Below are 270,580 nucleotides of genomic sequence, written 5' to 3'. Positions count from 1 at the left end.
ACAATTTTCCAACTTTGAATTTTTATGCCCTTAAATCACAGTGATATGTCACGCAAAATACTTAATAAATAACATTTCCCACATGTCTACTTTACATCAGCACAATTTTGGAACCCAAATTTTTTTTGTTAGGGAGTTAAAAGGGTTAAAAGTTGACCAGCCATTTCTCATTTTTACAACACCATTTTTTTTTTAAGGACCACATCTCATTTGAAGACATTTTGAGGGGTCTATATGATAGAAAATAGCCAAGTGTGACACCATTCTAAAAACTGCACCCCTCAAGGTGCTCAAAACCACATTCAAGAAGTTTATTAACCCTTCAGGTGTTTCACAGGAATTTTTGAAATGTTTAAATAAAAATTAACATTTAACTTTTTTTCACACAAAATTTATTTCAGCTCCAATTTGTTTTATTTTACCAAGGGTAACAGGAGAAAATGGACCCCAAAAGTTGTTGTACAATTTGTCCTGAGTACGCTGATACCCCATATGTGGGTGTAAACCATTGTTTGGGCGCATGGCAGAGCTCGGAAGGGAAGGAGCGCCATTTGACTTTTCAATGCAAAATTGACTGGAATTGAGATGGGACGCCATGTTGCGTTTGGAGAGCCCCTGACAGGGCCAGACTGGCCATCGGGCAGTTCTGGCAAATGCCAGAAGGGCCGATGGCAGTAGTGGGCCGCTCGAGTGTGCCGCTGTCGGCAAAATCCCCCCCGCTGTCGCGGCACACTCCCGGCCCCGCATTCAACTATACCGGCGTCATAAATGCCGGTACAGTTGAATGCAATGATGGAGGAGAGAGCGTCTGCTGACGCCCCCTCTCCCATCATTCCCCGCTCTGCCTGCCGCTGACACTGCGGGTGCGCGATGACGTCATATCATCGCGTACCTGCTGTGTGACCGGGCGGGCAGACTGCAGCTGCTGAGACCGGAGCCAGGAGCAGCGCCGGGCACGAGGAGAGAGGTGAGTAGAGTGTTTTTTGTTTTTTTTTATCAATGAGTGATGACTGGATTGTGGAGCTATTGAGGGGGGGGGGGGGGCTGCCTGCCTGCATTACATTCTATGGGGGCTGCCTGCATTACATTCTATGGGGGCTGCCTGCATTACATTCTATGGGGGCTGCCTGCATTACATTCTATGGGGGCTGCCTGCATTATATTCTATGGGGGCTGCCTGCATTACATTCTATGGGGGCTGCCTGCATTACATTCTATGGGGGCTGCCTGAATTACATTCTATGGGGGCTGCCTGCATTACATTCTATGGGCCTGTGCTGCATTATATTCTATGGGGCTGGCTACATTCCATTCCATGGGCCTGTGCTGCATTATATTCTATGGGGCTGGCTGCATTCCATTCTATGGGCCTGTGCTGCATTACATTCTATGGGCCTGTGCTGCATTATATTCTATGAGCCTGGCTGCATTCCATTCCATGGGCCTGTGCTGTATATATAATGTTCTGCATTATATTCTATGGGGCTGTGCTGCATTACATTCTATGGGGCTGTGCTGCATTACATTCTATGGGGGCTGTGCTGCATTACATTCTATGGGGGCTATGCTGCATTACATTCTATGGGGGCTGTGCTGCATTACATTCTATGGGGGCTGTGCTGCATTATATTGTATGGTGGCTGCCTGCATTACATTCTATGGGGCTGGCTGCATTATATTCAATGGGGCTGGCTGCGTTCCATTCCATGGGCCTGTGCTGCATTATATTCTATGGGGCTGGCTGCATTCCATTCCATGGGCCTGTGCTGCATTATATTCTATGGGGCTGGCTGCATTCCATTCCATGGGCCTGTGCTGCATTATATTCTATGGGCCTGTGCTGCATTATATTCTATGGGGCTGGCTGCATTCCATTCCATGGGCCTGTGCTGCATTACATTCTATGGGGGCTGTGCTGCATTACATTCTATGGGGGCTATGCTGCATTACATTCTATGGGGGCTGTGCTGCATTACATTCTATGGGGGCTGTGCTGCATTATATTGTATGGTGGCTGCCTGCATTACATTCTATGGGGCTGGCTGCATTATATTCAATGGGGCTGGCTGCGTTCCATTCCATGGGCCTGTGCTGCATTATATTCTATGGGGCTGGCTGCATTCCATTCCATGGGCCTGTGCTGCATTATATTCTATGGGGCTGGCTGCATTCCATTCTATGGGCCTGTGCTGCATTACATTCTGTGGGCCTGTGCTGCATTATATTCTATGGGCCTGTGCTGCATTATATTCTATGGGCCTGTGCTGCATTATATTCTATGGGGCTGTGCTGCATTATATTCTATGGGGCTGTTCTGCATTATATTCTATGGGGCTGTGCTGCATTATATTCTATGGGGCTGTGCTGCATTATATTCTATGGGCCTGTGCTGCATTACATTCTATTGGGGCTGGCTGCATTACATTCTATGGGGGCTGTGCTGCATTACATTCTATGGGGGCTGTGCTGCATTACATTCTATGGGGGCTGTGCTGCATTACATTCTATGGGGGCTGTGCTGTATTACATTCTATGGGGGCTGTGCTGTATTACATTCTATGGGGGCTGTGCTGTATTATAGTCTATGGGGGCTGTGCAGCATTACATTCTATGGGGCTGTGCAGCATTACATTCTATGGGGGCTGTGCTGCATTACATTCTATGGGGGCTGTGCTGTATTACATTCTATGGGGGCTGTGCTGTATTACATTCTATGGGGGCTGTGCAGCATTACATTCTATGGGGCTGTGCTGTATTATAGTCTATGGGGGCTGTGCTGTATTACATTCTATGGGGGCTGTGCTGTATTACATTCTATGGAGGCTGTGCTGTATTTCATTCTATGGAGGCTATGCTGTATTATAGTCTATGGGGGCTGTGCTGTATTACATTCTATGGGGACTGAGCTGTAATGCTGGATACAGCTGTAATTATATGTTATATAGTCGTGTTACACTCCCCTCACTTCTTGTAGCCTACAAGTGTACAAAGATATTATACAGTCACCATGTGACAAGTGGGCCTGTGTGACTTCAAATGCCAGGGCTGAATTTTAGTCCCAGTCCGGCCCTGGCCCCTGATGTGCCTATACATTGAAACCCCCCACAAGTGACACCATTTTGGAAAGTAGACCCCTTAAGGAACTTATCTAGATGTGTGGTGAGCACTTTGACCCAACAAGTGCTTCACAGAAGTTTATAATGCAGAGCCGTAAAAATAAAAAATCATATTCTTTCACAAAAATGATCTTTTCGCCCCCAATTTTTTATTTTCCCAAGGGTAAGAGAAGAAATTAGACCACAAAAGATGTGCAATTTGTCCTGAGTACGACGATACCCCATATGTGGGGGTAAACCACTGTTTGGGCGCATAGCAGAGCTTCGGAAGGGAAGGAGCGCCATTTTACTTTTCAATGCAAAATTGACTGGAATTAAGATGGGACGCCATGTTGCATTTGGAGAGCCCCTGATGTGCCTATACATTGAAACCCCCCACAAGTGACACCATTTTGGAAAGTAGACCCCTTAAGGAACTTATCTAGATGTGTGGTGAGCACTTTGACCCAATAAATGCTTCACGGACGTTTATAATGCAGAGCCGTAAAAATAAAAAATCATATTTTTTCACAAAAATGATCTTTTCACCCCCAATTTTTTATTTTCCTAAGGGTAAGAGAATAAATTGGACCCTAAAAGTTGTTGTGCAATTTGTCCTGAATATGCTGATACCCCATATGTGGGGGTAAACGACTGTTTGGGCGCATGACAGAGCTCGGAAGGGAAGGAGCGCCGTTTGACTTTTCAATGCAAAATTGACTGGAATTGAGATGGGACACCATGTCGCGTTTGGAGAGCCCCTGATGTGCCTAAACATTAAAACCCCCCACAAGTGACACCATTTTGGAAAGTAGACCCCCTACGGAACTTATCTAGATGTGTTTTGAGAGCTTTGAGCCCCCAAGTGTTTCACTACAGTTTATAACGCAGAGCCGTGAAAATAAAAATTCTTTTTTTTTCACAAAAATTATTTTTTAGCCCCCAGTTTTGTATTTTCACAAGGGTAACAGGATAAATTATACCCTAAAAGTTGTTGTCCAATTTGTACTGAGTACGCTGATACCCCCATATGTGGGGGGGAAACACTGTTTGGGCGCATGGCAGAGCTCGGAAGGGAGGGAGCGCCATTTGGAATGCAGACTTAGATGGATTGGTCTGCAGGCGTCATGTTGCATTTGCAGAGCCCCTGATGTACCCAAACAGTAGAAACCCCCCACAAGTGACCCCATATTGGAAACTAGACCTCCCAAGGAACTTATCTAGATGTGTTGTGAGAACTTTGAACCCCCAAGTGTTTCACTACAGTTTACAATGCAGAGCCGTGAAAATAAAAAATGCTTTTTTTCCCACAAAAATGATTTTTAGCCCCAAATTTTTATTTTCCCAAGGATAACAAGAGAATTTCGACCCCAAAATTTGTTGTCCAATTTGTCCCGAGTACGCCGATACCCCATATGTTGGGATAAACCCCTGTTTGGGCGCACAGGAGAGCGCGGAAGGGAAAGAGCACGGTTTTACTTTTTCAACGCAGAATTGGCTGGAATTGATATTGGACGCCATGTCGCCTTTGGAGAGCCCCTGATGTGCCTAAACAGTGGAAACTCCCCAATTCTACCTAAAACCCTAATCCAAACACACCCCTAACCCTAATCCCAACGGTAACCCTAACCACATCCCTAACCCTGACACACCCCTAACTCTAATCCCAACCATAAATGTAATCCAAACCCTAACTCTAACTTTAGCCCCAACCCTAACCCTAACTTTAGCCCCAACCCTAACCCTAACTTTAGCTCCAACCCTAGCCCCAACCCTAGCCCTAACCCTAACCCTAGCTCTAACCCTAACCCCAGCCCTAACCCTAGCCCTAACCCTAATGGGAAAATGGAAATAAATACATTTAATTTTTTTATTTTTCGCTAACTAAGGGGGTGATGAAGGGGGGTTTGATTTACTTTTATAGCGGGTTTTTTAGCTAATTTTTATGATTGGCAGCCGTCACACACTGAAAGACGCTTTTTATTGCAAAAAATATTTTTTGCGTTACCACATTTTGAGAGCTATCATTTTTCCATATTTTGGTCCACAGAGTCATGTGAGGTCTTGTTTTTTGCGGGACGAGTTGACGTTTTTATTGGTAACATTTTTGGACACGTGACAGTTTTTGATCACTTTTTATTCCGATTTTTGTGAGGCAGAATGACAACAAAACAGATATTCATGAATTTCTTTTGGGGGAGGCGTTTATACCGTTCCACGTTTGGTAAAATTGATAAAGCAGTTTTATTCTTCGGGTCAGTACGATTACAGCAATACCTCATTTATATCATTTTTTTATGTTTTGCGCTTTTATACGATAAAAGCTATTTTATAGAAAAAATAATTATTTTGGCATCGCTTTATTCTGAGGACTATAACTTTTTTATTTTTTTGCTTATGATGCTGTATGGCAGCTCGTTTTTTGCGGGACAAGATGACATTTTCAGCGGTACCATGGTTATTTATATCCGTCTTTTTGATCGCGTGTTATTCCACTTTTTGTTTGTCGGTATGATAATAAAGCGTTTTTTGGCTCGTTTTTTTTTTCTTACGGTGTTCACTGAAGGGGTTAACTAGTGGGACAGTTTTATAGGTTGGGTCATTACGGACGCGGTAATACTAAATATGTGTACTTTTATTGTTTTTTTGGGTTTTTTAGATAAAGAAATGTATTTATGGGAATAATATATATTTTTTTTCTTTATTTAGGAATTTTTTATTTTTTTTTTTATTTTTTTTTAACTTTTTTACTTTGTCCCAGGGGGGACATCACAGATCACCAATCTGACAGCTTGCACAGCACTCTGTCAGATCGGCGATCTTACTTTCATCGGAGCAGGCTGCTCTGCAGCCTGCTCCGGACCCGGAAGTACAACCTGCAGGACCCGGATGCAGCCCCGTGGCCATTTTGGATCCGGGGACTGCAGGGAGGATACGCTCGGTACAAGGTGAGTACATCACCTTGTACCGATCGTCTCAGGGAAGCACGCAGGGAGCCCCCTCCCTGCGCGATGTTTCCCTGTACCACCGGTACACCGCGATCATGTTTGATCGCGGTGTGCCGGGGGTTAATGTGCCGGGGGCGGTCCGTGACCGCTCCTGGCACATAGTGCTGGATGTCAGCTGCGATAGGCAGCTGACACCCGGCCGCGCTCCCCCCGTGAGCTCGGCCGATCGCATATGACGTACTATCCCGTCGGAGGTCATACGGGCCCACCCCACCTCGACAGGATAGTACGTCATATGTCAGAAAGGGGTTAAACCCCCATCTAGATATGTTCCATGGGGGGCCTAATTTCCATAATGGGGTCACTTGTTGGGGGTTTCCACTGTTTCGGCACATCTCAATTCCAATTTTGCATTGAAAAAGTCAAACGGCGCTCCTTCCCTTCCGAGCTCTGCCATGCGCCCAAACTGTGGTTTACCAGCACACATTGGGTATCATCTTACACAGGACCAATTGCACAACAACTTTTGGAGTCCAATTTCTCCTGTTACTCTTCGGAAAATAAAAAAAGAATTGGATCTGAAGTAATTTTTTTGTGAAAAATGTTAAATGTTCATTTTTTTTTTTTAAATATTCCAAAAATTCCTGTGAAGCACCTGAAGGGTTAATAAACTTCTTGAATGTGGTGTCACTTTTGGGTATGTTCTATCATATAGACCCCTCAACTGAAAGTTACTATTCAACTTTTAACCCTTATAACTTCCTAACAAAAAAAAGTTTGGTTCCAAAATTGTGCTGATGTAAAGTAGACATGTGGGAAATGTTACTTATTAAGTATTTTGTGTGACATATCTCTGTGATTTAAGGGCATGAAAATTCAAAGTTGGAAAATTGCAAAATTTTCTACATTTTCACCAAATTTCAATTTTTTTCACAAATAAACGCAAGCCATATCAAAGAAAATTTACTACTATCATGAAGTATAATATGTCACGAGAAAAAATTCTCAGAATCACCGGGATCCATTGAAGCACTCCAGATTTCTTACTTTATAAAGGGACAGTGGCCAGAATTGTAAAAATTGGCCCGGTCATTAACGTGCAAACCACCTTCGGGGGTAAACGGGTTAAGGGAGTGGTGCAGAGCGTGACAAAGCAAAATTTGCTGAACCTTGCAGACTGAGGTGACCTGAACATACCAAAACAAATAACATTCCTATGCATAAATAAAAAGCATACATCAATAACCTTGAATCTATTATCCTTTTAATGGATGAAGGTCGGTCACAGCATGAGAGGTATATAAAATGTAAGGCACATCTTGGCCTGGTATAACATGTATTAGTGCAAATCATTAGCTAACAGCCAGACTCCTGGTCAGGGCCGGACTGGCCATCTGGCAATTCTGGCAAATGCCAGAAGGGCCTGTCTGGTCTGGGGCCGCCTTGTCTGCTACGTTATTAACAGTATCTGTGTTCTCAAGACACCCATATTGTTAAGAGTTGTGAAGGAGCACAAAGTCGCTGACTCCATCACTTACTCCAGCAGGCGACGGGAATGATTAGAAATATTTGTCATGTAGTAAATTTTCCTTTCCTCCATCCAGGGTAATATTAGTAATATATTCCATCTGGTGCTTGGGGGACAGGGACAACATGGGCCTGTGTGATTTCACATGCCAGGGCTGAATTTCATCCCCAGTCCGTACCTGCTCCTGGTGATCATCAGTCCTTCTTACAGGGAAAAAAATGTAATGATTCCAAAAAGACCACCAAGGAAGGGCATAGTAACTAAATTACGCTCCGACCCCACCCATTAACAAAGCTTGCTCTATACCATCCTGGAGGTCGGACACGAAAATGTCCAAGCCAATGTCAGTGAAGTGCACGCCGTCAGGAATCATGAACCGGGAATTGTCCCCTTCAACCTGGCGATGACAAACGTCAGTGCCACCCTTGAAACATATGAAACGAGACACCCGAGTAGAGATGGGCGGACATCTGGATGTTCGGGTCTGGCCGAACAGTTACAATAAGTAGGCATTAGACCTACCAGTAATAGGTTTTCCAGGAGTCCATCATGACAGCACCATCAGGAGGTTGTCCTTCTTATCCTTGATAGGGACAGGAACTCACAAGAGTTAAAAGACCCCTCCCTCCACCACCCCTCAGTGATTTTTCCAAGTACCACACCAGAATGGATGCAACTCTATTTTATTCTATTTTCCTTCTACATACGTTACCATCAAATATCAGATAACAATTTTTAAGGGAGGGAATGTAATTGGTGCTGTCATGATGGACTCCTGGAAAACGTATTACCGGTAGGTCTATTGCCTACTTTCTAGGACGTCCCTCCTGACAGCAGTATCAGGAGAATGCCAGAGGATACATTCACAGCGAGACCACTGCTTGGAGGATTTTCATCCCAAAGGCCATCTTTTGACCCGCTAAAACGTCCAGTTTATTATGTCTGCAAAAGGTACTAAAATTTGTCTAGGTTGCAGCCCTGCAGATCTGGTCTACTGAGGCACCTGCTTGCTCTGCCCAAGATGTGGCTACTGCTCTTGTGGAATGGGCTCTAATATTGACCGGGGGAGATTACCCTTCAGATGTGTAGGTCAGGCTGATTGCCAATCTGACCCATCATGCCAATGTCGCTTTTGATGCCTTTTTTCCCTTATTCTTCCCCCAAAACTGTGAGAACAGATTGGGATCTACTCATTAGTCCTTTGTAGCTTCCAAGTACCAGAGGACTGTTCTTCTGACGTCTAGGGAATGAAAGGACCATTCCAGAATATTTTTATGGTTTTGACAGAAGGAAGGCAAGACTACTTCCTGACTCATGTGAAAGCGTTTCACTACCTTTGGCAGAAAGGTAGGGTCTAATCTAAGTATAATGCAGTCATCTAAGATTCTTAGGTATGGGCTCTTTATGGAGAATGCCTGTATTTCCCCAACCCACCTGGCTGTTGTTATGGCAACCAGGAATGCAGTCTTAAGGGAGAGAGACTTTATGTCTGAGTCCACAAGCAGTTCATATGGTGGTTTGCATAGTCCATTTAAGACAGTGTTCAAATCCCATGGTGGAATGTAGGCTCTAACTATGGGTCTTAATCTGCTTGTGGCCTTCACGAACCGCTCAGTCCAACGATGGGATGCCAGCGGATAGTCTATGAAAACACTGAGAGCCGAGATCTTTTACTTTAAGAATACTAGGCCTTAAGCCCTTCTCAAACCCTGCCTGTAGAAATTCTAAGATCCTGGGAATGTCAAGTTTAGATAGTACTGTTGTCGCCTCGGGTTATTGCGAACAAAACTTCTTCCATATTTTTGTATATATTGCCGAAGTCACTGGTTTTCTACTATTCTGAATAGTCGTTATGACCACATCTGAGAGACCTCTCAACCTCAAAATCTGCCGCCCAGGATCCAGGTTGATAACTGTACTGTAGGAGCTTCATCTTGGGATGGTGTACTGGTCCCTGGAACAGTAGATTGTGTCTTTCTGGAAGGATGATAGGATCTTTTATGGCCATCCTTCTTAGGCCGGCGTCACACTCAGCGTATGTAAATACGGTCCATTTATTACGGCCGTAATACGCAGAAATGTTCCCAAAATAGTGATCTGTATGTCATCCGTAGGCAGGGTGTGGTAGCGTATTTTGCGCATGGCATCCTCCGTATGTAATCCGTATGGCATCCGTACTGCGATATTTTCTCGCAGGCTTGCAAAACCGACATCTAATGGATTTATGTGCTCAAATGTTCGTTAAAACATATATACAGTATGTATATATATATATATATACGGTATACAGTAATATATGTATATATATATATATATATACACACTGTATACCGTATATATATATATATATATATATATATATATATACACTAGATTGTGGCCCGATTCTAACGCATCGGGTATTCTAGAATATGCATGACCCCGTAGTATATGGACAATGATGATTCCAGAATTCGCGGCAGACTGTGCCCGTCGCTGATTGGTCAAGGCAACCTTTATGACATCATCGTCGCCATGGCAACCATTATGACATCTACGTTGATACTGTGCCCGTCGCTGATTGGTCGAGGCCTGGCGGCCTCGACCAATCAGAGACGCGGGATTTCCAGGACAGACAGACAGAAAGACAGACAGACAGACGGAAAAACCCTTAGACAATTATATATATAGATATATATATATATATATATATATATATATATATATATATATATATATACATATACACACACTGTATTTATATTTAATTCAGCGCGAGATATGTGAAAAGCCGGTAACTCAATTGCCGGCTTTTCATTTCTCCTTCCCAAACCCGACAGGATATGAGACATTGTTTACATACAGTATATATATATATATATATATATATATATATATATATATATATATATATATATATATACATATATATATATATGTATATAGATTATCTTCAGTAACAGCGCGGTCATCTGCTGGGGTTCTCCTCCACTATAAGGGGGCGTCATCGAGTTGTAATCAAGGTTACCTGGTTAAGGGCCCACTCAGAAGCTTCGCCCCCCCTGGACCAAAACCCTAGCTATGCCTCTGATAAGATGGTTGACATTATATTGGCTTTAAGTTGCTGGGGGGACTCTGCCATCAACAGGAAGTCGTCCAGATAGTGGACAATCAATATTGCCTGTTCTCTGAGAAAGGCCATTACTTCTGCCATCAGTTTGGAAAATATGCGTGGCACCGAGGAAACACCAAATGGGAGGTATCCGAATTGGTAATGTTGAACTTTTTTCCCCTCCATCACCCCAAATCTCAGATATAGCTGGCTGTGAGGATGAATAGGCACGTGATAATGCGCTTCTTTTAGGTCAAGCGTGCACATCACCATATTTTCCTTGATTAGTGGAGTTGTAGACCTTATAGATTCCATTTTGAATTTTTTGTATGAAACTCATCTGTTTAGTGATTTCAGATTTATTATAGTGCGATAGTCTCCCCCTGGTTTCTTGAGTGAGAATAGGCCCAAACAGTAGCCGAGACCCTTCTCTGCCTCTGGTACCGCAATCACTGCTCCCGAACGCACCAGTTTTTTATGTCTGCCCACAGCCTTTTTGTGGCCTGAGGAGATTGGACAGCTGTCAGGTGGAATCTTCCCTAGGGTATCCACAGGAATTGAATCTTATAGCCTTCTGCTATTATCTGCAGTATCCACGGATTCCTGGATAGAGGAATGCCCATGCTGAAAGAAAGTTTTGAAGTCTTCCCCCTACCTTCTTGGAGTCATTGTTTCGTGGTCTATTTGATGCACTGGAAAAGGCACTTCTTCCTTTACTGCCCTTTGTAGCTCCATCTACCGGTCTGTAATAATTATAGGGGATAACTCAGGAGACTCTTTGCGTGGAACAAGACAACTACAGGACACAGTTTTATAAGTGGTAAAGTCTATATTATCACACGGGGATTCAAACAGGTGCAGAGAGAAACTCAAGTCCACAACACTTGGTGTAAATATTAAACGCAGCTTAGGCTTCTTTCACACTTCAGTTGTTTGGCGTCAGTCACCTCCGACATAGTGACGGATCGACGGATCCGTCACAATTGTTGAGAAAACGGTTCTAACGGATCCGTTTTGACGGATCTGTTACTTGAGGGTTGTCTGGGAAAAGTATCTACTTTTTGGAGCATGCGCAATTGAAAAAGCGTATTGGGGGCGACGGATCCGCCGAAATGACGGTCGCGACAGATCCGTCGCCCATAGGCGGCCATTCTATGGAATGGCGGACGCAATCCGTCGTGAACCACCATTTCGGCGCAGACAAAAAAGTTATAATGTCCGTCAATGTCTAGATGACGTCCGGCAATTCTCGACGGATCCGTCGCATGGCTGATGGAACGGATGACCATCCGCCACAATCCGTCGCTAGTGCAGGTCTATGGGAAAATAGCCGATCCGGCAAAAAAATGGCGGATCTGCTTTTTGACGAAAATGGCGGTTTCAAACTGACGCCAAAAGACTGAAGTGTGAAAGAGGCCTTAGCAGTCTATAGGAAACTTCTGCAATCAAGCAGAAAGTCTATGAAGCACAGTTATTCTTGAGGATACTTGACACGAATAAATCCTTGTCTTAGTCCAAACACAGATATATAAGCTTATAAGGCAGTTCAAATCATATCTTAGCTCAACCAGGGAGGCCTGGTTAATAGACTCAGGTTTTTGCAGAGCAGAAACAGGTTACATGTCCAACAAATGCAGATGGAAGTAAACACGAGCAGCAGATGAAGGAGGATTACTGGAAACTGGTGTATGCAGCAGGAACTCAGAGCAGAGTAGCAGGATCACCACACAGGTTCACAGGAGCAGGTGTATAGCCAGGGAGTAATCAGAGGTCAGGAGCTGGATGCAAGGCAGAATACTCTAGCACAGACTGAAGGCTGGGGTGGAGTTTTATAGCAGGAGACACAGTGCACATGAGACCAAAGACGCCATCTTGGAAAAGGGCAGTAATGCACAAAAGGTAAAAAATGTTCAGAGTCCTGACACGGTCTTTCCCTTTCCTTTGTATTCCGGTTTCTGATGTGAATAAGGTCTCCAAAAGGACAAAACCTTCTAAGGTTTTCTTCAGGGAATCCTTTTTTGTGATCTGACGGCCTCTCCAACATGTCGTCCAGTACTGGACCAAACACTCGAATGCCAGAAAAGGGAATGGAGCGCAATTTATTTTTTGAGTTACAGTCCCCTGACCAAGTCTTCAACTGTATTGCCCGTCTTGCTGCATTTGCTAGAGCCTCGTTCCTTGTGGTGAATCTAATGGATTCCGCTGAGGCATCTGCCATAAAAGCTGTCGCCATTTTGAGCAACGGTATAGGCTTCAGGATCTCTTCTATAGGTGTTTTATTTCTTAAATGGGCCTCCAACTTTTCCATCCATATATTCATGGACCTAGCCACTAAGGTGGAAGCTATATTTGCTTTAATTACAGCTGCAGAGGTCTCCTATTTCTTTTTGAGAAGGCCATCTGCCTTTCTGTCCATAGGATCTTTAAGGCATGATGAATCTTCAAAGGGGATAGCCGTTTTCTTTGCTACCCTTGCTATAGGGATATCGACCTTCGGTATTTCTTCCCATAATTTTATGTCCTCAACTTCAAAAGGTAGACGTGATCTAAAACGTCTTGGGATTGTTAGTCTTTTCTCCACATCTTCCCACTCCTCCAGAATCATGGCTTTAATGTGGTTATTGACAGGGAACACTTTATTCATACGTCTTCTCAACCCACCAAACATTTCATCCTGTACTGAGGAAGGGGGTTGGTGAGTATCCCGCATCCACATAGTATTTCTAACAGCTGATAATAGGGCGTCCGTATCTTCCCAAGAGAAAAGATACTTCTTTTCCTCTGGGAGAGCTGTCACAAACCCTTCGTTTTCCTCCTGTTCCGGGTCAGTGTAGTTAGATAAATCCGTACCTTCTGGACTAGATTCCATCTCCCATCGTGGTCTTTTTTGCCTGGGAGCCACCTGGGAGGGATGTGAGGTAACTAACTTGGCGGGATTAAATCCTTCCCATGGGCATGACTTGGCACGCAAGAACAAGGAGGCCCAATACTGACTGCATCTGCCGAAACGTGATGCTTTGAACCGTGATAAAACTTCAATGAGCGACAACAAATTGCGCAATTTTATCCACAAGGAGAGGAAAAAACATATGCAACGGATCAATTTCAATACCCCAAAAAGATAAAGTAGCCACTGGACCATCCGTTTTATCACTGGAGAGGGGAACACCGAAATGTGACGTGAAGGAACAGAAGGGGTCCAACAAAAACAAAACGATGGACCCTGTGGACCTACAAAAAGGAAATCTCCAAGATAGTGAATGATGGAAAAAAGACCTTATCTCATACTTAATAACCCATTCAAGAACGGAACTGAATAAGTCAAGATAAGTGGCATGTGCCATTACTAACCATTAAGACAGGTATCAGTAATATCTACCATCCACAAAACATCCCAATAAGTGGTGACAATCCGGTTGAACAGGCAAAAGCCGAGTCAATGTCAGATTTTGCCATTAGGGCCCCCCAGACGGGCTTCTTTAATCAGAGTAACCGCTCTATCAAAAGAAACATCAGTGACAGATGTGTCACTTTCGGGAATGCTGTCATTCACTGAAGAACCCTTAGGGTGAGAAAGATGGTGAATTAAATGGAACTTTCCATATTCCTTCTTTGGAACAATAACTAATGGGGAAACCCTAAGGGTATGTGCACACATCAGGATTTCTTGCAGAAATTTTCCTGACAATAAAAACGGAAATTTCTGCCAGAAATTCCCATGCGTTTGACGCGTTTTTGATGCGTTTTTTCCCAGATGCATAGAATTGCGGGAAAAACGCAGAAAATCCGCAAAATTAATGAACATGCTCATTTTTTTTACCGCAATGTGTTTTTTTTCACGGAAAAAAAAACGCATCCATGTGCACAAAACATGTAGAATGCATTCTAAATGATAGAATGCATAATGCATGCGTTTTTAATGAGTTTATGGCGTTTTTAGCGCAAAAAAACACGATAAAACCTGAACGTGTGCACATAGCCTTGAATTAGGAAAGGGTGGTGATGAAAAAGCACCCGCAATTCTGCCCAAGGATCCTTTCTTCTGCAACTTCTCGGACAGTATATGGGGGAATTACTTGGCAGATTTCAGTTTTGAAACAAAGAGCGGAAGTTTACGGAAAATAAAAGGAAGAAAGAAACCGAAAGTGAAACCAAAGTGTAATTGGGTACCTGCTTCTTTATTGCGGTACTTGTCGAGCCAAGGCTCCATCACGATTACGCTCACTTGGGTCCTCACTTTTCCCCTGACTGGTAGACTTTGTTGGTAACTTTGTGGAGGGACAGGGGTATTTAACAGCTGCAAGGGAGCCTACACAAGTGGAGCACTCATGCTTGTACTTACAAAGTCCGTAAAAACGGCAGTGACCCAAGTTGAAGAGGCAGCACGAGCCTGGTTTGCAGTCAGCCGCTGACCACTGACCCAGTGCCAGCGGAGGGACCAATGGCCCTTGAGTGAAAGGAATTTGACACCTTCTGGGTGTGGCTTTAACACCCCAACCCAGATGTGGCTGAGTGGCCAAACCCCTTCTGAAATACTCATCGTAGCGCCATCAGGCACTACCACCATGGGATTTATACAATTTATAAATGTTATTGAGATAAATGAACAACTCAGAGCATCGCTCAGGATGATTTTGACCCATAACACCGCCCATTACAGAAAAAGCCTGAAGCCAATTGTTCATTGTTTTAGCAACTTTTGGTTTCCTATTGTAAAGTCTATCTGCCACTTGGCGTTCTTTATCCATTGAATGCTTGTTAGTGAATACCAAGGACCTGATGTGAATATAAGCAATCGCCCAAAACCTATCATCTAAATGAGCTCCCAGGGGGGTAATCCCGCAAAAGAACATCCTTGTGTATACTGGCCAGGGAGGAACCCTTTGAATATGGAGGTTCTCACCCAACAGAAGAGGGGTAACCAAGATTTTTCTGGTAGAAGTGGACACTGCTACTACCGTTGCACCCCCGCTCCAAGAACCCAAATATTGGTACTCACCGCTACCTTGTTAAACCAAATGTCACAATTTCCAGACTCATGATGTGACCCATACACATTACTTGGTCACTACATTTGCTTCCATAACTAACAATACAAAAACACTGGAGAATAGTAGGAGTTTTGATAACAAAAATGTAGAAAAGCTTTATTTGTTTAGCCCAATGATGAGACGGTATATGCGGACTCGCCGAGGCACCGGAGGACTCTTCTGTAGATGACGGAGAACGCTAGCTAGCTCTGTAGCCCCTTCTGGAGGATCTGGAACAGCCTGACGAATGTCTGCTGTGTCTGTTACAGGACTTAACGGATCGTCTACGAACGTGACTACGGAAAGTTGATGGAGATGAAGAGTCAGCAGTGTGGTTACCGTGCCCATGGTGGGGACTAATCTGGGCCAGGAAACCTGCTTCCAGAAAGTTACTGACCTTGGAAACCGATGCCATGGTAGGGGCAAATGACACTGGGGGGTACTGCAGATGAAATGAGAGGGGAGCCAGAAAACAAAAGCACTGGATTTTGAATTTGTGGAGGGGAGGGGTGGTAGCATAATAGTCTCTGAGCGATACACTTCCTGGCCTGGAAGGAGAACTTGTGGGACACAGACTGAAGCAGGGGGTGCCAATACAGAAGCCCCATCAGGAGGCTGAGAGACACAAGCTACAGCAGGGTTCTGTGTAATATTAGCAGCTTCCTCAGCAGAGGAAGAGCTGCAGCTTGCCTGACCGCCCATGACTATATTGATAGGCTGGGGATGAAATATGGAGGTGAATGGTGCACTGTATGCAGGCTCTAACAGCGTGCAGCAGCCTCAGAAAATGACCATGGTGGATGGGTGTGGCTAATGATGTGTAAGGAGCGGGAATAGTGGAGCAAGATGGCGACTGTGCAAAACTTATTATGGGCACAACTTGCAGCAGCCGAAGCAAGTGATCTGCGGCCGGAGGTAAAGCGTCAGGCTCACCAAGGATGCAGGTGAGCCACGCGTTACCCTCCCGTCTAATCCTGTCCCGAACAGCTTCAGCTAGGCTGTCAGTCGTGTGCCGGTCTCTCACCAGCAGACAACCAGTCTCCGGATCCCACGCTGTGAGGAGAAACCAGAAGATGACAGGTAGGGAGTTTTATAGGGAAATGTAAAGGAGGAGAAACTGGAAATTGGGAGCTATTGGCCAAGGAACAGTTAAGAAGAGAACATGGGAATGAAATACATTAACCCTTAAAGCAGGGCACCTCAGTCAGGAGCATCCAAGTGAGGGTTGGAATGCCCTGCATTGTGTGCTACTATTTTTCCTTGATAAAACCTACAAAAACCCTGCTGTAACTAAATAAGTAAAAATCAAAATTGCATTTAAAGGGACACTGTCACCTGAATTTGGAGGAAACAATCTTTAGACCTAGGGGCGGGGTTTTCGGGTGTTTGATGCACCCTTTCCTTACCCGCCGGCTGCATGCTGGCTGCAATATTGGATTGAAGTTCATTCTCTGTCCTCTGTAGTACATGCCTGCACAAGGCAAGATTAGGACTGATGACTACTACTGCTACCATCAGTAAACCAGGTAAAAGACTGCATACTCTGTGTCCACCATTTTTTCGTCGGCATACACCATCTTTGCCACACACCTTGGGAGCCCTGGGGACCCCGCTTCACCTGTGGGAAGCGTTACCATCTTGCTGCAATAACATCACCCCAGAGGACCCCTTTAAGCAGCGTCAGTCCCTACTGACCAAACACCACAGGTGGCGTCACGAACATAGACATTACAAATCCCCTTAAAGACCTTTCCCTTTAATTGGGTGCCCAGAGCCACGGACCAGGTCACAGCCACCGTGACATCCCCTTTAAGACCGGGCCCGGTACCGAGTACCCCGTTGCCCTTGTGTGGGCGCTCCACCTACGCTGTCTAACATTAAAAACCTTACCATTTGTCAGAGTTGACCTCATTGTGTGAATAAGGGCAGACAAAAGGACCAGGTCCCGACTTGTGGACACCAATCTGGGGAAGCCTTTAATTGTAATTTCCAGCTCAGGAGAGGGAGGCCGCACCCCAACTTGCATAGAATGCAAAAGTACAAAGAAAAAACACAAAAATTGAGCTTGGTTTAAGTTGGTATACATGCAGCACAAATGCATGTTCACATTGGCCATAAAGCATGCAACCCTATAGTACAAGCATATAGTATGTTGGCTGGTAGGGTGCGTGTGGCAGGACAGGTTTTTTTTGTCCCAGCCCAGCCCTGTATAACGCATTCCCAAATAATTTTCAAAATGCCTTTGGGCCGTCATGAAAACTTGTTTACCAGTCCAATTCCTCATTTTCCAAGTAATCTCCATAACATCACTCTTGGGAGCTACAAAAGAAAGTTAATTAAGGAGGGATAATGGCATTAAAGACTTTTGTCACGAGCCATGTCTCCAGAAACTAGTTAATAGGTCTGATATGGTTAGAAGAAGAAAACAGTATCTGAAAGCTTATGTTTTATAGAAGAACAAACAAGCATCTTTTGAGGCAGTAGGGGACCACCAACATCAAGGTATATGCACATGATGTCTTGTCAGCCCAATTTCCAGGTGTAATCACTGGCAAAAGTGCTAGAAAATAAAAAAGGACAAACATGCGCAGAGCAATGTCACAATTACTTGCTGTGCATATACGAGTTTCCATCTTTTGTCACATCTTGTAACCACTTCAGCATTTGAAAACTGCAAAACGGCTATTAGAAGTGACCTGTCCATTCAACAGCTCACTAGGGCAGCGACACCATGAAGGAAGATAACAAGCCCCTTGTGATACGTAATTAGGGAACAGGGGTACATATGGGGGAGCAGGTATAAGCTGGTTATTTGGATACAACAGCGCAGACAATGAGGAGACTGATCGTTAAATAGTATTAGTGAACACAAAGGAAGATCTATTTATAAATACACATACGTATCTAAGGACTATATGGCGGGCTACAGTAACTGGGCCGATGCAGTATATTAGGACACAGCTACTCCTCAATTTCCCCAACTGACTCCACAGCCCTGGTCGCTACTGAGCATGTGCATGAAGTGCAGCCCAGATCCTTACATCAGGACCAGAACAGACATTTATAGGACATTTCATAACTTTCTCAAATTATTATGAAAACATTTACAGCACATCCTGCACTGAACCCAATGTGTTATATATTTTAGGAGTTGGAGTCAGTCCATTTTATACAGACTCCACCAAAATGGAAACCGACTTCACAGCCCTGCAACTAAAACACACTGTTTTTGTTATCTAGCAGTTAAAAAACTGTGAATGCCTTAAAGTCTCAACTTCACGGGTGTCACTCCCAGTACTAGGCCAGCCCCAGTCTCTTTAAACACCTCTGATCATTACAGTGGAAGTTCCTGCTAGGCCGCAAGTCCTAGATATGCGAGTGACTGGGTATACAGTGTGTTCGTCACTGGTCCTCTCCATTCCCTGAAGTATGGTCTCAACCCACACCCCTTGTCAAGAATTGTGTTTGGGCCCCCCTTATTATAGTAAACATTTATGTGTAATATATACGGCTCTGGCAAAAAATTAAGAGACCACTGCAAAATGTTCAGTTTCTCCAATTTCTCTTTATAGGTATATTTTTGAGTAAAATGTAAATTGTTCTTTTATTCTATAAACTACTGACAACATGTCTCCGAATTTCCAAGCAATACATTTTGTATTTTTTTTCTGAAAATGAGAAATTGTCAAAATAAAAAAAATGCATTGCTTGCAGACCTCAAATAATACAAAATAAAAAAAAGTTCATAATCATTTAGAAACAACAATAGTGGCATAAGGTCGCCCAAAAGCAGTATGAAAGAATGGTGTAAAGCATGCCAAGACGCATGAAAGCTGTGATTAAAAATCATGGTTATTCCACAAAATATTGATTTCTGAACTCTTCCTGAGTTAAAACAGTGTTGTTTCTAAACGATTATGATTTTTATTTTTATTTTTTGCATTATTTGAGGTCTGCAAGTAATGCATTTTTTTGATATTTCGCCCATTTCTCATTTTCAGAAAATAAATACAAAAATATATTGCTTGGCACTTCGGAGATATGTTATCAGTAGTTTATGGAATAAAAGAAAAATGTTCATTTTACTCAAAAATATACCTATAAAAGAAAAATCATAAACTGAAAATTTTGCAGTGGTCTCTTAATTTTTGATAGAGCTGTGTATATATTATATACACACACACCCATTATGGGCGTCAGGTCCAAGCATTCCTACATGAAGTTTCCTGGAAAATGGATTGGTCTTTCTGGGCCAGTTGAATGGCCACCAAGGTCTCCCGATCTGACCCCCTTAGGGTATGTTTCCACGTTCAGGAAACGCTGCGTTTTTGACGCTGCGTTTTTCCGCAGCATCAAAAACGCAGCGTCCAGATGTTACAGCATAGTGGAGGGGATTTCATGAAATCCCGACTCCACTATGCGTTAAAAAACGCATGCGTTTTTGCCGCGAAAACGCATGAGCGGTGCGTTTTTTCAAAACGCAGCATGTTGCTACAATGAGCAAAACACGCAGGAGCACCGCAGGTGACCTGCCAGTGACCTCAGGTGCAGTTTTGGTCAGGATTTTACCTGCATAAAATCCTGACCAAAGCCTGAAGCAATCCTGAACGTGGACACATACCCTTAGGGTACTGTCACACAGTGCAATTTTGATCGCTACGACGGCACGATCCGTGACGTCGCAGCGTCGTATGATTATCGCTCCAGCGTCGTAGACTGCGGTCACACTTTGCAATCACGGCGCTGGAGCGATGCCGAAGTCCCCGGGTAACCAGGGTAAACATCGGGTTACTAAGCGCAGGGCCGCGCTTAGTAACCCGATGTTTACCCTGGTTACCAGCGTAAACGTAAAAAAACCAAACAGTACATACTTACATTCCGGTGTCTGTCCCCCGGCGTTCTGCTTCTCTGCACTGTGTAAGCACCATAGCCGGAAAGCACAGCGGTGACGTCACCGCGTCACCGCTGTGCTCGCTTTCCGGCCGGCAGGCGCTCACAGTGCAGAGAAGCTGAGACGCCGGAGGACAGACACCGGAATGTAAGTATGTACTGTTTGGTTTTTTTACGTTTACGCTGGTAACCAGGTTAAACATCGGGTTACTAAGCGCGGCCCTGCGCTTAGTTACCCGATGTTTACCCTGGTTACAAGCGAACACATCGCTGGATCGGTGTCACACACAACGATCCAGCGATGTCAGCGGGTGATCAAGCGACGAAAGAAAGTTCCAAACGATCTGCTACGACGTACGATTCTCAGCAGGGTCCCTGATCGCTGCTGCGTGTCAGACACTGCGATATCGTAACGATATCGCTAGAACGTCACGAAATCGTACCGTCGTAGCGATGAAAATGGTACTGTGTGACAGTACCCTTAGACTTTTATCTTTGGGTTCATCTGAAGGCAATTGTCTATGCTGTGAAGATACGAGATGTGCAGCATCTGAAACAACGGATACTGGAAGCCTGTGCTAGCATTTCTGCGGTGTTGATATCAGTGTGTCAAGAGTGGGAGAAGTGGGTTGCATTGACAATCCAACACAATGGGCAGCACTTTGAACACATTTTATAAGTGGTCATAAACTTGTAAATAGTTCATGAAAGAATAAAGTTATTTTAAAACCAAGCACACCATTGTTTTTCTTGTGGAATTCTCAATAAGTTTGATGTCACATGACCCTCTTCCCATAGGAAAAAAAATAAAGTTGGATCCAAAATGGCAAACTTCAAAATGGCCGCCATGGTCATCACCCATCTTGAAAAGCTTCCCCCCTCCCATATACTAATGTGCCACAAACAGGAAGTTGATATCACCAACCATTGCCATTTTATTTAGGTGTATCCATATAAGAGAGTGTGAGTGAGAGTGTCTCTCAATATGATGCCATGTAATAATGAGACAGCACTGTACATAAAACAGAGGACACTACATAATAATTGACTGCCCCATACATAACTAGAGAGGATGGTACGCAATAAGGGAGACTCCTGCAGCAATAATGTCCCCCATTCTGGGCCCCTTCCTGGGCTAATGTCCCCCATCCTGTCCTTCTTAGTATAATGTCCCACATCCTGGTATAATGTGCCCCAATCTGGTACATACTCGTACGTCCCTTATCCTGGGCCCCAACCTTTTGTATATGTCCCCCAACCAGCTGTAATATACTCCATCCCATGTGCCCTGTTTTGTAATGCACTAAAAACAAACTATACTACCCACCTTCCCCCACACCGTGCAAGATCCTCTTCTATTTCTGGTGTGGGAGTCAGCAGCTTGACTTTGGCATCCCCTCTGTGGCACATGATGTCACTGCTGTGCACCCCCAGTCATGCCATCAACTGTCTCCCTCCGATTGGGCGGAGGCATGTATTGCAGTGCAGGGAGCCGACAGCTTTAGCTTAAATAGGAACCTGTCACCAGTTTTGGCCAATATGAAATAAGACCACCACTTTTCAGGGCTGATATACAGCATTGTATAATGCTCTATATCTGCCCCCAAACCGACCTGCAAGAGAAGAGCTTCTACAGTGTGTCCGTGAAGTCATGGTGCACTTTTGACCAGTCACTGGAAAGCAACACAAACGAAAAAAAAAAAATTAAAAAAAATGAAATCTGCTCCAAATGAAAGAAACTCTCCCATTTTCATACCTATTCAGTGCAATTCGATGTGGGCTCCATTTGTTGCCCTACACACATCCAAACGATAGTGAAGTTCTTGCCACACACGGCTAAGTACATCTGGTGTAACAGAGTGGTCGCCTCATCGCTAAACACAATCTTCTGCAAAAATCATTGTCGATCTCATGAAGCATATCTGTAGCAAACACGCATCATTTGGGTCTATCTGCCGGTTTGATAGTATGCAACAGCCGCAATTTGTACCCCGTAAAACAGATGTTTAACACCTTATGAACTGTAGTCTTGCTTAGGTGTAATTGTCGAGCACACGTACGCACAGGTTTTTTTTTTTTTGGGTTTTTTTTTAGGGCTCCTTAGGTAGCTATACACCATATAGCCTCTACAGACTCATCACTGACTGATGGCCTACCAGAACTGGGTTTCTCCACCAAACTGACGGTTTCCTTCAACTGCTTATCCCTATTCCTATGTGGTGTCGCTTCGTTATAAATGCAGTGATATTCATGTAGCACTTTGGGCACTGATTCAAATTTAGCGAGCCACAGAACACATTGAACTGTCCTCTGTACCATCCACATCTTGACTGGCATGGAAAACCACACAGCTGGCATAAGCTTGTGGTTGCATAATATATCACAGACCTGGCAGTGTATTAGAGTTCAGTTTATCAGGGGTTAATCTGACTGGGGGCTCAGCAACAGCTTAAGGGTATGTGCATACGTCAGGATTTCTTGCAGAAATTTCCTGAAGAAAACCGGAAATTTTCTGCCAGAAATCCACATGTTTCTTTTTGCGTTTTTTCCCCGTTTTTTTTAGCATTTTGCAAGTGTAATTAGCTTGCAGAATGCTAAAGTATTCCAAGCGATCTGTAGCATCGCTTGGAAAACCGATTGACAGGTTGACAAGTGTGACCAAGTTTTTACTATAGATGCAGTATCAATAGTAAAAGATAGAATGTTAAAAATAATAAAAAAATAAATTAAAAAAAAAAAAAAAAAAAAAATGGTTATACTCAACTTCTGCAGACAGCCGATCTCAGCGGCTTCCGTTCCTATAGATGGTGTGTGCAGGACCTTCGATGATGTCGCGGTCACGTGACCGCGACGTCATCGCAGGTCCTTCACACACACCAGCTATAGGAACAGAAGCGGCAGCATGCACCGCTGAGAGGCAGGAAGACTGCGGGGGCCATCGAAGGTGAGTATATGACTATTTTTTATTTTAAATTTTTTTTTTTTTTTTTACCAATTATACGGTGCCCAGTCCGTGGAGGAGAGTCTCCTCTCCTCCACCCTGGGTACCAACCGCACATGATCTGCTTACTTCCCGCATGGTGTACACAGCCCCGTGCAGAAAGTAAGCAGATCAATGCACTCCTAGGTGTGCGGAACCCCGCAAATTTAATGAACATGTTGCTTTTTTTCCCCCCGCGATTCGATTTTTTCGCGGCAAAAAAATGCAACATTTGCACAAGATATGCGGAATACACTGAGAATAATGGGGAGGCATATGTAAGCGTTTTTATCACGTTTTTATAGCGAAAAAATGCGAAAAATACTGAACGTGTGCACATGGCCTCAATGAGTTTGTGTTTGATTGGTTCTTGTTATCTCTCCTCATGAACAGGTCTGATATGATTGGGCCAGAGAACGGGCACCAAAATGTAAACTATAAATAGATCCTGTCACTGGTTAAAAGTGCACCATGACTTTACGGACACACTATTATGCTCAACTGCGGGGCAGTCCGGTATCACTGGTTTTCGTCTGGCTCCTGTGCAGTCGTACTTCTCTGCCCTGACAAGGGCTGAGTAAAGTACTGAAGTGCGCATGCAGCGGGGGGGTTCTTTGACCTTACCCGGCTGCAAATTCTGAACATGTGCACATACCCTAAAGCTTATGAATTTTTTATAATATTCTTAAGGCCAATTACAACCCATGTTTATAATTTAATATCTTATGTTTACTTAATTCCAGTGTAATATTTCCAAACTTCTCAAAATCTGAATCTCTCGAAAGATTAAGACCAGTATAAACCACCACATGCAGTCCGTAAAAAAAAACAAAACACAAGAATATTTCTATGAATTGAATTTCTGTTGCACCAAAAAGTACAAAAACTCAGAACAGTCAAGAGTGACAGCAAATAAATGTTTATTTAGTTCATTTTCACTCTCGCCCCTCACAAAGCAGCAGCACAGATTCAGTAGACTTCTTTGCTTCATCCAACAGCTGGAAAATCTTCTTCTGAGTCTAAGGGAAATAAACAAACAAAAAAAAATATATGGGTATCAGTTTCTGTAGACAAGTGCATACAAAAATACCACTTACCGTAGGTGGGAATTCATCAAGAGTCCGGTTTTGTATGCCAGCGTTAGTAACTTTAGAGCATCTTTGGGCGCCACAAACTGAAATAGTCACCAAGCACAAGCTAAAATAGATTTCTGCCAATTTCTGAAATAAATTATCAGGAATTGTTCAGGGTTGTGCAATTATCTGCAACTTTTATGCCAGGAAACGAATGTACGGTAATTACCTTGATGTGTTCCCTACATCGTATGCACCTGAGGGAACATTCTTGAGACGTTACTGTTATTCAAAACTCTTTGCTGATCAATTTCAAAGGTTTACTGCCAATTATATTACATAGTAAAATATCTCTGCAACATTTTACACCATTAAGGGGGTTGTCCAGTCTATATAGGAGCACAAGTTGGTACAGTAAGTCCTCTGCTCTAATTAGATATATACCGGTGATGATTGCCCTTAACCCCTTAATCCCATATGACATACTATCCCGTCAAGGTGACCTGGGACTTAATTCCCAGTGACGGGATAGTACGTCATACGCGATCGGCCGCGCTCACGGGGGGAGCGCGGCCGAGTGTCAGCTGCCTATCGCAGCTGACATCCGGCACTATGTGCCAGGAGCGGTCACGGACCGCCACAATAACCCCCGGCACACCGCGATCAAACATGATCGCTGTGTACCGGCGGTACAGGGAAGCATCGCGCAGGGAGGGGGCTCCCTGCGGGCTTCCCTGAGACGATCGGTACAAGGGAATGTACTCACCTTGTACCGAGAGTCTCCTCCCTGCAGGCCCCGGATCCAAAATGGCCACGGGGCTGCATCCGGGTCCTGCAGGGAGTACTTTCGGGTCGGAGCAGGCTGCAGAGCAGCCTGCTCCGATGAAAGTATGATCGCCGATCTGATAGAGTGCTATGCACACTATCAGATCACCGATCTGTAATGTCCCCCCCTGGGACAAAGTAAAAAAAAAATTCACATGTGTAAAAAAAAATAAAAATAAATAAATAATAGTTCCTAAATAAAGAAAAAAAAATAATAATATTCCCATAAATACATTTCTTTATCTAAAAAAAAACAAAAAAAAAAACAAACCACAACAATAAAAGTATACATATTTAGTATCGCCGCGTCCGTAACGACCCAACCTATAAAACTGTCCCACTAGTTAACCCCTTCAGTGAACACCGTAAGAAAAAAAAAACACGAGCCAAAAAAACAACGCTTTATTATCATACCGTCGAACAAAAAGTGGAATAACACGCGATCAAAAAGACGGATATAAATAACCATGGTACCGCTGAAAACGTCATCTTGTCCCGCAAAAAACGAGCCGCCACACAGCGTCAAAGAAAAAATAAAAAAAGTTAATAGTCCTCAGAATAAAGTGATGCCAAAATAATTATTTTTTCTATAAAATTGCTTTTATCGTATAAAAGCGCCAAAACAAAAAAAAAAAAAATGATATAAATGAGGTATCGCTGTAATCGTACTGACCCGACGAATAAAACTGCTTTATCAATTCTACCAAACGTGGAACGGTATAAACGCCTCCCCCAAAAGAAATTCATGAATAGCTGTTTTTTGGTCATTCTGCCTCACAAAAATCGGAATAAAAAGTGAACAAAAACTGTCACATGTCCGAAAATGTTACCAATAAAAAAGTTAACTCGTCCCGCAAAAAACAAGACCTCACATGACTCTGTGGACCAAAATACGGAAAAATTATAGGTCTCAAAATGTGGAGACAAAAACTTTTTTGCTATAAAAAGCGTCTTTTAGTGTGTGACAGCTGCCAATCATAAAAATCCGATATAAAAAAACGCTATAAAAGTAAATCAAACCCCCCTTCATCACCCCCTTAGTTAGGGAAAAATAATAAAATTAAAAAAAAATGTATTTATTTCCATTTTCCCCATTAGGGCTAGGGTTATGACTAGGGTTAGGGTTTGGATTACATTTAGGGTTGGGATTAGAATTAGGGGTATGTCAGGGTTAGAAGAGTGGTTAGGGTAACAGATGGGATTAGGGTTAGGGGTGTGTTTGGATTAGAGTTTCAGGTAGAATTGGGGAGTTTCCACTGTTTAGGCACATCAGGGGCTCTCCAAACGCGACATGGCGTCCGATCTCAATTCCAGCCAATTCTGCGTTGAAAAAGTAAAACAGTGCTCTTTCCCTTCCGAGCTCTCCCGTGCGCCCAAACAGGGGTTTACCCCAACATATGGGGCATCAACGTACTCGGGACAAATTGGAAAACAACTTTTGGGGTCCAAGTTCCCTTGTTATCCTTGGGAAAATAAAAATTTGGGGGGCTAAAAATCATTTTTGTGAAAAAAAAAAAAAAGAATTTTTATTTTCACGGCTCTGCGTTATAAACTGTAGTGAAACACTTGGGGGTTTCAAAGTTCTCACAACACATCTAGATAAGTTCCTTGGGAGGTCTAGTTTCCAATATGGGGTCACTTGTGGGGGGTTTGTACTGTTTGGGTACATCAGGGGCTCCGCAAATGCAACGTGACGCCTGCAGACCAATCAATCAATCTAAGTCTGCATTCCAAATGGCGCTCCTTCCCTTCCGAGCTCTGCCATGTGCCCAAGCAGTGGTTCCCCCCCACATATGGGGTATCCGCGTACTCAGGACAAATTGGAAAACAACTTTTGGGGTCCAATTTATCCTGTTACCCTTGTGAAAATACAAAACTGGGGGCTAAAAAAATCATTTTTCTGAAAAAAAAAAAAAAAGAAATTTTATTTTCACGGCTCTGCGTTATAAACTGTAGTAAAATACTTGGGTTTTGAGAGCTTTGAACCCCCATCTAGATAAGTTCCTTAGGGGGTCTACTTTCCAAAATGGTGTCACTTGTGGGGGGTTTCATTGTTTAGGCACATCAGGGGCTCTCCAAACGCAACGTTGTGTCCCATCTCAATTTTGCATTGAAAAGTAAAATGGCGCTCCTTTCCTTCCGAGCTCTGCCATGCACCCAAACAGTGGTTTACCCCCACATATGGGGTATCATCGTACTCAGGACAAATTGTACAACAACTTTTGGGCTCCATTTTCTCCTGTTACCCTTGGTAAAATAAAACAAATTGGAGCTGAAATAAATTTTGTGTGAAAAAAAGTTAAATGTTCATTTTTATTTAAACATTCCAAAAATTCCTGTGAAACACCTGAAGGGTTAATAAACTTCTTGAAAGTGGTTTTGAGCACCTTGAGGGGTGCAGTTTTTAGAATGGTGTCACACTTGGGTATTTTCTATCATATAGACCCCTCAAAATGGCTTCAAATGAGATGTGGTCCCTAAAAAAAAAAAAAAATGGTGTAAAAATGAGAAATTTCTGGTCAACTTTTAACCCTTATAACTACCTAACAAAAAAAAAAATTTTGGTTCCAAAATTGTGCTGATGTAAAGTAGACATGTGGGAAATGTTATTTATTAAGTATTTTGCGTGACATATCTCTGTGATTTAAGGGCATAAAAATTCAAAGTTGGAAAATTGTGAAATTTTCAAAATTTTCGCCAAATTTCCGTTTTTTCCACAAATAAACGCAAGTTATATCAAATAAATTTTACCAATAGCATGCAGTAGAATATCTCACGAGAAAACAGTGTCAGAATCGCCAAGATCCGTTGAAGCGTTCCAGAGTTATAACCTCATAAAGAGACAGTGGTCAGAATTGTAAAAATTGGCCCGGTTATTAACGTGCAAACCACCCTCGGGGCTTAAGGGGTTAAACCAAGGCATTAGTGACTGTCACAGCTGGTGTGAATTGCCAGCAAAAAGCTGAAAAACTAGTAGCAACTAACCTGCACAAATGATGTGTACTAGTGTAATGCGTGTTTTGTCACCAACTGAAAATGTATTATACCAAAACCAAACAGGTAAAAACAGACCCACATCGGGTCATACAGTACATATAATAGTCAGCTACAGCCAGGTTATGTACACACATCCATTCATCTATAGTAGTGCAAGACAATTCACTCAATGTCTATAGAGCCAAAAAGGGTGTAATTCCGATTTACATAAAACTAAAAGTATTTATAAGCAGCGCTTAAGAGGCAATGGTATATTCTCTGTGTATAAATATGTTATAACCTGTTTGGCAACATAGATCATGCATAAATGGTGTCCAAGTAACTAGATTTGGACTTCTGCCACTCATGAGCCAAACATGTAAGCAAGCCTGCTGTAACCAGTCCTTATTTATGTTGCCACCGATTGTAACTAGAACCAATATATAGGTCCGATTAGTACCTCAAAGTGCAAAATAGTGGTCAGTGCTGCATATCCTCAGTAGGCCGGAAAGTCCAGGAATCAGTCGCAGCAAACTAAATTCAGGAGTCCCTGCCAGTGACCCACCCGATGTGGTGAAGAGCCACGTGTGAGAGCAGTCGGCGTGTGACGTCACGGTGTTGCTCGTGTACGGAGACCTGGAGGGGCCATACTATCCCTTATTTACCAAGCTGTGCCCTATAGACACTAATCACACCACCAACTGTGGTTATTGCCTCCTGCAGCTTTTAAACATGTTCCTTTGAAGTTTGGACAAGTGCGGGTATCCATAGTTACTCTGTTGTCCAGTTTATGTGGCTCCGATCTCCTCGCTTACGGAAAAGCTATATTAACAAGCAGACAGCACTTCATTGAGACTGCATAAAGCTACGATTCTGAAAATGGCAATTAATGGAGGAACATGCAACCACACCGGCCCATCAGCCTTATTCAGCAGGTCTTTCTCTGCTCAAAAGGTCCCACGTCCTATTTCTTCCTCTACTGGCACCCAAGATCTATGGCTCGGAACCACCCACTAGTCCCACAAACTTAGCCCTGTTTAGGTCAGTTACTTTCAGCGTTTAGCAAGCTCCGGGTTTCTTGTGACAAGTCGTTCTGTCCAGAGACCTCTTAAAGGTGGGAGGCCATGGTCTCATCTTCGGTCAGTTGTAGGCTGCACTACTCCCTTGTTCCTTAGTCTCCTTTTGGTAGTTCACCCAACAGCAGCACTGCTCACAGCCATACACTATACAGACACCGCGATTGGCGTCTTCAGGGTTATGAACCCGACAGTCCAGTCCACACCCCTTACATTGGTATGCAGCGCCCCAGAGTCCTGGTCGTTGCAGTATTGTCGCTCTGCCACTAAGGGGGTTGATATTACGTCTGATTGCACTAAAGGAGTTCCCCTGACCAGGTATCACAGTCACACAGTACACTTCAGACTTCGGCCACCAGGGGGAGTGGTTCTATCTATTAGGCCACTCCTCACACTCTGGTAAAACTGGGGGTTGGATAGAAGTTAGCAAGAAAGCAGCCCGGGAGAGTTCGGGAGAGGACCTGTCAGGGGTGGGATCCTGACAGCGGCCTAGCGAAAAGACAGATTGTTACGGAGCCGCGCCTGTAGGATATCGCGGCGGACTATATAGAAAGGACACGAAGCGAAGTATATTGTGGAGAAGTGAGAAACGGGATCACAGCACAAAGGCGATAGAACCAGGAGGAGTCGTGCCCCAAGATCAGCAACATCCTACTGAGGCGCTTAGCCGGAGCACTGAGGAAGTAATAGGCTCTACGCATTACTTTGAACTACGGCAGGGCAGTTAACTCTAGGTTGGCCATCTCACCTTTTACACCTAATGAAGACAACGGAGGCAATTGTGGGAGAGGGGCGTCTCTAGGGTCCCTATAAAATAACTCCAGGCCTACCCAGTCATACGGGTGCGTCCTATCCATATCATCTGGGGGACGGAGAGAGAACAGAAACATACACGACAGTTGTGAGGACTATCCCATGGTGCTCAGCAGGGAGGTACTACAACACACAGGTGCTAGTAGGAAGGCTACTGATTTCCACCTGCAAAGGGAACTCTGGATGTGCCTTCGGACCGGCCGGTCTCAGCCAGCCCTGTTAGCAGTGCTCTGGATTGTGGATGCCGAAGCCTTCAGTAAAGAGGTAAAGAGACTGCAACCCTGTGTCCTCGTTATTTACTGCGACCTACACCGTCACCTACACCTTTTATTGGGCGTCCCTTAGCAGGACCCCAGACCGGGTCAGGCCACCGTGACATCCTCAGAACCGAGAGACCCGGATTCGAGTACCCCGCGGTCCTGCGTCTGGGGGCCGCTGCAGGTATACTGTATGTAGCTTTTGGTTGTCTTGTATACTGTCAAAGAAAGAAGAAAAAGTTGGACTAAAGACAAGGCCTGCACAACCACTTGTAATAGAAAAATAGTAACAAACCTTTATTAAACACCACAGACAATATAAAAACAATTACAAACAGGCATATAAGCACAACACATCCCCATTTCGGATCAATAAAGGTGCCAATAATCAAATTGTCATGGACTTCACATCTTTCCACCGTCCTGTTTATTTAGGACGGTACATAGGTAATCAAGAGGACATCTCGGGGTAATGACCAATCAGGTTGTATGCTGACAATATACAGGGGCATTTCATTGTGGTCTGGGACATAACTGTTTATGGGCTAATTCTATGAGGGATAAGTATTGTTACTGTTACGTTCTCCATCGTCGGTAGGATATTGATGCTCTATGTGGAGTGGTTGACACACATGACAATTTGATTATTGGCACCTTTATTGATCAGAAATGGGGATGTGTTGTGCTTATATTGTCTGTGGCGTTTAACCCCTTCCTGACGTCGGACGGGATAGTACGTCCGACGTCAGATCCCCTGCTTTGATGCAGGGCTTCGCGGTGAGCCCGCATCAAAGCTGGGACATGTCAGCTGTTTTGAACAGCTGACATGTGCCCGCAATAGGCGCGGGCAGAATCGCGATCTGCCCGCGCCTATTAACTAGTTAAATGCCGCTGTCAAACGCAGACAGCGGCATTTAACTACCGCATCCGGCCGGATATGACGTCATCGCCGACCCCCGTCACATGATCGGGGGTCGGCGATGCTTCTGAATGGTAACCATAGAGGTCCTTGAGACCTCTATGGTTACAGATCGCCGGCAGCTGTGAGCGCCAACCTGTGGCCGGCGCTCACAGCACACCTGCAATTCTGCTGTGTAGCAGCGATCTTATGATCGCTGCTACATAGCAGAGCCGATCGGGTTGTGCCTGCTTCATGGAGGCTATTGAAGCATGGCAAAAGTGAAAAAAATAAAAAAAAAACAACAAACGTTTAAATCACCCCCCTTTCGCCCCAATCAAAATAAATCAATAAAAAAAAACAAAAAAAAACAAAACACACACACATTTGGTATCGCCGCGTTCAGAATCGCCCGATCAATAAAAAAAAAAAGCATTAACCTGATCGCTAAACGGCGTAATGAGAAAAAAATCGAAATGCCAGAATTCCGTTTTTTTGGTCGCCGCGACATTGCATTAAAATGCAATAACGGGCAATCAAAAGAAAATATCTGCACCAAAATGGTATCATTAAAAACGCCAGCTCGGCACGCAAAAAAATAAGCCCTCACCTGACCCCAGATCACGACAAATGGAGACGCTACGGGTATCGGAAAATGGCGCTTTTTTTTTTTTAGCAAAGTTTGGAATTTTTTTTCACCACTTAGGTAAAAAATAACCTAGTCATGCTAGGTGTCTATGAACTCGTAATGACCTGGAGAATCATAATGGCAGGTCAGTTTTAGCATTTAGTGAACCTAGCAAAAAAGCCAAGCAAAAAACAAGTGTGGGATTGCACTTTTTTTGCAATTTCACCGCACTTGGAATTTTGTTCCCGTTTTCTAGTACAAGACATGGTAAAACCAATGATGTCGTTCAAAAGTACAATTCGTCCCGCAAAAAATAAGCCCTCACATGGCCAAATTGACGGAAAAATAAAAAGTTATGGCTCTGGGAAGGAGGGGAGTGAAAAACGAAAACGGAAAATCCCACTGTCATGAAGGGCTTAATAAAGGTTTGTTACTATTTTTCTATTACAAGTGGTTGTGCAGGCCTTGTCTTTAGTCCAACTTTTTCTTCTTTCTTTGACATTTATATATGGACTAAGCTTTGCACCCCTTCTATTATATATATATGTAACCAGAGTGCACCCTTTTCTTTGTTCATATGGTATATTTGGTTGTCTTGTATACTGCACGCATTTTTCATTAGCTTTTGAGTCATCTGAACTATTCCACCAAGCCATTTTCTATGAATCCATACAGTATCGCATCTTTCAATTTTTTAAACTAAATATTACACTAACGGGCAATACTTCACAAAAAAATAATAATGAAATCCAGTAAATCATGTACAGGAGTACCACGAAATTATGCCCAAACACATTTGGTGAAAAAAAGTGAATAATCCTTTTAATGTATTACCTGACTTTTAAATTCATCATCCTTGATTTCACGGAGGTTTATGAGAACATTGAAATACGCTCCAAAGACTCCGGTCTCTAAAGCTTTAGCTGCCACCTAATTAAAAAAGAATAAATCCAGTCACATCTACCAAAATAAGATGAAAGTGCAATAAAATAAAAAGTACAAAAAAAAAAAAAAAGGAAGAAGAGATTCCATGTGTGGAATCATGTTAGGGCATGTCAGGTTAGGCTATGGGTTGAACTAGATGGACTTAAAGTCTTCCTTCAACCTTAATAACTATGTAACTATGAATATTCTAAGGACGTCTCCTCTTCTTGACACAAGAATAAGGCTTATCAGCATTATCCCAATGGATTCTATGATACTTACACAAAAATGAGAATATATTACATTTCAGGTCAGTACCTGCAAGTCAGATATACATGACACATTGCCGTATTTTGACAGTTCCAACAGTGGCTTCCACAAGGCGCTTATTTTTTCAGCAAGACTTAGGGGCACACCAACTGCCTCCTTAAGGCCATTCTGAAGAGCCTGGAAACGTCTGGAGAAAAAAAAAAAACCCCACATACCACAGATAAGATTGAGGTCCTTGTTGTTAAATATCCAGATTATGAGTCAGAGGCACAGAAGCCGGATACGAATACTTGAAGCCCATATAAAATGTTGGCTAGAAAAGGTCTCTCCTGCACTAGTCTTATCCTCCAAATGGCTTCTTTTTTTAGTTTAAGGTTTACCACTATCCAAAATGAAAATCAAGTAACAAAACGCTAGCAAGAGCTGCCGATTAGGAGATATATATATATATATATATATACACACACACACACATACATACATACACACACGGTTGTTCAATCTGGGGCTAAACAGCGACATGGATTATATGGCAGCAATATTCAAAGAAAAAAAAATAATGCAGCTTGAAAACAAATTGTTACCACGATTCTATTTCAGAGCTGCAACCAAAAAAAAAGTCGGACTGCAAAAAAAAAAAAAAAAAAAAAATTATATGGATATGAGAGTCGTAGTTGCATGCAACCTGCAGAGGTAACTATGCCAGTGACTGGTGACAAAAATAAAACAAAAAGCAAAAGTCCTGTGTTGTATTTTAACAGTTGTGCAACAGGGACCATTTATTGGACATAGAACAACTCCATTAACAATCACCATGCAGACTAGACATGTCAAATGCCACATTAATACCCTTTTATTTTCCATAATTATATAAGTTTACCTATTAAGGTATGAAGTGACGCAAGAGGTTTTAAGCATAACAAAAAGACAGGGAGATGGGGGAAAAAAATGGGACCTCCAAAAGAGTCAGGGTGTGACCCGAGAAAATGATAAGTTTATGATATGCCTGCCTATGGAAGGTGTCCTCCTGGAGGGGTTATATAGACATGCTTAGGAGGGGGCGGACGTCACAGCGTCTCCTAGTTTCCCCTTTTTAATCCATTATCCAAGAGTGAACACAGACCAAGAAAATCACCAATAATTACCCAATGGATTCATTGATCGCTTATCCCATTTACATTATACTTGCCTGCCATCTAGTGGCTCTTTTTACAAATTACATCTTGGGTAAGATTTCTAAGTCCTATTACAGTTGGGATTCCTTCTATTCTATTTTATTCCCTTGAGCTGATTGTTAGTAACTTCAATTGAATCGATGCCTGTTGTAAGGTAATTATTGGTGATTTTCTTGGTCTGTGTTCACTCTTGGATAATGGATTAAAAAGGGGAAACTAGGAGACGCTGTGACGTCCACCCCATCCTGAGCATGTCTATATAACCCCTCCAGGAGGACACCTTCCATAGGCAGGCATATCATAAACTTATCATTTTCTCGGGTCACACCCTGACTCTTTTGGAGGTCCCATTTTTTCCCCATCTCCCTGTCTTTTTATTATAAAATATTTTGGTTTAAGTATTATGCTAATAGAGGAAAAAAGTTTGTATTCACTACCTCTTGCGTCATTTCATACCTTAATAGGTAAACTTATATAATTATGTACAATTGAAGTACTATTGCCAATTGAATTTTGGATCATGGATTAACCTTTTATTTCCCAGCCTTGAAGAACAGGCCATGAAAACTGAAATGTCTGCAAGTAAATATCCAAAAATGCACCCTAGATGCAGTTAGGTCCAAAATATGAAAATAATCTAATACAAACGCATAACCCCCTAAGAATGGACCCAATACAGGAGGTATTGGGTCTCAAAAGTGTTTAAAAAAAAAAAATTATATACACACTTTCTGCACCCCCAGTTATTAACCCTTTACTATACTGTGCGGTCAGTACACAGACCGGTTTTGTGCTACAGTAGTAATTTATACTCACTTCTGTTGTTGTTCTTCAGTGTCTTTGGGAAGCTTTAGTGCAGCCTGCAGAGGGGGACACCAAGAGGGAAAGTCGAAATTAGGTAGTAATAGACGAGAAGATAATAAAAGACGTAATGGAGTTGGGTATTGGAGGGTAAAACAGAGCTAAAGTCAAAATCTAGTTAAAAATAAAGTTACCATATAGCTTCCAAATGCATTGGAGTCCGAGTCTACGAGAGCCAGCAACTGACCGACTGCATGATGAAAAGAGGGAATCAACTCCCTCATCGCTCCATCCAAAGATTCAAATTGACGTTTTCCGTAAGTCATCTGCCCCACCATACATCCTAGTGCTGCTCCCTAAAATGAGAATGTGACCCAAACTGCAACATTACAATTATCCAGCAAACAAGAATGTGATTTCATAAAACAAAAAAAAAACAAAAAGTGGTCTCCTTTCAAAATTATGCAACTTACCTCCTAGTTAAATGCCTCTATTGTGTAAAAGTAATTGCCACAGAGGTGCAAACCACTGAGAAGACGTGTCAGATTCATTATGTGACGTATGCCACTTAATGAATTTGGCGCATTGTACTCCAGTGAGCTCTTCATTAAGACCGAAACGCGAAGATTCATCCAATGTTGTCTGGGTGAAACTAGGATTTATTTTTTTAATACACTTGTGTGAACTTGCCCTTAGATGGACACCAACTTGGTTTATACCATGTATTTCTAACCCACAAAGATGACAGTGGTATAGGTCCATGTATGTGCCAAGTCTATAGTATGCTAGAAGTAAGGGTATAAGCAAAATGAAACGTTAAGTAATCATGGAGAGGTAGATTATCAGTGTTCGAAATAAAAAAAATAAAAACACACACAACAGATTAATTACTGCACGATTCAGAATGTTGCGAAGCGACACGCATCAAAGGATTTTGCCTTGGAATATTGGTTCATTGAGTGGTACAGGGAACAAAGTACCATGGAGAATCCAGATAGATAACCCATCTTTGTATTTTGGGCTCTTTAAAGAATTAATACTAGACAGATTCACTAAATAAAAAAAAAAAACAACTTTTTTTTTTTTTTTTTAAGGAAGGCGTTTTCCCAGTTGATGCTTTACATGCCATCTACACTGGTTAGCAGTAGTGGAGCATGTCAGCATAGCTCCATCAACTGTGTAGTGGTTACTGCACATCTCCCCCTTGATTAAGAATGGGGTCATGCAGTGCACAGAGATGGCCACTACACCATTGATGGAACCGAGCTATTCAGCCACACTACTGCCAACATCCGGCTGTCACTGGGACCTAGAAAAGCTGAACAGTGGGGGTCCAGCCCATCACCGATCTGATATTGATGACTTATCCAGGAGGGCCACGTTCACCATTTTACATCCGGATTTGTAAACCAAAATCAGGAGTGGAACAATCAGAGAAAAGTAGAACATAAACAAGTCACCTCTTCTGTATTTATCACCAATTGACCAGATACTGAACATGGCCTTAGGATAGGTCATCAATATAAAAAGTGGTGGAGTGACCTTTTAAAAAAAGTTTTGTAAAATTGGAATTTGTGTTTGTTGTATTTGGAAAGATTGAATAAAAATTTAATCTGATTAAGTGCCAAACATACACAAAATAAAGAAGCAAAAAATTTTTGGGGGTCGTCGCTTTAGTCCTACACAATAATTGCATACAAACACATTGTATCATCTAAAATGTTCCTACCCCTGCTCCCTGCTCTTACCATAGCCGACACGGCCGCAGACACAGAGCCACCTCCGGGGGTGGCCGTCCGCGCCCCCACACTCTGCACAAACCCTTTCAGTGTCTGTGTGATAAGTGATCCAGACAAGTCGTCTTGAACAAGATACCTGCGATACATAATGTGAATTCATTATCAATTACAGCTAAGAACTTTGGGGTAGAATCGGCAGAATACCGGTCGGTAGGAGGGAAGGTTCAACTTACTCTATAATTCTTTTCTGAGGTTCAAAAGGAGCCAATGAATCAAGTCCAAGTCTGTTAATAACCTTGACAAGAAGGAAAAGTATAAAACAGTTCAGTATATAATACAAATCTGTTGGGTTCTCATCCTAAATAATATTCAATATAGTTTACAGGGAATCTGTCAACCGGTATTCACTACCCCATCTGAGAGCATGATGTAGGGAAAGAGACCCTGATTCCAGCAGTCACTTTACAGAGTGCAGCCGTTGTGATATAAACTTTATACGTACCTCCACTGATTAGCAGCTGTATGTACAGTATATCGAAACTACAACACATCTTAGTAAGCCACACACCGAAATCAGTGTCTCAGCCCCTTCCTGCTGACAGATTTAAAATTATGCATAAATCAAGATTTTGTTGAACAAAATGAAATTTGTGATTAGCACATGGTATAATCTGCCCTAGAAAAGCCACAATATGGGAATGGTAATCTGTCGGAACAGGAGCTTATGAATAACTGGTCCTACATTGAAGGAAGGCGAAGATTACCAGTCGAATTTTGTGTTCTTCTTCCAATATAAACAAGTTTTCTTCTTTGATATAATATTCTGCAGAAGTTATCAAGGCTTGAAGAGGCACTAAACCCACCAACTGCGAGCCGAGAATCGGAAGACTCAACTCCTAAAGAGAGACAAAATAGTTTAGCTAAAACAAAAATAAATAAAAAAAAATAACCTACATGGCTAACAGGCACAGAAATTAAAAATTAAGCACCTTGGCATCTTTGTGCGTTTCTTCATACACCTCGTGAAGAGGAGTCAATTCATAATCTAATATGTTTGCAGACACTTGAGCCAGATTCTCCTCTTGCAGATACCAGCCAATCGCCTGCACTTTTTTGAGACGTCCAGGCTGAAATAAAAGGGGGGGGGGGGGGGGGGGGGAAAGGCATTGGAAAAGCTTTGCAATGTGCGAGTCAAGAAGAAGAGCTTTTTTGAAAGTGCTCTGATCATGACAAGTATTCAAGGCACTAGATTTAGGCAGCCCGATTTGAGAGACTCCGACGTTAGCATTCTGTCACCTGTAATCAAGAACACACTGCAGCAGCTACAGAAGAAGAGTACTACAAAGACATCCTACTAGGTGACAGGCCATCAGGGTTTCTCGCACTATAGGTTAACCTGTAGTGCAAACCTGACTACAGAGTCTCCAAAATTGAAGTCGATTAAGTATGCAGAAGTACGTGCAAGACCAACATCTGGGGTCAGAATATGGGCAGAGTGGTCTCCTGAGCTAGACTCAACAGCCTCATATACGAGTGGTCAGGAAATCCACGGCTGGTCCCGATATCACCATCAGAGATCACAAAATGGTCATATAATTAACATGTTGCATCTCATTTCTAAAGCTGGGCCCTCTATTCAGAATGCAAACAATTCCATTGGATTTAGTCATACTTTACCGCGTATAGAACATTTCTGCTCACCTGACCTTTCCCGCGACCACCTTCTCTGATGTTAAGCGCTATACGATGAGCAAGCTCCTTTGTAGTTAGTAGGTTTATATTGTACGCTATGAGAAATTTCCGGGCTCCTGTCACAGTTGCCCCCCAACTTGGAACAAAAACTGGCTCCCCATAATCTGGTTTCCATTCTGTATTTTGCAACTAGAAGAAAAAAAAAAAAAAAGTTAAAGTAAAGTAAACTCGAGATCAGTCTGAATTACATAAAAGATCACCAATGGCAGCACATCGTTCTGTGTAAACAGGACCTGCGTTCCCAAAAACATTGGCAGCCTGTGCACACAGAATCATCCATTAGTGAGCGTACGGTGCGCATCTGAATCCAGGTTGGTCACTGTTGCTTTTTAAAAATACCAATGACAGATTTTGTTATTCACACAACCTGTAAATCAACATAATGTACAGTGAGACTCATATTCTAGGGCTATATCACTTACTGAGCTGATAGCTGTAGTTTTGAAAAAAAAAAAAACCCTCACTATTTTAATCAGCAGGAGATTATCACAAGAGGGCTAGGAAACCTGCTGCCATGTATTCCTCCATATTCATGAGCTCTGTATAACCCCCCCCCACACACACACACACACACACACACTGATTGCCTGCTTTCTGCCTATGCACAGTGTACACAGAAAGAAAGCTGCCAATCAGTGGTGTGGATGAGGTTATACAGAGCTCACGAATATGGAGGACTACATGGCAGCAGATTTACTAGTCCTCTTGTGATAATCTCCTGCTGATAAAATAGTGATTTTATCAAATCTACAGCAAGCAGCCCAGTAAGTGACATCGCTGGAATCAGAGGTGACAAAAATCTGATGGCAAATCACCTATTGTAAAGGCCCCCATTAAAATTGACCCGCAATTGAAGATACAAGAAGACTGATAAAACATTGGTCATGACTTATTGTAGTGAACATATCTAAAATAACTTCCTATTGTACATAAACAGCTACCTACACAAATGATAAATATGCTACATGGTAAAGAGAAAGAAAATTAAAGATTTGTAGCCATATAATATACCTTGGTGGGAAGAGCTTCATACTCTCCAGCTCTCACAGCGGGGAGAGTCCTTCGATTCTCAGTGCGTGCAGCCTCTGCATAAAGATACACTAAAATAAAAGGAGGAAAAAAAAAAAATACAAAAACTTTGATAGTTTAGTAGACAAGTGCACTGAAATTACTCATTAATATACTGTAGCAACAGGCTGTAGACATGGGGGAAAAAATACAAAAACATCTGCGAGAAGTTTGGAAAGAAACTGGGGAGAACATACAAACACATACTGATCGGGATTGTGGGCCCCAATGGGGACAGGGATAATGTCTGCAAATGTAAAGGGAGATGGAATTAATGAAGCTAAGCTAAGATCAGTATATTAGAATTTATTGCTGAAACCAAATATTCTATTAACATTCTCTTGCAAGTTACAGTATTTTTTGAACTATAAGACGCACTTTTTTTCCCAAAATTTTTTTTTGGGGAAAATGGGGGTACGTCGTATGGGCCCAATATACTTACAAATCCTGTGGCGGTGGCAGCGGTCCCGATGCAGCCTCCCTTCCCAGGCTGGTGCGGCTATGGTGATGCGGCTGGGCTCTGTGGTGTGGTGGGCTGTGCTCCAGGGCAGTGGCAGTGGCTCTCTGCTCCGTGGGGGGCTCCGCTGGCATTTCGTCAAAGCCCAGAGGTCCCCGCTCATCCGATAATGCCATGTTGTGGTGGCCTCCGGGAACATGGGAGCCAGGAAGATGGCCGACGAGTCGGCGCACGCTCAGATTAAAATTTTGGCAACAAGATCTCGTCCAGAGATCTGAATCTGAGCCGGCCATGTTCCCGGAGGCCACTGCAACATGACATTAATGGATGAGCGGGGGCCTAAGGGCTTTGACAAAATGCGGGCGGAGCACAGAGAGCCACAGCCCCTGAGCACACAGAGCCACCACCCCTGACGCACAGAACCAGCCTGGGATGGGATTTCCCGGAGGCAACGGCACCAGCCTGGGCCACCGAACGACTCCTGTGCCCACTCCTCTACCTGTGCCCATCCCCTCACTGGTAAGCTGAATTCGGACCCTTATTTGACACATTCTTCCCCCCCCCCCCCCCCCCCCTTTCCTTCTGAAAATTTGGGGTGTGTCTTATGGTCCGGTGCATCTTATTGTCCGAAAAATACGGTAAGCATTTCCTACTAAAATGTCTTCACTAGTCTCTAGCTGCCATCACATGTAATCCACACATGCGCTTATCCAGAACGTCTCCAGTTTACCCTTCTTTGAATTATACAATTTGCCATTCTTACCCCTCTAATAGGCATCAGCTCCCAACAGGATTCTACTATGGCCCAATGGTCGCCTCAACTGCTGAGCTTGCCACTCTAGGCTGAAATTTAATTATCTATTTCCTATCTACATTTGGAGTGCCCACCAGGGCCGTGGGGTACTCGGGCCGGGTTGGACAGTTCTTCGGGGGTTGTTGTCACGGCAGCAGTTACCCGGTCCGAGGCCCTGGGCGTCCAATAAAATGGGAATGAAGGGTAGAGCTAGGCCCCAGGGCAGTTAAAGTCAATGATAGTGAATGTTGTAGTGCAGGGCAGGTGACGCACTAAATAATTCTGAGGACACAGCAGGGTGGAGTCTTTACAGTTCTTAGGTACAGTCCCCTGCAGGGTGCTGTGTCCCCCGGGTCCGTGATCCAGCCAGCTCTCAGGTAATTTGGGGTTCACTTTCCCTGAGACTCCCTTTCTTATGCTCCTTCCCTGGCATCTCTTTGAGCTGGCTTCGCCCTCCTGCCCTGCGCCTCATACAGTGTTCCAAGCCAGCAGCCTCGGATCCTGTCGGGCGACGTACTCCTGGTCCCCTTGATCCTATATGGCTGCCTTTTCAGTGAATGTGTGTGGATGTGGCTGGCACATACAGATACCACAGCTCCTCCGGCTTGCTAGCTGAGTCTTATAGTTCCTCCACTAGTCAGGGGGCTTGTCCTTCCACTGCGACCTGGTCCTTCCACCCGACTACGGTCAGCATGGATTCGGACACCCAGGGTGGATTCCTCACTTCCCTGGCCCCTAGGACCCCTTCCTTCCTTCTCTCAGGAGCTTCTCGCTCCACGTCTGCTCTCCTCCACTCGTTACTGACTCACTCCACCTTCTAACTCTCTCCACCCACACACTCTACCTAGTTCACCCTCCAGCCTGAGATGGGGCCCTCCCTCAATAGGGCTCACCCCTAACCCCTGGCCGGAAGTGGTGTTGGATGCTAGTGTGGATCTCGGGTAGTGCCCCCTCCTTACCCGAGAGCGGAGTACCACACCTCTGGCTGAGGTGCAGTACCTCTGTGGTGACTGAACCTTCAGGGGCACCACACATTTTCTTTGTTGAGAACATATTTCTGCTGGTAAATCTGGGTTATACCTGGCAAATAACCATGGTAATACATGTGTCCGAGAGTAATTTTTCTCCTTTTTTAAAAGATCAAAATTTTGGTTGACCAATTTTGCGATGTTAAGTTGGAGGCGAAGGTATTCGTTGAAAGACTGACGAGAAGCAAATGGGGATGGCGCCTTAAAAAGGTCACCTGAATCTATTAGGCCGGCGTCACACATGCGTGTTTTACGGACGTAAGAGCGCAGAAACTACGTCCGTAAAACTCGCATTACACACGGCACAATTATTCTCAATTGGGCTGCTCCTATCAGCCGTATATTACGGATCCGTAATATATGGCTTTCTACGGCCGTAGAAAATCGCAGCATGCTGCGTTTGTCAGCGTATTGCGCAAAAAAAAAATAAATAAAAAAATAAAAAAAAAAAAAAAAAAAAAATCGCCAATGAAAGTCTATGGGGGCGAGAAAAATACGGATTCCACACGGACCAGCAGTGTGACTTGCGAGAAATATGCAGCGGTGTTAGTGAAAAGTCGGTAATTCAATTGCCGGCTTTTCATTTCTCCTGCACAAACCCGACAGGATATGAGACATGGTTTACATACAGTAAACCATCTCATATCCCCATTTTTTTTGCATATTCCACACTACTAATGTTAGTAGTGTGTATGTGCAAAATTTCAGCGCTGTAGCTGCTAAAATAAAGGGTTAAAATGGCGGAAAAAATTGGCGTGGGCTCCCGCGCAATTTTCTCCGCCAGAATGGTAAAGCCAGTGACTGAGGGCAGATATTAATAGCCAGGAGAGGGTCCATGGTTATTGGCCCCCCGTGGCTACAAACATCTGCCCCCAGCCACCCCAGAAAAGGCACATCTGGAAGATGCGCCTATTCTGGCACTTGGCCACTCTCTTCCCACTCCCTGTAGCGGTGGGATATGGGGTAATGAAGGGTTAATGCCACCTTGCTATTGTAAGGTGACATTAAGCCAGATTAATAATGGAGAGGCGTCAATTATGTCACCTATCCATTATTAATCCAATTGTTTGAAAGGGTTAAAAAAAAACCCACACACGTGATTTAAAAGTATTTTAATGAAATAAACACAGCGGTTGTTTTAATAACTTATTGCTCTCTCAATCCATCAGGAAACCCTCGCTTGGCAAAATAATAAACTCACAAGATACATACCTTCTGATGTCCGATCACGTCCCACGAAGTAATCCATCTGAAGGGGTTAACTAATATTACAGGCAGAGCTGCGATAAACCACTCGCTGGTGCCTGTAATCCCCGGGTGCTGAAAGGAAAGCTGGATCTGTACTTACATTGAGTCGCGGTGATGCGCCCCTGCTGGATGTTCTCATGAACTGCAGCCTGGGAACTTTTTCCCACGCTCCAGGTCATATGAGGACATCCACCAGGGGGGCGCATCACCGCGACTGAAGGAAATGTAGGTCAATGACCTACATTTCATTCATTCGCCGGGGAATTACAAGCACACAGCTGCATTAGCAGGGCTCCTGCCTGTAAAATAATTAACCCCTTCAGATGGATTACTTCGTGGGACATGACGGTTCAGCTGAGGGTATGTATCTTGTGCGTTTATTATTTTGCCAAGCGAGGGCCTGGAAATGGATTGAGAGAGCAATAAATTATTAAAACAACCGCTGTGTTTATTTCATTAAAATACTTTTAAATCATGTGTGTGTGTTTTTTAACCCTTTCGTACTATTGGATTAATAATGGATAGGTGTCATAATTGACGCCTCTCCATTATTAATCTGGCTTAATGTCACCTTACAATAGCAAGGTGGCATTAACCCTTCATTACCCCATATCCCACCGCTACACGGGAGTGGGAAGAGAGTGGCCAAGTGCCAGAATAGGCGCATCTTCCAGATGTGCCTTTTCTGGGGTGGCTGGGGGCAGATGTTTTTAGCCACGGGGGGCCAATAACCATGGACCCTCTCCTGGCTATTAATATCTGCCCTCAGTCACTGGCTTTACCATTCTGGCGGAGAAAATTGCACGGGAGCCCACGCCAATTTTTTCCGCCATTTAACCCTTTATTTTAGCAGCTACAGCGCTGAAATTTTGCACATACACACTACTAACATTAGTAGTGTGGAATATGCAAAAAAAAAAATGGGGATATGAGATGGTTTACTGTATGTAAACCATGTCTCATATCCTGTCGGGTTGGGGAAGGAGAAATGAAAAGCCGGCAATTGAATTACCGGCTGTTCACAGATATCGCACTGAGTGAAATCTAATATATAAAGCTGAATGTGTGTGTGTGTGTGTGTGTGTGTGTGTGTGTGTGTGTGTGTGTGTGTGTGTGTGTGTGTGTGTGTGTGTGTGTGTGTGTGTGTGTGTGTGTGTGTGTGTGTGTGTGTGTGTGTGTGTGTGTGTGTGTGTGTGTGTGTGTGTGTGTGTGTGTGTGTGTATGTATGTATGTCCGGGATTGGCATCTGAACCGTAGCAGCTACAGCCACAAAATTTTGCACAGTCACACGTCTGGACCCCGAGAGCGTCATAGGCTATGTTGTGAGGTGAAATTTTAACCCCGCGCTTTCCAATTCACCAAACAATTTTGCCCCTATCTACATAATGGGGAAAAAGTGAAAGGAAAAGTGTTGGAGGCGTCGCAGCTACAGGCACAAAATTTTGCACAGTCACACGTCTGGACCCTGAGAGCGTCAAAGCTATATTGTGAGGTGAAATTTTAACCCCGCGCTTTCCAAGTCACCAAACAATTTTGCCCCTATCTACATAATGGGGAAAAAATGAAAGGAAAAGTGTTGGAGGCAAATTAACAGCTGCCAGATGTGAACAAGGGGGACTTAAAGAATGACAGCGATGGCACCAAAGAGTATATACTGTACAGTTGCTAAGGTGGGGCCCCAACATGGGATAATCACACCACCACGGGGATATGAACACACACACAAAATGCGCCACACACTACCACGTGCTCGAACACATATACCACCCTCAGTGCACATTTCACCACACATACACCAACCTCGCCACATAAAAGTAGAAACACAAAAGTCGCCGCTCAAAACTCGCCACGCGCAAAACTCTCCACATGCAAAACTCGCCACACGTGCAAAACTCGCCACACGCAAAACTTGCACACGCAGAAAAATTGCCACACGCAGAAAAATTGCCACATGCACAAAAGTTGCAACACATGCAAAAGTTGCCTCACACAAAACTTGCACATACTCAAAAGGCACCACACATAAAACTCGCCACGCGCAAAACTCGCCATGCGCAAAACTTGCTGCACACAACTTGCTACACTAACCTGTCACATGCAACTCGACACACAAAAAGTTGCTACACGCATGTCGCCACACAAAACTCATCTCACAAAAGTCCCTACATGCATGTCGCCACACGCAACTCAACACACACAACTTGACACACGAAACTCGCCCTAAAACACACACAAGTCTGGTATCCTTCAAAAATAAAAATCTGATTAATAAGCAGACAAACTACAAGAGCAACAAATGTACCATATAGGAATCCGGCAGCTGTCAGTCACATGACCAGTCTATTATGTGTATGTGTGAGCTAATATATACTGCCAGGGGGTGGGCTTACTGTTGGCTGGGGATTTATCAGGCTGCCATTTTAGCTTACAAATACTGAGGTAAAAATACTGACCAAATAACGTGTGAACGAGGGCTAATACAGGAGGAGATGGCATACAGCTATATACTATATACAGGAGATGACACACAGGTATATACTATTTACAGGGGAGATGACACACAGGTATATACTATATACAGGAGGAGATGACACACAGATATATACTATATACAGGAGAGATGACACACAGGTATATACTATATAGAGGAGGAGATGACATACAGGTACATACTACATACAGGAGGAGATGACATACAGGTATATACTATATACAGGAGGAGATGACACACAGGTATATACTATATACAGGAGCAGATTACCTACAGGTATATAGTATATACAGGAGGAGATGACACAGGTATATGCTATGTATAGGAGGAGATGACATACAGGTATATACTATATACAGGAGATGACACACAGATATATACTATATATAGGTGAGATGACACACAGGTATATACTATATACAGGAGATTACATACAGGTATATCTAATATATAAAGCTGAATGTGTGTATGTATGTATGTATGTGTGTATGTCCGGGATTGGCATCTGTACCGTCGCAGCTACAGCCACAAAATTTTGCACAGTCACACGTCTGGACCCCGAGAGCGTCATAGGCTATGTTGTGAGGTGAAATTTTAACCCCGCGCGTTCCAATTCACCAAACAATTTTGCTCCTATCTACATAATGGGGAAAAAGTGAAGGGAAAAGTGTTGGAGGAAAATTGACAGCTGCCAGATGTGAACAATGGGGACTTTAAGAATGAGAGCGATGGCGCCAAAGAGTATATAACGTACAGTTGCTAAGGTGGGGCCCCGACATGGGATACTCACCACACACGGGGATATGAACACAAACACAAAATGCGCCACACACTACCACGTGCTTGAACACATATACCACCCTCAGCACACATTTCACCACACACACACACCAACCTCGCCACATAAAAGTCGAAACACAAAAGTCACCACTCAAAACTCGCTACATGCAAAACTCGCCATATGCAAAACTAGGCTCACGCAAAACTCGCCACACGTGCAAAACTCACCTCATGGAAAACTCACCTCATGCAAAACTTGCACACACAGAAAAATTGCCACATGTACAAAAGTTGCACCACATGCAAAAGTTGCCTCACACAAAACTTGCACATACTCAAAATGCACCACACATAAAACTCGCCACGCGCAAAACTCGCCATGCACAAATCTTGCTGCACACAACTTGCTACACTAACCTGTCACATGCAACTCAACACACAAAATGTTGCTACACGCATGTCGCCACACAAAACTCATCTCACAAAAGTCGCTACATGCATGTCGCCACACGCAACTCAACACACACAACTTGACACATAAAACTCGCCCTAAAACACACACAAGTCTGGTATTGTCCTTCAAAAATAAAAATCTGATTAATAAGCAAACTACAAGAGCAACAAATGTACCATATAGGAAATACGGCAGCTGTCAGTCACATGACCTGTCTATTATGTGTATGTGTGAGCTAATATATACTGCCAGGGGGGAGGGCTTCCTGTTGGCTGGGGATTTATCAGGCTGCCAATAGCAACCAATCACAGCTCAGCTTCTATTTTGCTACAGTTAATTAACCTGAGCTCTGATTGGTTAATATAGGCAACAAAGACATTCTCAGTATAACAAAGCTAATATATGTTGTGAAATGCTTCTATTTGCTTAGTTTTTGCCTTTTAATAATTACATTTCTATCTATTTGTTTTGTGGTTTTTGTGTGCAGAATAAATTTTTGTTAACACATTCTATTTTGCTAACAGCAGTCATTAACCCGGGCGAAGCCGGGTAGTACAGCTAGTATATATATATATATATATATATATATATATATATATATATATATATATATATATATATATATATATATATATATATATATATATATATATATATATACACACACACACACACACATATATACATATATATATACACATATATATATATACACACACACACTGTATATATGTTTTCCCGAACATTTGAGCACATAAATCCATTAGATGTCGGTTTTGCAAGCCTGCGCAAAAATCTCGCAGTACGGATGCCATACGGATTACATACGGAGGATGCCATGCGCAAAATACGCTGACACACCCTGACTACGGATCACTATTTTGGGAACATTTCTCCGTATTACGGCCGTAGTACGGACGTATAATACGTGGCGTATTGTCTTACGCCAAGTGTGACGCCGGCCTTAGAGAATTTGTTTATAAAACTCCACAACGTGGAAGAATTTGCCCCACTCCATCCCCTCACTGAATGCAGTTAAGGCATGTCACAGCCTGCAGTTGCCCTTACTGTGGGGCATCCTGAAGATTATTTAATCTATTGGATAAAGTAATATCAGCAACCCCCACCCCCCACCCCCATTTTTGACATCCAGCCTTACTAAAGCAGACAGCTGGGGGCTGGATATTGACCCCCCAGCCTACTTTGAAGTTTAAGGGTACCGTCTCACATAACGATTTACCAACGATCACGACCAGCGATACGACCTGGCCGTGATCGTTGGCAAGTCGTTGTGTGGTCGCTGGGGAGCTGTCACACAGTCAGCTCTCCAGCGACCAACGATGCCGAAGTCCCCGGGTAAACATCGGGTTACTAAGCGCAGGGCCGCGCTTAGTAACCCGATGTTTACCGTGGTTACCAGCGTAAAAGTAAAAAAAAAAACCAAACAGTACATACTTACATTCCGGTGTCTGTCACCCGGCGTTCTGCTTCTCTGCACTGTGTCTGCGCCAGCCGGAAATCACAGCGGTGACGTCACCGCTGTGCTCGCTTTCCGGCCGGCCGGCGCTCACAGTGCAGAGAAGCAGAATGCCGGGGGACAGACACCGGAATGTAAGTATGTACTGTTTGGTTTTTTTTACTTTTACGCTGGTAACCACGGTAAACATCGGGTTACTAAGTGCGGCCCTGCGCTTAGTAACCCGATGTTTACCCTGGTTACAAGCGAACGCATCGCTGGATCGCTGTCACACACAACGATCCAGCGATGACAGCGGGAGATCCAGCGACGAAAGAAAGTTCCAAACGATCTGCTACGACGTACGATTCTCAGCAGGGTCCCTGATCGCTGCTGCGTGTCAGACACTGCGATATCGTATGGATATCGCTGGAACGTCACGGATCGTACCGTCGTAGCGACAAAAGTGCCACTGTGTGACGGTACCCTAAGGGCAATCATCAGATATATCTCTAAATAGCACAAAGGATTGTTATTTTACCAAGTTGGCCTCCTGAACTAGGTTTCCCTAAACTTCGTATGATTTATTTATAGGAATAAAAAAAAGTTTCACCGAAATAAGGGCTATAAACGCCCATTTCTTACCTGGGACATGCAGCTCATTCGCTAGTCTTTCAGCAAAGTTGTTTGCGCAGGAAACACATTCAGCCATGGTCACATTTCGGACAGGAATAAATGGACACACATCCAGAGCGCCCATACGAGGATGCTCCCCTGGAGGGCAATGACATAATGTATACATAACTACATATTCCACACTGTTAATTAGCAGATTTGTAGGATGGTAGTTGAGCGAACATGCTGAGATAAGGCGTTATCTGAGCATGCTCGTGGGCCAACAGAGCGACTTCGGCGTGGTCTAATAATATTTTATAGCTCTTTGGGAAGTTAAATCTTTTCACCCAGAGGATATTTTTTTTTTTAGACGGAAAACCAAATTAAGTTCTTGTCCCCGTGGCTGCATGTCGTGTGGCTGTTCGACAGCCACACTCGCAAGGATTACCTGTTTATTAGCACATCACTAAAATACCATAATGAATCAGGGATGGAAAATGTATCTAAACATCCTCCACGAGAAACTTCTCCCAATCATCCAGGAGCAACTTGGAGAAGAACAATGTTTTTTCCAGCATGATGAAGCACCATGTTACAAAGCAAAGATGACAGCGTGGCTCAGTGAGCAAAGATAGATTGATGGATTACACTGGTCAACAGCATTTTTGGTGCCAAAGATATTTCATTGAATTTAGGGTATTTTTGGGGTGCTGATTCTGAATATGTCATCAGTTTTGCCAGATTGGCTCAAGTTTTTGAGATTTTTGGTATCTTATTTATAGCACTTGTTGGTAAATGCGACGCATCATCTCATTAATTTCTTTGGATTAGTACTTGAACTGAGCAGTTCTCAATATAGTTTTGTGTTAATTAGTGTTCTAAAAGTTTGTTCATAGCTTGATTTTTGCATTAACTTTATGTTGTTGTCTGTTTTCCAGTGAAAAGCATGAACTCATCAAGAAGAAGTTGTCTTAATGATCCAGACTCATTCTGTTACATTTGTGGTGAATACACACTGCCAAAACATAGAAGAAACATAACAGACTTCGTAAAAAAAGTGTATTTTGCCTATTTTGGGGTTATGCTTGGGGACCAAGACAAGTTTTGGGCACCACACATAGTGTGCAAAGCATGTATCGAATTATTACGAAAATGGAGCAAAGGACAAAGAAAAAGCTTCAAATTTGGTGTTCCAATGGTGTGGAGAGAGCCAAAAAATCATCATGATGACTGTTATTTCTGTGCAGTGCAAGTGCAAGGATTCAATAAGCATAAGAAACGAAAATGGGAGTAACATGGAATCTGCAAGAAGGCCTGTCCCTCATTGTGAAGATGTGCCTGTACCTGTGTTTACCATAAATAACAGTCATCATGATGATTTTTTGGCTCTCTCCACACCATTGGAACACCAAATTTGAAGCTTTTTCTTTGTCCTTTGCTCCATTTTCGTAATAATTCGATACACTTTTTTTACGAGAACTGCTCAGTTCAAGTACTAATCCAAAGAAATTAATGAGATGATGCGTCGCATTTACCAACAAGTGCTATAAATAAGATACCAAAAATCTCAAAAACTTGAGCCAATCTGGCAAAACTGATGACATATTCAGAATCAGCACCCCAAAAATACCCCAAATTCATTAAAATATTTTGGACACCAGAAAAAAATTTTTTTTTGTTGACCTGTGTTATATATATATTTATTATTTTTTAAATAAAGTCTATGGGCAGGAAACTCCCCAGATCTCGATCCAGTTGAGAATCAGTGGTCAATCCTCAAAAAGCAGAAAAAGTCTATAATGCTCTCCTGCTATATTTCAGACTGTGCAGCATTTCCAAAGATGACAGGTTAATATGAGAGGAACAGAGACTTACCTTTGTGTTTGCTCATATCAATCATCTTAAAAGCAATGCGTGCCGCATTCAGCGCCCCTTCAACAACTGCCTCTGGGGAACCCACGAAGGTGTACACCGTTCTGTTGGTCGATGCTCCGGGGTCCACATCCAACAACCGGCATCCTTCAGTCGCAAAAATAGCTGCTGCCAGCGCATCAACAGTCTGGATAACAGGAAGATTGTAAGGGCGGATTAGAGAACTTATCTTGGATACAGGTGCAAACAGATACCAACAAATTTGGATTTGATTTATTAAAAATCAGTCAGGATTTCCTTTGAAATTTTTGTACGTATAACAGTCAGCAGGAACAAGCTTAATAATCTGGATACCCTTTCCCCATGGAACGAAAGCTAAGGCTTATTCGCACATCAGTTTTTTCCCCCCACACATACGAGAAAACTGGTCTCAGATAGGTGTGCCTTTCTTAGATAGAAAAAAAAAACCACAAGGTATCTAGCAGCCCATGAAAAACAGTCTGCACTTGGATGGCATCCAAGTGAAGTCCAATTTTTTTTTTCCATAGATCAAAATCATCAATACAAGTCTAACAAATCAACATTGAACAAGTCTCTACAATTTCACATGTATCATTCAGTCTGTAAAAATATATAATATGTATGCGAACAACCCCATAGACTATGCTAGTTAAGAGTTCAAACTGATTAAAAATAAAATAAATAAATAAATAGATAGATCTCACGCGTGAAAAACAGGCATCTACCTGAGCCCTAACCCGCGTGTAAGCAGAGACTTTTAGATTTAGGAGCCATTTCTTGTACAAATCTGTTAATAGTGTATGACATTTGTTACATCCTCTTAAAATTAATATAAAAACGCTGAATAGGAGAATTTGTGGGTTATGATCCACATCTTTTGTCTGTCCACTCTATAAAAAGGCACGCTGACTACTATGATAAAAAGTGAGTTTTACAGATGGCCCAAGATTTGCAGGACATGTGCCGACTGTCACAAACATCGCTGTAATAGTAAGGGCCCCTTCACACTGTGCAATCAAAGTCTGAACGAGCGTTCGATTTGTGACGTTTATCCGTCCTCGTTCCGAGGTTGCAAAGTGTGACATGGCGTTACGATTTGCGACGCAGCCCAGCATCGTACGATGTGAAAGAAAGAGCAGAACTTTCTTTCGTCGTAAATGTCTCGCTGTGGCGGTCGAAATCGTAGTATGTGACGGCGGTCATACGAGCTCGTAATGCGACTACGTGGGTTGGGCTTCCGCATACCTGTCTCCTGATTGGGCGTGACGTTTTAGCACGCCCATGCTGGTAATACGTCACGCTCGGAGTCGTAGGACTATGGCGGTGTGAAGGGTAGCGTACGATTGCGACGCGTGACGTTCACATCGCAACTACGTCAGAAAAAGCGTTAACATCGTAGAGTGTGACCGCTGGCTACGAGCTCGTACTGCGATGTCGAATATGACGCAAATGCGTCGTAATCGTAGCAGAATCGACCAGTGTGAAGGGGCCCTAACACCTTTACCTCTTTGCTTGTTCCTTCTGAGAAATTCGGGACACATTCCACAAGTTTGGCCATAGTTCCGCTCACATTCACCCGTCCTTCCCCTGAGAGCTGTCAGTCTGTCTGTCTGCGGAGCGATTCAGGAGCTGTTTGTTGTCCTACACGCAGCAGTTACAAATTAACTAATCAATTGGAGTCACATGATGAGAAAAACCTTCAGACGCCTCACAGAGGTCTATGTTATCATTTCATGAATATTTTGGAATCAATAAAATGCAATAGTAATGGTATGCCAATCAAACTATCTTTGCAACATTTATGTTATTGGCAAAATTTAACTTTGTCAAATTTAATTTATTAAAATGTATTGAAATGATTTGATCACAACAACACTGGCAAAAGACGAGAAGCTGTTCTGCAGGACCTGGCAGCCGCCGCTACATATTAGGCTATGTTTCCACGCACGTGAAAAAAAAAAGGAAATGTGTCTCAGTGTATTTTATAGGAAAACACAATCCTTTAAAAAGCATGGACCTGTGAATAGCAGCGCCAATTATAATGGGTACATGTTGGATCTGTGAAAAAAAAAGGATACAACGCGGACGTCTGAATGAGGCCTTACATGGAGCTGGTTTTTGTGGCTCAGGTGCATGTGTATATCTCCGTCCGCCGCTGGAGCAGTTGATCAGCGGGGGGTGCCAGGTTTCGGACCCCCACAGATCTGATATTGATGACATATTCTTTGGATAGCGCATCAGTATTTTGTGCCTGGACGACCCCTTTAATATTACAACTCTCAATATGGCCTGACAAGGTGTAGCTCAGAGAGTGGCGTATTCCAGATCACTGCAGAGGTCTAATTCGTTTGTCAGAGAACACGTTCTACAAAACAGTAATATTTGGGAGTAAGAGTCCTGTACAGACAGACAAAGGTAACTGGTCCCATTTAATGTTTAACCAGTTGTTGTGCAATCACTCTAAGCAAATAAGGCTAATGGGCGATACCTATACCCAGGCTCATATAGTGCGAAAGGACAAGGACCTCTATCAGAGAAGGAATTCCCTCCAAGAATGACCGAATACAAGGGCTAGTTCCCATGACCATATAGCGGACGTATTTCTTGTCCATAATCAATGCGCCTCCTGGCCTGAAATAACAGCATCATTAAAGCTTAAAGGGGTTTTCTAGGTTGGGATAAATTTTCAGCAAGTACTGTACAATGCCTAATCCTAATGACAGGAGCAGACAGTTAAAATTGGATCAATCAAAGTTTGATCAAAGTGTGATCACAGTGTGATCCAATTCTGTCGGATAAAGAGAATATGGAGAAAAAAAAAGTCTCCATCTTCTCCATTCTGTCAGTGTATGGAAATTGGACTGCACTCAGATGTCATCCAAGTGCAGTCTGATGTTTTCCACACACTCATTGACTTGCATGGCCGAGTGCGACCCAAATATTGGATTAAACTCCGCCATAAAGTGATTTTTTTTCCTCAGATTCTAAATCGGACGTGATCACGGTCCCTAAGCAAAACATTGGTCAAAAGTGTGATCTAATGTGTTGTCATATCGCACTCAGATCAAAAGTACACTCGTCTGCACCTACCCTAAAAGCGTGTAATATATGCAATGTAAGGGTATGTGTCCACGTTCAGGATTGCATCAGGATTTGGTCAGGATTTTTCATCAGTATTTGTAAGCCAAAACCAGGAGTGGAACAATTAGAGGAAAAGTATAATAGAAACATATGCACCACTTCTGTATTTATCACCCACTCCTGGTTTTGGCTTACAAATACTGATGAAAAATCCTGACCAAATCCTGATGCAATCCTGAACATGGACACATAGCCTTAGGGCTCATTTCCACATGCGAGTCACACGTCCGTATCTCGCATGTGGAAACCAAGCTGTGGAGCCGACACTCCAGAGCGGAGCGTGCGGCCGCATAGGAACACATGGAGCTGCACGCTCCGCTCCAAAGTGCCGGCGCCAGAGCTTGGTTTCCACATGCGAGATACGGACGTGTGACTCGCATGTGGAAATGAGCCCTTAAGATTTGGCTCTGCTTGCTTGAGTGGTTGTCACGTCACCATAAGTTTGTGAATTCAATGTTACATATTCGGCATGCTACAGTGCTTATCAAAAACTTGGCCTTGCCCGGAAAACCCCTTTAGGATATTAAGGAACCCAGAGGATATTTCTCATGCACCAATGGCCGCTCTGTGCAGACTTGGGGTGACCCCCCCCCCCCCCCACAAGGTCCGAGGCAACAAGATTTCAGAAAGATCCGCGACAGCAGCGAATCCTCATAGGGATAAAACGCAGCTTTTATTCCATTTTTAAAAACATGGCAAAACTAAAAAAATGAGGTAGACGATACCACGTTTTGGCCATAATAGGCATTTTTCAAGCCAGACAATGCCTAACTAAGGCCTATTACGGCTGAAACGTTACACCATCTGCCTCATTTTTTTAGTTTTGCCATGTGGTTTTAAAAATGGAATAAAAGCTGTGTTTTATCCCTATGAGAATTCTCTGGTGCAGCGAATCTTTCTGAAATAGTAACCACTTTAAGGCTGCTTTCACACATCAGTTTTTTGCCGTCAGGTTCAATCCGGTGAATTTTGAAAAAAAAATGGATCCGGGAATGATGCCTCCGGGTCCGTTGTTTTTCACATTGACTTGTATTAGCGACGGATGGCTTCATGTTTTATCCGTCGTTCACCAGATCCGGCGGCCAGAGACAACGGAAAAAGTTAAGTTTTTTTGTCTCCGGCAAAAAAACGGACAGCGCCAGATTCGGCGTTTGCTAGAATGGAAGCCTATGGGCGCTGGATCCGTCACATGACGGAATCCGGCGCCGGATTCTGTTTTTTTAACCCCTTAATCCCATATGACGTACTATCCCGTCAAGGTGACCTGGGACTTAATTCCCAGTGACGGGATAGTACGTCATATGCGATCGGCCGCACTCACGGGGGGAGCGCGGCCGGGTGTCAGCTGACTATCGCAGCTGACATCCGGCATTATGTGCCAGGAGCGGTCACGGACCGCCCCCGGCACATTAACCCCCGGCACACTGCGATCAAACATGATCGCAGTGTACCGGCGGTACAGGGAAGCATCGCGCAGGGAGGGGACTCCCTGCGTGCTTCCCTGAGACAATCGGTACAAGGTGATGTACTCACCTTTTACCGAGCGTCTCCTCCCTGCAGTCCCCGGATCCAAAATGGCCACGGGGCAGCATCCGGGTACTGCAGGGAGTACTTCCGGGTGCAGACCAGGCTCTGGTAAGCCTGCACTGCTGTATGTCAGATCGCCGATCTGACAGAGTGCTATGCAAACTGTCAGATCGGCGATCTGTGATGTCCCCCCCTGGGACAAAGTAAAAAAGTAAAAAAAAAAAAAAAATTCCACATGTGTAAAAAAAAAAAAAAAAAAGTTCCTAAATAAAGAAAAAAAAAATATTATTCCCATAAATCCATTTCTTTATCTAAAAAAAAACACAAAACAATAAAAGTACACATATTTAGTATCGCCGCATCCGTAACGACCCAACCTATAAAACTGTCCCACTAGTTAACCCCTTCAGTGAACACCGTAAGAAAAAAAAAAAAAACGACCCAAAAAACAACGCTTTATTATCATACTGCCAAACAAAAAGTGGAATAACACGTGATCAAAAAGACGGACATAAACAACCATGGTACCGCTGAAAACGTCATCTTGTCCCGCAAAAAACGAGCTGCCACACAGCATCATAAGCAAAAAAATAAAAAAGTTATAGTCCTCAGAATAAAGCGATGCCAAAATAATTATTTTTTCTATAAAATAGCTTTTATCGTATAAAAGCGCCAAAACATAAAAAAATGATATAAATGAGGTATCGCTGTAATCGTACTGACCCGAAGAATAAAACTGCTTTATCAATTTTACCAAACGTGGAACGGTATAAATGCCTCCCCCAAAACAAAATTCATGAATAGCTGGTTTTTGGTAATTCTGCCTCACAAAAATCGGAATAAAAAGTGATCAAAAACTGTCACGTGTCCGAAAATGTTACCAATAAAAACATCAACTCATCCCGCAAAAAACAAGACCTCACATGGCTCTGGACCAAAATATGGAAAATGTATAGGTCTCAAAATGTGGAGACGCTATAAAAAGCGTCTTTTAGTGTTTGACAGTTGCCAATTATAAAAATCCGATATAAAAAACGCTATAAAAGTAAATCAAACCCCCCTTCATCACCCCCTTAGTTAGGGAAAAATAATAAAATTAAAAAAATGTATTTATTTCCATTAGGGCTAGGGTTAGGGTTAGGGCCGGGGTTAGGGTTAAGGCTAGGGTTAAAGCTAGGGTTAGGGTTGGAGCTAAAGTTAGGGTTGTGGCTAAAGTTAGGGTTAGAGTTGGGGCTAAAGTTAGGGTTGGGGTTGTGGCTAAAGTTAGGGTTAGGGTTGAGGCTAAAGTTAGGGTTAGGGTTGTGTTATGATCCGGTGACCTTGGAGCAGCATGAAACTTACTCTGGAGAAGGTGGAACCTGTACTGACCGCAAACCCTGAACTTATCACCGCAACTAGAAGTAGCCGTGGGATGTACCTAACAATCCTAGACACCTCGACACAGCCGGAGGACTAAATACCCCTATAGATAGAAATGGGAATACTATCTTGCCTCAGAGAAAAACCCAAAGGATAGGCAGCCCCCCACAAATATTGACTGTGAGAGGAGAGGAAAAACACACGCAGACTGAAAACAGGATTTAGCAAAGGAGGCCACTCTAGCTAAATAGAAAAGGATAGGACAGAATACTAAGCGGTCAGTATTAAAACACTAAAAAATATCCACAGCAGAAAATACAAAAATTTCACATCTAACTAAAGACAGGGAATGTATATCTGCATCTCCTGAGAATCCAACTTGACTGAATAAATCCTTACACAGTCTAAGCTGGACAGGAAAAAACCTTGAATAGCACTAAACTGTAAAGCCCACAGCATGTGGGCTGCAGAAACAAAAAACAGAACTTATCTTTGCTGATTTGGGCAGCAGGGCAGAAGGAACCAGACAGAGATGTGAAACCTCCAAAAACAATGGACAACTGGCAAGGACTAATGGATCCTGCAAACCTAAATACCCAGTGAGAAAGCAATAAGCAGGGACACCTGAGCAGAATTACAACCCAGGGACAACTGCATTACCACCAACAACCACCGGAGGGAACCCAAGAGCAGAATTCACAACAGTACCCCCCCCTTGAGGAGGGGTCACCGAACCCTCACCAGAGCCCCCAGGCCGATTAGGACGAGCCAGATGAAAGGCACGGACCAAATCAGCAGCATGGACATCAGAAGCAAAAACCCAAGAATTATCCTCCTGGCCATAACCCTTCCATTTGACAAGGTACTGAAGCTTCCGCCTCGAAAAGCGAGAATCCAAAATCTTCTCAACCACATACTCCAACTCCCCATCAACCAACACAGGGGCCGGAGGATCAACAGAAGGAACAACGGGCACCACATATTTCCGCAATAAGGATCTATGGAAGACATTATGGATAGCAAAAGGGGCCGGAAGGGCCAATCGAAAAGACACCGGATTAATAATCTCAGAAATCCTATAAGGACCAATAAACCGAGGCTTAAACTTAGGGGAAGAAACCTTCATAGGAACATGACGGGAAGACAACCAGACCAGATCCCCAACCCGAATCCGGAAACCAACACACCGACGACGGTTAGCAAAACGTTGGGCCTCCTCCTGAGACAACACCAAATTGTCCACCACATGAGCCCAAATCTGCTGCAACCTGTCATGCTGGAAAAACAACGGAACCAAATCAGAAGAGGAAGGCAATTTGGGCAAAGGCACCAAATGAACCATCTTAGATAACCGGTCACAAACAACCCAGATAACTGACATCCTCTGGGAAACAGGAAGATCAGAAATAAAATCCATAGAAATATGCGTCCAGGGCCTCTCAGTGACCGGCAACGGCAAAAGCAACCCACTAGCACGGGAACAACAAGGCTTGGCCCGCGCACAAGTCCCACAGGACTGCACAAAAGAATGCATATCACGTGACAAAGAAGGTCACCAAAAGGACCTACCAACCAAATCTCTGGTACCAAAAATACCAGGATGGCCAGCCAACACAGAACAATGAACCTCAGAAATCACTCTTCTAGTCCATCTATCAGGAACAAACAGTTTCCCCACTGGACAGCGGTCAGGTTTGTCAGCCTGAAATTCCTGAAGAACCCGTCGTAAATCAGGGGAAATGGCAGAAAGGACCACCCCTTCTTTCAAAATGCCGACCGGTTCAAGGACCTCAGGAGAATCAGGCACAAAACTCCTAGAGAGGGCATCAGCCTTAATATTCTTAGAACCCGGAAGATACGAGACCACGAAATCGAAACGGGAAAAAAACAAGGACCATCGAGCCTGCCTAGGATTCAGCCATCTGGCAGACTCGAGGTAAATCAGATTCTTATGATCGGTCAAGACCACAATACGGTGCTTAGCTCCCTCAAGCCAATGTCGCTACTCCTCAAACTCCCACTTCATAGCCAACAACTCCCGATTGCCGACATCATAATTGCGTTCAGCAGGCGAAAACTTACGGGAAAAGAAGGCACACGGTTTCAACAAGGAACCAACAGAATACCTCTGAGACAAAACGGCCCCTGCCCCAATCTCAGAAGCGTCAACCTCAACCTGAAACGGAAGAGAAACATCCGGTTGACGTAACACCGGGGCAGAAGTAAATCGGCGCTTAAGCTCCTGAAAGGCTGAGACAGCCGCAAAGGACCAATTCGTCACATCAGCGCCTTTCTTCGTCAAATCGGTCAAGGGTTTAACCACACTGGAGAAGTTAGCAATGAAACGGCGATAAAAATTAGCAAAGCCCAAAAATTTCTGAAGGCTCTTCACGGATGTGGGTTGAATCCAATCATGAATGGCCTGAACCTTAACCGGATCCATCTCTATAGATGAGGGAGAAAAATGAAGCCCAAAAAAGAAACCTTCTGAACTCCAAAGAGACACTTAGACCCCTTCACAAACAAAGCATTATCACGAAGGATTTGAAATACCATCCTGACCTGTTTCACATGAGACTCCCAATCATCGGAAAAAATTAAAATGTCATCCAAATATACAATCATGAATTTATCAAGATAAGTCCGGAAGATATCGTGCATGAAGCACTGAAAAACAGAAGAAGCATTAGAGAGCCCGAATGGCATCACAAGGTATTCAAAATGACCTTCGGGCGTATTAAACGCAGTTTTCCATTCATCACCCTGCTTAATACGAACAAGATTATATGCCCCCCGAAGGTCAATCTTCGTAAACCAACTAGCCCCCTTAATCCTAGCAAACAAATCGGAAAGCAGAGGCAAAGGGTATTGAAACTTGACCGTAATCTTATTCAAGAGGCGATAATCAATACAGGGTCTCAAGGAACCATCCTTCTTAGCAACAAAAAAAAATCCCGCTCCCAACGGTGAAGAAGATGGCCGAATATGCCCTTTCTCCAAAGACTCCTTAACATAACTCCGCATGGCGGTATGTTCAGGCACAGACAGGTTGAAAAGTCGGCCCTTAGGAAACTTACAGCCTGGAATCAAGTCAATCGCACAATCACAGTCCCTATGCGGTGGAAGGGCACTGGACTTGGGCTCATCGAATACATCCTGAAAATCAGACAAAAACTCTGGAATTTCAGAAGAGGAAGAAGAGGAGATTGACATCAAAGGGACGTCATTATGAACCCCCTGACAACCCCAACTAATCACAGACATAGACTTCCAATCCAACACAGGATTATGCACCTGCAACCACGGAAAACCCAGCACGATAGCATCATGCAAATTATGCAACACCAGAAATTGACAATCTTCCTGATGGGCTGGCGCCATGCACATGGTCACCTGTGTCCAAAACTGAGGCTTATTTTTAGCCAAGGGTGTAGCATCAATGCCCCTTAAAGGAATAGGGTTCTGCAAAGACTGCAAGGAAAAACCACAACGCCTGGCAAACTCAAAGTCCATTAAGTTCAAGGCGGTGCCTGAATCCACAAACGCCATGACAGAAACTGATGACAATGAGCAGATCAAGGACACAGATAACAGAAATTTAGGTTGTACAGTACTGATGGTAAATGAACTAGCGATCCTCTTTGTACGTTTAGGGCAGACCGAAATGACATGAGAAGCATCGCCACAATAAAAACACAACCTATTCTGACGTCTGAATCCTTGCTGTTCCGTTCTAGACAGAATCCTATCACACTGCATTGGCTCAGGCATCTGCTCTGAGGACAACGCCACAGCGCGCACAGATCTGCGCTCCCTCAAGCGCCGATCAATCTGAATGGCCAGAGACATAGAATCACTCAGATCGACAGGCGTGGGAAACCCCACCATAACATCTTTAACGGATTCAGAAAGACCCTTTCTGAAAATTGCCGCCAAAGCATCATCGTTCCATTTAGTCAACACAGACCATTTTCTAAATTTCTGACAGCACAATTCTGCTGCTTCTTGACCCTGAAACAGGGCCAACAAGGTCTTCTCCGCTTGATCCACAGAATTTGGTTCATCATATAATAATCCTAGAGCCTGCAAAAAGGCGTCAATATTAAGCAAGGCCGGATTCCCCGATTCCAGGGAAAATGCCCAATCCTGAGGATCGCCACGCAGCAGGGAGATGACAATTTTAACCTGCTGAATGGAATCACCAGAGGATCGAGGTTTTAGAGCAAAAAACAGTTTACAGTTGTTTTTAAAACTTAAAAATTTGGACCGGTCACCAAAAAAAAAAAATCAGGAGTAGGAATCTTAGGTTCTAAAACCGGAGTCTGAATAATATAATCTGAAATACCCTGTACCCTAGCAGCAAGCTGGTCTACACGAGAAGCTAATCCCTGAACATCCATGCTAGCAAAAAACTCCTCAGCCACCCAGAGGTAAAGAGGGAAGGAAAGACAAAGCAGACTACAGAAAAAAAAAAATGTCTCAACACCTTCCTTCCCTTCTTCTGAGATGCATTTAACTCATTATTGGCCAGTTGTACTGTTATGATCCGGTGACCTTGGAGCAGCATGAAACTTACTCTGGAGAAGGTGGAACCTGTACTGACCGCAAACCCTGAACTTATCACCGCAACTAGAAGTAGCCGTGGGATGTACCTAACAATCCTAGACACCTCGACACAGCCGGAGGACTAAATACCCCTATAGATAGAAATGGGAATACTATCTTGCCTCAGAGAAAAACCCAAAGGATAGGCAGCCCCCCACAAATATTGACTGTGAGAGGAGAGGAAAAACACACGCAGACTGAAAACAGGATTTAGCAAAGGAGGCCACTCTAGCTAAATAGAAAAGGATAGGACAGAATACTAAGCGGTCAGTATTAAAACACTAAAAAATATCCACAGCAGAAAATACAAAAATTCCACATCTAACTAAAGACAGGGAATGTATATCTGCATCTCCTGAGAATCCAACTTGACTGAATAAATCCTTACACAGTCTAAGCTAGACAAGAAAAAACCTTGAATAGCACTAAACTGTAAAGCCCACAGCATGTAGGCTGCAGAAACAAAAATCAGAACTTATCTTTGCTGATTTGGGCAGCAGGGCAGAAGGAACCAGACAGAGATGTGAAACCTCCAGGAACAATGGACAACTGGCAAGGACTAATGGATCCTGCAAACCTAAATACCCAGTGAGAAAGCAATAAGCAGGGACACCTGAGCAGAATTACAACCCAGGGACAACTGCATTACCACCAACAACCACCGGAAAGAACCCAAGAGCAGAATTCACAACAGGGAAGGGGCTAAAGTTTGGGTTAGGATTACATTTATGGTTGGGATTAGAATTAGGGGTGGGTCAGGGTTAGGGCTGTGGTTAGGGTTACCATTGGGATTAGGGTTAGGGGTGTGTTTGGATTAGGGTGTCAGGTAGAAATGGGGAGTTTCCACTGTTCAGGCACATCAGGGGTTCTCCAAAAGCGACATGGCGTCCGATCTCAATTCCAGCCAATTCTGCGTTGAAAAAGTAAAACAGTGCTCCTTCCCTTCTGAGCTATCCTGTGCGCCCAAACAGGGGTTTACCCCAACATATGGAGTATCAGCGTACTCGGGACAAATTGGACAACAACTTTTGAGGTCCAAGTTCTCTTGTTATCCTTGGTAAAATAAAAATTTGGGGGGGCTAAAAATCATTTTTGTGGGAAAAAAAGATTTTTTATTTTCACGGCTCTGCGTTGTAAACTGTAGTGAAACACTTGGGGGTTCAAAGGTCTCACAACACATCTAGATAAGTTCCTTAGGGGGTCTACTTTCCAAAATGGTGTCACTTGTGGAGGGTTTTAATGTTTAGGCACATCACGGGCTCTCCAAATGCAACATGGCGTCCCATCTTAATTCCAGTTAATTTTGCATTGAAAAGTAAAACGGCGCTCCTTCCCTTCCGAGCTCTGCTATGCGCCCAAACAGTGGTTTACCCCCACATATGGGGTATCGTCGTACTCAGGACAAATTGCACAACAACTTTTGTGGTCTACTTTCTTCTCTTACCCTTGGGAAAATAAAAAATTGGGGGCGAAAAGATCATTTTTGTGAAAAAATATGATTTTTTATTTTTACGGCTCTGCATTATAAACTTCTGTGAAGCACTTGGTGGGTCAAAGTGCTCACCACACATCTAGATAAGTTCCTTAGGGGGTCTACTTTCCAAAATGGTGTCACTTGTGGGGGGTTTCAATGTTTAGGCACATCAGGGGCTCTCCAAACGCAACATGGTGTCCCATCTCAATTCCAGTCAATTTTGCATTGAAAAGTCAAATGGCGCTCCTTCGCTCCCGAGCTCTGCCATGCGCCCAAACAATGGTTTACACCCACATATGGGGTATCAGCGTACTCAGGACAAATTGTACAACAACTTTTGGGGTCCATTTTCTCCTGTTACCCTTGGTAAAATAAAACAAATTGGAGCTGAAATAAATTTTGTGTGAAAAAAAGATAAATGTTCATTTTTATTTAAACATTCCAAAAATTCCTGTGAAACACCTGAAGGGTTAATAAACTTCTTGAATGTGGGTTTGAGCACCTTGAGGGGTGCGGTTTTTAGAATGGTAAAAACCACACTTGGGTATTTTCTATCATATAGACCCCTCAAAATGAGTTCAAATGAGATGTGGTCCCTAAAAAAAAATGGTGTTGTAAAAATGAGAAATTTCTGGTCAACTTTTAACCCCTATAACTCCCTAACAAAAAAAAAATTTGGTTCCAAAATTGTGCTGACGTAAAGTAGACATGTAGGAAATGTTACTTATTAAGTACTTTTCGTGACATATCTCTGTGATTTAAGGACATAAAAATTCAAAGTTAGAAAATTGCAAAATTTTCAAAATTTTCGCCAAATTTCCATTTTTTTCACAAATAAACGCAAGTTATATCGAATAAATTGTACCACTATCATGAAGTACAAAATGTCACGAGAAAACAATGTCAGAATCGCCAAGATCCGTTGAAGCGTTCCAGAGTTATAACCTCATAAAGGGACAGTGGTCAGAACTGTAAAAAATTGGCCCGGTCATTAACGTGCAAACCACCCTCGGGGCTAAAGGGGTTAACTGCGCATGCTCAGATACAATTTGGGAGCCTCCCAGGGGCGGACACAGACTGCAGAGGGCCCCTGTGCAAGAAATCTTCCTGCCCCCCCCCCCCCATACCGCAACAAAGTTATGTAAACATATAGGTTGTAACATTACAGACTATTTAACAGATATATTATTGCATTATAAGGGTATGTGCACACGTCCGGATTTCTTGCAGAAATTTCCTGAAGAAAACCGGAAATTTTCTGCAAGAAATCCGCATTTTTTTTTTTCGTTTTTTTTTTTCGTTTTTTTGCGTTTTTTTTAGCATTCTGCAAGCGTAATTAGCTTGCAGAATGCTAAAGTTTTCCAAACGATCTGTAGCATCGCTTGGAAAACTGACTGACAGGTTGGTCACACTTGTCAAACATAGCGTTTGACAAGTGTGACCAACTTTTTACTATAGATGCTGCTTATGCAGCATCTATAGTAAAAGATAGAATGTTTAAAAATAATAATAATAAAAAAAAAAAATGCTTATACTCACCTGCAGACCTCAGCGGCGTCCGTTCCGTATAGATGGTGTGTGCGCGCAGGACCTTCCATGACGTCGCGGTCACGTGAGCGGTCACATGACTGGTCTCGACCAATCACAGGACAGTGACGTCATCGCAGGTCCTTCACCGCACACCAGCTACAGGAACCGAAGCGGCAGCATGCACCTGAGAGGCGGGAAGACATCGAAGGTGAGTATATCACTATTTTTTATTTTAATTCTTTTTTTTTTATCACTTATATGGTGCCCAGTCCGTGGAGGAGAGTCTCCTCTCCTCCACCCTGGGTACCAACCGCACATAATCTGCTTACTTCCCGCATGGTGGGCACAGCCCCGTGCAACAGGAACAGATGATTGGCCTCGGGGAGACCAAAACATCCAACACCGCGGAGACACCATCACGTGTTTCTCAACGCAGTGATCCAGAACACTGCCCCCATCCCTTATGGGAAATATGCAAATGCATGTAGGATAGCTGCGGAGACACCATCACGTGTTTCTCAACGCAAGCAGTGAATAGCCAGACCTTTCCCTGGGAAGGAACAACCACAGGAAGGGCAGCATCCAATAAAGGAAAACATCCAATACAGGAAAACCACCTATGCCAAGCATGGTATCCATGTTGGATGTTTTGGTCTTCCCGAGGCCAATCATCTGTTCCTTCACAGCCTTTTACTAGGCACTGCTCCTAATAGCCAGATTCCTACTCCACACTGATGAGGGGCAAACACCCCGAAACAGCTGTCTGTGGATGGATACCATGCTTGGCATAGGTGGTTTTCCTGTATTGGATGTTTTCCTTTATTGGATGCTGCCCTTCCCGTGGTTGTTCCTTCCCGGGGAAAGGTCTGGCTATTCACTGCTTGCGTTGAGAAACATGTGATGGTGTCTCCGCAGCTATCCTACATGTATTTGCATATTTCCCATAAGGGATGGGGGCAGTGTTCTGGATCACTGCGTTGAGAAACACGTGATTGTGTCTCCGCGGTGTTGGATGTTTTGGTCTCCCCGAGGCCAATCATCTGTTCCTTCGCTTTCACATTAGCGTCGTGCACTGCACGTCGCAATGCGACGTTGCGGCGCACCAACGCATAATGTGGAAGCACCGCACAACGGGGGCAGCGGATGCTGTTTTTCAACACATCCGCTGCCCCACTGTGAGGTGTGGGGAGGCGGGGACGAAGTTCCGGCCGCGCATGCGCGGTCGGAAATGCTGCAGACGACGCACCAAAAAATGTTACATGTAACGTTTTTTGGTGGCGACGGTCCGATGCAACTGTCGCACGACAGTTGCGACGTGTGGCAATGCGTCGCTAATACTAGTCTATGGAGAAAAAACGCATCCTGCAAGCACTTTTGCAGGATGCGTTTTTTCTACAAAACGACGCATAGCGACGTGCAGTGCACGACGCTAGTGTGAAAGAAGTCTTACACAACAAAATCCACATAAAAAAACACTTTCAGGCTATGTGCCCACATTGTGTTTTTTAACACTGCGGAAACGCTTAAAAACCGCTTACAGAACGCATCACATTATTTTGAATGGAATTCCGCATTGTTGTGCCCATCCTGCGTTTTTTTCCCTCAGCGGTAACCCATCGCGGAAAAAAACGCAGCATGTTCATTAATTTTGCGGAATTTCAGCAATTTTTCTGCTATATAATTGTATTGAGACGCATGGAAAAAAAACGCGAGAAAAACGTTAGAAAAACACAAGTGGATTTCCTGCCAAGGGAGTCTGGTTTTGATCAGGAAAATTCTGCTAAGGCCCGTCCCACACGTCCAGATAATTCCGGTACTGGAAAAAAACGGTACCGGAATTATCCATGTCCGTGAGCCCCTGCGTTTCTGTGGCACATCAGTGTGGCACACGTGTGCCTCCCGTGTGCCCACTGGGTACCACACGCACCGTGCAGGAGACAGCGCTCCAGTAAGCGCTGTCCCCCCCACATGGTGCTGAAGCCGCGATTCATATCTTCTGTGCAGCAGCGTTTGCTGTAAAGAAGATATGAATAATCCATTTTTTTAGTGGTATTTCGTGTTTAAAATAAAGCTCCATGTCCCCACACCCTGTGCGCCCCCCCGCTGTTCTGAAAATACTCCCCCGCCTCCCTCGCAGTGTCCTGTCCTGGCCGCACTTTCTACTGTATGAGCGGTCACGTGGGGCCTCTCATTTACAGTAATGAATATGCGGCTCCACCTCTATGGGAGGTGGAGCCGCATATTCATGACTGTAATCGGCGGCCCCACGTGACCGCATACAGTAGGTGCAGCCAGGACAGGAAGCAGCGCCAGCGAGGAAGCCAGGTGAGTATTTTCAGAACAGCGGGGGGGCGCACAGGGGGTGGGGACATGGAGCTTTATTTTAAACACGAAATACAACTAAAAAAATTGATTATTCATATCTTCTTTACAGCAAACGCTGCTGCACAGAAGATATGAATCGCGGCTTCAGCACCATGTGGGGGGGACAGCGCTTACTGGAGCGCTGTCTCCTGCATGGCACACGGAGAACGTCCGTGTGCGGTACGTGTTTTACACGGACCCATTGACTTTAATGGGTCCGTGTAATACGTGTGCTCCCACGAACACTGACATGTCTCCGTGTTTGGCACACGGAGACACGGTCCGCAAAAAATCAATGACATCTGCACAGATGCACTGATTTTAATGTGTCTACGTGTGTCAGTGGCTCCAGTACGTGAGGAAACTGTCACCTCACGTACCGGAGCCACTGACGTGTGAAACCGGCCTTACATTGTGCAACGTGGGCACATAGCCTCATAAATCTGCTTTCAACAAGTTATCCATTTATTATAAAGAGAATAGCTGCCTAGGGCACATTGCTTTTTTCCATCTTTTTTGTCTCTTTTTTTCAGCACATTTTCTCTACATCGACTATTATTTTCTTGCCTTTAGTTAATTAATTTATTAACTTCCTTTGTTTCATCTATTAGTTCACTGATAGAAATAAATTGAGTTTTTGGCTACACCATAAATTACATACATGGGGTCCGATGGTGTTGTACACTCCAGGCTTGATGAAGGGCCATTTTGGAGTCAAATGCGCCAAATTCATCGAGAGGTGCATGCCACTTAATACATTTGGTGCATCTTCTCAGTGGCGTGGGCCTTCTTGCGCCTCTAAGAAATGCTACTCTACTGGCGTAACACTTCTGGGGTAAAACATGCCGTCACTCTTGATGAATTTGACGGGCCCATCACAGCTCTTTCTTTTTTGACAAAGAAACTGAAAATGCCAAAATTCACAAAACTTTTTGCAAAACTCTGCATTGTGCAAACAAAAAATTGCAGCTTTTTAAAGTGTTTTATACCAGTTTTCTGGCGTAAATACTTTGATGAATTGGGGCCATACGATTCAGTAGAGCATGAAGTCGTTGTCTGGTTCCCTTTATGGAAGGGTTTGTATTTCTTTATATTTTGTATCCATTGTTATGTTTGGTTTGAAATTCTGTGACGAATATTGTAGAATTTACATGAGGACATATTTGGACCATCTGTTCATAATTTGTATTTGTGCAAGTTTTGTGACAATTGTTATACAATGCTTATCTATCATTCTGCGGAGACGGTTTTATTCACCTTCCCAACTATATCTGCAACTATGAGCGGCTTTTATGTGACTTGAGAAGAATTTTTAAATTGTCGGAATGGGGAGGGAGTATCTCTGGCAAGAAAACGTCTGACCCTAAACGTGTGAAATATACCAGACGCTCAGCTTTCTATTATTTACTTTTCTTTTTAATCAAACAAGTTTCTACAGAAATTCTTTTTAAAAGCAACTAGGTGAAAAAGCAGCTTATAACCTCATGTATGACCTCATGTTCACATAGAGATGGGGGATGGTTGTTTGTACAGGCCGCTCATTTTATATAAGGGCTCATTCAGACAACGTTTTTTAGCATTTGAGTTCTGTGTTTTTAATGGATAGAACTCGTACCTTGTATATATTCTATGGGGCTGTTCGTATGTCCAATTTTTTTACGGTCCAGGTGATCAGCTCAGAATCACAGAGACATGTCCGATATTCATCCAAGTGTCAAATCGGCAATGTAATTTATGGGTCCTTGAAAAAGTCAGACAACACAGCCGTTTTTCACAGACTGTTAGATACAATTTAGAATAACTTTTTTTTTGTATCTCATCCTAGAAAAACGTATGAAATGGAAATCAAACTCAGATTAAATGGTTTCTCCACTACTAGACGTCTCCCATGCTTCCCCCATACTCTGGAACTCTCTACCCCAAGACATCAGACTCTCGCCTACCACGGAAACTTTCAAAAGGAACCTGAAGACCCACCTCTTCTGACAAGTCTACAGCCTGCAGTGGTCCTCAGTCTACTGAACCGCTGCACAACTAGCCCTACCCTCTCCTAGTGTATCCTCACCCATCCCCTGCAGACTGTGAGCCCTCGCGGGCAGGGTCCTCTCTCCTGTACCTGTGTGCCTTGTTTTTGTTCATGCTTATTGTATTTATCTATATTTGCCCCCTTTTCACATGTAAAGCGCCATGGAATAAATGGCGCTATAAAAAATGTATAATAATAATACTAGGACAACTCCTTGGTGAACTAAATGTTTGGCCCTGTTAAAATAGATAAAAAAACATACTCACATCCCATGTTGGCGCCGTTCAGCGGTGTCAGCACTCGCGGTCCCGGAGCTGTGATGTTGTGTGACATGTGAGCCCGGCACCCAATCAGCGCTGGTGTCACTGTCTCCGCCTTCATAAGGATTGAACATGGAGAAGTCCAGGCTGCAGCTGATCCCTGACTTCCTCTTCTTGTTCAACCCGCATGAAGGTGGAGACAGTGATGCCAGTGCTGACGAGGTGCCAGGCACCACGTATCACAACACCACATCACAGCACGGAGACCGCAAGTGCTGACACCGCTGGAACAGCATCAGCATAGGCTTTTTTATTTTATGGGGGCCAAACATTTAGTTCAAGAAGGGGTTGTTTTAGTAGAGGACAAACCTCTTTAAACTGAAGAAAACCTGATAAAACTCTACACAAAAACTGGAAACCAGAACTGCGTTTCACGTAAGTGAAAAATACAGATGTCTGAAAGAATGAGCCCTAAGGGCTCATCTAGTGTACCATGGATAGTGGTGCAGAACAGTCTCCCTGTACTGCCATGAAGTTCCCATTGGGTACCATATGCTCACACGGGGTCCTGTCAAAAACTGAACTCGTGTTCTCTCCCTCTACTAACCTACCTTTGCCTGACATTGTCATCTCCGTGTGTGGTTCCACCATTACTCCAAAGCAACATGCCCGCTGCCTTGGGGTCATCCTTGATTCCAAGCTTTCATTCACCCCCCATATCCGAGCACTGGCTCGCTCTTCTTATCTGCATCTCAAAAACATTTCTAGAATTCGCCCTTTTCTTACTTTCGACTCTGCAAAAACTCTTACTGTTTCACTTATTCATTCTCGTCTGGACTATTGTAACCCTCTACTAATCGGCCTCCCTCTTACCAAACTCTCCCCGCTCCAATCTGTCCTGAATGCTGCAGCCAGAATTATATTCCTCACCAACCGTTACACCGATGCCTCTACCTTGTGCCAGTCATTACACTGGCTACCCATCCACTCCAGAATCCAGTACAAAACTACTACACTCATCCACAAAGCACTCCATGGCTCAGCACCACCCTACATCTCCTCTCTGGTCTCAGTCTACCACCCTACCTGTGCCCTCCGATCCGCTAATGACCTCAGGTTAGCATCCTCAATAATCAGAACCTCCCACTCCTGTCTCCAAGACTTTACACGTGCTGCGCCGATTCTTTGGAATGCATTACCTAGGTTAATACGATTAATCCGCAATCCCCACAGTTTTAAGCGTGCCCTAAAAACTCATTTGTTCAGACTTGCCTACCGCCTCAATGCATTAACCTAACCATCCCTGGGTGGCCCATTCAAAAAAAAAAAAACAAAAAAAAACATAATCAGGTTCCTCGCATCATGTTCTCATACACTTTATACAGTTAATAGCACTCTGTGTCTGTACTGCTACATACTTAGGCAGTTAACTGGTTCATGTAGCTTTACATGAACACCCGAGCCTTACACTATAGCTAGGCCAAATAACTAAAGCAATTGTTACCATCCACCTCTCGTGTCTTCCCTTTTCCTCATAGGTTGTAAGCTTGCGAGCAGGGCCCTCATTCCTCCTGGTATGTTTTGAACTGTGATTTCTGTTATGCTGTAATGTCTATTGTCTGTACAAGTCCCCTCTATAAGTTGTAAAGCGCTACGGAATATGTTGGCGCTATATAAATAAAAATTATTATTATGTCAACGTGCAGTTGCCAACCCGTATCTGTGGACCACCAGCCAGGTCCATACATGCACCAATGCAACTGCACATTGACATGCACAAAAAGTTCAAACAATAAGGCTGATATCCGGAGTCAGTACACCATGCTGTAATCACAGCCAGATCAGCTCCACATTACCGCTGTAGAGCAGTAGGTGCACAACACATTACAAAGTTGATTGTGGTGGGGAAAGCTACCTATTAAAGAGCTAGATGTCACTTACTGTCAATGAGAAGATCCTTATACACCTAGCTATTGCACATTGAGGAAAGGCATCCTAGGGAGAACTGTCTGTAACACTCCCAATGCCAGCTGTATCTACGATCCACCCTAGAGGTACATCTGAAGGCCTCTCACCCAGCCAAGCTGCACTATGTCTATTACCCGGACACAGCCGTCTACAAGTGGAAACACCTCTAATTCAACTAGAATCCCTAGTCATGCTTCTAGACTTCCTCATCTGTCAGACATTGAATAACCAGGAAGCTATTTACCGTATTTACTCAACATTGAAATTGCAACAGAGATGGAAAAGTTGTGAAATTATAGAAATCACAGGATGGATACACATATAATGGTATGCGAAAGGATGACATAAATGGAAACAAAATTTTCCAAACATCTCGATTTATTCAGTATTGAATATGAGCTTAACATGCAGAAATCCACACACTTACACACCTTGGCTGCCATCAATAGGCATATTAATGGTTGTCTGAGGAATGTTCTGCCACAGTGAATGCACTTGGACAAATCATCAATGATGTCCTCGATGGAAGACAAGACCAGAGACGATGTAAGCCATGGTAGCACGTTTAGGCCATGCAGGCAGCTCACGGCATCATAAACAACATGTGGCCTGGCATTGTTGGCTGAAAAAGTGTTCCTGCAGCACTTTGGAGAAATGGACTTATCATTGGTTTCACCACCAAATCACTAGAATGCCAAGATATTGATATAACTAGAATGAAGACCAGAGTCTGGTTACCATATACTAAAATGTCACCCTACGTTATAATTCTGGAAGTAGGACTGGTGCGAGGTTTCCTTGCAATAGTTTCTGAATGGAGTGTACACAGTCTCCAAACCAATCTCCAACTATCATTCTGTCCAAGACAAAAGCTGGACTCATTGTCTTGGAGCGTAGACTTCCATTCCACCCACTATTGCCCTCTTCCGCTGCACTGTGATGGCCTGGACATCAGGTTCATAGCCCAAGGTCATGGCTTCCAATGGTTTGTGTAGACAGTTTTAATGCCTTAGGCTTGGTATGTGACTTACAAATTCACTTACAGTAAGAATAGATTAATCGTGAAAGCAGTGGTGTGGCCATCTCTCCGGTATACCAGGCGTTTTTCTATATGACAATGCCAGGTTGGATGCTGCTTGTACTACTGTAAGGAACCTGTCTGGCCTAAATGAGTTGCCATGGCCTACAGCGCCTCTAGACTTGGAATACCATCAAGAACATCCGGGATGTAATTTCTTGGCAATTTCACATGGAGCTGCAGCAGCAGATCTTCATGATTTGCCCAAATACATGCAGTGTAGCAGAAAACACTCACACCTAACACTTACACAAAATAGTGAATACATTGTTATTCTGAAAATTTTGTTTCAATTTTTTTTTATCACTTGCATATCATAAACATGTCTATCCACACTGCGATTTCCAAAATCCTACAAATTTTCCTGCTTGGTGTTACAATTTAAATGTTGAGGAGTGTGTGTCATCAAGGGAAAGTTAGAGAATCGGCCCGATTATGTTAATCACACTCAACTCAAACTCTGTCAGTAAGTGATCCGAGTGTCATCCTACTGTGATCAGATTCCTGCCTGACAGGTGCGGAGAAGATGGAGAACTTAATTTCTTCTTTTTCTCCATTGTCTCTGTTCGCGTACATTGGACTGTTCTTGGATGATGTCCGACGTTTCACCCATATATTAGTTTGTTTGTTTTTTTTAAATCAGATAAATTTTTATTGACAGAATTTAAATTAACAGACAAGTGCAATTGTGTCAAAATAGACATGTTTACATATTTCAAGTTACTCCCCCCTCATTATACAGTCATGGACAAAAATTTTGAGAATGAGACAAATATTAATTTTTCCAAAGTCTACTGCTTCATTTTTTCTAATGGCAATTTGCATATACTCCTGAATGTCAGAGTGATCAGCTTAACAGCAATTACTGTACTTGCAAAGTCAATATTTGCCCAGAAAATGAACTTTAACCCCCAAAACACATTTCAACATCATTGCAGTCCTGCCTTAAAAGGAGCAGCTAACATCGTTTTAGTGATTGATCCATTAACACAGGTGTGGGTGTTGATGAGGACAGGGTTGGCGATCAATCAGTCATGATTAAGTAAGAATGACATCACTGGACACTTTAAAAGGAGGCTGGTGCTTGGTATCATTGATTCTCTTCAGTTAACCATGGTTATCTCTAATGAAACGTGCAGCCATCATTGCACTGCACAAAAATGGCCTAACAGGGAAGAGTGTCGCAGCTACAAAGATTGCACCTCAGTCAACAGTCTATCGCATCATCAAGAACTTCAAGGAGAGAGCTTCCATTGTTGTCAAAAAGGCTCCAGGGCGCCCAAGAAAGACCAGCAAGCGCCAGGACCGTATCTTAAAACTGTTTCAGCTGCGGGATCGGACTACCAGCAGTGCCGAGCTTGCTCAGGAATGGCAGCAGGCTGGTGTGAGTGCTTCTGCACGCACTGTGAGGCGGAGACACTTTGAGCAAGGCCTGGTTTCAAGGAGGGCAGCAAAGAAGCCACTTCTCTCCAGAAAAACCATCAGGGACCGACTGATATTCTGCAAAAGGTACAGGGAGTGGACTGCTGAAAACTGGGGCAAAGTCATTTTCTCTGATGAATCCCCTTTTCGATTGTTTGGGACATCTGAAAACAGCTTATTCGGAGAAGAGGTGAGCGCTACCACCAGTCTTGTCTCATGCCAACTGTAAAGCATCCTGAAACCATTCATGTCTGGTGTTGCTTCTCAGCCAAGGGAATCGGCTCACTCACAGTCTTGCCTAAAAACACAGCCATGAATAAAGAATGGTACCAGAATGTCCTCCAAGAGCAACTTCTCCCAACCGTCCAAGAGCAGTTTGGCGCCCAACAATGCCTTTTCCAGCATGACGGAGCACCTTGCCATAAAGCAAAGGTGATAACTAAATGGCTCATGGAACAAAACAGAGATTTTGGGTCCATGGCCTGGAAACTCCCCAGATCTTAATCCCATTGAGAACTTGTGGTCAATCATCAAGAGACGGGTGGACAAACAAAAACCAACAAATTCTGGCAAAATGCAAGCATTGATTATGCAAGAATGGACTGCTATCAGTCAGGATTTGGTCCAGAAGTTGATTGAGAGCATGCCAGGGAGAATTGCAGAGGTCTTGAAGAAGAAGGGTCAACACTGCTAATATTGACTTGCTGCATTAACTCATTCTAACTGTCAATATAACCTATTGGTACTCATAATATGATTGCAATTATATTTCTGTATGTGATATAAACATCAGACAAACACTAATAAAAACCAGAGGGCAGCAGATCATGTGAAAATATAATTTTGGTGTCATTCTCAAAACTTTTGGCCATGACTGTATATATGAACAGCAACAGGACAATAACATACATTAAAACAGCATTCTAATGGGAGCCCCTCTCCATCCATTGTTTCCAGTGTTTCAAAGGTTTTCCCCCTTTTCTTTTTTCATAAATTCTTTTTTCTATATTAACAATAATATCAGACGGCCTATAAAATTCTCGCAGCGTCGGCGGTTCTTCACTTACCCAGTGTCTGGCGATTAATTTTCGCACAACTTACAACAATCTGGCTATTGCCAGTTTATGACAATTATGCACCCGGATCTCCTCCATGTAGCCCAAAATGCATACCACAGGGTCCCTTTCAATTTTACAACCATGTTTTCTCAATTGCTTCCCCCACATCTAACCAATATGAGTTCAGCCTCGGACATTGCCATAAAACGTGCAGATTCCCTGCCCCCTCGTACTGACACCTAGGACACAGAGGTCTGTCTCAACCCGGCTCTATACAGCCTATCTGGAGTTCTATATACTCTATGGAGCACATATACAGGTCCTTCTCAAAAAATTAGCATATAGTGTTAAATTTCATTATTTACCATAATGTAATGATTACAATTAAACTTTCATATATTATAGATTCATTATCCACCAACTGAAATTTGTCAGGTCTTTTATTGTTTTAATACTGATGATTTTGGCATACAACTCCTGATAACCCAAAAAACCTGTCTCAATAAATTAGCATATCAAGAAAAGGTCCTCTAAACGACCTATTACCCTAATCTTCTGAATCAACTAATTAACTCTAAACACATGCAAAAGATACCTGAGGCTTTTAAAAACTCCCTGCCTGGTTCATTACTCAAAACCCCCATCATGGGTAAGACTAGCGACCTGACAGATGTCAAGAAGGCCATCATTGACACCCTCAAGCAAGAGGGTAAGACCCAAAAAGAAATTTCTCAACAAATAGGCTGTTCCCAGAGTGCTGTATCAAGGCACCTCAATGGTAAGTCTGTTGGAAGGAAACAATGTGGCAGAAAACGCTGTACAACGAGAAGAGGTGACCGGACCCTGAGGAAGATTGTGGAGAAGGACCGATTCCAGACCTTGGGGAACCTGAGGAAGCAGTGGACTGAGTCTGGTGTGGAAACATCCAGAGCCACCGTGCACAGGCGTGTGCAGGAAATGGGCTACAGAGAAGCAGCACTGGACTGTTGCTAAGTGGTCCCAAGTACTTTTTTCTGATGAAAGCAAATTTTGCATGTCATTCGGAAATCAAGGTGCCAGAGTCTGGAGGAAGACTGGGGAGAAGGAAATGCCAAAATGCCTGAAGTCCAGTGTCAAGTACCCACAGTCAGTGATGGTGTGGGGTGCCATGTCAGCTGCTGGTGTTGGTCCACTGTGTTTCATCAAGGGCAGGGTCAATGCAGCTAGCTATCAGGAGATTTTGGAGCACTTCATGCTTCCATCGGCTGAAATGCTTTATGGAGATGAAGATTTCATTTTTCAGCACGACCTGGCACCTGCTCACAGTGCCAAAACCACTGGTAAATGGTTTACTGACCATGGTATTACTGTGCTCAATTGGCCTGCCAACTCTCCTGACCTGAACCCCATAGAGAATCTGTGGGATATTGTGAAAAGAAAGTTGAGAGACGCAAGACCCAACACTCTGGATGAGCTTAAGGCCGCTATTGAAGCATCCTGGGCCTCCATAACATCTCAGCAGTGTCACAGGCTGATTGCCTCCATGCCACGCCGCATTGAAGCAGTCATTTCTGCCAAAGGATTCCCGACCAAGTATTGAGTGCATAACTGAACATTATTATTTGATTGTTTTTTTGTTTGTTATTAAAAAACACTTTTATTTGATTGGACGGGTGAAATATGCTAATTTATTGAGACACGTTTTTTGGGTTATCAGGAGTTGTATGCCAAAATCATCAGTATTAAAACAATAAAAGACCTGACAAATTTCAGTTGGTGGATAATGAATCTATAATATATGAAAGTTTAATTGTAATCATTACATTATGGTAAATAATGAAATTTAACACTATATGCTAATTTTTTGAGAAGGACCTGTATTTGCAAGAGTCTACCCGGCTCACATAATGATAACTTGGGGATATATTCCATGATATCTTCCCATTTATCCCCCTCTATCCTTCCCAACTCTTCCTCCCATTTCTCTTTTGCTTTAATCGGGTACCTGTTTAGAAAGGTATACAACAAATCTTTGTAAATATCTGAAACCACCCCTTTTGTTACCCCCTTCGCACATAGTCCACCAGAATATCTTTACGAATCTCCATATTAACTGTTTTACTCTATGTTAAGTAGTCATGCCTCAGCTGTCCATATTGAAACTTACAGACCTCCGGTAACCCATAACCCTCCTGCAGTGCCTCAAAGGATGTCAGCACTTGTGCTTCTTGTATTTGGGCCATATATTGAATACCCAGTATCTTCTAATTTTTTTAATTTCTACATTTTAATAAATTCCGGTAATACTTCGTTTTTCCATATTGGAGAAAAATTTGTCAGGAGCCCCACTCCCCGTCTTTTTAATTGCCTCCCACATCTTTTGTAGTAGTGTCGGATAGGCCGTTCCAAACTTCTGAAAACTACCTGCCTCCAAGCCCTGAACTAATGGATCCCTTCCCAACAACTGAACCAAAATCCGTTGAACTTAGCCCATGCCATTCACCTCCCTTCAACCTCTCATCTGTTGACCCTGCTCTGCCAAAAAATAGATCCAAGGGTTCGGAAGTGCCAGTCTCCCTCCATCCTTAGGCCTCTATAGTAATTCCAGCCTGATTCTTGGCTGTTTATTTCCCCCCAAACAAGGTCTCGAAACATAGACTTGATGGTGCAAAACCATCTCTGGTGCAGTCATATGGGGTATTGTGCAATACGTACAGTAATTGGGGCATGAGAATCATTTTAATCAGGTTTATCCTTCCAACCACTGAGAGATATGGGCGTGGGTGTAGATTCTGTTTTCCTCCTAAAACTATCCAGCAATGTGGACAGATTCAGGTCCACATAGCTAGAGAGGGGAAATGACACCTGGATGCCCAAATATTTGAACTGTTGGACCACTGCCAACTTACTACCCTCCCCCGTTATCAGTATATCATCGCAACCTCCATCCACCACCAGAATATTAGATTTCTCCCAGTTAATTTCAAGGCTTGATACATTTCCCAAATGTCCTAAGGATATTCATCGCTCCCAGCAATGACTCCCCAGAGTCCTTCAAAAAAATCAACAGGTCATCCGCATACAGGGCTATTTTTTTCCTCTACTAGGCCATACCTAAGCCAATTAACTGAGACCGCATTTCTAATTGTCTGCGCCAGGGGCTCCACTGCCAACGCAAAAAGTAGTGGAGACAGTGGACACCCCTGCCTACTCCCCCTATAAACATTAAAACTTCCAGACAACTGTCCATTAACTCTAACCCTAGCAGTCGGGGATGTATATAATAGTCGCACCCATGAAATAAAGGTCGTCCCAAATCCAAAACCTCTTAATACCTCCCAAAGATAACACCATTCAACACTATCAAACGCTTTACGCGCATCCAGCGATACCACAACACTACTACCCCCATTAGCCGACGGCAGCTACAAGTTCAAAAATAGTCTACGCAAATTTATCGCTGTAGTCTTATTTGGCATAAAACCGGATTGATCAGGATGGACCAGATTCTGGACTACGCTTGCCAAGCGGGTAGCCACTACCTTGGCCAATATCTTAACATCTGCCATCAGCAACTAAATGGGTCTATAAGATTCTGCCAACCCTGGGTCCTTACCTTCCTTCAGAATAACCACTATTGCCTCTATCATGGACGCCGGCAACTCCCCTTCCTTTAAAGCCTCTTCAAAGACTACCTCTAATTTAGCCACTGATACACCCATCAAGTTTTTATATATCTCAACCGGGAGTCCATCAGCTCCAGGGGTCCTATTATTTGTCATTGACTTGATAGCAATTTTAATCTCCTCTTCCGTTATAGGTTAATCCAACCTCCTACTATCACAATCCATAATCCTGGGAAGTCCCACCGCTCCAAGGAAACCTTCTAATATCCCCTAATGTGGCCCTCAGTTCAGATGCATACAATTGTTCATAAAACCTGCTATACTCCCCCAGAATGCCCTCTGTGTCCACCATCTCTGTCCCCTCGTCTGTCCTTAATTTGTATACATATGACGACTCCTTCTGTGCTGATGTCACCACCGAGAGCAAGTGCCCCACTCTTTCCCCTTCCTCAAAAAACTGTAGTTTCTGGAATGCTTGTCTTCTCTCTGCTTTCTTCATATAAAGCTTATTGACCACTTCCTGGGCTTCCCTAAATCTACCTTGATTTTCCACTGATGGGTTTGACACTATGTCCCTTTCTAGTGTCTCTGACTTCCCTATCTTCTAGCCAAGTATTGGATTTACATTTACAAATCTCCCTAAAAAGAAGGCCCCTCAAAAAAGCTTTCATTGCGTCCCAAACTTTCAGCACTATCCTAGTTAAAACTGCCAATATTCTTTAATGTCCCTCTTAATGTTGTCCATATTAATATGTTCAAGCCATAACGGGTGCAACTTCCACCCACCTCCCCATCTAACTAACAACTCTATAGGCTTGTGATCTGAAATCACTCTCAGGAGGTATTTTACCCCACAGATCATATGAGTCATTAGATCATTACCCAATGCTAGGTCAATCCTGGAGAGAGACCAATGAGTTGCAGGAGTAACAGACTTTGTTCTCACTCTCCAGAGATACACCATCCCCAACTCTTTCGTACAGTTCCCAAATAATGATAGTATTTTAGTGCCCTCACTCATGCCTTGCTTGTGCCTATCTGTTATGATCCGGTGACCTTGGAGCAGCATGAAACTTTCTCTGGAGAAGGTGGAACCTGTACTGACCGCAAACCCTGAACTTATCACCGCAACTAGAAGTAGCCGTGAGATGTACCTAACAATCCTAGACACCTCGACACACCCGGAGGACTAAATACCCCTATAGATAGAAATGGGAATACTATCTTGCCTCAGAGAAAAACCCCAAAGGATAAGCAGCCCCCCACAAATATTGACTGTGAGAGGAGAGGAAAAACACACACAGACTGAAAACAGGATTTAGCAAAGGAGGCCACTCTAGCTAAATAGAAAAGGATAGGACAGAATACTAAGCGGTCAGTATTAAAACACTAAAAAATATCCACAGCAGAAAATACAAAAATTCCACATCTACCGGTAACTAAAGGCATGGAATGTATATCTGCATCTCCTGAGAATCCAACTTGACTGAATAAATCCTTACAGTCTAAGCTGGACAAGAAAAAAACAATGAATAGCACTAAACTGTAAAGCCCACAGCATGTGGGTAACAGAAACAAAAACCAGAACTTATCTTTGCTGATTTGGGCAGCAGGGCAGAGGAACCAGACAGAGATGTGAAACCTCCAAGAACAATGGACAACTGGCAATGACTAAAGAATCCAGCAGACCTAAATAGCCCAGTCAAAGCTGCAATCAGCAGACACCTGCCCAAGATTGCAACTCAGGGACAACTGCATTACCACCAAAAACCACCGTAGGGAACCCAAGAGCAGAATTCACAACACCTATCCCACCCTTCATTCACTACATAATTGAAATCCCCGATAATTAACAATGGTAATCCTATACCCTGTTTATATAATTCAAATATCTCTTGGACCTTTTTCCCAGAATATGGGGGTGGGAAATACACAGCCACTATACATAATGGTTGCCCATAAATTTTCAAAGTATCAAAACATATTGCCCATCCCTATCTACATGACTCTCGATTTCTTCAAAGGGTGTGGGTGCCCCTATCAAAATTGAGACCCTCCTAGCATACGAAGAATAAGTAGAATGATATGACTTCCCGATCCACCTTTTCCCCAAGTAGATGTGCTTCTTGGAGACAAATGGCATCCGGACTCCGATTTCTAACATATTCCAACATCAACGTTCTTCAAGTTCCCCCTCACAGTCCTCTTATATTCCAACTAAGAACTTTAATTTTATCCCTCATCATATAACCTCATGTATACAAACTCCTGACCCCTTAACCCCTTCATGACCCAGCCTATATTGACATGAATGACCTGAGCGTTTTTTTTTGCAATTCTGACTAGTGTCCCTTTATGAGGTAATAACTCAGGAATGCTTCAACGGATCCTAGCGGTTCTGAGATTTTTTTTTCGTGACATATTGGGCTTCATGTTAGTGGTAAATTTAGGTCGATAATTTTTGCGTTTATTTGTGAAAAAAATGGAACTTTGGCTAAAATTTTGAAAATTTCGCAATTTTCAAATTTTGAATTTTTATTCAAACGAGAGAGTTATGTGACACAAAATAGTTAATAAATAACATTTCCCACATGTCTACTTTACATCAGCACAATTTTGGAAACAATATTTTTTTTTTTTTCTAGGAAGTTTATAAAGGTTAAAATTTGACCAGTCATTTCTCATTTTTACAATAAAATTTACAAAACCATTTTATTTTAGGGACCACCTCACATTTGAAGTCAGTTTGAGGGGTCTATATGGCTGAAAATACCAAAAAGCGACACCATTCTAAAAACTGCACCCCTCAAGGTACTCAAAATCACATTCAAGACGTTTATTAACCCTTCAGGTGTTTCACAGTAGCAGAAGCAACATGGAAGGAAAAAATGAACATTTAACTTTTTAGTCACAAAAATGATCTTTTAGCAACAATTTTTTTATTTTCCCAAGGGTAAAAAGAGAAACTGGACCCAAAAGTTATTGTACAATTTGTCCTGAGTACGCCAATACCCCATATGTGGGGGGAACCAATGTTTGGGTGCACGACAGGGCTCGGAAGGGAAGGAGCGCCATTTGACCTTTTCAATTAAAAATTGGCTCCAATCTTTAGCGGACACCATGTCACATTTGGAGAGCCCCTGTGTACCTAAACATTGGAGCTCCCCCACAAGTGACCCCATTTTGGAAACTAGACCCCCCAAGGAGCTTATCTAGATGCATAATGAGCACTTTGAACCCCCAGGTGCTTCACAAATTGATCCGTAAAAATGAAAAAGTACTTTTTTTTCACCAAAAAATTCTTTTAGCCTCAATTTGTTCATTTCCTCATGGGCAATAGGATAAAATGGATCCTAAAATTTATTGGGCAATTTCTCCTGAGTACACTGATACCTCACATGTGGGGGTAAACCACTGTTTTGGCACACGGCAGGGCCCGGAAGGGAAGGAGCGCCATTTGACTTTTTGAATGAAAAATTAGCTCCAATCGTTAGCGGACACCATGTCGCATTTGGAGAGCCCCTGTGTGCCTAAACATTGGAGCTCCCCCACATGTGACCCCATTTTACAAACTAGACCTCCCATGGAACTAATCTAGATGTGTGGTGACCACTTTAAAACCTAAAGTGCTTGACAGAAGTTTATCACGCAGAGCCGTGGAAATAAAAAAATCTTTTTTCTTTCCTCAAAAATTATGTTTTAGCAAGCAATTTTTTATTTTCACAAGGGTAACAGGAGAAATTGGACCCCAAAAATTGTTGCCTAGTTTATCCTGAGTATGCTGGTACCCAATATGTGGGGGTAAACCACTGTTTGGGCGCACGTCGGGGCTCGGAAGGGAGGGCGCACCATTTGACTTTTTGAATGCAAGATTGGCTGGAATCAATGGTAGCGCCATGTTGCGTTTGGAGACCCCTGATGTGCCTAAACAGTGGAAACCCCTCAATTCTAACTCCAACACTAACCCCAACACACCCCTAACCCTATTCCCAACTCTAGCCATAACCCTAATCACAACCCTAACCCCAACACACCCCTAACCCTAATCCCAACCCTATCCCAAACACACCCCTAACCACAGCCTAATCTTAACCCTATTTCCAACCCTAGCCCTAATTCCAACCCTAACTCTAATTCCAACCCTAAGGCTATGTGCCCACGTTGCGGATTCGTGTGAGATTTTAAGCACCATTTTTTAAAAATCCGCAGGTAAAAGGCACTGCGTTTTACCTACGGATTTACCATGGATTTCCAGTGTTTTTTGTGCGGATTTCACCTGCGGATACCTATTGAGGAACAGGTGTAAAACGCTGCGGAACCCGCACAAAGAATTGACATGCTGCGGAAAATACAACACAGCGTTTCTGCGCGGTATTTTCCGCACTATGGGCACAGCGGATTTGGTTTTCCATATGTTTACATGGTACTGTAAACCTGATGGAAAACTGCTATGAATCCGCATCGGGAAATCCGCTGCGGATTCACAGCCAAATCCACGCCGTGTGCACATAGCCGAATTCTAACCCTAACCCTAGTTCTAACCCTAATTCTAGCCCTAACCCTAGTGGAAAAAAAAATATATATATTTTCTTTATTTTATTATTGTCCCTACCTATGGGGGTGATAAAGGGGGGGTTTATTTATTATTTTATTTTGATCGCTGAGATAGAACCTATCACAGCGATCAAAAGGTACATGTAACGAATCTGCCGGCCGATTCGGCAGGCGCCCTGCGCATGCGCCTGCCATTTTGGAAGATGGCGTCGCCCATGGAGAAGACGGACGGACACCGGAGCTCGGTAAGTATGCGGGGGTGGGATCGGACAGCGGGGGGGAGATCGGAGCATGGGGGAGTGGAAAGGAGGAAGGAGGGCAGCGGAGGACAGCAGATGACAGGACAGAGAACGGAGGGGAGGAGATCGGTGGCGGTGGCAGATCGCGGTCTCCAGCCATGGCTGATGCCATTGCAGCATCGGCCATGGCTGTATTGTAATATTTCACCAATTTTCATTGGTGAAATATTACTATCGCTCTGATTGAAAGTGAAACGTCACTTTCAACAGCCAATCAGAGTGATCGTAGCCACGGGGGGGGGGGGCAAAGTCACCCCCGGGCTCAAGTACCACTCTCCCTGTCCCTGCAGGTGGGGTGAAATTACAGTTAACCCTTTCACCCGGCCTGCAGGAGAGCGATCCAACCATGACGCATATGCTGCGTCACAGGTCGGATTGGCACAGGTTTTCATGACGCATACGCTGCGTCAAAGGTCAGGAAGGGGTTAAAATAGAATGCTGCTCCACGTTTTCAGTAAATCCCACTTTCCAACAATAAACCCCAACCCTATCCTATCTCCCCAGTAATCATTAACACAATAAACCATAACCATTCCGTTGGTATATTTTTTCCTCTTATTAGAGAGTGGGTAGTCCCACGTCTAGCTAACCTTTCCACAGTGACTTTAAACCGCTCTAACTACAACACCTTCCCAACTCCTCTGTGTATATATATATATATATATATATATATATATATATATATATATATATATATATATATATATATATATATATATATATATATATATATATATATAGAGAGAGAGAGATAGAGAGAGATAGAGAGAGAGAGAGAGAGAGAGACTCAAAAAAGAGGCAGCACTCCATGGTAAGGTGAAAAACATGTGGCAGGTTTAATCGATCCACATAGCCGGGCGACGTTTCAGCTCAATCTGAGCCTTTCTCAAAACTTTGAGAAAGGCTCAGATTGAGCTGAAACGTCGCCCGGCTATGTGGGTCGATTAAACCTGCCACATGTTTTTCACCTTACTATGGAGTGCTGCCTCTTTTTTGAGTCTCTGTGAACCTTGTGCAATCAATTGGACTGGTTGCTTGGGGCCCTGCACCCGAAGATAAGTATCAGTGTAGTGCTGTTCCTTTTTTCTTATAATATAAATATATATATATATATATATATATATATATATATATATATATATATATATATATATATATATCTCATCATTATTACAATATGTCCCTCTGTGGTCCTCATACTATTAAAACAGGGTCTAGAGACTTCTATAAGGCTACATCTCCATTTCCAGCATCTACCTTTCACTTCCCTCTTTCCTTGTCAGCTATAAGCTTCTTTTTATTTAAGTCCAGCCATTTAGCGGCTTCTTCTGGTGTTGGAAAAAAGTGAACTGCTCTCAGGGCTACAACCCTAAGCTTTGCCAGGTACAGAGTAGAGTAAATCAAATTCAGGTCACTCAGACTCATTTTAACCGATCCATATCTCATCCTCTGCTTTTGCACCTCAGCCGAGTAATCCGAGTAAATAGAGATCTTTTGGCCATTAATACACATGCCCTCAGTCATTCGGGCACTCCTCAATAAAGTGTCTCTGCCTATATAATTAAGGATCCTAGCAAGGATAATACGAGGGGGGGGACCTCGGCGGGAGGGGTCTCATAGGAATGAGGTGTGCCCTTTCCACTGCAAATAACTTAAGACAGGTTATCAGCACCTATCTTATTGTGGAGCTATTCCACAATACACTTTGTAGGGTCAGTCCCTTCAGTCTTCTCAGGGATGCCCACAAGTCTCACATTATTCCTCCTTGATCCATTTTCCAGATCATCATTCTTATTAGCCATAGCAGCACATTTTTGCAGACATTGATATTGAGACTTCTGCATTTTAGAAAGTTGATTCTCCAGCACACATACTCTTTCCTCCACCGCACCCACTCTATTATCCACTTTAATCATGTCTGCCTTTATTTTAGCCACTTCTTCCTTAACACCATCCACTTTTTGTGTAAGGGTTGTTATTGCAGTTTTGCAGGATCTGATCAAATCATAGATGACCCATGTTATACGACAGTGTGAGCGAGCCCTTAGAAGATGGCTATTTTCCAGACTTTCAGGCAAAGCAACAAAAGTTTTACATACGAATTTCATCATGGGTTTGCAGCCGATTCTACCCTATGCAGAAATAATTGACACATTGTGGATTTAAAGATAATCTGTCACCAGGTTGGTTTTGTTACCCCATCTGAGAGCAGAATGATAATAGGGGCAGAGTACAGGAATTCAGTGATGTGTCACTTACTTACTGGTTGCTACAGATCTAGCAGTGCTCGGAATGCTGAGCTCTGTATAACCCTGCCCACACTACTGAGTGGCAGCTTACTGTGCATAAGCAGAAAACTGCCAAACAGCGGTGGGGCGCAAGGATGAACTACATGGCATGTTAAAGAGGTTGTCCACTACTAGGACAACCCCTTCTTGATCTAAATGTTTGACCCTGATAAAATAAAAAAAAAACCTATACTCACCTTCCGTGCCGGCGTAATTCCAGCGGTGTCGGAACTCGCAGTCCCGGGCCCTCGTGCGGCTGTATGACACATGAAGCTAGTGCCCAGTACGCACTGGCGTCACTGCCTTTGCCTTCGTACAAATTGAATATAAAGAGGAAGTCTGAGATCAGCAGCAGCCCGGACTTCGTCATCATGTTCAATTCGACAGAAAGTGGGGACAGTGACGTCAGCGATGATTGGGCGCCAGGATCATGTGTCACAACAATCGCACGAGTGCAGACACCGAGGGAATGGCGACAGCACAGAAGGCGAGTATAGGCTTTTTTTTATTTTATAGGGGCCTAACACTTAGCTCAAGGAGTTATCCTAGTAGTAGGACAACCCCTTTAAAGCCACGTGCACACGTTGCGGAAAGTGTTGTGGATTTTTCAGGACTGATTTTGGTAAATCCGCAGGTAAACCACACTGCGGATTGCCTGCGGAATTACCGCGATTTTTTTGCGGATTTTGTGCGGATTCCACCTGCAGATTCCTATTATGGAGCAGGTGTAAACCGCTGCGGAATCCGTGCAAAGAATTGACATGCTGCCGAATAAAAAACGCTGCGTTTCCGCGTGTTTTTTTCTGCAGCATGTGCACTGCGGATTTTGTTTTCCATAGGTTTACATGGTAATGTAAACTCATGGAAAACTGCTGCAAATCCGCAGCGGCCAATCCGCTGCCGATCCGCAGCAATTCCGCAACATGTGCACATAGCCTAAGTATTCCTCTAGTGATAATCTCTTACTGATAAAACTGATTTTCTAACAGAAAAAAAAAAACAACAGTAAGCAACTCAGTAAGTGATACATGGAATCAGGGTCTCTGCCCCTACATTACACTGCTCTGAAATTAGGTAACAATAACCTGGTAACAGATTCCCTTTAAGAACTACATTGCATGTAAATTTCTAAAAAGCCATTTTTCTGCATCATGTGGATACGTTTTATTAAAACTAATCTGCTTTATCTTCCTTCTCAGAGTTCAACACCCAAAACACATCCATATGTGCCGTGCTATTATAAATGCTCTCAAGGCTCATACACGACATTCTGTATGACCGCACCATAGAAAACACTTCAGGCTACGATTAGTTCTAATTCTGAATTTAAAAAACACAAGCAGAAAATATTAATCTAGCTTTCAGATATTGTAACCTCAATAAGAATTGTACAAATTTAAAATTTATTGTGATTCACAATTTCATAAAATACACAGAAAATATAGTCATAAGATGCTGAAAACTCTAAACATTTTCTATTCCATTTTATATGTACACATTGCTAGTTAAATAATTGGGCATACATTTTACATTTCATTTTCCAAATCTAACATCGTTCGGCAAACTGAACATTTTTCACTTAATGTTCTAATAACAAAAAATACCAGAAGATATATTTATTGGATCGTGTAACATGCCAAATGAAAGAACTGAACACCTTAATAACATTGTAATATTCCATGGCAGACTATAGCAGATGTGGATCATTTCCTCTAATCCTAGATATTAATCTGCCAGGTCCAGCACCGCTGGATGTAAATAGGGTCTTATTTATTTGGAGAACTGCTCCCTTCATCAATTTTGCCCATACTAAGCTGGGTGCTAAGGTGCAAGCTGAAGGCGATATCCTCTCGTTGATTCCTTCTCAAATTCACACACAACTCATTTATTTTGTCTTTCACGGATGGTTTTAGCGAGGAGCGGCGCACAATACGGTCTGGCTTGGTTGGAGAATATTTAGCGCCTCGCGTTGATGACTTTTGCAAGGCTGGAACTATAACTGAATTTTCTAGAGAATCTGGCAGTGTAGGGATGGGCAGGTATAAGGGCAGGCGAAGAGATGCATCCAGAGGTTCTTCCACCAGTAGCTGCTGCAGTTTTTCAGTGAATCTGTTAATTATAAATTCACATAATTAAAATGATAATAATTCTACAAATATTTAAGCAGTAAATTATAACAAATTTGCTGATCGTTGTGACCTCCACAAAAGCTGAAATGTCGAAGCATCGGTATAAGAAGAGCGCCATTACCTTTCATCCTCCTCTTTCTCGGCTAAAAGTGAGCGGTTTAGCTGTGACTGAAGAGACTTGAGATCAGACAGCTCAGGATTTATCATGACTTTCTCCATATCATCTTCACTGGATACAAAGGCCGTGTGTAGAGTCCGGGATGTCTGTACGGAAGGCTTCCTGGTACTCTGAGGGCTGCAATGTAAGGAAACACATGGGTTCACTTGGAGCACTGCAATAATGAAACAGAACACAACATTTCTCCTGGGTTCAGTCTATTCCAGATTTTGAAAATGCAAATAAAATAAAAAAAACGATTACATGTTAGACGTTTCCAGTCTGTTCTGATGAGTGGACAGACGAGCGTTTTCCCATGTGTCCGGATATGTGAAGTCTCTCAAATCTTTCTCAAAGAAATAGACATAAAAATCTTCTTGGAAAACTGTAAAGAAATAAGCAGCAATGGTGTATTAAATACCGATACGATATGCACATGCCCGGCAGCAGGCTCCCTTTAAACCTCAAATTATCATCATCTCAGTAAAGTCCCTGTCATGTTAGTGACATCCATACCTTTGTTTTATAAGCCCCCCGCACTTACCGTTCTCATGCATCTCTTTCTCTGCCCACCTGCGTCCTCCTGTCAGTGACTGACAAGTCACTTTTCTATATAACCCGGACCCCCATCTGAGATCTTGTGAAGGCACAATCATTCTCGGGAGGTGGCGCATGAGTAGTAAGGTCCTGCTCACGTTGCTAGGGCCAGACTATTGATTTTTTGCAGATGCTGCCCCCAGGAATGACAGCGCCTGTGCAAGTTCTTGGACGGGACAGCACATCACAGAGAAAAGTGCCGAACCCCCCGTACTTGTGGCTCATCTGCATATAAATTAGACAACAGATTTCTAGAACACAGAGGTGCAGACTTATAAAACAAAGGTACAGACGTCATCAACTTTACAGGTACTTCACATTCAGGACACTAGTTTGAGGTCTAAAAAAATCTGCTGACAGCTTCCCTCTAAATGCAGCCCGTCATGTCTAATATCCTAGTTAAAGGGGTTTTGCAAGATTGTAATATACAGCCCCCATCACGTAATTCAAATTCACCCATCACAGTCATGTATCAGGACACTCTGCAATCTGAAGAAGCGAAGCTCCGAAACTGAGACTCGCGTCTCAACTGACAGAAGACCAGTATTATAAAAACACGTATCTACGTGGTCCAATAAGCAATACCCCCTTCACTTGTCCTTATATTTCCGGTACTGGAAAAAACAGTAAAGGAGCTATCCATGTGTTACATAAGTGTGGCATCCGTGTGACACGCACTGGCGCCTGGGAAAAGCGGTACAGTTTGCGCTGTTCCCAGGTGCTGGGTGCTTAAGGCAGCTCTCATCAGTGTCACCTGGTTTCCCCGAGATCAGCGTGACCAGGCGACAATGATGAGAGCTGCCTTCAGCACCCAGTGCCTAGGAATGGCACGACTTGTACCGCTTTTTCCCAGGCGCCGGTAAGTGTCACACTGATGTGTCACACGGATTGCAGTCCAGCATACAAGTGACATGTGATTGGCCACATCCTGCATGATCCTTCTATGTGGTCAAACATCTGCAGACCGGGGACAGGAAGCTGGTTTTCATATACATCATTAATAAAAGGAAAGGGGGCTTATGTCTCTGTCGTTCCATCTCTTCCTACCATATGAACCTTATATTTGCAAAAATCCATATAAAAAATCTAATTTAAAGAGATTTAAGATTATTGAATGTTTTACATGATGCAAAAAATGCTCTTCTTATGTAGAATATAAGTTTACCTTTAGATTCAGGAATTAAAGACGGGTCCCAGGCTCTCAATTTGTGGTTGATGCAAAGAGCAATAATCTCATCCCATGGAATATCTTGCACCAATGGGTCGATGCCGGTAATGCATTCCTGTGCAAAACATGGTTTCTTTATGCGACCCAGGAGGAACTGAACTTCAGAGAACAACACAGGAAGATCTGTTGGTGACCGCGTAATCTGTGACACGTAGTCCATAATCATGGAGCAAACTGGGACCCAAGGAGCTGCCAGGAAGAGATGACCGTAATATTTCAGATAAATTCAATTACACAAATGATTACAGAAGCAAAGCCAAGCTGCAAACGTTACATTAAATTAAAGCAACATTACATTAAATTAGCAAATGCTAAAAATTCTTGGTTGCTTCAACTCCAGCCACCCCATTTCTACAGATGTACTATCTATATATCTACTTGCTCACCTCCATGTGGAGGCCTGTCCATCTGTGGAAGCTGGAAAGAAAGTACAGTCTTCTTTAGCCAGGAAAGATGGCTGGGACTGTTCCAGTCTGTAGGCGGCATTAGAGAGCTGCCAGCAGGGATTGTGAACTCCGTTACTGGCCAGGACAGTTCGGTGAGTTGCTCTGAAGAAACTGCCTCTGCTAGAAAGGCAATGGTACCATTGTACAAGTCAATGATGGCAGCAGGATCTTGTGAGGGAAGTCCAGATTTCTTCCTTTCCATCTGATCGAGATAGAAGTTATTGCTGAAAGAACGGCATACGCCGTCCTCTATGTATTGTTCGAAAGGGAGGCTGCGGAGTTCCAAGGAGTGTGGCCAGTGGGTCAGCAAGAACTCTACAGCGGAGAAGACCTGAGAGAAGGAAATACAAAGCCAAGAAAATGGTCGATAGTTTAATACAGAATGGTTTTCAAGTTTGTAATTATTTTCTATAGCTTTACATAAAAATATTTTCACTTAAAGGGGTTGCCCAGGCCATGTATGACTCTAGAGATGGAGTGTAACGCTCTTTCACACGCCCGGCAATCATCACATACTGTAAATATAAAAATATTGTTTTGTGCAGCTTTCGTTATTTTGAGGCGATCTGTAGTTTTTATTGGTATCATTTTGGGGCATATTTTATTTTTTAAAGGAATAAAAAGTCATAGTTACTCACCGTTAACGGTGTTTCTCGGAGCCCATGACAGCACTACGGAGAGAGGGGATCCGCCCTTCAGGGACAGGAAACCTACAGATAAAAGGGCGGTACCTCTCCCTCGCATCAGTTGGTTTACAGAGCATCAGAGGACCTCCAGGTTAGTTACAACAGAGAGAACATTATATTTATAACATTCCTTAAAAGAGGAACCCCGTGCCTAAACTATAGTATATACATCATATAAATTATAGAAATTATATTTTAGAAAAAGTGCTCACCGCACTCGTGATGGGAGGGAATAAGCAGGTGCTGTCATGGGCTCCGAGAAACACCGTTAACGGTGAGTAACTATGACTTTCTCGGTCTCCCATGACAGCACTACGGAGAGAATTGCAGAGATTAAGCTTAGGGAGGGACCACCGCCTCAAGGACCCTTCGTCCGAAGGTTAAGTCAGATACAGAGGCTAGATTTAGTCTATAGTGCCTAAAAAAGGTTGATGGTGATGACCAGGTGGCCGCCTTACAGATTTGCTCTATTGATACCTCTGACCTCTCAGCCCATGAGGTAGCTACTGCTCTTGTGGAATGCGCTTTTATACCATCCGGGATTGTATTCCCCGAAGATGAATATGCCAAGGCTATTGCCTCCTTAATCCATCTGGCTAAGGTTCCCTTGGATGCCCGGAATCCTTTTCTGGGACCCTGAAAACAAACAAACAGAGAGCCTTCCTTCCTAAACTCCCTGGTGGAATCTAGGTATTGGACTAGGCATCTTCTAACGTCTAGATTATGGAAGTTTAGTTCTTTCTCGTTTTTTGGGTTTGGACAGAAAGATGGCAGGGATACTTCTTGTGACCTATGAAATTTTGATGCCATTTTCGGCAAATAGGCTGGGTCGGGTCTAAGAGTGACTCTATCATCCAAGATTTTAGTGAAAGGTGGATTAGAGGAGAGGGCTTGGATGTCACTTATTCGGCGCGCAGATGTTAGAGCTACTAAGAGAATAGTTTTAAGTGATAATGTTTTTATGGAAATCGTTTGTATGGGTTCAAATGGAGGGCCCGTTAATGCTGAAAGGACTAAATTTAGGTCCCATGAGGGTGTTTTTTGAATAATTAAGGGTTTTGATCTTGTAACCGCCTTAATAAATCTTATTACCCATGGGTTAGCAGCAATGTTTTGGTTATATAAGGCTCCTAAAGCTGCTATTTGTACCTTAAGGGTACTGACTGCCAGCCCCTGCTCCAGACCTTTTTGTAGGAACTCCAGAATTTTAGGAATTGAAGGCCTGTCCTGGATATTTACCTTGGAGACAGATAGGAATTTCCTCCACGTCTTCCCATAAATTTTAGTGGTGATGGGCTTTCTACTTTTTAAGAGTGTAGCCACTAAGTTATCTAAGAAACCTCTTTCTCTTAATAGTCCCCGTTCAAAAACCAGGCTGTCAAATGGAGGTTCGACTCCTGTGGGTGGAAGATTGGACCTTGATGTAGAAGGTCTGGCATATCCGGTAGAACCCACGGGTCTGATATCGATAGTATCCTTAGCCAGGAAAACCATGCTCTTTTTGGCCAGAATGGGGCAATCAGGATCATTTTTGTTTTGTCCTCTCTGACTTTCCGAATGACTGCTGGAATCAGAATGGTTGGCGGAAAGGCGTATGTCAGTTTGTGTGTCCATGGAATCAGAAAAGCATCCAGAGCCTGGGGATTCCCTTCTGGGCTTAGAGAACAAAATTTGCCTACTTTTTTGTTTTTGCAATTGGCGAACAGGTCTATTGTTGGTGTCCCCCACATTTTTGTGATCTGATTGTAGATGGATTGGTTTAGGGACCACTCGCCTTGTTTTAACTGAGTCCGGCTCAGGTAGTCTGCCCTTTCGTTGTTTGAACCCTGTGGTTGCCGACTGCCTGATTGAGGTTAGGTGGCTGTACTTCCGGGTATGCGCAGGTGCATGCAAATCGGCTGACGCGCACGCCGGCATCCGGTCTGCTCCAGTGGCACGAGGGAGATGAGAAGGAGTGGATCTTTGTGTGTTTACCGGCCATCCTCCATAACACATGAAATAGTAAGTGTGTCTTAAATCATGCAGAGATTATTAGTAACGAGCTGTTGCTCACAGTGCTTTGGCACATTGAGTGAGGGTTCAATATGGCTTCATCAAAATGGCGGTTTTCAAGTCTAGCTCTAGCATCCAGCCATTTGAGTCCTGCCCAGCAGCACTTAACAACTTACATGTGTATATAAGCAGATCGGTTCTGATTCCATGCAGCATCTGCATATCTGGGCCTCCTGATGAGCCTTGCGGCGAAACGCGTTGAGGTGTTCAGCTCATCAACATGATAAGTATCGGCTCTTATCCTCTGTAAATGAGATATGATATGGTTTATCGGTTATGCCTCATTTTTCTGTCCATTTGACCTGTGGAGTTGAGCTCCTGCCTGCCTGCTTTGCTTTAGGGGATAATTTATATCTTTAATCATACCCATTGTTTATCCAGATGCAGGTTTAGCATATCCATAGGGTTATTCCAGGGTCAGCCATCGTTGTGTGGGGGCGCCATTTCCGCTGTACAGTAGGGTGCCAACCTCCACAGTCAGGCAGGGCAACCCTGGACAGGGTACAGAGGTAGTGAGCGGTTGTTGTTTTTTACACGAGCACAATTTTGTTTTTTGCACCTGTTTTTAGTCCGTGTCTCTCACCCTGCCACATGCGGTCCCTTTAGGGGTAAAATATAAATAAATTTCATAACTTGATATAATTTATCATCTACCCATACTAATCTTCCTGTCGGGTATCCATGACAGTGTGTATGATACACCTTCTGGCATAGGGCGCATGTTAGGAGTTGCAGGGTCAGCCGCCGTTGAGTGGGGGCGCCAATCTCGTATTTGTGTGTAGGGTGCCAACCTCCGCTGGCAGGCAGTGGCATGTAGTACCCCAGATAGGGTTCATGCTAGAGAGCACGGTTGTGTGATTTATGTGTATATCTGTTGTAGTTGTCTCATGGTTTTAGCTTGTTTAATAAAGGTATATGTTTTATCTACTCTACAAACTAAGGATATAGGTTATTTGTTGTAGTGAAATTTGGTTATTAACCTATGCTGTAGCATCAGCACTTGTTTTCTTTAATTATTGATACTTAGTGGCATGGCTAGCTTCTTATCGGGCCCACTTAATACAGACGCCTGGCTTGAGGATGCCAATCAGGCTTTCTGTACACAACCTGGTCTAGCTTCAACCAGTCAGTCATTGAAATCTCAGTTTGGTGACTTATACGGTGACTATAAAGAGCACATTAAATCATGGTGGGAAATTAAGGCCCTAGAGAACTACATTAAGAACAGGGTGGTACCTAGTGGCCTGAGAATCAACCTAAATCCGTCTCCCAGAACTGCCTCTCCTGATTTATTGAGTAAGTGGGTCAAAGAATCAATAGACTCATCCATTAGGTTTATGCAGTTACTCCTGGAAGAGGAAAGAAAACTTTTTGAGCTGTCAACCAAGCAGCTGAATAAATCTATAGATAACATTTTACGATTAAAGGCTGACCCAGAGTTCAATAGACGTGAAGGCCTGTTGCAGACTTCAGTGGAGAAATATCATTCCTTTATAAAAGAAAGGAAACAATCACAATTCCAACGGGATCTGAGGGCGTTTAATGAAAATCAAGCTTACAGGTTTAATCATAATAGCGTGTCGGATATTTCTTCTTCCGATTTAGACAACTCAGACACTGAGCGTGGGCAAACTGGTCCTCCATTTAGGGGTAACAGACACCATAGGCAGAGATGGAGAGGAAAAGGCAAAAATTACAACAGAGGCTTTCAAAACGGACAACCACCAAACATCAGCAGAGGGCCCTACAATACAAATGGCCAACCTTCCTCAGCTCTGTTTCCTGCTTCCTCTTCCTCCTCCTCTTTTTTAGAGAGGGGAGCGTCCACAGGGTACCACCTCAGACCCAAGGTGGTCTAAATCAGGGACAAATTATTAATTTATCAGAGTATGTCTTGTCCGGTGATGATTATAATCTACTCAGGAAGGGACTTAATTTTGTCCCAGTCAATAAATTTGACAGTTTTGGCTGGATTAAAGACGTAAATCTGTTTTGCAGGAAGCTCAGGTGGAAGAAGTTTTTTGCGCATAATGATCAAGAGTCTTTGAAGCAACAGGGATTAAATAACGATGACATAGAGGCTTATACAGCATTGGTTGGTTTATTAGATGAAAATGCTCATAATGAAGGTGCGGGCCCATTCACTTCATTAAAAAATAAGAGTAAGAAAATGCCACCACAGGGAGAGCTTTCCAGTGTTGATATCTTCCTTATGATGGTAGAAAGAGATCTAAAGAAAATTCCCTCAAGATCTAGGGAATCTAACCTCACTGAAGGTGAACAGGAGGCTCTAATGAAACTGACTAAAAATAATGACTTGATTATCAAACCCTCCGATAAGGGGGGGAATCTAGTCATTATGACTGAGACTAATTATCTGAAAATGTGCCATACTATTTTGAGAGACTCTATGACATATGAGATTCTCAAGTCTGACCCCACAACTCAGTATAAGACCGAATTGACTAGCCTATTGGGGACAGCCTTTACCAATAGACTGATCTCTAAAGGTGAATATGATTTCCTGCTGCCTGTACATCCCCTGACTGCAACTTTTTACACCTTACCCAAGGTACATAAGGGGCTGGATCCACTAAAAGGCCGCCCCATAGTGTCCGGATCGGAATCGCTGACCAAAAACTGTGGGGTGTATATTGATGAGGTACTTCATCCCTTTGTACTTACTCTTCCTTCTTACATCAGGGATACATCTGACTTAATATTAAAATTGGAGGGCATCCAGGTCGGTAGCGGTTCCTTCTTAGCCTCAATTGACGTTGAGGCCTTATATAGTAACATCCCACATCATCTGGGCCTTGAAGCTGTCGGTAATTTCCTGAGATCTAGAGCAATTCACCATATGGACCATAATCAATTTGTCCTTGATCTTTTGAGATTTACACTCACCAAAAATTTTTTCATGTTTGACAGGAAGTACTTCCACCAGCTCAGGGGTACTGCGATGGGGAGTCCCTGTGCCCCATCGTATGCCAACTTGTTCCTGGGCTGGTGGGAGGAAACCTTTGTCTTCACTGATGCCTGTAAATGGTGGCATCGTCTAGTGTTAATCTGGTACAGATTTATAGACGACGTTTTTGTCATCTGGCAGGGCACCAAACAGGAATTTATTGATTTTGTCCAGGAATTAAACATTAATGATATAGGTATGAAATTTACCTTTGAAATTAATAACAAAATATTGCCGTTTCTGGACGTGCTTATTCAGAAGAGTGATGATGGGAGTTTAAAGACACAGATATACCGCAAACCCACGAGTACAAACAGTTTACTCAGGTGGGATAGTCATCATCCACGAGCATTAAAACGTGGTATACCCAAAGGTCAGTTTATGAGGCTGAGAAGGAACTGCTCCGATGTGGCTACATATGTTGAGCAGTCGGATGATATGAAGAAGAGATTCTTGGAGAAGGGATACCCGAGAGGTGTCATTGAAGCATCTTATAAGTATGCCTTCCTACAGGACAGAAGCACTCTTTTGCAAACAAAATTGAGACCGTCCACAAACAACTCCGAGTTGACAAGAATCATCGGCACTTTTGATAGCCAAAATGAGAGAGTGAGAAAAGTCCTTTCTAAATATTGGGATATTCTAACCTCGGATCCCGACTTGACGAATTGTATAGGCCCTAGGCCCTTGATTACCTACAGAAAGGGCAGGTCTCTGAGAGACAATCTAGTGCACAGTCACTTTAAGAGATCAGTTGGTAGTGGCACATGGCTTGACCGTAGGACATGTGGGTTCTTTAGATGCGGTGATTGTGTAAATTGCAAGTATATGAAGCCCGGGAAATTTATTACGAGCTCGTCCACGGGTATTAAATACTATATTCGGGATTTTACAAACTGTAAGACCAGTGGGGTAATCTACATAGCCACGTGCCACTGTCCAAAAGATTACGTAGGGAAGACGAAGAGGGAATTCAGGAGGCGCGTAGGAGAGCATATTGGGGACATCAAGCATAAACGTGATACACCAATAGCTAGGCATATGAATGATGTGCACTGTGGTAACACAAATGAAATATCCTTCAGTATCATCGAGGTATATACACCGAACTTGAGAGGTGGGGACTTTGATAGACTCCTCCTGCAGAAGGAATGCGCATGGATTTACCGTATTGGATGTATAGCCCCACGGGGTTTAAATGAATATATTTCATATGCATGCTTCCTGTAACCAGTCATACCCCTTCCCCTGTCTGGATGTATGGCTCTAGATGTAACTAAGTGGGTACCGACATTGGAAATTTGTTGCTAGTCATGCCACCAATGAAATTCCAGTTATGGAATTATGCAGTATTCATCTGCAAATATACATGATATCATATATTATGGTTCATTTAGTCATTTGATTTGATTTAAATATACACTATTTTTGTATACACATGTCTGTTAACTCTGTGACACACCAGCATTACATATGAGTGGGGACTCTAGGTGTTATTTGGCTTTTCATATATCAACTTACTAGGACGCACTAGATATTCCATTGTGATTCAGCAATTTATCTGCGTTTTTTCTATTTTGGTATTTGTTGTCTATCCACTACCAAAACAAGATAGTGCTGTATAACATTTGATTGTGCCCCTCTATTGGAATTGGTTTGCCTGGCAATAAGTACTTATTAGCAGGCAAATGTATCATGTGCTGTTTTAAACAAATGTGTAGTAGTCCTCCACCCATGCTATGATCTGATGACAGCATATGACTGTTTTTTGCTGAAGTCCCTGTGCGCAGTGTGAATTGATTAAGCAGCACTGGCTACGGTATGATGGCTGCCAGCCACCGCGCTCTATTGCACAGGAGACCTGTCACATGCGGGGTGTGTTCATCTGCACTTCCGGACATGCGCAGATCTATATGCAGGTACATGTCGGCTATTGTACTCTATGGCACGGATTTCTGACATGCGCAGTCGGGCAGTGGTTGCCGACTGCCTGATTGAGGTTAGGTGGCTGTACTTCCGGGTATGCGCAGGTGCATGCAAATCGGCTGACGCGCACGCCGGCATCCGGTCTGCTCCAGTGGCACGAGGGAGATGAGAAGGAGTGGATCTTTGTGTGTTTACCGGCCATCCTCCATAACACATGAAATAGTAAGTGTGTCTTAAATCATGCAGAGATTATTAGTAACGAGCTGTTGCTCACAGTGCTTTGGCACATTGAGTGAGGGTTCAATATGGCTTCATCAAAATGGCGGTTTTCAAGTCTAGCTCTAGCATCCAGCCATTTGAGTCCTGCCCAGCAGCACTTAACAACTTACATGTGTATATAAGCAGATCGGTTCTGATTCCATGCAGCATCTGCATATCTGGGCCTCCTGATGAGCCTTGCGGCGAAACGCGTTGAGGTGTTCAGCTCATCAACATGATAAGTATCGGCTCTTATCCTCTGTAAATGAGATATGATATGGTTTATCGGTTATGCCTCATTTTTCTGTCCATTTGACCTGTGGAGTTGAGCTCCTGCCTGCCTGCTTTGCTTTAGGGGATAATTTATATCTTTAATCATACCCATTGTTTATCCAGATGCAGGTTTAGCATATCCATAGGGTTATTCCAGGGTCAGCCATCGTTGTGTGGGGGCGCCATTTCCGCTGTACAGTAGGGTGCCAACCTCCACAGTCAGGCAGGGCAACCCTGGACAGGGTACAGAGGTAGTGAGCGGTTGTTGTTTTTTACACGAGCACAATTTTGTTTTTTGCACCTGTTTTTAGTCCGTGTCTCTCACCCTGCCACATGCGGTCCCTTTAGGGGTAAAATATAAATAAATTTCATAACTTGATATAATTTATCATCTACCCATACTAATCTTCCTGTCGGGTATCCATGACAGTGTGTATGATACACCTTCTGGCATAGGGCGCATGTTAGGAGTTGCAGGGTCAGCCGCCGTTGAGTGGGGGCGCCAATCTCGTATTTGTGTGTAGGGTGCCAACCTCCGCTGGCAGGCAGTGGCATGTAGTACCCCAGATAGGGTTCATGCTAGAGAGCACGGTTGTGTGATTTATGTGTATATCTGTTGTAGTTGTCTCATGGTTTTAGCTTGTTTAATAAAGGTATATGTTTTATCTACTCTACAAACTAAGGATATAGGTTATTTGTTGTAGTGAAATTTGGTTATTAACCTATGCTGTAGCATCAGCACTTGTTTTCTTTGAACCCTGGATGTGTAGTGCCGAGAGGGATAGTAAGTTTTCTTCCGCCAGTTTGATAATTTTGGCTGAAGAACTCATCAGTGAACGAGACCTTGTTCCCCCCTGGTGGTTTATATAGGCTACAGTCACTTTGTTGTCTGAAAGAACTCGGACATGGTGTCCCTGAATATCGGCTAGGAAAAAAAGAAGAGCATGATATACCGCCCAAAGTTCTTTTTGGTTTGAGGATGCCAATAGTATTTGATCTGACCAATTTCCCTGGGCTATTTTGTCCCCCAGGTGGGCCCCCCACCCTTTGGGGCTCGCATCGGTTGTTATTATCCGAGAGATGTTTGGTACCCAAGGGACTCCCTTTGACAGGTTTTGGTCTTTTCCCCACCAGAGAAGGGAAAGAATAACTGACGAATCTAGGGTGAGCCGGCTTTCCAATTTGTTTTTTTAGTAACAATTGCCATTCCAGGATGTGCCACTGAAGCTCTCTTGTATGAAATTGCGCAAAGGGTATCGCTGGTAGGCATGAGGACAGGGAGCCCAGAAGCGACATTGCCCTCCTTAGAGTCATTGAGGGATTGTGTAACGTTCGCGCTATCATGGACAATATGCTGTCTTTTTTGGGACCCGGGAGCCGGCATTCTTGGACCCGAGAGTCCAATGTCAGTCCTAGGAACTCTTGTATTTGACAGGGTTCCAATTTCGATTTTTTTATGTTTATAAGCCATCCCAAGTCCGTCAGGATGGTCATCACTTGGTCTCTCTTTTCTCTGCAACTTTGTGCTGAGTTGCTTGCGATAAGAAAGTCGTCCAGGTAAGGGACTATTAGTATATCTTGTTCCCTCACGTGGGCCATCATTTCCGCTATTATTTTCGTAAATATACGTGGGGCTATTGAAATCCCGAATGGAAGAGCTTTGTATTGAAAAAACCTTATTTGGCCCTTTATGGAGACTGCCATCCTGAGGAATTTTTGGGATTGATTGTGGATGGGCACATGATAGTATGCGTCGGTTAGATCTATTACGACCATGTAGCAGTTCGGGAAGAGAATCTTTATAGTGGACCTTATCGTCTCCATTTTGAATTTGTAATTTACGACGTATCTGTTTAGGTTTTTTAGATTTATGATTGTCCGAAAGGACCCGTCGGGCTTTGGAACTAAAAATAGAGGGGAGAAAAAACCCTCCCCTACCTCCTGAGGAGATATTTCCCGAATCACCGATTTTTGTAGTAGGGTCATGATTTCCTCCTCTAATGCAGTCTGTTCTGCAGCCGAAGATCTTGTTTTTGTTATCACATAGTTCCGGGGAGGGAAAGACACAAAATCTATTTTTAGGCCATACCGTATGAGATTTAGGATCCAGATGTTGTTGGAAATTTTTTCCCAGGCGGGAAGGAACGATGTTAATCTTCCTCCCACCGGAGGATAAATGTCATTTGGAGAACTTTTTGTCACGGGAGGTGTTGCCAAAGAGGTAACCCCTATCCCTTCTCCTTCCTTCTTCCCACTTATTCTGCTCTCTGGGGGGTCTACGACGAAAAAATCTGCGGCTCCGAAAAGACTGTTTAAATGGAGTCGGACCCAGATTTGGAAACCCCTTCTTCTTATCCCCCGCCTTTTGGAGGATGTCATCCAGGGTTTCTCCGAATAAAAAATTGCCCTCACATGGGATAGAACATAACTTTAATTTTGTCTGTAGATCTCCCGGCCAGCTCTTTAGCCACAAGGTTCTTCTGGCAGTGTTGGAAAGAGCAGCGGCCTTAGATGTTAGGCGTACAGAGTCCGCCGAGGAGTCTGCCAGGAACGCTGCTGCTGCTCTCATTGCAGGGAACGAATCCAGCAATTGTTTTCTGGGTAACCCGTCTTTGATCTGACTTTCCAGTTGGTCGATCCACACCATAAGGGATCTGGAGGTGCAAGTAGCTGCAACTGCAGGTCTCAGGCTACCCCCAGCTGATTCCCATGCTCCCTTGAGGAAAGTATCCGCTTTTTTATCTAGCGGGTCTTTGAGGGTACCCATGTCCTCGAATGGCAGCGCGAATTTTTTCGAGGCTTTGGCTACTGCAACATCTAGTTTTGGTGCCTTATCCCAGAAAGAGGAAGCCTCATCCTCAAAGGGATATTTTCTTTTAAGGGAGGGTACCGAGGAATTTCTTCTATCCGGTTTCTCCCATTCTTTTTTAATTAATGTCTGGACATTAGGATTTAGGGGAAAAGTTCTTCTCTTTTTTTGTCCCAGGCCTCCAAACATCACATCTTGGGCCGTTTTGTCGGGTTTGGGTTCCTCCACCCCCATAGTAGCCCTAACTGCTCTCACTAAGGAATCTACTTCCTCTAGTGGGAAGCAATGTCGGCCCGACTCTTCCTCGGACGAGGAAAGGAGGGATTTTGAATCGTCCGAGTCAGCATTTTCGGACGACGATCGGCCCGAGTGGGAATGTACTGATTCCTTCACCTTCTTCACCTCTTTTTTGGAGGATAGAAGGGCATTCTGAACCTCAGATCTGATCACATTTTTAAGTTCAGAAGCGAAGTCGGGGGTCTCCTCACATAGTAAGCGTTGGATGCATGACTTGCAAAGCTTTTTCTCCCAGGTTACTGGTAAAGCTTTGTTACAGGTGGGGCAGACCCTATTTTTCTTTTTGTCCCGGCTCTTCTTACCCTAGTAAGGGAGAAGAGGGAGCTCCATTATAAATATGTACATTCACGAAGATCACTCACCACCTGGATGTGAAGGCAGGTACCGGTTCTGGAGGGGGACTCGGGCCTGGTAAGGAAGGTCCTTGAGACGGAGTATCAGTTTTCGCAGCGGATCTGCTGCGCCGTGTGGAACGGCTGCTAGATCCACTCCTGGTGCTCTTTGCGTGGCGCTGCTGTCCAGGCTGCAGCTCCTACGTGTCGCTGTCCTCCATGGTTACAGGGAGAAAGTGCGACACCCATGTGTGCATAATCTCCCTTTTTGTAACCGGCGCCAATCCCCCGGCGTCCGCACTTCCGGTTCCTGCTCCCAGGGAGAAGATTTTACTGCGCATGCGCGCGCGATGACCCGGAAGTCCTTGCCGCATTTCCGGTGCGGCGGCCATCTTTGTACACCCGGAGCGTGCAGCGGTCGGCACAGGAGCTCCGGGTGATCAGCGCCCCTTCTTCCTATGGAGTCTGGCGGCGTTCTCCCCTCGCTCACCCTGAAGGACCCCTCGGTCCCAGCGGTGGCGGCTTCGGGAGCCGGACAAGCCGCGGCAGGAGCCTCCTCGCTGCCGGAACTCGACCGCCCGGTCCCGGTCTCGGTCCATCGGTCTTCATGTCAGGTACCGTCCGATAGAGAGGTTCCCTGTCAGGGACAGGAAACCAACTGATGCGAGGGAGAGGTACCGCCCTTTTATCTGTAGGTTTCCTGTCCCTGAAGGGCGGATCCCCTCTCTCCGTAGTGCTGTCATGGGAGACCGAGAAACAAAAGTTTCTGGTGGATTTGAACCTGCAATCACAGGTACATTTTAGCAACTGCTTAAAGAGGTTAAAAAATTTGGGCAAAGGCAACTAATATTTGAAAATAACAAAAATGAACATTTCTCACCCTCTAAAGAGCCGGTCACTCCAGGGCTGCCTCCACGTTACTGCAGCAATGACATTTTGTCAACAATGCGTGACCACTGCAGCCAATCATTAGCCTCAGTAGTTTTATGTAATCTACCAAGGCATGACCACTGAAGGCAATGATTTGGAGAAGGTCTGTGGCAGATGTAGAGACCTTCAGTAGGCCCTGGAAACCACGCTAACCCAGTGGCACCATACTATTCTGTCAATATATGTCCGATAAGCTAAAATTGAAACGTATTGAAGCAGTTCTTTAATATTACAAATCTTACTTTGTTTGTTCCATGCAGGTCAGTCACAACATCAGGTATGGAGAAAACTTTATAATCTGATATTAGTCCACATGACACCAAATCTGAAATATGAAGTTCTGAAATAAAACAAAAGACATGAAGATATATGACTGTGATAAAAAAAATGTCCTACAAGTCTCTATTTATGAACAATGAAGTAGCAAACCAGTTCCACATTACTCAGAATAAGCTGTCATGTGGGTACATTACAGTTTTTAGCTTTATGTTCGGGCTCGCTCTAATTTTCAGTTGACTCTTAGCTAGTGAGGAGAGACTAGCAGCTATGTCTCCCATATACAGCACATAAAGACATGAGAGGTCCCTGTATTCCTTTTCTTTCTGACGCACACAGACATAGTAGCAGCTGTATGGAGGACCGTATACTGCAGTATAGAGCAGCGTACAATTCTAGGTCTGGTGCAGTAATCACTTATCAATAAGCAGCAACACTGTCTGTCTGTGCCTCTCTCTTGTCAGTACTATTTTGACCAGGACAGATTTTAGCCATTTTTCAAACTGTATGATGAGTCCAGGAGAAGGAGGAGAAGTGACTCATCAGTGGAGAAAAAAAAGCATGCTTTATTTTTTTTTTTTTGCAAAGGTATTTAAGAAAAAAAAGAAAGTTGCCCAAAAATATTCGCACAATCCTGGTCCAGTGATCATGTCAACAGTCCGTTGCTGCCAGACTAAAGAATCGTGAACTTTCTACTACCTGTGAGACCCCCGGTGTTCCATCTGATTAGTAAACTGTTGTGGCGTTGTGTGTGGCAATCTAATGACGTTACAAAAGCCTGCTAATCCAAAAATGCGCCAGGAATGTCACAGGAAGAAGATTTGCAGTGCTCTGGTCTGGCGGCTACAAACTACGCATGTGGCCACTATAACAGGATCCTGCAAATTTATTTGCTCAACTCTAATTACAAAAGTTTCTTAAAATTTGTCTATACTTTTGATATATGCAAAGCTTGCTGAAAGTGAGTATTCAAACTCATCAATATGATTCATACTAGTCTAGACCCACCTTTTTCTATAACGGTGTCTGGATCTGTGTAAGTTGAAGGAACCAGAACTGCAAGAGCCGGGGAAGGCTTAAAAGGTTTAGCTTGAAGTAGCTGCTTCAGCTGCAGTAGGGCTGCGATCCGATATACATCTGCATCTGACTGCACTGGTAACAGGAGGACAATACCACTTGTTCCCAGAAACTGGTTTTGAATTTCAACTTGCTCCAATTCATTCTCAGTCAGAGGGCCATGTACCGCCTTCAGAAGAAAAACATATCAAGATATGCACGTAATAAAATGTAGAGCCATGAAAAATTACTTGGGAAACTATGGTTTAACATTTCTTAAAAAGGTTTTCTGGAAAATAAAAGAAAGCTAGTAATAAAGAATGAGATTATTAATAAATTCCTATATACTGTACACATAATTAGCAAATCACACTTGGATTGTCATTATAGTACGGTACATTAAATTGACTTGCTTAGTTACACTGACAGAAACCTGTCCTACAATATAAATAGGACAGGTGACTGACCACGTGCTACACTGCCTCACTTGTGTAGGAAGATGTGTTCGCAGAGGATATTTGGATGTAATACTGAAGATACCAGGGGTGCTGGGGTAAGAAGAGGCTGCTCACACTGCTGTCCACCCTGTCTATCTGATCTAATACTGGAGATACCTGGAGTACTGAGGTAAGAAGAGGCTGCTCACACTGCTGTACACCCAGTATATCTGAACTAATACTGGAGATACCAGGAGTACTGAGGTAAGAAGAGGCTGCTCACACTGCTGTCCACCCAGTCTATCTGATCTAGTACTGGAGATATCAGGAGTACTGAGATACGAAGAGGCTGCTCACACTGCTGTCCACTCCGTTTATCTGATCTAATACTGGAGATACCAGGTGCTGAGGTAAGAAGAAGCTGCTCACACTGCTGTCCACCCAGTCTATCTGATCTAATACTGGAGATACCTGGAGTACTGAGGCAAGAAGAGGCTGCTCACACTGCTGACCACCCTGTCTATCTGATGTAATAATGGAGATACCTGGAGTACTGAGGTAAGAAGAAGCTGCTCACACTGCTGTCCACCCGGTCTAAATGATCTAATACTGGAGATACCAGGGGTGCTGGGGTAAGAAGAGGCTGCTCACACTGCTGTCCACCCTGTCTATCTGATCTAGTACTGGAGATATCAGGAGTATGAGATACGAAGAGGCTGCTCAAACTGCTGTCCACCCGGTCTAATTGATCTAATACTGGAGATACCAGGGGTGCTGGGGTAAGAAGAGGCTGCTCACACTGCTGTCCACCCTGTCTATCTGATCTAGTACTGGAGATATCAGGAGTATGAGATACGAAGAGGCTGCTCAAACTGCTGTCCACCCGGTCTAATTGATCTAATACTGGAGATACCAGGGGTGCTGGGGTAAGAAGAGGCTGCTCACACTGCTGTCCACCCTGTCTATCTGATCTAGTACTGGAGATATCAAGAGTGCTGAGGTAAGAAGAGGCTGCTCACACTGCTGTCCACCCTGCCTATCTGATGTAATACTGGAGATACCAGGAATACTGAGGTACGAAGGGGCTGCTCACACTGGTGTCCACTCTGTTTATCTGAATCTAATACTGGAGATATCAGGAGTGCTGAGGTAAGAAGAAGCTGCTCACACTGCTGTCCTACCTATTCATCTAATCTAATACTGGAGATACCAAGAGTGCTGGGGTAAGAAGAGGCTGCTCACACTGCTGTCCATCCTGTCTATCTGATCTAATACTGGAGATCCCAGGAGGGCTGAGGTAAGAAGAGGTTGCTCACACTGTCTATTTGATCTAATACTGGAGATATCAGGGGTGCTGAAGGAAGAAGAGGCTGCTCACACTACTGTCCACCCTGTCTGTCTGATCTAATACTGGAGATATCAGGGGTGCTGAAGGAAGAGGCTGCTAACACTGCTCTCTACCACCTTTCCATCCTATAATCAGTATTAGGGCAGAATATCCAATAAGAGCACATCCGCCTACATATAAAGGGAGGGGAAGAGCTTGGCAGATATTTTAATGTACTATAATTATTACCTCATGCCCCTAAACAACAAAGGTGGCACTTGCTAATTTAGGCTGATGTTTAGGAATTTATTCATATATTTTTCTTAATATTCATGGAGAAACTCTTTAAGTAACAATTTAATTCATTGACCTAATTAATATTTTTTTTCAATTTCCTTGGCAAACGAGTAACTTTCCAATATACATCTGATGACCTCACCTTTACACAAACATTTACTCGAACTGGGCATCCTCCTTGAGACTCAAAGGAGCTGCACACTGCAAGTGTCTGAACTTTCTGCTTGTGTTCAACCTCAGGCCTGGCACCTGACCAACTAAACTTGGCCTTTAACCATTTTGACAGAGCACTGAAATACAGAGAATAAACTGTATTAATATGAGAGTTCCATCAGTTGTGTTACACAGCAAATAATAGCTATTTACGGTACTTACTTTGTAGGATCATCATGATCATTAATTTCAGGGAGGGCAAGAACAACTTTCCAAAAGATGCATTGCTTCCATGCAGGCAGGTGCTTAACAATCAGAGATGGAAGTTCCAGGGGTGTCCACGCAGCTTCACTGTATGGCAAGAACAGATGCATTCGTATATCAAAAAAAAAGTATACAATTTAATAATTTCATAAAGAAGCTGTTTCCGCTGACTACAGAATAAGCTCTCACAGGTGAAGAATATGAAGATTTTGGGTACTCACCGTAAAACTCTCTCAGAGCCTTCATTCGAGGACACAGGAAGCCATGTGTGTATGCTGCTGCCATTAAAAAAAGTTAGTTCCTCCTCAGTAGCATACACCTACCAACCGGAGCCAAACCTATAAATTAGTGTGAAAGCAATAGGAGAACAAAATGGCCAACTTCAAAATGGCCGCCATGGTCACCACCCATCTTGAAAAGTTTTCCCCCTCTCATATACTAATGTGCCACAAACAGCAAGTTGATATCCCCAACCATTCCCATTTTATTTAGGTGTATCCGTATACATGGCCTACCAAGGTGTGTCCATTTAAGTGGCCTACCCTGTATATATAATTAAAGAAAATTTGGCAGCACTTACAAAAAAAAAAAAAAACGGGTGCAATAAACCTGTAAAAGTGATGTTCAAACCTCCAAAGTAGAAAATCAGAAAAAAACAACAAAACAGGCAGCACTCCAAAAATCAAAATGAAAAACTGTGGCTTTACTGATCCATTAGTAGCATTTTTTTTTTTTTTACAAACACCCCCTCCCCCCTATCTTCCTGGGACTTAGGGGGGAGGATACCTGTCCTGAAGGCCCCAGCAATCATCTTCATAGCACGATGGGAAGACGATCATAAGGTGTCCCGAACACTGTTGGGCGGCTGGAGGGTACCTGGTACCGGAGGCTGTCTCACGGGTAGCTGGGAGGTACTGGTACCGTCTTCCAGCCCTGCAGTCTGGCTCTGGGGGGAGCGTGAGCAGGGGGATGGAGGCAAGGACCAGTCCTCCTGTCCCTCTGTGGAGATGCCCTGAACACTCTTGATATGTTACGTGGATAGGGTCCAGCCGGATGGACCAGGGAGACAACCGCAGTGACACAATCCCACACTGTGCTCTCAGACTTTAGGGGGGAGATCAGAGTGACACAATTCCACTCTGTCGCCCGTAGTAGCCTAGAGGGCGGCTTCACAAGCTGTATCCGAAAGAAAAAGGGAAATCATTAACCTAAGGTAGAAACGGGGCTGAGTGCAGCGCCGTGTCTGTCACCTACTGACACTAGGCTGAGACTGATCGGCTCCGGTCGGTGGGTGTATCCTGCTGAGGAGGAGATAACATTTTTCATTGCCTAGTGTCAGACTCCTAGTGGCAGCACACACCCATGGTTTCCTGTGTCCAACAATGAAGCGAGAGAGAAAATACTATTAATTACCTCACTTGTTCTCTGCATTTTTCACCAACAATGCTTAGAAATGCTGTATAGGGAGGAACACGTTGTGACCTCTCTACAGGAGCCATTACCTACAAGGTAACCGTTTCCAATGGCCAAAATATACCCTTTACACCCATTCTAGACAATTTTTGTAGTCAGCTATTTACAAAAAAAACTTTAATTTTATTAGTGACTTTAAAACCGTTATAAGAAATGTAATTAAAGGCGCAGTGCACACTATCCAGAGTTGTAGCACGGAGACATTTAGCATCTGCTTAACTCAAAACTTTGCTCCCCTGACATGTTTGGCCGGATCTAACAATCTCAAGGCGCTAGGGGCAGAGACACTGATTGCTACAGCTAGGATTGTATTACTTCATTCCCAACATCACCGAGAGGCAAGCAGATCGCTGTCCCACCATATACCTTTGTTTTTGACAAGCTTCCTCTAAGCCAACTTGTGGGTCGCACTGTCACCAGCTATGTCAGAGCCCTGACTTGCCTTCTCTCCATGAGACTTGATTGCACTTACAGGACTAATGGGATCTCATTTCATGCTGGCACGGTATTTTGCATCATACAGATTATATCATGCAGGATTATATTATATCAAGACAAAAAGTCCCACCTCAGTGAGTTAAGACAAGCCCCCTGGAAGAAGCTGGGCGAAACACGCGCGTCGGGGCGCAAGGTTTTCTATATCCCACCAGCGGCACTAACTGGATCCCTACGAAAACCTGGTAAATTATACCCCTTAACTCTTTAGATACTTTTGTGATTATTAACCTATGTTATCTCTGATGGATTGTATCCTTATAAATATTATATTAGGATGAGACACTGATATACACTATATAACGGATTTTCTTTGAAATATTTATTATGGTGGCCTCATATCCTAATCTCCATAGAAAAAATATTTAATAAATTAGAACTGATAGCATCTGTTCAACTATTTAGTATTTTATGATAAATCTCATTTTGTGACATAGAAATCTGAATAATAGATTAACAGCGCCATCTAGCGTCTGTTATAAGTATTACATTCTATATCTGCACTTTATAAGCACAAGGCACTTTCCTTGCTTCATTTAATCGTGAAATGGATTTCAGATGGATTAGTGATGAAAATTGACATATCTGTATAGATGCTATTTAAATTAGGGGATGGATAGTATCTAGATTAACCTCGGTTTTTCCAGTACCTATTTTCTGAATTTTAAAAATATTACTGTTTTTGTATGAATTAATAACAAAATTTGTTTTCATAAGATAATTTTCTGTGTTGTCACTTCTATTGTATGTTTTATTTTGTCCCCAATAGATGATATCTTAAGGGGTTTATAAAAAAAAAATAAAAAGTAGCTTAAGGATTATATTATGTACTATGAGTAGTGTTGAGCATTCCGATACCCGATATTTGCAGTATCGGCCGATATTCGCTGTATCGGAATTCCGATACCGAATTCCGATACCGGAATCAGAAGTTCCTATAGTGCAATTATGCACTATAATGCAGTGTGGGCGGTGCGTGGGCGGAGAATGCGTGTCTTTGTGCGAGCGGGGTCTGTGCGTGCCTGCCGGCGGTCTGTGTGGGCCTGCCGGGGGTCTATGCGGCCTCTTGGGGGTCTGTGCGACCTGCCGGAGGTTCTGTGCGGCCTGCCGGAGGGTTTGTGCGGACTGCCTGGGGGGTCTGTGCGGCCTGCCGGGGGGGGGGGGGGGGGTCTGTGCGCCCTGCCTGGGGGGTCTGTGCGCCCTGCCGGGGGGGGGGGGGGTCTGTGTCTGTGCAGGCATCGTCCGATGAGACTACAAGTCCCATCGGACGATGCCTGCTACAATGGCAGTGATTGACACATTAGCCAATGATGGTACAGTAGTAGTCCCATCATCCGGCTTATGTGTTGAGCTACATACATGCTACATACATGCTACATACATGCTACATACATGCTACATACATGCTACATACATACAGTTGTGACCAAAAGTATTGACACCCCTGCAATTCTGTCAGATAATACTCAGTTTCTCTTCCTGAAAATGACTGCAAACACAAATTCTTTGTTATTATCTTCATTTAATTTGTCTTAAATGAAAAACACAAAAAGAATGGTCCTAAAGCCAAATTGGATATAATTCCACACCAAACATAAAAATGGGGGTGGACAAAAGTATTGGCACTGTTCGAAAAATCATGTGATGCTTCTCTAATTTGTGTAATTAACAGCACCTGTAACTTACCTGTGGCACCTAACAGGTGTTGGCAATAACTAAATCACACTTGCAGCCAGTTGACAAGGATTAAAGCTGACTCAACCTCTGTCCTGTGTCCTTGTGTGTACCACATTGAGCATGGAGAAAAGAAAGTAGACCAAAGAACTGTCTGAGGACTTGAGAAACCAAATTGCGAGGAAGCATTAGCAATCTCAAGGGTACCAGACCATCTCCAAAGACCTGAATGTTCCTGTGTCTACCGTGCGCAGTGTCATCAAGAAGTTTAAAGCCCATGGCACTGTGGCTAACCTCCCTAGATGTGGATGGAAAAGAACAATTGACAAGAGATTTCAATGCAAGTTTGTGCGGATGTTGGATAAAGAACCTCGACTAACATCCAAACAAGTTCAAGCTGCCCTGCAGTCCGAGGGTACAACAGTGTCAACCCGTACTATCCGTCGGTGTCTGAATGAAAAGGGACTGTATGGTAGGAGACCCAGGAAGACCCCACTTCTTACCCGAGACATAAAAAAGCCAGGCTGGAGTTTGCCAAAACTTACCTGAAAAAGCCTAAAATGTTTTGGAAGAATGTTCTCTGGTCAGATGAGACAAAAGTAGAGCTTTTTGGGCAAAGGCATCAACATAGAGTTTACAGGAGAAAAAAGAGGCATTCAAAGAAAAGAACACGGTCCCTACAGTTAAACATGGCGGAGGTTCCCTGATGTTTTGGGGTTGCTTTGCTGCCTCTGGCACTGGACTGCTTGACCGTGTGCATGGCATTATGAAGTCTGAAGACTACCAACAAATTTTGCAGCATAATGTAGGGCCCAGTGTGAGAAAGCTGTGTCTCCCTCAGAGGTCATGGGTCTTCCAGCAGGACAATGACCCAAAACACACCAAAAAGCACTAGAAAATGGTTTAAGAGAAAGCACTGGAGACTTCTAAGGTGGCCAGCAATGAGTCCAGACCTGACTCCCATAGAACACCTGTGGAGAGATCTGAAAATGGCAGTTTGGAGAAGGCACCCTTCAAATATCAGGGACCTGGAGCAGTTTGCCAAAGAAGAATGGTCTAAAATTCCAGCAGAGCATTGTAAGAAACTCATTGATGGTTACCGGAAGCGGTTGGTCGCAGTTATTTTGGCTAAAGGTTGTGCAACCAAGTATTAGGCTGAGGGTGCCAATACTTTTGTCTGGCCCATTTTTGGAGTTTTGTGTGAAATGATCAATGTTTTGCCTTTTGCTTCATTCTCTTTTGTGTTTTTTCATTTAAGACAAATTAAATGAAGATAATAATGTTGAGGAGAGCCATAAGATCAAATACTTAATTAACCTCAACACATAAGGTAATTGAGAGAAGCAACCTATAACATGTATTGTTTAACCTTACATAAGTTTTCCTCAGACAAAGTGAGACACTGAAGATGGCCGCCATCTCCTGTAGCAGAGCCGTGTGCTCTGGTATACAAGATAAACAATGAAGACACTAAAGATGGCCGCCATTTCCTGTATCTGCATGCCGTGTGCTCTGGTATCCAAGATGACGCCCACCCTGATGACCTCATGGATCCACCCACAGCGACGCCCACCCTGATGACCTCACGGACCAACCCACCCTGATGACCTCATGGATCCGCCCATGGACTTGCTCATGCCCAACCCACTAACCAATGGAATACATCCGATCACTCCCATTTTACAGCTAACCGAGCCCCCTTACAGGAGATATACAACATTGTGTTTTCACTAATAAAATCCCTTCTTGGAGCTGAGCCACACATTGATCAAGGAGAGTTACAGCTGACTGTGTCTGGTGTATTTCTTTAGTGCACATGATCAATATCCATTAGGCCAGGAGTAGGCAACTAGAGAATTGAACATTATATTAATTGTTCAACCCTAATATTTGGCCGCCCAACGTGGGGCCAGCAGAGGAAGAGCCCTGAACCGTGAGGACCGGCGAGTGGAACGGCTGGATGCACTGAGTACCCCGAACCTGGAGACTGATCACCTCCTTAACAGAACACGGTAAGTCTGCTGATTTTTATAATCTGTAGTCTTTACCTGTGTCCTTCGGGGTATCCTGTGCAGATTGCCTGACCGTGTCCGGTTTTCTTGGTATCTGTAAGACGGCAGAAGGGTCTCTCCGCTGCTGGTCATTTAATTGCAAGAACCGTCACATGTTTTTAGTTGCCTGCTGCCTGTTACATGTTGTGAAGAGGGGAGATGACTAGTAGTTAAGAGAAGCAAGGTTTTTTTTTCACTTACAGAGGGATAGGCAAGTGATGAAACAGGAAAAACAGGTTTTTACAGAAGGAGATGACTGGTAGTTAGGAAAAGCATTGTGTTTGGAACAGGAATAGCAGGTTTCTAGGAAAGAAGAAGCAAGTGTTTACAGAAAGAAAAGCATGTGGTAGGACGGGAAAAACAAGTTTGTTTTTAGAGAAGGAAAGCAAGCAAGTAGAAAAAAAATAATTTTTGTCTGTGGTATACGGTTGTCGCCTGTGATAAGATTTTCAGTTCTGTACAAGAGAGACTAGGACCTGGAGTAATTGACTCGGCCTAGGGGGGCCCGGTAAATCTTGGAGCAAATTGGCTCAGTTCAGGCATAATAAATTGTGTAGCGGCTCATTGAAACTTGGAGCAAATTGGCTCAGTTTGAGCCAATTAAATTTATAGTTTTTCTTTTTTTGCCCCGTGACATCGAGTAATTGACTCTGCACGGGGACCGGTAAGTTAGGGAGCAATTTGACAAAGTAGGGAATAATTGGTTTGTAAAGTATGGAGCACGGAAGTCAGACAGGGACCACGTGACAAGAAGCAATAGGAACTGAGTACTGCAGACTCAGTTCCCTTTAGAATCTCAGGTTTGAGTCATCTCCCCCGTCTTATTGTTTGTTTGGTGTTTGTTATCTTGATCGATAGATATATATATATACTGTATATCTATAGAAAGATGGAGAAAGTAATGCAGTTCTGCCGTATTGGCACCAAGCCAAATTCAGATGGCAAGTTAGACTCATGCACACTAGTGGAAATTGTGTGGAATGCCAGAAGGGGGGATGGTTACAGCCCCTGGAGTGGAAGATTGTCTTAGAAAAAAAAAAAAAAAAAAAAGAAAGAAAAGGTATCCTAGAAGATAATGGATTGTGGTCTATTGCTAGGGCAGGAGAAAGAGTCTCTGAAAGTCTGTATAGAGAAAATTGGGTAGAGGAGAAAAGGAATAGAAAGAATAGAGTTTTGAGTGGTGTATTACAAAAATATATCCTGTGAGCGGCCACCACCGTATAATGGTGGCCCAGAGCCATGTGCTAAATGTAATGGCGGCCATTTTGTTAATGGCAAATGTGTTAAATGTAATAGCAGCCAAAATGGTGGCCCAGAGCCATGTGCTAAATATAATTCTGACGGCGGCCATTTTGTTGGTGGTAAATATAATTCTGACGGCGGCCATTTTGTTGGTGGTAAATATAATTCTGACGGCGGCCATTTTGTTGGTGGTAAATATAATTCTGACGGCGGCCATTTTGTTGGTGGTAAATATAATTCTGACGGCGGCCATTTTGTTGGTGGTAAATATAATTCTGACGGCGGCCATTTCGTGGATGGCAAATGTAATTCTGACGGCAGCCATGTTGTGGATGGCGAATGTGCTGCTCCTGGTGGTGAACATCTCAGATTAAGGCTACACGCCACATCACCAAATCCTTGTTACCCAGTAATGACCACTGATGGCCAATACTATATTCCTTCGGGAAATAAAAAGGCTTTACCCATGTTTCCTATCTCAGTGGTTTCCAATGGGGCACCAACCCTTTCCCCTATCACTCCTGTTGTGAATCCAGCAGTCCTCCCACCTGGATCGTCCCCAGCACCTACCCTTTCTACTGTCACTTCCACTGCCAATTTAGCTGCACACCCACATGAGATGCTCCAAGCAGCGGCCTCTCCTCCCAATGCTTCCACAACAGCACTCTCACGCAGCCTACATAACCCTATGCCCAGTACCTCACAGGCTGTCTCGCAGCCAAGCGCACACCTGTATGGGACGGTGGCGACTGTATCAAGGGGGGGCTCAATGTGGGAGGGGGATACCAATAGCACAGGAAGCACAAAGGGAAGGGAATGTTGGCAACCTATTTTTGAAAAAGAACTTCCTGAGGGACCCTTGTTAGTGGTGGGAAAGGGTGACATAACAATGGAGACAGACGCTATTGTTAATGCTGCCAATTCTCGGTTAGAGCACAATGGAGGTGTAGCTAGAGCTGTAGTGGAAGCAGGAGGGGCGACTATTCAAGCTGACAGTCAAATCATTGTTGAGAAGGTGGTCAGATAGCTGTTGGGGACATAGCGGTGACTAAAGCTGGCAATCTTCCATGTAGAATGATCATACACACTGTGACCCCTACTTATGACCCTATTCATCCAGACGTCAGTGCTCAACAACTCGCATTAATGAGGACAGGACTGTTAAAGCTTTTAAGACTGCCTGCGTCACCTGGAGCCCACACCATGATACTGGAGCTGCCCAAATAGAGCCCCTCATTCCAGGACTGTTACCTCCTCCGGCTCCTCATACACAAGGGACTACATCTGCACTCCCGGTGCCATCTCTACTCCCGCTTCAGGTGCCACCGCCAACAGTGCCAATGCTCATGTCTGAGGAGCCCACCATCTATGTCAAGTTTACACCCCAGCAAGCTGCTACTCTGTTGAACCAAGTTCTAGATCCAGAAAAACAGCCGATGCCTTTCTACAGGAGCATGATGAGACATGGGACTCTGGTGTTGAGTTCTGCCAAGAACCTAAGACAAGGGCCTCGGATGAGTTGGCTGACCTATCAATTATTATTGTTGCCAAAGGTTTCCAGATGCCTCAAAGCTGATGCAGCCATTGTACGATGACCTCAAGACGTCAGCGTTTCCACTATGTACTAAATCCGTGGAAGCTTTCTACGCTCTTAAACAGGCCATACAGTCTGCACCAGCTCTTGGAATCCCAAATTATCAACTACCTTTTTACTTGTTTGTCAGTGAAGTAGCAGGACATGCTTCCGGAGTCCTAGCACAAAAACATGGGGGAAGAACAAGACCAATCGGCTACTACTCTGCCCGCCTGGACTCTGTGTCTCAAGCTTCCCCGACTTGCCTCAGAGCTGTTCATGCTGCACATATGCTTCTGGACAAAACGTCTGATATCATCTTAGGACATCTGGTTCTCTTAATGGCTCCACACGACATAAAAGCTATTCTAGGCCAGACTCAACCTAAACACCTGTCGCTACAGCGTCATATGAGACTCCAATGTTCCCTCTTGATTCCGGATAATGTCACTCTTGTCCACTGCACCATCCTCAACCCGTCCACGCTGCTTCCTCTTTCCAGGGGGGATGTGGATGATGATACTGATGCTCTCGGAGAAGATGCCTCTACACACTCAGAGGATCATGACTGTCTCGAACAAATGCAGGAAGAAGCAGCCTCCAAGAAAAATGTGTCTGAAGACCCACTCCCACATGCTGACCTGACGTTCTTCACTGATGGTTCCAGATTTGCAGATGAAACAGGAAGATTCCATACGGGGTATGCCGTGGTTACACATGACCAGGTCATCTCAGCTGGATCGCTACCACCGCACATGTCTGCACAAGAAGCGGAACTTAAAGCTTTGACGTTGGCTTGTCAGGAAGCGACGGAGAAGGTGGTCAACATCTACACGGATTCAAGATACGCTTTTGGAGTGGCTCATGACTTCGGCAGTATCTGGGCAGCCAGAGGATACCCAACGTCCAGTGGAACTCCTGTAAAACATGCTGCTACCATGCAAGAACTTGTGGTCGCTCTGAATCTACCTTCAGAGGTTGCAGTGATCGAGATCAAAGCTCACCGGAGACTGGATTCTCCAGAAGCAAGGGGGAACTTCTTTGCTGACAAAACAGCAAAAACCTATGCTGTGGATCCATTTAGGAAAGAGAAAGCAGCGGTGTACGTGTCACAAGACACTGAAGAAGGGACTAAAGCCTCTCTTATGAGGATTATCCATCTACATCAAGACAAGACATCAGATGATGAAAAGAAGTCATGGCAAGAAGGAGGAGCTAAAAAGGATGAAGATGGAGTCTGGAGGGTGAACAAAAAAGGTCTGTTTACCCCGTAATCTGCACCCCTCAGTGACAGAATGGGCACACGGTATCACCCACAGAGGCAAGAATCAGATGAATGACCTAATTTGGAAGACTTATATGGCACCTGAAATCTCTACTGTTACCCAAAAATATTGCAAGCCCTGCCTTGTGTGTGCAGCATGCAATCCAGCACCGCCTCAGAAAGTTACTCAGAAACATTTGGCTAAACCACTTTATCCCTTCCAGAGAATTCAGATTGACCACATTCGAATGCCAAAAGTAGGGAAGTACGAGTATGTACTGGTAGTGACTGACATGTTCTCAGGATGGCCCGAAGCCTATCCAGTAACAAACATGACTGCCAGAGTGACTGTTAAGAGACTGATGACTGAAGTAGTCTGCAGATATGGGGTCCCAGAGGTAATTGAGAGTGACCAAGGACCTGCGTTCACTGCAGCACTGACGAAGGAACTATGGACATTGGTGGGAGCTGATTTGGGTTTACATACTCCATATCACCCTCAGAGCAGTGGGGAAGTAGAAAGATTGAATGGCACCTTGAAAAATAAAATACTGAAAGCCAGTCAGGAGGTCAGACTTGGACAGACATTTTGCACGTTGCCTTATACTCAGTCAGAAACACTCCAAGGGGTCCCACTAAACTCACACCATACGAGTTTCTTTTTGGGGGGCCTCCAAGGTTGGGTCAATATTTTTCACAACAGCTAGCCTTAGGAAGTGATACCCTTGTAAATTATGTCATTGTCCTTACTAAAGAACTGTCAGTAACACATGTACAAGTTTTATCATCCATTCCAGGTCCAGATTCCAGTGAAGGTACCCATACTTTCTAACCTGGTGACTACATGCTGGTAAAGAAGTTCATCAGAAAAGACATTCCTGGAGTCGAGATTTAAGGGTCCCTACCAAGTGCTCCTGACTACTCCTACTTCGGTCAGGATTGCTGAGCGCCTCCTGGATCCATCTCTCACATTGTAAATTTGTTAGACAGGTAGGGACAGAGTAGGATCTGACCTGCTTGTCAAAGTCCAGCTACAAAGGGAGGTTTTCCACAAGGGAAAACTTGTCTCAAACTGGTGAAAACTCCAATTCCCCCCCCCCCCCCCGGGCAAGACGGTCAGATCTAGGATGTGTTACATCAGGGTTAGTCACATGTGTATTTTACTCTAAGTAACCATGGAGATGGGAGATTGGAGAGAAATAGATCCAGCAGGTTGGGAAGTCCCGAGGACACTGGTAACACGCTCCGATATACCTCCGCACTATACCCATAATTAGTCACACATTATCTGGTGTCAGTAGCATCCATATTGTCATGAAGATTCTGATGTCATAATAACACTTAACATCGGTGGGTTAGGGAACCACGGTGGGATCAAGATAAAAGAAAAGGTTAATAAAGTATTTAGGGGGGACTGTTGAGGAGAGCCATAAGATCAAATACTTAATTAACCTCAACACATAAGGTAATTGAGAGAAGCAACCTATAACATGTATTGTTTAACCTTACATAAGTTTTCCTCAGACAAAGTGAGACACTGAAGATGGCCGCCATCTCCTGTAGCAGAGCCGTGTGCTCTGGTATACAAGATGAACAATGAAGACACTAAAGATGGCCGCCATTTCCTGTATCTGCATGCCGTGTGCTCTGGTATCCAAGATGACGCCCACCCTGATGACCTCATGGATCCACCCACAGCGACGCCCACCCTGATGACCTCACGGACCAACCCACCCTGATGACCTCATGGATCCGCCCATGGACTTGCTCATGCCCAACCCACTAACCAATGGAATACATCCGATCACTCCCATTTTAGAGCTAACCGAGCCCCCTTACAGGAGATACATAACATTGTGTTTTCACTAATAAAATCACCCGACCAATCAAATAAAAGTGTTTTTTAATACCAAACAAAAAACCCATCAAATAATAATGTTCAGTTACGCACTCAATACTTGGTCGGGAATCCTTTGGCAGAAATGACTGCTTCAATGCGGCGTGGCATGGAGGCAATCAGCCTGTGACACTGCTGAGATGTTATGGAGGCCCAGGATGCTTCAATAGCGGCCTTAAGCTCATCCAGAGTGTTGGGTCTTGCGTCTCTCAACTTTCTCCTCACAATATCCCACAGATTCTCTATGGGGTTCAGGTCAGGAGAGTTGGCAGGCCAATTGAGCACAGTAATACCATGGTCAGTAAACCATTTACCAGTGGTTTTGGCACTGTGAGCAGGTGCCAGGTCGTGCTGAAAAATGAAATCTTCATCTCCATAAAGCATTTCAGCCGATGGAAGCATGAAGTGCTCCAAAATCTCCTGATAGCTAGCTGCATTGACCCTGCCCTTGATGAAACACAGTGGACCAACACCAGCAGCTGACATGGCACCCCACACCATCACTGACTGTGGGTACTTGACACTGGACTTCAGGCATTTTGGCATTTCCTTCTCCCCAGTCTTCCTCCAGACTCTGGCACCTTGATTTCCGAATGACATGCAAAATTTGCTTTCATCAGAAAAAAGTACTTGGGACCACTTAGCAACAGTCCAGTGCTGCTTCTCTGTAGCCCAGGTCAGGCGCTTCTGCCGCTGTTTATGGTTCAAAAGTGGCTTTACCTGGGGAATGCGGCACCTGTAGCCCATTTCCTGCACACGCCTGTGCACGGTGGCTCTGGATGTTTCCACACCAGACTCAGTCCACTGCTTCCTCAGGTTCCCCAAGGTCTGGAATCGGTCCTTCTCCACAATCTTCCTCAGGGTCCGGTCACCTCTTCTCGTTGTACAGCGTTTTCTGCCACATTGTTTCCTTCCAACAGACTTACCATTGAGGTGCCTTGATACAGCACTCTGGGAACAGCCTATTTGTTGAGAAATTTCTTTCTGGGTCTTACCCTCTTGCTTGAGGGTGTCAATGATGGCCTTCTTGACATCTGTCAGGTCGCTAGTCTTACCCATGATGGGGGTTTTGAGTAATGAACCAGGCAGGGAGTTTTTAAAAGCCTCAGGTATCTTTTGCATGTGTTTAGAGTTAATTAGTTGATTCAGAATATTAGGGTAATAGGTCATTTAGAGAACCTTTTCTTGATATGCTAATTTATTGAGACAGGTTTTTTGGGTTATCAGGAGTTGTATGCCAAAATCATCAGTATTAAAACAATAAAAGACCTGACAAATTTCAGTTGGTGGATAATGAATCTATAATATATGAAAGTTTAATTGTAATCATTACATTATGGTAAATAATGAAATTTAACACTATATGCTAATTTTTTGAGAAGGACCTGTACATACAACATACATTCTACATACATACAACATACATTCTACATACATACAACATACATTACATACATACAGACATTACATACAATACATACTACATACATACAACATACAATACATACATACTACATATATACTACATACATACTACATACAATACATACATACAGACATATTAAACACAGTCTTAGAAAAAATTTTTTTTTGCAAAACGTCAAATACTATAAATAAATACACACTTGGTATATGTATATTGATTTTTTCAGAAGTCCCTGTTTGTTTGCTCTGTCATGTGTGGTTCTTATAGCTTATTTTTTGGTATTTTACATGTTTTTAATTATTTTCCAATAAACTTACTAAAATTTTAATTTGCTGTTTCGTCTTTCTACTCCGTATTAAAGTAGTAGTGTGTATTTATTATACATACAGACATACAGTACATTAAACAGAGTACATACTTACCATTACTTGTCACTTTGTTCCCCGAAGCCAGTGTATCTGTAAAAAAGATTAAAACAACAAACCCAATATACTCCCTGTCCGCAGAAATCCACGAGTGTCCCACGACAATCTCCCGTTGAGAACGGCAGCATCAGCTGATGCAACCGCTCTCCAGGGGCTCCAGGAACACAATGACGGGAGGAAGGTATCCTTCCGCCACTGTATTCCTCCGCCGCCGTAAAAAGAAAATAGTCCCTTGTCTCACTTTATGCCATTGCTGTGTGAGAAATTTTCCAACGCAGCAATTGCCATAAAGTGAGACTTTGAACTCAGGTAACCTCATTGATGCACTGCAGGAGCCATTGTCTCCTGTCAGTGTGTCACTGAGGGTCCTATAGAGCAGTGACATCACCCGATGTCACTGTTCTATAGGGGAGATCGTCGTGGGACACTCGTTATTAATTGGACTACGGCGGACAGGTAGTATACGGTTTATTATTTTACGTTTTTTGCAGGCGCTGAAGTATGGTAAGTATGGTTAATTTTTCCTAATGTGTGTGTTTTATTAACCCTTTACTAGTATTGGATTAATAATGGATAGGCGTCTTATTGATGCATCTCCGTTATTAACCCGGCTTAATGTCACCTTACAACAGCAAAGTGACATTAACCCCTTATTACCCCATATCCCACCTGTCAGGACTCTGAACATTTTTTACCTTTTGTGCATTACTGCCCTTTTCCAACATGGCGTCTTTAGTCTCATGTGCACTTGTCTTCCTGCTATAAAACTCCACTCCAGCCTTCAGTCTGTGCTAGATTATTCTGCTTTGCATCCAGCTCCTGATTACTCCCTGGCCTTGCACCTGCACCTGTGAACCTGTGTTGGAGATCCTGCCACTCTGCTCTGAGTTCCTGCTGCATACACCAGTGTTCAGTAATCCTCCTTCATCTGCTGCTCGTGTTACTTCATCTGCATTTGCTGGACATGTAAGCTGTTGCTGCTTTGCAATAACCTGAGACTATTAACCAGGCCTCCCTGGTTGAGCTAAGATATGATTTGAACTGCCTAATAGCATATCTATCTGTGTCTGGACTAAGTCAAGGATCTATTCGTGTCAAGTTTCCTCAAGTATATCTGTGCTTCATAGACATTCTGTTTGTTTGCATCTACCTCTGAAGTTTCCTACTGACTGCTAAGCTGCGTTTATTATTTGCACCAAGTGTTGTGGACTTGAGTTTGGACTCTGCACCTGCTTGAATCACCGTGTGATAATATAAACTTTACCACTTATAAAACGGTGTCCTGTTGTCTTGTTCCATGCAAAGAGTCTCCTGAATTGTCCCCTATAATTATTACAGGATAATCTAGCCATAAAAAAAAAAGGAGACTGCTGGAACAATGACTGCAGAGAGCAGATTAGAGCAGGTGTTTTCCATAATTAGATCACTGCAGAAAGATGTGGAAGGTCTGCAAAAGAAGTTTGGAAGCTTTGAACACAATCAACAAGTGGTTGGACAAACTTTGCAGGACTTAAGCAATCGCATGGCAGCCCAGGAAAACAAACTTGCTGGCATAGAGTCCCAGTATGGACGGGCTTTTCAGGACATAAGCACACAAATAGCTGCACAAGTGACTTTACCCTCTGGGCAACCGCCACCAGCTAGCCCACCTAAGTTGCCCTCATTCAGATTTAATGGTGATCGCGACAAATTTCGTGGCTTTGTGAATCAATGTATGCTATATTTTGAAGTGCATGCTGACCGTTTTCCTACTGATAGATCCAAAGTGTTGTGTGTAATAATGCTACTGACCTCACGAGTGCTCGCCTGGGCGAATCCGATGATTGAGTCTCGTGATCCACGGTTAAATGACTTGGATGCTTTCTTGGCCGCGATGGCATTAATGTTTGATGACCCTAATCGCCGTGCATCCGCTGAATCTGCTTTGTTGTCTTTACCCCAAGCTAAACGTTCTGTTATTGAGTATGCCACTGAATTCAGGAGATTGGCGGTAGATACCAATTGGGACAGTTATGCACAATTGCCTATTTTTAAAAGGGGTCTGTCTAGTATTATAAAAGATGAACTAGCTCGCTCAGTCACCACAAGAACTAGAGACATTTATACAGCATTGTGTGCGCATAGACATTCGCCTTACTGAGCGTAGGCAGGAGAAATTTGCTGCATATAACCATATTTCTAACTTTTCCCTTCCTTCCAAAGAGCCTGCAGGTAAAACATCTCGGGAAGTGGAGGAGGTGCCCATGCAAATTGATTCCGTTCAGAGACGTGAGATCAATGAGCGCCGGGAGCATCGCCTTCGTAAAAAGTCTATGTTTCTACTGCGGCCAGTCTGACCACTTCTTGATCAATTGCCCTAAGTGTCCTAGACGGCCTAACAAGGTGCTAGCAGCAATAGGGGAGTATGACAACTGTGATGATGAATCTGACATCTCTGAATGTAGCCTGCCTTTAAACGCTGTATTCCATTCACTTTCTATGACTTCACCCCCCAAGGAGCTGAAGGAAAAGAACTCTCACTGTTCTCTCCCTATTAAAATCCTGTGTTCAGGAAAGTGGATTTCCAGTTCAGCTATGATTGACTCTGGTGCAGGTGGCAATTTCATGGATATCGCATTTGCCAAGGAACATGGTATTAAAATTCAGCAAAGAGCCTCTCCAATCACCATGGAAACAGTGGATGGGTCACCTTTAATCTCTGGGCCTGTGGAACAGGAGACCGTACCCCTTGAAATTTTGTTGGAGCCTAATCATCAGGAGCAACTTTCTTTCTTGCTAATTACTTCTCCTCATTTTCCGGTGATTTTAGGCATTCCTTGGTTGCATTCTCAGAACCCAATTATCAACTGGGAGACAAAGGAAATTATCTTTCCAACAAGGAGCAACTCAGCGTTAACAGAAGCTGTCCCTGAGTCCACGGCTACGGAACCACATGTACAGGTATCATCTTTACCTCCAGCATATGAAGAGTTCTCTGACCTCTGTGACAAGAAGAATGCAGATCAACTTACTCCACACAGGCATTATGACTGTTCCATTGAGTTGCTTCCTGGGGCAGATATTCCTTTTGGTCACGTATACCCTTTGGCGGCACCTGAGCTTCAAGCCTTAAAGGAGTATATTGATGAAAATCTGGCCAAAGGCTTCATACGTCCTTCTTCCTCACCAACAGGGGCACCCATTTTTTTGTAAAGAAGAAGGATGGGAACCTAAGACCCTGTGTTGACTATCGGGAACTCAATAAGGTAACCGTACGAAACAGTTACCCTTTGCCTCTGATTCCCGAATTACTGGAAAGAGTCCTCCACGCTAAGGTGTTCTCTAAGGTGGATCTGCGTGGGGCTTATAATTTGGTGCGTATTCGTCCACGGGATGAGTGGAAGACAGCATTCAGATGCCGGTATGGACACTTTGAATCTCTTGTGATGCCCTTCGGGCTTTGTAACGCCCCTGCAGCATTTCAACACCTTGTTAATGACATCTTCAGAGATTTGTTGGACCAGTTTGTGGTGATCTATTTGGACGATATACTAATCTTTTCTGACTCTCTACAGGAACATGAAGAACATGTCAAAACTGTTTTAAGACGTCTGAAAGAGAACAAACTGTATATCAAGCCGGAGAAATGAGAGTTCCATCGTTCTGAGATACAGTTCTTGGGTTATATCATCTCTCCCAAGGGGCTGAACATGGAATCTGGTAAGATTCAGGCTATCCTTGACTGGCCGGCACCCAAGAACGTTAAGGAGGTCCAACGTTTTATTGGTTTTGCAAATTTCTACAGACCCTTCATTCGAAATATTTCTGATATTGTAAGTCCCATTACTTCCTTGACAAAGAAGGAAAAGCCCTTTAAGTGGTCATCACAGGCTCAAGAAGCTTTTGATTGGCTGAAGATCTGTTTCACATCAGCACCGCTGTTGATACACCCAGATCCAACACATCCTTTCATTGTGGAGGTGGACGCTTCTGATAATGCTTTGGGGGTTATTCTCTCCCAAAGAACTGGAGAGAAGGGTCTGCTACATCCTTGTGCTTTCTTTTCCCGTAGACTAACCTCAGCAGAGAAGAATTACGACCTGGGAGACAAGGAATTGCTGGCTATTATTGCGGCTTTCAAAGAATGGAGGCATCATCTGCAAGGAGCTGCACAACAGATCATAGTGCTAACTGACCATCGCAATCTAGAGTTCCTTAGATCCCCTAGATGTCTTTCTCCTCGTCAGGCTCGTTGGAACTTATTCTTAAATCAATTTAACTTTGTTATCTCGTACCGTCCAGGTTCTCGTAATGGGAAGGCTGATGCTTTATCCCGAATCCATGCTGCGGATTCCGTACCTGGAGCCCCGTCCAAGACCATTCTATCTGATGCCAATTTCATCGGAGTTATCCACGATCAGGACTTGTGGAAGGAGTGCAGGGAGGCCTATGAAGGTGATGTATTTCTGGCCAACCCACCTGTGGATATTAATCTTGTCTTTAAGGGTGGCATGTGGTTCAGAGATCGACGTATCTACGTCCCGGAGGTCGTCCGTCTGCAGATCCTCAAGTTGGTACATGACTCCAAATTGGCTGGTCACAGGGGGGTACAGAAGACACAAGAGTTCCTGAGCCGACTCTTCTGGTGGCCAACTTGCCTGAAGGATACCAAGGACTATGTTCTCTCTTGCGAGGTATGTGCCCGTTACAAGACTCCTCATGTGGCACCTACGGGTCTTCTACAACCATTACCTGTTCCATCCCGCCCTTGGGGTCTATATCAATTGACTATATTGTGGAGCTGCGTACATCGGGGGGCATGAATCCAATCGTGGTAGTTGATCGCCTGACTAAAGCTGCTAATTTTGTTCCGTGCACCGGCCTCCCCTCTGCTAAAGATACAGTGAACTTGGTTATACAGAATGTCTTTCGGTTGCATGGGGTGCCGGATGAGATCATCTCTGACCGTGGAGTACAGTTCACTTCAAGATTCTGGAAGGGGTTTTGCTCTGCACTCAATATTAATGTCTGTCTCTCTTCTGCTTACCATCCCCAGACAAATGGTCAGACTGAGGGTACAAACCAGAACAATATCTAAGATGCTATGTCAGCCATCTCCAGGATGATTGGTTGGAGTTGTTGCCGTTAGCCGAATTTTCATATAATAATTATCAGAGCGCCTCCACTAAATTTACACCTTTCTTTGCCAATCTGGGTTATCATCCGTGTATTTTACCTAGGTCTCCAATTAATTCTCCGGTTCCAGCAGTGGAGGAAAGGCTGACTGCAATGAGACTAAATCTGGAGGTTCTGAAGGAATCCCTGACCACGGCTCAAGAACGTTATACGAGATCGGCTGATAGATTCCGTAAACCTGCACCCATGTTCAAGGTAGGAGATTCCGTGTGGTTAGCAACTTAGAATCTGAAGTTAAATGTTCCTTCACAAAAACTTGGACAGAAATTCATTGGCCCTTTCAAGATCAACGTTATTGTGAGCTCTGTGGCCTGCCGGCTGAAGCTACCTAGGACAATGAAGGTACACCCAGTTTTTCATGCATCTTTACTAAAGCCTGTATCTCCTAATACCTTCCAGGGACGTGTTGTGCCACCTCCGCAGCCTGTGGTGATTGATGGGCAAGAACAATTCGTGGTGGAGGAAATTATTGATTCCAGGATTTGCAGGAATCGGCTCCAATATCTGATAAGATGGCAGGGATATCCCCCTGAGCAATACTCTTGGGAACCTGTGGAAAACATCAATGCCCAACAGAAGATTTCTCGTTTTCATCAGAGATTCCCTGAGAAACCAGGTCCAGGATCGTCCTGAGGCCGATTCTAAGGAGGGAGTAATGTCAGGACTCTGAACATTTTTTACCTTTTGTGCATTACTGCCCTTTTCCAACATGGCGTCTTTGGTCTCATGTGCACTTGTCTTCCTGCTATAAAACTCCACCCCAGCCTTCAGTCTGTGCTAGATTATTCTGCTTTGCATCCAGCTCCTGATTACTCCCTGGCCTTGCACCTGCTCCTGTGAACCTGTGTTGGAGATCCTGCCACTCTGCTCTGAGTTCCTGCTGCATACACCAGCGTTCAGTAATCAAAAGCAAAAAGAAGAGAAGCCAGCACTGCTGAAGGTCAAAACGCAATATCCAAGGTGCACATGCACATAATAAATTCTGACTGTATTTCAAATATGAGATATTTAGCAAATAATTGATCAATTCTTTGAGCTACCCTGCCACTTCACGGCAATCTCATAATGGGGCAGTCCTAACGCTACGTTTTTTATTACATTGTGCCATTACGGCCTCCTATGTATTGAGAGTGAGAAAAAAAAAAATTGGACAAACCACATTAAATAACATTACATGACAAACTGTACCTGGAGCATTGACAGAATCACTCCCTTAGTGCCAGGAAGGCGAGCGCGGATAGAGGCCGATCAGGTCCGTGCGGACATGTCAGATCTGGCCTCCACACTGCCAAACCAACACCAAAGTTAAAGGATGAAACTGGCTGAGGTACAGCTGCCTAATTAACTAGAGCCTGAGGCAGGGCAGGGCTGCTGTGTGTGTGTGCACAGCAGCCTATCAATCATAGTGAACCCAGACAGAATGGCGCATATGACCCAGCGTGCGCGGCAACAGTGGTGGTCAGCCACATACCAATACAAAAGCAAAAAGAAGAGAAGCCAGCACTGCTGAAGGTCAAAACGCAATATCCAAGGTGCACATGCACATAATAAATTCTGACTGTATTTCAAATATGAGATATTTAGCAAATAATTGATCAATTCTTTGAGCTACCCCGCCACTTCACGGCAATCTCATAATGGGGCAGTCCTAACGCTACGTTTTTTATTACATTGTGCCATTACGGCCTCCTATGTATTGAGAGTGAGAAAAAAAAAAATTGGACAAACCACATTAAATAACATTACATGACAAACTGTACCTGGAGCATTGACAGAATCACTCCCTTAGTGCCAGGAAGGCGAGCGCGGATAGAGGCCGATCAGGTCCGTGCGGACATGTCAGATCTGGCCTCCACACTGCCAAACCAACACCAAAGTTAAAGGATGAAACTGGCTGAGGTACAGCTGCCTAATTAACTAGAGCCTGAGGCAGGGCAGGGCTGCTGTGTGTGTGTGCACAGCAGCCTATCAATCATAGTGAACCCAGACAGAATGGCGCATATGACCCAGCGTGCGCGGCAACAGTGGTGGTCAGCCACATACCAATACAAAAGCAAAAAGAAGAGAAGCCAGCACTGCTGAAGGTCAAAACGCAATATCCAAGGTGCACATGCACATAATAAATTCTGACTGTATTTCAAATATGAGATATTTAGCAAATAATTGATCAATTCTTTGAGCTACCCCGCCACTTCACGGCAATCTCATAATGGGGCAGTCCTAACGCTACGTTTTTTATTACATTGTGCCATTACGGCCTCCTATGTATTGAGAGTGAGAAAAAAAAAAATTGGACAAACCACATTAAATAACATTACATGACAAACTGTACCTGGAGCATTGACAGAATCACTCCCTTAGTGCCAGGAAGGCGAGCGCGGATAGAGGCCGATCAGGTCCGTGCGGACATGTCAGATCTGGCCTCCACACTGCCAAACCAACACCAAAGTTAAAGGATGAAACTGGCTGAGGTACAGCTGCCTAATTAAGCTCTAGTTAATTAGGCAGCTGTACCTCAGCCAGTTTCATCCTTTAACTTTGGTGTTGGTTTGGCAGTGTGGAGGCCAGATCTGATATGTCCGCACAGACCTGATCGGCCTCTATCCGCGCTCGCCTTCCTGGCACTAAGGGAGTGATTCTGTCAATGCTCCAGGTACAGTTTGTCATGTAATGTTATTTAATGTGGTTTGTCCACTTTTTTTTCTCACTCTCAATACATAGGAGGCCGTAATGGCACAATGTAATAAAAAACGTAGCGTTAGGACTGCCCCATTATGAGATTGCCGTGAAGTGGCGGGGTAGCTCAAAGAATTGATCAATTATTTGCTAAATATCTCATATTTGAAATAGTCAGAATTTATTATGTGCATGTGCACCTTGGATATTGCGTTTTGACCTTCAGCAGTGCTGGCTTCTCTTCTTTTTGCTTTTGTATTGGTATGTGGCTGACCACCACTGTTGCCGCGCACGCTGGGTCATATGCGCCATTCTGTCTGGGTTCACTATGATTGATAGGCTGCTGTGCACACACACACAGCAGCCCTGCCCTGCCTCAGGCTCTAGTTAATTAGGCAGCTGTACCTCAGCCAGTTTCATCCTTTAACTTTGGTGTTGGTTTGGCAGTGTGGAGGCCAGATCTGATATGTCCGCACGGACCTGATCGGCCTCTATCCGCGCTCGCCTTCCTGGCACTAAGGGAGTGATTCTGTCAATGCTCCAGGTACAGTTTGTCATGTAATGTTATTTAATGTGGTTTGTCCACTTTTTTTTTCTCACTCTCAATACATAGGAGGCCGTAATGGCACAATGTAATAAAAAATGTAGCGTTAGGACTGCCCCATTATGAGATTGCCGTGAAGTGGCGGGGTAGCTCAAAGAATTGATCAATTATTTGCTAAATATCTCATATTTGAAATACAGTCAGAATTTATTATGTGCATGTGCACCTTGGATATTGCGTTTTGACCTTCAGCAGTGCTGGCTTCTCTTCTTTTTGCTAGCGTTCAGTAATCCTCCTTCATCTGCTGCTCGTGTTACTTCCATCTGCATTTGCTGGACATGTAAGCTGTTCCTGCTCTGCAAAACCTGAGACTATTAACCAGGCCTCCCTGGTTGAGCTAAGATATGATTTGAACTGCCTAATAGCATATCTCTCTGTGTCTGGCCTAAGTCAAGGATCTATTCTTGTCAAGTTTCCTCAAGTATAACTGTGCTTCATAGACTTTGTTTGTTTGCATCTACCTCTGAAGTTTCCTATTGACTGCTAAGCTGCGTTTATTATTTGCACCAAGTGTTGTGGACTTGAGTTTCTCTCTGCACCTGCTTGAATCACCGAGTGATAATATAAACTTTACCACTTATAAAACTGTGCCCTGTTGTCTTGTTCCACGCAAAGAGTCTCCTGAATTATCCCCTATAATTATTACACCATCGCTACACGGGAGTGGGAAGAGAGGGGCTAAGTGCCGGAATTGGCGCATCTTACAGATCCGCCATCTCCGGGGCGGCTGCAGAATGGTATTTGCAGCCGGGGGGGGGGGGGCAAAATCCATTGCCCCTCTCTAGGCTATGAATATCAGCCCGCAGCTGTCTGCGTAGCCTTTCTGGCTATAAAATATAGGGGGACCCCACATCATTTTTTGGGGGGAGGTCCCCCTGTTTTAATAGCCAGTAAAGGCTACGCAGACAGCTGCGGGCTGATATTCATAGCCTAGAGGGGCCATGGATATCGGCAAAGCTACAAATACCAGTCCGCAGCCGCCCCGGAAATGGCGGATTCCGGCACTTAGCCCCTCTCTTCCCACTCCCGTGTAGCGGTGGGATATGGGGTAATAAGGGGTTAATGTCACCTTGCTATTGTAATATGACATTAAGCCGGGTTAATAACGGAGAGGCATCAATAAGACGCCTACCCATTATTATTACAATACTAGTAAAGGGTTAATAAAACACACACACATTAGGAAAAATTAACCATACTTACCATACTTCAGCGCCTGCAAAAAAACGTAAAATAATAAACCGTATACTACCTGTCCGCCGTACTCCAATTGTTAACGAGTGTCCCACGACGATCTCCCCTATAGAACAGTGACATCGGGTGATGTCACCGCTCTACAGGACCCTCAGTGACACACTGACAGGAGACAATGGCTCCTGCAGTGCATCACTGAGGTTACTATAGTTCAAAGTCTTACTATATGGCAATTGCTGCGTGGGAAAATTTCTCACACAGCAATGGCATAAAGTGAGACTAGGGACTATTTTTTTACAGCGGCAGAGGAATACAGTGGCGGAAGGATACCTTGCTCCCGTCTTGTGTTCCTGGAGCCTCTAGAGTGCGGTCGCACCCTCCGGGCGCCGCTCCGTCTTCCCGTCCTCTTGCTCTGACTGTTCAGGTCAGAGGGCGCGATGACGTACTAATCTGCGCGCCGCCCTCTGCCTGAACAGTCAGTGCGGAGAGACGCCGAGACGGGAAGCTGAGGAGCTGCAGGCAGCAAGAGAGGTGAGTATGTCATTTTTTTGTTATTGCAGCAGCAGCATTATATATTGCACAGCTTTATATGGAGCATCTATGGGGCCATAATGAACGGTGCAGAGCATTATATATGGCACAGCTTTATATGGAGCATCTTATGGGGCAATAATGAACAGTATGGAGCATTATATATGACACAGTTTTATATGGAGCATCTATGGGGCCATAATGAAATGTATTGAGCATTCTATATGGCACAGTTTTATATGGAGCATCTATGGGGCCATAATGAAATGTATGGAGCATTACATGTGGCACAGCTTTATATGGAGCATCTTATGGGGCAATAATGAAATGTATGGAGCATTCTATATGGCACAGTTTTATATGGAGCATCTATGGGGCCATAATGAAATGTATTGAGCATTCTATATGGCACAGTTTTATATGGAGCATCTATGGGGCCATAATGAAATGTATGGAGCATTACATGTGGCACAGCTTTATATGGAGCATCTTATGGGGCAATAATGAACGGTATGGAGCATCTATTATTATTTTTGAAATTCACCGGTAGCTGCTGCATTTCCTACCCTAGGCTTATACTCGAGTCAATAAGTTTTCCCAGTTTTTTTGTGGCAAAATTAGAGGGGTAGGCTTATACTCGGGTCGGCTTATACTCGAGTATATACAGTATGTAGCTAGCAGCTAGCAGTAGCTAGCAGCTAGCATGTAGCTAGCAGCTAGCATGTAGCTAGCAGCTAGCATGTAGCTAGCAGCTAGCATGTAGCTAGCAGCTAGCATGTAGCTAGCAGCTAGCATGTAGCTAGCAGCTAGCATGTAGCTAGCAGCTAGCATGTAGCTAGCAGCTAGCATGTAGCTAGCAGCTAGCATGTAGCTAGCAGCTAGCATGTAGCTAGCAGCTAGCATGTAGCTAGCAGCTAGCATGTAGCTAGCAGCTAGCATGTAGCTAGCAGCTAGCATGTAGCTAGCAGCTAGCATGTAGCTAGCAGCTAGCATGTAGCTAGCAGCTAGCATGTAGCTAGCAGCTAGCATGTAGCTAGCAGCTAGCATGTAGCTAGCAGCTAGCATGTAGCTAGCAGCTAGCATGTAGCTAGCAGCTAGCATGTAGCTAGCAGCTAGCATGTAGCTAGCAGCTAGCATGTAGCTAGCAGCTAGCATGTAGCTAGCAGCTAGCATGTAGCTAGCAGCTAGCATGTAGCTAGCAGCTAGCATGTAGCTAGCAGCTAGCATGTAGCTAGCAGCTAGCATGTAGCTAGCAGCTAGCATGTAGCTAGCAGCTAGCATGTAGCTAGCAGCTAGCATGTAGCTAGCAGCTAGCATGTAGCTAGCAGCTAGCATGTAGCTAGCAGCTAGCATGTAGCTAGCAGCTAGCATGTAGCTAGCAGCTAGCATGTAGCTAGCAGCTAGCATGTAGCTAGCAGCTAGCATGTAGCTAGCAGCTAGCATGTAGCTAGCAGCTAGCATGTAGCTAGCAGCTAGCATGTAGCTAGCAGCTAGCATGTAGCTAGCAGCTAGCATGTAGCTAGCAGCTAGCATGTAGCTAGCAGCTAGCATGTAGCTAGCAGCTAGCATGTAGCTAGCAGCTAGCATGTAGCTAGCAGCTAGCATGTAGCTAGCAGCTAGCATGTAGCTAGCAGCTAGCATGTAGCTAGCAGCTAGCATGTAGCTAGCAGCTAGCATGTAGCTATGCAGCTAGCATGTAGGTATGCAGCATGTAGGTATGCAGCATGTAGGTATGCAGCATGTAGGTATGCAGCATGTAGGTATGCAGCATGTAGGTATGCAGCATGTAGGTATGCAGCATGTAGGTATGCAGCATGTAGGTATGCAGCATGTAGGTATGCAGCATGTAGGTATGCAGCATGTAGGTATGCAGCATGTAGGTATGCAGCATGTAGGTATGTAGGTATGTAGCATGTAGGTATGTAGCATGTAGGTATGTAGCATGTAGGTATGTAGCATGTAGGTATGTAGCATGTAGGTATGTAGCATGTAGGTATGTAGCATGTAGGTATGTAGCATGTAGGTATGTAGCATGTATGTAGCATGTATGTAGCATGTATGTATGTAGCATGTATGTATGTATGTATGTATGTATGTATGTATGTATGTATGTATGTATGTATGTATGTATGTAGAATCTATGTATGTAGTATGTATGTAGCATGTATTAAGTATTTTTTTTTTTTTTTTTTTACATTCAACGCATTAGCCGGATGATGGGACTACTACTGTCCCATCATTGGCTAATGTGTCAATCACTGTCATTGTAGAAGGCATCGTCCGATGGGACTTGTAGTCTCATCGGACGATGCCTGCACAGACACAAAGACCCCCGGCAGCCCACACAGACCCCTGAGAGGCCGCACAGAGCCCCCGGCAGGCCCGCACAGAGCCCACGGCAGGCCCGCACAGAGCCCACGGCAGGCCCGCACAGAGCCCACGGCAGGCCCGCACAGAGCCCACGGCAGGCCCGCACAGAGCCCACGGCAGGCCCGCACAGAGCCCACGGCAGGCCCGCACAGAGCCCACGGCAGGCCCGCACAGAGCCCACGGCAGGCCCGCACAGAGCCCACGGCAGGCCCGCACAGAGCCCACGGCAGGCCCGCACAGAGCCCACGGCAGGCCCGCACAGAGCCCACGGCAGGCCCGCACAGAGCCCACGGCAGGCCCGCACAGAGCCCACGGCAGGCCCGCACAGAGCCCACGGCAGGCCCGCACAGAGCCCACGGCAGGCCCGCACAGAGCCCACGGCAGGCCCGCACAGAGCCCACGGCAGGCCCGCACAGAGCCCACGGCAGGCCCGCACAGAGCCCACGGCAGGCCCGCACAGAGCCCACGGCAGGCCCGCACAGAGCCCACGGCAGGCCCGCACAGACCCCCCCCGGCAGGCTGCACAGACCCCGCCCGCACACCCAGACACGCACAGTGTCCGCCCACGCACCGCCCACACTCTTCCCCCCTCCGGAACAGGATGTAGAAGGACAGAAAGGGCTTAGTATATTCCGATATTTGTGTCCCATTGACTTGTATTGGTATCGGGTATCGGTAATATCCGATATTTTTGGGATATCGGCCGATCCAATCCAATATATCGCTATCGGAAGGTATCGCTCAACACTAACTATGAGATGAAGCATTGTTAATCAGTTCAGGACTGGGCCATTTGCTCCCGTTAATGACCAGACACATTTTCTTTTTGTATATGTGCTTTTAACGGCTTTAAAAGGTTTGCTTTTTATGCAATACATGGAGCTTTGCTTAATTATGTTATTTTTATATTCCTTATTTGTTTTTCTTTTGTGGATATCGAAGGGAAAATATAAAGAAAAATAGGAAATACATGTCTAGTTTATTTATTTATTTTTTTACAACCATAAAGGACCGCTACAAAATATTTGAAAGTAAGTTTGCTTTTCCGAAGAAATTTTTTTTAGCTATTGGACATCTTTCATTTTGACAGGAGTGAGCGAGCAAGCTAGAAACAGGATTTTTTTTCTTGTATATACCTACTCTTTTTATTACTTTTTTTTTTTTTCAGTTATTTCACACACCACACTCCACAAAAGGTCTTAACCTCCTTAACGCTTTAGGACATACTATGATATCATGGTGCGGAGTCTGCTCCACGCAAAGCAGATGCCGGCTAGATTACATGGCTGGCATAGGTCTTTGACAGCACTAACTTCTTAAATGCTGCTGTCAATCACTGAAAGCAGGTATTAAGTTCCCGAGCCATGCATTTGTACGGACGCACATCAGTTCCCTTGCAGTCTAAGGGTCTGCTCACATGGACAGACTGATGGCATTAAACGACCACTATTTGGTAAAAATGTACCAATCAGTGGTTGTGTAATAGCCTGTTCACTCAGGCTGGCTGCGGCAAAAGATGAGCATTGAACACTGCGTAACACCATCAAATTGCTTTTACCAAATTCTTAATTTTCTATGGAAATTTTTTTTTACGCAGTAAGACACATTATTAAAGGGACTCTGTCACCCCAAAAATCGTATCTGAGCTAAGCCCACCGGCATCAGGGACTTATCTGCAGCATTCTGTAATGCTGTAGATAAGCCCCAAATGTATCCTGAAAGGCGAGAAAGCATTAAGCTACTTACGGGTAGCGGCATTTTTCGGAGGCCCATGACAGCACCACGAGAGAGGTGATCCGCCCCTTTAGGAACAGGAAACCCACAGATACAAAAGGGCGGCACCTCTCCCACGCATCAGTTGGATTACAGAGCCTGAGAGGACTACCGCAGTTAATGACAAGCAAATACAATATTACATACAATTTAAACACAATGACTTTATTAAAGTAACAATTGAGATAACACACGTGAGAAGAAAACTTTTCTTCTTTAAATTATTTAGTTATTTATAAACCCAGGATGTGCAACCCCCATGTGAAAAAGGGAGGGAACTAAGGGTGCTGTCATGGGCCTCCGAAAAATGCCGCTACCCGTAAGTAGCTTAATGCTTTATTCGGACTCCCATGACAGCACCACGAGAGATTTACAGAGATGTAAGCCATTTTAGGGAGGGACCACAGCCTGCAGCACCCTTAACCCGAATGTGAGATCTGAGGAGAACCCCAAGTCCAACCTATAGTGTTTAAAAAAGGTGGAAGGGGATGACCATGTGGCCGCCTTACATATCTGGTCGACCGACAATCCAGACCTTTCTGCCCAGGATGACGCCATGGCTCGGGTGGAATGTGCCCTCAGATTCTGCGGAGCTGGACCCCCACCTGTCGTGTAAGCAAGAGAGATAGCCTCCCTAATCCATTTAGCTAGTATGTATTTTGAAGCTCTAGCCCCTTTCCTCGGACCTTGGAAGGACAGGAATAGTGCATTATCCTTCTTCCAATCATTAGTGACCGAGATATATTGTAGAAGGCATCTCCTGACATCTAAGGTATGGAGCTCACTTTCTTTAGGGTTAGAAGGATTAGGGATAAATGAAGGTAAAACTATCTCCTGCGATCTGTGAAACTGGGATACTACCTTTGGTAAGTAGGCTGGGTCCGGTCTAAGGATAACTCTATCCTGGAGAAATTCTATATACAGGGGAAGTCTAGAGTGCGCCTGGATGTCTCCTATTCTGCGAGCTGATGTTATAGCTATTAGGAAAGCTGTTTTGAGAGACAACATCCTGACTGAGGCTTCATTCAACGGCTCAAAAGGGGGTTTTGTCAAAGAAGAAAGGACAAGATTTAAATCCCATGGTACCATTTTGTTTCTATATAACGGTCTAATTCTACCGACCGCCTTAATAAATCTCGACACCCAGTAGTTGCCCGCAATATTACATGAGAACAGGGCTCCAAGTGCTGAAACTTGTACTCTTAATGTGCTTGTGGAGAGTTTTAACTCTAACCCCCTTTGCAGAAATTCCAATATTTGACGTATTGGTACCCCATTATTAATGTTAAATTCTGAGGAAGTTAGGAACTTTCTCCAGGTTCTGGAGTAGATTCTTGTTGTTATTGGCTTTCTACTTTTTAAAAGGGTATCGACTAATTTAGGAGAGAAGCCTTTATTTTCTAACAATGACCGCTCAAACTCCAAGCCGTCAAATGAAGTCCCTTCACTTGTGGATGGAGTATCGGCCCCTGGGAGAGTAAATTTGGGATGTCTGGAAGCACCCAGGGATCGTTCACTGACATTGTCCTGAGCCATGAAAACCAAGTTCTCCTGGGCCAGAAGGGAGCAATCAAAATGAGTCTCGCACGATCTTCTCTGATTTTCCTCACCACGAGAGGTAATAGGTTCAATGGTGGGAAGGCGTAGGCCAGAGAAAAATCCCATTTTATGAGGAATGCATCCACTGCCAGTGGATTTTCCCTGGGATTTAGGGAACAAAAGTTTTTTACTTTTTTGTTTTCTTTCGTGGCAAATAGGTCCACCACTGGTCGACCCCATAAGCGGACAATCTGCTTGAAGATGTCTCCATTTAGAGACCATTCTCCTTGTTTTAGAACATTGCGGCTGAGAAAGTCCGCTTTTATATTGTCTTTTCCTGTGATGTGTAGAGCAGTCAAAGATAGAAAATTCTCTTCTGCCATCCGGAGGAGACGATTTGTGATCTGCATCAGAGTCTCGGAGCGTGTACCTCCTTGATGATTTATATAGGAGACTGCCACCCGGTTGTCCGAGAGGATCCTGACGTGGTGGCCCTGCAGATACATGAGGAGTTTTTTAACTGACAATTCGATTGCCAATAATTCTCTCTGATTGGATGAAGATGTTGAGTATGGTTCCCACTGGCCTTGAACTACAATGTCATTCATGTGAGCCCCCCAACCTGAGGAGCTGGCATCCGTAGTTATAACCCGGGATACTTCTATCATCCAGGGAACGCCTGCCGACAAATTATCCCTATCCAGCCACCAATTTAGGGATTCGAGAGTCGCTGGTTCTAAAGTTATCTTTTCCTCCAATACACCCCTCAAGATCCTGTCCTTAATCAAAACTTCTTTCTGGAGGGATCTAGCATGAAAATGTGCCCACCTTACCGCTGGAATGCAGGATGTGAGGGACCCCAGTAGGGACATAGCTTGCCGAAGGGTCATAGAGGGTGTATTAATTGCTTTTAATACCTGATGCTGAATCTGATCTAATTTATTTTCCGGAAGATAACACTGTTGTGTAGTTGAATCTAATAATAAACCTAGGAACTTCTGAATTTTTTGAGGCTGTAACCGAGATTTTTCAAAATTAATTATCCAGCCCAGGCGTTCCAACTTAACCCTAGTTAGTTCTAGTTGGGACAAACAGTGTTCTACCGAGTTCCCTGCTATGAGGAAATCGTCAAGGTATGGGACAATAAGAATATTAGATTCCCGCAAGTGAGCCATCACTTCCGCCACTATTTTTGTGAATACTCTAGGGGCTGATGTTATACCGAAGGGAAGAGCTCTGTACTGAAAATGATTAACCACTCCTCCCATTAATACCGCTACCCTCAAGTACTGCTGAAAATCCACATGAATAGGTACATGGTAATAGGCATCCTTTAAATCGACTACCACCATAAAGCAGTTTTTGAACAGTATTTTTATTGTTGAGCTGATAGACTCCATCTTAAAGGTATGCTTAACCAGATAACTATTAAGATGTCTGAGATTTATGATGGTTCTATACGTCTTATCAGGTTTCTGTATAAGAAACAAGGGAGAATAAAATCCTTTCCCTCTATCAGACTCTGGAACCTGTGTAAGTACATTCTTAGAGCAAAGAGACCGCACCTCTTCTTCTAGCGCAGATTGTTCTAGGGGATTAGAACGCAAGGGAGTTAACATAAATTTATCCCGTGGGGTATGGCAAAACTCAAGTGTAAGACCCCGAGAAATAGTATCTTGTACCCAGACACTATTCGTGATCTCTGACCATTCCGAACAGAAATGTAATAGTCTACCCCCCACCGGGGTTCCTAGTCATTTGTCTTCTTTCTTTCTTTCTTTTGAGGAACGACGGAACATATATCCCGTACCTCGTCTACGTCTGTCTTCCCATCTAGACCGATCCCTTGAAGGTGAAAAGGTACGCTTTCCTCCGCGACCAAACCTTCTCTTATTAAAGGGACGACGATAGGACCCAAGCAGATTGGGGAATTTCTTTTTGTCATCCCCCGCTTTCTCTAGGAGTTCATCCAAGGTGGGCCCGAATAGATACTCCCCTTCACATGGAATGGCACAAAGTTTCGATCTTGTTTGTATATCACCTGGCCAACATTTCAGCCATAGAGCCCTCCTGGCTGCATTCGAGAGACCTGCTGCTCTAGCGGCCATTTTAACGGAGTCAATGGATGCATCTGATAAGAAGGCAGCTGCTTCTTGAATCATAGGTAAGGCAGTCAGAATAGAATCCCTAGATGCACCTTCTTTCAACTGGGTCTCTAATTGATCCAGCCAGACCATCATTGATCTGGCTGTACAAGTTGAAGCCACCGCAGGCCTTAGGGAACCGGCTGCCATCTCCCAGGTACTCTTTAGAAAGGTGTCCGCTTTTCTATCAAGGGGGTCTTTAAGGGTCCCCATGTCCTCAAAGGGGAGAGAGGCCCGTTTTGCCACCTTGGCAATTGCCGCCTCCAACTTAGGGGCTTTTTCCCAATTGGTGACTGCTGGATCATCAAATGGATATCTGCGCTTCTGCGCTGGAGGTAAGGAACCCTTTCTATCGGGTTTTTTCCACTCCCTTTTGATAAGATCCTGGATTTTCTCATTGAGCGGAAAGATCCTACGTTTTTTCTGCTCCAACCCACTAAACATAATTTCCTCCTTGGAAAGTTGGGGTCTCGATTCTTTTATGCCCATCGTTCCTCTGACCGCTTTAACCAGCTTATCCACTCGATCAAGGGGTAGACAGAAGCGGGCGGTGTCCTCATCCGAGGAAGAGGACGATGCAGCTGAACCGGAGAAAACTTCCTCCTTATCCTCCTCTACTGAAGAATCGGAGAGTAATGGAGCTTTAGATTTAGAGCTTCCTCCTTGAGAAAGACCTTTTAAGGATTGTCTGACCTCCATTCTGATCATCTCTTTCAAGCTGGTGGTCATAGTAAGGGATTCCTCCGCTACCTGAGGGGGTAAGTAAAGCAATCTAATCCCTGTAGATATAATGCTCTCATCCCCTCCCCTTTCCTGAGACCTCACCGTCTGCTGGATACAAGGGCCACATAATTTTTTAGGGCACGAATCAGGTAGGGGAACCCCGCAGATACCACGTTCCCTGTGTTTCGCCTTCCCGGCACATTTCTTCCCCTATAATAGAACATATGAGGGGAATCATGTCACTAGGTGAACTTTCACGAAGATCACTTACCAGCGGCTGCCCAAAGAAAAGTACCGGAATACGAGGGGGATTTTCTCTGGCTGACGCTCCAGACCCCTGCCTGGAGGAGCTTTTGTGGCCAGACTCACTACTCCTTTTGTCGCGATCCTTCCCTTTAGGCTTCTGGGATACCTCTTCCTGTAGCTGCACGTGCTCGTGCTCGTCCTCCATCTCCAAACAATATGAGGCCAGAAGCAAGGAACCACGATCCGGAGTTCTTTTTATAACCCCTCCTCCGGTCAGCAGCTGTGCCTAGCGCTCCCCTGATTGATTTTTCCGGCCTCCCCCAGGTGCAGGCGGTTGTCCCTGGGGCTCAGAACGCCAGCGACGCTATACCGGTGGGCGCCGCCATCTTGGGATACACTGCACATGCGCAGGACCCCGGAAACCCGGAAGTGACTGCCGACTCCTCCCCCGACGTCACCCCGGCTCCCGGCGCTTCCCATCAGCGCACAGAGCGGCGAGGGACGCCGGACAGAGCCGCAGCACCCCGGGTGGCGCCTCCAAGCGCCGCTGCATACAGAGACCCCAGCCACCCGAGAAGGAGGAGACCCAGGGGACATACCTAGCGCTGGCTTGGAGACAGGACACCACCGGCGACCGCTCCCTGCTGGAATGCCACTGACATGCAGCCCTGCCAGGACCATCGTGACATCATCCAGAGACTCCGCACCGGCCGAGGTAGGAGACCCCCCCGCTACCTGAGTCGGCCGGCCGGCCTGGGATCCTTTTGTAAGTTCTGCAGGATCCCGTCCCATTAGGAACAGGAAACCAACTGATGCGTGGGAGAGGTGCCGCCCTTTTGTATCTGTGGGTTTCCTGTTCCTAAAGGGGCGGATCCCCTCTCTCGTGGTGCTGTCATGGGAGTCCGAATAAATAATGGTTAGATTATACTCACCCAGGGGCGGTCCCACTGCGGTCTGGTCCGATGGGCGTCATGACCCGGGTCCAGCGCCTCCTATCTTCATTCGATGACGTCCTCTTCTTGTCTTCTTGCCGTGGCTCCGGCGCAGGCGTACTTTATCTGCCCAGTTGAGGTCAGAGCAAAGTACTGCAGTGCGCAGGCACCGGGACAAGTCAGAAAGGCCCAGCACCTGCGCACTGCAGTACTTTGCTCTGCCCTCAACAGGACAGACAAAGAACTCCTGCGCCGGAGCCGCTGCAAGAAGACGAGGACGTCATTGAATGAAGATAGGAGGCGCAGGACCCGGATTGCGATGCCCATCGGACCGGACTGCAGCGGGACCGCCCCTGGGTGAGTATAATCTAACTTTTATTTCTCATCTTTCAGGTTACATCAGGGGCTTATCTACAGCATTACAGAATGTTGTAGGTAAGCCCCTGATGCCGGTGGGCTTAGCTCAGATACGATTTTTGGGGTGACAGGTTCTCTTTAAACACTTTCTCATCACATGGTGCACAATTATTTTAATTGAAATGACTGTTACCCTTAGTTTGTTGAAGTTATATACCAACCATTGTAGCTCTTGGAAATAGTGCTGGACCTTCATCTTGTGAAATAGCTGTTCCCTAACTTGTTGACACCTGGAGTGAAGAAGAAAATTCAATAGTTTTATAAAATGTAAAATAAAAGATATAAAATAAATGAAGCATCTGTATATACTGTAATCGAATGTGTAACTAGAAGGAGTTTTCTACAATTTCACTGATCATTATGCACAAAGTCTAATGGTTATGTCAAAATATGTGTGTGTGGGGGGGAGCACTAAAAGACCAATGAGCCCACCTTGTAAAGGAAACGCTTAATCTTCCAGCACGACCCAAGTTAACAATTCCTTTAGACAAACTCTGTACATCACGGGTATCCGCACTGGGAATTAAAGCTTTCAGTGTACCATCACGGCCCACAGACCCAGGTGCTGCTGGAAAAGCGCGCATTTGTCGTCTTAATTTCTTGCGTGCAGCTAAAACTTCCCGCCATCTGAAAACACAGGATGACATTACTAGTGAGATATTACAGGAAAAGTCTGCAAATTAGCTTTGCAAATGAAAAAGACCCAACTAACCTCTGAATATATTTGCTGCAACATTGCATCTCATAAAGGGTTTCTCCAGCTGTGTGGAAGATCTCCTCATCCACAAATTGCCTAACATGCTGGTCACAGACAAGCTGAGAGCAGCGTAAAATGCGCTCGTTGTGATCCAGTTGCACGGCTTTCCTGAAGCAAAGAAATCATAGTCAAAGAGGGAAGAAGCTTTAGATTGACCGATCCTGCTGATAATGGTTAGTGTGGCTAATAATAATAGTAACAATAATAAATATGTGTTTAGGGCCTTAAATGGGTTGTCTAAAAAATTTTCCGGAGGGCATCACTCCTACTTTGATGGGAGCAGCACGCTCCTGAAGATTGATCGTTTGGACCAGCGACATGGTCACGCTGATGGTTTGATTTTCGCCGTCGTCCAGGCTGTAATTAGAGGCAGCTTTGCCTCTGCAGCATAGAAGTGCAGGGGGACAGAGCCTGGTTAGATCCACAGATCTCAACAGCTTCAGAGAACATCTTGCAAGCTGTAAAGCATAGAGCCAGCTTGTGCCACACACTCCTTGCCTAGATAACAGACAATCTAAAACGGCAAGGTGGCAGGAACCTATGCAACCAGCCGTACACTAGAAAATTAAAAATCCATTTGTTTTTCAGAAGGACTGATTTTTTAATGAGGGGTAAACTGCAGAGTTGCTTGGTTTTTTGTTGTTTTTTTTATTACAAGCAATTATACTCATTTAGGAGCATAAGACAACCCCTTTAAGTATTGTAAACTAAAGGTAGAAATAAAGGATCAAAAACAGAAAAAAATACCCCAGAGAGATACTTTTCATCCTGCATTTAAACTCGCTTTTTTCTTCTTGCTAGTCTAAAATTAGGGGTTTTAAACATTAGACAGCACACAATTTATATCAGGGGCATGTATTAAGAGTTTTAGCATGGTTTCTGGCACAACAATTTATGAAAGCACTTACTGGAGCTCTCTTTTGCATATTTTCTGGACATTCTCTCTGACGACATCATTTATGAGGCGAACACATTGAGACTGGGTCTCCAAAGAAAGGAGTCGCTCTCTTTCTTGAATCCTCCTGTTGTAAAATTTGTAAGATCAGATATTGTCATTTCTTAAATGTTCAAATACTGTCACATGGTATAAGGACAATGTGAAAAACACACATCTTACCTGGCTTCCTCTGCCTTCCTTCGTTTTTCCTCTTTCACTCTTTCAATCTCAGCCTTTATCTCTTCTTCTGCGACATTTCTAGAAAAATTCTGTACGAGATCTGCCAGTAGCTTATCAGAAACTATAGACGACTCGCTTAAGAAACGTAAGAGAAAAAAATAAATATATTTTGATGAGAATAATAACTATTCAAATAATTAATAGAAACCCTGCCAATGGAAAGAAATTCAATATATCCATTGTGGTACTATCTGAAATTAAACAGGAGCTAAAACTTTGAATAAATATATATATTTTTTACCTGCTGGAAATGCCGCTGTTCTCCTGAAAATGGTGTTTTTCTTTTCTTTCTGCATCTGTGTGTTTTGAGCTATGGTCCCCTTATCTGTATGTAAATCTATTCTTGTTAGGCAAGTGGGAGTGGTCTTTAACTTTCCTGTATGAAAGTCTATTGAGAAACATGCCCAGTTGACTAAGCGGGGAAACAGAGGCCATATCTCAGGAACAGAGGGGGGGCACAGGAATGAAAAACAGTTAAGATTAATGAACAGCAGCATTTACACTAGGTAAAAAAATATATATTTTTTGCATATTTATGGCAAGTGACCCATCCTTTACTCATGAATTAAATCTTATGACACCCCTTTAATGTAGAGCTTCTACATTATGCATGAAGATAAGCTAGTAACGGCAGTTGCACAGATTTATCAGCGTAAAGTAAAGGTAATAAAGGACATACTAAACCAATATTGATACTTTCATGCATAACTCATTTATCGCTTCATTGGGAAGACCGGTAACCATGGGGTGTAATGCTGCTGCTGTCACTAGGAGGCTGACACTAGGCAAAAAAGAAAAAAAAAAAAAGTTAGCTCCTCCTCAGCAGGGTACACCCACCGACTGGCACAAAGCATATCAGTTATAGCTTAGTGTCAGCAGGAGACAGACCTGAATCTGATCCCAGATCCAATTTCTTCCTTAGATCACCTTGTTGTGGGTTATTATCTTTTCCCTTTGTTTTTCAGATTCTTCTCTTTAAGGCCCCGTCTCACTAAGCGATTTACCAACGATCACGACCAGCGATATGACCTGGCCGTGATCGTTGGTAAGTCGCTGTGTGGTCGCTGGGGAGCTGTCACACAGACCGCTCTCCCCAGCGACCAACGATCAGGGGAACGACTTCGGCATCGTTGAAACTGTCTTTAACGATGCCGAAGTCCCCCTGCAGCACCCGGGTAACCAGGGTAAACATTGGGTTACTAAGCGCAGGGCCGCGCTTAGTAACCCGATGTTTACCCTGGTTACCAAAAAAAACAAACACTACATACTCGCCTTTCGGTGTCCCTTGCCGTCTGCTTCCTGCTCTGACTGAGCCGCCGTACACTGAGAGCGCAGCGGTGACGTCACTGCTGCGCTCTCACTTCTCACTGTACGGCCAGGAGTCAGTGAGAGCAGGAAGCAGACGGCAAGGGACACCGAAAGGCGAGTATGTACTGTTTGTTTTTTTGGTAACCAGGGTAAACATCGGGTTACTAAGCGCGGCCCTGCGCTTAGTAACCCGATGTTTACCCTGGTTACCAGTGAAGACATCGCTGGATCGGTGTCACACACACCGATTCAGCAATGTCAGCGGGGCCTCAACGACCAAAAAAAGGTCCAGGCCATTCTGACACGACCAGCGATCTCGCAGCAGGGGCCTGATCGCTGGTACGTGTCACACATAGCGAGATCGCTATGGAGGTCGCTGTTGCGTCACAAAACTTGTGACTCAGCAGCGATCTCGCTAGCGATCTCGCTATGTGAGACGGGGGCTTTAGGGTAATAGGGTGCAATTTCCCACCCTGGCTTCCCAATTAAGCAACTGAGAGAACAGTGCGATGCCATCCACATCTTACCCTCTCTGGTCTGCGAAGCAGGACCTATCCCCCCCTGACACATCTAGAGAGTGTCTCAGGGTGGTTCGTGGCAGAAGGTCCTTGCCTGTCCCCCCTTCAGCCCTCTCCTCAGAGTGGTGCCAGGAGGAAGACAGTTGTCACTCTTCAGTGACCCAACGCCCCTCGGTTGACAGTCTTCTGCACCATCTGGGACCATAACGATATGAAAAGGAGGACTCCTATTCCAGTGAACCCCCTCCTCATCTGGGGGCTCCTGATGCTGTCCTATGGATTGATAAGAGTTAGTCAGCACCCTGGTCCTCTTTTCTCCGCAGTCCATCATTCAAGGTTGCGGATGTAATTAAGACTTAAGAAAGCCCAGCTCTCCAAATCTCCCCAGCACACGCTTTTCGGCGCACCACCGTCTAGTTTAAATTTAACTCCTGGCTTGTTGGGCCTCCACTTCACCGGAACAGGCCCCTCTCGTGCGCGCCATCCAATCAGCACGCGAAGACTCCCATGTGCACTTTCACTCCTCCTATGGTAGCAATTGTTGCGATTTCACTGAGCGGGCTTTCAGTGTGCCTTTTTCTAGCCCTGCCCCCTTCTCCTTCACTCTGTTTCTGGCTCCAGCCACAGTTAACAACTACGCTTCCTCAAGATCCGTCTCTTCTTCAGGCACAGAGACCTGTTAAAGATGGAGAATTTTCTTCCAGGACTGGGTAGGCTTCGTCCATGCGGGTTTTTTGCCTCCTAGACTTAGGCCTCCTCAGCAGCCCTCCCTCAGCACCACACTACTACTTATGCAGAGACCAAGGAAGTCTCGCACCCGCCCCTTCCCCACTATCATTCACTACGCCCACTATCATTCGCTACACAAAAAGAAGTGGCTCACAGGTCAGGCCACGGTCTTCTGACCCAACCCAGGCATCGTCGACTACGGAGAGCTACTTGTCCCGGATGAGAAGAAGACAGCCAATAGTAATTACCAACTAAAAGATAGAATTTTCTTCTCTCCCGTGCTGACATTTCTTCATGTCCCATCCTTCAAAGGCCCTAGCCCAAGTCCCCGGATTCTTTAAGGCCATCTCCGCTCTTCGAGTCATTGTTCCCGTTCCCTCTCAAAAACGTTTCTAAGGTTTCTATTCCAACCTCTTCGTGGCCCAAAAGAAGGATGGCTCAACTCCACCCGATCCAGGATCACAAACTACTAAACCGGCGGGTGTGCCTCAGTTGTTTCAGGATGGAATTCCTCCACTCTGTTATTGCCTCTATTGAACCAGAGGAATTCTTCTGTTTTGTCAACATCCAGGATGCCAATCTCCACATTATGATTTGCGTGGGGCATCAGAGGTTTCTCCGCTTTGCGGTCCAGGGGGCCCACAACCAGTTCACAGCTCTCACTTTTGGACTGGCCTCTGCTTCCAGAGTGTTTACAAATCTTATAGTGGTCGTCACAGCCATTCTTCGCACTAAACGGATAGAAATCTCCTACCTCGACGACCTACTGATCAAGGGCCCGTCCTTCAGAGACTATTGCGAAAGTGTTCAGATCAACCTAAACACTTATAGGCTGGGTAGTCAACATGACAAAGTCATCTATGATCTAAGCCCAGGAGCTAGTTTTCCCAGGCATGCCATTCGGTACCGCTCGTACCAGAGTCCTTTTCCTAGAGAAGATCTTGGCACTTCGCCTGGGAATTCATTCCATCTTCATGCGCTCTTCGACTTTGCTGGACAGTACTAGTGAAGATGATTGCCGCGATGGAAGCCGTCCCTTTGCACAGTTTCATACAAGTTCCCTCTAAATGGCCCTCTTGTCAGCTTTGGACAAAAGGATCTCTTCCCTGGATTGCCCCATACTTCTGCCTCTCCGAGTGAGGCGGTCATTGGCATGGTGGAGTATCTCCTCCATTCGGCATGGGAGATCATTCCTCCACTAACAGGTTGTCACAACGAACACCAGTCTCCTCGGATGGGGGGCGGTCTTCCTTAGACACACAGTCCAGGGTCACTGGAACTCTTGGGAAACCTCTCTTCCATTTAATCTCCTGAAGATCAGAGACATCTACATACAACTACTCCCCTCCACTGGCAGGACCTAGCGGACCGACCAGCTCGCATTCAATCCGACAATACCAAGGCCGTGGCATACATAAACCACCAGGGCAGGACATGCAGCGAGGCCTTCATGTTAGAGGTCTCACTGAATTGCGAGTGGGTCGAGCGGCACGTGTCAGCAGTATCAGCGGTGCACATTTCAGGCATGAACAACTAGGCCATCAACTTCATAAGTTTTCAGGGCCTCTCCTCCGGCGAGTGGACCCTCAACCCCTCTATGTTTGAACAGATCTGTCAGAGGTAGGGCACTCCCGATGTTGATGTGATGGCTTCTCGGATGAATCACAAGGTCCCTCGTTTTGTGGCCAGGTCTTGCTACCGCCTGGCGTTCGGTTACTACACCCTGGTCATTCCATGCTTTCAGTGTCAACTTCCATACCTTTTTCCACCTCCTCCTCTGATTACGAGACATCAAGAATATCAAGGCAGAAGGAGTTTAAGTCATTCTAGAGGCTCCAGACTGGCCCAGAAGAGCATGATACGCAGGGTTAGTCAACCTACTCAAAGCTGTACCCTAGAAACTCCTGAACCGACCAGCCCTATTCTCTCAAGGTTCCATCTTCCACCAGAATGCTTGGTCTCACAATTTAATAGCATGGCCGTTGAAGCTGCAGTCCTGAGAGAGGCAGGCTTCCCATCTCAGGTCACACAGACCATGGATTAAGGTGAAGAAACCCTCGTCCTCACACATTTATCATCAGACCTAGAAGGCCTTCTTTCACTGGTGTGATGACAGCCTCACAGCTCCCATTGTCTTTTTCCCTTCTATCCATCCTGGCGTTCTTACAATCAGGGCTAGAGTACAGTTTGTATCTTAGTACCTTAAAGGGTCAGGTCTATACTCTTTCAAATGTTTCAAATGGTATTTTGCCTCTCATCCCCATGTCAAGATCTTCCTTCAGGAAGTTTCTTGCCTAGCGTCACCATATCGTCCTCTTGTGGATAAGCGGCACCTTAAGCAAGTTTTGAACGTTCTTCGGGGACCCGCCTACAAACACATTCAGGAAATTGCGTCTTCCCTTGTCCTGGAAAGTTGAATTCTTGGTTGCGATCACTTACATGAGATGGGTCTCAGAATTAGCAGCTCTTTCTTGCAGCTCTCCTTTCCTCGTCCTCCACCAGAACAAGACGGTACTGCGACCAGTTCCTTCATTCCTTCCAATTGTAGTCTCTCCATTCCATATCAACAAGGATATTGTCCTTATTCAGTCTGCCAGTCCTTTGGAAAGGTCTTTCCACAAGCTGGACCTACTTAGAGGCCTCTGCAACCCAGATTTGCAAATCCGCTATCTGGTAATCCACTCATACATTCGCAAAATTCTACAGGGTACATACCTACGCCACGGCTGATGCTGGTCTAGGTAGAAATTTGCTGCAAGCGGCGGTAGTTGACCTGGTTTGAGCACGATATTCTGTTCCCTCCCTTGGGACTACTTTAGGACGTCCCATGGTTACCTGTGTCCCCCATTGAAGCAATAAAGAAGGATTTCATGTACTCACCATAAAATCTCTTTCTTGGAGCCTTCATTAGAGGACACAGCACAATTCTTGGTTTGTGCCTATGTTGGGCCTGTGTATAGTTTTTTGTTGTTGCTGTTTAGTGACAGCCTCCTAGCAACAGCAGCATACATCCATGGTTACCTGTGTCTTCAATGAAGGCTTCAAGAAAAAAAAAAAAAACTTTATACCTGGCAATACACTACTAATTAAAATCTGTTTAGGAAGCCTACAGCCGAGGTGCGTGTATGCAGCAGAGCTGTGTGTGTGTAATCATACAGCAGAGTGGTTTGTGTATTTCTAGAGCGCTTCTTATAATAAGGCACGTCCTATCACCTAAAAATAAAAGTTACATTCTTATTGATCATTGTCAGTCATTCAGACATTTAACCATTTTATATTCGATTTAGAATGTATTTCAAGAATTTATTCAACTAAATGAATTTGCTAATTTTCCTTTACTTGTAACCCTTCGATACCGGTATTCTATTAAGCGTTAAAGAGAAAATAAAAGTTATACCTAAGTGCATTTGAGATGTATTCTGACACACTTTGGATGACAGGAGCACTCAATTCTTTCAAAGCATCCTCCAAAATCTCTTCTAAGACATGAGCCACATCCTGCATAAAACAACAAAAGACAATGCTACAAACGTCTCTGTTAAATTACCTATACACATTAGCCAAAGTTGATGAAAATGTATTATTTCAACCAAAATTCATTGGTTGCAAGTGCATGGAGTTTCACCTGGATGGACTGATGTCTGCAATTAGTGGTTATGAGAGACCCAAAATTTCTCAGGTTTGTGTGAACTTGGCTTTAAATGCATGTCTGAAGCAAGCAGATTTCTTCTGATAACAGAGCTGCCTATGAAAGACCAAATTTTTTGTCTGGTCTGCAATGCTACAAATGTGAAATTGTTTTAAACACCAGTATAGGACGGCATTTATCTTTTTCAGTACCTCATCGCTGAATTTTGGCTTGGGAGGAGATTGAGGTGGCTCAGGTGGCAGGATGGGCTGAAACACTGCCTGAGCAGGCACAGAACTAGGCTCCTTAGCATCAGGCAATGGAAGTACAGTAGGAGGTTTAATTTCTTCAAGAGCAAGTTGTTCTGTTGATATAGAAAAAAAAGTTAAAGAAAATTTAAGCTAAAATCTACAGATCAAGGAAAATCTAGATGTAATAACACATATAAATAATTGGATTTTTGCATGTACCAAAAAATCTAATGGTATAGGCCCTGCCACTAGAAAGCCGTTACAATATAACTGTATAAGCGGAGAGGAGGCGGCGGCTTCAGCTAGGCCGAAGCCGGGGCCTAAATTAGATGCCTGATGCCCAGAAGGGCTCCAGGCTTGCGCGAAAGTCCGGGAGGGGGTCGGGTCTGGACCGGACAACCCCCCCCCAGATTTAAAGGCAGGATAGCGGTGGGGCTATAAGCCGAATTGGGGGGGGGGCGGTGAGGGGTCCCCCTGAGGCAGTATAGAGCTGGTGCTGCCGCAGAGACAGGGGTGCAGGGAGCCCTGTGACTGCATGTGCCGTGCCATGCCTGCCTGCACTCCCCCCGGCCCCGACAGGAGCCTGCAGCTGGGCTGGGGTCCCTGGATACAGGCGCAGTGTGCTGGCCCATTGCTGGGGCTGTAGAATGCTGCCTGTACAGGCCCTACCTGAGGTGTCTCAACCTAATACCCCCAGAGGGGGATTAGGGAGGGTGCTGTGTGACCATCAGGGGGCTTTATCCTCGCCTCTACCTCAACCCAGAAACCAAAAGGAATTGGGGAAGGAGGGGGGTCTCTACTTCAAACAAGCACCCGAGGGACTGGGGAAGGAGCGACATGGGGAATAGCCATCTCCACTTCAACCGGGCACCCAGTAATAGGGGGCCGAGGAAGGAGCCATGCCGGGAGTCTCGCAGGAGACCCTATTTTCTTCATCTGTAATCCCGTCGGAAAAAACGGAGTAAAGAAAAATTTTTAGGTGTGCCTCCTATGCGACACTAAGCAAAAAACTGGAGAAGGCGACGCCGTCTAGGGGTGTATACTGCAGAGGAGGAGCCACAGTAAATCTTTTTCAGATTTTGCATAGTGTCGCCTCCTAGTGGACAGCAGCATAACACCCATGGTCCTGTGTCACCCAATGAGGCGACAGAGTAAAAAAAGTGCTGGCTCTGCATGATGGGCTATACACTCCTCAGACACTAGGAAGCTCATTTTTGTTCCAAAAGCATTAGGAGAGGAAAGCATCAAAGAAATCTAGCAACCAGGAACCAACATGGCCTGAACCCAGGAAAGAGGACAATTCCCATGGGTAACTAAAATTGACAATGGAAAAATAGAAACAAAAATATATTGTGTGGGATTTGTGTCCTCCAATGTATTTAAAGGGGATATCTGGGACTTTAAATAAAACAAAAAAAAAAAAACGTGTTTGCTAACAGAAGCAGCTACCTGTCTGTTGTATCTTGCACCGGTCATTGCCAGAGATTCAGATACTCCCTGTCAACAGAGCAGCAGCTTCTCTTCCTGTAGATAGGGCGGGACTAGTTGTGTCCTGCAGATTGACAGCCGGCTTCCCCCAATTAGGCATAGAAGTCTGCTGTCAATCAGCACGACACCACTAGTCCCGACCTGTGAACAGGAAGAGAAGCTGCTGCTCTGTTGACAGGGAGTATCTGAATCTCTGTCAGAAGCGATCAATGACTGACGCCTCTAAAAAAAAATTTGAGGAAAAAAAAAGGCACGTAGTTGTTATGTCCAAGATATCTCCTTGTAGGATAAAGGAATTTTCCATGAAATATAAAAATAAGATTTTCTTATTAACAGCACTGGAGGGCACAGCACCATGGGACATCCTATAGCAGTCCCATGGGATGGGCAATACAAAACAACTGACCATGTGGATTAACAAATGCAGGGTGACTCGCAGCATCTTAAAGCCCAAGGTCATGATGAGAACCTAGAAAGAACTGTGTCAAGGAGCAAATTGCATCCTAGGTGACAGCACTGCCAACCTAGGGAATGGAAGCCCAGAAGCCTGACCACTAGATATGAGCAAATTAATTTATGGGACCCTGATTGTTGCCATGCAGGAACCCTGCAAAACTGCCTCCTACCTGCCTGCATCCCGACTGCTCTTTTGATTAGCTGGCCTGGCATTGTTGTTGCGGCATGATGTACACACGATGCGACGCAAGGCCGCCTAATCAGAAGAGTAGCTGAGGATGGAGTCAGAGGTGTTTTGCAGGGCTCTTGTCCAACAGTCACAGAATACTAACCTGGGCACTGTACCAGAAACCTGTGATTTTATTAGCACATATCTACTGACCACTCTTGTCAGATGAGAGAAATGTAAAAGGAAGCAGCCCCACCCATGGAGCTGTAAGGTTCCAAAATCACAGTCCAAAACCACTAGAATAAATCTTTGACATAGGCAGGACCCGAAAGATGACGAAAGGAGTCAGAACTATGGAGGGTTTCTGTAATGGATAGGAAAATACTAGAAGCCATGATAAAACCAAACAATGCAAGGAACGCTCGTGAAACTGAGGGGAGAAGGGGCCAAGGATCAAAGGATAATGTACTGAACATAGCAAATGGAAAAATGAGAGCAGTGACCCATCCTGTCCTGATGTGAAAAAATGAAGATAGATCTAGAGAGAGGGCAGCTAAAAGAGATCCGGGAATAGTGGTGATGATCAACAGATGATCTTCCTGGAAATTAGTGTGTGAAAAACACAGCATAAGAGATGGAAAGAAAATTTCTTAACACAATCAGAAAAGGAGTTCCAGACTACACAAGTAGCCTGGCACAAAGCGACAATCCCCTGAGCAAGTCTAGAAGAGCTTGCAGGTGGTCTAGAGCTCTGAAAGAGGGTGTAAAGAGCATAAACATCGCCTACAAAAAAAAGGAGGCTAAGGCCTGGTCTTCTCCAGCTCACTTCAAAGCCAAGATATTGAGAGTGAAACATTTTAAGAAATCAAAACCTGGTTTCTCCTACGAAGGAAAGTAAGAATTTTAAGTGCATAAAACCTTTACAAACTGAAGTTTAGGTGCCTAAAATTCAGAATCTCCAGACTCACAACCAAGCCAAAAATCCTAGGAAGGATGAAAAGGAGATTTTTGTGTACTCACCGAAAAATCTCTTTCTCTTAGCCTCTAATTGGGGGACACAGGACCATGGGTGTTATGCTGCTGTCCACTAGGATGCAACACTATGGAAAATCTGAAAAAGATTAACCGTGGCTCCTCTGCAGTATACACCCCTGGACGGCGTCCGCCTTCTCCAGTTTTGTGCAAAAAGCATTAGGAAGAACGTAACATGAATAACAACCATGCCTATAAGAAGGCCACTATGTTCGAGCTCAAAGAACAATATGAGAACTCAACAGTAACAGCCCGTAAAGGGCAACAGGGTGGGAGCTGTGTCCCCCAATTAGAGGCTAAGAGAAAGATTTTACGGTGAGTACACAAAAATCTCCTTTACTCTGTCGCCTCAATGGGGGACACAGGACCATGGGACTTCCCAAAGCAGTCCCTGGGTGGGAAGCAATGAATGAATATTGTGCAGACAGGCCCCTAAACTTGGGGCACCGCCGCCTGCAGAACCCGTCTACCCAGGCTCGCGTCCGCTGAGAACTCGGTATGAACTCTGTAGTGTTTAGTAAACATGTGTAGGCTAGTCCAAGTGGCCGCCTTACACACTTGTTGTGCCGAAGCCTGGTGCCGAATGGCCCAGGAGGCCCCTACCGCCCGTGTAGAGTGTGCCGTAATACCGGCTGGAAGAGGAGAATTCTTAAGGCGGTAGGCCTCTTGTATGGTGGATTTGATCCACCTGGCAAAAGTAGCTTTGGAAGCTGGCAGACCCTTGCGGCCGCCTTAGAAAAAAAAGAGAATCAGACTTCCGGAAGGGCGCAGTCCTAGACACATATATACGCAATGCCCTGACAAGATCAAGCATATGCAGAGCCTTCTCCACTCTATGAACCGGGACGGGACAAAGGGAAGGCAGAGAAATTTCCTCATTGAGGTGGAAGTTGGACACAACCTTCGGAAGGAAGGATGGGACCGTACGTTGGACTACCTTGTCCTGGTGAAAAGCCAGAAAAGGCAGTCTGCAGGAGAGTGCGGTCCGTTCAGACACCCGGCGTGGCGAGGTGATTGCCACCAGGAAAACCACCTTCTGGGATAAAAGGCGGAGCGGGACCTCCTTAAGGGGTTCGAAGGGTGGTTCCTGCAATGCTGTCAGGACCAGGTTGAGGTCCCACGTTTCTAGTCGTCGTCTGTAGGGGGGAACCAATCGGGAAACCCCCTGAAGGAATGTCCTTACTTGCGGCTTGGTAACAATGCGCCTTTGAAAAAGCACTGAGAGGGCTGACACCTGGCTCTTAAGCGAGCCTAATGACAGCCTGGCCTCCAGACCCGATTGGAGAAAACCAAGCAGTTTGGGGAGAGAATAAGGGAATGGGGTCTGGCCACGAGATTACCAGGTAAAGAAAGCTTTCCAGGTATGGTAATAAATCTTGGCAGAGGCTGGCTTCCGTGCCGTGATCATGGTCCTATTGACGTCCGGCGAGAGCCCTGCCTGGGTTAGAACCCAGGTTTCAAGGGCCACGCCGTCAAATTGAGGGCCCCCGAGTTCTCGTGGTAGAACGGGCCATGTGATAGAAGGTCCGTGCTGTCGGGGAGGCGCCAGGGGGCGTCTGCTGTAAGTTGTACGATGTTGGCGTACCATTTACGTCTGGGCCAGTCCGGCGCGATTAGGATGGTTGGAACTCCCTCTTACTTGATCTTCCTCACCACTCTGATTATCAGGGGGAGAGGTGGAAAAATGTACAGAAACTGGAACTGGGTCCAGTCCTGAACCAGAGCGTCTGCTCCAAGCGACCCTAAATCGTGTGTTCTGGCCATGAAGTTGGAGACCTTGACATTGAAGTGGGATGCCATTAGGTCCACATCCGGGGTCCCCCAGCCATGGCAGATCTGGCGAAAAGTTTCAGGATGGAGAGACCACTGTCCCGAGTCTATTCCTTGTTGGCTAAGGAAGTCTGCTTGCCAGTTGTCCACACCCAGAATGTGGACCGCCGAGAGAACCGACCCTGTGTCCTCCACCCAGTGGAGGATGTGTGACACTTCTCGCATCGCCTGGGTACTGCGGGTCCCCCCCTTGGTGATTCACATATGCCACAGCCGTGGCATTGTCTGACTGTATTCTGATGTGAGAGGCTGCCAGTAAGTGATGGAAGGCCCTCAATGCCAGGAGGATGGCACGAATTTCCAGGATGTTGATGGGCATGGTCGCTTTCACGGGGGACCACTTGCCCTGTGGTGTAGGTGCACCGCACCCCAACCCGTCAGGCTCGCATCGGTGGTCAGAACCTTCCATTGACCTGTGAGAAAGCATTTCCCCTTTGCTAGCAAGGTTGGCTTGAGCCACCAGTGCAGGGACCTCCTGGTTGACAACGTTAGCCGGAACTCCCTGTCGAGAGAGAAAGTTCTTGTCCCAGGACTTGAGGATGACTAGTTGGAGAGGACTGAGGTGGAACTGGGCAAATGGGACCGCTTCTATTGCTGCCCCCATCCTGCCGAGGACTCTCATGGCAAACCGGAGAGATCAAGGGGGTTTGCAGAGGAGGGTGCGAGCACTAGACCCCTGGAGGTGTTGAATAGCATTCTCAGGAAGGTCAGAGATGGAGTTAGGGTTGGTGATGACTTTTGTAGGTTGACTAACCAGCCCATGCGACTCAGAATGTCGATTGTGATTGAGATGCTGAGCTCGCAAACCTTGAAGGTAGGAGCCTTGATGAGTAGATCGTCCAGGTATGGAACGACTACTATGCCTCTGGAATGCAGAATGTCCATGGTGGCTTCCATGACCTTGGTAAACACTCTGGGAGCCGTGGCTAGTCCGAACGGGAGAGCCACGAACTGGTAGTGGTCCTGGTCGATTGCGAACCTGAGAAATCTGATGGGCGGGTGCAATAGGCATATGCAGGTATGCGTTTTGTATGTCTATGGAGGCGAGATAGTCTCCCTTCTCTATGGATGCAATGATGGACCGAAGGGACTCCATGTGGAAGTGATAGACCCGTACATATTTGAGGAGATGTTTTAGGTCCAGTATGGGCCGTACGCTGCCTCCTTTCTTGGGAACTACGAATAGATTGGAGTAGAAACCTCGGAAGCGCTCGGCCGTGGGGACCGGTACGATGACTCCTGCTTGAAAAAGTGAAGAGACCGCTTGGTGGAAGGCACGAGCCTTGGCTGGTGGTTTTGGGGGGACAGAGGAAGAATCGGTCCGGTGGGTTGGAGGTGAACTATCTTGTATCCGGAAGACACTAGTTCCCTGACCCATTTGTCTTCTGTAATAGGCAGCCAGACGTGATGAAAGAGCAAAAGTCGGCCGCCTACGAGTGTGGTGTCTTCCGGAGTCCGTGAGTCATGATGAGGAGAAATTCTGAGATTTTCCTCCTCTGGGCTTAGGCTGTCCTGCTTTTGCCTGCCAGGTCTTATCCGACCTTTGCGTCGATCGTGAGTTGTCCCTGTGTGGGGAACTGTTACGATTTTGTGCTGGACGTGAGACAGACCAGCCCGAGGAATTCCGAAAGGATCGGAATCGAGTGTGGTTACGCTTCTTGTAAGTGCGTTTAGGTTTCAGTAGGGGAAGAGAGGTACTCTTACCCCCGGTGGCGTTGGATATCATCGTGTCCAACTGTTCACCGAAAAGTCGCCCACCGAAATAGGGGAGGTGCGTGAGGGACTTCTTTGAGGCTGCGTCCGCTTTCCAATCCCGCAGCCAGAGGATATGCCGAATTGTGATGGCGTTTGATGCTATCCCTGCTACACCCCTTGCTGAATCCAGAGCTGGATGAAGCATGTAATCTGCTACAACTGCTATTTGAACCACTTAGTCGGGCAGCTCAGGAGCGGATGTTTGGAGACGAGCTTGTAAATTTTTTGGCCCAGGCCAGAATGGCCTTGGCAGCCCAAACTGAAGCGAACGCGGGAGCCAAGGATGCCCCTGCAGCCTCGAGTATTGAGCGAGCCATGCATTCTACCTGCCGGTCTGCTGCGTCCCTGAGGGTTGAGCTATCTGGCAGTGAAAGGGTGGTCTGTGCTGCTAGTCTAGAGACTGGGGGGTCCACTTCGGGTGGATCTGTCCATTCCTTGGTGTCCTTCTGTGGGAAGGGGGACCTTGCCTCCAGATATTTGCAATTAGCGATTTTTTTCTCAGGCTGTGAGAGCTGCTTTTTAAGGATCGCCTTAAACTCTGGGTGGTTAGAGAAAACCTTAGGCGGCTTCAGAGCTCCTTCAAAGGAAATCTTGTGTTCTGGGGCCTCTGGTGGCGGATCAGAAATGTCCAGCACCCAATGGATGGAAGAGATTATGTCCTCAACTAGCGCTGTATTGCTAGGGGGATTGGGATCAGGGACCCCTCCGTTTCCTTGTCTGAGTCGGAGTCACAGATGACTTCCGAATCCTGTGCATCACTGAGGCGTCCCCTGCTGGATGAGCTGGGGCGGAGGCCTTCTCTGGTCGGGGATTGCGGAGATCTGCATTGTCTGCCCCTGGAAGGGGATGGTCTGGATGACCTGGAACTACGGTGTCTCTCCCTAGAAGGGGATGACCGTGTGCTATGGAATGACGCAGATGGACTTGACCTATGGGTCCGCTTGCGTCCTGACGTAGACGTGGATGTGCCAGGGTCGTTCTGTTCCTGAGTCAAGCTCTCCCTTTGCTGGTTAGCGGTCACAGCCGAGGCATGACTCTGTAGAGCCTGAAGCAATGTGGAGTTTAGGTTATCTATAGACTGTCATAGATTGCGACATCTGAGTGACCCATTCCGGAGTGGCATTAGGCACCGAAGCATTGGCAGGGGCTTATTGGGGCTCTGACACAGTCTAGATGCAGTCCTGGCAGTGCGGGTATGTGCTGCCACTGGGGAGAGCGGTCCTGCAGGCTGTGCAGAATGCATAATAACAGTTCTGCCTGGTTCTCCTCTTGGACCTTGAGCTCGTCATTGTGCACAGAGTGCAGAAGGGTTCGCTATGCAGAGGACCCTACAGGGGTGCAGAGGAACCTATAGGGGGGTCTCATAGGAATATGGATTCACAGTCGAGTAAAAAACACAGCTGTGATCTTACCCCACCAGTTTGCCCCTAGGTCCAGCGCCTTAGATCCACAGTCCTGTGCCCCCCTGGAGACTGGTTGGCCTGGTCCTGGTCCTGCTGACCGGGAGATGCAGGGTTAATTCTTGTCCTGCAGCAGAAATGGCCGCCGAGAAGAAGAGGAAGGGGGAGAAGGGTGGCAGAGCTGTGTAAAAAACGCGCCCTTTCTGTCTCGATCCGCCACCTCTATGACACAGTAAAATGTCAGATTTGTCATCCGGGGGGCGGAGAGGAGGAGGCGGCTTCAGCTAGGCCAAAGCCACGGCCTAAATTAGATGCCTGATGCCCAGAAAGGCTCCAGGCCGGCGCGGAGGTCCGGGAGGGGGTAGGATCTGAACCGGACCCTCCCGGATTTAAAGGCAGGATAGCGGTGGGGCCATAAGCGGAAGGGGGGCCTGGTGGGGGGGGGGTCCCCCTGAGGCACTATAGAGGTGGTGCTGCAGCAGAGACAGGGGCGCAGGAAGCCCTGTGTCTCTATTGTGCCATGCCTGCCTGTACTCCCCCCGGCCCCGACAGGAGCCTGCAGCTGGGCTGGGGTCCCTGGATGCAGGCGCAGTGTGCTGGCCCATAGCTGGGAGCTGCAGAGTGCTGCCTGTACAGGCCCTACCTGAGGTGCCTCAACCTAATGCCCCCAGAGGGGGATTAGGGAGGGTACTGCTGTCACCATCAGGGGCCTTTATCCTCGCCTCGACCTCAACCCAGAAACCAAAAGGAATTGGGGAAGGAATGGGGTCTCGACTTCAAACCAGCACCCGAGGGACTGGGGAAGGAGAGACATGGGGATAGCCATCTCGATTTCAACCGGGCACCCTGTAATAGGGGGCCGAGGAAGGAGCCATGCCGGGAGTCTCGCAGGAGATCTACTTTTCTTCATCTGTAATCCTGTCAGAAAAAAAACAGAGTAAAAATTTTTTTTAGGTGTGCCTGCTATGTGACACTAAGCAAAAACTGGAGGAGGCTGACGCCGTCCAGGGGTGTATACTGCAGAGGAGGAGCCATGGTTAATCTTTTTCAGATTTTGCATAGTGTCGCCTCCTAGTGGACAGCAGCAAAACACCCATGGTCCCGTGTCCCCCAATGAGGCGACAGAGTAATATGGGGTCCTGGGAAGCCAGTTCAGGCACACTAGAAGAGGTCAAGGAGAGACAGTGAACCAGGTCAGAATACTAGGCTTGATGAGGCTATTCCTGAGCACTATGGATAAGTGGAATTAGATATGCATTGGCCAGCTGGAGAAAAAGAATTGGGGTGTTAAGGAAAAGACAGAGGAGACAGAACTCTCCACAATGGATGACCAGTGCGTTCACAATGAAGACAAGGATGTCCAGAGTACTGGCAGAGAAGCAGGGATAGAGCCAGGACAAGAAGAGACTTGAGTCAGGAGTCTTCTTACAAAAACAGAAGTGGTGTAATGTCTCTGGTGTAATGACCAGTCCCCCTGGATCAAGAGATTCTCAGATGAAACAATTTACGCCCAGTTGTGAAGTGCGAAAACAACGAACTTGGAGCCGTCTCTTTTTGGATAACCTCTAAGGCTACCAACATAAAAGAAGCGTTCCCAGTAACCTCCCTGATGTAACAGTAAAGTACTGTTGTTAAGTATACGGTGGGTACCTGAGCTGGGTTACCCTGAGGTAGAAGGGAACCAGAGGGAGAGCGCTACATAAAAGTGCTCACAGTGAGAGAGGACAATGCTCCCCCAACATAAGGATGGGCAAACCGACGCGTTTCAGCAAGCAGCTGAAAGCACACTTTCCCTGAGAAATCTGAGATTTTGTCCAATGCCCAGCCAAAGAAAAAAAAAAAGTTACCGTACCTCCTATGAGAGAAGGTTAAGAAAAGGTCTTCTTGGATAATTGGTTCAAGATATGAGACAAAAGTATCAGCGAAAAGCAATCTAGTTATTTTTCTGGCAATCAGGCATGTAGACCTGAGTGAATCCTCAGACATCTTTAGGTCAGAAGTCAGTGAATGGAGAGGTACAGAAGGTCCTACTGCAAGGAGCTGCAGTAGTCAGGCCATGGTGCTCCTGACTAGACTGGACCGTAGAAACCTTGCTGAACCAAGTGGAAGTAACAACAGGAATCCCTCACCATAAAGATCATATTGGAGACAGCATCAAAGCAACTTATATAGTGTGTCACTGAGGGACCCAACTTCAGATAGAGGCAAGATGGTGGCTCTAGAGGACTACTGAGGTACCAAATTACTGAGAAGAAAGACATCATCAGACCCTTTGGAGGACTGCATGTGCCTAACTAATTTCTTTTATTTTTGCTATAGGCACCACAACAAGAGAGGGCTTGGCTAACCACATTGTAAATGATTTTCACTGTGAGAGCAAACAAAAGAGGTTGCTTGCAAAGGCAAGAGGAATCATAGAGAACAAATGATGGAGAAAGGAGGTGATGGACTAATGATACTCACCTGTCCAACATCTTCGGCTGCCCACAGGGTCACTCCCTACCTGACCTCATAAATTTAGTGGGGTCACGTGAACTCTGCAGAAGCTGCTATGGGAGATGAGCGTCAAGCAAAAAACAGCACCCTCTAGTTCATGCTGAGGACTCCCTGCACATTAGAAAATTGTGGGCTTCATTCATACCACTTGCAAAGAAGAAAAAAAGGAAAAATACAAAGACAAAAAAAGCAGCAAGCACAATGCAGGCCATGTCTGCCTCCTACGGACACTAGGCTAAAACGGAGGTGCCTAGTTTTATAGAAAACCTGTCAGAGCGAGCACTTTTTTTGTTCTGCCTAGTGTCAGCCTTCTAGTGGCATGTGCAGTGTCCCCAATGCTATTAATGGGATACACCAACTTGTTAACGCAGACTGAGAAGCAGGAAACAAAATTTAATTTATTCTAAAGTTCTTTTTTACTTACCTGTTGGTATTCCTGGTTCATAAATGCTACAACTTCCAGTATATTTATTCTGGGCATCAAAGCTGCAAACCGGCATATGCAGAGAAAACTGTGGGAGTGGAGCTCCATTCACAACTTCCCCTACAGACTTTTGCCTCTTAGAACTGATATATGAGCTCCTCTTTGGATGAAAAGGAATCAATGGCTCAACAAATGCAGTGCGATTCAGCTCTACAGAACTTTCAGGAGGAAAAAAAAAAAAACACGTTAAGTATTAAAGACAATTAATACTGTACATTCCAAAGATTGCCACTCTAAGGTCCACTTACCCTTCACTAACACTTAAGCCATATGATGTAAGAAAATCTGTTGCTTCCTCGGTATCATGAAAAAAGAGAAGACGAACCATGTTTTCTAGAGGAAATAAGGTGGGTCTCTGATAGCTGATTGTGTAAGCTACATTCAAGGCACGCAAAGCATCTCTTCGTACCTGCGAGAGACACAGGGTAAGGCATTAAACTGCACCAAGAAATTAAATAAAAATGAAAAGCCTTGATCAAATCCAGAAAACATCTACTACCTGTGGGAAATAGCAATGTAGTATGCAACTGCTAAGGTAAGATGCAGAACGGACAAGCTTGAAGAACCGGACAAAGTTGGTGCTATTTAGTGCAGCAAACACTTGGATGGCATACTTTACTTCTTCTGTGTTACGAACAGACTCCGGAAACTGTTGCACTTCTCTGAATAGAATAAAATAAAATAAATGTATTCACTTGGGGCACTGTCACAGTATTTCTAAATAAGATGTGTTCCACAAGTAAGAATAGTCAAAATAAATAAATAAATAAATGGTAAAACAAGGTAATCATTTTTGTAACATGATTTCCAATGAGCTTTAACTTTCACTCCACCACGTTTTTCTAAGGACCACCACTGTGGCTCCAGCCAGCGCTTTCCTGCAAGCCACAGCTATGGCGCCCCCATCCAGTGCATTATAATAAGCAACAGACATTGTTCAGTTTCGCACATCGCAATGAGCCTTAACATCACTTTGTGTGGCCCCAAGAGCTATGCTCTACCCATTGTATTCCTATAGATTACAGCTATCAGCATGAAAACAGCCAATGCTGGCAAATCCGCAATCCCCATACATTAGGCTGATGGATCTTTTGCCCTGATCTACAGGTCGAGCCAGGATTGTGATCCAAATACTGTCCGTGTTTGGCAGAAGTGTTAAACCTTACAGTGACATCTGAAAACTTTTTACAACCCCAAATGCAACTTCCCCATAATAACAGTGACTGCCGCACACCCTTACAACCCCTACCCCTTCTATAAACAATGAAGACAGCTGCAGACCCATGAAAACCCCTCAATAATGGCAGTGACACCGGTTCCCTGTATAAGCAGAAGAGGTTTTCCTCTTGCATAAATAGGAGCTAGCCGAATTACCCTTCATTTCAAATTTCAGCCAGATGGCTAGTTCACAGGCTGAGTGGTAACCCAGACCACCCATAGTGCAGAAGTCTCCTATGTAATAATACACATGCGACTTATTTTCCATTTAAAGGAGTTGTCTTATTCGATACCTATAATTCCTAATAAACATCCATTTACACTGTGTTCCAAATTATTATGCACAAAGAGTTTAGGAGTGATAAGGTTAGAATTTTTTTGTTTGTCATTTAAACTCATTGATGGTGATGTGTGTCAGGGCTCTTTATATCACTGAAAGCAATTGCAGATACCTGTGCACATTAGTTTGGCAGGTGTGTCCAAATAAAGGCAAGACTATTTAAGAAGGCTGTTCCACATTATTAAGCAGCCTACATTTTTTGCCAAAATGGGAAAGAAAAAGGATGTGTCGGCTGCTGAGAAGCAACAAATTGTGGAGTATTTAGGTCAAGGCATGACTACAATCAACATTGCCAAGACACTTCATAGTGATCATCGCACAATCGAGAAGTATGTAGCTGATTCCCAGCACACACGTGTGCGTGCTGATAAGGAAAAATTGAGGACTCTTTCCAACAGGCAATTGCGTAAGGTTAAGAGAGCAGTTGCAAAAATGCCTTGTCATAGCAGCAGACAAGTTTTTGAAGCTGCTGGTGCCTCCAACATCCCCAGAACAACAAGATGCAGGGTCCTTCAGAGGTTTGCAGCTGTGCGTAAACCATCCTGTCGACCACCTCTATTCACTGCACACAAGCAGAAATGGCTCCAGCGGGCCAAACGATACATGAAGACTGACTTCCAAACTTTGTTCACCGATGAGTGCCGTGCAACGCTCGATGGTCCAGATGGATGGAGTGGAGGATGGCTGGTTGATGGACACCCCATGAAAACACGGCTAAGGCGCCAACAAGGAGGAGGTGGAATAATGTTTTGGGCTGGAATCATGGGGAGAGAGATTGTCGGCCCCTTTATGATCCCTGAAGGGGTAAAGATGAACTCCATAATCTATGTGGAGTTTCTAAAACAACACTTCCTGCCATGGTTCAAGAGGAAGAACCGTGCTTTCCGCAGCAAGATCATTTTCATGCATGATAATGCACCGTCTCATGCTGCAAAAAACACATCTGCATTTCTGGCTGCTATGGGCATAAAAGAGGACAAACTTATGGTGTGGCCACCATCTTCCCCTGACCTCAACCCCACTGAGAACCTCTGGAGCATCATCAAAAGGAGTGTCTATGATGGCGGGAGGCAGTTCACATCTAAGCAACAGCTCTGGGAGGGTATTCTGTCCACATGCAAAACAATTGAAGCAGAAAACATTCAAAAACTGACAAATTCAATGGACGAGAGAGTTCAGAAGCTTCTTTCAAACAAGGGGTCCTATGTGCAAATGTAACATCACCTAGAATAAAGTTTTCACTTGAAAACTGTTTGATTTCATTTTGTAATAAGCTGATAATGCTTATAACTTCACAATTGACCAATTTTGTGTTCAAAATAAAAAAAAGGTTGAAAACTCTGCTGTGCATAATAATTTGGAACATGCATTTTGAGTGTTTTTATTTTTTTTAAAAAGATACTGTTTTCATAGGCAGTTTGTTCCAAAACATTGCAATTATACTAGTATAGTAGATGACTGGAAAATAACAATGACTGCAATTCAGATAGGTAATTTAGAGAAAATATGAGGAAATATTATTTGCATAATAATTTGGAACACAGTGTATGCTATAACCACTTTTGTCATTTGCATCAGTATAAAATTCCCCACTGTTCTCCCTATCCTGCTAATCCTTCTATTTTTTTTATTTCTTTACGTCTTGCGACATTTCATTTTAGGGAACATGAAGTAGGACATTATCAGGAGGCAGCACTGCTATAAGTTACCACAGCTTCTGTCACCGCTGTTCCTTGATGATGTTCTGTTTCAGGAGGGATGTGACTGAGAAGTGACTGCAGTTTCAGTAGTTGCCAGACTTTTGTCCCTGCCATCTGAATCTTTAGTCTCCGCCGCCACAATCTCTGGTTCTGACATTAGCACCTCTTTCTTCGAAAAGGGACGTCATCTGAGGGCGGTGATAGAAGCGGGGCGAGTGACAGCATCATTATGGAGCAGCGTTGGTCTCACTCACCCTGCTTCTATCACCGCTCCCTGATGATGTCTCATTTTAGGGAAATAGATGGCAGTGTCAGAAGCTGCGTTGACCGAAGATGGCTGTGAAGGAATTGTGGTGTCAGCCACTGATGATGCAGCCGGTGACTGAAATTGCTGTGGCTTCTCTAACACCCTCCCAGAAACAGGCAGTCATCAAGAGGCGGTGGTGACAGTAACTGTAGTAAGTGACCACAGTGCCGCCTCCAGATGACGTGTAATGTAAAGAAACAATCCAAAATGGACTCCGGTCTATCTTTAAAAGGGAAATAAGATTGTACCTTAGAATATCTCCCTTGTTGAGACTGAGTAGAATACTGTAGCCCCTAAACTCGGGCTCACAAGGACAGGTCTCGCCACGATTTTGTAGGTCCTGGTACATTTCCTTTAGGCTCTGTAAACACTTTGTCAAATTCTCATTATTTATTTTTGGATCAAATGAGGACATTGGCTCCTCACAAAGCTGATACGCACAGTGAATGTGAAAACGAGCGCACTTCTCCATCAAAGACACAGTGAACTTATCACACAAGTCCTGCTGTGTAATATCCTAAGAAAAAAAAAACGAGAAAAAAAAAAACCTATAAACTTATTATAAAAGATAAGGCATTAGTAACCTTCTTTACCCTGCATTTCCATCCTCAACCCTCCCCTTTTAGGCTGGAGGGGAAAAAAAAACAAAAAACATCTTCCACGGTTTCCCTCCATCTGTCATTCCTTGTACAATTTCTCAATCTATGTAGTTTTCCACGTGTTTACTTTCTTAAAGGGGTTGTCTGGCCTTAGGCTACAAGTCCGCAGTCACGCTATGTGACAGCAGACTTGTGAATCCTCACATCACACACACTGCGCACTGTGAAGATTTTCCTGCATGCATTGGAGAAACCTAGATGGGCAAATTTGCAGTCACGTGACCGCCCGCTCTTGCTTATAGCACCGGAGAAACCTCAGCGCGATGCGTTCGCTGTAAAAACTCTGAAGCCTGCAGTCACTTGGGGTAACTGCAGGCTTTCTTCTCAAACCTGGATAACCCTTTTAACAATCTGAAGCAAAGGTAGACAGGGATTTTTGTGTAATCACAGTAAAATCCTTTTCTCCGAGCCACTCATTGGGGGACACAGGACCATGGGTGTATGCTGCTGCTGCTAGGAGGCTGACACTAAGTGAATATAATAAAATTAGCTCCTCCTCTACAGTATACACCTACCACTGGCTCCTGCTCAAACCAGTTCAGTGACAAAGCAGTAGGAGATAAAAATCATCAAATACAGATGCAACATGTCAAACCAAAGAACAAACAGCCATCAGGCCAATAGGGTGGGTGCGGTGTTCCCTAATGAGTGGCTCGGGAGAGAAGGATTTTAAAGGTGAGTACACAAAAATCCCCATTTCTCCTTCGCCTCATTGGGGGACACAGGACCATGGGACGTCCCAAAGCAGTCCCTGGGTGGGAACAGACAGGACGGACAACCTCACGCACTAACAGCATAGAGATGCGTTGCCGCCATCTGAAAGATCCGTCTTCCCAGACTTGCATCTGCTGAAGGCTAAGTGTGAATGTTGTAGTGCTTTGACAGGGTTTGCAGACTGGATCGTCGATGCCTGGTGCCGAATGGTCCAGGAAACATCCACCAAACGAATGAAGTGTGCCCTAATCCCACTGGAATAGGCTTGCCTCTGACGCAGTAAGACTCTAGAATAGTCAAGCATATCCACCTGGCTATTGTGGATTTGGGCACGGCTAGTCTCTTCCTGTGAATCTCAGGAAGAATGAATACGGCGTCCGTCTTGCGGAAGAACTCCGTTCGGGAGATGTATCTACTGAGAGCCCTCACGAGATCTAGAGAATTGAGAGCCTTCTCAAGACAGCGTTTTGGTGTCGGTCAAAAAAAAGAGGGCAGAACAATGTCCTCGTTAAGGAAAAAGAGACCACCTTGGATAAAAAAAGGACGGGAACCACAGGGAACCACCCTGTTCTGATGAAAAAATAAGAAAAAGGAACTCGACCAGAAGAGCGGCTAGCTACGATCTACGCCTGATCGAAGTTGCAACCAGGGCAACAACCTTCCGGTAAAGGAGAGTCAGAGAGACTTCCTGCAGCGGCTCAAACGAAGCATCCTGCGGAACGTCCAGGATCAAGATAAGGTCCCCAACGTCCAACGGCTCTCTGTAGGAAGGCACCATGAATGAGGCCCCCTGAAAGTTTACACCTGTAGTTTAGAAACAATCGGGCGCTGAAGAAAAACCGATCAGGTCAGAACGGGGAAAGCAGGGGGAGAACGACGTCAATCCTTGCACCCTGCGAAAAAACGCTTTCCTGGGATGATGAAAAATGTACTCTGATAAATGTTCCCCGATGCAGGTTTCTGAGTGATGCAGGGCCCTGGTGGCAGATTGGGCCCCGAAAGAGCAATTCTGGACAATCCAGTGGCCGCCAGGCATTGACGATGAGCTGAGCCAAATCCGCGTACCAGGCCCGGCGAGGCCAGTCCAGAGAGACTAGGATAGCCGGAAGCCCTGTCGCCTTGATTGTCCCGATGACCATTGGAAGTAACGGAGGATGAATCTGATGCCACGAATGGAAGGTGTATCCGCCCTTATGGCCTCTGGCTAAAAAAACGGGTACTGTGGCATTTAGCCATGATGCACTCAGGTCCCCATCCGGAATCCCCCAGCGATAAATATGATGGAACACGTCCAGAGGAAGTGAGCACTCTACCGATACAAGACCCTGACGGCGGAGGAAGTCTGGTGCCCAGCTTCCCACTCTACGGATGTGAACCGCTGAGATGACCGAGTGTGACATCTCGACCCAGCGGAGAATGTGTTCCATCTCACGCCTTGCTGCCTGGCTGCGGATGATTCCGTGATAAATGATATATTCGGATGGGGGGACCCATCGGGGGGATGGAACCGCCTCAGGGACAACCGGGTTGCCCGGATCTCCAAGCCGTTGATCGAAAGGGGTGACTCTCGATGTGACCAGTGCACCTGGGCCGTGAGTTCGAAGACAAGCGGCATAGACAGTGGAAAGAGAATGGATTCCTGTCCCAGCCGATAGTGAGGCAAAGGGCGACAAGGAGCCCCAGTCCCCTGTTGAAGGGCTATTACCCTGTCTCGCAGAAAAATCACCAACCCTCGGGAGGTGTGTAGGGTCATACCTAAAAGGGATACCTGCTGAGCCAGGACAGGGAAAGATTTGTGTAAGTCTATCCCCTAGCCCAGGCGGGAAAAGTGTCCAAATGGGTATGGACGCCTACTCGCAGGCTTGGAAAGACTGCCCCTTAAGCAGGAGGATGCTAGGTATGACAGGACGACCCCACCCCGAGCATGCAGAATGAATGCGACAACCGTCATGACCTTTGTGAATGCCCTGGGATCGGCAGTGAGGCCGAAGGGCAAAGCTTTAAATTGGAAATGATCCTCTCGGACGGCGAGATGCAGAAACCTTTGAGAGTCGGAAATATATGAATGTAAGCATCCCGTATGTCGATGGATGCTAGTAAACTCCCTCTTCTACGTTGAATAGCTTCAGGTCCAGGATGGGCCATACCGCTCTGTCCTTCTTTCTCTAGGGACAAACCGTGCTGTAGACCGGAAGGAAACACTGTCTTGAATGAAAGACACCAGGAGACTGACTCATTCGTCATGAAAGACGGCGAGCCAGATATGACAAGACAGAAATAGACATCCGCCTACGAAAGGACCGGAAACGTTCCTGTTGATGAAAAAGGACACCTAGACTTTTGCTACGGAGGGAATTTTGTTTTCTCCTGTAGTATCCTAGATAAGCTAATACGGCTACTTGCCGAATAAGCACCCGATCTGGTAGGGCAGAGTCTTGTGGGACTTTGTTGTTTTGGACGCAGCGTCCGTTCGCCATACCTGAATCAGTGTCCGTCAGAAGGTGATGGCAGTTGTGGCTGTAAGCACAGCATACAGGCATACAGCAGAGGGCAGGGTTGCATACAAGATATTCCCTGGTCAAGGAGACCCGATTGGATAGTTCTGCTGCTTCCAGAGGAAGATCAGTGTCCTGCATGGCCCTGCTCAGGGTATCGGCCCAAGAGATCTTAGCATTAGATACCCATACCGTGGCAAAAAGGGGGGGGGGGGGGGGGGGGGGGGGGAGTGTAGAACCTGAAGTCGGGAAAAAAAACGAACGGCCCGGGTTGTCTACCTGCCGGTCTGTGGGGGCTTTAATTGAGAAACCATCTGGCAAGGACCAAAGGGATTTTGAGGTCAAGCGGATCAACCGGAGGGGATTCATCCCATTCCTTCTGCTATCAGGGAAGAGTATCTTGCCTCTATAAGCTTCTGACTTGTGAATCGTATGTCCGGTTGCTCTCCGTGCCAGCGAGCTATATCCAAGCCTTCCATCTACCCACGCTGTTTATCAGGGCCAATGGAAAGGAGGTTGCACGGACGTAAAGCATTAAGCTACTTACCGGTAGCGGCATTTTTCGGAGGCCCATGACAGCACCACGAGAGAGAGGGGATCCGCCCATTAGGAACAGGAAACCTACAGATACAAAAGGGCGGCACTTCTCCCACGTATCAGTTGTATTACAGAGCCTGAGAGGACTACCGTGGTTAATAGCATACATATATAAACGTTATACACAATTATATACAATATCTTAATAAGAACTGCAACCCAGATATTATACGTGAAATATATATATATATATATATATATATATATATATATATATATATATATATATATATATATATATATATATATATATATATATATATATATATATATATATTTTAAGGAAGTGCAACCCCCACGTGAATAGGGAGGGAACTAAGGGTGCTGTCATGGGCCTCCGAAAAATGCCGCTACCGGTAAGTAGGATAATGGTTTCTTCAGACTCCCATGACAGCACCACAAGAGATTTACAGAGATGTAAGCCACCTTACGGAGGGACCATAGCCTGCAGCACCCTTAACCCGAAGGGGAGATCTGAGGAGAATCCCAAGTCCAACCGATAGTGATTGAAAAAGGTGGAAGGGGATGACCATGTGGATGCCTTACATATCTGGTCTATTGATACTCCAGAACTTTCTGCCCAGGATGATGCCATGGCCCGGGTGGAATGCGCCCTCAGATTCTGTGGAGCCAGACCCCCACCTGCTGTATAAGCCAGAGAGATAGCCTCCCTAATCCATTTGGCTAGTGTGTATTTTGATACTCTAAACCCTTTCCTAGGACCCTGGAAGGTTAAGAATAGCGCATTATCCTTTTCCCAAGCATTAGTTGACTGAGATATATTGTAGAAGGCATCTTCTAACATCTAACGTATGGAGCTCTTTTTATTTAGTGTTAGAAGGATTAGGGATAAAAGATGGCAGAACTATCTCCTGCGACCTGTGAAAATGGGACTCTACTTCTGGCAAGTAAGCTGAGAGGAGCCCAAAAGAACTGCAGGGAAAGCCAATATGGGCTGCTGTGTCTGCTGCAGGGTCAGGGCTCTTACCCAGGTACTGTTGGCCGAGAGTGCTGCTGGTCCACTGTGCCCCTTTAAGACCGCCATTGGGATCTCATTGGCACTGCGCCAGCTGAGTAGAGCTGGCCGGGTGGACAAAGATGGCTCCCGGGTGTTGTGGTATTTGGAAATCTCGCCGTAAGCGAGAAGCACCAGATTGGGAGCAGTGCTACGAGCGCAATGTAATCTGGTGGGCGGAACCTCGGATTGCTCTGTGTATAGGCCCAAGCCGGGGCCTAAATTTCTACGGCCGGCAGGAGCATTACCCTAGCGAGGGGGAACGCCACAGGGGAGTGTGCTGCAGTCAGACACAATCAGATGAACTCTGAGAAAGTATCCCGCAGGCATTTGTAAGTCATGTTTGCGCTAGAAGCTGCTCTTGGGATGCGCACCACGTGTAGGGCCCAGGCACCTTGTGCACATAAATCTGCCCAGACACCGATGCTGACCCATACAAGGCCCATTTTTCACTCCCACGTATGACAGGAGCTCGTACTGAGAATCTGCTGCAGGGGCTCACTGCCGACCTGGATTCTCTTACCAGCGGTGTGCGTCCCGGCATGGCGCCGCCACTGATGAGTGGGCTTCAGCGTTGTTACAATGTGGACGGAGCCGGGAACCCTCCATCCACCATCCCGTTGTCCGCGAGGTGGAGAGGGACCGTCCACCTCCTCCCATTGCCGCTGTTCGTCAGTGGTGATACAGTGGGGGCCGCACGGACGCCATAAGTGCCTCAGGACATCCAATGGGTTGACTGCCTTAGGATGGGGCAGGGCTGTTGGTCAGGCAGAATTAAGCCTAGCTCAGAAGAGGGTACATGGAGGCAACACCATGTTTTCGTACGTTGATGTGTGGAGAGATCGGAGCCCTGAAGGGAACAGTCGCCCCTAAAAAAGCTCAGGCATACCTTTTCACGGTGCAGGAGGGGGTACGTGGAGGCGACACTCCACGTTCCTGCCTGTTGTTGGTTTGGGGAGATCGGAACCCTGAAGGGATCGGTCGCCCTGTAATCCATTAAAAGGAATAAAGATTGAAAATTAAAAATTAAAAAAATTGAAAGCAATAAATAATGGTCTGAATAGCAGACCCATGTGCCTCCTACAGACACTAAGGAAGAACTGGTTCGGGCTGGAGCCAGTGGTAGGTGTATACTGTAGAGGAGCTTATTTTGTTATTATCACTTAGTGTCAGCCTCCTAGTGACAGCAGCATAACACCCATGGTCCTGAGTCCCTCAATGAGGCGAGGGAGAAATATAAAATTATTTATCCAAAGATCAGACTTTTTTTTTTGCAGTAAGAAGGATGGAAATGATTTAAACTTTATATTCATTCTTCTTTTAGGCAAGAGAACCGGCAATCGCTTGATCACTTCTACAATACACTACACACAATACACTGTCAATCAAATTACTGATCTACTTCAAGTGTACAATACAAACATGGAAGTGCCAGGGTCTTAAAGAAATGAGTTACTGCACTCTTCCCCTTCAGACTGCGCCACTTAAATGCAGCCATCAGAGATTGACAGCAGCATCTAAGAGGCTAGACAGTAGCAACTGGTATATAGAACACACCGGAGGCTCAACTGGTTAAGCATATGTATGGCAGATGTAGGGTGGGGGTTAAAAATAATAATAAAAAAAAAAAAAAGCATTATTACCTGTTCATGCACCTGCTTTTCCAACGCCACCTCTTAACTACTCCTTACTGATATTTGTTTATAGGGATCCAGTCTACAACCCAAGACCACTGCAGTCAATCACTGTCTTCAGCAATATTGTGCAGTTCAACTAGGCAATATCTTGTTTACAAAATGTAACCGCTGCAGACAATCACTGACTCCTTCAGCAATAATAGTGAGGCACATGGCAACAACAGTACCTGTAATGTAACAATCGCGTAGTTTAGACAGGACGTCACCACTGCAGCTGTGCAAACAATCAGCGGCAGGGAGCAGTGGAGAGGTGGCGCTAGGCAGCAAAATCTTCAACAGGTAAAAAATGTGTATTTTATGGAATTAAGTACATTTAGAACAATCTCTTACAATCCCTGTAATTTGAACCACAAATCATTTCAGCCCAATCATTTTAATTAGTGATGAGCGAACGTGCTCAGTTGAAGTCTTATCTGAGCATGCTCGGGTGCTAACAAAGAGTCTTCGGCGTGCTTGCAAGATACGTTCAAGTCCCCACACTTGCATGTCTCGCGGCTTTTCGACAGTCGCAACACATGCAGGGATTGCCTGTTTGTTAGGCTATGCCTGCATGTGTTGCAGCTGTCAAACAGCTGAGAGACATGCAGCTGCGGGAACTCAAACATATTATTTGAACACGCCAAAGATACTTAGCACATGAGCATGCTCGGATAACACCTTATTTGAGCATGTGAGCTCATCACTAATTTTAATATAATGTTTTTTTTCTGGAGACATAAAACTTTCTTGAATTCTATAAATTGTAGAAAAAAAAACTATTCAGTATTTCAATATAGACATAGCTTTCAGTAGAGCATCTCAGGCAGATCTCACCTTCCGAATTCCACGTGTTCGGTTCCAAACAAAGTCATACCATTCTCTGTAATTCTCCTCTCCCTGATCCATGATGTTGGTCACCATGTAATCCATTGTCATACACAGCACGGGTAATGGGCGCAATTCGTGTGCCAGGGGCTCTTCTTGATCTGCTGAAGAGCGACTGTACTCCTTTATTGCAGCTGCATGGTCCAACTTTGAAAGGAAAGGATTATGCAAGTCATAATCAGATCAAAATGTAGAAAAATCAAGGTAAACTGAACATGAAAAATGCTACAAATGACAGATTTTTTTTTTTGGGGGGGTGGGGAAATATACCAGACATGCTCAAAAAATTTGAAGGTAAGAAGGTAATGGATTCTATTACCTTGTCTGTTCCTGGCAGGAACTCATAGAGGCTAAGTTGATTCCGAGTATCTCTCATGTATCTCTCCTTTTCAGGGCACATGTCAGGACAGTTTCCAACAAAAACTTTGGCTTGATCTAACCCTGTTCGTTTAACTCTAGCTACAAAAAAAAGGAGGAAAGTGATTGGAAAATATATTAGGAGACTTAACCATTTCTTTTTTGGTTAGTTTCCCAAAATGACACATTTACTTTTCTAGCTACCTAAATAATTGCAAAACTTTGACAGATTCTTTGAATACCTTGTCTCATTAGCTTGTCCCTCTGGTCTAGGACACGATACTTCTCCTCTGAGGTCTCAGCTACTGTTCCCACAAGATGAGACAGTGAAGGAGGTAAAGACATTGAGGTGTCAGAAGAAGGTGATGAGCTGTCAGCATTTTGAACACTAAATTGAAGATTTTTGGGAAATGTGGTCTTTTTAAGAGAAGATCTAAAACAGAGAAAAAAAAATATTTTAGCATTTAAAAAAAAAATATATAATAATAATAATAATAATAATAATTCTAATCTACCATGAGTGTTTTACAATTACCCCTTTAGTCCTCGGAGAAGAGGTTTGCATACAGGCGTGAAGGTCGAAATGCCTTTCTGCTCTTTTTGTCTGATTTCTCTTTCTATTTGAGCCTCTTTCTTCTTTGCAGGACCTGAAAAACGACAATTATTTCCAGGATTAAGAGACCACACACACACACACATCATGGCTCGGAGAACACTGGAGCTACAATATGGCACCCATGTGTATGTCTCCAATATCATGCAATCAAATCTGCTCAATCAGATGCCATTTTATTTAAGACTTTCTCCAAAGCAAGCATCGCTTCTCTAAGAGAACATCTTAATAATGTGGTTCTGTAAAGAGGGGCTTGTAATGCAAAATGAGACAAATCACTTACTTGTTTTTTTCCGTTGCCAAAAAGTAATAATGTTTTTGTGCAGTTTTTTTACTGATTTCTTTGCAACTGCCGCATCATTCTGTAAAAGCAAAAACAGTATCCCAATTGTGAGTCTATTTTTCCCAAATCAATACAGTAGGGGTATGTTAATACATTTGTTTCAGGAGTGCGACAACGACAAGATTTTCTAGTAGATAACACATAGTTACATAGTTATTAAGGTTGAAGGAAGACTTTAAGTCCATCTAGTTCAACCCATAGCCTAGCATGCCCTAACATGTTGATCCAGGGGAAGGCAAAAAAAACCCATGTGGTAAGAGTAAGCTCCATCATGGGGAAAAAAATTCCTTCCCGACCCCACATACGGCAATCAGACTAGTTCCCTGGATCAACGCCTTATCAAGGAATCTAGTGTATATACCCTGTAATATTATACTTTTCCAGAAAGGTATCCAGTCCCCTCTTAAATTGAAGCAATGAGTCACTCATTACAACATCATACGGCAGAGAGTTCCATAGTCTCACTGCTCTTACAGTAAAGAATCCGCGTCTGTTATTATGCTTAAACCTTTTTTCCTCCAGACGTAGAGGATGCCCCCTTGTCCCTGTCTCAGGTCTATGATTAAAAAGATCAGCAGAAAGGTCTTTGTACTGTCCCCTCATATATTTATACATTAACAGAAGATCACCCCTTAGCCTTCATTTTTCCAAACTAAATAGCCCCAAGTGTAATAACCTATCTTGGTATTGCAGACCCCCCAGTCCTCTAATAACCTCGGTCGCTCTTCTCTGCACCCGCTCCAGTTCAGCTATGTCTTTCTTATACACCGGAGACCAGAACTGTGCACAGTATTCTAAGTGTGGTCGCACTAGTAACTTGTATAGAGGTAAAATTATGTTCTCCTCATGAGCATCTATGCCTCTTTTAACGCATCCCATTATTTTATTTGCCTTTGTAGCAGCTGCCTGACACTGGCCACTGAATATGAGTTTGTCATCCACCCATACACCCAGGTCTTTTTCATTGACGGTTTTGCCCAGAGTTTTAGAATTAAGCACATAGTTATACATCTTACTACTTCTACCCAAGTGCATGACCTTACATTTATCCCCATTAAAGATCATTTGCCATTTATCAGCCCAAGCTTCTAGTTTACATAAATCATCCTGTAATATAAAATTGTCCTCCTCTGTATTGATTACCCTGCAGAGTTTAGTGTCATCTGCAAATATTGAAATTCTACTCTGAATGCCCCCTACAAGGTCATTAATAAATATGTTAAAAAGAAGAGGGCCCAGGGGGGCGTGGCCTGGACCAGGAGCCGAGCAGACGTGCTTTGGAAGTGCTCCTCGGTCCCTTTTGGAAAATAGGGTGGAAATAGGCTTTTTTCGCCCGGCGGACCCCAGATTGAAGGATCCACGGTGTCCCACACTCACCCGGGCTGACACACTTACCGGTGCCCGCCGCGCCGACGAGCGCCTCCACTGTGAGCCGCCATCGCTACACGTGGGCTGGAACCCAGAGGCAGAAGCGCACTGCTCCGGTGGCAGAGGAGCAGCGGTGTGAGTGCCGGCGCGAGGGAGCACGCCCGGGATCGCAGCGCTGCCCTGAGAAGATCCGGTGAGTGGGGAGCAGTTAGAGAGGGCGGTCGGCAGCCGTTAGAAGACGCGGCGGCCATCTTAACACCGGAGCTCTGCAATATATGACAGGCAGACTGTGGCCCCGGTCACCAACGGGGAGACCCCGCTTCACCTTCTAAGTGATCACTCACCTGCCGGTTCGGTGTCCGAGGTGGGGTGACTGGCTGCAGTGCATGCAAGACCCTGGGAGCGCCGTACATGCTCTCCCTCTCCCTGATCTCTCTTTTTTTGGCGCCAATAGTCACCATCTTGCAGGGAGACAAAAATACAGCCCGAGGGAGTTAACAACTATGAGTCAGGAGGAACAGTCACATCTTTATGGAGCTCCTGCCCAGCGCTAGTTACTCATTGAATTTAACTAATTAAAAATCATAAAAATAACTCCCCTTAGTGGACACAAGGTTGGACTTGATCCCGGAGTATTTTGTGGAGGATCTTCATTTCCTGCTCTCCCATACCTTTTTGTTTATATTCAGCTGCAACTCAATTTCTACAGTAATTTCTTACTGCATTGAGAAATGGACTATCTCCTAGACTGATTTTCTCCACTACTTGACAGACATTTAGCGACATCTAGTGCCCAATATCGGAACTAGAAGTACATTTTATAATATACAAAAAAGACTCAACTAGCCACTGTTTGCCCCCACTGCTACAATAGTGACACCTAGTGTCCATGTTGGGCTCTAATTCTGTGCACACTATGAGGATTATCTAAAAAATCCTCTTCTTGGAGGCGCATGTGCGGCTTTCAGCGATGATAGTTATATCTTGCTGATCTCCGCTACCCGACTTACTTATTTAGGCCCTAATCAGCACATGAATTACGCCAAGCACACCGCAACTGGACTCACTGCTCCCTCAGGAGACCCTCCTGGCGATGCCTAAGAAGGGAGGTGCGGCACAAACACCAGGCCGCAATATTGCAGACCTTCTTCAGAGTAGCAGCATTTCCAAGATGACTACTACGACTCCTCTTCCCTCGGTCTCTACAGGAAACACAGGAGATATAATGGACCAAGATGAGACCAGTACCCATATGGAGACAACGATCTCCACGGCAACCCTTACCAAATCCTTGCAAGAGACTTTTCGATCTGAGCTTACTTCAGCCATGCAGAAGATCTCTTCTCAGATACAGGATATTATGCAGCGTACGGTGGCCCTGGAGGAAAAGATGGACGCCACTGCAGATGCGTTGGAAGAAGATCGCGAAACCCTTAAACTACACGCAGAACGTGTCGCAGAACTGGAACTCCGATGCGAAGACTATGAGAACAGATCACGTCGGGGTAATCTGCGGATCAGGGGGCTTCCCGAAAATATTGTAGCTCTCAAAGACACTGCTACTGCCCTCTTTACCGCGCTGCTTCCTGACACAGATCAGTCCATGCTGCATATCACCAGAATCCATAGAGCCCTGGGCAGACCACGTAATAATGATATACCCAGGGATGTGATCCTAAAACTACATTATGAGGAGGCTCGAGATCTAATCCTGAATGCTGCACGTGAAAATCCAGACCTGCCGGGACTACCATCTTCAGTACATATCTACGCGGATATCGCATCAACCACCCTTGCCAGAAGGAGATCCCTCAAACCAGTAACATCAGCCTTGCAGACGGCGCAGATCAAATACAGATGGAACTTCCCCTTTGCCCTCATCTTTACATATAACTCTCAACTGTACACCTGCCGTACACTAGAAGAAGGGAAACAAGCCATGCTAAAAGCTGGGATCCCGATTTCTATAGAGACTTCAGCCATGCCACAGAGAAAACCAAGACCATCAAGAGAATGGCAAAACACTCCCAGAACAAGGAGCCAAAACGCACGGGTCGTCTGATATGTCCAAATTACAAGATCATCCATCTTGATTTCCGAGGGGCGGAGCAGGCCGTTACTGTTTATCCTGATTGCTCCTGGAATTGAGGGGGAAGGGGATGATGGCTCTTAACTGCCTCTCCTCTCTGCCCTCCAGAGTTAGTAGTTGTATACTAAATGTTCATATAGATATTCTATTTTGACATTAATTGTAAGTGGCCCACCAGATTGCTGCATCCCTAATTGACCCTATCCTTCCCCTACCTTACTCTGCTCTGATCTCCCCCTACTTCCTCCCAAATAATTCCCATACTGCAGTTTTCTCCTTTTCTTCTTCCTCTCCCTCCTTTTCCCTTCTCTCCTCTCCCTACCCTTTCTTACCTCACCCCCTCACCTCTTCCCCCTCTCACCCATTTCCCCCCCTACCCCTCTTTCTCCTTCCCGTCTCCCCCCTCCTTTTCCCCTCCCCCCTCCCACCCCTCCCTTCCCTCTTCCCCCTCCCCCCTCCCTTCCCCCTCCCCCCTCCCTTCCCCCTCCCCCCGCCCTTCCCTCTTCCCCTCCCCCCCCTCTTCCCCCTTCCTTCCCTCTTCCCCCTCCCCCCGCCCTTCCCCCTCCCCTCCCCTCTTCCCCCTCCCCCCGCCCCTCCCTCTCCCCCCGCCCTTCCCTCTTCCCCCTCCCCCCGCCCTTCCCTCTTCCCCCTCCCCCCGCCCTTCCCTCTTCCCCCTCTCCCCTCCCTTCCCTCTTCCCCCTCTCCCCTCCCTTCCCTCTTCCCCCTCTCCCCTCCCTTCCCTCTTCTCCCTCCCCCCCCCTGCCTCCCCTCTTCCCCCTCCCCCCTGCCTCCCCTCTTCCCCCTCCCTTCCCTCTTCCCTCTTCCCCCTCTCCCCTCCCTTCCCTCTTCTCCCTCCCCCCCCCTGCCTCCCCTCTTCCCCCTCCCCCCTGCCTCCCCTCTTCCCCCTCCCCCCTGCCTCCCCTCTTCCCCCTCCCTTCCCTCCCCCCCACCTTCCATCTCCCTTCCCTCCCCCTCCCTTTTTTTTTTTTTTTTTCCCCTCTTCCTTCCTTCTCTCTCCTGCTTCTTCCTATCCCTTTCCCCTCTACACATATTGCTCTTCCAAGGGCCTAAATGTCGGGTCTACAACATGCTGCCTAAACTTGGCGACACCTGGTACTCCACTTAATATGGTAAACCAGATCGCCATACTTCTCGGATATGATATCCGTTTGTTATTATTAACTGTTATGTTTGTTTTTGTCTCCCCACAGTCTGTTTCCTTCCTATTGTTTTCCCACAGAGATCATCACTGCACTTACCAATTAATTCAACGTTTGCTAATTGGACATACGATTCTGGTTCCTGCCCTAGCCTCCTCATTCTTCAGCGGTAAATATTCACTGAAAAATGTGTAATGTTATTTCTCATAATGTCAGAGGGTTCAACTCACCCATTAAACGTAAGAAAGCTTTTCTTGATTACTTAAAAAACACGCACCAGACATTATTTGTCTCCAGGAGACCCATTTTTCCACCTCCTCCCACCCTAAGCACTTTGATGCCAAATATTCACAACACTATATGTCCAACTGGGATAAAAAAACGAGAGGTGTCGCCACTTTCATTAGGAATAACTTCCCATTTCAGCTCATCAGCACACATTCGGACTCAGAGGGCAGATTCCTTATTACTCTTGGAACATCACAAAATCAGACAATTTGCATTGTTAATAGCTATTTACCCGCATCTTCCCAGAGATCGGTCTTCCAGCTAATTATATCAAAACTAGCCACTCTTACGTACGACCACCTTATCTGGTGCGGCGACTTTAACTTTATCATTAATCCTAAATTAGATAGCAGCGCTCAGAAACGATCGGATTTAACAAAAGCTGACAAAAAGAAAATCCAACACCTAATAAAAGACAATTGCCTAGTCGATGTATGGAGGGAACTAAACGGTCCTGTAAAGGGCTACACATACTTCTCACCTGCACACCAGTCCTATTCTCGAATAGACCTACACTTAACTACTGCAAGAACGATCCCGTCTGTCCTATTCTCTCGTCATATTCCATCATCATGGTCTGACCATGATGTTGTCCTATCAACATTTAAATTCAATGTTACCACTTCTAAATTATTCAAATGGAGACTGAACGAATCCTTACTTACTGACCCTGTTATACTCTCTAAAATTAAAGAGGAGTTGAGACTGTATTTCCAGACTAATTCCACTGATGACACCTCTCCTGGAGTAGTGTGGATGGCACATAAAAAATTTATTACTGGCTCCCTAATCAAAATTGCGTCCAATAAAAAGAAACAAAGATCTGAATTACAAACGCGCTTAGAGACTAAACTTATGAAACTCGAACTTGCTAACCAGGCCACCACTTCCCTCTTTCTGATTAAACAAATCAGAGACACTAAGCTACAATTAGACACTATTCTTACAAACAAAACAGAGAGAGCGTTAACATGGACCAAGTCAACTTTTTATAAATATGCAAATAAACCTTCTGGCATGTTGGCACGTAGGCTCAGATGCAGAGAATCTTTAAATAATGTCACCTCCATCAAAGACTCCAAAGGCAGAATCTCCGCACACCCGGATATAGTATACGAAACATTCCGAGACTACTATCAGAAACTATATACCTCCCCACAGACTTCTTCACCGCAATCCTTATCCTCCTTCCTAGATGAATTGAAATTACCTAAAATTCCCAACTCCTCGATAGACCAACTGCATGCACCAATATCTGAGGATGAAATTTCTGCAGTAAATAAAAACCTAAAAAAAAACAAAGCTCCCGGACCTGACGGCCTCACGGCACTATATTACAAGAAATTTACAAACATCCTCATACCATACATTACATTAAAACTTACTGTAACGCTCTACTAAATGGCACCCAGATGCCCCCTGAATTCTATATTGCCCATGTGACGGTAATCCCCAAACCAAAGAAAGACCACCTCCTTCCCAAGAATTATAGACCTATATCATTGCTAAATGTTGACCTCAAACTCTTTACATCCATTATTACCACTAGGCTCAACAAATTTCTACCCACCCTTATCCACCGTGACCAAGTGGGGTTCATACCTAATAGACAAGGTCCCGATAATATTAGAAGAAATCTAAATATTATACATTCAGCAAACTACCATAAGCAACCCCTACTACTATTAGCTTTAGACATAGAAAAAGCTTTCGACTCGGTCTCGTGGTCCTATTTATTTGAAGTCCTTTCCAGATTTGGCATCCCTCGCACCCTTATTTCATGCCTCCAACTATTGTACGACAGTCCTACAGCCTATCTGAAACTCCCGTCAACTAAACCTACTCCTATCAACATACAAAGGGGGACGAGGCAGGGCTGTCCACTTTCTCCAGCCCTGTTTGCCATGGCCATGGAACCGCTAGCCGAGGCAATAAGGCTTAATCCAAACATACTTGGGCCTATAGGACTTGGCGCACAGTATAAGGCAAGCTTATTTGCAGATGATTTACTGTTGACTCTATCTAGCCCACTCACCACTCTCCCAAATTTATTTTCAGTTTTACGTAAATTTGAGTCGATCTCAGGACTCAAAATTAATGTTGACAAATCCGAAGCTTTATTCCTTAACACCAATAAGGACATGCAAACAAATATTATCTCCCAGTTTAAATTTACAAAGAATGAACACTATATAACTTATCTCGGTGTCAACCTAACCTCTCATAAGTCGACCCTATTTAAGTGGAATTATCTCCCATTAATAAAAAATCTCCGAGCTGACTTAGCTAGATGGTCTGCCATGAAGTTGACCTGGTTGGGCAGATTGCATGCAATTAAAATGGTCTCTTTGCCTAGATTTCTGTACTTATTCCGCTCTCTCCCCATATCATTACCCCATGAGACCCTACACGAGGTTCACTCTATAATTTCAAAATTTATCTGGCAGGGGAAAAAACCCAGAATCCGTCAAAGAACTATGTTCATGCATAGAAGACTGGGGGGGCTTTCCATGCCTAACTTCACACTGTACTACAAAGCGGCTCAGTTAGCCCAATTGACTAATGCCTGCGCTGTCAACCGTGCTCCGAGATGGGTTGACCTGGAATCGTCCCTTCTACTTCCGTTTTCCTTGCCGGGCCTTATGTGGTCCACACAAAAACTACCAAAGAGTCTACACATCACAGCACCTTTCACAGCACATTCCCTGATCCTTTGGAGGAAGGTAAGATTTAAATTCGAACTCCAATCTGGGTCTGCCCCACTGACCCCCCTCTTCTGCAACCCCATGTTCCCACCAGGACTTGACCCACGTTCTTTTGCTTGGTGGAAAGTAAACGGAATTACTACTCTAAAGCACCTCTGCTCACCCTTTAATATAATTTTATCTAGACAAGAATTCCTTCATAAATACAACCCACCCATTAGCGAAACCTTCCGTACCTATCAGATTTTCCATTTTGCGGAACAGTTTCTACAACGGAAAATCCCTTTTCGCGCGACTGGCTTTGAACAGAGATGCATGGATGACCCACTGGGAAGGGGAACTATTTCTCTGCTATACGGATGCCTCAATGCAGCACATGGTGTTGACAAACTGCAATACATGAAACAGTGGGAGGAAGATCTAGGTTTCCAACTAACTTTGGAAAATTGGAGACGATGCTGTGACACAATTTCCAGGGGTAGTCATCAAGCCTCCCTGGCAGAGACATCCATTAAGGTCTTACACAGAACATACCAAGTCCCAAGTAAACTTCACGCTATATACCCCAACATTTCAGATCAATGCTTTAGAGGATGTGGCGCAGTGGGAGATCTGAAGCATATTTGGTGGGAATGTCCGATAGCCTCGGCTATGTGGCAGGAAGTAGGATTAATAATTGGAAAAATGTATGGCGGGACAATACAACCTGACCCGGCCACATTCCTCTTGGGAGCCAAATACCCTGGATTCACTAATAAATTCCACAAGCTTATAGGCCAACTGCTTATGGCTGCTAAGCTACATATAGCTACCAGCTGGAGGTCGCCGTTTCTCTCTGTCCAGACAGTTAGAGATAAAATGAATTCAATCCTCTTATATGAACGTATACATGCGACTAGGGAAGATGTGTGGGAAACCTTCTACCAGGTTTGGAAACCGTGGATAGATCTTAACACGAACTTAAATCTTGAACAAACCTTGACTATCTATTTGAGACTCTATCCTGTGGGAGATTCTGATGACACTGGGGTCGAGCCGGCGTGGGGTGGGGTGCGGTGAGGTGGGAGGCAGAACTCATAAAATGGAACATAGTATATCCTTGTCTGGTAAATATACTGCAGCTTATCACGAAATAAAGTGCAGCATCTCATTACCCTCCCCATTTTCCCTCTTTTATGTCTCCCCATGTTCTTGTCTTGTCATATTTGTATCTTTGAATGAGTTAATATATGTATGTTTTTTCTTATTGAATTCCCTTGTAAGGGAAAGTGTTGTTCAATTACAATGTTATTGAAAATAAAAATTATTGAAACAAAAAGAAGAGGGCCCAATACTGACCCCTGTGGTACCCCACTACTAACCGTGACCCAGTCCAACTGTGCTCCATTAATAACCACCCTTTGTTTCCTATCCCTGAGCCAACTCTCAACCCACTTGCACATATTTTCCCCTATGCCCATTATTCTCATTTTATGTATCAACCTTTTGTGTGGCACCGTATCAAAAGCTTTTGAAAAGTCCATATACACTACATCTACTGGGTTCCCTTGGTCCAGACCGGAACTTACCTCTTCATAGAAGCTGATCAAATTAGTCTGACATGAACGGTCCCTAGTAAACCCGTGCTGATACTGGGTCATGAGGTTATTCCTCTTCAGATACTCAAGTATAGCATCCCTTAGAATGCCCTCCAGGATTTTACCCACAGTAGAGGTTAAACTTACTGGCCTATAAATTCCGAGTTCAGTTTTTGTCCCCTTTTTGAATATTGGCACCACATTTGCTATACGCCAGTCCTGTGGTACAGACCCTGTTATTATGGACTCTTTAAAGATTAAAAATAATGGTCTATCAATGACTGTACTTAATTCCTGCTGTACTCGGGGGTGTATCCCATCCGGGCCCGGAGATTTGTCAATTTTTGTGATTTTTAGACGCCGCCGTACTTCCTGCTGGGTTAAGCAGGTAACATTAAATTGGGAATCATTATCACTAGTCATATTGGCTGCCATGGGATTTTCTTTTGTAAATACTGATGAAAAAAAGTCATTTAGCATATTGGCTTATTCCTCATCCTCATCCACCATTTCACCCAGACTATTTTTAAGGGGGCCAACACTATCATTTTTTAGTTTCTTACTATTTATGTAGTTAAAGAATATTTTGGGGTTATTTTTGCTCTCTCTAGCAATGAGTCTCTCTGTCTCAATCTTTGCTGCCTTGATTTGCTTTTTACATAATTTATTTTTTTGTATTTATTTAATGCCTCCTCACTACCTACTTCCTTTAATTCTCTAAATGCTTTCTTTTTGTCACTTATTGCGCCCCTTACAGCTTTATTTAGCCATATTGGTTTCCTCCTATTTCTAGTATATTTATTCCCATACGGTATATACTGTGCACAGGTCCTATCCAGGATGCTAATAAATGTCTCCCATTTTCTGTGTGTACTTTTATGTCTCAGGATATCGTCCCAGTTAATTGCACCAAGATCCTCTCTCATCCGTTGGAAATTTGCCCTCCTGAAGTTTAGTGTCCTTGTCACCCCTCTACTATACATCTTATTAAAGGAGACATGAAAACTTATTATTTTGTGATCACTATTCCCTAGGTGACCCCCAACCCTTATATTTGCTATGCGGTCTGGCCTGTTGGTTAATATTAGGTCTAGCAGTGCCCCCCTTCTTGTTGGGTCCTGAACCAGTTGTGAAAGGTAATTGTCTCTCATAGTTGTCAAAATCCGATTACCTTTACTGGAACTGCAGGTTTCTGTTCCCCAATCTATTTCAGGGTAGTTGAAGTCCCCCATAATAATGACTTCTCCTTGAGTCGCAGCTTCATCTATTTGCTTTACAAGGATATTCTCCATTGCTTCCATTATTTTTGGAGATTTATAACAAACCCCTATCAGTAATTTATTATTTTTTCCCCCCTCCCCTTATCTCCATCCACAGGGACTCTACATTTTCATTAGATTCACCTATATTATCACGCAGGATGGGTTTTAAGGTCGATTTTACAAACAGACACACCCCACCCCCTCGCTTATCTGTACGGTCATTTCTGAAAAGGCTATAGCCCTGCAAGTTAACAGCCCAGTCATGGCTCTCATCCAGCCATGTTTCAGATATCCCCACCATGTCATAATTATGTTCCAACAACATTAGAAAAGAAAGAAAAAAAAAAGTTTTCATTACCCATTTGATTTTTTGAAGCAACTTGTTGATGGTTATTGTTGCCATTTTCTTTAAATGTTTATTATGGTTTTATTTTTTAAGCAGATTTTAACATCTATTAACCCCTTCACCCCGAAGCCTGTTTTCACCTAAGTAACCGGGCCAATTTTTACAATTCTGACCACTGTCACTTTATGAGGTCATAACTCTGAAACGCTTCAACGCATCCTGGTGATTCTGACACTGTTTTCTCGTGACATATTGTACTTTATGATAGTGGTAAAACTTCTTCGATATGACTTGCATTTTTGTGAAAAAAACATGTATCGAAAATTATGAAAATTTTGCAATTTTCTAATTTTTCATTTTTATGCCCTTAAGCCCCGAGGGTGGTTTGCACGTTAATGACCAGGCCAATTTTTACAATTCTGACCACTGTCCCTTTATGAGGTTATAACTCTGGAACGCTTCAACGGATCTTGGCGATTCTGACATTGTTTTCTCGTGACATATTGTACTTCATGTTAGTGGCAAAATTTCTTCGATATAACTTGCGTTTATTTGTGAAAAAAACGAATATTTGGCGAAAATTTGGAAAATTTCGCAATTTTCCAACTTTGAATTTTTATGCCCTTAAATCACAGACATATGTCACACAAAATACTTAATAAATAACATTTCCCACATGTCTACTTTACATCAGCACAATTTTGGAACCAAAATTTTTTTTTGTGACGGAGTTATAAGGGTTAAAAGTTGACCAGCAATTTCTCATTTTTACAACACCATTTTTTTTTAGGGACCACATCTCATTTGAAGTCATTTTGACGGGTCTATATGATAGAAAATACCCAAGTGTGACACCATTCTAAAAACTGCACCCCTCAAGGTACTCAAAACCACTTTCAAGAAGTTTATTAACCCTTCAGGTGTTTCACAGGAATTTTTGGAATGTTTAAATAAAAATGAACATTTAACTTTTTTTCACACAAAATTTATTTCAGCTCCAATTTGTTTTATTTTACCAAGGGTAACAGGAGAAAATAGACCCCAAAAGTTGTTGTACAATTTGTCCTGAGTACGCTGATACCCCATATGTGGGGGTAAACCACAGTTTGGGCGCATGGCAGAGCTTGGAAGCAAAGGAGCGCCATTTGACTTTTCAATGCAAAATTGACTGGAATTGAGATGGGACGCCATGTTGCATTTGGAGAGCCCCTGATGTGCCTAAACATTGAAACCCCTAACAAGTGACACCATTTTGGAAAGTAGACCCCCTAAGGAACTTATCTAGATGTGTGGTGAGCACTTTGACCCAACAAGTGCTTTACAGAAGTTTATAATGCAGAGCCGTAAAAATAAAAAATCATATTTTTTCACAAAAATGATCTTTTCACCCCCAATTTTTTATTTCCCCAAGGGTAAGAGAAGAAATTAGACCACAAAAGTTGTTGTGCAATTTGTCCTGAGTACGACGATACCCCATATGTGGGTGTAAACCATTGTTTGGGCGCATAGCAGAGCTCAGAAGGGAAGAAGCGCTATTTTACTTTTCAATGCAAAATTGACTGGAATTAAGATGGGATGCCATGTTGCGTTTGGAGAGCCCCTGATGTGCCTAAACATTAAACCCCCCCACAAGTGACACCATTTTGGAAAGTAGACCCCCTAAGGAACTTATCTAGATGTGTTTTGAGAGCTTTGAACCCCCAAGTGTTTCACTACAGTTTATAACACAGAGCCGTAAAAATAAAAATTATTTTTTTTTTTTCACAAAAATGATTTTTTAGCCCCCAGTTTTGTATTTTCACAAGGGTATCAGGATAAATTGGACCCCAAAAGTTGTTGTCCAATTTGTCTGGAGTACGCTGATACCCCATTTGTGGGGGGGGGACCACTGTTTGGGCGCATGACAGAGCTCGGAAGGGAAGGAGCGCCATTTGGAATGCAGACTTAAATGGATTGGTCTGCAGGCGTCACGTTGCATTTGCAGAGCCCCTGATGTACCCAAACAGTACAAACCCCCCACAAGTGACCCCATATTGGAAACTAGACCCCCCAAGGAACTTATCTAGATGTGTTGTGAGAACTTTGAACCCCCAAGTGTTTCACTACAGTTTATAACGCAGAGCCGTGAAAATATTTTTTTTTTTTTTTTTTTTCACAAAAATGAAATTTAGCCCCCAGTTTTGTATTTTCACAAGGGTATCAGGATAAATTGGACCCTAAAAGTTGTTGTCCAATTTGTCCTGAGTACGCTGATACCCCCTATGTGGGGGGGAACCACTGTTTGGGCGCATGACAGAGCTCGGAAGGGAAGGAGCGCCATTTGGAATGCAGACTTAAATGGATTGGTCTGCAGGCGTCACGTTGCATTTGCAGAGCCCCTGATGTACCCAAACAGTACAAACCCCCCACAAGTGACCCCATATTGGAAACTAGACCCCCCAAGGAACTTATCTAGATGTGTTGTGAGAACTTTGAACCCCCAAGTGTTTCACTACAGTTTATAACGCAGAGCCGTGAAAATATATATATATTTTTTTTCACAAAAATGATTTTTAGCCCCCCAAATTTTTATTTTCCCAAGGATAACAAGAGAGCTTGGACCCCAGAAGTTGTTGTTCAATTTGTCCCTAGTACGCTGATACCCCAAATGTTGGGGTAAACCCCTTTTTGGACGCACGGGAGAGCTCGGAAGGGAAGGAGCACTGTTTTACTTTTTCAACGCAGAATTGGCTGGAATTCAGATTGGACGCCATGTCGCGTTTGGAGAGCCCCTGATGTGCCTGAACAGTGGAAACTCCCCAATTCTACCTGAAACCCTACCCCTAACCTCACCCCTAACCGTTTACTGAACATTTTCTGACAGTCATAAGTGCCACGTATATAAGTGCCACGTATATAAGTGCCACGTATATAAGTGCCACGTATTTAAGAGCCACGATATTTCAGTGCCACGATATTTCAGTGCCACGTATTTCAGTGCCACGTATTTCAGTGCCACGTATTTCAGTGCCACGTATTTCAGTGCCACGTATTTCAGTGCCACGTATTTCAGTGCCACGTATTTCAGTGCCACGTATTTCAGTGCCACGTATTTCAGTGCCACGTATTTCAGTGCCACGTATTTCAGGCACTGAAAAATACGTGGCACGTAAATACTTCAGTGCCACGATATTTCAGTGCCACGTATTTCAGTGCCACGTATTTCAGTGCCACGTATTTCAGTGCCACGTATTTCAGTGCCACGTATTTCAGTGCCACGTATTTCAGTGCCACGTATTTCAGTGCCACGTATTTCAGTGCCACGTATTTCAGTGCCACGTATTTCAGTGCCACGTATTTCAGTGCCACGTATTTCAGTGCCACGTATTCGTGGCACTTAAATACGTGGCACTTAAATACGTGGCACTTAAATACGTGGCACTTAAATACGTGGCACTTAAATACGTGGCACTTAAATACGTGGCACTTAAATACGTGGCACTTAAATACGTGGCACTTAAATACGTGGCACTTAAATACGTGGCACTTAAATACGTGGCACTTAAATACGTGGCACTTAAATACGTGGCACTTAAATACGTGGCACTTAAATACGTGGCACTTAAATACGTGGCACTTAAATACGTGGCACTTAAATACGTGGCACTTAAATACGTGGCACTTAAATACGTGGCACTTAAATACGTGGCACTTAAATACGTGGCACTTAAATACGTGGCACTTAAATACGTGGCACTTAAATACGTGGCACTTAAATACGTGGCACTTAAATACGTGGCACTTAAATACGTGGCACTTAAATACGTGGCACTTAAATACGTGGCACTTAAATACGTGGCACTTAAATACGTGGCACTTAAATACGTGGCACTTAAATACGTGGCACTTAAATACGTGGCACTTAAATACGTGGCACTTAAATACGTGGCACTTAAATACGTATATAAACGTATATTTCAGTGCCACGTATTTCAGTGCCACGTATTTCAGGTTAGGGGTAGGGTTAGGGTTTTTTGTTTTTTTCTTGTTTTCTTGTGTTTTTCTATAAAAAAGCATGCGGTTTACCGCGTTTACATGCATTTTTTCACACATGCGGTTTTTTTAAAAAACGCATGCAGATAAAAACGCAAGTGTGAAACCAGACTAAAAGACGCTTTTTATAGCAAAAAAGTTTTTGCGTCTCCACATTTTGAGACCTATAATTTTTCCACATTTTGGTCCACAGAGTCATGTGAGGTCTTGTTTTTTGCGGGACGAGTTGACGTTTTTATTGGTAACATTTTCGGACACGTGACCATTTTTTATCACTTTTTATTCCGATTTTTGTGAGGCAGAATAACCAAAAACCAGCTATTCATGAATTTCTTTTGGGAGAGGCGTTTATACCGTTCTGCGCTTGGTAAAATTGATAAAGCAGTTTTATTCGTCGGGTCAGTACGATTACAGCGATACCTCATTTATATCATTTTTTTATGTTTTGACGCTTTTATACGATAAAAACTATTTTATAGAAAAAATAATTATTTTGGCATCGCTTTATTCTGAGGACTATAACTTTTTTATTTTTTTGCTGATGATGCTGTATGGCGGCTCGTTTTTTGCGGGACAAGATGACGTTTTCAGCGGTAACATGGTTATTTATATCCGTCTTTTTGATCGCGTGTTATTCCACTTTTTGTTCGGCGGTATGGTAATAAAGCGTTGTTTTTTGCCTCGTTTTTTTTTTTTTTCTTACGGTGTTTACTGAAGGGGTTAACTAGTGGGCCAGTTTTATAGGTTGGGTCGTTACGGACGCGGCGATACTAAATATGTGTACTTTTATTGTTTTTGTTTTTTTTTTTAGATAAAGAAATGTATTTATGGGAATAATATTTTTTTTTTATTATTATTTATTTAGGAATTTTTTTTTTTTTTTTTTTTTTACACATGTGGAAATTTTTTTTTAAACTTTTTTACTTTGTCCCAGGGGGGGGGACATCACAGATCGCAGATCTGATAGTGTGCACAGCACTCTATCAGATCCGCGATCATACTTTCATCGGAGCAGGCTGCAGCTTTCATCTGCAGCCTGCTCCGACCCGGAAGTGCTCCCTGCAGGACCCGGATACAGCCCCTCGGCCATTTTGGATCCGGGGCCTGCAGGGAGAAGACGTTCGGTACGAGGTGAGTACATCACCTTGTACCGATCGTCTCAGGGAAGCACGCAGGGTGCCCCCTCACTGCGCGATGCTTCCCTGTACCGCCGGTACATGTTTGATCGCGGTGTGCCGGGGGTTAATGTGCCGGGGGCGGTCCGTGACCGCTCCTGGCACATAGTGCCGGATGTCAGCTGCGATATGCAGCCGACACCCGGCCGCGATCGGCCGCGCTCCCCCCGTGAGCGCGGCCGATCGCGTATGACGTACTATACCGTCACCGGGAGTTAAGGCCCACCCCACCTCGACGGTATAGTACGTCATACGGGCTTAAGGGGTTAAATTAGAGAGTTATATCACATAATATAGTTAATAAACAACATTTCTCACATGTCTGCTTTACATCAGCACAATTTTGGAAACAATTTTTTTTTGTTAGGGAGTTATAAGGGTTAAAAGTTGACCAGCGACTTCTCATTTTTGCAACAAAATTTGCAAAACCATTTTTTTTACGGACCACCTCACACTTGAAGTGACTTTGAGGGGTCTATATGACAGAAAATACCCAAAAGTGACACCATTCTAAAAACTGCACCCCTCAAGGTACTCAAAACCACATTAAAAAATTTTATTAGCCCTTCAGGTGCTTCACAGGAATTTTAGGAATGTTTAAAAAAAAATTGAACATTTAACTTTTTTTTTTTTTTTTTCACAAAATTTTTACTTCAGATCCAATTTGTTTTATCTTACCAAGGGTAACAGGAGAAATTGGACCACAAAAGTCGTTGTACAATTTGTCCTGAGTACGCAGATACCCTACATGTTGGGGTAAACCAATGTTTGGGCACATGGCAGAGCTCGGAAGGGAAGGAGCGCCATTTGACTTTTCAATGCAAGATTTGCTGGAATTGAGATCGGAACCCATGTCGCTATTGGAGAGCCCCTGACGTGCCTAAACAGTGGAAACCCCCACAAGTGACACCATTTTGGAAAGTAGACCCCCTAAGGAACTTATCTAGATGTGTGGTGAGCACTTTGAACCTCCAAGTGCTTCACAGAAGTTTATAATGTAGAGCCGTAAAAAAAAAAAATCATAATTTTCAGAAAAAATGATCTTTTTGCCCCCAATTTTTTTTTTCCCCAAGGGTAACAGGATAAATTGAACCCCAAAATTTGTTGTGCAATTTGTCCTGAGTACGCTGATACTTCATATATGGGGATAAACCACTGTTTGAGCACATGGCAGAGCTCGGAAGGGAAGGAGCGCAGTTTGACTTTTCAATGCAAAATTGGCTGGAATTGAGATCGGAACCCATGTCGCGTTTGGAGAGCCCCTGACGTGCCTAAACAGTAGAAACTCCCCACAAGTGACCCCATTTTGGAAAGAAGACTCCCTAAGGAACTTATCTAGATGTGTGGTGAGCACTTTTAACCCCCAATTGTTTCACTAAAGTTTAGAATGTAGCGCCGTGAAAATTAAAAAATCATTTTTTCTTTCCACAAAATGAGGTTTTAGCCCGCAATTTTTGTTTCCCAAGGGTAACAGGAGAAATTGGACCCCAAAAGTTGTTGTCCAATTTGTCCTGAGTACGCCGATACCCCATATGTGGGGGGGAACCACTGTTTGGGCGCCGGCAGAGCTTGGAAGGGAAGGAGCGCCGTTTGAAATGCAGACATAGATGGATTGGTCTGCAGGCGTCATGTTGCATTTGCAGAGTCCCTGATGTACCTAAACAGTAGAAACCCCCCACTAGTGACCCCATATTGGAAACTAGACCCCCCAAGGAACTTATTTAGATGTGTTGTGAGAACTTTGAACCAACAAGTGTTTCACTACAGTTTATAACGCAGAGCCGTGAAAATAAAAAAAAAAAAAAAAAAAATTTCCACGAAAATGATATTTTAGCCCCCACATTTTTTTTCCCAAGGGTAACAGGAGAAATTGGACCACAAAAGTTGTTGTCCACTTTGTGCCGAGTACGCTGATACCCCGTATATGGGGGGGAACCACTGTTTGGCGCACGGCAGAGCTCGGAAGGGAAGGAGCACTGTTTTACTTGTTCAAAGCAGAATTGGCTGGAATTGAGATCGGACGCCATGTCGCGTTTGGAGAGCCCCTGATGTGCCTGAACAGTGGAAACCCCCCAATTCTAACTGAAACCCTAACCCCAACCCTAACCCCAACCCCAACCCTAATGGGAAAATAGAAATACATTTTTTAAAATTTTATTATTTTTCCCTAAGGGGGTGATGAAGGGGGGTTTTGATTTACTTTTATAGCGGTTTTTTTGGCGGATTTTTATGATTAGCAGCCGTCACACACTAAAAGATGCTTTTTATTGGAAAAAAGTTTTTGCACCACCACATTTTGAGAGCTATAATTTATCCATATTTTTGCCCACAGAGTCATGTGAAATCTTGTTTTTTGCGGGACGAGTTGACGTTTTTATTGGTACCATTTTCGGGCACATGACATTTTTTGATCGCTTTTTATTCCGATTTTTGGGAGGCGGAATGAACAAAAACCAGCAATTCCTGAAATTCTTTTAGGGGGGGGGGGGGGCGTTTATAGTGTTCCACGTGTGGTAAAATTGATAAAGCAGCTTTATTCTTCAGGTCAGTACGATTACAGCGATACCTCATTCATATAATTTTTTTATGTTTTGGCGCTTTTACACAAAAACTTTTATATAAAAAAATAATTGTTTTTGCATCGCTTTATTCTGAGAGCTATAACTTTTATTTTTTCGCTGATGGTGCTATATGGCTGCTTTTTTTGCGGGACAAGATTACGTTTTCTGCGGTACCATGGTTATTTATATCCGTCTTTTTGATCGCGTGTTATTCCACTTTTTGTTCGCCTGTATGATAAAAAAAACGTTGTTTTTTGCCTTGTTTTTTATTTTTTTTTTTTGTGGTGTTCACTGAAGGGGTTAACTAGTGGAATAGTTTTATAGAGCGGGTCGTTACGGACGCGGCGATACCAAATATGTGTACTTTTATTGTTTTTTTTATTTACATAAATAAATGGATTTATTGGGAAATATTTTTTTTTTTCCTTTGTTTTTTTTTTTTTTTTTTTTAATACATTCTATTTTTTTTTTTACTTTCTACTATTGTCCCAGGGTGGGACATCACTGTATTAGATCAGATATGTGACAGGAAAGTTAGGAGGCTTTCCGGCGCCTGCTCTCAGCAGGTGCCGGCTAGCCAGGTCATTTTATGACCCGGAAGGAGTCCGGCGGCCATCTTGGATCCGGGGACTCCTTCCGGATCACCGCGATCTCATCGCGTTGCTCCGGTGGGAGAGCGCATCAGAGGGGTTAAATGCCCGCGATCAGCGCTAGCGCCGATCGTGGGCATTGCTGCGGGGTGTCAGCTGTCATATACAGCTGAAACCCGCACCCGATCAAAGCGGCGCTCAGTGCGAGACCGCGGTGATCGGTGCGCCGTACTAGTACTGCGGCTGGCACAAATGCAGTGCCGGCAGCGCAGTACTAGTACGGCGCATGTCTCGAAGGGGTTAAGGAATGAATAAACACTCAGAATTTTGGAAGAGAGCCAAAAAAAAAAAAAAAAAAAAAACAAACCCAGGCTTCTTCTGAGTGTTTTTAAAGAAAACCTGTCACCCCCTCAAGGCGTTTTTAACTAAAAGAGCCACCTTGTGCAGCAGTAATGCTGCATTCTGACAAGGTGGCTCTTTTAGTTATCGGTGCTGTAACTGCCAAAATAATCAGTTTTGTAATTTGTCCTAAACACCTTTCTTCAGTCCTGGAGGCAGGCCTTTCCCCCCTGCTGCAGACGCCACACAGCCATCACTCAAGTCTTCTTGGCGCCGGGCGCTGCCTCCTCACCGCTGTTTTGAAATCAGCCGGCGCCTGCGCTCTTCTCTCCTGCCTTGGGCAGGCGCAGTGAGCGCTGCCCGTCCTCTGTCCTCATATGCAGTCTAGCTGACTACGCCTGTGCGGCCGCACTGCCTGTGAATCCCTGCCCCACAGTGTCTTCTGATTTATTCATACTACGGGGCTGGGATTCACAGGCAGGGCGGCCGCACAGGCGCAGTCAGGTGGACTGCGCCTGCCCAAGGCATGAAAAAAAAAAAAAAAGAGCGCAGGCGCCGGCTGATTTCAAAACAGCGGTGAGGAGGCGGCGCCAAGAAGATTTGAGTGACGGCTGTGTGGCGTCTGCAGCAGGGGGGAAAGGCCTGCCTCTGACTGAAGAAAAGGTATTTAGGACAAATTACAAAACTGATAATTTCGGCAGTTACAGCACCCAGAACTAAAAGAGCCACCTTGTTAGAATGCAGAATTACTGCTGCACAAGGTGGCTCTTTTAGTTAAAAACGCCTGGGTGGGTGGGGGGTTTGGGGGTTTGACAGGTTCTCTTTAAGCCTTCCTATTGACAAGTATGGAGTGACTATCTAGTAGAAAACGCCTGAAGAACGGTCAAGCTCACTTATTTTAACCACTTGGCGTTTTTCGAAGAGGCTCAAAACTCCAGACACATGAAAAGTTTGTCGTTTTTACATAGAAATTAATAGGAAGATTCTTTGGAGCACTTTTTCAGGCATTTTTTGGAAAGAATCTGCTCAAAATCCACGGGAAAAACATGGATTTTTGTGTGTACTTACCGTAAAATCCCTTTCTCCAAATCAATCATTGGGGGACACAGGACCATGGGTGTTATGCTGCTGCCACTAGGAGGTCACTAAGCAAATAGACAAAAAGAGTTAACTCCTCCTAAGCAGTATGCACCCTCTGCTGGCTCTCTCATGAACCAGTTCGGTGCCAAAGCAGTAGGAGCTCACAAACAGAATTGCAATATGTCAAAACCAACACAGACTACAAGCCAACGGGCTAACAGGGCAGGTGCTGTGCCCCCCAATGATTGGCTGGGAGAAAAGGATTTTCGGTGAGTACACACAAATCCCTGTTTCTCCTTTGCCTCATTGGGGGACACAGGACCCTGGGACATCCTGAAGCAATCCCTGGGTGAGAAAAGATCACAACAGGTGAAGCCTCGCGCACCCAATGCTTAAAGGAGTAAGTGATTAAATGAAGCCTACAGATACGAAACTGCCGATTGCAGAATCTGTCAGCCGAGGGCCGCATCGGAAGAGGCTTGAGAATGAATGTTGTAATGTTTAGCAAACGTGTAAAGACAGGACCAAATTGCAGCCTTACACACTTGCTGTTCGGATGCCTGGTTCCGAATGACTGAGTGGCTTGTGCCTTAACAGTAAGCTTCTTGGATCGCCGAACGAATCCATCTGGCTATCGTGGCCTTAGAAGCAGGCAAACCTTTTCTGTGTCCCTCTGGAAGCACAAAAAGAGCATCAGATTTGCAGAAAGATGCTGTTCTGGAAATGTACTTTCTGAGAGCCCTCACCAGGTCCAAAGTGTGAAGAGCTTTCTCAGTACTATAAACTGGAGCCGTACAGAACGAGGGCAGGATTAGGTCTTCATTCAGATGAAAAGCCAAGACGACTTTAGGCAAGAAGGATGGGGACGTCCTGAGCACCACCTTGTCCTGGTGGAAAATCAGAAATGGAGGTTTGCACGACAAAGCTGCCAGTTCCGAGACCCGTCTGATGGATGTTATTGCCACAAGAAAGGCAACCTTCCATGAAAGAGAGAGAAACATCCTGTATTGGCTTGAAGGAGGTCTCTTCTAAGGCACTGAGGACCAGGTTAAGGTCCCAAGGTTCTAAAGGCATCTTGTATGAAGGGACAAGATGCGAAACTCCCTGCATGAAGGTCCTAACTTGTGGCTTGGAAGCTATCCGTTGCTGGAAAAGGACCGATAGAGCCGAGATCTGGCCCTGGAGAGAGGCCAGCACTAGGTCTGAAACCAATCCCGCTTGGAGAAACTCCAGAATGGAGGGGATAGAAAACACCAATGGGGAACAACCCTTATCCTTGCACCATGATGAAAATGTTTTTCCAAACGCGATGCTAAATATGCATGGAAACAGGCTCCCCAGTGTTGATCATGGTATATGCCACTTGACGCGAGAACCCGGCCTGGGCTAGAATCCAGTATTCAATGGCCAGGCCGTTAAACTCAGCACTCTCGAGTCCTGATGGCAAATGGGTCCCTGGGAGAATAGATCCGGTAACCGCCAGGGAACGTCAGCGACTAGATGTACTAGCTCCGCATACCAAGCTCAGCGTGGCCTGTCTTGAGCGACAAAGATCACCGTAAACGCCTTCCGCTTTGATTTTCCGGATGACCCTTGGGATCAGCAGAAGTGGTAGAAAGATGTAAGGGAGGCGAAATTGGCTCCATGGAAGTACTAGAGCATCCGAGCCGATAGCTAACGGATCGCGCTACGAATGCCGGAACCTTGGCGTTAAGCCTGGAGGCCATGAGGTCCACATCTAAAGTGCCCCAACGCTGGCAAATCCGATGAAAGACTTTCAAGTAAAGAGACCACTCTCCTGAGGCTATGCCCTGGCAGCTGAGAAAATCCAAAAAAACTTGGCACTCTAGATGAATAATTATCATATGCAAAAGGTTTTATTGATGTGCATCCATAAAGGCAAGTCGAACATTTTCGGTCCACATCCGGACCTTCATCAGAACAAATATACTGGATGCAGCAAGAAATCCTCTCCACGCAGGCGCACGTGTAATGCGACCGGAGTCGCTGGGTAAATGGCGCCATTTACCCAGCGACTCCAGTCGCATTACACGTGCGCCTACGTGGACAGGACTTCTTGCTGCATCCAGTATATTTGTTCTGATAAAGGTCCGGATGTGGACCGAAAACGTTCGACTTGCCTTTATGGATGCACATCAATAAAACCTTTTGCATGAGATAATTATTCATCTAGAGTGCCAAGTTTTCGGATTTGGATTTGTTGGGCTGGATACCCTACTTGAGCACCTACTCTATACACTACTACGAGTGCCGGGTTGTTCTATTATTACACTGGCAGCTGAGAAAGTCCGCCATCCAATTCTCTACTCTTGGAATATGAACTGCGGAGATGAGCGATTGGTTTGTCTCGGCACATTGTAGAATGTGCGTAACTTTGATCATCGCTCTTCTGCTTTGCGTGCCTCCCTGGCAATTGATGTACGCCACAGCCGTGGCATTGTCTGATTGGATCCGGACGGGACGTCCGGCCAAATGGTGATGGAATTGATGAAGAGCTAGCCTTATCGATCGGTTCTCTAGCATATTGATTGGAAGGTTGGCTTCCTGGGTAAACCAACGTCCCAGAACCGTGTGGTGACGAAAGACCGCACCCCATCCAAGGTGGCTGATGTCGGTGGTCACTACCAGCCAGTGTAAAGAGAGAAAGGACCTTCCCTGATCCAAGGACGACGTTGCAGTCCACCACCTGAGAGACCGCCTGATTATGGATGCCAGGCGAAAGCGGCGACCCAGGAGGGCTGGATTCTTGTCCCAGGCTGAGATCAAAGTCTGCTGCAGGGGACGGAAGTGAAATTGGGCAAACGGTGGATGTCACCATTTTCCTGAGGACCTGCATGTCGAACCACAGGGAGTGAGTGCGGGCCAGAGATAGCATTTGGGCTCCCCGGGTTAGAGGAAATCTTTTCCAGAGGGAGAACTACCAACCCTAGGGAAGTGTCCAAGATTATTCCCAAAAAGGAAAGTCGCTGGGATGGAACTGGGGAAGATTTCTCTATGTTCACTAGCCAACCTAGACGAGACAGTGTCGATGGCGAGAGTGATGCTCTCTGCGCAAGCCCAATAGGACGGACCTTTGATGAGATCGTCCAGCTAGGGTAGAATCACCACGCCCCGGGAGTGTAGAAAAGACATGACGGTTGCCATGACTTTTGTGAATACTCTGGGGGCGGTGGCAAGCCCGAAGGGCAGAGCAGTGATTTGAAAATGTTGTTGATTAAGACATACTGAAAGTTCCGAGGAAAGCTGCAAAAGGCTGTTGAAAGGCTGCAGGGATGTGCCTGCAGCGTATGGATTATGTGAACCTGCAGCGGAGGGGTTAATGCCTGCAGCGGAGGAGTTAAGCAGCGTGCACCTGCAGTGGTGTGTGGCTATCTTTCCCAGGTACTGAGTGCCCCAGAGAAGTGCTTCTGCCGCGGATCTTAAGAGGGTAATGGCATCCCCCACAAGCTTCCTGCCTAGGATTCGCCAGGAAGTAAGGTCTGATAGGAGAATTGGGGCTTCTCGTGAACTGCGAGAAGCGCCAGAGACAGTGGGCTGAGAAAAGGCAGGGGAGGCCAGGAAGACTATGCTAAGCGAGTCCCCGCCCACTCTGCACAGACCCGGCCAGAAGCACTCGGAAAGGGGGCAGAGTCGCCGTGAGGGGGTGGAGCTGGCGGGGACCATGGGCGTTGTTGGGCCTACCGCAGCCAGAAGCCGAGGACAAAATTAGTGGCCGCGGCCAACAGTGACAGCCGTGGCAGTGGAAACGAGCACAGCAGAGGCGGCGGTGACGGCAGCGGTCAGCGGCTGTGCACGGCGGGGGTGCAATCCCCCGCCTCCAGGTACTCATGGTATAGCAGAGTCAGCTGCTGTCCACAAGGGAAGGGTCTGTGCCACTCCATTCTTCCTCAATCCACCATCCCATTGATAGGGAGGTGTAGAGGGCCCGTTTGCCTCCTGGCACCAGCCGCTTTCTGACAGTGGTGGTTCAGTGGCACATAGATGCTTTAAGGGAGCCTCCGCTGAAGTAACTTCATAGGAAGCCAGGCATGAGGGGCAGCGGTCTGCTTTTCAGGGTGAAGGCCTGGCTCCGGAAGGGGGTACGTGAGGGCGACACCTCATGTTCCCGTCCGTTGTTGGTGTGGGGAGAGCAGACTCATTTAAGGATCCATCGCCCTATGAGAGCCCAGGCAGACGCAGAGGTTGCAGGAGGGGGTACGGGGAGGTAATACTCCGCGTTCCCGCCTGTTGATGATATTGGGAGATAAAGACCTTAAAAGGCCCCGTCGCTCCTGGAATCCAAATAAAAAAATAAAATAACAAAATCGGGGTCTGAAATCAGACCCTAGTGCCTCCTACAGAGACTATGCAAGAACTGGTTCATGAGAGAGGCAGCAGAGGGTGTATACTGCGGAGGAGTTAACTCTTTGTCTATTTGCTTAGTGTCCTTCTAGTGGCAGCAGCATAAACACCCATGGTCCTGTGTCCCCCAATGAGGCGAAGGAGAAAAAAAAAAACATGATGTGAACATACCCTTATTTATAAAGATGTATAAATACATATATTTTACCTGCTGAAGATAAATAAACCACCATAGTTTGGTTAGTAAATGTACTCATAGGTGCCAATCAAACCACAATTCTGCACGACTATCATGGTATTGTGTACCTGTCCTATACCAAATGAACAAAAAGGGTACACCATACCCGTCGCTCACTCACAAGCTGGGAGATATCTTTTGAAGTGACGTCACCAGCTTCACCAACATCCCAATATGAAACCAGATTGTCCCTTTTAGCAATGATCCAGAAATCAAAAGTATAAGCACATTACAATTTATTTATTTTTTACTCACATGGTTATTAAACTGAATGGTGGCCATTTTTTGCTTTACCCTGCAGGTTATACGCAGAATTGTGCCATACTTGTTAAAGTGATCCTCCATGATGTTTTTTTTGTTCAAATTATTAGGCACATTCTTTATTACAAAAGTAGTCAGATCACTGGGGGAGACCGGGACCAAGTGTTCAGCACCATCAGAACGTTCTCCTCTACTTGCTGCTGAGTTTGAGGAAGGAGCTGGATAAAAAAAAAAAAGATTTATAAAAGGTCATTCCCCTCTGCCCCCAATCTACAACCGTGACATCACAAAAACACCATACGGGACCTATGCTGCCAATCACCGCGCTCAGCTGCCGAGCCCAGTGATTGGCTGTAGCCATCATATTCGCTGTAGTTATGACATCAGCACTGCAGCCTATCAACAAAGATCATCTGGACTGGTGGACAGCAATACATTTTATTTTTTACTAATGCATGCCTATGGACACTAAAAAAAATGTTAAAACGGAAATCCCTGAAAAACCACTAACATTATACATGACTAAGCGGTGTACAGTGTCAGAGAATACACAGCCTCATCAAACAAATCTACAGAACAGTAATATATATATATATATATATATACACACATACACACTAGATGGTGGCCCGATTCTAACGCATCGGGTATTCTAGAATATGCATGTCCACGTAGTATATTGCCCAGTCACGTAGTATATTGCCCAGTGACGTAGTATACAGCACAGAGCCACGTAATATATTGCACAGCGAAGTAGTATAGAGCACAGAGCCACGTAGTATATTGCCCAGCCACGTTTGTCACAGGTTTAAAAATAAAAAAGAAACATATACTCACCTTTCCGAGGGCCCCTTGTAGTCCACGGCAGCTTCCGGTCCCAGGGTCGGTCTGTGCGCAGTACCTGTGATGACGTCACGGTCACATGACCGTGTAGCGGTCATATGATCGTGACGTCACGTCAGGTCCTTGCCGCGCAGGACTTGTGATGACGTCGCGGTCACATGACCGTGACGTCATGGCAGGTCCTGCTGCCATACCATCTTTGCCACCGCAAGCTGCAACGGAATATGGCGGGCGACGCGAGCGGCTCAGCGGACTACAGAGGGTGAGTATAGCAGGTTTTTTTATTTATTTATTATTTTTAACATTACATTTTGTACTATTGATGCCGCATAGGCAGCGTCAATAGTACAAAGTTGGGGACACACAGGGTTAATAGCGGCGGTAACGGAGTGCGTTACCCGCGGCATAACGCGGTCCGTTACCGCCGGCATTAACCCTGTGTGAGCGGTGTATGCGGGCGCCGGCAGTGAGTGCGGGGAGTAAGCGGCCATTTTTCTCTGGACTGTGCGCGTCGCCGATTGGTCGCGGCAGCCATGACAGGCAGCTGCCGAGACCAATCAGCAAACGAATAACCGTGACAGAAAGACGGAAGTATCCTTAGGCAATTATATAGTAGATATACACATAGTATATAACAGAGCTATGTAGTATGTAACACAGCCCACGTAGTACATAGCAGAGCTACGTAGTATATAGTATATAACACAGCCATGTAGTATATAACAGACAGTGTATTGCACATCTACGTAGTGTATTGGTCAGCCATGTAGTATATAGCAGAGCCACGTAGTATATTGCACAACCACGTAGTATATAACAGTCACGTAGTATATTGCACAGCTACGTAGTGAATTGCACAGCTATGTAGTATATTGGTCAGCGACATAGTATATAGCAGAGCCACGTAGTATATTGTAGAGGCACGTAGTATATTGCATAGCTACGTAGTATATTGCACAGCCACGTAGTATATAACAGAGCCACGTAGTATATAACAGAGCCACGTAGTATATTGCAGTGTCGACGTGGTATATAACAGAACCGACACAGCCACATAGTATATTGCACAGCTACGTAGTATATAACAGAGCACGTAGTATATTGCACAGCCACGCAGTATGTAACACAGCCCACGTAGTATATAGCAATGTGGGAACTATATGCGTGGTTAAAAAAGGCTTAAAATAAAAAATAAACATATACTCACCTTCCGAAGGCCCCTTGAAGTCCTGGCGCCTGTGTGCGGTGCACGCGGCAGCTTCCGGTCCCAGGGTTGGTATGAGCGCAGGACCTGTGATGACGTCGCGGTCACATGACCGTGACGTCATCGCAGGTCCTTCTCGCATAGCATGCTTGGCACCGGAACCTGCCGCTTGCACTGCCGAGGACAGCGCGCGACGTCGGAAGGTGAGAATAACCTTTTTTTTAATTATAATTATTTGTAACATTAGAGCATACGCAGCATCAATAGTAAAAAGTTGGTCACACAGGGTTAATAGCTGCGTTAACGGAGTGCGTTACACCGCGGCCCGTTAACACTGCCATTAACCCTGTGTGAGGGCTGACTGGACGGGATTATGGAGCGGGCACTGACTGCGGGGAGGAAGGAGCGGCCATTTTGCCGCCGGACTCTGCCCGTCGTTGATTGGTCGTGGCTGTTTTGCCGCGACCAATCAGCGACTTGGGATTTCCGTTACAGACAGACAGACGGAAGTGACCCTTAGACAATTATATAGTAGATGTAGATAGACATATATATATATATATATATCTACATCTACTATATAATTGTCTAAGGGTCAGTTCCGTCTGTCTGTCTGTCACGGATATTCATTGGTCGCGGCCTCTGTCTGTCACGGAAGTCGCTGATTGGTCCCGGCAAAACGCCCACAACCAATCAACGACGGGCACAGTCCAGCAGCGAAATAGCCGCTGCTTACTGCCCTGCACTCAGTGTCCCATCCATACTGCCCTCCAGTCAGCCCTCCCACAGGGTTAGTGGCAGCATTAACAGACCGCGTTATGCCGCGGTAACACACTCAGTTAACGCTGCTATTAACCCTGTGTGAACAACTTTTTACTATTGATGCTGCCTATGCGGCATCAATAGTAAAAAGATCTAATGTTAAAAATAATAATAATTAAAAAAAAAAAAAAAAAAAAAGTTATTCTCACCTTCCAACGTGGCCCGCTGTCCTCGGCAGTGCAAGCGACAGGTTCCAGTGCCAAGGATGCTATGAGAGAAGGACCTGCCATGATGTCACAGTCATGTGACCGCGACGTCATCACAAGTCCTAAGCGCATAGCAACCCTGGGACCGGAAGCTGCCGTGTGCACCGCACACCGGCGCCAGGACTTCAAGGGGCCTTCGGAAGGTGAGTATATGTTTATTTTTTATTTTAATTCTTTTTTTACCACGCATATAGTGCCCACATTGCGATATACTACGTGGGCTATGTTACATACTGCGTGGGCTCTGTTATATACTACATCTCTGTGCTATACACTATGTAGCTGGGCAATATACTAAATCGCTGTGCTTTATACTACGTAACCTGTGTTATATACTCCATGCGCAGTGTTATATACTACGTCTCTGTGTTATATACTACGTGGCTGTGCAATAAACTACATAGCTGTGCAATATACAACGTGACTGCAATATACTACGTGGCTGTGCAATATACTATGTGCTCTGTGTTATATACTACGTGGCTGTGTTATATACTACGTGGCTGTGCAATATAGTACGTGGCCTGTGCTATATACTACCTACATATTCTAGAATACCTGATACGTTAGAATCGGGCCACCATCATGTATGTATGTATGTATGTATGTATGTATGTATGTATGTATGTATGTATAGAAAGAAAGGAGTAAAACTGAGAAAGCAAATACTACAAATATAATTTATTAATCATACAAAAGTTGGTACATACAAATATAATAGCAATACAGAAAGGATGGTAGGAGTAGAGTGAGTCCCCGCCAGTATAAAACACCACCTTAATAAGGATATAATTTAACCAATAGTAATAGAAAGGCAGCCGCCCGTATACATGAGGTTAACCCTGGGAGACACAAATTCATCCCCCACATAATAAATACTGGCAACCAAGCAGGCGCTTACCGGGAAGGTGCAGAGGTGGCGTATACCAGGTAGGATTCAGTCCAACAGGACCCCCGACGCGCGTTTCGCTAGCGCGGGTGCTTTAACTTTCTCAAGGGGAATGTCCCAGACCAATACAGGACCTCTCAAATAGTACCGGATCTATACCACGTGAGTAATCACGTGTAGAACTTCTACCAATAATGGCCGTAATAGCAGCGCATGCTCGGCCGTGGCGCCGCGCCCCGCCCCACGTCCGGAACGGCGTCAAGCATCGCCCAGACGCGGCGGGGAAAAGAATCCCACCGCGCCTGCGCGAGGCAGAGAGACGCCGCACGAACCGGGAACCAAGGCAACCAGAGGCCACGCATGCTCACCCAGGCCGGTGTGCCAGCGGCAAGAATCAAACGTAAACACCTGACTACAAGCTGCAATGTGCAGAGAACCTGTCAAGGATCCACCCCGGTAAATATACGTATATGTAAGCAAATGCAGATGCTTATAAACATAGATACCCCAGATGTAACCGGGTAATTGCCATAGGCAGGATACTACGATGTTACAATCGGCTTAATAAGCAGAGAGGCATAATGAAAAGAAGGTACAAAAAAAGGCTGCACTATGTCACATATGTCTAAAAACCTATAAACAGGAAAAACATACATACATACATATATATACAGTGTATGTATGTATGTATGTATGTATGTATGTATGTATGTATGTATGTATGTATGTATGTATGTATGTGTGTATGTGTATGTGTATATATATGTGTATATATATATATATATATATATATATATATATATATATATATATATATATATATATATATATATATATATATATATATATATATATATATATATATATATATATATATACACACACATACATACATACATACATACACACACACACGCCAGGTAAACGAACAACTCTATTACCAACAATATGCAAATTAGGCAAATAATTGCCATGAATGGAATACATTGTATCTATAGCATTCGGCTAACAAAGTAGCATGTAGATTAATTCAAAGCTGCAGCCAAGATGGTCCGATGAGAAGTCCAAGAAAGGTCGGGGAACATCAGATGCATATTATACAAACTAGAAAAAAATATAAAAAGAAAATAATGAATAAAAACACAATAAAAATGAACGGAAATCCCACCAAGGGACCCACTCAATAAGGGGCCAGGAGGATGCACGGGTACAGAAATCACATGATGATATAATAAATTGAAATAAATGGAGAGCAAGGGTTAAAAAAGATGAGAGTCCACAGTTTATCCCAAAAAGGAGGAGAAACTCAGGGATTCATTGAGTCCACTCTTTTCCCCGCCGCGTCTGGGCGATGCTTGACGCCGTTCCGGACGTGGGGCGGAGCGCCACGGCCGAGCATGCGCCGCTATTACGGCCATTATTGGTAGAAGTTCTACACGTGATTACTCACGTGGTATAGATCCGGTACTATTTGAGAGGTCCTGTATTGGTCTGGGACATTCCCCTTGAGAAAGCTAAAGCACCCGCGCTAGCGAAACGCGCGTCGGGGGTCCTGTTGGACTGAATCCTACCCGGTATACGCCACCTCTGCACCTTCCCGGTAAGCGCCTGCTTGGTTGCCAGTATTTATTATGTGGGGGATGAATTTGTGTCTCCCAGGGTTAACCTCATGTATACGGGCGGCTGCCTTTCTATTACTATTGGTTAAATTATCCTTATTAAGGTGGTGTTTTATACTGGCGGGGACTCACTCTACTCCTACCATCCTTTCTGTATTGCTATTATATTTGTATGTACCAACTTTTGTATGATTAATAAATTATATTTGTAGTATTTGCTTTCTCCGTTTTACTCCTTTCTTTCTATTATTCTTATGGAGTTTTTTTGTCTTTGGGACTTTGGGTTTTTCTGGCACGATTCAGTGCTCTAATTTTTCAGATAATATGTTGCCTAGTTCTATGCTAATGTATGTATGTATGTATGTATGTATGTATGTATGTATGTATGTATGTATGTATGTATATATACACATAAACACACACTGTATAATATATATATATATGTCTAAGGGGTACTTCCGTCTTTCTGTCGACAACTTCCGTCACGGAAATCCCGCGTCGCTGATTGGTCTCGCCAGCTGCCTGTCATGGCTGTCGCGACCAATCAGCGACAGGCAGTCCGATTAGTCCCTCCCTACTTCCGTGCAGTCACTGCCCGGCGCCCGTACCATACTCCCCTCCGGTCACCGCTCACAAGGTGTTAATGCCAGCGGTAACGGACCGCGTTATGCTGCGGGTAACGCACTCCGTTACCGCTGCTATTAACCCTGTGTGTCCCCAACTTTTTACCATTGATGCTGCCTATGCAGCATCAACAGTAAAAAGAGCTAATGTTAAAAATAAAAAAACCTGCTATTCTCACCTTCCATCGTTCGACGATGCGCTCACGCCTGCCGCCATCTTCCGTTCCCAGAGATGCATTGCGAAATTACCCAGAAGACTTAGCGGACTCGCGAGACCGCTAAGTCATCTGGGTAATTTCGCAATGCATCCTGGGAATGGAAGATGGCGGCAGCCGAGCACGCAACGCCAGAGCTCCGCTGGATCCCGGCGGGTGAGTATATAACTATTTTTTATTACAGGGATATGGTGCCCACACTGCTAAATACTGCGTGGGCTGTTATATACCGCGTAGCTGCTATATACGTGGCCAGTGTTAGATACTGTGTGGCCTGTGCTATATACTACCTCGCCTGTGTGCCTGTCTTATATACTGCGTGGCTGCTATATACTGCGTAGGCTGTGCTATATACTATGGGCCCTGTGTTATATACTGCATGGCCTGTGTTATATACTACGTCGCCTGTGTTATATAGTACGTGGGCTGTGTTACATACTGTTTGGGCTGTGTTATATACTGCGTGGCCTGTATTAACGCATCAGCTGTATGTACGTATGTATGTATGTATGTATGTATGTATGTATGTATGTATGTATGTATGTATGTATGTATGTATGTATGTATGTATGTATGTATATATAGCAGCCACATAGTATATAGCACAAGCCACGTATTTGTCTGCTATATACTACATGGCCTGTGCTATATACTATGTGGCTGCATATGCATATATATATATATATATATATATATATATATATATATATATATATACATACACACACACATACACACACACACACCTCATTAAAAGATTTTTCTGTATTTTCGTGACTATGAAAATTGTGCATTCACACTGAAGGCGTCAAAGCTATGAATTAACACATGTGGAATTATATACTTAACAAAAAAGTGTGAAACAACTGAAATTGTGTCTTATATTCTAGGTTCTTCAAAGTAGCCACCTTTTGCTTTGATGACTGCTTGGTCAAATAGCCCTTACACAGCCTGGAGGTGTGTTTGGGGTCACTGTCCTGTTGAAAAGTAAATGATGGTCCAACTAAACGCAAATCGGATGGAATAGCATGCTGCTGCAAGATGTTGTGGTAGCCATGCTGGTTCAGTATGCCTTCAATTTTGAATAAATCCCCAACAGTGTCACCAGCAAAGCCCCCCACACCATCACACCTCCTCCTCCATGCTTCACGGTGGGAACCAGGCATGTAGAGTCCATCCGTTCACCTTTTCTGCATCACACAAAGATACGGTGGTTGGAACCAAAGATCTCAAATTTGGACTCATCAGACCAAAGCACAGATCTCCACTGGTCTAATGTCCATTTCTTGTGTTCTTTAGCCCAAACAAGTCTCTTCTGCTTGTTGCCTGTCCTTAGCAGTGATTTCCTAGCAGCTATTTTACCATGAAGACCTGCTGCACAAAGTCTCCTCTTAACAGTTGTTGTAGAGATGTGTCTGCTGCTAGAACTCTGTGTGGCATTGACCTGGTCTCTAATCTGAGCTGTTGTTAACCTGCGATTTCTGAGGCTGGTGACTCGGATAGAACTTTTCCTCTGAAGCAGAGGTGACTCTTGGTCTTCCTTTCCTGGGGCGGTCCTCATGTGAGCCAGTTTCTTTATAGCGCTTGATGGTTTTTGCCACTGCACTTGGGGACACTTTCAAAGTTTTCCCAATTTTTTAGACTGACTGACCTTCATTTCTTAAAGTAATGATGGCCACTTGTTTTTCTTTACTTAGAATTTGTATTATGACAAGAAAACAGCAGCTAACAGTCTATTCAGTAGGACTATCAGCTGTGTATCCACCAGACTTCTGCACAACACAACTGATGGTCCCAACCCCATTCACAAGGCAAGAAATCCCACTTATTAAACGTGACAGGGCACACCTGTGAAGTGAAAATCATTCCCGGTGACTACCTCTTGCAGCTTATCAACAGAATGCCAAGAGTGTGCAAAGCAGTCATCAAAGCAAAAGGTGGCTACTTTGAAGAACCTAGAATATAAGACATAATTTCAGTTGTTTCACACTTTTTTGTTAAGTATATAATTCCACATACAGTGCCTACAAGTAGTATTCAACCCCCTGCAGATTTAGCAGGTTTACACATTTGGAATTAACTTGGCATTATGACATTTGGACTGTAGATCAGCCTGGAAGTGTGAAATGCACTGCAGCAAAAAAGAATGTTATTTCTTTGTTTATTTATTTTTTTTAAATTGTGAAAAGTTTTTTCAGAGGGTCATTTATTATTCAACCCCTCAACCCACCAGAATTCTGTTTGGTTCCCCTAAAGTATTAAGAAGTAGTTCAGGCACAAAGAACAATGAGCTTCAAATGTTTGGATTAATTATCTCTTTTTCCAGCCTTTTCTGACTATTTAAGACCCTCCCCAAACTTGTGAACAGCACTCATACATGGTTAACATGGGAAAGACAAAGGAGCATTCCAAGGCCATCAGAGACAAGATCGTGGAGGGTCACAAGGCTGGCAAGGGGTACAAAACCCTTTCCAAGGAGTTGGGCCTACCTGGCTCCACTGTTGGGAGCATCATCCGGAAGTGGAAGGCTTATGGAACTACTGTTAGCCTTCCACGGCCTGGAAAGCCTTTGAAAGTTTCCTCCCGTGCCGAGGCCAGGCTTGTCCGAAGAGTCAAGGCTAACCCAAGGACAACAAGGAAGGAGCTCTGGGAAGATCTCATGGCAGTGGGGACATTGGTTTCAGTCAATACCATAAGTAACGTACTCCACCGCAATGGTCTCCGTTCCAGACGAGCCCGTAAGGTACCTTTACTTTCAAAGCGTCATGTCAAGGCTCGTCTACAGTTTGCTCATGATCACTTGGAGGACTCTGAGACTGACTGGTTCAAGGTTCTCTGGTCTGATGAGACCAAGATCGAGATCTTTGGTGCCAACCACACACGTGACGTTTGGAGACTGGATGGCACTGCATACGACCCCAAGAATACCATCCCTACAGTCAAGCATGGTGGTGGCAGCATCATGCTGTGGGGCTGTTTCTCAGCCAAGGGGCCTGGCCATCTGGTCCGCATCCATGGGAAGATGGATAGCACGGCCTACCTGGAGATTTTGGCCAAGAACCTCCGTTCCTCCATCAAGGATTTTAAGATGGATCGTCATTTCATCTTCCAACAAGACAACGACCCAAAGCAGACAGCCAAGAAAACCAAGGCCTGGTTCAAGAGGCAAAAAAATCAAGGTGTTGCAGTGGCCTAGTCAGTCTCCTGACCTTAACCCAATTGAAAACTTGTGGAAGGAGCTCAAGATTAAAGTCCACATGAGACACCCAAAGAACCTAGATAACTTGGAGAAGATATGCATGGAGGAGTGGGCCAAGATAACTCCAGAGACATGTGCCTGATCAGGTCTTATAAAAGACGATTATTAGCTGTAATTGCAAACAAAGGTTATTCCACAAAATATTAAACCTAGGGGTTGAATAATAATTGACCCACACTTTTATGTTTAAAATTTATAAAAATTTAACTGAGCAACAAAACTTTTTGGTTTGTAAGATTTATGCATCTGTTAATAAATCCTGCTCTTGTTTGAAGTTTGAAGGCTCTAACTTATTTGCATCTTATTAAACCTGCTAAATCTGCAGGGGGTTGAATACTACTTGTAGGCATTGTATGTTAACTCATAGTTTTGATGCCTTCAGTGTGAATGTACAATTTTCATAGTCATGAAAATACAGAAAAATCTTTAAATGAGGTGTATCTAAACTTTTGGTCTTTAATGTATAGATAGATAGATAGATAGAAAAAAAAAAAAAAGGGGAACAGCACAGAAACACTTATCTTTGGGTGCAAGGGCCCCAGACAACCAGTCCACCGATCATCCAAGTTCCATAAAATTTCAAAAAAAAAAAAAAAAAAAAAAAGAGGCAGCACTCCATTTTTCCCGTGGAAATATATGCAGGGTTTAATTTACCCACATGTTCAGGCAACGTTTCAGCTCGCAATAAGCCGTTCTCAAGGCTTGGAAAAATGGAGTGCTGCCTCTTCTTTTGAAATGTTATATTAGAGAATATATATATATATATATATATATATATATCTATCTATATCTATCTATATCTATCTATCTCTTTATGGACATTGTAGAACAGAAAAATAAACTTGGGGAAAAAGGTGCTCTTACGTTCAATTTCAGGCAGTAGTTCTCCTTCTTCCAGCAAGGGTCGAATTCTTCCAGATTTCAATTCACTAGGTCCACCTGAAGAATTGTCTCTAGGAGATCCTTGCTGGTTTGGCCCCAGAAAGGAAACCATTCTGGTAGGTGTTGCATGACCTACACTTGTCATTTGGGACTTATTAAAATTTACTTGACTTGATAAACCGGCTGAGATAGTTTTAACAGATTCAGTTTGACTGGAACCTAAAAGAGGTCTGATAGTTGGTTGATTTTTGGATGGAGAATTGGCATCTGTCACTTTGGGCTGTGGAGAAACGTTATCGCCTTTTTTAATTTCTCTTCCACGCTGCGTTTTCATTTGACTTTTCACAACATCAAACAAGCTCCTAACATAGATGTTAGCACCTCCTTTTAAATCCCGGTTCAACCGACTAGACCTCTTAATGGGTAGATGTTCGCTATGGGGATCTGAAGAAGCTTCACCTGAAATAGCTGCATCATTTCTACGTGGTGAGCGATCATGCTCTTCTCTTCTTGGCTCTTCAGCAAAACTAGTGAAACTACTATTCGCACTTGCAAACGAAGGTCTGGGTGTTCCTGCTTCTCCTTTGCTTTTCTTATCTGAAGACATAGAGAATAAGTTGAGGTTCCCAGATGTAGAGGATGATGTAGAAGCTCCAAAGAGGGGTTGATCTTTTGACTCCTTTTTACCTGACATGCTAAAAGAAGGTGCGGAAGTTTCATCCGATTTAGTTGCTCCGGTTAGGATCGGCTTGAAAGTTGTATAAGCAGGAGGTTTGAAACTGTGCTCAGAATTAGATGCCACCTGTGTAAAAGTGGAGTCCGCGGCACTAGAACTGGTACTTATCTGTGTGGTGGCACCAAACACACTTCCAGTCTGCCCAGTGGAAATACTTGATGACTGACCAAAAACTGACATTTTCTCAGTTGCTGGCGCCTTGCTAATTTGTGTTGATTGAGTGATTCCAAATGCAGAAGATGCTTGCCCAGGTTGTGCACTGACAGAACCAGATTCCTGCTTACTAAATGAAGGCTGGAAGCCAGGTGACTGACCAAAAATATTACTTTGCCCACTGTTTACCTGTCCAAATGCAGACATTTGACTATTACCATTTGCCCCAGATTGGGTGGAGCTTGTCTGACTAAAACCTTGCCCAGTCACATTCTGCGCAAACATAGCTGTCTGGTTTGAGGGTGTCTGGCCAAACAAAAATCTATTGCTAGGGGATTGTTGTCCAAATTGTGGACCCTGATTTGAGCCATCTTCGGATGGTCTGGATGCCTGAGATGACTCAGATGCTGCCTGGGCAAATATTGAAGTATTGCTTCCAAAGGCTGTGGTTGACTGACTAGTTGTAGGTTGTGTAAAGAAAGATGCAGATTGGTTGGTAGTCGCCTGGGCAAAGACAGATGTAGATTGGCTAGTTGGTACTTGAGCAAAAGGAGATGTATTTTTGCTGGGAGTAGTTTGTCCAAACATAGAGGATTGACTGGTACCGCTTTGTCCGAATGTTGGACCAGTTTGCCCAGTAGAAGTTTGTCCAAATGCAGGTACTGATTGTGTATTGGTTGTATTTCCAAATACGGACGAGGACTGCCCGGTAGTTGTCAGCCCAAAGGCAGAACCAGTTTGTCCCAAAGATTGTTGTGCAAAAGCAGTAGCAGACTGATTATTAGCAGCCTGTCCAAATGCAAAGCCAGAGTGTCCTGTTGTAGCCTGTCCAAAGGCTGGAGCAGACGGAGCAGAAGAAACCTGCCCAAATGCAGGAGCAGATGGAGCAGATGTGGCCTGTCCAAATACAGGTGTAGACTGACTAGAAGTGCCCTGTCCAAATACTAGGGTAAACTGTGAAGAAGTACCTTGTCCAAAAGAAGGTGCTGACAGACCAGTGGCCTGCCCAAATGAAGGTACAGACTGCCCTGAACTGGACTGTCCAAACAGCGGAGCAGTCTGTCCAGATGTGGGTAGTCCAAACACTGAAGTATTAGCTGCTTGTCCAAACGTAGGAGCCGCCTGCCCAGAGGTGGACTGCCCAAATATAGAACTAGACTGGCCAGAAGAAGCTTGACCAAAGAGTTGCCCTGAAGAAGAATGCTGTCCAAATGTAGGAGCCAACAGTCCACCACTTGTCTGGCCAAATGCTGGAGTGGTTTGTGCTGAATTAGTCTGTCCAAAGATAGAAGATTGGTTTAAAGTATTCTGCCCAAAAACTGTGGAAGATTGGCTGTTACTGAGTTGTCCAAACACCGGGGCTGACTGGCCACTAGATTGCTGGCCAAATGCAGGGGCAGGCTGTGCAGTTGCATTTTGGCCAAATAATGTTGTCTGCCCAAACATAATTGCATTCTGATTTTGTGAATTGGGGTTTGAGGTTTGCTGTCCACTAAAATAATTGTTACTATTCATCGTTTGGTGGCGTCACAAAACTCGTGCCTTCAAAACCTATTGAAACACAGAAAAGCAAGATTAAAATCACAAAAAATGATGATTTAAGCTATACAATATTGTAGTCTGACAGTTATCAAGACAGTTATCAATTTAACTGCATTAAAGGGAACTTATTACCTACTAAAACCCCATTTACTACTGCAGATATATTGGTAACCTGCAGATAAATAGCATTAAAATCACATCTGCCAGGCGTACTGGAATTTCAGGAGTGATGAACTTCAAGTGGTTTTTAGCTAAAAATTTATGCATTTAAGTAAAAATAAAATAATCACATTGGCCCCAAAGATATGCAATCTTTAATTCTTGGATAAACCCTTTAAAGGGAATCTGTCACCAAAGTATTGCCACCTAATCTGAGAGCAGAATAAAATAACGAAAGAGACCCTGATTTCAGAGAGGTGTCACTTACTGGTCTATCAGCAAGGGTTTATCACTAGAGGACTAGTAAGCCTAGTAAGTCCTCCATATTCATCCGCTCTGTGTACACTGTGCATAGGCAGAAAGCTGCCAATAAGTGGTGGGGGCGGGGTTATACAAAGCTCAGCATTCAGAGCTCTGGTAAACGTGCATCAGATAAAACAGGGATTTAATCAAAACTACAGAAAGCAGCGGAGTAAGTGAAACTGCTGGAATCAGGGTCTCTGTCCCCACATTACCCTGCTCTCAGCTGGGAGAGAAAAAAACCTGATGGCATTGCCTTTAAATAGTTCCATCCACCTTGGTTTAAAAAGTGAGATGGGTAAATCTCAGAGATTAACCCCTTACTGCAATTGGACTGAATAGTACGTCCAATGGCAGAACCCCCGCTTTGATGTGGGCTCCCGCGGTGAGCCCGCATCGAAGCTGGAACATTTCAGCTGTTTTGAACAGCTGACATGTGCCCGCAATAGGCGTGGGTGGAATCGTGATTCGCCCGCGCCTACTAACTAGTTAAATTCTACTATCAAACTCTGACAGCGACATTTAACGCGAGCTTCCATCCTTCGGGCCGGAAATACGCGCACCGCTGGCCCCGTGATGTGATCAGGGGTCATCGGTTCGTCGGCATACCATCCAGAGGTCTCCTTGAGACCTCTATGGTTGTTGATGCCAGATTGCTATGAGAGCCACCCTGTGGTCGGCACTCATAGCAATGCAGTAAATCTACTACATAGGGGCGATCTGAGCATCGCCTCTATGTAGCAGAGCCGATCAGACTATGCCAGCTTGTAGCCTCCTATGGAGACTATTGAAGCATGCCAAAACTTAAAGAAAAATAGTTTTAAAAATATATAAAAAAAAATAATTTTAAATCACTCCCTTTCACCCCATTCAAAATAAAAAAGTAAAAAAAAAAATTTTTTTAAAAATCAAACCTACACATATTTGGTATCACCGCGTTCAGAATCGCCCGATCTATCAATAAAAAAAAGGATTAATTTGATTGCTAAACGGCGTAGCGAGAAATAAAATCAAAACGCCAGAAATTCATTTTTTTGGTCGCCGCAACATTGCATTAAAATACAATAACTAAAACCATCTGCTCGGCAAGCGAAAAATAAGCCCTCACCAGACCCGAGATCACGAAAAATGGAGACTCTATGAGTATCAGAAAATGGCGCAATTTTTTTTTTTTAAAGCAAACTTTGGATTTTTATTTTCCCCACTTAGACAAAAAAGAACCTAGACATGTTTGGTTTCTATGAACCCGTAATGACCTGGAGAATCATAATGGTGGTCAGTTTGGGCATTTAGTGAACCTAGCAAAAAGCTAAACAAAAAACCAGTGTGGCATTGCAAGTTTTTTGCAATTTCACTGCACTTGGAATTTTTTTCCCATTTTCTAGTACACGACATGGTAAATCCAATGATGTCGTTCAAAAGTACAACTCGTCCCGCAAAAAAATAAGCCCTCGCATGGATATATTGACGGAAAAATAAAAAGTTATGGCTCTGGTAAAGAGGGGAACGAAAAACAAAAAACGCAAAACCGAAAAAAGCTCTGGGGGTTAAGGGGTTAAATACCCTCCTGCTCCTGAAGCTGCTGCTATATAGATCTCTATAAGAACACCCCAAAGCAGAAAGCGACACTCAGCGCTCCATACATCACTTACAATGTAACACAGAGGAGGATCGCTGACAAGTCATGTGACCAGATGAACTACAAGCTTCAGCATTCCCTGTGAGTGAAAGCTACACATACTTTTTGTGTGATATCACAACAAATGACTGGATTCAAGTTAGTCTGCAGTTAGCTATTACTTATTAGTTAGCTATTCGATTTTCCATGCATGATGAATTATACATAGAGTGGATATTGTTTGGGTAACATTTTGATCAGGACTTTGAGATGTTTATTTTGACTACTTGTGGTCCTGGGTTATTCACATAAATCGCTTATGTCGCACATAATCAAACGCACTCAATCGTACGCAAGTTCAATTTGAAAACAGGTACCCTGGACCACTGGTACTCAAAACGAACATATCAATGTCCTGAATAATATTTGCCAAAAAAAAATATCAACTCTGTGCGTAGTACAGAAGTTATACACGTAAATCGCTTATGTCACGAATAATCAAATGCACTCAATCTAACAAATTTTGCCCCAAAAATTCAGAACTCTATGTATAGTTGAAGAATTATACAAAATATGCTAACTCCACATGTGACACATTTTATCGGTACCTCACTGTTTGCTATCACAACTTACTTGAAGTTTCCATAAGGGCTTAACCCACTAATCTATGTTTAATTCAAGGGTTGTTGAACAGATGCTAAGTTTGTGTGTGAAATTACACTTAATAAAGTTTTATGTCATCAAATTATCTATATGTAATTGTATCGTCATTCTTAACCTTTTTTTAACTTTACATAGTGGTTCTTGTGTAGACATGGGGGTCAGTGGGTGCTCTCGTCCGCTGTCCCGACCGCCTTTACAAAGACAGCATGGACTATGGCTCATCCCAACTGAACGCCCGACCTCCTCAACAGTGGGTGGAACACTACTCAGACAACACAGGGTGAGGGAATCGCAATATTAAGACTTTCTTGGATCTCCAATTAATGGCATATATCACACAACCAGCAAAACACAAAATGTAACAGGCAACAGTTTCTCACCCTTCCACTGGCTCACCAAGGATTATAATATACGTTCATCAGAGCTTCCAGGGCTACTTACTCCAAGCCAGCAGCACCCAGCTTTCGGCGGGCACCCACCGAGAACGGAATAATGCCAGATTTAGGAAGCTGACTGAGTACCGCAAATTCTGTAGTCAGGTGACTGGATTGTCCCAAGCTGTATACCATCCTTATGTAGTCTTTGATATCTCAGCCGAATCCTTGCATTCGATGCTGAAGTCCATGTAGTATTATAATCCATGTTCAGTTATGGCCTGCCAATCGGATCCGCAGATCAAAAATTGGTACCATGCAGCGAGAGACTTGGTCACTGGACAGTCCTTCTATACCCCTGAGCTCTCAATTCAGACTTGGGGCTTCATGATTGGTGGAATAAGAGTGTGCTAGATTGGCTAGATTCCAAGCCGCAAACATATTATCCTTAGTACTAATGGTGTCTAAAGGTACCTTCACACTGAGCGACTTTAGAACGATAGCGATCCGTGACGTTGCAGCGTCCTGGATAGTGATATCGTTGTGTTTGACACGCAGCAGCGATCAGGATCCTGCTGTGACATCGTTGGTCGGAGCTAGAAGGCCAGCACCTTATTTCGCTGCTGGATCTCCCGCTTTCATTGCTGCATCGGCGTGTGTGACACCGATCCAGCGATGTCTTCACTGGTAACCAGGGTAAACATGTTTACCCTGGTTACCATTGTAAATGTAAAAAAAACCAAACAGTACATACTTACATTCCGGTGTCTGTCCCCTCGCCGTCAGCTTCCCACACTGACTGAGCGCCGGCCGGCCGTAAAGCACAGCGGTGACGTCACCGCTCTGCTTTACGGCCGGCGCGCGCTGAGACAGTGCAGGGAAGCTGAGGCCGGGGGACAGACACCGGAATGTAAGTATGTACTGTTTTGTTTTTTTTTTTACATTTACAATGGTAACCAGGGTAAACATCGGGTTACTAAGCGCGGCCCTGCGCTTAGTAACCCGATGTTTACCCTGGTTACCAGGGGACTTCGGCATCGTTGGTCACTGGAGAGCTGTCTGTGTGACTGCTCCCCAGCGACTACACAGCGACGCTGCAGCGATCGGCAATGTTGCCTATATCGCTGCAGCGTCGCTTAATGTGACGGTACCTTAATTGATTTATCTGAGTCTGTGACCTTCCCTGGCAAAGGTAATTACATTACATTGAGTCAACAGGAACTGTAAACCTACACTACTTAAGGTACCTTCACACTAACCGACTTTACAACGATAACGATAGCGATCCGTGACGTTGCAGCGTCCTGGATAGCGATATCGTTGTGTTTGACACGCAGCAGCGATCTGGATCCTGCTGTGATATCGCTGGTCATTGCTGAAAGTTCAGAACTTTATTTGGTCGTCAGATCGGCGTGTATCGTTGTGTTTGACAGCAAAAGCAACGATGCCAGCGATGTTTTACAATGGTAACCAGGGTAAATATCGGGTTACTAAGCGCAGGGCCGCGCTTAGTAACCCGATATTTACCTTGGTTACCATTGTAAAAGTAAAAAAAACAAACAGTACATACTCACATTCCGGTGTCTGTCACACGTCCCTCACCTTCCGCTTCCCGCACTGACTGAGTGCCGGCCGTAAAGTGAAAGCAGAGCACAGCGGTGACATCGTCACCGCTGTGCTCTGCTTTCACTTTACGGCCGGCACTGCGGGAAGTGAACGGCGAGGGACCTGACGGACACCGGAATGTAAGTATGTACTGTTTTGGTTTTTTTTTACATTTACGATGGTAACCACGGTAAACCGGGTTACTAAGCGCGGCCCTGCGCTTAGTAACCCGATGTTTACCCTGGTTACCCAGGGACCTCGGCATCGTTGGTCGCTGGAGACCTGTCTGTGTGCCGGCCGTAAAGTAAAAGCACAGCACAGCGGCGACGTCACCGCTGTGCTGTTACTGCCAGCACTCACAGTCAGTGCGGGAAGCAGATGGCGAGGGACGCGGCAGACACCGGAATGTAAGTATGTACTGTTAGTTTTTTTTTACATTTACGATGGTAACCAGGGTAAACATCGGGTTACTAAGCGCGGCCCTGCGCTTAGTAACCCGATGGTTACCCTGGTTACCCGGGGACTTCGGCATCGTTGGTCGCTGGAGAGCTGTCTGTGTGACAGCTCCCCAACGACCACACAACGACTTACCAATGATCACGGCCAGGTCGTATCGCTGGTCGTGATCGTTGGTAAATCGTTTAGTGTAACGGTACCTTTACACAGTAACCTCAAGTCTGAATTTCAGTGTTGTTGTGTTTGTCCTGTTTGAAAGTTAAATTTATATTTGGGTATAAAAAATATCCAATATGTTTAAGAATAAAAGTAAATGATGAGATCAGTCTCAACATCTTACTTAAAAATGTACTTGCTTCATGTACATTTTTTGAATCATTTTTGTTTTGATATCTCAAAAAGGTTAGATATTGGAGGTCTTGCTTTAAAATTTTTGTCTTAATACGAAACTGCTACAGTATGTATAAATATTGTTGACAAGTATCATCTTGTCAACTAGTGTGCAAGGAAGTAGTGCTTCAAATAGATATTCATACTCTATGTATTATAGGCACAAATTATGTGCAATTAAATTAATTTATAATATTAGAAAGTATACATATTATAAATGCTTATTATATTCATGTCACTGACAATAATTTCAAAATATGTGGATTATTAAGTTTTATGTACCTGATCAAGGTTGTTGATTTAGTAGTATGGTTTTAGTAAACTGATTATTAGACATAAATTTTATTTCACCAAGAAAAGCAATGGGGGCACCACGATCAGTGGGACTCAAACCCAGGCCTGAAAAAGCTTAGAATCATATATGAAGAAAAAGGGTAGGCCTGACAAAACGGGAGTCACCACCATATAGATATAAGATATAAGATAACAACTTTATTTCACACTTATGCAAAAGACAGAACACTTAAAAACATTAAAAACAAGGGGATGACACATATCCCTTAGCAAACAAAGAGCCTATAATAAGGCCACAGCACCGCACCCCCAACAAAAGGGTTAAATACACATGCCAATATGGTGAACAACCTGCCCTAAAGAATGGTCAAATGGCTGAAAATAACCAGTCCCCCCGGTCCATGCAGTGACTCAAATGTAAAGGTAAGGTGCATGCCTAATAGCAACTGTACCAGCACCCCATGATGACGTGAGATCTGAAAGACAGCAATGATAAACACGATCCTACATATTATAATGTGTCCGGCTAGACAAAATGCTGTAGACAGACATGGATGACATACCCACCGAAGGAGAAAGGACCGGTGACCTGAAGCGCAAGGGCAAGAAATAACCCGTAGATGCCAATAGTGGGCAAAACTACATGCAAGGGCATGTGTACCCTAGAAGAGGTGAGTGCGGGCAGCAGACACCCAACGCGTGTCGCCACGCTGTGGTGGCTTCGTCAGGGGTGATGTCTGCATGCCCTGCCTTCTGCTTAAATAAAGAATCTGCGGTAACTTACCAGCTAACAGCTGTGTGGGCGGGTGGACCGCATGGAGTGGCTGCAATGGCGTTTCTACCTGCCGGGCCCGGCGTGTAGCTACTGCGCATGCGCCGGCGTCCCAGAGCGGAAGTGTGAACTCCGCTCATGGTTGCCGTGGCAGCGCATACACAGTGGTGGAAAGCGCTTGCGCAAAGGAAGAGAGAGGATAAAATGAAAACAAAACAATGAAAAACTCCAAAAACCTGTCTGGGGTAAAACATTATGATTAACAACAAGGAGCGTGGTGCCCCAAGGTACAGAGTAATAGTACTGAGGCCCAAGTGTAGAGTGGGCGAACTATGTAATTAAAGGGAGAAGAAAAAAAAAAAAAAAGGTTAACCCTATCTATGTTCATAAAAGGCCCAAAACCACCATGAGCAATGATGCTAGCAGAACACTGAAGAATATGGTATGCACTATCATAATAGGCGGCATTTCATGAAAGAAGAAACAAAACACTCAAAAAATACTAAAATACCAGAATAAATAAGCTATTCAACAGGTATGAACATATTGGGAGCCAAATACATGGCTACAACCACACAGAAAATATAAAAAGCAAGACTGTGCACACAGCTAATTGTCCAGTTCATTGTTTATAAAAACCGGTAAACAAAAGGTCTTCATTAATGCCAAAAGGAATGACACAATTCAGGTCAAAAATCCACTTGGATTCCCGCTTTAGAAGTTCAAGGGTGACATTTCCACCCCTCATGTTCATATTTACTGCTTCAAGTCCTAGAATCTTCGTGCCAGCCCACTGTGAATTATGTTCAACCAAATAATGCGCCGCCACTGATGTAAGTGTTTTCCCCTTAGCCTTGTCCCTTTGTGCTGTGGTAATATTGGAGAGATGTTGCTGTATACGTCTCCTGAGCTCCTGTGTGGTTTGGCCCACATAGACTTTAGGGCATGGGCACACCAACGCATAGATCAAATTCCGGGACCTGCAATTGAAGTAGGTCTTGGGTCACGGGAGATAGAGGACATGATTTGTTCATCTTGGACCTGTTGCTGTTTGTTTTGGACCAAAACTATTTTATTTTTGATCGTGTCTACTACAGGCAAGTAAGGGGCACTGCTATGGGGGCACGTTGTGCCCCTTCGTATGCCAACCTCTCTTTGGGTTGGTGGGAGGCTACAAGGGTATACTACTCGGAATATTTTGCAGAACATGTCATTAAGTGGTTCCGCTATATTGACGACGTTGTCTTTATCTGGACAGGTACTCAGGAACTCTGCAAGGATTTTGTGAATACTCTGAACGATAATCCTTGGAATATCCATCTTACATCTCATTATTACCAGACGGAAATTGACTTCCTGGATTTGAAATTGCAGGTGAGGGGTCGGCAAATTCAGACAACCCTTTATCGGAAGCCAACGGCTACGAATAGCCTCCTTCATTTCGATAGCTTCCACCCCCTGCATTTGAAAATGGGTATCCCCAAGGGTCAATTTTTAAGAGTTAGGAGGAATTGCAGTGAGCGCGGGGATTTCACTAGACATTCCCGTGAGCTCACTGCACGTTTCCGTGAGAGGGGTTACCCCAAGCGGGTCATCTCCCGGGCTCTCTCAGTGGCTAACAGCAATAGGGATGACCTGCTACAAGGCAGACACAGGACTAAAGAGAAGCCGCTTGGTATAATTACAGCCTTTAATAATCAGTGGCAAGATCTACGAGGGATCCTGTCTAAATATTGGGGTATTTTACAGAGTGAGTCGAAACTCCTCCCCCATATTGCCCCCCAACTAAATCTGGTGGCTAGGAGGGCCAGGAGCTTTAGGGATCGATTGAGCCACAGTCACTTTCAGCGACCAGTCACCAGGCTTGGCAGAGGGGTCAGACTCAGGGGTACCTTCCCGTGTGGAAACTGCAGTATCTGCCCCTTCACCAGTCGTGATGAGAAAATTATGGTGCCTTTCTTGTCTTTACAGACGCCTACCAAGACCTACTTCAATTGCAGATCCCGGAATTTGATCTATGCGTTGGTGTGCCCATGCCCTAAAGTCTATGTGGGCCAAACCACACAGGAGCTCAGGAGACGTATACAGCAACATCTCTCCAATATTACCACAGCACAAAGGGACAAGGCTAAGGGGAAAACACTTACATCAGTGGCGGCGCATTATTTGGTTGAACATAATTCACAGTGGGCTGGCACGAAGATTCTAGGACTTGAAGCAGTAAATATTAACATGAGGGGTGGAAATGTCACCCTTGAACTTCTAAAGCGGGAATCCAAGTGGATTTTTGACCTGAATTGTGTCATTCCTTTTGGCATTAATGAAGACCTTTTGTTTACCGGTTTTTATAAACAATGAACTGGACAATTAGCTGTGTGCACAGTCTTGCTTTTTATATTTTCTGTGTGGTTGTAGCCATGTATTTGGCTCCCAATGTGTTCATACCTGTTGAATAGCTTATTTATTCTGGTATTTTTGTATTTTTTGAGTGTTTTGTTTCTTCTTTCATGAAATGCCGCCTATTATAGTGCATACCATATTCTTCAGTGTTCTGCTAGCATCATTGCTCATGGTGGTTTTGGGCCTTTTATGAACATAGATAGGGTTAACCTTTTTTTTTTTTTTCTTCTCCCTTTAATTACATAGTTCGCCCACTCTACACTTGGGCCTCAGTACTATTACTCTGTACCTTGGGGCACCACGCTCCTTGTTGTTAATCATAATGTTTTACCCCAGACAGGTTTTTGGAGTTTTTCATTGTTTTGTTTTCATTTTATCCTCTCTCTTCCTTTGCGCAAGCGCTTTCCACCACTGTGTATGCGCTGCCACGGCAACCATGAGCGGAGTTCACACTTCCGCTCTGGGACGCCGGCGCATGCGCAGTAGCTACACGCCGGGCCCGGCAGGTAGAAACGCCATTGCAGCCACTCCATGCGGTCCACCCGCCCACACAGCTGTTAGCTGGTAAGTTACCGCAGATTCTTTATTTAAGCAGAAGGCAGGGCATGCAGACATCACCCCTGACGAAGCCACCACAGCGTGGCGACACGCGTTGGGTGTCTGCTGCCCGCACTCACCTCTTCTAGGGTACACATGCCCTTGCATGTAGTTTTGCCCACTACTGGCATCTACGGGTTATTTCTTGCCCTTGCGCTTCAGGTCACCGGTCCTTTCTCCTTCGGTGGGTATGTCATCCATGTCTGTCTACAGCATTTTGTCTAGCAGGACACATTATAATATGTAGGATCGTGTTTATCATTGCTGTCTTTCAGATCTCACGTCATCATGGGGTGCTGGTACAGTTGCTATTAGGCATGCACCTTACCTTTACATTTGAGTCACTGCATGGACCGGGGGGACTGGTTATTTTCAGCCATTTGACCATTCTTTAGGGCAGGTTGTTCACCATATTGGCATGTGTATTTAACCCTTTTGTTGGGGGTGCGGTGCTGTGGCCTTATTATAGGCTCTTTGTTTGCTAAGGGATATGTGTCATCCCCTTGTTTTTAAGTGTTCTGTCTTTTGCATAAGTGTGAAATAAAGTTGTTATCTTATATCTTATATCTATATGGTGGTGACTCCCGTTTTGTCAGGCCTACCCTTTTTCTTCATATATGACACAAATTTTATTTGTTACCAATCCTTGTAATATCTTTGAAATGCAACTAAAGTGAGTTGTGTCATTGTAAAAAGTGGAACATTCATGCATTTTAAATACAGTGGATAATTTTAATGTGCATAAAATTTTTAGGTTGTTGGCTTAGGAATGTTTTGATGTACGAAGAGCAGCCATAGGCACATTAAGATTTTTAAAAGGCAGATAAGAGACTTTAGTTATGTCTCAGTGGTTGAGTCTATACCCATCGTTGAACTAACAGGTTTGAGTTTACGAAACGTTACAACGTGCATGTTAGCTATTGCAGGGCGTATATTTGTGTGGCTATCTTGCATCAGGGTTGTATGATTGGCGTTCTAGTTGGCTTAGGCATGAAAATATGTGTGGTCTGTTGTCATGTTTATAGTCTTTGTGGTGATAGGGAATGTTGTCCATTGTAAAGGTGACGTAACAACATTACATGCACTTACATTTACATTATAACCCTAATGCGGCACACTGAGCACTTAAAAAAAAAACATTACATACACTTACATTAAAATATTACACACCTATGCCACTCTGAACACGTAATAAAAATATAAATCACCTGGTTAGCTTGGTAATACAAAATTGAGATTTCATAAACACAAATTAAGTGTTGTGTCTGTCATTGTCCATTAGAATGTTTTTTTAATTTCCTAAGTAACGCAAGTATGTTTCCATGAAAATGATAAATGGCACAGAATAATAATCTTTGGGTCTGAATTGGTTATTTGTGAAATGAATTAATTTGACTTATTTCATAGGGGAAGATAGTACAATCTGCTTTCTATGTTTATTACATTGTTTGTTGAATATGCTAAAGGATATACCTTAAATCACAGGTTCTAAATTTGCACAAAGAGGAGAGTGTTATTCATTTGGAAACACTCGTTTTTGTTTTCTATCAATGTTAAATGTAAAAATAACCACACCACGCCATGACATCTAATGTCTTCTTATAGACAAATAAGCTCACTGTCCATTGCACTTCAGACAGTGATCTTTGTTTCCAGCATTCCGATACTGCAATATCGTGTATCGGCTGATATTCGCTGTATCGAAGTTCCGATACTGAGTTCCAATACTTTTACAATATCGAATACCAGAATCGGAAGTTCCCATAATGCAATGAGCCAGTTTTAATCTATTCAGCCAATGAGGATCCTAAGAAGTGAGGGCACATCCTGTTAGGCATGTTAGCCATGTTAACTAATGGCATGGCTGAGATTGGCTGCTCAAATGATGTCATGATGCACTATAATGGAGTGTGGGCGGTGCGTGGGCGGAGACTGCGTGTCTGTGTGTGGGCGGGGTCTGTGTGTGACCGTCGGTGGTCTGTGCGGGCCTGCCGGGGGTCTGTATGGGCCTCTCGGGGGTCTGTACGGGCCTGCCCGGGGGTCTTTGTGTCTTTGTTCAGCCATTGTCTGATAGTACGACAAGTCCCATCGGCTATGCCTGCTACAATGACAGTGATTGACACACTAGCCAATGATGGGACAGTAGTAGTCCCATCATCCGGCTAATGTGTGGATTGTTAAAAAAAAAAAAAAAAACACAAACATACATACTACATACATACATACATACATACATACATACATACCACATACATACATACCACATACATACATACCACATGAAGGTACAGATGGTTGACCTTGTGGAGACCAAAACATCCAACACCGCGGAGACACCATCACGTGTTTCTCAATGCAGTGATCCAGAACACTGCCCCAATATGCAAATGCATGTAGAGTAGCTGCGGAGACACCATCACGTGTTTCTCAACGCTAGTTGACAAGATGATACTTGTCAACAATATTTATACATACACTGTAGCAGTTTCGTATTAAAGACAAAAATTTTAAAGCAAGACCTCCAATATCTAACCTTTTTGAGTTATCAAAACAAAAATGATTCAAAAAATGTACATTAAGCAAGTACATTTTTAAGTAAGATGTTGAGACTGATCTCATCATTTACTTTTATTCTTAAACATATTGGATATTTTTTATACCCAAATATAAATTTAACTTTCAAACAGGACAAACACAACAACACTGAAATTCAGACTTGAGGTTACAGACAGTGTAAGTTAACTCCAGTATGCCAATTCAACACAAATCCTTAGCATGGACAGATGACGTTCACAGACAATCCTCAAAGTAGGGCCACTATGGCATACTTCGATGGCTTCCAAGTGAGTGTATCACTTCAGAACAGATCAGTGATGACATGGACTCTTTCAATGCATAGCATGGGTTGACTTTCTTAACCCCTTCATGACCCAGCCTATTTTGGCCTTAATGACCTTGCCATTTTTTGCAATTCTGACCAGTGTCCCTTTATGAGGTAATAACTCAGGAACGCTTCAACGGATCCTTGCGGTTCTGAGATTGTTTTTTCGTGACATATTGGGCTTCATGTTAGTGGTAAATTTAGGTCGATAACTTCTGAGTTTATTTGTGAAAAAAACGGAAATTTGGCGAAAATTTTGAAAATTTAGCAATTTTCACATTTTGAATTTTTATTCTGTTAAACCAGAGAGTTATGTGACACAAAATAGTTAATAAATAACATTTCCCACATGTCTACTTTACATCAGCACAATTTTGGAAAGAAAATTTTTTTTTGCTAGGAAGTTATAAGGGTTAAAATTTGACCAGTGATTTCTCATTTTTACAACAAAATTTACAAAACCATTTTTTTTAGGGACCACCTCACATTTGAAGTCAGTTTGAGGGTTCTATATGGCTGAAAATACCCAAAAGTGACACCATTCTAAAAACTGCACCCCTCAAGGTGCTCAAAACCACATTCAAGAAGTTTATTAACCCTTCAGGTGTTTCACAGCAGCAGAAGCAACAAATAGGAGAAAAATTAACATTTAACTTTTTAGTCACAAAAATGATCTTTTCGCAACAATTTTTTTATTTTCCCAAGGGTAAAAGGAGAAACTGGACCACGGATGTTGTTGTCCAATTTGTCCTGAGTACGCTGATGCCTCATATGTGGGGGTAAACCACTGTTTGGGCGCACGGCAGGGCTCGGAAGGGAAGGAGCGCCATTTGACTTTTTGAATGAAAAATTGGCTCCAATCTTTAGCGGACACCATGTCGCGTTTGGAGAACCCCCGTGTGCCTAAACATTGGAGCTCCCCCACAAGTGACCCCATTTTGGAAACTAGACCCCCCAAGGAACGTATCTAGAAGCATAGTGAGCACTTTAAACCCCCAGGTGCTTCACAAATTAATCCGTAAAAATGAAAAAGTACTTTTTTTTTCACACAAATTTTCTTTTAGCCTCAATTTTTTCATTTTCACATGGGCAACAGAATAAAATGGATCCTAAAATTTGTTGGGCAATTTCTCCTGAGTACGCAGATACCTCATATGTGGGGGTAAACCACTGTTTGGGTGCACGGCAAGGCTTGGAAGGGAAGGCGCGCCATTTGACTTTTTCAATGGAAAATTAGCTCCAATCGTTAGTGGACACCATGTTGCGTTCGGAGAGCCCCTGTGTGCCTAAACATTGGAGCTCCCCTACAAGTGACCCCATTTTGGAAACTAGACCCCCCAAGGAACTAATCTAGATGTATAGTGAGCACTTAAAACCCCCAGGTGCTTCACAGAAGTTTATAACGCAGAGCCATGAAAATAAAAAAATATTTTTCTTTCCTCAAAAATGATTTTTAGCCCGGAGTTTTTTATTTTCCCAAGGATAATAGGAGAAATTGGACCCCAAATGTTGTTGTCCAGTTTGTCCTGAGTACGATGATACCCCATATGTGGGGGTAAACCACTGTTTGGGCGCACGGCAGGGCTCGGAAGGGAAGGCACGCCATTTGGCTTTTTGAATGGAAAATTAGCTTCAATCATTAGCGGACACCATGTCGCGTTTGGAGAGCCCCTGTGTGCCTAAACATTGGAGCTCCCCTACAAGTGACCCCATTTTGGAAACTAGACCCCCCAAGGAACTAATCTAGATGTATAGTGAGCACTTAAAACCCCCAGGTGCTTCACAGAAGTTTATAACGCAGAGCCATGAAAATAAAAAATTATTTTTCTTTCCTCAAAAATGATTTTTTTACCCACAATGTTTTATTTTCCCAAGGGTAACAGGAGAAATTGGACCCCAAAAGTTGTTGTGCAGTTTCTCCTGAGTACGCTGATACCCCATATGTGGGGGTAAACCACTGTTTTGGCACACGTCGGGGAGCGGAAGGGAAGTAGTGACGTTTTGAAATGCAGACTTTAATGGAATGCTCTGCGGGCGTCACGTTGCATTTGCAGAGCCCCTGATGTGCCTAAACAGTAGGAACTCCCCACAATTGACCCCACTTTGGAAACTAGACCCACAAGGGAACTTATCTAGATGTGTGGTGAGCACTTTGAACCCCCAAGTGCTTCACAGAAGTTTATAACGCAGAGCCGTGAAAATAAAAAATGTGTTTTCTTTCCTCAAAAATATTTTTTTAGCCCAGAATTTTTTAATTTTCCCAAGGGTAACAGGAAAAATTTGACCCCAAAAGTTGTTGTCCAGTTTCTCCTGAGTACGCTGATACCCCATATGTGGGGGTAAACCACTGTTTGGGCACATGGCGGGGCTCGGAAGGGAAGTAGTGACGATTTGGAATGCAGACTTTGATGGAATGATCTGCGGGAATCATGTTACGTTTGCAGAGCCCCTGATGTGCCTAAACAGTAGAAACCCCCCACAAGTGACCCCATTTTGGAAACTAGACCCCCCACGGAACTTATCTAGATGTGTGGTGAGCACGTTCAACCCCCAAGTGCTTCACAGAAGTTTACAACGCAGAGCCGTGAAAATAAAAAATAATTTTTCTTTCCTCAAAAAAGATGTTTTAGCAAGCAATTGTTTATTTTCACAAGGGTAACAGGAGAAATTGGACCCCAATATGTGTTGCCCAGTTTGTTGTGAGTACGCTGATACCTCATATGTGGGGGTAAACCACTGTTTGGGCGCACGTCAGGGATCGGAAGGGAAGTAGTGACATTTGAAATGCAGACTTTGATGGAATGGTCTGCGGGCGTCATGTTGCATTTGCAGAGCCCCTGATGTGCCTAAACAGTAGAAACACCCCACAAGTGACCCCATTTTGGAAACAAGACCCCAAAAGGATCTTATCTAGATGTGTGGTGAGCACTTTCAACCCCCAAGTGTTTCACATAAGTTTATAACGTAGAGCCGTGAAAATAAAAAATAATTGTTCTTTCCTCAAAATTATGTTTTAGCAAGTAATTTTTTTTTTTGCAAAGGTAACAGGAGAAATTGGACCCCAATAGTTGTTGCCCAGTTTGTCCTGAGTACGCTGGTATCCCATATGTGGGGGTAAACCACTGTTTGGGCGCACGTCGGGGCTTGGAAGGGAGGGCGCACCATTTGACTTTTTGAACGCAAGATTGGCTGGAATCAATGGTGGCGCCATGTTGCATTTGGAGACCCCTGATGTGCCTAAACAGTGGAAACCCCTCAATTCTAACTTCAACACTAACCCCAACACACCGCTAACCCTAATCCCAACTGTAGCCATAACCATAATCACAACCCTAACCCCAACACACCCCTAACCACAACCCTAACCCCAACACACCCGTAACCCTAAATCCAACCCTAATCCTAACCCTAATCCCAACCCTACCCACAACTGTAACCCCAACACAACCCTAACCCTATCCTTAACCCTAACCACAAGCCTAATCTTAACCCTATTTCCAACCCTAGCCCTAATTCCAACCCTAAGGGTACCGTCTCACATAACGATTTACCAACGATCACGACCAGCGATACGACCTGGCCGTGATCGTTGGAAAGTCATTGTGTGGTCGCTGGGGAGCTGTCACACAGACCGCTCTCCAGCGACCAACGATGCCAAGGTCCCAGGTAACCAGGGTAAACATCGGGTTACTAAGCGCAGGGCCGCGCTTAGTAACCCGATGTTTACCGTGGTTACTAGCGTAAAAGTAAAAAAAAAAAAACGTACATACTCACATTTCGGTGTCCTTCAGGTCCCTTGCCGTCTGCTTCCCGCTCTGACTGAGTGCCGCCATACAGTGAGAGCAGAGCGCAGCGGTGACGTCACTGCTGTGCTGTGCTCTCACTTTCCGGCCGGCAGACAGTCATAGCGGGAAGCAGACGGCAAGGGACCTGAAGGACACCGAAATGTGAGTATGTACGTTTTTGTTTTTTTTTTACTTTTACGCTGGTAACCACGGTAAACATCGGGTTACTAAGCGCGGCCCTGCGCTTAGTAACCCGATGTTTACCCTGGTTTCAAGTGAATGCATCGCTGGATCGCTGTCACACACAACGATCCAGCGATGACAGCGGGAGATCCAGCGACGAAAGAAAGTTCCAAACGATCTGCTACGACGTACGATTCTCAGCAGGGTCCCTGATCGCTGCTGCGTGTCAGACACAGCGATATCGTATGGATATCGCTGGAACGTCACGGATCGTACCGTCGTAGCGACCAAAGTGCCACTGTGAGACGGTACCCTAACTCTAATTCCAACCCTAACCCTAAGGCTATGTGCCCACTTTGCGGATTCGTGTGAGATTTTTCCGCACCATTTTTGAAAAATCCGCAGGTAAAAGGCACTGCGTTTTACCTACGGATTTACAGCGGATTTCCAGTGTTTTTTTGTGCGGATTTCACCTGCGGATTCCTATTGAGGAACAGGTGTAAAACGCTGCGGAATCCGCACAAAGAATTGACATGCTGCGGAAAATACAACGCAGCGATTCTGCATGGAATTTTCCGCACCATGGGCACAGCGGATTTGGTTTTCCTTAGGTGTACATGGTACTGTAAACCTGATGGAAAACTGCTTCGAATTCGCAGCGGCCAATCCGCTGCGTATCCGCGGCCGATCCGCTGCGGATCCGCTGCGGATCCGCTGCGTATCCGCGGCCGATCCGCGGCCGATCCGCTGCCGATCCGCTGCCGATCCGCTGCCGATCCGCTGCCGATCCGCTGCCGATCCGCGGCCGATCCGCGGCCGATCCGCGGCCGATCCGCTGCCGATCCGCTGCCGATCCGCTGCCGATCCGCTGCCGATCCGCTCTGTGTGCACATGCCATAACCCTACCCCTAACCCTACCCGTAACCCTAACCCTACCCCTAACCCTAACCCTAGTGGAAAAAGAAAAAAAAAAAAGTCTTTATTTTATTATTGTCCCTATGGGGGTGATAAAGGGGGGGGGTATTTATTATTTTTTTTATTTTGATCGCTGTGATAGAACCTACCACAGCGATCAAAATGTACCTGTAAGGAATCTGCCGACTGGCAGATTCGGCGGGCGCACTGAGCATGCGCCGGCCATTTTCCAAGATGGCGGCGCCCAGCGAGGAGACGGCCGGACACCGGGAGGATCGGTAAGTATGAAGGGGTGGTGGGGGGGGTGATCGGAGCACAGGGGGGGTAATCGGAGCACAGGGGGGGTGAATACTAACAAGGAGGGAGCGGACAGGAGGACGGGGGAGCCGGCAGGCGGACGGAGGGGACCGGACCCCATAACAGAGGCCTGGGGGGGCGATCGGTGGGTGTGGGGGGGGTCACGTGAATATTTCCAGCCATGGCCGATGATATTGCAGCATCGGCCATGGCTGGATTGTAATATTTCACCAGTTTTTTAGGTGAAATATTACAAATCGCTCTGATTGGCAGTTTCACTTTCAACAGCCAATCAGAGCGATCGTAGCCACGGGGGGGTGAAGCCACCCCCCCTGGGCTGAAGCACCACTCCCCCTCTCCCTGCAGATCGGGTAAAATAGGAATTAACCCCTTCACCCGATCTGCAGGGACGCGATCATTCCATGACGCATACGCTGCGTCATAGGTCGGGAAGGCACAGACTTTCATGACGCAGCGTATGCGTCAAAGGTCGGGAAGGGGTTAAAATTTGGTCACACATGATGGTATTCTGTTTATTACCATGTGATAAGCCCCTCATTGTTTCTACAAGACTCTAAAGGTACCGTCACACAAAGCGACGCTGCAGCGATATAGACAACGAGCCGATCGCTGCAGCGTCGCCGTTTAGGTCGCTGTAGAGATATCAAACACAGCAGCTCCAGAATGATGCAGGAGCGATCCAGTGACGTAACGGTGACGCACTTATCGTTATCACAGGTCGTTAGCTCCATGTTTAACATCGCTGGCATCGTTGCTTTTGCTGTCAAACACAACGATACACGCCGATCTGACGACCAAATAAAGTTCTGGACTTCTAGCTCCAACCAGCGATATCACAGCGGGATCCAGATCGCTGCTGCGTGTCAAACACAACGATATCGCTATCCAGGACGCTGCAACGTCACGGATCGTTGTCGTTCTCGTTGCAAAGTCGTTTAGTGTGAAGGTACCTTAAAGGGAACCTGTCACCCCCAAAATGGCTGGTGAACTAAGCTCACCGTCATCAGGGGCTTATCTACAGCATTCTGTAATGCTGTAGATAAGCCGCCGATGTTACCTGAAAGAGGAGAAAAAGACGTTAGATTATACTCACCCAAGGGCGGTCCCGTTGCGGTCCGGTCGGATGGGTGTCTCCGGTCCGCTCCGGCGCCTCCCATCTTCATTCCATGACGTCCTCTTCGGGTCGTGGCTCCGGCGCCTGCGCACTGCAGTACTTTGCTCAACAGGGCAGACAAAGTACGCCTGCGCCGGAGCCGCGGCGTAAAGACCCGAAGAGGATGTCATGGAATGAAGATGGGAGGCGCCGGAGCGGACCGGAGACACCCATCCGACCGGACCGCAGCGGGACTGCCCCTGGGTGAGTATAATCTAACGTCTTTTTCTCCTCTTTCAGGTAACATCGGTGGCTTATCTACAGCATTAGAGAATGCTGTAGATAAGCCCCTGATGCCGGTGAGCTTACGTCACCAGCCATTTTGGAGGTGACAGGTTCCCTTTAACCCCTTCACCCCCGGAGCTTTTTCCGTTTTTTCAGTTTCGTTTTTCGCTCCCCTCCTTCCCAGAGCCATAACTTTTTTTATTTTTCCGTCAATTTGGCCATGTGAGGGCTTGTTTCTTGCGGGACGAGTTGTAATTTTGAACGACATCATTGGTTTTACCATGTCGTGTACTAGAAGACGGGAAAAAAATTCCAAGTGCAGTGAAATTGCAAAAAAAGTGCAATCCCACACTTGTTTTTTGCTTGGCTATTTTGCTAGGTTCACTAAATTCTAAAACTGACCTGCCATTATGATTCTCCAGGTCAGTACGAGTTCATAGACACCTAACAGGACTAGGTTATTTTTCACCTAAGTGGTGAAAAAAATTTCCAAACTTTGCAAAAAAAAAAAAAAAAAATTGCGCCATTTTCCGATACTCGTAGCGTCTCCATTTTTCGTGATCTGGGGTCAGGTGAGGGCTTACTTTTTGCGTGCCGAGCTGGCGTTTTTAATGATAGCATTTTGGTGTAGATACATTCTTTTGATCGCCCGTTATTGCATTTTAATGCAATATCGAGGTGACCAAAAAAAACGTAATTCTAGCGTTTCGATTTTTTTTCTCATTACGCCATTTAGCGATCAGGTTAACGCTTTTTTTATTGATATATCGGGCGATTCTGAACGCGGCGATACCAAATATGTGTAGGTTTGATTTTTTTTATTGATTTATTTTGATTGGGGCGAAAGGGGGGTGATTTAAACTTTTATATTTTTTTATTTTTTTCACTTTTTTTTTACTTTTTTTTTTTTTCACTTTTGGCATGCTTCTATAGCCTCCATGGGAGGCTAGAAGCAGGCACAGCCCGATCGGCTCTGCTATGTAGCAGCGATCATAAGATCGCTGCTACACAGCAGAATTGCAGGTGTGCTGTGAGCGCCGACCACAGGGTGGCGCTCACAGCTACCGAGGATCAGTAACCATAGAGGTCTCGAGGACCTCTATGGTTACCTTCCTGACACATCGCCGACCCCCGATCATGTGACGGGGGTCGGCGATGACATAATTTCCGGCCACCCGGCCGGATGCGGTAGTTAAATGCCGCTGTCTGCGTTTGACAGCGGCATTTAACTAGTTAATGGGCGCGGGCGGATCGCGATTCCGCTCGCGCTCATTGCGCGCACATGTCAGCTGTACAAAACAGCTGACATGTCGCGGCTTTAACCCCTTCCCGACCTGTGACACAGCGTATGCGTCATGAAAGTCGGTGCCAATCCGACCTGTGACGCATATGCTGTGTCACAGAATGATCGCGTCCCTGCAGATCGGGTGAAGGGGTTAACTCCTATTTTACCCGATCTGCAGAGACAGGGGGAGTTGTACTTCAGCCCAGGGGGGGGTGGCTTTGCCCCCACGTGGCTACGATCGCTCTGATTGGCTGTTGCACTTTCAACAGCCAATCAGAGCAATTTGCAATATTTCACCTATGAAAATGGTGAAATATTGCAATCCAGCCATGGCCGATGCTGCAATAGCATCTGCCATGGCTGGAAATCATGTTCTGCCCCCCCCCCCCCCCCAATCTCCTCCCCAGTCCTCCGTTCTGTCCGGTACCCCCCTCCGTCCCCCTGTCCGCTCCCCCGTGCTCCTGTCCGCTCACCCGGTCCTCCGATCCCCCCCCCCCCATGTGCTCCGATCCACCCCCCACCACCACCACCCCCTCATACTTACCGAGCCTCCCGAAGTCGGTCCGTCTTCTCCCTGGGTGCCGCCATCTTCCAAAATGGCGGGCGCATGCGCAGTGCGCCCGCCGAATGTGCCGGCCGGCAAAGTACATTTTGATCGCTGTGGTAGGTTCTATCACAGCGATCAAAATAAAAAAATAAATAAACCCTCCCCCTTTATCACCCCCATAGGTAGGGACAATAATAAAATAAAGAAAATATATATATTTTTTTTTCCACTAGGGTTAGGGTTAGAACTAGGGTTAGAACTAGAACTAGGGGTAGGGTTAGGGTTATGGCATGTGCACACAGTGCGGATCCGCAGCGGATTGGCCGCGGATCCGTAGCAGTTTTCCATCAGGTTTACAGTACCATGTACACCTATGGAAAACCAAATCCGCTGTGCCCATGGTGCGGAAAATTCCATGCAGAAACGCTGCGTTGTATTTTCCGCAGCATGGCAATTCTTTGTGCGGATTCCGCAGCGTTTTACACCTGTTCCTCAATAGGTATCCGCAGGTGAAATCCGCACAAAAAAACACTGGAAATCCGCTGTAAATCCGCAGGTAAAACGCAGTGCCTTTTACCTGCAGATTTTTCAAAAATCGTGCGGAAAAATCTCACACGAATCCGCAACGTGGGCACATAGCCTTAGGGTTAGGGTTGGGATTAGGGTTAGGGTTGGGATTAGGGTTAGGATTAGGGTTGGAATAAGGATACGGGTGTGTTGGGGTTAGGGTTGTGGTTAGGGGTGTGTTGGGGTTAGTGTTGAAGTTAGAATTGAGGGGTTTCCACTGTTTAGGCACATCAGGGGTCTCCAAACGCAACATGGCGCCACCATTGATTCCAGCCAATCTTGCGTTCAAAAAGTCAAATGGTGCTCCCTCCCTTCTAAGCCCCGACGTGCGCCCAAACAGTGGTGTACCCCCACATTTGAGGTACCAGCGTACTCAGGACAAACTGGGCAACAACTGTTGGGGTCCAATTTCTCCTGTTACCCTTGCAAAAATAAAAAATTACTTGCTAAAACATAATTTTTGAGGAAAGAACAATTATTTTTTATTTTCACGGCTCTGCATTGTAAACTTCTGTGAAGCACTTGGGGGTTGAACGTGCTCATCACACATCTAGATAAGTTCCTTGGGGGGTCTAGTTCCCAAAATGGGGTCACTTGTGGGGGGTTTCTACTGTTTAGGCATATCAGGGGCTCTGCAAACGTAACATGATGCCCGCAGACCATTCCATCAAAGTCTGCATTCCAAAACGTCACTACTTCCCATCCGAGCCCCGGCATGTGCCCAAACAGTGGTTTACCCCCACATATGGGGTATCAGCGTACTCAGGAGAAACTGGACAACAACTTTTGGGGTCCAATTTCTCATGTTACCCTTGGGAAAATAAAAAATTGTGGGCTAAAAAAATATTTTTGAGGAAAGGAAACACATTTATTATTTTCACGGCTCTGCGTTATAAACTTCTGTGAAGCACTTGGGGGTTCAAAGTGCTCACCACACATCTAGATAAGTTCCCTTGGGGGTCTAGTTTCCAAAATGGAGTCACTTGTGGGGAGTTCCTACTGTTTAGGCAAATCAGGGGCTCTGCAAACGCAACCTGACGCCCGCAGAGCATTCCATCAAAGTCTGCATTTCAAAACGTCACTACTTCCCTTCCAAACCCCGACGTGTGCCAAAACAGTGGTTTACTCCCACATATGGGGTATCAGCGTACTCAGGAGAAACTGGACAACAATTTTTGGGGTCCAATTTCTCCTGTTACCCTTGGGAAAATAAAAAATTGTGGGCTAAAAAAATCATTTTTGAGAAAAGAAAATTTTTTTATTTTCATGGCTCTGCGTTATAAACTTCTGTGAAGCACTTGGGGATTCAAAGTGCTCACCACACATCTAGATTAGTTCCTTGGGAGGTCTAGTTTCCAAAATGGGGTCACTTGTGTGGGAGCTCCAATGTTTAGGCACACAGGGGCTCTCCAAACGCGACATGGTGTCCGCTAATGATTGGAGCTAATTTTCCATTCAAAAAGCCAAATGGCGTGCCTTCCCTTCCGAGCCCTGCGGTGCACCCAAACAGTGGTTTACCCCCACATATGGGGTATCATCGTACTCAGGACAAACTGGACAACAACATTTGGGGTCCAATTTCTCCTATTACCCTTGAGAAAATAAAAAATTCTGGGCTAAAAATCATTTTTGAGGAAAGAAAAATTATTTTTTATTTTGACGGCTCTGCGTTATAAACTTCTGTGAAGCACCTGAGGGTTATAAGTGCTCACTATGCATCTAGATAAGTTCCTTGGCGGGGGTCTAGTTTCCAAAATGGGGTCACTTGTAGGGGAGCTCCAATGTTTAGGCACACAGGGGCTCTCCAAACGCGACATGGTGTCCGCTAACGATTGGAGCTAATTTTCCATTCAAAAAGTCAAATGGCACGCCTCCTCTTCCGAGCCTTGCCGTGCACCCAAACAGTGGTTTACCCCCACATATGAGGTATCGGCGTACTCAGGAGAAATTGCCCAACAAATTTTAGGATCCATGTTATCCTGTTGCCCATGTGAAAATGAAAAAATTGAGGCTAAAAGAAATTTTGTGTGAAAAAAAAGTACTTTTTCATTTTTGCGGATCAATTTGTGAAGCACCTGAGCTTTTAAAGTGCTCACTATGCTTCTAGATAAGTTCCTTGGGGGGTCTAGTTTCCAAAATGGGGTCACTTGTGGGGGAGCTCCAATGTTTAGGCACACAGGGGCTCTCCAAACGTGACATGGTGTCTGCTAGCGATGGAGATTTTTCATTCAAAAAGTCAAATGGCGCTCCTTCCCTTCAGAGCCTTACCATGTGCCCAAACAGTGGTTTACCCCCACATATGAGGTATCAGCGTACTCAGTACAAATTGGACAACAACGTTCGTGGTCCAGTTTCTCCTTTTACCCTTGGGAAAATAAAAACATTTTTGCTAAAAGATCATTTTTGTGACTAAAAAGTTAAATGTTCATTTTTTACTTCCATGTTGCTTCTGCTGCTGTGAAACACCTGAAGGGTTAATAAACTTCTTGAATGTGGTTTTGAGCACCTTGATGGGTGCAGTTTTTAGAATGGTGTCACTTTGGGGTATTTTCAGCCATATAGAACCCTCAAACTGACTTCAAATGTGAGGTGGTCCCTAAAAAAAAAATGGTTTTGTAAATTTTGTTGTAAAAATGAGAAATCACTGGTCAAATTTTAACCCTTATAACTTCCTAGCAAAAAAAAAAATGTTTTCCAAAATTGTGCTGATGTAAAGTAGACATGTGGGAAATGTTATTTATTAACTATTTTGTGTCACATAACTCTCTGGTTTCACAGAATAAAAATTCAAAATGTGAAAATTGCGAAATTTTCAAAATTTTTGCCAAATTTCTGTTTTTTTTTCACAAATAAACTCAGAAATTATCGACCTAAATTTACCACTATCATGAAGCCCAATATGTCACGAAAAAACAATCTCAGAATCGCTAGGATCCGTTTAAGCGTTCCTGAGTTATTACCTCATAAAGGGACACTGGTCAGAATTGCAAAAAACGGCAAGGTCATTAAGGCCAAAATAGGCTGGGTCATGAAGGGGTTAAGGTGGGCTCGCCGCCGGAGCCCACCTTAAAGCGGGGGTTCTGCCAGCTGACGTACTATTCCGTCAGCTGGCAAAAAGGGGTTAAGGAGTGTAGGTTTACAGTTCCTGTTGACTCATGTAATTACCTTTGCCAGGGAAGGTCACAGACTCAGATAAATCAATTATGCTAACCTTTCATTGTATTGCTCGATTCTATGTAAATTAGCTGACTCTCTCATCTCTGTTAAGGTATCTTCACATTAAGCGACGCTGCAGCGATAGACAACGATGCCGATCGCTGCAGCGTCGCTGTGTGGCCGCTGGAGAGCTGTCACACAGACAGCTCTCCAGCGACCAACGATGCCGAAGTCCCCGGGTAAACATCGGGTTACTAAGCGCAGGGCCACGCTTAGTAACCCGATGTTTACCCTGGTTTCCATCGGGTTACTAAGCGCAGGGCCACGTTTAGTAACCCGATGTTTACCCTGGTTTCCATCGGGTTACTAAGCGCAGGGCCACGTTTAGTAACCCGATGTTTACCCTGGTTACCATTATAAAGGTAAAAAAAAAAAAAAAAGCACATACTCACATTCCGGTGCCTGTCACGTCCCCTTCCCTGCACTCCTCCTGCATCCTGTGTAAGCGCCGGCCGTAAAGCAAAGCGGTGACATCACCGCTGTGCTGTGCTTTACGGCTGGCCGGCGCTGACACAAGATGCAGGAGGAGTGCAGGGAAGCGAACGCAGGGGGACGCGACAGACACCGGAATGTAAGTATGTAGGGTTTTTTTTTTACATTTACAATGGTAACCAGGGTAAATATCGGGTTAAAAAAACCACTCAAAACAATTATTAGTGGAATCCTAGAAACAACCAAAAAACCAAAACACAAGGATCCCTAAAATGTAACCTTTATTAATTATAAAAATAAAAGCTAAAATCAGTTTGCTCCAATATAAGAGACAATAATGTTAGGAGAAAAAATTCAAAAAATTATTAAAAACTAACTTACCCTATCAGGTGTCCTAATTACTGCTCCCTACCTGACAGCGGAGGTTGGCACCCCAAGTTTCTGCGGTAGGCGCCCCCACTCCTCGACGGCTGGCCCTAATAGCCCTACTTACACCCTATATTCCCTAATTGAGACCTAATCGTTCTCAGAAAAAATGAAATAAATATAAAAAATCTAAAAAATGCACAAATGAACTAGAAAAAAGCAAAAAATTGAACTCAGCAAAAAAACAAGATTGTTTTTATCATATTAGACAAAAAAGGTCCCTAAAGGTACCGTCACATTAAGCGACGCTGCAGCGATAGCGACAACGATGCCGATCGCTGCAGCGTCGCTGTTTGATCGCTGGAGAGCTGTCATACAGACCGCTCTCCAGCGACCAACGATGCCGAGGTCCCCGGGTAACCAGGGTAAACATCGGGTTGCTAAGCGCAGGGCCGCGCTTAGTAACCCGATGTTTACCCTGGTTACCAGCGTAAAAGTAAAAAAAACAAACAGTACATACTCACCCAGCGTCCCCCAGCTTCTGCTTCCTGACACTGACTGAGCTCCGGCCCTAACAGCACAGCGGCTTTCACTTTCACTTTAGGGCCGGCGCTCAGTCAGTGTCAGGAAGCAGACGCTGGGGGAGGTATGACGCTGGGTGAGTATGTACTGTTTGTTTTTTTTACTTTTACGCTGGTAACCAGGGTAAACATCGGGTTACTAAGCGCGGCCCTGCGCTTGGTAACCCGATGTTTACCCTGGTTACCAGTGTAAAACATCGCTGGTATCATTGCTTTTGGTGTCAAACACAACGATACACGGCGATCGGACGACCAAATAAAGTTCTGGACTTTATTCAGCGACCAGCGACATCACAGCAGGATCCTGATCGCTGCTGCGTGTCAAACTAAACGATATCGCTAGCCAGGACGCTGCAACGTCACGGATCGCTAGCGATATCGTTTAGTGTGACGGTACCTTAAGAGGGCATAGCAAAACAAAATTATTGGATAACAATGCCAATATCTTGTTTAAATGAAAAATATCAGTGTCTTGTTTATCCAACAAATATACAAGCGGGCCACTTCATCTCATACTGTTCCATATAGTCATGTATATCCCGGGTTTTCAAACAATCAAATAGTACCCAAAAAGATATAATGTCCTTAATAGGACTACAGCCCACAAAAACAAAAACATCCCCGCAGGGGACCACCAGAGCAGATTGAGCAGTCAAAAAATAATAATCACATGTTCATCAGGGGACATGGAACAATGCCACAAAAAAAGATAGAGATGCAGGCTCTATCTTTTTTTGTGGCATTGTTCCATGTCCCCTGATGAACCCCCAGGTTTTCCACGGGGGGGAAACGCGTCGGGCAATCTAGGGTGTATGTCCCGGCGGGGGACCAGCGGAGCTGGATGACCACAGGACCCTCAACACTTCTGGGATGCAGATGAGTAGAAACATATGCTACAGTAATATACTGTGGAGTGTGATTATTATTTTTTGACTGCTCAATCTTAGTAACCCGATGTTTACCCTGGTTACCAGTGAAGACATCGCTGGATCGGTGTCACACACGCCGATTCAGCAATGTCAGCGGGAGATCCAGCAGCGAAATAAGGTGCTGGCCTTCTAGCTCCGACCAACGATGTCACAGCGGGATCCTGATCGCTGCTGCGTGTCAAACACAACGATATCACTATCCAGGACGCTGCAACGTCACGGATCGCTATCGTTCTAAAGTCGCTCAGTGTGAAGGTACCTTTAGACACCATTAGTACTAAGGATAATATGTTTGCGGCTTGGAATCTAGCCAATCTAGCACACTCTTATTCCACCAATCATGAAGCCCCAAGTCTGAATTGAGAGCTCAGGGGTATAGAAGGACTGTCCAGTGACCAAGTCTCTCGCTGCATGGTACCAATTTTTGATCTGCGGATCCGATTGGCAGGCCATAACTGAACATGGATTATAATACTACATGGACTTCAGCATCGAATGCAAGGATTCGGCTGAGATATCAAAGACTACATAAGGATGGTATACAGCTTGGGACAATCCAGTCACCTGACTACAGAATTTGCGGTACTCAGTCAGCTTCCTAAATCTGGCATTATTCCGTTCTCGGTGGGTGCCCGCCGAAAGCTGGGTGCTGCTGGCTTGGAGTAAGTAGCCCTGGAAGCTCTGATGAACGTATATTATAATCCTTGGTGAGCCAGTGGAAGGGTGAGAAACTGTTGCCATTAATTGTTTGGAGATCCAAGAAAGTCTTAATATTGCGATTCCCTCACCCTGTGTTGTCTGAGTAGTGTTCCACCCACTGTTGAGGAGGTCGGGCGTTCAGTTGGGATGAGCCATGGTCCATGCTGTCTTTGTAAAGGCGGTCGGGACAGTGGACGAGAGCACCCACTGACCCCCATGTCTACACAAGAACCACAATGTAAAGTTAAAAAAAGGTTAAGAATGACGATACAATTACATATAGATAATTTGATGACATAAAACTTTATTAAGTGTAATTTCACACACAAACTTAGCATCTGTTCAACAACCCTTGAATTAAACATACTGTAGATTAGTGGGTTAAGCCCTTATGGAAACTTCAAGTAAAGGTACCTTCACACTAACCGACTTTGCAACGATAACGATAGCGACCCGTGACGTTGCAGCGTCCTGGATAGCGATATCGTTGTGTTTGACACGCAGCAGCGATCAGGATCCTGCTGTGACATCGCTGGTCGTTGCTGAAAGTTCAGAACTTTATTTGGTCGTCAGATCGGCGTGTATCGTTGTGTTTGACAGCAAAAGCAATGATGCCAGCGATGTTTTACAATGGTAACCAGGGTAAATATCGGGTTACTAAGCGCAGGGCCGCGCTTAGTAACCCGATGTTTACCCTGGTTACCATTGTAAAAGTAAAAAAAACAAACAGTACATACTCACATTCCGGTGTCTGTCACACGTCCCTCACCGTCCGCTTCCCGCACTGACTGGGAGTGTCGGCCGTAAAGTAAAAGCAGAGCACAGCGGTGACGTCGTCACCGCTGTGCTCTGCTTTCACTTTACGGCCGGCACTGCGGGAAGCGGACGCCGGGGGACCTGACGGACACCGGAATGTAAGTATGTACTGTTTGGTTTTTTTTACATTTACGATGGTAACCACGGTAAACATCGGGTTACTAAGCGTGGCCCTGCGCTTAGTAACCCGATGTTTACCCTGGTTACCCGGGACCTCGGCATCGTTGGTCACTGGAGAGCTGTCTGTGTGACAGCTCTCCAGCGACCACACAACGACTTACCAACGATCACGGCCAGGTTGTATCGCTGGTCGTGATCGTTGGTAAATCGTTAAGTGTGAAGGTACCTTAAGTTGTGATAGCAAACAGTGAGGTACCTATAAAATGTTTCACATGTGGAGTTAGCATATTTTGTATAATTCTTCAACTATACATAGAGTTCTGAATTTTTGGGGCAAAATTTGTTAGATTGAGTACGATTGATTATTCGTGACATAAGCGATTTACGTGAATAACTTCTGAACTACACAGAGTTGATATTTTTTTTTGGCAAATATTATTCAGGACATTGAGTTGGTCATTTTGAGTACTAGTGGTCCAGGGTACCTGTTTTAAAATTGAACTTACGTACGATTGAGTGCGTTTGATTATGTGCGACATAAGCGATTTATGTGAATAACCCAGGACCACAAGTAGTCAAAATAAACATCTCAAAGTCCTGATCAAAATTTTACCTAAACAATATCCACTCTATGTATAATTCACCATGCATGGAAAATCGAATAGCTAACTAATAATTAATAGCTAACTGCCATACATGAAAATCGAATAACTAACTAATAACCAATAGCTAACTGCCATACATGACATCGAATATCTAATAACTAATAGCTAACTGCAGACTAACTTGAATCCGGTCAACAAATGGGTGATCATGAGCCAGAGGCGAGCTAACCTGACACAGGAGACCTACAAAGGGTAAATGCTAGAGTGTATGGGCTCCTTCCAGGTGTGACGTCATTTCCGGGGGCGTGTCCTATCGGTAGGGGGCGTGTTCTGAGTTCACATCATGGGCGTATTCTCTTTTTACTAAGGCTACGTTCACATTTGCGTTGTGCGCCGCAGCGTCGACGCCGCAGCGCACAACGCAAACAAAAACGCAGCCAAACGCATGCACAACGCTGCGTTTTGCGCCGCATGCATCCTTTTTTTCATTGATTTTGGACGCAGCAAAAATGCAACTTGCTGCGTCCTCTGCGCCCGGACGCGGGCGCCGCAGTGATGCATGCGGCGCAAAACGCAAGTGCGCCGCATGTCCATGTGCCCCCATGTTAAATATAGGGGCGCATGACGCATGCGGCGACGCTGCGGCGCCGACCGCAAATGTGAACGTAGCCTAAGGCGGCAAAGGAAAGCAGCACGATAGCTTGTGGACGCCATGGAGGTTAGTGGTTTCAGGGTGAAAAAATGCTACTTGCTGATCGCTATTGGGGGGAGGCCCTGTGGTGGTCGACCTACTTGTCTGTGTGGGGAGCGACCTGTGGTGGGATTTGGGGGGGCTCCGCTGCTGCTGGCTATTGTGGGGGACCCCTGTGGTGGGATTTTGGGGGGCTCCTCTGCTGCTGGCTATTGTGGGGGACCCCTGTGGTGGGATTTTGGGGGGCTCCGCTGCTGCTGGCTATTGAGGGGGACCTGCTGCTGGCTGTTGTGGGGGACCCCTGTGGTGGGATTTTGGGGGGCTCCGCTGCTGCTGGCTATTGTGGGGGACCCCTGCGGTGGGATTTTGGGGGCTCCGCTGCTGCTGGCTATATTGTGGGGAACCCCTGCGGTGGGATTTGGGGGGGCTCCGCTGCTGCTGGCTATATTGTGGGGGACCCCTGCGGTGGGATTTTGGGGGGCTCCGCTGCTGCTGGCTATTGAGGGGGACCCTTGTGTGATTTGGGGGACCTGCTGCTGGCTGTTGTGGGGGACCCCTGTGGTGGGATTTTGGGGGGCTCCGCTGCTGCTGGCTATTGTGGGGGACCCCTGCAGTGGGATTTGGGGGGGCTCCGCTGCTGCTGGCTATTGTGGGGGACCCCTGCGGTGGGATTTGGGGGGGCTCCGCTGCTGCTGGCTATATTGTGGGGGACCCCTGCGGTGGGATTTGGGGGGGCTCCGCTGCTGCTGGCTATTGTGGGGGACCCCTGCGGTGGGATTTGGGGGGGCTCCGCTGCTGCTGGCTATATTGTGGGGACCCCTGCTGTGGGATTTTGGGGGGCTCCGCTGCTGCTGGCTATATTGTGGGGGACCCCATGCGGTGGGATTTTGGGGGGCTCCGCTGCTGCTGGCTATATTGTGGGGGACCCCATGCGGTGGGATTTTGGGGGGCTCCGCTGCTGCTGGCTATATTGTGGGGGACCCCATGCGGTGGGATTTGGGGGGGCTCCGCTGCTGCTGGCTATTGTGGGGGAACGCTGCGGTGGGATTTGGGGGCGACCTGCGTGTGGGGGAACCCTTTTAGTGAGGGTGACCTGCTTATGGTTGGGTTTGGGGAGGCGACCTGCTTTTTGCGGGACTCCTTTTAGTGGGGGCGAACTGCTTGTGGAGGGGTGACCTGCTGATGGCTATTGATGGGCCCCTGTGGTGGGGTTTGGGGGTGACCTGCTGGCTATTGGGGGGGACCCCTGTGGTGGGGTTTGGAGGTGACGTGCTGCTTACGGGGTGGACCCCTTTTAGTGGGGGCGACCTGCTGCTGGCTATTGGGGAGACCCTGGTGTTGGGGTTTGAGGGCGACATGCTTGTGGTTGGGTTTTGGGAGGGCGTGACCTGCTGTCTATTGGGGGGGACCCTTGTGGTGGATGTGGGGGGAGACCTGCTGCAAGCTATTGGGTGACCCCTGTGGAGGGATGTGGGGGTGACCTGCTTGTGGTGGGATGTGGGGAGGCGACCTGCATGTGAGGGGTGACCTGCTGCAGGCTATTGGGGGGACCCCTGTGGGGAGATTTGAGGGCGACCTGCTTGTGGGGTGCGACCTGCTTGTCGTTGAATGTGGGGAGGCGACCTGCCTGTCGTTGAATGTGGGGAGGAGACCTGCCTGTCGTTGAATGTGGGGAGGCGACCTGCTTGTCGTGGAATGTGGGGAGGCGACCTGCTGCTGGCTATTGGGGGGGTCCCGTGGTGGGATTTGGGGACGACCTGCTGCTTACAGATGGAACCCTTTTATTGGGGGGTGACCTGCTGCTTACTGGGGGATCCCTTTTATTGGGGGGCGACCTGCTTATGGGTTGGGTTGGGGGGGGGGCTGAAGAGGGTTTAAGCTGGGTGGGGGGGTGGACATCGAAGGGGGTGTGTGCTGGGTGGGGGGGTTGGACGTCCGATGGGGGTTTGTGGGGGTTGGACGTCCGAAGGGGGTGTGTGCTGGGTGGGTGGGGGGGGGTTCCGCGTCTGGTGGGGGTTGGACGTCCGATGAGAGTTTAAGCTGGGGTGGCGTTCGATTGGGGGGGGGGGGGGGGGTGTCTGATGGGATTTATGGTTGGGGCAGGGGGCGTCATATTTGGATTTACGCTTGAGGGGAGGGAATGTCTGGTGGGCTTTGGATTTATCCTGTGGGGTCTGCTGGTTAATGTGAGGTGGAGGTTTCTGACTGGGGGAGCGAGGTTATGCTGTGTGGCCATCTGGTTGATGTGGGGGGGCTAATGCTTCATTGGGGTACACAAAAAAAGAGAGTGTATGCTGCTTATGCTATGCAAAAAAAAAAAAAATGTAGGCATTTCCCTGTAGAGTAGGCTACACCACCAACTGGCACGAAGCTAATCCTTTTTAGCTTAGGCTGCGTGTCCACGTTCAGGATGGTCAGCGGTATCGTCGGAGCGGCAAAGCCACTCGGCGCTAAGCCCTGCCCCCTTCTGGGACGCGATGATGCCGGATGTGTTAACTGTACACATCCGAGATCATCGCACTCCTCGCATAGGGCCCTGTGTTATGCCTTGTGGGGATGCAGCGTCCCCGCAAGGTACACAGACATGCTGCGATCTGAAAAGTCGCAGGGCCGCCGCGTGCGGGTTTCCATGCATAGTGGACACGGGATTTCAAAAAAATCCCCTCCACTATGCTGGAACATCTGGACGCTGCGTGTTTGACGCTGCAGCTCTGCGCAGCGTCAAACACGCAGCGTTTACTGACCGTGGACACACAACCTTAATGTCAGTAGGAGGCAGACATGGGTCTGGACCACCCAGCCCAGTTTCTGACTTAGGTTTTGGAGGTTTTTTTTTTTATTAACAATTTTCTTTTTTCTTTTTAATTTTTTTTTTTCAGATACGGCTTTTGAGGGCGACAGTGCAATTGTCACTCTAATCTCCCACCTAGAATTGTCACTACCGTATCATCTGTGGTCTACGAGGCAAGGCCCTAACACATCAAGATTGTTTGTGGTTCCCCAGAGGACGGACCATGCCACGAATCCCCCTACCCTCTTGCCCCCCTAGAGCCAGATAGAGTAGGGAGGGAAGACGAATCCGTTATGTGCCAGCCACCGAAAGGTCTGCGTCCAGATTATTCCATGCCCATTTTCATCATCGGTCTGCGAAGAAGGATTTGTGATCTTCAGGACAGGTATATCCTACCAGGCAGTGAGGGGGCTACTTTAAAAAAAAAAAAAAAGAAAAAGAAAAATGGAAAGGACAGGACAAATGTCCTAGTTTGCCCCAGAGCAATATGGACATCTACTGGGGAAACCTTCCTATTCATGCAGCCTCCATGTTTTCCAGAGGCTCCTGTGACCCTGCTCTTAAAATATCCAGGCTTCGGTCTAGGCCTTCTCTGGTGGCCGGTCCACACCGCCAGTGCCCTGAACAATCATGCACGCCAACTTTCTAGTGCGTCCTACTCTGCGCCTATCAGTTTAAGGCTGTGTGCACACGTAGCGTTTTTTTCGCGGTTTTCCCGCGGTTTTTCGCTATAAAAACGCTATAAAACCGCGAAAAAAACGCTAACATTAAGCATCCTATCAATTATAATGGAAACCGCAAATTATGTGCACATACTGAGTATTTTTCCGCAGCGTTAAAGATTCGCGGTAAAATACGCAGCACGTTCATTAATTTGCGGAATCGCGGCGATTCCGTGCTCATAGACTTCTATTGTACCGCTTGAATTCCGCAAATCTATAAAAAAATTGCGGAATTCAAGCAGATTTGCGGAGATTATACAGCGCGGCATACCGGAAGTCACATGGCCATCCCATCATGCCAGGAGCATCCCATAATCCCTGAAGACAATATCCGTCTTCCTGGATGATGGCTGCCAACATGGACTGGTATGACCGGATGCAGCTGGATGTGCCTTTCATGATTAGTGTGGTAATTGTCTATGTGTGTGTGGTGTATACTGTGTATGTGTGTTGTCAGACATAGGCCGATGAGACTACTACTACTCCCATCGGCCTATGTCTATTCCCTATAGTAGCAGCAGGCTCAGCTCGATGGGAGCAGTATTTCCCATCGAACTGTTCCTGCGTGTAAAAAAAACATACATTTTTTTTTTTTTTTTTTTTAAATCCACGACCCGAAATAATTGCCCCCCCTAAAAAGGTTCATTGGTGTCCAGTGGCCCGTATTTCCCCCCCCCCCCCCCCCCGCCCCTAGAAAGGTTCACTGGTGGCCAGTGGCCCTTATATTTCATTCATTGGTGACCAGTGGTTACCTGTGAAAATAAAATATACATACCTGTCCCCGCCGATCGCCACCTAAAATAAATAAAAAAATAAAACACCCATACTCACCTATACGCCCAATTCCACGACTCCCTCGTCAGAAAAAAAAGTAAAAAAACAAACCACAACATATACCTACCCTCCGCAGCATCCAAATAAACGAGTGTCCCACGATGATCTACAGTTTAGAGCAGCCACATAACATGCGGCTGCTCTAAACCGCGGCCGCCGATACAATGAACGAGATCGTAAAGCGACACCGTTCATTGTATAACGAGTTCTCCCGAACGCAGCTGTTCGGGTGAACTCGTTCGGTTGTCACTGCGGCTGCGCGGACTCACCGGCTGACCGGAGATGAACTTATCAGTCCATCTCCGGTCAGCCAGAATAGTTAACCCTTTGCAGTACAATAAAAAAAATGGTCAAAATTCAGGTGTCATCATTTCATTAAAATACTTTTTCCAGACTGTGTTTTTTTAACCCTTTACTAAAATTGGATTAATAATGGATAGGTGACATAATTGACGCCTCTCCATTATTAATCTGGCTTAATGTCACCTTACAATAGCAAGGTGGCATTAACCCTTCATTACCCCATATCCCACCGCTACAGGGAGTGGGAAGAGAGTGGCCAAGTGCCAGAATTGGCGCATCTTCCAGATGTGCCTTTTCTGGGGTGGCTGGGGGCAGATGTTTTTAGCCACGGGGGGCCAATAACCATGGACCCTCTCCTGGCTATTAATATCTGCCCTCAGTCACTGGCTTTACTACTCTGGCGGAGAAAATTGCGCGGGAGCCCACGCCATTTTTTTCCGCCATTTAACCCTTAATTTGCCTTTAACCCTTAAATTTAATAGCTACAGGCAATTAAAGGGTTAATCTCAGAAAACATTGGCGTGGGCTCCCGCGCAATTTTCTCCACCAGAGTAGTAAAGCCAGTGACTGAGGGCAGATATTAACAACCAGGAGAGGGTCCATGGTTATTGGCCCCCCCGTGGCTAAAAACATCTGCCCCCAGCCACCCCAGAACAGGCACATCTGGAAGATGCGCCTATTCTGGCACTTGGCCACTCTCTTCCCACTCCCTGTAGTGGTGGGATATGGGGTAATGAAGGGTTAATGCCACCTTGCTATTGTAAGGTGACATTAAGCCAGATTAATAATGGAGAGGCGTCAATTATGTCACCTATCCATTATTAATCCAATTTTAGTAAAGGGTTAAAAAACACACACACACGATTTAAAAGTATTTTAATGAAATAAAAACGAAGGTTGTTGTAATAATTTATTCAACCCTCAATCCATCTGAAGACCCTCGCTCTGTGACAAAGAAAAAATAATAAACCAACAATATCCTTACCTTCCGAAGATCTGTAAGGTCCCACGATGTAAATCCATCTGAAGGGGTTAAAATATTTTGAAGCCAGGAGCTCTGCTAATGCAGCGGTGCTCCTGGCTGCCAAACCCCGGGGAATGAAGGTAAAGTCGGTCAATGACCTATATTTACCTTCATTTGCAGTAAGGCGCCCTCTGCTGGTTGGACCTAGATCGTGGGAACTTTCCTAGAAAGCTCCCAGGCTCGACTTCATATGAGGGCGCCCTCTGCTGGTTGTCCTCATATGAAGTCGAGCCTGGGAGCTTTCTAGGAAAGTTCCCACGATCTAGGAACAGCCACCAGAGGGCGCCTTACTGCAAATGAAGGTAAATATAGGTCATTGACCGACTTTACCTTCATTCCCCGGGGTTTTGCAGCCAGGAGCACCGCTGCATTAACAGAACTCCTGGCTGCAAAATATCTTAACCCCTTCAGATGGATTTACATCGTGAGACCTTATAGATCTTCAGAAGGTATGTATATTGTTGGTTTTTTATTTATTTTTTTGTTACAGAGCGAGGGTCTTCAGATGGATTGAGCGTAGAATAAATTATTAAAACAACCTTTGTTTTTATTTCATTAAAATACTTTAAAATAATGTGTTTGTGTTTTTTTTAACCCTTTAACTAGTATTGGATTAATAATGGATAGGTGTCATAATTGACGCCTCTCCATTTTTAATTTGGCTTAATGTCACCTTACAATAGCAAGGTGGCATTAACCCTTCATTACCCCATATCCCACCGCTACACGGGAATGGGAAGAGAGTGGCCAAGTGCCAGAATAGGCGCATCTTCCAGATGTGCCTTTTCTGGGGTGGCTGGGGGCAGATGTTTGTAGCCAGGGGGGGGCCAATAACCATGGACCCTCTCCTGGCTATTAATATCTGCTCTCAGTCACTGGCTTTACCGCTCTGGCGGAGAAAATTGCGCGGGAGCCCACGCCAATTTTTTCCGCCATTTAACCCTTTATTTTACAAGCTACAGCGCCCAAATTTTGCACATACACACTACTAACATTAGTAGTGTGGAATATGCAAAAAAAAAAAAAGGGGGATATGAGATGGTTTACTGTATGTAACCATGCCTGAAATCATGTCGGGTTTTGGAAGGAGATAGCTAAAGTCGGCAATGGAATTAACGGCTTTTAAGCTATCTAGCGCTGTATGAAATAATAATATATATATATATATATATATATATATATATATATATATATATATATATATATATATCTATCTCACTAACATATATATATGTATATATAGAGAGTATATATGTTTGTAGTATTTCTTGAGCACATGGATCCCTTGTATATCCGTATGTCTGTTTTGCAAGCCTGCGAGAAAATCTCGCAGTACAGATGCCATACGGATTACATACGGAGGATGCCATGCGCAAAATACGCTGACACACCCTGCCTACGGAGGACATATGGACCAATATTTTGGGTGCTTTTCACCATTTTACGGCCGTAAAATACGAACCGTATTGTCTTATGCCGAGTGTGACGCCGGCCATATACTGCGTGTACACTGTTATGTACTGCGTGGCCTGTATTCACACATCGGGTATTCTACAAAATGTCGTGGCCTGTGCTACATAGTATGTGGCTGCTATATACAGAAATACATATGTATAATAACCGCTGTGTTAGAATCGTGCCACCATTTAGTGTACAGATATTTTTATATTTCTTATCCAAAAGTGACTGGTTTTCTATCAAAATTGTAGATAGAAAAACACCCGGAGGTCTGGGACCGTGCCAGTGAGGAGTACAAAGCCTCCGCTTCTAAACGTGATGCCTGGCCAGCCATTGTCACAGAAATTTATCCGCTGTGGCCTCAGCTACCAAAAGCGGGCCAAAAACTTATTTGTAAGTATGTTAAATTCATGTTATTTTTATTAAGTATCTACCATATAATTGTCTATTTGTGTCACTTCCCTTTTTCTGTCTGTCCTTCTGTCTGTCACGGATATTCATTGTTTGCGGACTTTGTCTTTCATGGAATCCAAGTGGCTGGTTTGTTGTGGCAAAACGCCCACAAACATTGCCACGACCAATGTGCGACGGCCTCAGACTGGCGTCAATATGGCCGCTCTTTCATCACCGCAGTCAGTGCCCGCTCCATACTCCCCTCTAGTCAGGCCTCACACAGGGTTAGTGCCAGCGTTAACCGAGCGAGGTGTTACGCACTCTGGTTAGGCACCTATTAACCCTGTTTGTTAATGTTTTTACTATAGATTCTGCGTATGCAGCATCACTAGTACAAAGATCCAAAGTAAAAAATAATAAAAATAACGTTATTCTCACCCTCCGACCTCCCGCCCTGTCCTTGACAGTGCAAGCGGCAAGTTCCTTTAAGGATACTATGCGAGAACATGGAGGAAAAAAAGTTTGTCACCATACTGGACAAATGCTGTCTCCTGTCACTTTGAATCGATGCAGCAGTACCTGTCGTGTCAGCGGTCATTGCACAATCACTCCACAACCTGGTCATAAAACCCCTCTGTCCAGTGCCACTTTGGATTGGTGAAACTTGTGGACATACGTGGCTGGGCAATATAGTACTTGTCCTGTGCAATATACTACGTGGACAGGCATATTCTATAGTAGCCGATGCGTTATAATTGGGCCACCATCTATTTCCTTTATAAGTTTTTTATATTGTTCCATTTCAGTGGAAGATGTGAAAAAACGTTGGAGATCTGTGACCGACAGACTGGTGAAGGCACAGAAGGCAGAAAGTGGCAGCTCGCCCTCAAAAAAGAGGGTGCCGTTTGCAGACCAGCTGCAGTTCATTTTAACAAGCAGAAATTTGCGGCGGTAAGTTATATATATATAATTTGTTGTATCTTCAACGTTTCACACTACTCTTATTGAAGAAGTCTTTTTTATTTCTTGTACAGAACTGAAGGCAATGTAAGGGCCGAAACCCCACCAGTCCATCAAGACAACAGCCTGGAGAATGGTGATGGAGAGGAGGTGGAGGACTATCCATTGTGCTCCTCACCAAATCCACCCTTGCCTAGGCAGTCATCCTCCATGCATGCTGCTGGTATGCCACCCACCAGTCTTGTGGCAAGTTCGTCCTCTGCGGTGGATGCGGCGGTGGTGTCTTCCGCTGTTGTTGCTGCCTCTTCCGCTGCGTCCAGCTCCTTTGTTGGGGGTTCAAGGGCCACTGGGTTGGGGTCTGGTTCTGCCCGTCCCGTGCCAATGGTTAGGGCAGCACCCAAGAAGGGGAAAAAAAAAAGGAGGGTTCGACTAGTGCCATTGAAGCGATCACAAGTCGAACCCTCAATATTATAGACAATTCATCTCCACAAGATGACATGGATAAATATGGATCTGTGATAGCAAGCCGCCTAAGGTCCATGACATGGGACAGGCAGAGCCTGTGTATGACAGCAGTCAATGCAGTTCTAATGTCTGCTGCTGTCTCATCACCACTACCCCCACCACAAGATATAGTTGTAGCAATTATGAGGGCATTTACTAACCCAAGTGTGCCACCACCACCACCACCAGCAGTTGCTTCTCAACGTTTTTTCCATGCAGCACACAGGCCCGACGCTGCAGAAGCCTATAATTCAAGCCACTGTACAACTCGTCAAAGTTCTGGGCATAATGTCTCCCAAAACACGAGTCTTTCTTCCCAAGAACTGTTTCCGGGGTATGGGTACGAGCCAGAGTACCAGCAGTTTTGAGGATTTTGGTCCTAAACCCCCCTGTCCTGTTGACAGGTTGTTAACAAATCCATTGCTGATGCACTTTTCTGTCCTGTTGACAGGTTGTGAAAAAAGCCATTGTTGATGCACTATTTTGTCCTGTTGACAGGTTGTGAAAAAAGCCATTGTTGATGCACTATTTTGTCCTGTTGACAGGTTATGATAACGTCCATTGTTGATGGACTGTTCTGGACAATGTTTGTCCTTGTGTTGTAATACCTACGTCATTTAAAGACGTTTTGTTTTTCTGTGTAGTACACAGTGTTATTTATGAATAAAAACTAAATTTGTATGTGAAAAAATGTCTGGTCATTTTTTATTTAAAAAAAGGTTATTTCAATTTGCAGAATATGAACTGTGTGTAATGGGATAATAACTGTCAGTGACTAAAGAGTTAGTTGCGGACACAAAGTTTGATTTTTCAAACAAAGTTCTTTTTTATTAATTCCTTTTTTTTTTTTAAATGATAAAGAACAAAAGGGCATTGAATGCATGGGGTTAGCCATCCAATCTGCTCAGCTGTACTGATGAAGAACACAAGGGCCTCGATTGCTTTTGGGTTAGCCATCCAATCTGCTCTTCTGTACAGGCTGACATCTTGATGGGGGTTAGGTGTCGGATCTTCTCTGCTGTTCAGGCTGCTCAACACCGGCACAGGAGTATTGCCAGTGCACGGCACCTTCAGGACTCATGAAGTAGTCAGTGAAGGTTTCTCGCACACGCACACCCGAGATGGATTGCCTGCCTTGACCCAAGTTGTCCACTGCAATTAATTCAGACAGCTGTGACTCCTCAACTACCTCTGTGCTGTAGTCCCGAACGTAGTTGTGGAGAACACAGCATGCCTTGATCACAGTGTCAACGGTCTCCGTATCTAGCTGGATGGCAGTGTGAAAGATCCTCCACTGACTACACATGATCCCAAAGGTGCATTCCACATATTTTCGTGCACGGCTCAGCCGATAGTTGAAAATCCTCCGCCGGTCATCCAGTGCCCTTCGTGGGTATGGGCGCAGCAGGTTAGTTTTTAAGGGAAATGCCTCATCCGATACCATCACAAAGGGTACAGGATGTGTGGAACCGGGCAAAGGTCTTGGGGCTGGGAGCGTTCCGCCATCTCGAAGAATTTGAAGTCCAATCTGTGATGATTGCAGCACCCGAGAGTCCCCAGAACTGCCATAGGCACCAACGTCGATGGCAACAAACTTGTAATGGGCATCAGCCTCCGCCATCAGGACCACAGAAAAATACTTCTTATAATTAAAGAAGCGTGATCCTGATCTTGGTGGCTTCAGCACTCTCACATGTTTGCCATCGACAGCACCTACGCAGTTGGGGAAATTGGCTACAGACTGAAAGCCTGCTGCTACCTGCAGCCAAGTCTCCTCGGTTGGGCAAGGCATCACGATGGGCTGCAACTTCTGCCAGATGACGGCACATGTGCACCTCACAATTTGAGAGATGGTGGATTTGCCAACCCTAAATTGGAGGTGCAGGGATGTGTAGCTCTCTCCTGTGGCCAAAAACCTGCAAAAAAAATTAAAATAATTAGAATATTTTTAATAACGATGAAAATATGCATGACAACATAAATAGTACGATTCATGGACACTAGATCTGTAAACATCGTGGCGCAGTGGCAGCAATATGGGGGCACTTGCAGCATTGTGGCAGCATTATGGGGGGCACTGGCAGCATTGTGGGGCACTGGCAGCATTATGGGGGGTACTGGCAGCATTGTGGCGCAGTGGCATCATTATGGAGGCTGTGGCAGCATTGTGGCGCAATGGCAGCATTCTGGGGTGCATTGGCAGCATTGTGGCGCAGTGGCAGCACGGTGGTAGCATTAACTATGGGGCCAATGTGTGGAGTTTATGTTTTTGTTTTTTTTTTTTAAAAAGGGCCTTACCGCAAGGTGATGAGCAGCCTTTCCTCAGCAGAGATTGATCTTCACATGCATGTGTCTTCGTAGCTGAGTTGTGGAGCCAGAATTATCAGAAGGCGATCAAATGCCGAAATCGTAAGCCGGCAAAACTGGATAAATTTCTCAGGAAAACTGAATGTAAAAAAAAAAATAAAATAAAAAAACAGATATAACACAACAGTGTATAACATCAATAAAAAAAAAAAAAAGTGAACACAGATGACAATATATGTTTTCTACCTATATCTTACCTCCTTAAATCTTGGTAAAGGACATGGAAGTGTCCCTTTTCCTCCCGCTCATTAATAATGGGATGAACCCACATCCGTTTTGGACGTCTTCTACTCCTTCTCCGAGATTGCTCCTATGGGAGAATATAGTCTTTATTATTTACACTAGATTGTGGCCCGATTCTAACGCATCGGGTATTCTAGAATATGCATGTCCCCGTAGTATATGGACAATGATGATTCCACAATTCGCGGCAGACTGTGTTCGTCGCTGATTGATCTAGGCAACCTTTGTGACATCATCATCGCCATGGCAACCATTATGACATCATCGTCGTTGTGCCCGTTGCTGATTGGTCGAGGCCTGGCGGCATCGACCAATAAGGGACGCGGGATTTCCAGGACAGACAGACAGACGGAAAAACCCTTAGACAATTATATATATAGATGGTACTGTACAACGCATGGAAAAATCGCTGCTAAGGCTACTTTCACTTCCATCAGTACTGTTACGTCGCAACACACTGGTGCCAACATACCAATGGACGTTGTGAAATAACTGCATGACGTGGGCAGCAGATGCAGTTTTTCTACACATCCGCTGCCCATTCTGCAGTCTGGGGAGGAGGGGGTGTATTTTCTGCCGCACATGAGCAGTCAAAAATGGCGGATGTGATGCACCAAGAAAGTAACATGTAGTTAAGGATTTTTCGTGTCGACGGTCTGCCAAAAAAAGACACTTATCGCACAATGGATGCAACGTGCGGCAAAACGTCGCAAACCATTGCAAATACAAGTGTATGGGAAAAAAAAGATCCTGCAAGCACATATGCAGGATCCGTTTTATCCAAAAACGACAGATTGCGAGGGAGCGTTACGGAAGTGGGAAGTAGCTTATCCGCAGCAACAGAAACACTGCATATCCACAGCATAGTCCGCATAGTGTGCACATCTAATGACATTATATTACCTGCTCACTGTGGTGGTGCAGCAAAAGCAGTGCAGTCAGCAACAAAAGATGGTTTTGTTGCGGCGAAAGACGCCAATGGGGCTGAATGTGCGGCATGTTGAATGCAACAAAAAGGCAAAATGGAGAAGAGGGGTTGGAACAGGAAATGACCTATTGAGAGTCTCTTTTTACCACCAACTTTATTTGTTCATAAAAACGCTTAAAAAACGCTCCAAAAACGCATGCGGATTTCTGGGAGAAAATATCAGGTTTTCGTCAGGAAAATTGCATGAAAAATCTGCACACATTCCTGAACGTGTGCACATGGCCTAAGAGTACTTCGCTTCTGCAACAGAGGACTAAAGTCTGCCTCCCAAGAGATCTGCTGTTCAATTTTGGTTGTTTTGGAAATGTTCTGTCCAAGAAACCGACGGGACAACTCACCGACCCGCCAGGAAAAGACGAGACCTTCCTTTAGGCCAGCCCCCTCCTGGCATCCATGAACCACCAGCACTGGTCTGCTAGGCCTGGATCTAGCAGACTCTCTTCGACATGATGGGGCTTTCCCACCTTGGATCTATCTCAGGGTCGGCTGCCGTGTCTTTCACAATTCAAGGCCGGTATTATGATCTCTGGTCTGGGACACCGAAACCTCAGACACCGGAGGCAGGCCTGGGAGGAACAGAGCCACATACCAAACCGACAGTCCAGCCCGCAGGCACCAACAGCATATTACAGTTTTACAATGCTTGTTTCATTTTATGCATTTCTAAAGTAAAGGCAGAAAGTTATTCAATGCAAAAAAATGAAGTTTTATAAAATTAGAAATGTTTCTATATCTAATGTATATCTAAAGTCTGAGATTTCTGTGGGAAGTGGTAATTTGCTCCTCTTAAACCAGTTCTGGATGTAAATAAAACATTGCTCTGATTAAGTCTCCACATTGTATTTTAGCCTTTCATTTCATGCGTAGGGCAGGACAAGCCCATGATGTATCTGTGTAACACATGTAAGGTGCTATAATAACAGCCTTAGGCTGGTTTCACACCAGCGTTTGGCAGGGCTGTGGACGGCAGCCTTCTTCCTCCGTTAAGGCTACCTTCACATTAGCGTCGTGTGACGCACGTCTCAATGCGTCGTTTTGGAGAAAAAAACGCATCCTGCAAAGTTGCCTGCATGATGCTTTTTTTTTCTCCATAGACTTTCATTAGCGACGGATGCGTCGTGTTTTGGCGGACCGCCGGCACAAAACAACGTTCCATGTAACTTTTTTTGTGCGTCGAGTCCGCCATTTTCGACTGCGCATGCGCGGCCGAAACTCCGCCCCCTCCTCCCCGGAACTCACAATGGGCCACGGATGCGTTGTAAAACTGCCTCCGCTGCCCACGTTGTTCTACATAAAACACACTGTCCGTCGAGCCGACGGTTTGCGACTGCCCGTACCGACGGACTAGTGTGAAAGTAGCCTAAGCCCCGCTCACTGCCACAACTCTTCATTCAGTTCTGCCTACGTCTGCATGCGTCCTGCATACCCTATCTTTAATATTGGGTACGCAGGCCAAGCGGATGCCTCCGCATGCGATGTTTTAACGTGTGTCTGTGTCTGCATAAACGGTTAGAATCCGACTCCATGAGGATGGTCTGAGTGCCCGATGTCCACAGATGGGAGTTGTGCTCACAGCCCAACACCGTGCACGACGCTTCACATTTGCCACAGAACACCGACGCCCTGTGCTCTTCACAGATGAAAGCAGGTTCACACTGAGCACATGTGACAGACGTGACAGTCTGGAGACACCATGGAGAGAGATCTGCCTGCAACATCCTTCAGCATGACCGGTTTGGCAGTGGGTCAGTAATGGTGTGGGGTGGCATTTCTTTGGAGGGCCGCACAGTCATCCATGTGCTCGCCAGAGGTAGCCTGACTGCCATTAGGTACTGAGATGAGATCCTCAGACCCCTTGTGAGACCACATGCTGGTGCATTGGGCCCTGGGTTCCTTCTGATGCATGACAATGCCAGACCTCATGTGGCTGGAGTGTGTCAGCAGTTCCTGAAAGATGAAGGCATTGATGCTAAGGACTGGCCTGCCCGTCCACTAGCCCTTAATCCTATCGAGCACATCTTTGACATCATGTCTTGCTCCATCCACCAATGTCACGTTGCACCACAGACTGGCCAGGAGTTGGCAGATGCTTTATTCCAGGTCTGAGAGGACATCCCTCAGGATAACATCCACCACCTCATTAGGAGAATGCCCAGGCATTGTAGGGAGATCATGCACGCACGTGGAGGCCACACACATTACTGAGCATCATTTCCTTGTCTTGAGATATTTCCGCTGAAGTTGGATCAGCCTATAACTTCATTTTCCACTTTGATTTTGAGCATAATTCCAACTCCAGACCTCCGTGCTATATTAGTTGTGATTTACGTTGTTCTTTTTGAGCTTTTATTGTTCTCAACACATTCCACTATGTAATGAATAAAGATTTAGAACTGGAATATTTCATTCTGTGATATCTAGGATGTGGGATTTTAGTGTTCCCTTTATATTTTTGAGCAGTGTATATTAAGGTTTTTAATATTAGTTAGGACTATCCCAATTAGGTTCACCATGAAGTGGTGGGATTGCTTTTGCAATTTTTTTTTAATCAAAAAAACGTGTTAACTAAAGTACCCTATATTTTCTTGCACTATAGCCGTTCACGTACTACAGGTTATTCAATCATTGTTTCTGTCGTCCCCCCCCCCCCCCATATAAAGTACAACCCCCATATCTATATGCACGGATATACAGCATTCTAGAATGCTGTGTATATATAGTAGGCCAACTGCCTGTATACCCTTATATACAGCATTTTATAAAGCACAACCACTATCTGTATGCCCTTAAGATAGTGGCATATTAGACTTGCCTAGCCCCATCCAATGGGCTTTGCTAGTCTTAATCCGGTGCCTTCTCTTCTATCACCATCCTTCTTTCTTTGAGTCGATGACACGTCCTATGTCATCCACGCGGTGTCTTCCATCGCGCTCCTTTGCAAGTGCACTTCTTTCTGCCCTTTGCAGTACTTTGCTTTGTGCTCGGCAGAGAAATGTTCCTGCACAGAAGCGTGATGAGGGAGGTTGTGTGGATGATATAGAACACATCATCCACGGGAAGGACTGCGCCGGATGAAGACCAGCGCCAAACATAACACCGAACCGCCCCGTAGGTGAGTATAAGAAGTTATTTACATTATGCACATTGGCTTAGGGACATACCATATATATTCGAGTAGAAGCTGACCCCCCCCCCTAATTTTGCCACAAAAAACTGGGAAAACTTATTGACTCGAGTATAAGCCTAGGGTGGAAAATGCAGCAGCTACCGGTAAATGTCAAAAATAAAAATAGATACCAATAAAAGTAAAATTAATTCAGACAGCAGTAGGTTAAGTGTTTTTGAATATCCATATTGAATCAGGAGCCCCATACAGTTCATGATGGCCCCATAAGATGCTCCATATTAAAATATGCCCCATATAATGCTGCACAAATGTTAATGGCCCCATGAGATGCTCCATAGAAACTTTTGCCCCGTACAATGCTGCATAAAGGTTGATGGCCCCATAAGATGCTCCATAGATTATGCCCCATGAGATGCTCCACACATTATGCCCCATGAGATGCTCCACACATTATGCCCCATGAGATGCTCCACACATTATGCCCCATGAGATGCTCCACACATTATGCCCCATGAGATGCTCCACACATTATGCCCCATATGCTGTTGTTGCGATTAAAATAAAAAAAAAAAAAATCACATACCTCTCTTCGCTCAGGCCCCCGGCACTTGCGATAGTCACCTTCCACATTCCACCGCTGCGCGCTGCTCTGTCTTCCATCCTCTGCACTGACTGTTCAGGCAGAGGGTGGTGTGCACACTAACTATGTCATTGCGCCCTCTGACCTGAACAGCCATAGCCAGAGGACGGAAGACAGAGCGGGGCCCTGCGGTGGAACGGGGAGAGGTGAGTATTGCGCAATGCTCATCTCCCCCCGTCATACTCACCTGCTCCCGGCGCGGTCCCTGGCAGCTTCTCACTGTCAGGAACCAGCAGCGTCTTCCTATGTTCAGCGGTCATGTTCCGCTCATTAAAGTAATGGATATGCGTCCATATTCATTACTTTAATGAGCGGAACCACGTGACCGCTGAACACAGGAAGAGCTGCCCGGAGACCATCGGACATGCAGGGACCGCGCCAGGAGCAGGTGAGTATGTGACAGCCGCCGCTCCCCCGCCGACCCCTCCGCCGACAATGACTCGAGTATAAGCCGAGAGGGTCACTTTCTGCCCAAAAAAGTGGGCTGAAAACGTTGGCTTATACTCGAGTATATACGGTATGTACAGCACTCTAGAAGGGTGTGTATAAGGGCATATAGGTGCTGGTGGTACTATACATGGGGAAAACCTGGTGACAGGTTCCCTTTAAGAAACCTATGGAACTAGGTTAAAATTAGCATTTTTTTGGATGGTGAAAAACTTGTAATTTAAATATTGATGGTGGCTGAACTGCAGGTGGTCTGTGTCGCTTCATAAGTTTAAGGCCGGGGTCACACTAGCGTAGAATATGGACGAGCGCTATGTGAGAAAGCATCGCATGGCACTCGGACCAGTGTTAATCTATGGGGCAGATCACATCTGTGATTATTTTTTCATGCCGAATCAGCATACGAGAACAATCACAGCATATATACCTGACAGGGGCCCATACATTCTGATATTAACAGTAATATATACCTGACAGGGGCCCATGCATTCTGATGTCATCATCACTAAGGCTACGTTCACATTAGCGTTAAGCTAATGTGCGTCGGGGACGCAGCGGCGACGCATGCGTCATGCGCCCCCTATACTTAACATGGGGGACGCATGCGTTTTTTTTTGTTGCGTTGTGCAACACATGCGTCTTTTTTGCCGCAAGCGTCGGACCAAGAAAACGCAACAAGTTGCATTTTTCTTGCGTCCGATTTTCGGCAAAAACCGACGCATGCGTCGCAAAACGCAGCGTTTTTGCGTGCGTTTTTGCGTGCGTTGTGCGTTGCGTCGCCGACGCAACGGCGCACAACACTAGTGTGAACGTAGCCTAATACAGTGGGGCAAAAAAGTATTTAGTCAGTCAGCAATAGTGCAAGTTCCATCACTTAAAAAGATGAGAGGCGTCTGTAATTTACATCATAGGTAGACCTCAACTATGGGAGACAAACTGAGAAAAAAAAAATCCAGAAAATCACATTGTCTGGTTTTTTATCATTTTATTTGCATTTTATGGTGGAAAATAAGTATTTGGTCAGAAACAAACAATCAAGATTTCTGGCTCTCACAGACCTGTAACTTCTTCTTTAAGAGTCTCCTCTTTCCTCCACTCATTACCTGTAGTAATGGCACCTGTTTAAACTTGTTATCAGTATAAAAAGACACCTGTGCACACCCTCAAACAGTCTGACTCCAAACTCCACTATGGTGAAGACCAAAGAGCTGTCAAAGGACACCAGAAACAAAATTGTAGCCCTGCACCAGGCTGGGAAGACTGAATCTGCAATAGCCAACCAGCTTGGAGTGAAGAAATCAACAGTGAGAGCAATAATTAGAAAATGGAAGACATACAAGACCACTGATAATCTCCCTCGATCTGGGGCTCCACGCAAAATCCCACCCCGTGGGGTCAGAATGATCACAAGAACGGTGAGCAAAAATCCCAGAACCATGCGGGGGGGGACCTAGTGAATGAACTGCAGAGAGCTGGGACCAATGTAACAAGGCCTACCATAAGTAACACTACGCCGCCATGGACTCAGATCCTGCAGTGCCAGACGTGTCCCACTGCTTAAGCCAGTACATGTCCGGGCCCCTCTGAAGTTTGCTAGAGAGCATTTGGATGATCCAGAGGAGTATTGGGAGAATGTCCTATGGTCTGATGAAACCAAACTGGAACTGTTTGGTAGAAACACAACTTGTCGTGTTTGGAGGAAAAAGAATAATGAGTTGCATCCATCAAACACCATACCTACTGTAAAGCATGGTGGTGGAAACATCATGCTTTGGGGCTGTTTCTCTGCAAAGGGGCCAGGACGACTGATCCGGGTACATGAAAGAATGAATGGGGCCATGTATCGTGAGATTTTGAGTGCAAACCTCCTTCCATCAGCAAGGGCATTGAAGATGAAACGTGGCTGGGTCTTTCAACATGACAATGATCCAAAGCACACCGCCAGGGCAACGAAGGAGTGGCTTCGTAAGAAGCATTTCAAGGTCCTGGAGTGGCCTAGCCAGTCTCCAGATCTCAACCCTATAGAAAACCTTTGGAGGGAGTTGAAAGTCCGTGTTGCCAAGCGAAAAGCCAAAAACATCACTGCTCTAGAGGAGATCTGCATGGAGGAATGGGCCAACATACCAACAACAGTGTGTGGCAACCTTGTGAAGACTTACAGAAAACGTTTGACCTCTGTCATTGCCAACAAAGGATTTATTACAAAGTATTGAGATGAAATTTTGTTTCTGACCAAATACTTATTTTCCACCATAATATGCAAATAAAATGATAAAAAAAAAAACAGACAATGTGATTTTCTGGATTTTTTTTTCTCAGTTTGTCTCCCATAGTTGAGGTCTACCTATGATGTAAATTACAGACGCCTCTCATCTTTTTAAGTGGTGGAACTTGCACTAATGCTGACTGACTAAATACTTTTTTGCCCCACTGTATATACCTGACAGGAGCCCGTACAGTCCGATATCATCACTAATATATACCTGACAGGAGCCCGTACAGTCCGATATCATCACTAATATATACCTGACAGGAGCCCGTACAGTCCGATATCATCACTAATATATACCTGACAGGAGCCCGTACAGTCCGATATCATCACTAATATATACCTGACAGGAGCCCGTACAGTCCGATATCATCACTAATATATACCTGACAGGAGCCCGTACAGTCCGATATCATCACTAATATATACCTGACAGGAGCCCGTACAGTCCGATATCATCACTAATATATACCTGACAGGAGCCCGTACAGTCCGATATCATCACTAATATATACCTGACAGGAGCCCGTACAGTCCGATATCATCACTAATATATACCTGACAGGAGCCCGTACAGTCCGATATCATCACTAATATATACCTGACAGGAGCCCGTACAGTCCGATATCATCACTAATATATACCTGACAGGAGCCCGTACAGTCCGATATCATCACTAATATATACCTGACAGGAGCCCGTACAGTCCGATATCATCACTAATATATACCTGACAGGAGCCCGTACAGTCCGATATCATCACTAATATATACCTGACAGGAGCCCGTACAGTCCGATATCATCACTAATATATACCTGACAGGAGCCCGTACAGTCCGATATCATCACTAATATATACCTGACAGGAGCCCGTACAGTCCGATATCATCACTAATATATACCTGACAGGAGCCCGTACAGTCCGATATCATCACTAGTATATACCTGACAGGAGCCCGTACAGTCCGATATCATCACTAGTATATACCTGACAGGAGCCCGTACAGTCCGATATCATCACTAGTATATACCTGACAGGAGCCCGTACAGTCCGATATCATCACTAATATATACCTGACAGGAGCCTGTACAGTCTGTATCTACAATTATATATACCTGACAGAAGCCTGTACAGTCTATATCTACAATAATATATACCTGACAGGAGCCCGTACAGTCTGTATCTACAATAATATATACCTGACAGGAGCCCGTACAGTCTGTATCTACAATAATATATACCTGACAGGAGTCCGTACAGTCTATATCTACAATAATATATACCTGGAAGGAGCCCGTACAGTCTAGTGTCTTCACCAATGAGCTGGCTAGACTGTATGGGCTGCAGTCAGGACCTGGCAGGAGCCCATATTATCTGCTGGCTTTAATAATTTATAACTTGAAGGAGCACATACATTCTAGTGTCATGTATAGGCAGCAGTCAGGGCCAGGCAGCAACCTATAAAGTCTGCTATCTTCAATAATATATACCTAGAAGGAGCCCATACAGTCTTGCATCTTCAGTAATGAGCCTGCTACACTGTATGGGCTGCAGTCAGGCACCTGGAAGGAGCTCATACACTCTAGCATCTTCAGTAGAGAGGCAGCTACACTGTATGGGCTGCAGTCAGGGAACCAGGAAGGCAGGGCCGGCTCCAGGTTTTTGAGGGCCCCAGGCGAACGAGTCCCTCCCCTTTAACACATTCATACCACGATTCATGATGCACAGATAATAAAAAAAGCACAGTACAATGCCAGATTTAACTTCTTACATGAGCTATAGCTATTGTAAATTCTACAATACTGACGTACTGTTCCAGGAGGAGCAATGGACGCTGCGGGGAGTGAGTGCAGCCCCAGCCTCCTGTGACATCATGTTTGAGACACAGAAAGTGCTGTAAAAAACATATTAAAGGATTAGCTAGATTGTGAGAAGTAGATATTTAGAAAATACAGTGTAGGTTGTGGACCACCCCTTTAAGTGTCCCATGTTAATTGGTCTTTGCTGGCTTTTTTTTCTTAAAGTATGTGAATAGATCAGATCTCAGTATTATCTGCCAAGTGCTTCATGTCCATTATTTTTTGCATTGTAGTGTTATACTGGTTTTATATATGGGGTGCAAACATATTAAAGGGTTATTTGCAAAATCTTATTGGGGATAACTTATCATGGAGGGTTCGTCTGCACCCATTGATCATGAGATTGGGGTTCTGGTTCCTGGGAATCCATTTTGCAGAGCCATATATTGATTTGTGCTATGCTTGACTTCCATACCGTCTATTGTCTATGTGACTGCCTGAGAATCGGAGTATAGTGCTCAGCTTTTTCAAGCAGTTCCATAGCCAATTAATGGAGCAGAAGTTCAACTTGCCCACCTGTATTTTATTCACGATGGGACTGCAGCACCCTATCCCTGGGATCTAGAGCTCACATGTGACCCAAATAATCAGTAAGCTGTAAGTTTACCATGGATAGGGAATAACTTTCAATCTTGAGAATAGCCCTTTAAGGCTCTGTTCATACCTGGATTCTGAGTTCCATTTATCAGCTCAGTTTTAGGAACAAAGAAACAGGATGCATATGGAAAACAGACCTGCTACAAGAATGCAAACTGCCAGCAAGCAGAAGGGCCCTACTGACTATCATGGGGTCGGTCTGCTCTCAGTTCGGGGCCGCTTGCATCTGTTTAGTCATGGATCTATTTTCCACGTGAATTCTACTTCTGTGTTCCTGAAACTGAACTCAAAACCCAGTGTGGATGGAGCCCAGCATTGCATTAATCAGCCTATTGTAACACCAGCCGACCCAGCCGGGCTCAGCAGCATGCATCCGATATTCCACTCCCCCCCCCCCCCCGCAAAGCGCAGCGTTGGGACGGGACCCTCACCCCCTCACCGGAGACGAGTCACTGACTGACTCACTGCTTCGCCGGCCGGGGCCCGTCGTTGTGGACACAGCAGGAGAGGGTGCACAGTCCTCACTGCAGGCAGCAGCTCGTCTTCTCCTCCTGCTTGGCGCTGCCAGACCTGTCCTCTCCTCATGTCCTGGAGGGTGGCGCTAGACGGATAGATTCTGGACTGGAGTGGAGTGGAGTGGAAGGCTTCAGCGGCGCCAGCGAACGCTCCGACTCCGAACAGCTCTCTCTCTGTCCTCTCCTTCTGGCTCTAGGATGACGAGCCCGCCGACCGGATGTAACAGGAGGGTAGAGGCTAAATCCAAGTCGGCTAAAGGACCTCTGCCGACGTCATGCCCATGTGACCGGAAGGGGCGGCGCCTCTTCCTCCATAGAACAGACAGAGCACACACGAGGAAGCAGTGGGGTTGTGACTAGGGTTGAGCGAAACGGGTCGTTCATTTTCAAAAGTCGCCGTCTCATGAAACCCGATCCGACCCCTGTGCTTGTCGGCCATGCGGTACGCGACTTTCGCGCCAAAGTCGCGTTTCAATGACGCGAAAAGCGCCATTTCTCAGCCAATGAAGGTGAACGCAGAGTGTGGGCAGCGTGATGACATAGATCCTGGTCCCCACCATCTTAGAGAAGGGCATTGCAGTGATTGGCTTGCTGTCTGCGGCGTCACAGGGGCTATAAAGGGGCGTTCCCGCCGACCGCCATCTTACTGCTGCTGATCTGAGCTTAGGGACAGGTTGCTGCCGCTTCGTCAGAAGCAGGGAGAGCGTTAGGCAGGGTCCACTAACCACCAAACCGCTTGTGCTGTAGCGATTTCCACTGTCCAACACCACCTTCGGTGTGCAGGGACTGTGGAAGCTATTTTTTTTTTTTTTCCCTCAGCGCTGTAGCTCATTGGGCTGCCCTAGAAGGCTCCGTGATAGCTGTATTGCTGTGTGTACGCCACTGTGGAAACCAACTGCTTTTTTCAAAGCACATATCCTCTTGTTCCTTCCTTTCTGCACAGCTATCTTTTTTGTTTGTCCACACTATTTATTTAATTTGTGCATCAGTCCACTCCTATTGCTGCCTGCCATACCTGGCTGAGATTACTGCAGGGAGAAAGTAATTGTAGGACAGTCCCTGTTTTTTTTTTTTTTTGTGGGAGATTAACCCCTTCCTGACATCAGACGTACTATCCCGTCGAGGTGGGGTGGGCCCGTATGACCACCGACGGGATAGTACGTCATACGCGATTGGCCGCGCTCACGGGGGGAGCGCGGCCGATCGCGGTCGGGTGTCAGCTGCATATCGCAGCTGACATCCGGCACTATGTGCCAGGAGCGGTCACGGACCGCCCCCGGCACATCCCCCGGCACACCGCGATCAAACATGATCGCAGTGTACTGGCGGTATAGGGAAGCATCGCGCAGGGAGGGGGCTCCCTGCGGGCTTCCCTGAGACCCCCGGAGCAACGCGATGTGATCGCGTTGCTGCGAGGGTCTCCTACCTCCTTCCTGGCTGCAGGTCCCGGATCCAAGATGGCCGCGGCATCCGGGTCCTGCAGGGAAGGAGGTGGCTTACCGAGTGTCTGCTCAGAGCAGACACTTGGTAAGCCTGCAGCCCTGCACAGCAGATCGTCGATCTGGCAGAGTGCTGTGCACACTGCCAGATCAATGATCTGTGATGTCCCCCCCTGGGACAAAGTAAAAAAGTAAAAAAAAAAAATTTCCACATGTGTAAAAAAAAAAAAGAAAAAAAAATTCCTAAATAAATAATAAAAAAAATATATATATTATTCCCATAAATACATTTCTTTATCTAAATAAAAAAAACAAAACAATAAAAGTACACATATTTAGTATCGCCGCGTCCGTAACGACCCAACCTATAAAACTGCCCCACTAGTTAACCCCTTCAGTAAACACCGTAAGAAAAAAAAAAAAAAACGAGGCAAAAAACAACGCTTTATTACCATGCCGCCGAACAAAAAGTGGAATAACACGCGATCAAAAAGACTGATATAAATATCCATGGTACCGCTGAAAACGTCATCTTGTCCCGCAAAAAACAAGCCGCCATACAGCATCATCAGCAAAAAAATAAAAAAGTTATAGTCCTGAGAATAAAGTGGTACCAAAATAATTATTTTTTCTATATTTTAGTTTTTATCATATAAAAGCGCCAAAACATAAAAAAATGATATAAATGAGATATCGCTGTAATCGTACTGACCCGACGAATAAAACTGCTTTATCAATTTTACCAAACGCGGAACGGTATAAACGCCTCTCCCAAAAGAAATTCATGAATAGCAGGTTTTTGGTCATTCTGCCTCACAAAAATCGGAATAAAAAGCAATCAAAAACGGTCACGTGTCCGAAAATGTTACCAATAAAAACGTCAACTCGTCCCGCAAAAAAACAAGACCTCACATGACTGTGGAGCAAAATGTGGAAAAATTATAGGTCTCAAAATGTGGAGACGCAAAAACTTTTTTGCTATAAAAAGCGTCGCTGGTTTCACACTTGCGTTTTTGTCTGCAGCGTTTTTTGCACAAAAAAACGCATGCGTTTTTTCCCTATATTTAACATTGAAAACGCATGCGGTTTTTTTGTACGTGTTTGGTCGCGTTTTCAAATGCATGCGGTTTTTTTCTGCATGCGTTCATTTTCAGAAATACAACCTGCAGTATTTTCTTGCGTTTTTAAGCACATGCGTTTGCGTTAAAAACGCATGCATTTTTATCAAAAAAAAACAGAAAACACACTGAAAAGCCACCCACCACCATCAAGGTGATAAAGGGATCCAAACCCTAACTCTACCCCTAACCTCACCCCTAACCGTTTAATGAACATTTTCTGACAGTCATAGTGCCAGTATTTCAGTGCCACATATTTCAGTGCCACGTATTTCAGTGCCACGTATCACGTATTTCAGTGCCACGTGTTTCAGTGCCACGTATTTCAGTGCCACGTATCACGTATTTCAGTGCCACGTATCACGTATTTCAGTGCCACATATTTTAGTACCACGTATTTCAGTTGCACGTATTTCAGTGCCACGTATTTCAGTGCCACGTATTTCAGTGCCACGTATCACGTATTTCAGTGCCACGTGTTTCAGTGCCACGTATTTAAGTGCCACGTATTACATATTTCAGTGCCACGTATTTAAGTGCCACGTATTTCAGTGCCACGTATTTCAGTGCCACGTATTTCAGTGCCACGTATTTCAGTGCCACGTATCACGTATTTCAGTGCCACGTGTTTCAGTACCACGTATTTAAGTGCCACGTATCACGTATTTAAGTGCCACGTATCACATATTTCAGTGCCACGTATTTAAGTGCCACGTATTTCAGTGCCACGTATTTCAGTGCCACGTATTTCAGTGCCACGTATCACGTATTTCAGTGCCACGTGTTTCAGTGCCACGTATTTAAGTGCCACGTATCACGTATTTCAGCGCCACGTATTTCAGTGCCACGTATTTAAGTGCCACGTATCACGTATTTCAGTGCCACGTATTTCAGTGCCACGTATTTCAGTGCCACGTATTTCAGTGCCACGTATTTCAGTGCCACGTATTTCAGTCACGTTTAGGGTTAGGGTTAGGGGTAGGGTTAGGGCTAGGGTTGGAGGTAAAGTTAGGGTTGGGGCTAAAGTTAGGGTTGGGGCTAAAGTTAGGGTTTGGATTACATTTACGTTTGGATTAGGGTTGGGATTAGAATTATGGGTGTGTCAGGGCTAGGGGTGTGGTTAGGGTTACCGTTGGGATTAGGGTTAGGGGTGTGTTTGGGTTAGGGTAGAATTGGGGAGTTTCCACTGTCCAGGCACATCAGGGGCTCTCCAAGCGCGACATGGCGTCCAATCTCAATTCCAGCCAATTCTGCGTTGAAAAAGTAAAACAGTGCTCCTTCCCTTCCGAGCTCTCCCGTGCGCCCAAAAAGGGGTTTACCCCAACATATGTGTTATCAGCGTACTCGGGACAAATTGAACAACAACTTCTGGGGTCCAAGTTCTCTTGTTATCCTTAGGAAAATAAAAATTTGGGGGGCTAAAAATCATTTTTGTGGGAAAAAAAAGATGTTTTATTTTCACGGCTCTGCGTTATAAACTGTAGTGAAACACTTGGGGGTTCAAAGTTCTCACAACACATCTAGATAAGTTCCTTGGGAGGTCTAGTTTCCAATATGGGGTCACTTGTGGGGGGTTTGTACTGTTTGGGTACATCAGGGGCTCTGCAAATGCAACGTGACGTGTTATGACCCCAATGGCGAGGGTCTCAGAGGAACGTGGAAGTCTGCAGAATACAAAAATCCAGCTCATAGGGCAGTGGTAACTGGGTTGACCATATATCTACTCCTAACGCCAACACTAGAAGTAGCCGGGGATCATTCCTACGTTGATTCTAGATGACACGCGCCAGCCGGAGAATCTAGCTACCCCTAGTAGAGGAAAACAAAGACCTTTCTTGCCTCCAGAGAAGGGGACCCCAAAGCTGGATAGAAGCCCCCCACAAATAATGACGGTGAGGTAAGAGGAAATGACAAACACAGAAATGAACCAGGTTTAGCACAGAGAGGCCCGCTTACTGATAGCAGAATAAAGAAAGGTAACTTATATGGTCAACAAAAACCCTATCAAAATCCACACTGGAAATTCAAGAACCCCCGAACCGTCTAACGGTCCGGGGGGAGAACACCAGCCCCCTAGAGCTTCCAGCAAAGGTCAGGATATAGATTTGGAACAAGCTGGACAAAAATACAAAACCAAAACAAATAGCAAAAAGCAAAAGGCAGACTTAGCTGATATAACTGGAACCAGGATCAGTAGACAAGAGCACAGCAGACTAGCTCTGATAACTACGTTGCCAGGCATTGAACTGAAGGTCCAGGGAGCTTATATAGCAACACCCCTAACTAACGACCCAGGTGCGGATAAAAGGAATGACAGAAAAACCAGAGTCAAAAAACTAGTAACCACTAGAGGGAGCAAAAAGCAAATTCACAACAGTACCCCCCCCTTAGTGAGGGGTCACCGAACCCTCACCACGACCACCAGGGCGATCAGGATGAGCGGCATGAAAGGCACGAACTAAATCGGCCGCATGAACATCAGAGGCGACCACCCAGGAATTATCCTCCTGACCATAGCCCTTCCACTTGACCAGGTACTGAAGCCTCCGCCTGGAGAGGCGAGAATCCAAGATCTTCTCCACCACGTACTCCAACTCGCCCTCAACCAACACCGGAGCAGGAGGCTCAGCAGAAGGAACTACAGGCACAATGTACCGCCGCAACAAGGACCTATGAAATACATTGTGAATAGCAAACGACACAGGAAGATCCAGACGAAAAGATACAGGATTAAGGATTTCCAATATCTTGTAAGGCCCAATAAAACGAGGTTTAAATTTGGGAGAGGAGACCTTCATAGGAATAAAGCGGGAAGAAAGCCACACCAAATCCCCAACGCGTAGTCGGGGACCCACACCGCGGCGGCGGTTGGCAAAGCGCTGAGCCTTCTCCTGTGACAACTTCAAGTTGTCCACCACATGATTCCAGATCTGCTGCAACCTATCCACCACAGAATCCACCCCAGGACAGTCAGAAGGCTCCACATGACCCGAAGAAAAGCGAGGATGGAAACCAGAGTTGCAGAAAAAAGGCGAAACCAAGGTGGCGGAACTAGCCCGATTATTAAGGGCAAACTCAGCCAACGGCAAGAATGTCACCCAATCGTCCTGATCAGCAGAGACAAAACACCTCAAATAAGCCTCCAAAGTCTGATTGGTTCGCTCCGTCTGTCCATTAGTCTGAGGATGGAAAGCAGACGAAAACGACAAATCAATGCCCATCCTACTACAAAAGGATCGCCAGAACCTGGAAACGAACTGGGATCCTCTGTCTGACACAATATTCTCAGGGATGCCGTGCAAACGAACCACGTTCTGGAAAAACACAGGAACCAGATCGGAAGAGGAAGGCAGCTTAGGCAAAGGAACCAAATGGACCATCTTGGAGAAGCGATCACATATCACCCAGATAACGGACATGCCCTGAGATAGCGGAAGATCAGAAATGAAATCCATGGAGATATGTGTCCAAGGTCTCTTCGGGACAGGCAAGGGCAAGAGCAAACCGCTGGCACGAGAACAGCAAGGCTTAGCTCGAGCACAAGTCCCACAGGACTGCACAAATGACCGCACATCCCTTGACAAGGAAGGCCACCAAAAGGACCTGGCCACCAGATCTCTGGTGCCAAAAATTCCCGGGTGACCTGCCAACACCGAGGAATGAACCTCGGAAATGACTCTGCTGGTCCACTTATCCGGGACAAACAGTCTGTCAGGTGGACAAGACTCAGGCCTATCAGCCTGAAATCTCTGCAACACACGTCGCAGATCCGGAGAAATAGCTGACAAGATAACTCCATCTTTAAGAATACCAACAGGATCAGCGACTCCAGGAGCATCAGGCACAAAGCTCCTAGAAAGAGCATCGGCCTTCACATTCTTTGAACCTGGTAAATACGAGACAACAAAATCAAAGCGGGAGAAAAACAATGACCAGCGGGCCTGTCTCGGATTAAGGCGTTTAGCAGACTCGAGATACATCAGATTTTTGTGATCAGTCAAGACCACCACACGATGCTTAGCACCCTCGAGCCAATGACGCCACTCCTCAAATGCCCATTTCATGGCCAACAACTCCCGATTGCCCACATCATAATTTCGCTCGGCAGGCGAAAACTTCCTAGAGAAAAAGGCACAAGGTTTCATAACAGAGCAACCAGGGCCTCTCTGCGACAAAACGGCCCCTGCCCCAATCTCCGAAGCATCCACCTCAACCTGAAAGGGAAGTGAGACGTCAGGCTGGCACAAAACAGGCGCCGAAGTAAACCGGCGTTTCAACTCCTGGAAAGCCTCCACGGCAGCAGGAGCCCAGTTAGCTACATCGGAGCCCTTCTTGGTCATATCCGTCAAAGGTTTCACAATGCTAGAAAAATTAGCGATAAAACGACGGTAGAAGTTAGCGAAGCCCAAGAACTTCTGAAGACTCTTAACTGACGAGGGCTGAGTCCAATCAAGAATAGCTCGGACCTTGACTGGGTCCATCTCCACAGCAGAAGGGGAAAAAATGAACCCCAAAAAGGGAACCTTCTGTACACCAAAGAGACACTTTGAGCCCTTGACAAACAAAGAATTTTCACGCAAAATTTTAAAGACCAACCTGACCTGCTCCACATGCGAATCCCAATTATCAGAAAAAACCAAAATATCATCCAGATAAACAATCAAAAATTTATCCAGATACTTCCGGAAAATGTCATGCATAAAGGACTGAAAAACTGAAGGCGCATTGGAGAGCCCAAAAGGCATCACCAAGTACTCAAAATGACCTTCGGGCGTATTGAATGCGGTTTTCCATTCATCACCTTGCTTAATGCGCACAAGGTTGTACGCACCACGAAGGTCTATCTTGGTGAACCACTTGGCAC

General features: G+C 44.9%; 2 protein-coding genes across 6 annotated transcripts; both read right to left on the bottom strand.

The window, feature by feature from the left end:
- Positions 1 to 24,129: 24,129 nt before the first annotated feature.
- LOC143784315 (formimidoyltransferase-cyclodeaminase-like) lies at positions 24,130 to 52,713 on the bottom strand. 2 transcript variants are annotated; one of them, XM_077272456.1, is made up of 15 exons: positions 52,557 to 52,713; positions 51,035 to 51,218; positions 49,190 to 49,318; positions 39,781 to 39,869; positions 38,719 to 38,898; positions 38,007 to 38,144; positions 37,782 to 37,913; positions 37,251 to 37,312; positions 37,027 to 37,153; positions 35,473 to 35,634; positions 35,294 to 35,337; positions 33,351 to 33,489; positions 32,943 to 33,038; positions 24,660 to 24,782; positions 24,415 to 24,581 (listed from the first exon to the last, which is right to left on the bottom strand). In XM_077272456.1, the coding sequence occupies exons 1-15, from the start codon at positions 52,608 to 52,610 to the stop codon at positions 24,498 to 24,500; spliced, it is 1,743 nt and encodes a 580-aa protein (XP_077128571.1). In that variant the 5' UTR covers positions 52,611 to 52,713; the 3' UTR covers positions 24,415 to 24,497. The 2 variants fall into 2 exon arrangements, with proteins under 2 accessions (XP_077128572.1, XP_077128571.1); XM_077272457.1 differs by lacking the exon at positions 24,660 to 24,782 and having other exon boundaries at positions 24,130 to 24,581.
- A 34,278-nt stretch (positions 52,714 to 86,991) lies between these two features.
- Positions 86,992 to 263,384, bottom strand: LOC143784306 (germinal-center associated nuclear protein-like). 4 transcript variants are annotated; one of them, XM_077272430.1, is made up of 28 exons: positions 263,076 to 263,384; positions 208,727 to 211,184; positions 198,177 to 198,400; positions 172,690 to 172,768; positions 172,329 to 172,440; positions 172,036 to 172,226; positions 171,756 to 171,895; positions 171,386 to 171,583; positions 163,644 to 163,912; positions 160,330 to 160,492; positions 160,079 to 160,239; positions 159,771 to 159,988; positions 148,682 to 148,833; positions 148,239 to 148,339; positions 142,227 to 142,361; positions 142,018 to 142,131; positions 141,065 to 141,217; positions 140,785 to 140,979; positions 140,514 to 140,582; positions 106,467 to 106,595; positions 106,234 to 106,381; positions 103,983 to 104,220; positions 102,941 to 103,038; positions 90,108 to 90,498; positions 89,659 to 89,910; positions 88,161 to 88,281; positions 87,861 to 88,034; positions 86,992 to 87,719 (listed from the first exon to the last, which is right to left on the bottom strand). In XM_077272430.1, the coding sequence occupies exons 2-28, from the start codon at positions 211,146 to 211,148 to the stop codon at positions 87,377 to 87,379; spliced, it is 6,990 nt and encodes a 2,329-aa protein (XP_077128545.1). In that variant the 5' UTR covers positions 211,149 to 211,184; positions 263,076 to 263,384; the 3' UTR covers positions 86,992 to 87,376. The 4 variants fall into 4 exon arrangements, with proteins under 4 accessions (XP_077128545.1, XP_077128546.1, XP_077128544.1 ...); XM_077272431.1 differs by having other exon boundaries at positions 263,106 to 263,381; XM_077272429.1 differs by having other exon boundaries at positions 263,084 to 263,220.
- Between the last annotated feature and the right edge of the window lie 7,196 nt (positions 263,385 to 270,580).

This window comes from Ranitomeya variabilis, chromosome 7, assembly GCF_051348905.1.
Source record: "Ranitomeya variabilis isolate aRanVar5 chromosome 7, aRanVar5.hap1, whole genome shotgun sequence".
Classification (NCBI taxonomy): Eukaryota; Metazoa; Chordata; class Amphibia; order Anura; family Dendrobatidae; genus Ranitomeya; species Ranitomeya variabilis.
The sequence above is the reverse complement of the archived record's forward strand: the minus strand, read 5'-3'. Positions and strand labels throughout refer to the sequence as shown.

Excerpts from the sequence above, each read along its gene's own strand:
- LOC143784315 (XM_077272456.1), bottom strand. The coding sequence starts at position 52,610 with ATGGCCAAACTTGTGGAATGTGTCCCGAATTTCTCAGAAGGAACAAGC. Across the intron at positions 35,635-37,026 it reads CTGCGGCCGTGTCGGCTATG|GGAGCAGCACTAGGATGTAT; the intron begins GTAAGAGCAGGG and ends TTCTCATTTTAG. Across the intron at positions 35,338-35,472 it reads ATGCATTTGGAAGCTATATG|GCTGCACTAAAGCTTCCCAA; the intron begins GTAACTTTATTT and ends CCCCCTCTGCAG.
- LOC143784306 (XM_077272430.1), bottom strand. The coding sequence starts at position 211,148 with ATGAATAGTAACAATTATTTTAGTGGACAGCAAACCTCAAACCCCAAT. Across the intron at positions 171,584-171,755 it reads TCCTGCCAGGAACAGACAAG|TTGGACCATGCAGCTGCAAT; the intron begins GTAATAGAATCC and ends TTCCTTTCAAAG. Across the intron at positions 160,240-160,329 it reads TACATTGCTATTTCCCACAG|GTACGAAGAGATGCTTTGCG; the intron begins GTAGTAGATGTT and ends TGTCTCTCGCAG.